The following is a 288,358-nucleotide window of genomic DNA, read 5'->3' as shown; positions in this document are numbered from 1 at the left end:
ACAGAGATGAGGCGGAGTTTCTTCACCCACCCAGGTGAACCTGTGGAATTCTCTACCACAAAAGGCAGTTGAGGCCAATTCATTAAATATATTCAAGAAGGAGTGAGATATATTTCTTAAAGCTAAAGGGATCACGGGATATGGGGAGAAAGCAGGGACAGGGTACTGAATTTGGATGATCAGCCATGATCTCATTAAATGGCGGAGCAGGCTCGAGGGTCCGAATGGCCTACTCCTGCTCCTATCTTCTATGTTTCTATGCATGTTTCTATGAATGGCAGTAGCCTGCAGTGTACAACATAGGAGAGGGATCAGGAGATTGGCTCTCTTAGACCATCAGTGCCATGTGTGACAGCAGTAAAGAGAACAATCAAGATCTAGGTGTGCAGAGTCAGAGGGTAACACCAAACATCCTTAGGGCACTGGTTCAGCACACCTGGAGTACTGTGTGCAATTTTGGTCACCACATTTGGGATATGCTGGTTTTGGAGAGGGCACAAAGGACACCAACTAAACTAATATTGGAGATTATAAGGAGAGACTCAGAAAGCTGGGAATGTTTATGCAGGAGAAAAGAAAGCAAAAGGAGTAACTTTATTGAGGTTTTCAAGATTCTAAGGGGTATAGATACACAGAATCCTAGCATTATTTGACATAACCACAAATCCTGTAACAAGAGGACAGGTACTCAAGCTCCAAAGAGGGAACTTGAATAGTTTAGATTTAACCATTTCACTCAAAGGGTGGTGAATATGCAGAAGAGACAGTCCAGGTCGCTGGATAGTGTTAGTAAATTCAAGACAGAGAATTCTGGTGAAAGAGCAGTCGAGGGATAGAAATGTTAGAGTTAGCAGGTATCTTTGGAATTTGACCAGCCAGAAGGACTGCATTGGTCTTTTCTGGTCCTGTAGATCGAACTGCCATTGATGAGTAGACCAGTGTGCCAAATGTATACGTCAAAAGTCTGCCCACAGGCTGCATGTGTAAGCAATACCCACATAGATTGTGTAGAATGGGCCTATATTCTCTGACGTTTAGAAGAATGAGAGGTGATCTCATTGGAATGTATACAATTCTGAGGGGGCTTGACAAGGTAGATGCTGAGAGGCTGTTTCTCCTGGCTGGAGAGTCTAGAACTAGGGGTCATAGGTCTACCATTTATGACTGAGCTGAGGAGAAATTTCTTCACTCAGAGGGTTGCAAATCTTTGGAATTCTCTTACCCAGAGGTTTCTGGAGGCTCAGTCATTCAGTATATTCAAGACTGAGATCGATAGATTCTTGGACACTAAGGGAACCAAGGGATATGGGGATAGGGCAGGAAAGTGGAGTTGAGGTAAAAGATCAGCCATGATCTTATTGAATGGCGGAGCAGGCTCGGGGAGCTGGATAACCTACTCCTGCTCCTATTTCTTAATTTCTTATGTTCTTATAAAGAAGGAACATAGTAGCTGACGTAAGAAAATTACTAGGCACTTGGTCTAAGCGTTAAACAAAGCTTCAATCAACTGTTTTAAAACATGGAGGTCTAGTTGTGTCCTTCACTAGTTCCTGTTAAGAATGTCCTGCGCAAGCTGGGCCTGTGCCCGAGTAATTATACTCTCCCTGGACAGCGCCACCCGTAGGCCACTCAGTATTATTTCATAAGTCTTTCTTTCATGAATGACTGATTCATGTCAGTAGCATTAAGAAATTTTCATTGTGGCATACTCTTTTTGCTACAGAAATACTCTCTCAGAATAGACTGGCAAATATATAGTAAAATTACTGATTTTAAGTGAATATATGGTTCTGATATAATTAGGTGGGGATTTTCAGACGGCTTCATTTATGAGCCAATCCTGGCTCTTTGTCAGACACTATGCTAATTTTATGCAAATGTACCAATAAGCCAGAAACCAACAGCTCCTGAATGAATGGTTGCTGCTTTGCATCTCATCGGTATGTTGTTAAAACACAGCCTTCCTTACTTTGCACAGTCTCTCTGTTGCTGTTCCTGATCTGTAAGACTCATTACAGTGCTGCTTGCTGATGGTCTCATCATTAGAGTGCCTCCATGCAGAGAGGTGGACTTGCAGTAAGGGATCTCCACAGGCAGGGAAGTGAAGGATAGAATTAGAAAAACCATGATGGGCATGCTACCCTTTAAAAAAACAAGCTGGGGATAAAGTAGATAACATTGAAAATACCCTACATTGTCCTAGTTTAACAAACAACAGCAACAATAACTTGCATAGCACCTATTGTACAGCAAAATACCCCAAGGCTCTTCATAGAAGGAGTGGGAGGGGGGAGAGGGGTTTAGACACCAAGCCAGAGGAAGATTTTGGGGAGGTAATTGAAGAGCTGACTTTTGAAGGTGAGCAGATTTGGAGCAAGAGAATTGGGGACAGAATTCTGCAGTTCAGGAGCAGAATGCTTGATCGCCCTGCTACTGAACAAAACTCTATGAACATGCATGTGCACAGACTATTCAATTTGTGTATTTTCCAAAACACATGGTTTAACAGGTGGGAGGTAGGGTGAGTGCTACCAGGTAGGTTTCTGAAAGGGGAAGGTAAAGAAATGATTTATTCAGTGAGTTGAACTCTCGGACGTGAGGTGCTGTAGCGTGGGTGAGTGGGGAAAAACCCATTTAGTAGCCACGGGTCTCAATGGTACCCCGAAAATGAATAGAAACCAAACTCAGAACTCTGAAAATCAAGATATACATGAGTTAAATTGAGATGGGGCTTAGATGTTAAAATCTTGACTGTCAGACGTATCAGGGAGGTTGACAGATAATAAATCTAAAATGAAGATCTCAATACGAATCACAGCATCCCCAAAGCAATATTTTGAGAAATCAGTGACAGATACACAATTAGGAATCTCTGACAGTCTTTTTTCCAGTCGTTAAATTTTAGAAATATGGTTTAATCTTCTCATGTGTAGCTTGTAGAGTCATGTTCCAGACAGGATTGTGTATCATTCAATGATTAGAGGGGAAAGAGTTTGGTTTTCCATGAATAATTTTTAAATGCAGTCACTTTGGAAATTGTTCCTGTCAAATTAAAACAGTAGCTAGATCTTGCTTCATTCCATCCCATAAGTAAGTTGAATCGAGATTACCACAGAATATGAAGTACATCACTGTGCCTCTATCAGAATTCACAAATAACATGAAACGTACGGTTACTTTACACTCAAATTATTAGCAATGTTTATGCCATTTTTCAGTGATTTCCGAGGCTCCACCACTGAAGTTACAGGGAATGAGCAGGAAAACCCTCGCCGAAACTCACTCCCTAAGATTCTGAGGCTTGAAATTCTAAATCCCGTTATCCGCTGCCGGAAGTGCAATGTGGCATTTCCCCCCCAGAATGCCGGTTTATTGACAAACAAGGCCCTTGCCATCCATAACCTTATTGTGGATGATTGCATTGACATCCTGGCTTTGATTGAAACTTGGCTTATGGGTGGCAACATCTTGCCCCTTACCGAGCCCTCCCCTCCTGGCTATACGTTCTGCCAACTACCCCACCCAAAATGCCAATGTGGTGCTCATCACCAAATCACACCTTGGTCTCTTCCCCTGGTACCTTCTCCTCCTCCCTCCCCTTTAAAATCTTGGTTCTCTATCGCTCACTGCACCCTGAGTTTCTCACTCCTTTTCTCCCTCAGCTCCATGATTTCAATCTCCGTCTCAGCTCCCCTTGCCCTCTATCCTCCGAATTCACTGCCCTGCTGTCCTTCTTAAACCTGTTCCTCCGTATAAAGTCTCCAACACATATCCACAGCTACCCCTCAAACATGCAAGCTGATGTGACTTCTCTACTCCCATGGTCTTGGTCACTAACACGGCCATCTCTGACCACTTCCTTATATCCCTCACCATCTATATTTCCCTATCCATTTCCTTCTGCATCCATCCTTGGAATAAACTCTCTCCCAATTCATTTACCACTGTGTTCAAATTCCCAACTGCCGAGCCTTTGGCCCTACATTCGCCATGATACTCTTGCAGCTGTCGATTTGCTCAGCCATTGCTTCACCTCCACCTTTAATCCCCTTGTCCTGTTTATTCAGTCCCATCCTAGACGTTCCTCCTGCTATGACCCCCAATATAGCTCCCTCAAGTCCAATAGCGCAGACTTGAGCACACCTGGTGCACAACTGGTTTAGCCATCCATCACCAGATCTGGCTGGACCACATCAAGCACTATTGGGCCTCACTCTCCTCTGCTAAAACTGCCCCCTACTCCATGATCATCCTGCAGAGCAAATATAACCACCAGCTTCTTTTTTCCACTACCAACCATCTGATTAAACCCCACTCCCCTACTTCCTTCACCCTCACTTCCAACAAGAAGTGTGAGGAGTTCATGGACTCCTTTGTCTCTAAGAATGAAACATCTATTCAGCTGTTTCTGCTGCTTTCTCCTCTTGCCCTCAACCCATGTCTCTCTCTAGTTTCTCTCCCATCTCTCCAGATGCTCTCTCTGAGCTTAGCTTGTCCACGAGACCCATCTCCTGCTCACTTGACCTCATTCCCACTCAACTACTAATCACCCACCATTTCCCTGCTGGCTCACATGTCAGCTGGAGTCAGCAGTGGAGATTCCCGACAGGTACATCTCCATACTTATGGCAATACTGAGTCCATCCATTCAGACAACTCTGCTTATTCTCCCTTCCTTTTGCCCAACAAACAAAAATCCCCCCTGCCCTAGCCCTGTTCCCACATCTTTAATTTCTCTCCTACGTCTCCAAGCTCATATTGATGATGAGACCAATCTCCTTCTCCATTGACACCATTCCCACTAAACTGTTTATCACCCAACTTGCCTTTTTCACCCCACTGCTAGGTGACACTAGTAAATGGTTCCCTCTCCTCAGCTACTGCCCCCTCACCTTTCAAAACTGCCATCATCACCCCCATTGCTTAAAAAAAACTCACTCTCGTCTCCTCTGTCCTTACAAACCACCATTTCCAACCTCCCTTTCCTTTCCAAATTCCTTAAAAGTGTCACCTTCCAAATCCAGGCCCACCTTTCCCACAACTCCCAGTCTGAATCTCTCCAGTCAGGTTACGGCCCACACTAAAGCAGCTGAATAGGCCGAACCAAAGTCACATACGACATGCTCTGTGGTTGTGGAACATTATCCTTTGATTCCTTTTTGACCTCTCTGCAACCTTTGACATGGTCAACTTCTTCCAACACGTCTCCTCCAATGTCCAGTTCTGTGGAAGTACTCTTGCTTGGTTCCGCTCTTACTTATTCAATTGTAGCCAGAACATTTTCTGCGAGTGAACTTTGTTTTTAATCCCACATGTAGCTTAACAGAAAGAACCCAATACCATGTTGTACATCTTGGGTGCACTAACCCTACAGCTGAGAGGAGTAGCTGCAGTGCAGGTTCAAGCCAACCAGATCTCTGTGTACATTGTTTGGCTGTTGCCTGACTGGAATTCTAATTGACTTGTTTGAGAGAGAGCTCAGCACATGCCTGGATGCACACACGTATAAAGTTATCTCCTAAAGGTTAGTAATTTAAATATTTAGAGAGTGGGGAAGGAAAAATCCATGCTCTTTAAACATTTAAATTAAGGTCAGGTAGGTTTACAAAGTATCCAGGAACCCAATGGGCAATTGAGCAAACCAGGTTTGACAGTACACTAGATTTACGCTCTATTAGGGATTAATTTTGACTGCCTTCTCCTGGCATTAATGGGGTAGAAACAGCCTCAAAATGGGGTTGATAGCCTTAATGCCCCATTAACACTGGCGATGCAGCCAGCTCCATTTTGAAAGGGGCCCTACCGCCAGGTGTCCAAAGCACCCACCTGTTTCATGCGACAGACCCATTTTAATATGGAGATCGGATCCTATGACGTAAATAGAACCCGATTGCCATTTTAGGTCGGAACCGGCTGGAACTTGTGCCGTGCCGGCTCTGACCAGTTCTACGGGCAATGTAACCGGAAGATGCCCACTAATGGTAAGTGTCGAACTGCTCAATAATCTGAGCCATTGCCACCCCGGGATCCCCACCTCATGTGATCGCAACCTTGCCCATCCATCACCGCCCCCCCACCCCCCGCACCCCGCAACTTTGCTGACCGTTGCCAGCGCCTCGCTTTTGAGGCCTCAATCCAGTGAGCTACACCGGGAAGTCCGCCTAGTGCCCCGCAGCTCACCTGCCAGATTTAAATGAGGCCGGAGTCTCAAAATCGCAGGGCCTCTTCGTGTCTGGAATGGACAGTCGGCCAGCGCACTCCACCGGCCGGCCACCCAAAAGACAAGATGGACCCGCTAGTGTCAAATTAAAGCAGCGTGGGACTGTGGCCATGCTCCGCTTCACCCACAGATTCAAGCAGGCCCTGACTCTGGATTTACATTGCCAGTTTAGTGCCTGCCTTGCATTGACACTAAACTTGCAGTGCAAATGCTTCATTGTTGGTCACACTTACTTTGCCATCAATGAGTACCAATCCTTTATTGTTCAAATACTACTTTTGTATTTGGTGTTTTATAGCCAGAGCTGAATTCTGTCAGCCAAGCAAAGTTAAAATTAAATTATTTAAATTAATCGGCGAAACAACAGCAAATCAACTGCCTGACTGTGATCAGTTAGTCAGATAGTATTTCAACTGGTTGTATCAAAGAAATTGATGTGCAAAACATCTTCAAGGCAAAACCCATATTTTGGGGAACAAATAACAATTGAACTGCTGCCAACTGAAAGAAGTTGTATGTTTGTAGTAACATTGTTCAAGAGATAGAGTGAACAGAAAGAGTATGGTTGCTTCAGAATATAACGTGACTTGGGCTAACTTTTGAGTACATACTATATGATGTAAGAAAACTCACTAAGCGCTTGGTTTGAGTATAAAACAAGGCTTTAATCAACTGTTTCACAACCATGAGATTCTAGTTACATCACTAGTTCCTGGTTACAAAATCGTCCTGGGCAAGCTGGGCCCACGCCCGAGTATTTATACTCCTTGGACGGCGCCACCAGCTGGCCGCCCAGTGTTATTTCATGAGTCATTTCTTCATGAATGATAAGATTCATCACACTATAATCTTCAAAACTAAACATTGTTGTGCTATATTAAAACAAGCTCAGTATAGGTTGTGATACTGTAATCTTGAACTGAGTTATGCAGCATTAAATTGAACAGAGTTGATGTGTTGTCACAATTATTAACTCAAGTAATTCTAATGCTTTCAGTGATTAACTTAACAACAGTCTTATCCTTTATTTTTATTACGTAGAGATAGTGTGACAAATTAATTATTGGTCGTGCACTGAATTATGTCATGAACAATCTTTGATTTTTTTTGTTTGAATAGTCAAGGGTTAAATAAATCATTTTTAATTGAGGTTGTTTATTTTAAAACATAGAAACATAGAAGATAGGAGCAGGAGCAGGCCATTCGGCCCTTCGAGCCTGCTCCGCCATTCAATGAGATCATGGCTGATCATCCAAAATCAGTACCCTGTCCCTGCCTTCTCCCCATATCCCTTGATCCCTTGAGCCTTAAGAAATATATCCAACTCTTTCTTGAATATACTTAATGAATTGGCCTCCACCGCCCTCTGTGGCAGAGAATTCCACAGGTTCACCACTCTCTGGGTGAAGAAATTCCTCCTCATTTCAGTCCTAAATGGCTTACCCCTTACCCTTAAACTATGACCCCTGGTTCTGGACTCCCCGGCCATCAGAAACATCCTTCCTGCATCTAGTCTGTCCAGGCCTGACAGAATTTTATAGGTTTCGATGAGATCCCCTCTCAATCTTCTAAACTCCAGTGAGTATAAGCCCAATCGACACAATCTCTCCTCATACGTCATTCCTGCCATCCCAGGTATCAGCCTGGTGAATCTTCGCTGCACTCCTTCCATGGCAAGAACGTCCTTCCTCCGGTAAGGCGACCAAAACTGCACGCAATACTCAAGGTGCGGTCTCACCAAGGCCCTGTACAACTGCAGCAAGACATCCTTGTTCTTGTACTCGAACCCTCTTGCTACGAAGGCCAACATACCATTTGCCTTCTTAACTGCCTGCTGCACCTGCATGCTTACCTTCAGTGACTGGTGCACAAGAACACCCAGGTCTCTTTGCACTTCCCCTTCTCCCAATCTATTGCCATTCAAATAATAATCTGCCTTCCTGTTTTTGCCACCAAAGTGGATAACCTCACATTTATCCACATTATAGTGCATTTGCCATGTTTCTGCCCAATCACCCAACCTGTCCAAATCATACTGGAGTTTCACGACATCCTCCTCACAGCATACCCTCCCACCCAGCTTTGTGTCGTCTGCAAATTTGGAGATATTACATCCAATTCCCTCGTCCAGATCATTAATATATATTGTGAACAGCTGGGGTCCTAGGACCGATCCTTGCGGTACCCCACTAGTCACTGCCTGCCACTCGGAAAACGACCCGTTTATTCCAACTCTTTGCTTTCTGTCCGCCAACCAGTTCTCTATCCAAGTCAATACCTTGCCCCCAATCCCATGTGCCTTAATTTTGCACGCTAATCTCTTATGCGGGACCTTATCAAAAGCCTTCTGAAAGTCCAAATACACCACATCCACTGGTTCTCCCTTATCTATTTTACCAGTTACATCCTCAAAAAATTCCAGTAGATTAGTCAAGCATGATTTACCTTTTGTAAATCCATGTTGACTTTGTCCGATCCAGTCACTGCTTTCCAAGTGCTCTGCTATTACATCTTTTATAATGGACTCTAGCATTTTCCCCACTACCAATGTCAAGCTTACCGGTCTATAATTCCCCGCCTTTTCTCTACCACCTTTTTTGAATAGTGGGGTAACATTAGCTACCCGCCAATCCATGGGTACCGTTCCAGAGTCTATCGAGTTCTGGAAGATGACCCGCAATGCATCTACTATTTCTAGGGCCACTTCCTTAAGTACCCTGGGATGTAGATTATCAGGCCCTGGGGATTTATCGGCCTTCAGTCCCATCAATTTTCCTAACACCATTTCCCTACAAATACTGATTTCTTTCAGTTCCACCCTTTCATCAGACCCTATGTTCCCCGACATCTCTGGGAGGTTATTTGTGTCCTCCTTTGTGAAGACAGAACCAAAATATGTATTTAGTTGGTCTGCCATTTCTTTGTTCCCCATTATAAATCCCCCCGATTCTGACTGCAAGGGACCTACGCTTGACTTCACCAATCTTTTTCTCTTCACATATCTATAAAAGCTTTTACAGTCAGTTTTTATGTTCCCTGATAGCTTACTCTCATATTCTATTTTCCCTTTCTTAATTAATCCCTTTGTCCTCCTTTGTTGAATCCTAAACTGCTCCAAATCCTCAGGATTATTGCTTTTTCTGGCCAATTTATATGCCCTCTCCTTGGACCTTATGCTATCCCTAATTTCCCTTGTTAGCCACGGTTGGGTCACCTTTTTTGTTTTATTTTTATGCCAAACTGGGATGAACAAATTCTGTAGTTCATCCATTTGGTCTTTGAATGTTTGCCATTGCCTATCCACCGTCAACCCTTTGAGTGCCATTCCCCAATCAATCCTACCTAACTCGCTCCTCAGACCATCGTAGTTTCCTTTATTTAAACTGAGGACCCTAGTCTCCGAGTCAACTACTTCATTCTCCATCTTAATGAAGAATTCGATCATGTTATGATCGCTCCAACCCAAGGGGCCTCATACAACAAGATTGCCAATTAATCCTTCCTCGTTACATAATACCCAGTCTAAGATGGCCTGATCTCTGGTTGGTTCTTTGACATATTGGTCCAGGAAACCATCCCGTAAACACTCCAGGAATTCCTCCTCCACGGTATTGTTACTAATTTGGTTGGCCCAATCTATATGTAGATTAAAGTCACCCATGATGACTGCTGTGCCCTTATTGCACGCTTCTTTAATTTCCCTTTTAATGCCATCCCCAACCTCCGCCTTACTGTTTGGAGGTCTATAAACCACACCCACTAATATTTTTTTCCCCTTAGTATTTCTCAATTCTACCCATACAGATTCCACCTCATCAGAGCTAATATCCTTCATTACAATTGTGTTAATCCCTTCTTTAACCAGTAATGCTACCCCACCTCCCTTTCCTTTTTGCCTATCTTTCCTGAATAGCGAATACCCCTGGATGTTGAGTTCCCAGTCCTGGCCTTCCTTGAGCCACGTTTCCATAATCCCAACCAAATCGTATTTGTTTACTTCTATTTGCGCAGCCAATTCATCCACCTTATTACAAATGCTCCTCGCATTAAGACACAAAGCCTTCAGGCTTGTTTTTTTAACGCTCTTAGACCTATTTGAATTATTATTTACTGTGGCCATGTTTGATTTAAACTGTTGATTTCTCTGACTGCCACTTTTGTTTTTCTCCTTCCTATCTTTTGCTTTTATCCTTGTTTCCCTTTCCTGTCTCCCTGCTCAGGTTCCCAACCCCCTGCCATTTTAGTTTAAACCCTCCCCCACAGCACTAGCAAACACTCCCCCTAGGACATCGGTTCCAGCCCTGCCCAGGTGCAAACCGTCCGATTTGAACTAGTCCCACCTCCCCCAGAACCGGTTCCAATGTCCCAGGAACTTGAATCCCTCCCCCTGGCACCATTCCTCTAGTCACGTATTCATCTGAAGTATCCTTCTATTTCTACTCTGACTAGCACGTGGCACTGGTAGCAATCCTGAGATTACTACCTTTGAGGTCCTGTTTTTTAATTTATCTCCTAACTCCCTATATTCCGCTTTTAGGACCTCATCCTGCTTTTTACCTATATCGTTGGTGCCTATATGCACCACGACAACTGGCTGTTCACCCTCCCCTTCCAAGATGTTCTGCAGCCGCTCGGAGACATCCTTGACCCTTGCACCAGGGAGGCAACACACCATCCTGGAGTCTCGTTTGCGGCCGCAGAAACACCTATCTATTCCCCTTACAATTGAATCCCCTATTACTATAGCTCTACCCCTCTTTTTCCTCCCATTCTGTGCAGCAGAGCCACCCCTGGTGCCAGGAAGGTGGCTGCTGCTGCCTTCCTCTGATAAGCCATCACCCCCAACAGTACTCAAAGTGGTGTATCTGTTGGAGAGGGGGATGGCCACAGGGGACCCCTGTACTACCTGCCTGCGTCTAGTACTCTGCCTGTTGGTCACCCGTTCCCTTTCTTCCTGTCCAACCTCTACCTGCGGTGTGTCCAACTCCGTAAATGTGCTATTCACGATGTCCTGAGCATCGTGAACGCTCCAGTATGTATCCAATCGCAGCTCCAGCGCCGCAATGCGGTCTGTCAGTAGCTGCAGCTGGATGCACTTCCTGCACACGTAGTTGTCAGGGACACAGGAGGTGTCCCTGAGTTCCCACATATCGCAGGAGGAGCAGACCACGGGGCCCGGCTGTCCTGCCATGACTTACCCTTTAATTAATTGAATTTAAATTAAATCAATCAATCCCACTAATTACACTACAGTTAACTGGTTTACCAACAGTCCCTGCTACACTAGAGAGACCTTAGAAACTATAAACTAGAGTTAAAGTTTAAAAAAAGAGAAATACTCACCAACCAATCACTTACCTGCTTCCTAGTGACGTCACATTTTGATTACTTTTTACCTCTCTCCCCTGCTGTTGAATTGGTTGGGCCTCGCCTCACCCCTCCTTTTAAACTTGCCGCGCTGCTTGTACCTCACGCAGGTCCGCTCTGGTCGGGCGTCGCTGCTCACTCCACTCCCAGGTCAGCCGCTGTGGTCGGGCCTCGCCTCACCCCTCCTTTTAAACTTGCCGCGCTGCTTGTACCTCACGCAGGTCCGCTCTGGTCGGGCGTCGCTGCTCACTCCACTCCCAGGTCAGCCGCTGTGGTCGGGCCTCGCCTCGCCCCTCCTTTTAAACTTGCCGCGCTGCTTGTACCTCACGCAGGTCCGCTCTGGTCGGGCGTCGCTGCTCACTCCACTCCCAGGTCAGAGCTAAATTAAATGTCACTATAATGCCCCAGACACAAAGGGGGGGAATTTTAACCCCAAAAAACAGGTGGGTTGGGGTCGGGTGGTAGGTTAAAGTGTTAAAAATCTGAATCCCGACCCCAACTCGCCCACTTCCGGTTTTAACAGAGGCGGGTGGTGGTGGGCGGCCAACCCCCTCCCAGGAGGCGGATTGGCACTTTAAATATTAAAATGAGACAGCGTGCCTAATTTTGAAGCTCCATTTTAAATTTATCTCTGGCTGGCTGGGTTTCCCAGGCCTCAGGAAACTCGCCAACTAAAGGAAGATGAGGACTTCTGCTTCCAGGAGGTAATTGCCTTTCCACTTACCTGCTGGATCCAGAGTTCCTGCCTCCCCAACCCCTCGCAATTGGAGCCCCCCCCAGCCTGTTCTGATTGTCCCCTGACCTCCCCCACCCCCCTGAGACCTCCCAACACCCCCCCGCCCGCACCACCCCGAAGAGGCCTCCGATGTCGGATATACCCCTCTGTTCTTCCGACTCTCCCCCGGCCCCCAACCCTCCTCTGGCCACCGAGTTCCCCCTCCGGCCTCCGATCCCTGGCCCCTGACCCCAGCTCTCCCAATCTCCAGCCTTCCGACCCCCCCCCCCCCGACCCCCCGACGATCTCCAGCCTTCTGAGTCCCCGGCGATCTCCAGAGTTCCACTCCCTCCAACGATATCCAGTTTTCTGACCCCCTCCGACGATCTCCAGCCTTCCGACCCCCCCCTGATCCCTCCCTCCTTTCTGAGGCCTGGTGCCGCAGGCCTACCCACCCGACAGCCAGCCAGCCAGCCTCTACATCTGGCATGCTGTGTGCGGGAAACACAGAAGCAAAATGTTAATCAGGCCCTACAGTTAAATTCGTCGGGGCCTGAGGGAAACCCATTCTCCCGGGCTTCCCGACCACACACCAGCCCCACCACCGCCCCCCACCACCCACCCGCATTCCCTCCCCGCCTCCAAGTTAAAATTCCGGCCAAAGTGAAAGAAGCAATTGCAGGATTAAAAGCCTTTGTGCCAACATCAATGAGCCGTCTGTACGAATATTTGTTGTGAAAATTAATCAGATCTCGCACATCAACGGGGATCCAGGTGATTGTAGGAAACATTTGTAAAACTACAGCCAAAAAAAATCAATTTTTTGCCGTGCGCCAATAACCCCCACTATGCCCTTGAAAAGAATTCCATCCATTATTTTTCCATTTCTTTCCAATTTATTTCTTTATAATCTTATCCTTCTTAGAAGCCTCGTAAATGACATAAAGATAACTAGCAAAGTATGTTTTGTGATAAAATTCTTCTGTAGTTTTAAACTAAAATAAAGAAACTTCTTGGTAAGCTTAGAATACCTTTACCTTCAATGTGTGGAAAAAGGCCTGCAGCAACACAAACTGCATATTTTTGACATTGACTGGCTTCAAATTACTAGAATAAATGCATTGTAAGAGCTGGTTTCTTACGAATGATCTGCCTGATATTGAAGTCGTATGGACCATGTGTGTCCAATATATATAACGAGTTCTAGAGCAATCTTATTCAGCCAGGAGAGAACCCAAAGACATGCTTAGTATCTTAAGGATTTCTGTTGAGGATATATCTCGCAAAGATCAGCAATGAGAACCTAATCTTCAATTTTACTCTTCCTTATCCAATCGCACAAGAAACACTCGAGATATTCAGTAATGAAAATGTATGGTTGTGCTGCACACATATATCATCTATACACTTCTACCAACCATTGATTTGTTTTTTCTTGCTCCTACACAGGCAACGGCAGCTGAAAGGTTCAGGCAAACAAGCTGTGTCATTCTCCCTGACCGATATGAAATGCGTTTCCAGCTGACTTTGTGGAAGATGAGATGAATTATGTAAGATATGCTCAGTTACTACAAGGTATCTTACCAATTACCCTGCTGAGAACTGACCCAAACCCGTCATAATTTTGATTGGTGAGTTCCAGTGTCATGCAACCTGGGCATCTGAACCATGTTACAGGGTTGTAAACTGATGATTATAACTGCAACAGCCAGTCAGACAGGCATGCTTGGGTCATCTTCCACAATGCATTTAGTGGCAATATTTATGCAGGATTCACAGAAGATACAAATCACATTTACACTAAAGTATTACCGAACTGGGCATTTTGGTGTCCATTTTCCATGGATAACAAGTCTAACCCCAGACTTTAAATTAGATTTATTTGTATATTTTAAAGCATGCACACTTAAAGGAGCCTACAAGCAATTAAATGAATAATTTTCTTGTCTTCTTTCTTCATGCCTTTCCTTTCTTCTGATATATATGTGCACAGGGAATTGAAATGCATAAAACTTACTCTGTCCATTTAGCTGATCAACAGCTAACAATGGGCCCAACTACCAAGATCAAGTCAATTACTACTGCATATTAATGCAGATTTATGGAACATAAAACAAGGTTGAACTATTATAGAAGCAAAAGTTAAAGCAGAGTATGCAGAAAGAAGAATTTGTTTATACAATCAAACCAAATGGTAAGAAATAGGAGCAGGAGTAGGCCTTAAGGCCTCTCGAGCCTGCTCTGCCATTCAATAACATCACAGCTGAACTTCTACATCAAATCCACTTTCCTGCCTGATCCCCAAATCCCTTGATTCCTTTAGTGCCCAAAAATCTATCGATCTCAGCTTTGCATATACTCAACGACAGCCTCCACAGCCCTCTGGGATAGGGAATTCCAAAGATTCACAATCCTCTGAGTAAAGAAATTTCTTCTCATCTCAGTCCTAAATGGCCAACCCCTTATCCTGAGACTGTGCCTCCTAGTTCTAGACTCTCCAGCCAGGGGAAACAGCCTCTCAGCATCTACCCTGTCAAGCCCTGTAAGAATTGTATACGTTTCAATGAGATCACCTCTCATTCTTGTAAACTCCAGAGAATATAGGCCCATTCTACTCACTGTCTCCTCCTAGGACAGCCCTCTCATCCCAGGGATCAATCTAGTGGACCTTTGCTGCATCCCCTCTAAGGCAAGTATATCCTTCCTTAGGTAAGGAGACCAAAACTGTGCACCGTACTCCAGGTGTGGTCTCACCAAGGCCCTGTACAATTGTAGCAAGACTTCCTCACTCTTGTACTCCAACCCCCTTGCAATAAAGGCTAACATACCGTTTGCCTTCCTAATTGCTTGCTGTACCTGCAAACCTTTTTTGTAATTTTAAAACTGTGGTTTTAAGTTTCAAGTATTTATAGAAATAGCAGTGAGGCATTCACAATATGAATTATTCTATAATTATTCTATAATGATGGTCTAAGCAAGAAAACCCCAAATTATTCCAAAGTTTGCAGTTTAAAGAGCTAATGGTTAATGGTTGCAATCTTGGAGGTTTGAGTAGGGGGTGGGGGCGGTTGATGTCCTATGAACTACCTGTATGCATTATACTGGTACTGAGTCACGAAGATATTTACACTGAAGTGCCAGTGCTTGAGCACATCTGTCTAAATTATATCCCAATATCTTCAATAGTATATTTAAAGTGAGTCTAGAAATTGTGTGAGGTAAGGATTTCAAGCAACAGTTGAAATTGTTAAACTGTACAACCACATGAGATATAGAAAGTTAAAAGTGGTCTAGTAGCATTTGATAAAGCAAGGAAATGTGTATGAAGTAAGTGTGTGATCTTATTTATATATTTGTGATGGATTTCTATGAGGAAGGTGGGCTAATGGCAGTTGCAGAATCATAGTAAGGAAACTAATGGAAAGCTTGAAATAGCCGGTTAGATAAACCAATGATCGTTTCCTGCTATTATTAAATTAATACATAAGCAACAGCGCTGACTTTGATTCGATTTCTTTTCAAACCTGTAATGACAGGAATATGCCTGTGAAAACACCATAATTAACTGTGGTCTGTGTAACAGTCTGTATATAAATTTCCTGCTGAGTTAATTTGATCACCAACTTTTAACAGGCATGTACACCAAGTAACTCTAGACAATGAAACAAGAGCAAAATACTGCGGACGCTGGAAATCTGAAATAGAAACAGAAAATGCTGGAAATACTCAACAGGTCAGGCAGCATCTGTGGAGAGAGAAACAGAGTTAACATTTCAAGTCAGTGATCTTTCATCAGAGCCAGGAGATGTTGGAGATTTAACAGTTTTTAAGCAAGTACAGAAGCAGGGAAAGAACAAAAGGGGGAGATCTGTGGTAGGGTGATGGGCAGCAGGAGTGATTAAATGACGGATTTTCACAAACACAGGATCAAACGCAAGAAGGGAAATGTTAGATCCGTGGTTTAGTGGATAAATAATTACACGGATGCTGTACATAACAAATAACAGGTCTTTACTGGAGGAGGGCAATCTCTAGACTGGAGTACAGAGGCATGCGCACAGCTTATATACCGGTGTGGTTACTGCCGGTACTACAGTATACAGGAGCTGTAAAAAGTAGTTCTGACTTAAAGCACATACACTACAATTCCTCCCTTTTTAGATTAATAATACCCCCTTAATATTCAAATAACAATTACATTTTTACATGTACATTCAATAACAAAAGTCCATTTATAGATTCAGTCTTTGGGGCGGCTTCCTGACCCTTTCGGGATAGCGCCTTTCCGGAGGTTCTTGTTCTTGTTCTTGGTGCAGAGGCGATTCTGACCCCCTTTCATCGGGTAGTTCATCGGGTTCCACTGCTACTGGGTCTGAAGTAGATGCTACCGGTATGTCGGGTTCATCCCCAGGTACTCGAGACATGGGGTTGACGCATTCCTGTGATGCTAAGATCTGATCGACGTGGCTTCTCACAATGTTCTCCCCGACATCCACTGTGTACATTAATGGCCCCTGCCTTGTACATATTGTTCCGGGTTGCCACTTCTCTGTTCGATAGTCCCGGGCCAAGACTGGTTGCCCTACATTGAAGCTCCTTGTCGGCTTCTCGTTGATGTGCTGGAATTGTTTGTCCTCAACATTTCTTTGCACATTTGGTCTGAGCAAGTCCAGTCGAGATCTCAACCTTCGGTTAAAGAACATCATGGCCGGGGTCTGGTTGGTAACTGCATGTGTCGCGTTTCGGTATGCTAATAAGAAATTGTCCATCTTATGCTGTAGTGGAATTTCCTCGTCGCACATGGCCTTTATCGCCTTCTTAAAGGTTTGTACGAACCTCTCAGCCAATTCATTGGTGGCTGGATGATACGGGGTGGATGTGTAATGCCTTACCCCATTCCTTTTCATGAATTTTTGGAACTCGTCGGACACAAACTGTGGTCCATTATCAGAGCAGATCTGCTCTGGCAAACCGTTTCTGGCAAATATGGTCCGTAGGACTGCATTCGTTTTCTCTGTAGTGGTTGAAGACATCTTTATCACCTCAGGCCACTTTGAATGAGCATCCACTGCTATTAAGAACATTGAGTCCATGAATGGACCAGTGAAATCAATGTGCACCCATTGCCATGGAGAGGAGGGCCACTCCCATGGGTGTAGAGGGGCATGTGGTGGTGCATTTTGGACCTTCTGGCATCCTAAGCAGCTCTTAGTTAGGTCTTTGATTTGTTGATCGATTCCCGGCCACCACACATAAGCCCTAGCAAGGCTTTTCATTTTCACTCCCCCCAGATGACCTTCATGTAGCTCCTTTAGCACTCTCTCCCTTAACTTGGGTGGAATCACCACTCTGGATCCACACATCACTGTCCCCTGGCATACTGACAGCTGTTCTCTTCTGGATGAGAATGCTGGCAATAGTGAGTCACCATGTGTTGGCCATCCCCTCACCGTCAATTCATATACCCGTGACAGCGTCGGATCATTGTGGGTCTCCTTCTCTATATCCGCGTTTGTTACTGGCAATCGTTCAATTATCGACGAATAAAATATCTCGATAGGGTCCACTGCTGGTGCTTCCTCCACCGTAGGTAGTGGCAGGCGCGATAGCCCATCAGCGTTCCCATGCTGTTTCGTGCCTTTATATTCTATTTCATATTGATTCGCCCCTAGAAACAGGGACCATCTTTGTAACCGTTGTGCAGTCGTCACTGGAACGCCCTTCTTAGGATTAAAGGTGGAGACAAGTGGTTGGTGGTCAGTCAGCAAGGTGAACTTCTGCCCATGCAGATAATGGTTGAATTTTTTTACTCCCCATACTAGGCTGAGGGCCTCCCTGTCAATCTGGGCGTAGTTGCACTCGGCTGAGGCTAGTGACCGAGACGCAAAGACCACTGGCCTCTCCAACCCGTCTGGGAATTTGTGTGACAGCACCGCTCCAATGCCGTAGGGTGATGCATCACATGCCAAACGAATTGGTAGCGCTGGGTTGAAATGGGCCAACACCTCTTTTGATGTGATCAATTCTTTACACTTCTGGAAAGCTCGTCTACGTTCGTCATCCCACTTCCATGGTACCCCTGTTTACAGTAGGGTGTTCAGCGGGTGTAGTACCATAGGCAAATTTGGTAAGAACTTGTGGTAATAGTTTACCAGCCCGAGGAACGACATCAGTTGTGACACATTTTCCCGTGCTGGAGCCTTGACTACTGCCTCAATCTTGTCAGGGGACTTATGTAACCCCTCTTCATCGATGACGTGGCCACAATACGAGATCATATTCCTTTAATCTGGCGAGCACCTTCTCCAAATTAGCGAGGTGATCACCGTCATTTTCGCCCGTGACCAAGATGTCGTCCAAATAACACTGGGTCCCTGGAATCCCTTGCAGGACCTGATCCATCGCCCTTTGCCAGATAGCCGGAGCCGAGGCTACTCCAAACACCAGCCGGTTGTATTGATAGAGATCTTTATGGGTGTTGATCGTAAGGTAATGTTTCGAAGCTTCTTCTACCTCCATTTGCAAGTACGCCTGGGCTAGATCAATTTTGGTGAAGCATTTACCACCAGATAGCGAGGCGAAAATATCCTCAATTCGTGGAAGCGGATATTGCACCGTGTGAAGGACTGGGTTCATTGTCACCTTAAAATCCCCACAGATGTGGACCTTCTTTGGTTCCCCAGGCGTATTACTCAACGACCTCTTCATTACAGGAACGATGGGTGTAGCCCACTCGCTCCAGTCCACTTTGGACAGTACTCCTGAACGTTCCAACCCTTCCAGCTCTGCTTCAACCGCTGGTCTGATCGCATAAGGCACTGGTCTGGCCTTCAGAAACTTTGGGCTTGCATTTTCCTCTATTTTAATTGTTGCTGTTATTCCTTTTAGTGTTCCTAGTCCCTCCTGGAACACTTCTTTTGCGTCAGTTAGCATTTTTGACAGTCGTCCAGGTGTGATGTCGTCATCCTTTTTGGCCTCCACCTTCAGTGCCTGTATGGAATGCCAATCTAAATGTATCTTCCGGATCCACTCACGTCCTAGCAGTGGTGGTCCTCCATTTGGCAATACATATATATCCATTTTAGGTATTTTCTGACCTTTATATGTCACTTTCACCCTTATTTTTCCTTTGGGGTAGACTTTTTGCCCCGTATACGTCTTCAAGACAATCTCTGTAGCTTTCAAGGGTATGTGTGAAAATAGTCGCTTGTAGTCTCTTTGATTTATGACTGTTAGAGCTGACCCTGTGTCCAATTCCATTTCCACTTGGACTCCATCTATCTTGAGTGTAACCCAGATAGTCTGGTGATCCTCCATTTCGGTTACATTATGTAGTTTCAGACAACCCTGCTCCTTGCTTCCGGAGTCTGTGTCACTTTTCTGTTCGTCTGAACCACTGTCCATCACCTAGTGTACCTTTTTGTACTTCTCCTGTGGCAATTTCTTACTGTTGGTTTTCTTCCCAGACCTGCAGACTCTTGCTATGTGTCCTGTTTTCCCACACTGTCTGCACACTTGGTCCTTGAACCAACAATCTTTCTGGTCATGTGTTGTTCTGCCGCAGCGATAGCACTTCCCTGTTCCATAGATCATTTCGTTGGTGCCATATTCTTGCGGTCTCCATTGTATCTCTGCAGCGCCCCTTGTGGCTGCTTCGTGTGATACTGCCATACTGAAAGCTTTGTCCAGCGTAAGGTCCTTTTCTGATAGAAGCCGTTTCTGGGTTCCTTCACTTTGTAGCCCACACACAAACTTGTCCCTTAATGTGTCTGCTAGTCCCGCTCCAAACTGGCAGTATTTCGATAGCTTGTGCAGTTCCGCTAGGTACTCAGCATTGCTTTCGTCTTTGTGCTGGTTCCTTTTATGGAACTTAAATCGTTCTGCTATCAGCAGCGGTGTGGGGTTTAAGTGGTCCTGTAGGATTTCTACTATGTTTTCAAAATACTTGTTTACCGGCTTCTCTGGGGTTATTAGATTTCGCAGTAACGCATAAGTTTTTGCACCCATGGAATTTAACAGAACCAGTGCTTTATTAGCATCTGGCACTTCATTCGCCCTGCAGTACACCTCAATACGTTCCACATATGTCGCCCACTCTTCGACTTCATTGTCGAACGTAGAGATACTGCCACTCTTCGGCATCCTTGGTTGTGCGTTAACTATCACCAATGGCGCCTCCCGCGCTTCCCCTTCTTCTCCGCTGGCACAAAATGGCGTCTCCCGCACTTTCCTTCCTTCCCGCGCTCGCCCTTCTTCTCCGCTGCGGCTTCGCAAAATGGCGTCTCCCGCGCTCTTCCTTCTCCGTGGCTCAATGGCGCCTCCCGCGCTCTCCCTGCTTCTCCGCGGCTCAGTGGCGTCTCCCGTGCTCTCCCTGCTTCTCCGCGGCTCAATGGCATCTCCCCTTGCTTTGCCCCGCAGACCCTGATCAGCCCGTGATCCCTGGCTGTGCTCTGCGCGTTCTTCTCTTGATATTTGTCGATGCCGCTCAGTCTAGAACCCGGCTGTTTCTTACCCTCTCGCTCTACGGTTTTGCAGTATTTTTCCTCGACGCCGCTCGGTGATCAACCCCCGGCTGTGCCCTGCTCTCTTCACCCTTTTTCTTACCCCGTCGATGCTGCCCAGCTCTCTCTTCAACCAGGGTGATGGTTGAAGGTTGCTTTTGTGACTGGAAGCCTGTGTCCAGTGGGGTACCTCAGGGATCGGTGCTGGGTCCCTTGTTGTTCGTGATCTACATAAATGATTTGGATGAGAATGTAAAAGGTATGATCAGTAAGTTCGCAGATGACACGAAAATTGGTGGGGTGGTAAATTGCGAGGAGGAAAGCCTCCAGCTACAGGACGATATAAACGGGTTGGTCAGATGGGCGGAAAAGTGGCAAATGGAATTTAACCCTGAAAAGTGCGAGGTGATGCATTTTGGACGGACAAATAAGGCAAGGGAATACACAATGAGTGGTAGGACCCTAGGAAGTACAGAGGGTCAGAGGGACCTTGGTGTACATGTACATAGGTCCCTGAAGGCAGCGGAGCAGGTAGATAAGGTGGTTAAAAAGGCATATGGGATACTTGCCTTCATTAGCCGAGGCATAGAATATAAGAGCAGGGAGGTTATGATGGAGCTGTACAAAACGCTGGTGAGGCCACAGCTGGAGTATTGTGTGCAGTTCTGGTCGCCTCACTATAGGAAGGATGTGATTGCTTTGGAGAGGGTGCAGAGAAGATTCACCAGGATGTTACCTGGGATGGAGCGCCTCAGCTATGAAGAGAGGCTGGACAGGCTGGGGTTGTTTTCCTTGGAGCAGAGAAGGCTGAGGGGGGACCTGATTGAGGTGTACAAAATGATGAGGGGCATAGATAGGGTAGATAAAGAGGAACTTTTCCCCTTAGTGGGGGGGTCAATAACAAGGGGGCATAGATTCAGGGTAAGGGGCAGGAGATTTAGAGGGGATTTGAGGAGGAACTTTTTCACCCAGAGGGTGGTTGGAATGTGGAACTCAATGCCTGAAAGGGTGGTAGAGGCAGGAACCCTCACAACATTCAAGAAGCATTTGGATGAGCACTTGAAATGCCATTGCATACAAGGCTATGGACCAAATGCTGGAAAATGGGATTAGACTGGACAGGGATGGATGGGCGGCGCAGACACGATGGGCCGAAGGGCCTCTTTCTGTGCTGTAAAACTCTATGACTCTATGACTCTATGACTCTCTCTGCCGTCGGTCGGCTCCAGCCGCCGCTGCTCGGGAAGGGTCTGCTCTGGACCTGTCGTCGGTCTCTTACTGCTCGTTGTGGCTGGGGAACCAAGCCCGGCTCTCCACAGCCTCCCCAGTGAAGTTGGATCTCTGCCTGACTGCTGGGCGGTTGCTCGCGGTCGACGCCCGTGTTCCTGGACTCGACTATTTTTTTTAATTTTTAATTTTTGTTTAATGTTGCAGGTAGATTCGCATCAAAACTCGTCACCACTGTTAGATCCGTGGTTTAGTGGATAAATAATTACACGGATGCTGTACATAACAAATAACAGGTCTTTACTGGAGGAGGGCAATCTCTAGACTGGAGTACAGAGGCATGCGCACAGCTTATATACCGGTGTGGTTACTGCCGGTACTACAGTATACAGGAGCTGTAAAAAGTAGTTCTGACTTAAAGCACATACACTACAGGAAACATATGGCAATGAAGGTGAACAGGGTAAAAGAGACAAATGACGTCTTTTAACGATAGACAAACCTTGCTACAACTGTAACCCCACTCACTCTGCACCTCGCTCCCCCCCCCAAAAAAAAATAGTCAGTGGAATAGATTTTATGCACATTCCTTCTCTGTGCAGTGACATCCTTGCAGCCTGCCACCCACCAGCACATTCAACAAATGGCAATTGCTATTGATTTTTCCCTTGTTATGCTGTACCACAGAACAACACCGTTACTTTGTGATTTATAATCCAACATGCAAAGTCTCATTCCATTCTGCTGCTTCTTCTCTGTGCCTAACAGCACTGGCGGCAACCCATTTCTTCCACTGCTCTACATCCAGTCGATCGTACTCTCGGCTCTTTCTGTGACAAAGTCCCTTTTTTTACGTGAGCAGGTTATTAGCCTGACTCACAACTCCCTGCCTGAAGGACCGGCTAGATGCAGTGCAGGGGGCAGCGGGTGGTGGGGGGGTCACCACTCCACTCACATCAAACGTGAGTGCCCCGTTCGATGTCAACCCAGTATACAGAGGTCAGATCTCTGGTCTCCTACTGACCACATCTGGCCGTATAATCATACTCACTGAGCTGGCAGGAAAAGCCTGTTTATTTTGAAAGAAAAGAGAGAGAGAAAACCAGGGCCCATTTTCCCAGCTAGCCTTGCTGTTCTTCAAAGCCAGCTTCCTGGTGTACAACAGAGTGTACATGCCATTGCATTAGTTAGTCAGCGTTCAATTTTAACTCGAACTAACAGAGAGACTTGCATTTATATAGGGCTTTATGGCATCTCAACGAACTGGACGTAGAATGAGTTACTTCGAAGTGCAGTGAATGTAGAATGTAGGTGAATGCAGCAGCCATTTTGCACAAGCAAGATCCCACCAACAGTAATGCGATAAATGACCAGTTAATCTGTTTTGGGTGTTGATTGAAATGGTATAGCTGTGTTTAAGGGGAAGCTAGACAAACACGTGAGGGAGACAGGTGTAGAAGGTTATGCTGATAAGAGTTAGATGAAGTAGGGTGGGAGGAGGCTCGTGTGGAGCATAAACATCAGCAGAGACCAGTTGGGCCGAATGACCTGTTTCTGTGCTGTACATTCTCTGTAATTCTACTTCTTTTAGTAGTGTGATACTATTCCTCATTACTCGTTCCCCCCCACCACCACCTCACCCCTTCCCCACCCTCCAAAAAAAATTGACAACAATTTTATAATGAATACAGATTGTGTTTTCAGGTGATGTCGGGATCTTCACATAAAGCGCAAACATTTTAAGGCGTAATGAAATATACACACACACACACACACACACACTATATTAATCAAGCATGACTGAGCTATTTATTGCCAGGTGTGAACAGTTGGGCTGTGGAATTGGGCTAGCTTCTGAATTCTGCCTGTCTGCATTTCATGCTGGGAGGATAGGGTACAAGGACAAATAAAAGGGGCCAGTATGAGCTCAGAAATACCAGTTAGCAGCAGGAACAGATGTAAATGCTGCAGCAAGCAACAGCTATACCCACTTGGCATTTAAACAGTGATATCTCCCTGAAGAAATAGTTTACAATCTGCCAATGGGAAATGCAAATGAAAAATGGCAGCGAGCACATCCCCAGCATAGTAATGCCACTGGTGTTAAGTAAAACCGTAAAAACTCCATGTTGTTTTTAAGGAATATTTACTTTTGTCACTTTTGCTTTTTTTTAATGCTTACCAGTCACTCCTACGTGTCTGAAAACGAACTATATTTATTGCAAGATTTTATTTATCAGGATTTACATTCAGCTGTTTTCAAATACATTCTGCAGCTGTGAATGACAATTTCACTGCCCAATGATGTGGTAATTCACTGCTGTGTAATTAAAAACAATAATTTACTCCAATGAATTATCACTTAGCAGATCCATCTGTGAGGCAAATTCTAGAATGCATGTGAAATCTAATGGGATTCACCAAATCATATAAAAAAAACTCACGTCACTAACCGTGTTTCACTGATGATTCACTTGACAAAAGACTCTTTTATAACTCACTTGCAGCGCTCATTAAATAACTCTCAGAACATCCTATCACCAATACAATGTCAAATTTTGTCATACCTGGGTGTGTTATATTCAGTGTCCTGTAAAGAAATGGAAACTGAAAATACCGCCATGTAATAAAACGGTGGTGAAATATTTAGAAGCTAGCCTTGCAGTTGCCATCATCTTGCACTTACAATCTTATTCATGTCATAAAAATTAATTCCTTGTTGTTAACGGGAGGATATTCAAATAGGCCATGATCTGTTGTTAAGGAAATAAATGTAAGATCTTCTGGCTATTAACGTCAGTTATGTTGTAAAAGCTATAATGCAAGTGGAATCAATAAAAATAGCAAGTTTAATTCTGACTTCTTGAAATGAAAATTCTCTAAAGGCCATGTTGAGTACTTATCTTTTTTTGCATTCAAATGAATCTATGTTTGTTTGTGCAGTTTCTGATTTAAAATTAAACTGTAATTAACCATTCCTCTGATCTTATTTTCCCTTTGCACCAAGTTTCTTTGCAATTTTTCTTCCCCTAACCTTTCCTGAAGGCATTGACTCTTCTCTGGCATACCATTCCACATGCTCTCCAGTGCCCCTTCCAAGTGGCCATTTTTCAGGTTTTAGCCTTGATATTGGAATTTTAGCCTCCACATGGTAGGCGGGAGAGGATCAGGGAGGGGTTAAATCATCAAATTCCTTCAGGAAAGGATAGGGGAAGAAAAATGGCAAAGAAACTGGTCGTGGATGTTGGACTGAAAGCATCTGGCACAGACCCGCAGGAACCGTTTCTCGCGGTTGCACACCAGCTGAACAGTGAGGGAATGAAATCCCTTGCAGTTGATGGTTGATCTAGGGGTGCTCGGATTGCCACGCGTGTGCAGTCAATGGCACCCTGCACCTATGGATGGCCAGCCGGAGATGCGAGTCCGTGTGCCCATTCATTCTGGCTATTGGCAACCTGACCCCAACATGCCGCAAAACATGCCTGTTTCCATTTTAACCCCGGTACATAGCAGCTTTCGAGTAACCCACTCTGGAGAGGCGGGTCAGTCATTATAATATTTAAATGAGGCTTCCTTCCTGCGATTTTGCCAGCGATTTGAAATTAATGCCTCCTGCACGGGTGGAAACTTGTCAGTAGAACAGAGACGAGATTGAGCGGTACTTCATGGGGCTGATTAAAGGTCGGGAGTCCCGACATGAATAAAAGCTCAGTGCTCACAGCTGCTTTCTCAGTTCCCTCTGGGAAACGGTTTGGCGAGAGTACTTGTTGTGAGAGGCCTATCTGTACTGTTTGGAGGTGTTCACACAGGGTGGGTGGCGTCATGGGTACTTTTGATTGGACTGCAGCTGAGGAAGACAGTCGGCATCATCAGCAGCAAGCGTGTGCTGTGGAGGGAGCGGCAGGTGGACAACATAGAGGAGAGCAACAGAGGGGTCAATTTCGCAGGAGGCGCTACCCATCTAACGGTGCACAGACAGAGCTCCGCTTCCTTGACCTCTCAGAAGAGCAGTGCTCCCGAAGGCTGGCATTGTCACATCAGGTGGTCACAAACATCTGCAGCCACCTAGAAGACCTGCTCCCTGCTGGGCCTGGTGGTCACCAGTGGCTGTGAAAGTCACCAGTGCCCTCAATTTCTTTGCCTCCTGTTCCTTCCAGGATGCTACTGGAAACGTATCGAGGGTCTTGCAAAGAACTAAATAAAGCAGGTGATGGATGGCTTGTTTGCCAAGACTGGGAGGTATGTAAACTTCCCCTGTGATGACACTAGCCAGAATGAGTGGGCACTTGGATTTGCATCTCTGGCTGGCTACCCATAGGTGCAGGGTGCCATTGACTACACACACGTGGCAATCCAAGCGCCCCATATCAACCAGGCTGCTGCTACTGTGGGGAGAGTGTGTGGTTGCCTTGGCCTGGGAGTAGAGTGGAAGGAAGGAGTGACCCCAGGCCACCACCACTACAACCTACCCACACCAACCCATCTACATCATCTACAGAGGTGCCTGGAGAGGAAGGAGTGGAGGACAGAGGAGGAGGCCAGCATTAGAACAGGTGAGGCCTTTTCCAGCACTGCCTCCCAATTCGGCCTCCAGCCCAGGAGAGGGAGAGAGGGAGAGAGGATACAAACAGCTCCACTTGGAAGGAGGGGAGGAGCTGCAACTCAAACATCTGCAGGTGGGTGTCTCTGTGTATTCCCCCTAAAGACTTTTGCATTCTAGGCGGGGGGAGGGAAAGAAGATGGGCCGAAAGCCTGGCCTGGGTTGGCTGGAGCCTGCCCAGGTGAAGCTTGTTCCTGCGCATCGAGAAGACCTGGTGTGGGCTGACCTTGGGCGTTCTCCGGCCTGCCCAGGCGAAGACATCTTCTCCCCCTGCCCGAAGACCAGCTTATAGCTTAAAGACTTTGTGAGTTACCATCGGGGGAGTACACCCTGCCGACACCCACCCACCGTCTACCATCGTTGAGTGGGGACCCTGCCTTCGCGGCCCCCCCCTCCTTCCCACCCCCCCTTTCTCTCTCTCTTTGTCCTCTCTCTGCCTCTCCAAAAGGCACCTCCCTTCTTCTTATTTATTATTACTAATTGAGCAGAGGGAGGAAAGGGCCCCCTCCCAATTTATACCATCAAGGGGAGAGGTGGCCCAGTACATTTACACTCCCTCTGCTCAGGACTCTCTTACCGAGGCCATTAAAAACCTCCAGGCCTGCGACGAAGTTGGGGTGTGTGTAGCTCTTTTTTAAGAACCACCCCATGATGGCCAGTACTTCTTCGGCGGTGACGGGGCCGGCGATGACTTACGCGGCGGCGGCGGCCAAAGCCACGGCCGCTCCCGCTGCTGCCGCTGCCCCGTCGCCGTTCCAGCTAATGACTAAGAAGCTTGGGGTGAAGAGCTACACCCACCCCAACATGACCATCGAGGCGTGCGTCAAGGCTATGGCTGGGGTTGTCGGCCCTCCGGCCATAGTGGCCGCCTCGAAAATGTATGGGAAGGCTGTATTCTTCCTGGAGTCCGAGCGGGCGGTGGCCCTGGCCATCGCCAAGGGGCTCACCGTGGGCGGGACCTTCCTGCCGGTGGACCCTCTTGAGGCCACCGCACAGAGGGTCGTTCTATCAAACGTCCCGCCCTTTATCGCCGGTGAGCTCCTCCTCCCCCACTTATACCAACTTGGGGAGGTGAGGTCGGGGATTTCTCCGATCCCGCTCGGATTCCGGGAGAGCAGCCTTCGCCATGTCTTCTCCTTCCGGCGCCAGGCCTTTATCCAGCTGGCGCGGGAGGGGGAGACGGACGGGGCCTTCACGGTCCTCCACGAGGGGACCCCGTACCGCGTCTTCTGGACGACGGACGGCGTGCGGTGCCACGCCTGTAAGGAGGTGGGGCACGTTCGGAAAAACTGCCCCGCCTCCAAAGCCGCCAGGGTGACTGGCATGGCCAAGGCTGGCGCCGCCGCCGCTCCTCCCTCCGGGTCTAGCCGTGCCCCCTCCCAAACAAATGCCACCGGGGCGCGGTCGTCGTCGGAGGCCATCGCCATCCAGGCCTCCGGCGGGGGGGAGGAGGGAGGTCCGGTCGGAAAGAAGGCACGGTACAAGACCAAAAACCGCAGGGTGGGTCCCCCCGTGGAGGGTGTCCCACTTGATTTGGAGCCCCTGACGCCCGAGCGCGTCATCGCGCTGATCGCGGAGTGCGGAGGTGAGGGGGACCTCGTGCCTGAGCCCGTGGCCGCGACCGCCGAGGCGGGTACGCTAGAACCTGCGGCCGGGCTCGGGCCCGGGGGACCCAAAGAACTCGCTCCACCGCAGGGAGCAGGGGAGGCCCCTGAAGAAATGGAGGCCTCCCTCTACCCCTCCGCGCTCAAGAGAAGGCGCGACCCCCTGGACGAGGAGGAGGACCGGGAGGAGGAAGGTCCTTCCAGTCGGGGGGAGTCGTCGCCCGCCGCGGATACTGCGCCCCACCCCACCGCTGACACCATCGCGGGCGAACGGCAGGGGTCGCCTGTCCCTGGGGAGGCTGAGGCAGAGGCGTCTGCCCAGTTTGTGCCTCCCGGGAATGGGGACGAGACCCTGCCCGTGGGGGGGGTCATGGAACAACCCGCGGCGGGGACTGACCCCTTAACCGTGGAATTGCCCCTCGACGGGTCGGGCGGCTTGGGGTCTGGGTCGGGCGAGCTCGCGGAAGATGAGCTCGCCCAGAGCGGCCCGGACTTTTCCCAGGTGCTGCTCGACTTCGTCGAGGTCTGTCAACAATTTACCCCATCTGCTGGGTCGGAGGCCGGTGGCGTAGCAGAGGAGGGCCCTCTGTCTGTGTCTCCGGCGCCGGGCGACTTGGAGGGGGTCGGGTCCACGTATTCTCCCATCTTTCCGGTCTCTCCGGTCGTCCTGGCGCCTGGGGCGGAGGGGGTCTCCGAACCGCCGCTGTCTTCTGGCCCGGCCCCCCTAGAGGAGCCCAGGGAGGAATCCTCCGCTACCGATCCTGGGGGTGGGATCCGGGCGGAGGCGGGGCCGGCCGTTGCGGCCGAGCCGCCCGATGCGCACTGCATGGCGGACGGTTCGGCTGCCAGTGGCGACCCCCCGGAGGAGGACGGGGATTCGGTGGTAGGGGCGGAGGAGGACTTAGATTCCTTCGCCGATGAGGCGATGGATGACCTCGCGCCCCTTGCCGGGACCCCCCTCATTCTTATTCCCATCAGGGAGCTCCGGGACTTTGTGGCCACGTGCCAGGGTCGCCAGGGCACCCGGCGGGCCCTCGACAGATGGCCGGAGCTGGTGCTGCTCATCGGGTCGGCCCGCGTCGCCTACAAGACCATGGGCGAGGACGCGGGCGTGAGCCCGCTCGAGCTACGTCAGTTCCGGTTGTTCCTCACTGGGCTGCTAAGGAAGTGGCGGTCGACTAGCGGCCGCCCTTCCTTCCCCCGTTAGTGATAAGTAGGGGTTGGTTTATGCTTCTGAAATGAAGATAACCATAGCCAGCCTCAACATCAACGGCAGCAGGGAAGCTAGCCGCAGATTTAATAACTTTTCGGTCCTTCGGGACGGGAAGTATGCGATGTGCTTCCTGCAAGAAACCCACACCGTTCCGGGAGACGAGGCCACGTGGCTCCTGGAGTGGCAAGGAGGGGTCAACATGAGTCACCTCTCCAGTGTTTCCAGTGGGGTGGCTATCTTGTTGGCCCCGCATTTTCAGCCGGAGATCTTGGGGGTCAAGGAGCTCGTGCCGGGCCGCTTGCTCCAGGTCACTGTTCGCCTGGGGGGCGTGCCGCTCCATCTAGTGAACGTGTACGCCCCTCAGGCCGGTGCACAGCAGGCGCGCTTCTTTGAAGAAGTGTCCACTCTTTTGGGCTCAATCGACGCGGGCGAGTGCGTTATCCTCGGGGGGGACTTTAATTGTACCCTCGAGGCGAGGGACCGCACGGGTGCCCTGCCTTGCCCGGCGGCGACGGAGAAGTTGAGGGACCTGGTCGGGTCCCTCGACTTGGTGGACGTCTGGCGAAATCTCCATCCCGACTCCAGCGCCTTCACTTGCGTGAGGTCTGGGAGAGGAGCGTCCAGGATCGACTGCCTCTACATTTCTTGGGCATACGTCTCCTGCGTTCCGGCGGCTTCCATGCGGCCGGTGCTGTGCACGGACCACCACCTGGTGTGGGCGGAGCTCGTTCTGCCGCGCGCACGGGGGGGGGTCCGCGTATTGGCACTTTAACAATCTGCTGCTGGAGGACGCACGGTTCCGGGATTCGTTTAGTCGGTTCTGGGCCGGCTGGAGAAGGAAGCAGGGGGGCTTCCCCTCCTTGAGGCTATGGTGGGATGTGGGCAAGGCTCACATCCGTCTCTTCTGTCAGGAGTATGCGAAGGGGTCGACCAAGAGGCGGGAGGCCCGGGTCGGGCAGTTGGAGAAGGAGGTGCTCGACCTGGAGTCCCGTCTCAGTCAAGTCGTCGAGGATCCGGCCCTGCGGCTGGTGTACGAAGAGAAGAAGGGCGCGCTGAAGGACCTGCAGCTCGTCGGGTCCCGAGGCGCGTACGTGAGGTCGCGGATCCAGTTCCTGCGGGACCTGGACCGCGGCTCCCCCTTCTTCTACTCGCTGGAAAAAAGACGGGGGGTCCGTAAGCAGCTCTTGGAGCTGCTGGCCGACGACGGATCTCTGGTCTCGGATCCGGAGGGAATCCGCGCGGAAACCCGCGCCTATTACGGGGCTCTGTTCTCTCCGGATCCGTCCAGCGAGGACGCGCGCAGAGTTTTGTGGGAGGACCTGCCGAAGGTCGGCCTGGAGGGCGCCGAAAAATTGGACACTCCTCTGAGTTTGGAGGAGCTGTCCGGCGCCCTCCGCCAGCTCTCTAGGGGGAAGTCCCCGGGGCTGGACGGGCTGACCGTGGAGTTCCACAGGGCGTTCTGGGACGTCCTGGGGGGCGACTACGCGCGGGTCCTGGGGGAATGTTTGGTGACCGGGGAGATGCCCCTCTCTTGGCGCAGGGTGGTGATTGTCCTGCTGCCTAAGAGGGGTGATCTCCGCCTCCTTAAGAACTGGCGCCCGGTCTCCCTCCTCAGCACGGATTACAAAATCTTTGCCAGGGCCATGTCTGTTCGCCTTGGCGCCGTGCTGGCCCACATGATCCACCCCGACCAGTCCTACACGGTCCCGGGCCGGACCATCCATGATAACGTCCATCTGGTCCGGGACCTGGTCCACCATTCCCAGAGGGCTGGTCTGTCGGTCACCTTCCTTTCCTTGGATCAGGAGAAGGCGTTCAACAGGGTGGATCACGAGTATCTTTTCGGGACTCTGCGCACATTCGGGTTCGGGGCGCATTTTGTCGCCCGGATCCGACTTCTGTACGCTGCCGCGGAGTGTCTGATTAAAGTTAACGGGTCCTTGATGGCGCCCCTTCGCTTCGGGAGGGGGGTGCGTCAGGGATGCCCCATGTCCGGCCAGTTATATACCATTTGCGTAGAGCCTTTCCTGCGCCTCTTGCGGAAGAGGTTGGCGGGACTGGCTCTGCAAGGGCCGGGCATGGAGGTGGTCCTCTCGGCTTACGCTGATGACGTGCTCCTCATGGTCACGGATCCCGTGGACTTGCGGAGGATGCGGGAATGCCAGCAGATTTACTCGGACGCATCCTCCGCCAGGATCAACTGGGAGAAATGTTCCGGACTCCTGGTGGGTCAGTGGCGGGTGGACTCCCTGCCGGAGGAGTTCAGGCCCTTTGCCTGGAGCACTACACACCTCCTCTACTTGGGAGTCTACCTCAGCCCTGCCGAGGACGCCTGGCCGGCGAACTGGCAAGAGTTGGAGGCCAAAGTCACCGCTCGCTTAGGACGCTGGACAGGATTGCTCCGAGTGTTGTCCTACAGGGGTCGAGCGATGGTCATAAACCAACTGGTGGCCGCCATGGTGTGGTACCGGTTCATCACTTTGATCCCTCCCCCTGCATTTGTCGCCAAGATACAGAAGAAGCTCGTCGACTTCTTCTGGGACAAAAGGAAGCACTGGGTCTCTGCCGCGGTTCTGAGTCTCCCGCTTAGGGAGGGCGGTCAGGCGTTGGTGTGCCTCCGCACCCAGGCTGCGACTTTCCGTCTTCAGACGCTGCAGAGATACCTGTACGTCGAGAATCCTCCGAGATGGTGTGCGCTGGCGACGTATTTTTTCCGCCAGCTGCACGGCCTCAATTATGACATGCAGCTCCTGTTTTTGGAACTGAGCGGCAGGCATGCCAGCCTGCGGGAGCTGCCTGTCTTCTACCAGGAACTACTATGGGTTTGGAGCTGCGTCGCCTCCAGGCGGAGCTCTCCCCCGTCAGGAATGGCGGCTGTCCTCCGGGAGCCGCTGTTCAGGAATCCGCACCTCCACGTCCGCGGGTTCGGGTGGCTGGCGGAGCGCAGGGCTGTGCCTGCCAGGTTGACTAGAGTCGGGGACCTACTCGATGGCGGAGGAGCGGGCTGGATGGCGCCAGAGGAGTTGGCGCGGCGCATGTCCTGGAACAGCGTCCGGCTCGCGGCCAATGCCATCGGGGCGGTGAAAGCGATGCTGCCCCCCGGCGCCATGAGGTGTATCGAGGCGGCTCAGGCGCGTGGGGCGATTCCGTCCGAGCTTACCCCCGTTCGGACGGAGTTCCTTGTCGGCGCCCTGCCCCGAAACTCCCCTCGGGGATCGGCGCCTCACAACCTGAGCCGTCTCGAGGAAATGCCCTCCGTGTCTTTTCATTCCGCACGGAGGAGTTTCCTGTACGGGCTGCTCCTGCACACCTTCCACTTTGCCATCTTCGCCTGCCGTCCGGACATGCCGTGGCGTGCCGTTTTACCTTCCGACGGAGGCGGAGGTCCCCAATGGGGGGCTCTCTATGCGGGAGTCCTCCCTTGTTCTATTGGGGACTTGGCCTGGAGGGTGTTGCACAGAGCAGTCCCGTGCAATAGACTCTTAAGTTTGTTTACGGACTCCCAGGCCGCCTGTTTGTTTTGCGGTCTGGAGGAGTCCGTGTTTCATGCATATAGTGAGTGTGAGAGGTTGCAGCCCCTCTTTCATTATTTGAAGGGGCTGCTCCTCAAGTTTTGGTTGCACTTCAGTCCCACGCTCTTGATCTACGGTCACCCGGTGCGGAGGGGAGCGGGCAGGTTGGAGGACCTCCTCGTGGGTCTGCTCCTCGGCCTGGCCAAGAAGGCCATTAATTGGTCCAGGCAGCGGGCGGTCGAGGGGGTCGTCCGACCGGATTGCCTCCCTCTCTTCTGTGGCCATGTTCGCGCCCGGGTGGCCCTAGAGATGGAGCACGTGGTGTCCACCGGCGCGCTCGAGCAATTTCGTGACCGGTGGGCGCCGCGGGGACTGGAGTGCATAATTAGTTCAAACAACCAAATTTTAATTTGATTTGTTAAGGTTTATTTAAAGGGTTATTAGAGTTTTGTTTACAGTTTATTTGTTTAACTTATTTGTCTCGAAAAAAAGAGGAACCAACCAGTAAAGGTGCCATCTAGGGGTTACTGAAGGAACTGACCGGCACCCTCACAGCCACGATGCTTTCAGTCCAACAACCACGACCTGTTCATACCTGGAACCAGCCTTAAAGGGGGGCTGCTAGACAACATGGATAACCCCTTCAAACCTGGCTGATGACACCTCTGAGGAACCCCCCCTAATGAACACCAAGAGCGCTTACAACCAGGTGTGTCATTGAGTAAGCCATCAGCATGCTTAAGATGCGCTTCAGGTGCCTAGACAGGTCTGGAGGCACCCTTCATTATTCGCCAGTGAGGGTGTCTAGGATAATCGTGGTGTGCTGCGTTCTGCACAACATAGCACAGCAGCGCGGACTAGAGGTGGACGAGGAAGGAGCTGCTCAGCACTCCTCATCTGATGGAGATTTGAATGGAGAGGATGAGGAAGATGAAGATGGGGCCCCCAACGCCAGACCAACTGATCATATTGACGCTTGAACAAAAGAACATAAGAAATAGGAGCAGGAGTAGGCCATACGGCCCCTCGGGCCTGCTCCGCCATTCAATAGGATCATGGCTGATCTGAATCTAGACTCACGTCCACTTCCCTGCCCTCTCCCCGTAACCCCTAATTCCCTTATCTGCTAGGAAAATGTCTATCTCCATTTTAAATTTATTTAATGTTGCAGCTTCCACAGCTCTCTGGGGTAGCAAATTCCATAGATTTACTACCCTCTGAGTGAAGAAGTTTCTCCTCATCTCAGTTTTCAAAGGGCAGCCCCTTATTCTAAGATTATGCCCCCTAGTTCTAATCTCACCCATCAGTGGAAACATCCTCACCGCATCCACCCGATCAAGCCCCCTCACAATCTTATATGTTTCGATAAGATCGCCTCTCATTCTTCTGAACTCCAATGAGTAGAGTCCCAACCTACTCAACCTTTCCTCATACGTCAACCCCCTCATCTCTGGAATCAACCGAGTGAACCTTCTCTGAACCGCCTCGAGAGCAAGTATATCTTTTCTTAAATATGGAAACCAAAACTGCACGCAGTATTCCAGGTGTGGCCTCACCAATACCCTGTATAACTGCAGCAAGACTTCCCTGTTTTTATACTCCATCCCCCTTGCAATAAAAAGCCAAGATTCCATTGGCCTTCCTGATCACCTGCTGCACCTGCATACTAACTTTTTGTGTTTCATGCACCAGGACCCCCAGATCCCTTTGTACTGTAGCACTTTGCAGTTTCTCTCCATTTAGATAATAACTTGCTCTTTGATTTTTTCTGCCAAAGTGCATAACCTCACACTTTCCAACATTATATTGCATCTGCCAAATCTCTGCCTGCTCACTTAGCCTGTCTATGTCCTTTTGCAGGTTTTTTATGTCCTCCTCACTCACTGCTTTCCCTCTCATCTTTGTATCGTTGGCAAACTTGGATATGTTGCACTCGGTCCCTTCCTCCAAATCGTTAATATAGATTGTAAAGAGTTGGGGTCCCAGCACTGACCCCTGCGGAACACCACTAGTTACTGATTGCCAGCCCGAGAACGAACCATTTATCCCAACTCTTTGTTTTCTGTTAGATAGCCAATCTTCCACCCATGCCAGTATATTACCCCCAATCCCGTGATTTTTTATCTTGATCAGTAATCTTTTGTGTGGAACCTTGTCAAATGCCTTTTGGAAGTCCAAATACACTACATCCACTGGTTCCCCTTTATCCACCCTGTATGTTACATCCTCAAAGAATTCGAGCAAATTTGTCAAACATGACTTCCCCTTCGTAAAACCATGCTGACTCTGTCCTATTAAATTATGTTTATCCAAATGCTCTGTTACTGTTTCCTTAATAATGGACTCCAACATTTTGCCAACCATAGATGTTAGGCTAACTGGTCTATAGTTTCCAGCTTTTTGTCTACTTCCCTTCTTAAATAAGGGTGTTACATTAGCAGTTTTCCAATCTGCCGGGACCTTTCCTGAGTCCAGGGAGTTCTGGAAAATGATCACCAATGCATCCACAATCCCTACCGCCACTTCTCTCAAGACCCTAGGATGTAGGCCATCAGGTCCGGGGGATTTCCTAATAGCCTGGAGGTTCAGTTAGTCACTTACACTGAACTATAGTAACTGTCACATTCTCCATCCCTCCCCCCTCCCCTTCCCCCCCACCCCCCACCCCCACGCTCACTGAAACAAAGTCCTGTAACCAACCATCCACCCATGCACCAATTGGTCTCAGTCAATTCACGTCTTCCCAATCATCACCAAGCAACTGAAAAGCCGAGTTGGCACTTACCAGGCTAGAATGGTGAACACAGGAATGTGATGCAAATTAATACATTTTATATGAACAAAGAACTGAAACTTACGAATGCAACATTTTCATAAACACCCTGTGCACACCCGCAGTGCACTACAAAGCTTTTATTTTCCTTTCCCTACCACTCCTAAGTGATGCAGCCCCTGTGGCTTCAGCAGAGGTAGAGGCAGGCTGCTCTGATCCCTGCCCAGCCAATGACCTCTGGGTGTTGGAGCCTGTGAGGGCCCCACCAAAGACTGCTCCACCTGCACCTGTGAAGGGGAAGACTGGGCCATCAGTGGAGGCGACAGCATGTCGGGTACTGGTTGGGGGAGGGCCGGTAACGGGTGAGGCGCGGAAATGCTTTGAGTGGACTTCCCACTTTCGCCATCATCCCTTTCCTGGGCCAGTGGCACGTCACTCCTACCTCTCTGCATGAGTGCAGCTTGGAGCACATCAGTGATGCCTTGTAAGGCCTGGGCTAATGTATCTGTCATGCTGTTTAAGGCAGTAAAACTGTTGGTATCCATAGTTTGCAGGGCCTGCAGGGATTGATTAGTGTACTGCGATTCAAGTTCCACAGAGGAGACCACTCTATCCATGGAAGACATCCTTGCAATGGCCTGCGACATCAATCCACAAATGCTTGAGCTGGATGGGCAATAAATGCTGGCCTTGCCAGCGACACCGACATCCCATGAACGAATATTTAAAAAAAAACTCCTCCATCCTCTCTGCCCTTGTGGAAAGTGTGCCTGGCATGACTGCCAGTACTTCGCACACTTGTTGCTGGCCCTCTATCATTCTGCTTTTCATTGATGGCCACTGGTGTCCAGGATCCCTGTCCAGCGGAGCAGAGATTAGGGAGGACTGTGTCCTCCAACACGGACTCTCCATGGCTGTCCGTGCCACCAGCCTCTGCTTGTGCTCACTTGTGAACAGTGATTCATCAGGTGAGATCCCACTTAACTCTCTAACAGGAGCACTCCATTCCTGCTGCTGACCTCTTCAGCCACCTCTAACCACACCTTCTTTGTCACAGCACCAGGGTCCTTCTTGTCATTGCTGGGTAATAGGGCCTCCTTCCTAGCCCTCACTGCACCCAGCAGACATCAAGTGATGCCTTATTAAACTGGGGTGCAGCCTTTGCCCTTCCTGACTCAATCTCTAAATTTTTCTCTCTCTCCTACAATGTTCCCAACTCCTCCAAATTTCATCTTTGCATTGGCCCTTTAAATAATCGAGGTGAGGTTGCATCATGCGGGTGCACATCTCGCAAGCTCATGCGCATTGGAGACGCGAAACCCGTAAATACAATGATGACGAGGCATCCTGTTGAAATCGGGCATTCCCATGCGTCCCACAATCTTCCGCATTTTGCACCCGCTATCAAACCCCCGCCCCCCCACATCAGATCCCGCCTCTGCATCAATATCGACCCCTGAGTGGCAAAGTTAAAGCACATGGGATTGGGGGTAAGGTACTGACTTGGATAGAAAACTGGTTGGCAGACAGGAAGCAGAGAGTTGGAATAAACGGGTCTTTTTCCGAGTGGAAGGCAGTGACTAGTGAGGTACCGCAGGGATTGGTGCTAGGACCACAGTTATTCACAATATATTTTAATGATCTAGATGAGGGAACCAGATGTAATATCTCCAAGTTTGCAGATGACACAAAGCTGGGTGGGCGTGTGTGCTGTGAGGAGGATGCAGAGAAACTCCAGTACAATTTGGACAGGTTGGGCGATTGGGCAGATGCATGGCAGATGCAGTATAATGTGGATAAATGCGAGGTTATCCACTTTGGTGGCAAAAACAAGAAGGCAGATTATTATCTGAATGGCAATAGATTGGGAAAAGGGGAAGTGCAACGAGACCTGGGTGCCCTTGTGCACCAGTCGCTGAAGGTAAGCATGCAGTTGCAGCAGGCGGTTAAGAAGGCAAATGGTATGCTGGCCTTCATAGCGAGAGCATTCGAGTACAGGAGCAAGGATGTCTTGCTGTAGTTGTGCAGGGCCTTGGTGAGACCACACCTTGAGTATTGTGTGCAGTTTTGGTCGCCTTATCTGAGGAAGGATGTTCTTGCCATGGAGGGATTGCAGCGAAGATTCACTAGACTGATACCTGGGATGGCAGGAATGACATATGAAGAGAGATTGGGTCGATTAGGCTTCTATTCGCTAGAGTTTAGAAGAATGAGAGGGGATCTCATTGAAACTTATAAAATTCTAACAGGACTAGACAGACTAGATGCAGGAAGGCTGTTCCCGATGGCGGGGGAGTCCAGAACCAGGGGTCACAGTCTAAGGATAAGGGGTAAGCCATTTAGGACTGAGATGAGGAGGAATTTCTTCACCCAGAGAGTGGTGAACCTGTGGAATTCTCTACCACAGAAGACAGTTGAGGCCAATTCATTAAATATATTCAAGAAGGATATAGATATATTTCTTAAGGCTAAAGGGATCAAGGGATATGGGGAGAAAGCAGGGACAGGGTACTGAATTTGGATGATCAGCCATGATCGCATTGAATGGCGGAGCAGGCTCGAGGGGCCGAATGGCCTACTCCTGCTCCTATCTTCTATGTTTCTATGTTTCTAAAAGGTTTTACAACCATGGAGCCATCACTGGCATTAAATGCAAAGGGGAAAACTGCCCCACTGATTCCCCGATGACTCAACAAGTTTATACAAATCGGGAAGTTTCCAAGTCAGATCCCTGGTCTTTGCTGAGTTAACATCCACACACTGCCATCCAGCGAGCCCTGTTAGATGTGAATCAGGAGCCAGAAACCTGGCAACTTTCCCCTTTCCCTACCCAGGGTCTAACTGTAGGCCCCTACCATTGCCTTTTCTGAGATCAGTAAACTCAGCAAAGACCAAGGATCTGACTTGGAACCTTCCCGATTTGTATAAACTTGTTGAGTCATCGGGGAACCAGTGGGGCAGTTTTCCCCTTTGCATTCAATGCCAGTCAGATTTGTATATAATAAATCTGAAATACTCCTTGTTCATTTTAATAAAAGACTGTTCTGTTCAATATAGGATGTAATAAGATGATAATTAGATGTAGAGGGGCGGGAGGAGGCTTGTGTGGAGCATAACACCGGCACGGAGCTGTTGGGCTGAATGGTCTGTTTCTATGCTGTACTTTGTAAGACAAATTTTCATTTAAATGTATAACCTTACAGTCCATATACACACTTAAGCAGAACATTAACAACACTATTCTCACTATTTAAATGCTAATCTATTTACTTTTAAATAGCACATTGTCACAACATTAGGTGTATATAAATCTAGTCTGAACAGCCAATAGAAAACGTCATATTCTCAGTACTTTATGTTGATCTAAACTTTGTGAACACAAAACAGCTTTTATTAATTTAGTTTTTGCGAGGAGGCGTATCGTGTACAGCACAGTTAGTAGAATGTGACACACACAAGATGATTGTGGGTCTTGGGTTACTGTAGGCACTTTTCTTAGTGCCAGCAGATATTTTGCTGTGTAGATGTAGAGTCAGCTTCTTTGTCACCTCCAACTATTTCGACCAGGCTTAAATCCCCTTTACCACACAAAAAAACAAATCCTCCTGGCAATGATCTGAACAAATAAAAGAAAGTGATGAAGTGTCCTCACTGCTGTGGTGCTGTGGAATTTGCAGGGTAAATGATGAAGTGCGGTAGCATTTTGGCCTTTTGCAAAAGATCAATAGTACGATTCACAATTTTTAATTCATCATCAGACTGACCAACTATTAATCAAATATTTGATTAAATGTCACTGTAGCAGGGCAGAATGTTAAAAAGAAAGAGACTGTTTTTACAGTGTAGGTGGGATATATTTCAGGGAATCCAGATTCCATATTGGCAGCCTTTGTATGAAATATATCCGACTTGTAAGGGGGTCACAATTTTTTTGTATAATTACATTTTTATTACATTTCAATAAGACAAAATATAATTTAAGCATGCAGACTAACCATTTCAATTTTAGGACCATGTCTAGGCTGTGGATAGGACTTTAAACTAGACGGGGGGAGGAATCTTATGAAAATAACAAGTCTGAAGGTAAAAGAAATAGGAGATGAGAGTAAAGGTCAGACCAAGGTAAGGGATAAGGTTAACAACGGTTAGGGAACAAATACAGTTATAGAACATAAGTATAAAATGACTGTTAAAAATAAAGTGAGGGGAACAATTAATAAAGCAAATTAAATTGTCTGTACAGCAATGTACACAGCATCCAAAACAAAACAGGGGAACTGGAGGCAATAATTAATAGGAAGGAGCCAGATGTAGTAGGGATAATTAAAGCATGACTACATAAAGAACAGGACTGGCAGTTAAATATGAAGGATGTAACATATCTAGAAAGGAAAGAAGGGGTTAGGGTAGCTGTACAAATTAGAGATAACAAAAGCAAAATACTGCGGATGCTGGAAATCTGAAATAAAAACAGAAAATGCTGGAAACACTCAGCAGGTCAGGCAGCATCTGTGGAGAGAGAAACAGAGTTAACTTTTCAGGTCGATGACCCTTTGTCAGAATGACAATAGAACAATTAACATTAAGATAGAAACAGAACCAAACAGAGCGGTCTGCACAGAGCTGCATTAAATGGAGTGCACTTAAACAGAGTGTTTTATTTGGGAATTTGGAAAGAGTGGGAATTTGGAGAAGGGGGGAAGGAGTTGTGCTTTTTGTCTTCACTACTTGTAGTGATTTGTGTTGCAGGTAGATATTTAATTTCAGTACCCATAACGCAAGTAAGTAGTCAAGAAACAACACTGTAAACTAAGTGACCTAAATACAAATGTAATTAAATAACACAAGGTCATATAGAGATGGCAGTGCAGGTGGTGTGCCACAACTGCAGCATGTGGGAGTTTGTGGAGAGCATTGAGATCTCGGACAACCACGTTTGCAGTAAGTGCCTGCATCTTGAGGAACTTCAGCTCCGAGTTGTTGAGCTGGAGTCTGAGGTGCAGACATTGCGGGGCATCAGGGAGGGGGAGAGTTACCTGGACACTCCTTAGGTTAGGTAGTGGTACAGGTCTGGTTAATGGTCAGGGACAGGAAGGTGTGACTGCAAACCCAGTCAGGTAAGGGGACCCCAGGTGCAGTGCTGGACGAGCCTCAGCCTTTGCCCTTGTCCAACAGGTATGAGGTTCTTGCTGCCTGTGTTGGTGAGGGAAAAGCCTGCAGAATAGATGAGCAAGCTGACCATGGCACTGTGGTGCAGGAGGTCATTCAAGTGGGGGGAGTGAAAGGGAATGTAGTTGTGGTAGGGGACAGTATAGTCAGGGGGATAGGTATTGTTCTCTGCAGCCGCGACCGAGAGTTCCGAAGGTTGTGTTGCCTGCCCGGTGCCAGGGTTAAAGACATCTCCTCATGGCTGGAGAAGAACTTGGAGTGGGAGGGAAAGGATCCAGTTGTCGTGGTCCACATAGGAACGAATGACATAGGTAGAACTAGGAATGAGGTTCTGCTAAGGGAGTTTGAGGAGTTAGGATCCAAATTAAAAAGCAGAACCTCAAAGGTAATAATCTCTGGATTGTTACCTGAGCCATGTGCAAATTGGCATAGGGACAAATAGATTAGAGGTTTAAATGCGTGGCTCAAAGAGTGGTGTGGGAGGAAGGGGTTTCAGTTCATGTGGCACTGGCACCAGTACTGGGGAAAGAGGGAGCTGTTCCATTGGGACGGGCTCCACTTAAACCGGGCTGGGCCAGTGTCCTGGTGAACCGAATAACTAGGGCAGTAGACAGGGCTTTAAACTAATGAAGGGGGGTTGGGAGGATTCAGGAAAGAGTAAATTTAAAAGCAGCGAGAGAAATGTCAAAGCTCTAGAGAAGAGTTGAGTTTTGGGTAAAAATAAGCAGAGTGGGTCAGGAAGGGACAGAGCATTTAAAGAATTAATACATAATTTACAACAAATATACATTCCTTTAAGGCTCAAAAACCCCACAGGAAAAGTGGTCCAACTGTAGCTAACAAGAGATGTTAAAGATAGTATTAGATCAAAGTAAGAGACTAATAATGTTGCCAAAAAAAGCAGTAAGCCTGAGGATTTTAGAATTCAACAAAGGAGGACTAAGATATTGATATCGAAAGGGAAAATAGAATATGAGAGTAAACTAGCGAGAGACATAAAAACAGACTGTGAAAGCTTCCATAGATATGTAACAAGGAAAAGATTAGCGAAAGTAAATGTGGGTCCCTTACAGGCTGAGACAGGAGAAATTATAATGGGGAATAAGGAGATGACAGAGAAATTAAACAAAAACTTTGTGTCTATCTTCACGGAAGAAGATGCAAAAAATTTCCCGGAAATAGTGGAGAACCAAGGGTCCAGCGAGAATGAGGAACTGAAAGAAATTAGTATTAATAAAAAAATAGTACTGGAGAAATTAATGGGATTGAAAGCTGATAAATCCCCTGGACCTGATGGCCTACATCTTAGGGTTTTGAAAGAGGTGGCTATAGAGATTGTGGATGCATTGGTTGTCATTTTCCAAAATTCCATAGACTCTAGAACAGTTACCGCAGATTGGAAGGTAGCAAATGTAACCCCACTATTTAAGAAAGGAGGGAGAGAGAAAATGGGGAACTACAGACCAGTTAGCCTGACATCAGTAGGAGGGAAAATGCTAGAATCTATTATTAAGGACGTGGTAACAGGGCACTTAGAAATTAATAATAGGATTCGGCAGAGTCAACATGGATATATGAAAGGGAAATCATGTTTGACAAATCTGTTACAGTTTTTTGAGGCTGTAACTAGCAGAATAGATAAGGGGGAACCAGTGGATGTGGTGTTTTTGGATTTTCAGAAGGCATTCGATAAGGTGCCACACAAGAGGTTATTAAACAAAATTTGGGCTCATGGGATTAGGGGTAATATACTAGCATGGATTGAGGATTGGTTAATGGACAGAAAACAGAGTAAGAATAAACAGGTAATTTTCGGGTTGGCAGGTTGTAACTAGTGGGGTACCACAAGGATCAGAGCTTGGGCCTCAGCTATTCACAATCTATATCAATGATTTGGATGAGGGGGCCAAATGTAATATATCCAAGTTTGCTGATGATACAAAGCTAGGTGGGAATGTAAGTTGTGAGGAGGATGCAAAGAGGCTTCAAGGGGATATAGACAGGCTAAGTGAATGGGAAAGAACATGGCAAATGGAATATAATGTGGAGAAATGTGAAGGTATCCATTTTGGTAGGAAAAATAGAAAAGCAGCATATTTTTTAAATGGTGAGAGATTGGGAAATGTTGGTATTCAGAGGGACCTGGGTGTCGTTGTACACGAATCACTGAAAGTTAACATGCAGGTTCAGCAAGCAATTAGGAAAGCAAATGGTATGTTGGCCTTTATTACAAGAGGATTTGAGTATAAGAGTAAAGATGTGTTACTGCAATTATATAGGGCCTTGGTGAGACCACACCTGGAGTATTGTGTACAGTTTTGGTCTCCTTACCTTAGGAAGGATATACTTGCCATAGAGGGAGTGCAACAAAGGTTCACCAGACTGATTCCTGGGATGGGGGGATTGTCCTATGAGGAGAGATTGAGTAGACTAGGCCTATATTCTCTAGAATTTAGAAGAATGAGAGGCGATCTCATTGAAACATACAAAATTCTTACAGGGCTTGGTATGGTAGATGCAGGGAGGATGTTTCCCCTGGCTGGGGAGTCTAGAACCAGGGGCCACAGTCTCAGAATAAGTGGTCAGCCATTTAGGACTGAGATGAGGAGAAATTTCTTCACTCAGAGTGTGGTGAATATTTGGAATTTTCTACCCCAGAGGGCTGTGGAGGCTCAGTCATTGAGTATATTCAAGACAGAGATCGAAAGATTTTTGAATAGAATATTAAGTGAATCAAGTGGTATGGGGATAGTACAGGAAAGTGGAGATGAGGTAGAAGATCAGCCATGATCTGATTGAATGGCAGAGCAGGCTCGAAGTGCCGAATGGCCTACTCCTGCTGCTATTTCTTATGTTCTTATGATTGAGATGAAGGATTAAAAGGGATCAATCACGCTAATTGGTTATTTTTCAGACTACCTAATAGTGGAAGGGAAGTGGAGGAAGAAATATGTAGGCAAATCTATAAAATGAGAAAAAGCACTGAATAATAATCATGGGAGATTTCACCTATCCCCAAATAAGCTGGCAAGAAGTGGTAGGGAAAGGGGAAAAGGGAATGGAGTTTTTATAGTGTGTTCAGGACTCATTTCTTACCCAGTACATAAGAAGCTCAACAAGAGAGGAATCACTAATGGCTCTAGTAATGGGAAATGAGCCAGAGCAGATAAGAGAAGTAAGTTTGGTGGAGCATCTAGGCAATAGCAATCATAACATAATAAGATTTAAAATAATGATTGAGAAAGACATAGTTAAGACAAAGACCAAAGTAATAGATTTTTTTAAAAGTTAATTTTGAGGGGATGAGAATGGAACTAGGCAAGATAAACTGGAAAATAATATTGACAGACAAAGAGAGAGAACAGCAGTGGGGAATATTTAAAACAGTGATCAATAGGGCTCAGGAGAAATATATTCCTCTGAGAACAAGAACAAACTAGACAATAATGAAACACTATGGATGAATAAAGGGATAAGGGTAATACTGAAACTAAAGAATAAGTCCTAAACTAAGTACATAGACATAAATGAAAGGATGACAAAAGAGAATATGAAGAGGTTAGGAAAGAAGCCAAAAAGACAATTAGGAAAGCAAAGTGGAGCTATGACATTAAATTATAAATGAATATAAAAAAATTAAAGTATTCTACAAACACATACATAACAAAAGAAAAATTAGAATAGCAATATGACCACTAAGGGATGTATAAGCTAAACTCACAGGTAAAATGGCAGAAATATTGAATAGTTACTTTGCTTCAGTATTTACCAGGGCGACCAACAAGATGGGCATCACATTAGAAGAGATCAATAAAGATATAAATGCATTTAAGATAGAAAGGGGGGAGATAATTAAACTAAACAAGCTTAAAGAAGACAAAACCCTTGGTCTGGATGGATTGCGTCTATGCATATTAAAAGAAGTTAGGAAAGAGATAGCAGAGGCACTATTATATATATATAAATAAATGCATTAGAAAAGGGAATAGTGCCAGAGGACTGGTAGATAGCTAATGTTATTCCTATATTTAAAAAGGGAGATGGAATGAGTCCAGGGAACTATAAACCAGTTAGCTTAACGTCGGTGGTAGGAAAGATAATGATATCTTTATTCAAAGATGTAACAGAAAAACATCTAGAAAAAATAACAGAGTAATCAGCATGGATTTCAAAAGGGAAGGTCATGCTTGACCAACCTTATTGAATTCTTTGAAGAAGTAACAGAAAGAGTAGACAAGAGTAATGCAGCAGATGTAATATATTTGGATTTTCAAAAGGCCTTCGATAAAGGGTTATGCTTGAACTGTATAAAACACTAGTTAGGGCACAGCTAGTGTACAGTGTACAGTTCTGGTCACCACATTACAGATGCGATTGCACGAGAGAGGGTAATGAAGAGAGTTACGAGGATATTGCCAGGACTGGAGAATTTTAGCTATGAGGAAAGATTGGATAGGCTGGGGTTGTTTTCTTTGAAACAGGGGAGGCTGAGAGGAGACATAACTGAGGTGTATAAATTTATGAGGGGCCTAGATAGAATGGATAGGAAGGACCTATTTTCCTTAGCAGTGAAGTCAATAACTGGGGGCATAGATTTAAAATAATTGGTAGAAGGATTAGAGGGGAGTTGAGGAGAACTTTTTTCACCCAGAGGGTGGTGGGGGTCTGGAACTCACTGCCTGAAAGGGTGGTCGAGACAGAAATCCTCAGCGCATTTAAAAAGTACTTGGATATGCACTTGAAGTGCCGTAACTTACAAGGCTATGGACCAAGAGTTGGAAAGTGGGATTAGGCTGGATAGCTCTTTTTCAGCCGGCACAGACACAATGAGCCGAATGGCCTCCTTCTGTGCAGGAAATTTCTATGATTCTAGACTTATGAATTAGGTCAGAGCATGTGGAGTTAAGGGACAGGTAACAGAATGGATAGCAAGCTGGCTACAAAAGAGAAACAGAGCGTAGGTTTAAGGGTAACTGCTCAGACTGGCAAAAGGTGGGAAGTGGTGTTCCACAGGGATCGGTGCTGGGATCACTTGTTCACAATTTATTTTGACGATTTGGACTCGGAAATCGGAAGTACAATTTCTAAAGTTGAGGACAATGCCACATTGTGGGGGTATAGTTAATACAAAGGAAAAATGCGACAAAATACAGGACGACATTAAAAATCTTGCAGAATGGGTGTTTAATTGGCAAATTAATTTCAATTTCGCTAAGTGTGAGGTGGTGCATTTTGATAGGAAGAATAAAAAGACCACATCCTGCATGGATAATAAGAGTCTAAATGGGGTAGAGCAGCAAAGGGATCTAGGAGTACAGATACACAGATCACTAAAAATATGAATGCAGGTTAATAAGGCCATAAGAAAGCAAACCAAGCACTGGGATTCATTTCTAGAGGGATAGAATTGAAAAGCTGGGAAGTGATGTTAGACTTGTACAGAAACTTATACAGAACCTTGGTTAGACCACACTTGGAGTACTGTGCACAGTTCTGGTCTACATACAGGAAACTTTGTGCTATCCGGCACCGATGGGACCGAGCTGTTGCCGTTCCCTCAAAACTGCCGGACACACCAGCGTTAATGTTGAAGCATACGGAGATTTTCATCTCCATATCTGACAACAAACACTGTTGCTTAGCAACAGCTTCTAAACAGTCGGCCGGTACCTTGGAAGCGTCTCTGTAGCTTAGCAACAGCTTCAGAGAGACTTTCCAGAGCCTGACTGTTGGAAAAAAAAGCCACGAGAAGAAAAAAAAACTAACAAAACGGCTCCTGATTTCTGCCGGTGGCTCGAGCTTGCCGGACATTAAACCTCCGGATAACACAAAGTTTCCTGTATAAAAAAAAGGATATGGAGGCATTGGTGAAGGTGCAAAAAAGATTCACAGAACTGAGAGGTTATCACTGGCATGGATCTGTTGGACTGAATGGCCTGTTTTGTGCTGTAAATACTTCGTAATCAGGAAAGACTGAACAGGCTGGGGCTCTTTTCTCAAGAACTCTGATAGAGGTCTTTAAGATAATGAAAGGGTTTGATAGGGTAGATATAGAGAAGATGTTCCTACTTGTGGGGAGACCAAAACTAGAGGCCATAAATAGAAGATAGTCACTAATAAAAACATAGAAACATAGAAGATAGGAGCAGGAGTAGACCATTCGGCCCCTCTAGCCTGCTCCGCCATTCAATGAGATCATGGCTGATCATCCAAGTTCAGTACCCGGTCCCTGCTTTCTCCCCATACCCCTTGATCCCTTTAGCCTTAAGAAATATATCCAACTCCTTCTTGAATATATTTAATGAATTGGCCTCTACTGCCTTCTGTGGTAGAGCATTCCACAGGTTCGCCACTCTCTGGGTGAAGAAATTCCTCCTCATTTCTGTCCTAAAAGGCCTACCCCTTATCCTTAGGCTGTGACCCCTGGTTCTGGACTCCCCGACCATCGGGAACATCCTCCCTGCACCTAGTCTGTCCAGTCCTGCCAGAATTTTATAAGTTTCAATGAGATCCCCTCTCATTCTTCTAAACTCCAGCGAGTACAAGCCCAATTGACCCAATCTCTCCTCATACCTCAAAACCAATAGGGAATTCAGCAGAAACTTAGTGGTAAGAATGCAGAACGCACTACTGCAAGGAATAGTTGAGGCAAATAGAATAGATGCATTTAAGGGGAAGCTAGATAAACACATGAGGGAGAAAGGAATAGAAGGTTATGCTGATAGGGTTAGCTGAAGAGGGGTGGGGGGAAGCTTGTGTGGAGCATAAGCGCTGGCAGAGATAGGCCGAATGGCCTGTTTCTGTGCTGTAGACTCGATGTAACTCGATATAGGAACATAGCTAGACATGATGAACTTAGGTTCCAGCCTACGCCTATCTTTTAGATTTGTATAGCAATATGGAAAAGTATTCAGAATGTTTTGACTCACTACCTCATCTTCTTCAGTTTCTGATTGGATTTTAATAAATCTTTTGGGTTCATATTGCCAATTTAAAGTCTTGCATTACACAATAGCTTTCCTGTGTGTCCATGGTAGCTATCTGAAATAAAGACTTCACTATTCAGGACACTAATGTGTGGGGCAAATCTTCACACTCATGACTTGAAATTAGGGTCAGGTTGCTCCCTACTTTCACAACGTCATTTTTCAGGTGCTTTATCGCAATATTTTAATTTTTTTTCCTTATTTATCGTCACTGAGATCTGCACTGTACTTTTTGTTTCTGCAAATGCTTTTTACGGCATGAGTATAATTTACATTAAAAAATGAAAACAATCCATGATTCTGTTTTCTTAAAAATGCTGTGCCTAATGAGCTTGAATGATAGTGAGATGGCTTGAAACTTAAACTTTTGTACTTAAAGGAGAAAGTTTGGCATTTTCCTTGGATCTCGATTGTGCTAATTTCTGCTTGTTAACACCATTTTAAATTCCAGCTTATGTTACTTATGCCTAATGACCTTTACCTGTTCTTAAAAATTCTGATAAGCCCAGTGCCTTGGCTGGTTAAGTCAATGAGTAGCTGAGCTGTGGAAACCAGAAAGATTCCAGTCCATGCTGCGCTAGCTGATTTTGGTAAGGGAGACCTCGTGGGCGCTACAATTGAACTCTGCACTCGTGGGTTAGAAAGCCGGCCAGGGTTTCCTCGTCTGATGACTATTTTTTGACCTCTTCTTGGGAATGTACACGTGTGGATATCAAGAGAGGACATAGTCAGGTTTGCACGCGACATTCGCCATGAGAGAATGGCCTTGATTACATGTGAAGAATGGCCTCTTGGGCGAGGCACCAGAAGGTCCTCATGTAATTTTACCCCAATAAGGAGTCTGTGCCTTTGAGTGTGGGGAAGAGGAGAAACTCGGTGCAAAAAGAGGAGGCAAAAAAATCTTATGTTCCTAATTCTTACATTAGCTCACTGGCCATTAAGTTAAAAAGAAAATTGTATATTCATAAAAGCCATTGCATATATATGATGAGTAGAAAGATAAATGATAAGAATGGAATCCCATGAGAACACGTCTGATTTACACATAAGGATTGTTCCTGTTACCCATAGTGCTCCATTCACTTTGGGTTGGTTGCCCACCATTTTGAACAGAAAATGATAGCAGGCTTGTTGTAGTGCACGTTAGGCTTTAAGCCTTGGGTTGAATTAAGTAATTTTATTCATTAAACAAAAAATATAGGATTCCAGACTTGGCCGTCCATTGTTTTGCATATGACAGAGTTCAAGGCAGTTGCACTAGTTTCACCCCCGTGATTATTTACAGTTCCCATCACATAAATGCTGGCACAAATAATGTGTTGTGCTGCAGCTGTTTAGTACAGCAAACATACATCACTTATGAAGGGAATGGCTGTCCATCTGTACCGATGTAGCATGTTAGAAGAATAAATATTGGCTCCTTCACTAACACAGTTGATTGGACTCTGAGGTAGTGGCCCTCTATTATGGTGGGCATACTGTTTACCTAATTTAGATTATCTTGTACTTAGGCAAAAATTGACAGTGGGATGTGCAAGCAATATACAGTGCCAGATGCGAGTGAATTGTCACATTTTACCAGTGCATACTGAAATTCTGTTATCGGCATTTGCTATTTAATGGCCCTGATTTTGCGGTCGGTTTGTTAGATCCGTGATTCTTTAAATAGGATGTTTCCCCAAGAACTACACGGATGCTGTAACTTAAAAATCAACAGGTATTTACTGCAGTAGAGTAGTCTCAAGACTGAAGTACAGAAGCCTGCTCCGGCTTTATATACAGGTGTGGTCACTGCTGGTACTACAGTATACAGGAGCTGTAAAACAGTTCTCTCTTAAAGGTACATACACAACAATTCCTCCCCTTTTAGATTAACAGTACTATAACATTCATTTAACAATTAACTTTTTTAACATGCAACATTAACTGAAAATAGTCCATTTATAGATTCAGTCTTTGGAGCGGCTTCCTGATCCTTTCGGGATAGCGCCTTTCCTGAGGTTCTTGTTCTTGGTGCGGAGGCGATTCTGGCCCCTTTTCGTCGGTTAGTTCATCGGTTTCCACTGCTACTGGTTCGGAGGTAGATGCTACCGGTATGTCGGGTTCATCCCCAGGTACTCAAGACATGGGGTTGACTCGTTCCTGTGACGTTAAGATCTGATCGACGTGCCGTCTCACAATGTTCTCCCCGACATCCACTGTGTACATTAATGGCCCCTGCCTTGTGCATATCATTCCGGGTTGCCATTTCTCTGTTCGGTAGTCACGGGCCAAGACTGGTTGTCCTACATTGAAGCTCCTTGTCGGCTTCTCATTGATGTGCTGGAATTGTTTATCCTCAACATTTCTTCGCACATTGGGTCTGAGCAAATCCAGACGAGATCTCAACCTTCGGTTAAAGAACATCATGGCCGGGGTCTGGTTGGTAACTGCATGTGTCGCATTTCTGTAGGCTAATAGGAAATTGTCCACCTTATGCTGTAGTGGAATTTCATCGTCGCACATGGCCTTTATCGCCTTTTTAAAGGTTTGTACGAACCTTTCAGCCAATCCATTTGTGGCTGGATGATACGGGGCGGATGTGTAATGCCTTACCCCATTCCTTCTCATAAATTTCCGAAACTCTTCGGACACAAACTGTGGTCCATTATCAGAGCAAATCTGCTCTGGCAAGCCGTTCCTGGCAAATATGGCCCGTAGGACTGCAATCGTTTTCTCTGTAGTGGTTGAGGACATTTTTATCACCTCAGGCCATTTCGAGTGAGCATCCACTGCTATTAAGAACATTGAGTCCATGAATGGACCAGCAAAATCAATATGCACCCGTTGCCATGGAGAGGAGGGCCACTCCCACGGGTGTAGAGGTGGTGCATTTTGGACCTTCTGGCATCCTGAGCAGCTCTTGGTTAGGTCCTCGATTTGTTGATCGATCCCCGGCCACCACACATAAGCCCTAGCAAGGCTTTTCATTTTCACCCCTCCCAGATGACCTTCATGAAGCTCATTTAGCACTCTCTCCCTTAACTTAGGCGGAATCACCACTCGGGATCCACACATCACTGTCCCCTGGCATACTGACAGCTGTTCTCTACTGGATGAGAATGCTGGCAACAGTGAGTCGCCATGTGTTGGCCGTCCCCTCACCGTCAAATCATATACCCGAGACAGTGTCGGATCATTGCGGGTCTCCTCCTCTATATCCACGTTCGTTACTGGCAATCGTTCAATTATTGACGAATAAAATATCTCGATAGGGTCCACTGCTGGTGCTTCCTCCACAGTAGGCAGTGGCAGGCGTGATAGCCCATCAGCGTTTCCATGCTGTTTCGTGCCTTTATATTCTATTTCATATTGATTCGCCCCTAGAAAAAGGAACCATCTTTGTAACCGTTGTGCAGTCGTCACTGGAACACCCTTCTTAGGATTAAAGATGGAGACAAGTGGTTGGTGGTCAGTCAGCAAGGTGAACTTCTGCCCATGAAGACAGTGGTTGAATTTTTTTACTCCCCATATTAGGCTGAGGGCCTCCCTGTCAATCTGGGCGTAGTTGCGCTCGGCTGAGGTTAGTGACCGAGACGCAAAGGCTACTGGCCTCTCCAACCCGTCTGGGAATTTGTGCGACAGCACCGCTCCAATACCATAGGGTGATGCATCACATGCCAAACGAATTGGTAGTGCTGGGTTGAAATGGGCCAACACCTCTTTTGATGTGATCAATTCTTTACACTTCTGGAAAGCTCGTCTACGTTCGTCATTCCACTTCCATGGCACCCCTGTTTGCAGTAGGGTGTTCAGTGGGTATAATACCGTGGACAAATTTGGTAAGAACTTATGGTAGTAGTTTACCAGCCCGAGGAACAACCTCAGTTGTGACACATTTTCCGGTGCTGGAGCCTTGACTACTGCCTCAATCTTTTCAGGGGACTTATGTAACCCCTCTTCATCGATGACGTGGCCACAATACGAGATCTGCTTCTGGAAAAACTCACACTTGTGGCGATTAGCTCGTAGCCCATATTCCTTTAATCTGGTGAGCACCTTCTCCAAGTTGGCGAGGTGATCACTGTCATTTTCGCCCGTGACCAGGATGTCGTCCAAATAACACTGGGTCCCTGGAATCCCTTGCAGGACTTGATCCATCGCCCTTTGCCAAATAGCCGGAACCGATGCTACCCCGAACACCAGCCGGTTGTATTGATAGAGACCTTTATGAGTGTTGATCGTGAGGTATTGTTTCGAGGCTTCTTCTACCTCCATTTGCAAGTACGCCTGGGCTAGATCAATTTTGGTGAAGCGTTTACCTCCAGATAGCGAGGCGAAAATATCCTCAATTCGTGGAAGCGGATATTGTACCATGTGAAGGATTGGGTTCACTGTCACCTTAAAATCCCCACAGATGCGGACCTTCTTTGGTTCCCCAGGCGTATTACTCAACGACCTCTTCATTACAGGAACGATGGGTGTAGCCCACTCGCTCCAGTCTACTTTGGACAGTACTCCTGAACATTCCAACCCTTCCAGCTCTGCTTCGACGGCTGGTCTGATCGCATAAGGCACTGGTCTGGCCTTAAGAAACTTTGGGCTTGCATTTTCCTCTTTTTTAATCATTGCTGTTATGCCTTTTAGTGTTCCGAGTCCCTCCTGGAACACTTCTTTTGCGTCAGTTAGCATTTTTGACTGTCGTCCAGGTGTGACGTCGTCATCCTTTTTGGCCTCAACCTTCAGTGCCTGTATGGAATGCCAATCTAATTGTGTCTTCTGGACCCATTCACGTCCTAGCAGTGGTGGTCCTCCATCTGGCAATACATATAAGTCCATTTTAGGTATTTCCTGGCCTTTGTATATCACTTTCACCCTTATTTTTCCTTTGGGGTAGGCTTTTTGCCCCGTGTACGTCTTCAAGACAACCTCTGTAGCTTTCAAGGGTATATGTGAAAATAGCTGCTTGTAGTCCCTTTGGTTTATGACTGTTAGGGCTGATCCTGTGTCCAATTCCATTTTCACTTGGACACCGTCTATCTTGAGTGTAACCCAGATAGTCTGGTGATCCTCCATTTTGGTTACCTTATGTAGTTTCAGACAACCCAGCTCCTTGCTTCCGGAGTCTGTGTCACTTTTCTGTTCGTCTGAACTACTGTCCATCACCTTGTGTACCTTTTTGTACTTCTCCTGTGGAGATTTCTTGCTGTTGGTTTTCTTCCCAGACCTGCAGACTCTTGCTATGTGTCCTGCTTTTCCACACTGTCTGCACACTTGGTCCTTGAACCAACAATCCTTCTGGTTGTGTGTTGTTCTGCCGCAGCAATAACACCTCCCTGTTCCATAGGACATTTCATTGGTGCCATATTCTTGCAGTCTCCGTTGTATCTCTGCAGCGCCCCTTGCGGCTGCTTCGTGTGATACTGCCATACTGAAAGCCTTGTCCAGCATAAGATCCTTTTCTGATAGAAGCCGTTTCTGCGTTCCTTCACTTTGAAGCCCACACACAAACTTGTCCCTTAACGTATTTGCTAGTCCCACTCCAAACTGGCAGTGTTTCGATAGCTTGCGCAGTTCCGTAAAGTACTCAGCATTGCTTTCATCTTTGTGTTGGTTCCTTTTATGGAACTTAAATTGTTCTGCTATCAGCAGCGTTGTGGGGCTTAAGTGGTCCTGTAGGATTTCTACTATGCTTTCGAAATTCTTATTCACAGGCTTCTCTGGGGTTATTAGGTTTCGCAGTAACCCATAAGTTTTTGCACCCATGGTGTTATGTCTTCTAATAGACTTTGGGATTGTGTTTTTGTCTCCCCCTAGTGTTCGACTATATACCTCCCTATTGTTCATTTGTGTCATGTGACGTTTCGTTGCAGTGTGCTTGTGCACTGACAGTTGAGTTTGAATTTGAATCGGAAAGCCAGTAAAAAGGGAGCAGCCTCATGGAAACTACATGTCTGGGGATGTTTACTGTATCTAATGCTTACCTTCTCGGTTTCCCCCTTAGTTGGCATAATCTGTGAGTAGCTTTTATCACATGTTCTTTATGTTCGATCTATGCCACCATTTATTGATATTTGTGATACAAATCGGCCTTGTTTGATGTTATAATTTCTTATTTCTTATTTCCTCTGTAGTTTCACCCTGTATTATTAAATTGGATTATAACAATCAACGCCTCCTGTTTGGTGATAAGGGTTTAGCTATCTGTCGAATCATGGTCATGAGGAGGACAGAATACATGGAATTTCACAAAACCAGTGCTTTCCTAGCATCTGGCACTTCATTCGCCCTGCAGTACACCTCAATACGTTCCACATATGTCGCCCAATCTTCGACTTCATTGTCGAACGTAGAGATACTGCCACTCTTCGGCATCCCTGGGTGTGAGTTAACTGTCAAAAATGGCGTCTCCCGCGCTTTCCCTTCTTCTCCGCTGGCACAAAATGGCGTCTCCCGCGCTTTCCTTTCTTCCCGCTCTCGCCCTTCTTCTCCGCTGCGGCTTCTAAAAATGGCGTCTCCTGCACTCTTCCTTCTTCTCCGCGGCTCAATGGCGTCTCCCGCGCTCTCCCTTCTTCTCCCCGCAGACACTGTTCAGCCCTTGAGCCCTGGCTGTGCTCTGCGTGTTTTTTTTGTTTTTCTGTGCGCCTTTCCTGTTTCCGCCGCTCAGTCCTGAACCCGGCTGCTGCTTTACCCTCTCTCCGTTTTGTTTTTCCTCGACGCCGCTCGGTTTTCAACCCCCGGCTGCGCCCTGTGCGCTTCACCCTCTATCTTACCCCATCGACGCTGCTCGGCTTTTTCTCTGCCGTCGGTCGGCTCCAGCCGCCGCTGTCCGGGAAGGGTCTGCGCTGTACCTGTCGTCAGTCTGTCGCTGATCGTCGTGGCTGGGGAACCAAGCCCGGCTCTCCACAGCCTCCCCTGCGATGTTCACTCTCTGCCAGATGACTGGGCAGTTGCTCGAGGTCGACGCCCGTGTTTCTGGCCTCAACTTTCTTCCACCGCCCTCCCGGAGCGAATCCTTGAAGGGAAATGCAGAGTTGCAGGTAGATTCAAATCGACACTCGTCGCCACTGTTAGATCCGTGATTCTTTAAATAGGATGTTTCCCCAAGAACTACACGGATGCTGTAACTTAACAATCAACAGGTATTTACTGGAGTAGAGTAGTCTCAAGACTGAAGTACAGAAGCCTGCTCCGGCTTTATATACAGGTGTGGTCACTGCCGGTACTACAGTATACAGGAGCTGTAAAACAGTTCTCTCTTAAGGTACATACACAACAGGTATGATGGCGTACTCTGAAATCCACCGCAAGTTCGGGATTTCCGCATGCGTTTGCGGCTGCTAGAAATCCAGAACTCGCAGTCTGTCAACGTATACGTTGACAGGCCATCCGCATGGCCCACAAAAAAGCAATTGCTGGCACAGAGTTGGGCTATTTGCCCACCGACTGGCCAACAATTGCCGTTGATGCAAACAGGCGCAGGGCCTGTTTGCATCAGCATAAGGGGATACGTGATTTAAACATTTTCATATCGGAAAATATACACACAGACTGTATCAAATGAGTTTCTGCAAATATTGGCCTGTATTAGAGTTTTAATGATGTCAAAAATTATTGGCCCTGAAATTAGGCTCGGGAGCTTGCCGCGTGTGCAAGCCCCCGATGTGCACTCACCCTGCGCGCCGACATCTGAAGCCCGGGCCTGCTTGCATTTCCTGTCACTGGCCCGGTTCAGATGTCGGCGCGATGTGCTTACCTGATCCAGCGGCGTAGTTAGTGCGATGTGCCGGCTGGGATCAGGTGAGCACTGTGCAGCCAATCAGGGGAGGGGAAACTCATTCATGAGTTTGACAGTAAGAGCTGTCAAACTCATGAAAAGTATGGGCTGCCAAAACACTACTTTAACTTTAAATAAAATTTTAAGAAACATCCCACTGATTATATTAACTATAAATAAGTTTTTAAAAATGTTTTAAACAATTAATCAATTTTTTGAAAAAAATGCATTTTTAAAAAATAGGGTCTAAAACTAAACTTACCTTACTGTAAATTCTTTAAAAATAATAAACCTGTGGAAAAAAAATTTCTACATTGTACTAAAAGCCCACTTACCTGTAAAACGAAGTACTTACGTCTGGTTTTTCCACGCGTAAAAACCAGAGGCCTTTACACTCGGGCAACTCTGAAAAAAAAAAGGAATTTCACTGCGCACGCGCTGCCTGTGCAGTCGCACACGTTCTGCCTCTTAACCCCTTGGGTCAGAGGACAGGAAATGCCGATTTTCAGCGCATGCGCTGTGCATGCTGAAAACCGGCAATTCCTCTGGGCACACGCGTGAGTACCCCGTCCTTACTCACGCGTTGTGCCCGGAATTACTGGGCCAATATCAACAAGTTACATTTTTAGTGAGGTTGGTGGAATGAAGCTAATTCCGACTTAAATTCCAATCCTGTAAATTGTAATTAAATCTGATTTGGGGATTCCCTTCGGAAATGATTAAAATCGAATTCTGTTTTGTGATTGGAGGACCAGGTCCACGTGATCCCAGGTACGCTTCCGCAACACCTGGGATCCGTGGGCCACTACACTGCCCTCCGCCTCGTAGCGTGAGGAGGGAGTCACAGCACACAGGGAGGTCCTCTTCCCTTCCCATGGGCAGACGAGTCTTCCCCAGGACATCAACGCAGCCTGGTTGCACATTGCACAGGAGGGCGCAAGTGGGGCTGTTGTTAGGAGGACCAGGCTGCAGTAGCGCAAACGTTTCAATGATCTCAGTAGATCACGAACCGTTACTGCAAAGCCACACTCAACCTCATCCTGCTGTGCCACTCATCACATCCCCATCACTCTGCCTTCCCTACCCTACTCCTGCACATCCTTACTCACAGCAACTTACCTTGCACCTCTCGATCTACATTATCACTTCCCCATCTCACTAGCCACCCCTCAAACTCATGCTCATCCTAGTCCAATCATAATAACAAACAACACACAAGGGTGTTTTAGCCAATGTTCATGTGAAGTTTCTGTTAATGTGCTGTCAAACATTGTAATCTTTATTTTCAACACTTTGTGTTCTTGGACAGATTTGTGTGCACCTTTGGAAGTGGCTTAGTGAGTTGCAGTGAATGGTGAGACATAATGGTACCCCCCACAATGGTGATGAGTGTGAAAGGAATGGCTTGGGCATTGTAGGGATGCTTTATGGTGTTTGTGGGGTGGTGCCAACCTGGTGCATCTTGTGACAACCAGGGTGTACAGCGTCAAGTGAAGTAAATCTGGCTATGGTGAGGCCATCGCTGGAGTACCAGGCAGCAACATGGCTGGGTGCTGATGCCATGTGTCCTGTGTAACACCAGTTGATTGCAGAGAAGGTTGGTGGTGTGCCCAGTGCTGCTGGTGTTGGGGCTGACCATGGTGGAATTCTGAGAACCAAGGTGAACCAAGGGCACCGATGCTGATGGAATAGATGGCAGGTGAGGTTGAGGTGGCAGAAGCGATCTGTCAGTGGTGAGAGAGGTTGCTCCAATGAGGTGACACTGGATAGAGAGTTTTCTCCAAACACTTGCAAGTTGCATAAAGCTCAATCTGTCTTCCAAATGCAGTAAGCAACAGCTTCTGACCTTGGAAAGTAAAGACCTATAAAATGGGAGCTTTTATAGAACATTTGCAGCTGTCAAGTTAAGAAATCATCTCATGCTGACACAACTCCTGACCTCCTTACCTGACGTGATCCCTGAGCAGCGGGGAAGCTGTTGGCAACTCTAAAAATCTAAAGGTAAGATTAAAATACTATTTAATTGCCTCTTAACAATCTATCTAATGATTTAAATTACCCCCGCCCCCGCCGCTTGGTGTCGGGTCTATTCAGTGATGACAGACCCGACATCTGGGAGACTAGCGTGGAGGCGGGTTGACAACGGGTTCCCTGTCAAAAAAACATTTTCCCAACTGATCCTGCACCAAACGCTGACCCCCGAAAAATTCCCTCCATTATGATTTTTTCATCTAAGAAAGTCAAATTAGGAACCTTGAAATAAAGGATGTTTTAAATCATTAATTTGACCCCAAAAGGTGGCAGTCCTATTATCATTACTGTAATGTATGTACCTTTAAGGGGAGAACTACTTTTTACAGCTCCTGTATACTGTAGTACCGGCAGTGACCACACATGTATATAAACCCTGAGTAGTGATCTGTACAGTTAGTTCTAGAATAACCCTCATTCAGTAAACACCTGTTGAATCGTTCCCTGCAGTCTTGTTGTCTAATTATTGAAGGACACAACATCAAGATACACGGATCTAACATTGGCGACGAGCAGATTCGAACCTACCTGCAACTCTGCATCACCTCCCAGGGATTCGCTCCTGGAGAACAGTGGAAGAAGGCCGAGTCCAGAAGCACAGGCGTCGACCACAGGCAACCCCCCCAGTCATCCAGCGGAGATTTGAGCATCGCAGGGGAGGCTGTCGAGAGCCAGGCTTGCCTTTCCAGTCACTGTGGTCCAGCGAAACAGGCTGGCAACAGGTACTGCGCAGACCCTTCCCGGACAGCGGCGGCGAGAGCCGACCGAGAGGCACAGAAAAAGGCCGAGCAGCGTCGACGGGGGAGAGAGAGAGGGTAGAGCGCACAGGGCGCAGCCGGTGTTCAGGACCGAGCGGCGTCAACGGGGGAGAGAGGCGAGAGAGAGCAGAGCGCAGCCGGTGTTCAAGGGCCGAGCAGCGTCAACGGGGGAGAGAGGCGCGCAGGAAAACGCGAGGCGCTGCCATTGCCACGAGGACCGCAAACAGTGGCATTGGCAGCAGCGCAGGAGCAGCGCACAAAACCCACAGGGTGTCGCCATTTGCCACGAGGACCGTGGAGAGCGGCGTTGGCAGCAGCGCGGGAGACGCCATTTTAAGCCGCAGCGGGGAAGAAAGGAAAGCGCGGGAGACGCCATTTTAAGCCGCAGTGGGGAAGAAAGGAAAGCGCGGGAGACGCCATTTTAAGCCAGTCTAACCACACCCAAAAATGCCGAAGAGTGGCAGTATCATAGCGTTCGACAATGAAGTCAAAGATTGGACGACATATGTCGAACGCATAGAACTATCCTGCAAGGCGAATGAAGTACCAGATGACAAGAAAGCGCTGGTATTGTTGAATTCAACGGGTGCAAAAACGTATGGCTTACTACGAAACCTAGTAACCCCAGAGAAGCCAGTAGAAAAGGATTTTGAAAATATAGTGTCAATCCTGCAGGACCACTTAAACCCCACACCGCTGCTGATAGCAGAAAGATTTAAGTTTCACAAAAGGAACCAGCATAAAGATGAAAGTAATGCTGAGTATTTAACGGAACTGCGCAAGCTATCGAAACACTGCCAGTTTGGAACGGGACTAGCAGATACTTTAAGGGACAAGTTTGTGTGTGGGCTTCAAAGTGAAGGAACCCAGAAACGGCTTATATGAGAAAAGGATCTTACGCTGGACAAGGCTTTCAGCATTGCAGTATCACATGAAGCAGCAGCACGGGGCGCGGCAGAGATACAACGGAGACCGCAAGAATATGGCACAAATGGAATATCATACGGAACAGTGAAGTGCTATCGCTGCGGCAGAACAACACACGACCATAATGATTGCTGGTTCAAGGACAAAGTGTGCAGCCAGTGTGGAAAAGTAGTACACATAGCAAGAGTCTGCAGGTCGGGAAAGAAAACCAGCAGCAAGAAATCTCCACTGGAGAAGTACAAGAAGGTACATAAGGTGACGGAGAGTAGTTCAGACGAACAGAAAAGTGATACAGACTCCGGAAGCAAGGAGCTGGGTTGTCTGAAACTACATAATGTGATCAAAACGGAGGATCACCAAACTATCTGGGTCACGCTCAAGATAGCTGGAGTCCAAGTGAAAATGGAATTGGGCACAGGATCAGCCCTAACAGTCATAAACCGAAGGGACTACAAGCGGCTATTCTCACATATACCCTTGAGAGATACAAAGATTGTCTTGAAGACGTACACGGTGCAAAAAGTCTACCCCAAAGGAAAAATAAGGGTGAACGTTATATATAACGGCAAGGAAACACCAAAAATGGACCTATATGTATTGCCAGATGGAGGACCACCACTACTAGGACGTGAATGGATGCGGAAGATACAGCTAGATTGGCATTCCATACAAGCACTGACTGTAGATGCAAAAAGGATGACGACGTCACACCTGGACGACTGTCAAAAATGCTAACTGACGCACAAGAAGTGTTCCAGCAGGGACTTGGAATGCTAAAAGTCATAACAGCGATGCTCAAAATAGAGGAAAATGAAAGCCCAAAGTTTTTTAAGGCCAGACCGGTACCTTATGCGATCCGCCCAGCCGTCGAAGCAGAGCTGGAAGGTTTGGAACGTTCAGGAGTACTGTCCAAAGTGGACTGGAGCGAGTGGGCTACACCCATCATTCCTGTAATGAAGAGGTCGTTGAGTAATACGCCTGGGGAACCAAAGAAGATTCGCATCTGTGGGGACTTTAAGGTGACAGCGAACCCAGTCCTTCACACTGTACAATATCCGCTTCCGCGGATTGAAGATATTTTCGCCTCGCTATCTGGAGGGAAAGGCTTCTCTAAGATTGATCTGGCCCAGGCGTACCTGCAAATGGAGGTAGAAGAAGCCTCAAAGCAGTACCTCATGATCAACACTCATAAAGGTCTCTACCAATACAACCGGCTGGTGTTCGGGGTAGCATCAGCTCCGGCTATTTGGCAAAGGGCAATGGAACAAGTCCTGCAAGGGATTCCAGGGACCCAGTGTTATTTGGACGACATCCTGGTCACGGGCAAAAATGACAATGATCACCTCGCCAACCTGGAGCAGGTGCTCACTAGATTGAAGGAATATGGGCTCCGAGCTAATCGCCACAACTGCGAGTTTTTCCAGAAGCAGATCTCGTATTGTGGCCACGTTATTGATAAAGAGGGGTTACATAAGTCCCCTGAAATGATTGAGGCAGTAGTCAAGGCTCCAGCACCGGAAAATGTGTCACAACTGAGGTCGTTCCTCGGGCTGGTGAACTACTACCATAAGTTCTTGCCGAATTTGTCTACAGTACTACACCCACTGAACACCCTACTGCAAACGGGGGTACCATGGAAGTGGAGTGACGAATGTAAACGAGCTTTCCAGCAGAGCAAAGCATTGATCACATCAAAAGAGGTGTTGGCTCATTTCAACCCAGCACTACCAATTCGGTTGGCGTGTGATGCATCACCCTATGGCATTGGAGCGGTGCTGTCGCACAAATTCCCGGACGGCTCGGAGAGGCCAGTAGCCTTTGCGTCTCGGTCACTAACATCAACCGAGCGTAACTACGCCCAGATTGACAGGGAGGCCCTCAGCCTAGTGTGGGGAGTGAAAAAGTTCAATCACTATCTGCACGGGCAGAAGTTCACCTTGCTGACTGACCACTAACCACTTGTCTCCATTTTTAATCCAAAGAAGGGCGTTCCGGTGATGACTGCGCAACGGCTACAAAGATGGTCCCTTTTTCTAGGGGTGCACCAATATGAAATCGAGTATAAGGGCACGAAACAGCATGGAAACGCTGATGGGCTATCACGCCTGCCACTGCCTACTGCGGAGAAAGCACCAGCAGTGGATCCTGTCGAAATATTTCACTCGACTATAATTGAATGCTTGCCAGTAACTAACGCTGGTATAGAGAAGGAGACCCGAAATGACCCGACACTGTCTCGGGTATATGATTTGACGGTGAAGGGATGGCCAGCACATGGCGACTCACTGTTGCCAGCATTCTCATCCAGAAGAGAACAGCTGTCAGTATGCCAGGGGACCTTGATGTGTAGATCCCGAGTGGTAATTCCACCCAAGTTAAGGGAGAGAGTGCTCAATGAGCTTCACGATGGTCATCTGGGAGGGGTGAAAATGAAAAGCCTTGCTAGGGCTTATGTGTGGTGGCCGGGGATCGATCAGCAAATCGAGGACCTGACAAAGAGCTGCTCAGGATGCCAGAAGGTCCAAAATGCACCACCACATGCCCCTCTACACCCATGGGAGTGGCCCTCATCTCCATGGCAACAGGTGCATATCGATTTTGCTGGTCCATTCATGGACTCAATGTTTTATTAGCCGTGGATGCGCACTCGAAATGGCCTGAGGTGATCAAAATGTCCTCCACCACCATGGAGAAAACTATTGCAGTCCTACGGACCATTTTTGCCAGGAACGGCTTGCCAGAGCAGATTTGCTCTGATAACGGACCACAGTTTGTGTCCGAAGAGTTTTGAAGATTTATGAAAAGGAATGGGGTAAGGCATTACACATCCACCCCGTATCATCCAGCCACAAATGGATTGGCTGAGAGGTTCGTACAAACCTTTAAGAAGGCAATAAAGGCTATGTACTATGACAACATTCCGCTGCAGCACAAGGTGGACAATTTCCTGTTCACCTACCGGAATGCAACACATGCAGTCACCAACCAGGCCCCGGCCATGATATTCTTTAACCGAAGGTTGAGATTTCGTCTGGATTTGCTCAGACCAAATGTACGAAGAGATGTTGAGAGTAAGCAATTCCGGCACATCAATGAGAAGCCAACAAGGAGCTTGAATGTAGGACAACCAGTCTTGGCCCGCGACTACCGAACAGAGAAATGGCAACCAGGAACGATATGCACATGGCAGGGGCCACTAATGTACACAGTGGATGTTGGGGAGAACATTGTGAGACACCATGCTGACCAGATCCTAGAGTCACAGGAACGAGTCAACCCCATGTCTCGGCCGTACGTACCTGGTGATGAACCCAATGTACAGGTCGCATCTACCTCAGAAACAATAGCATTGGAAGCTGATGAATCAACTGACGACAGGGTGTTAGAATCGCCTCCGCACCAAGAGCGAGACACTCAGGAAAGGCATTATCCAGAAAGAATCAGGAAGCCTCCCCAAAGACTGAATTTATAAATAGACTATTTTCAGTTAATGTTGCATGTTAAAAGTGTTAATTGTAATTAGTTTGATATTTAATTGTTAAATGAGTGTTATGGTACTGTTAATCTAAAAGGGGAGGAATTGTAATGTATGTATCTTTAAGGGGAGAACTACTTTTTTCAGCTCCTGTATACTGTAGTACCGGCAGTGACCACAGCTGTATATAAACCCTGAGTAGTGATCTGTACAGTTAGTTCTAGAGTAACCCTCATTCAGTAAACACCTGTTGAATCGTTCCCTGCAGTCTTGTTGTCTTATTATTGAAGGACACAACATCAAGATACACGGATCTAACAATTACCTTATAAGGGATCCTCCATCACAGGTAACTCACAAGCAGATTCAGAAAAGGAGCATTTTGACATACAAAAAATCAGGGTTTAGCAAAGGTAATGCTTCTCCCATCGTGTCCTTGAATTGTATTTTGAGTGACCCCAATGTCTTCACCTCTATTACCATATTTAGTCGACTCTTCCAAAAATATTCCTGGTATCTGCTGAAAATTTACTTTTTACTCATTTCCATTTCTAACCTCTGCTCCTACCTATCAGTCTTACTTTGAAGTAATAGTATGTGTTTAGTTTACCCAGCTAACTTAATATTTCATATTCTTTGTTAAGGTTCCCCCTTTAAATGGCTTCTGAGAGCTTCTTTAATCTGTCTTCATAGTTCATCCCCTTTACACTTGAGATCAGCCTTGCTGCTCTTTCGTGTATCCTTTCTGATGCAAGTATGTACATCTGTTTTGTGCTATGGTGACCAAAACTAAACAGATCATTAGCTTAGCAACATGGTCCACCGCTGATTGTTAATATCACCGAAAAGGTAATGCTGATTTTTTTCAAAGTATAATTAATGTTCTATCAGGGACAAAAAGCATTTTTCACCAATGGAATCCCTTTGATAAACTGGGTCATTATTTTCATCGTAATACACAATGCTGCTGTAGTCCTCCAAGGATTGTTAACAAAATGTTCCCTGAACTCTTAACTTCTTCACAGTGTATGGCTTTTAATTAATTCCTCAGTCATAATTAATGCACAGTGTCATTCTGTGCCATTAATCTAGATTTGATAACTGTCATGATAATTTGTAGATTTTCAATTTTTTTTTATATTGCCCATTTTTTATTTGACAGCTTTTTACATAGGATTACACGGGATATACAGCACAGAAAGAGGCCATTCGTCCCAACCAGTCCATGCCGGCATTTATGCTCCTCTCGAGCCTCCTCCTGTCTTTCCTCATCTAACTGTATCAACATAATCCTCTATTCCCTTCTCCCTCATATGCTTGTCTAGCCTCCCCTTAAGTGCATCTATACTATTCGCTTCAATCACTCCCTGTGGAAGCGAGTTCCACATTCTCACCACTCTTTGGGTAAAGATGTTTCTTCTGAATTCCCTATTTGATTTCTTGGTGACTATCTTATATTGATGGCCTCTAGTTTTGCTCTTCCCCACAAGTGGAAACACTCTCTCTGTGTCCACTCTATCAAAACCTTTCATAATTTTAAAGACCTCTATTAGGTCACCCCTCAGCCTTCTCTTTTCAAGAGAAAAGAGACCCAGCCTGTTCATCCTTTCCTGATATGTTCATCCTTTCCTCGCATTTCTGGTATAATCCTTGTAAATCTTCTCTGCACCCTCTCCAGTGCCTCTATATCCTTTTTATAATATGGTGACCAGATCTTTGATCAAATTTATAGCAGGATGCCAATTATTTCAGCAATACTTTTGTTAAATTTGACCAACAGCTGCCTTTCAGTGGTTTAAATGCAAGTTCAATATACCAACCATTGGAGAGGTGAGAAATGCTGGAACCTCCGTCATTTTTCCAGGAAGAAAAACAAGTTATGCTGGTTGGAGTGGAGTGGAAATTTGCTAATAAGGAAAAAAGTGATAAAAACGTTTGAGATTTCTGGAAAACAAATGGGAGTAGAAAAGGATTATGGGGTCAGTTAAGGAGTCCAGGACCACAGCCAAAAACTGATAACTGCTTCAATCAATGACTTGTCTCGAAGTGAGTCTTGCACTATCCTGGGAAAACTTGCTGCACAAGAAGCAATATACTGATTTTGGAACATTTAAAATCCAAAGGTTAGAATATTCTCCTGGCAATAACATTAAAGTGGGTGTAATGCCTGTGACAGTATCTGTTTCCCAACCAGTAATTCTCAGGTGGCAGATTTACCAAAAGTTTGCATTTTCTTACATTAAACTCTGGCAGAATGATGGGCTCTGTCAACTTAATACCATCAGAGCACCGTAAACAACCAATCCGCAGACCAGCATGAATCCACTTGTGTAGCACATACAAATGTTCAATGGTTCCAGAAATTAGACGTCTCTGATGAGCAGACAATATCCAACGAACTGAATTAAATATTTCAATTATTGATCGGTTAAACACCTAGGCTAAGGAATGGTGTGTGGAATATTATACAGATAAATGTATGAATAGCGACAAAGCTCAGCAGTCGGTTTTATTTCCATTTATCAGAAACAACTTTGTTACCTTATATGGAGGGAACCGTATGGTGTAGTAATGAAACCAACAACAGCTTAGGAATAGACACCTGTTATTTTCCAAACTAAATTCAAGGTGAGTAGCTGCTTTAATTCACTGATTCAGTGTTGAATAAAAGCTCTAAGAACAGTAAATGAATCTGCTCATCCATCCAATGTTTATAATTGTACAGTTAGGGGAAACCACTATGAAATAGACCTAACCAGTGCCCACAACAGCACAACACGTAGGCTCGGGGCTGGCAGGGGCATTGATGTGGCAAAACCTAGCACCTGCGTTGAAGTGCTCATTTCATGGCAATAAGTGAATACAGGAATGCTTTGAATTTAATGGTACACCTGTCTTGAGATCAAGGGATAAATTTAACCTTTCTTCTCCTTGGATGATCTTTTGTCTTCATCATTGCAGAAGTAGCATGACTCTCAAATGATTGTGTTAAAACAAATGTGTCTTCATCTTTCTTCTCCAACACCACAAGGGCAGGTTTGTGAATGCCACCTGCTGTAATCATCCCATCTGTGATCATCCGTGTGGCTTAGTAAATGGCCATCATCAAAATATCACTGTAAACTCTAAAGGTGATTTAGAATGGAAAAATTGGACAATTGTACATCTTATGAGGATGTATAATTGTTCATTAGGTGTTACAATATTTTGCCTGGTTTAGTCTTTTACAACATAGTTATGTTTTCTATAATATTTACCACACAACCACCAGAGTTTTTCAAAATGGACATTTAAATGGAATCATCTGGGTACCGAAGCTATTTTCTTCCTCTCTTTCCATGCTTTAGGTTCCATACAATATCTTTTAAGGTAAATAGTTCCCCTTTGTGCCGCATTGCTTACTTTCCTCTTGTACAGGATCTAATCAATGGCGGTCCTTTTATGCTGGAAGATTGAATTTATTTTCCAAACTATTTGTGCCCACTCAAGACAACATTGAAGAATTCAGAGATTATCTCCAAGAGCTAAAAATACTCTCCTTGCCTTTTGAAGATCTCTTTAATTGCGAAGCTCTACAACAGGCTCCCAGAGCTTGGTTTGAGGATTGTTTTCAAGCCCTTCCCATGAATTGTAAAAAAAAATACTAGCCTGATTAGGAAAGGTCAAGTGGGTCATTTCCAGGTTCTTAGCTGAATCATTTACATGACTTCAGCTTGTAAATGATATGACACTTCACCGTGCAGGATTTCCTGTTACAGACATACAAGAAAGCATTTTGGCATCGTGGAAAAAGCCTCTACAACCTTCAGAAAAAAAAAAAAATCCTGCAAAGTCGATCATGAACAATGAATACGAAATCAATCAGCTGTTTATTGCATAAGTAAAAAGTTATTAATTCATCAAAGAACAATGAAATTAGAATTGAAAATTACATTCAGATGTTTTTAGGAGACAACCAGTTGAAATAGTGTATTCAAAGTGATACTTAACACCGTAATGTGGTTCTGTGTTGGACAGGCAAACTTAATTCATTATCCCATTTATCCTGATGAGCAGCTCTGCTAAAATGTAATAGTATGAAAGTATGAACCCACACCAGTACTTGGGTGCATAAATTAGGCTGACACACTAGTGCAGTACTGAGGTGGTGCTGTATTTTTGGAGGTTCAACATGTACGCTGATGACACCCAGCTCTACCTCACCACCACCTCTATCGACCCCTCCATTCTCTCTAAATTGTCAGACTGCTTGGATGAGCAGAAATTTCCTCCAACAAAATATTGGGAAGACCGAAGCCATTGTCTTCGGTCCCCGCCACAAACTGCATTCCTTAGCTACTCACTCCATCCCTCTCCTTGGCAACTGTCTGAGGCTGAACCAGACGGTTCGCAACCTTGTTGTTGTATTTGACCCAGAGATGAGCTTCCGACCACATATCTGCCCCACCACTAAGACCGTTTACTTCCACCTCTGTAACATCTCCCAACTCCGCCCCTGCCTCAGCTCATCTGCTGCTGAAACCCTCATCCATGGCTTTGTTACATCCATGACTATTCCCATACACTCCTGGTCGGCCTCCCATCTTCCACCCTCCATAAACTTAAGCTCATCCAAAACTTTGCTGCTTATATCCTAACTCGCACCAACTTCCCTTCACCCAACACCCCTGTGCTTGCTGACCTACATTGGCTTCTGGTTAAACAAGGCCTCGATTTTAAAATTCTCATCCTCGTTTTCAAATCCCTCATGGCCTCGCCCCTCCCTATCTCTGTAACCTCCCCTAACCCTACAACCTGCTGAGATATCGTCGCTCCTCCAATTCTGGCCTACTGACCATCCCCAATTCTAATCACTCCATCATTGGCGGCTGTGCCTTCAGCTGCCGAGGACCTAAGCTCTAGAATTCCCTCCCTAAACTTCTCTGCCTCTCTACCTTTCTTTCCTCTTTTAAGATGCTCCTTAAAGCCTACCTCTTTGACCAAGCTTTTGGTCATCTGCCCTAATATTTTTTTAAGTGGCTCGGTGTCAAATTTTGTTTGATAACGCTCCTGTGAAGCGCCTTGGGACATTTTACTACGTTAAAGGCGCTATATAAATGCAAGGTGTTGTGTGATTTTTCAGATGAGAAATCAAGGTCTTGTCTGCCTGTTCGAATGGTTTAGGTAGTTTTTTGAAAATCTCATGACACTATTCAGTCGTTCTCCTGATACTCCTGGGACTTTGACCAACATTCCTCCTTCAACTAATACCACCAAAAATGATTGATTGGCCATACACCTCACTGTTGCTTGGAAAACAGTGCTGCCACAGAATAGCTACTGTGTTTGCCTACTCAACAACAGTCACTGCATTCCAAAGTCATTCATTGTGTGAAGTGTTTTGAGACCTTCTGACAAGATAAGGTAGTTTATAAATGCAAGTATTATTATATCTTTAAAAGAGAGTCCGCTCATGCGCAGTCAAATAAGGCTGGAATGCAACTGATCTAGGTTAAATAAAATGGACTGTCTATTGATATTGTGGTGTTTAATTGCCTTCTGTGGTCTGGTAGCAATTTCACAGTTTATGCTTCTTTACCTATGGTTATTCACCTCTCTCATGACATTAAATTAATAAGGATAAATACATGATGGTGCATACTCTCTATGGTCCATTAGACACAATGATCTTTCCGTACTCCATACTTTATGTTCTTTTGAGTCCAATATTCTTTTCCATTAATTATGCACTCTATTTTAAGAGTTCTGCCACTTTGTACCTCTCAATTTTTGTTTATCTACATAACTCTAGATGATAGATGGCAATTGTGGTGAACTGAACTTATTGTGAAATGCATTTCTTCCTTGCCATTCTTCCATTTAAAGCCTGAACAGTATGAGGCACAAACCTCTCCATACCAACTGTCAATTCTGCTATGTGACTAGCCCAAAAAATTACATACATTCCTCCCCCTGTGGTAGGGCACTTTGCTACCTCACAAAACTCTGGCAATACTTACCTCATTAGGTATGCAACGTCAATAATTGTCAGTGAAGCCTGGGATTTCAATTACCAATATTCTGGCTGGGAACCTAATGCTGTCTTCTTTTGCACTGCATTGTCAGTGTCGCTTAAATTCCTCGTTTGTTGCAGAATTATTTAAATTTCATTATTGTCTGTTGAATGTGTTTCCTTCATTATAGAATTCCTACATTATCAGTGTTATCTCTGGTAATGCCATTCCCACAACAATTAATTTTTTTAAATATTCGTTCATGGGATGTGGGCGTCACTGGCAAGGCCAGCATTTATTGCCCATCCCTAGTTGCCCTTGAGAAGGTGGTGGTGAGCTGCCTTCTTGAACCGCTGCAGTCCGTGTGGTGAAGGTACTCCCACAGTGCTGTTTGGTAGGGAGTTCCAGGATTTTGACCCAGCGACGATGAAGGAACGGAGATATACTTCCAAGTCAGGATGGTGTGTGACTTGGAGGGGAACTTGGAGGTGGTGGTGTTCGCATGCGCCTGCTGCCCTTGTCCTTCTAGGTGGTAGAGGTTGCGGGTTTGGGAGGTGCTGCCGAAGAAGCCTTGGCGAGTTGCTGCAATGCATCTTGTAGATGGTACACACTGCAGCCACGGTATGCCGGTGGTGGAGGGAGTGAATGTTTAAGGAGGTAGATGGAGTGCCAATCAAGCGGGCTGCTTTGTCTTGAATGGTGTCGAGCTTCTTGAGTGTTGTTGGAGCTGCACTCATCCAGGCAAGTGGAGAGTATTCCATCACACTCCTGACTTGTGCCTTGTAGATGGTGGAAAGGCTTTGGGGAGTCAGGAGGTGAGACACTCGCCACAGAATACCCAGCCTCGGACCTGCTCTTGTTGCCACAATATTTATGTGGCTGGTCCTGTTGAGTTTCTGGTCAATGGTGACCCCCAGGATATTGATGGTGGGGAATTTGGCGATGGTAATGCTGTTGAATGTCAAGGGGTGGTATTAGACGCTCACTTGTTGGAGATAGTCATTGCCTGGCACTTGTGTGGCATGAATGTTACCTGCCACTTATCAGCCCAAGCCTGAATGTCGTCCAGGTCTTGCTGCATGCAGGCATGGACTGCTTCATTATGTGAGGAGTTGCAAATCGCACTGAACACTGTGCAGTCATCAGCAAACATCCCCACTTCTGACCTATGATGGAGGGAAGGTCATTGTTGAAGCAGCTGAAATGGTTGGGCCTAGGACACTGCCCTGAGGAACTCCTGCAGCAATGTCCTGGGGCAGTGATGATTGACCTCTAACAACCACAACCATCTTCCTTTGTGCTTGGTATGACTCCAGCCAATGGAGAGTTTGCCCCCCGATTCCCATTGGCTTCAGTTTTACTAGGACTCCTTGATACCACACTCGGTCAAATGCTGCCTTGCTGTCAAGGGCAGTCACTCTCACCTCACCTCTGGTCCTCTTTTGTCCATGTTTGGACCAAGGCTGTAATGAGGTCTGGAGCCGAGTGGTCTTGGCGGAACCCAAACTGGGCATCAGTGAGCAGGTTATTGGTGAGCAAGAGCTGCTTGATAGCGCTGTCGACGAAACCTTCCATCACTTTGCTGATGATTGAGAGTAGACTGATGGGGCGGTAATTGGCCGGGTTGGATTTGTCCTGCTTTTTGTGGACAGGACATACCTGGGCAGTTTTCCACATTGTCGGATAGATGCCAGTGTTATAGCTGTACTGGAACAGCTTGGCTAGAGTTGTGGCTAATTCTGGAGCACAAGTCTTCAGCACGACAGCTGGGATATTGTCGGGGCCCATAGCCTTTGCTGTATCCAGTGCGCTCAGCCGTTTCTTGATATCATGTGGAGTGAATCGAATTGGCTGAAAACTGGCCTCTGTGATGGTGGGGACCTCAAGGGGAGGCCGATATGGATCATCCACTCGGCACTTCTGGCTGAAGTTGGTTGCAAACGCTTCAGCTTTGTCTTTTGCACTCATGTGCTGGGCTCCACCATCATTGAGGATGGGAATATTCATGGAGCCTCCTCCTCCCGTTAGTTGTTTAATGGTCCACCACCATTCACAACTGGATGTGGCAGGACTGCAGAGCTTTGATCTGATCCGTTGATTGCGGGATTGCTTAGTTCTGTCTAAAGCATGCATGTAGTCCTGTGTTGCAGCTTCCCCAGGTTGGTACTGCATATTTAGGTGCATATGGTGCTGCTCCTGGCATGCTCTTCTACACTCGTTATTGAACCAGGATTGGTCCCCTGGCTTGATGGAAATCATGGAGTGAGTGATATGCCAGGCCATGAGGTTACAGATTATGGTGGAATACAATTCTGCTGCTGCTGATGGCTCACAGCGCCTCATGGATGCCCAAATTTAAGCTGCTAAATCTGTTCTGAATCCATCCCATTTAGCACGGTGGTAGTGCCACACAACACGATGGAGGGTGTCCTCAGTGTGAAGACAGGACTTCGTCTCCACAATGACTGTGCGGTGGTCACTGCTACCAATGCTGTCATGGACAGATGCATCTGCAACAGGTAGATTAGTCAAAATCAAAAAATCAAATCAACTTTTATTGTCATTGTTAGTGCACAAGTGCAGTACAACGAAATGTAGGCTTGCGGCTCCCAAGAGTGTACATTTACGAGGTCAAGTAGGTTTTTCCCTTGTGTTGGTTCTCTCATCACCTGTCACAGGCCCAGACTGGCAGCTATCTCCTTCAGGACTTGGCCAGCTCGGTCAGTAGTGGTGTTACCGAGCCACTCTTGGTGATGGACATTGAAGTCCTCCACCCAAAGTACATTCGGTGTCCTTGCTACTCTCAGTGCTTCTTCCAAGTGGTGTTCAACATGTAGGAGTACTGATTCATCAGCTGAGAGAGGGCGGTAGGTGGTAATCAGCATGCCCATGCTTGACTTGAAGCCATGAGATTTCATGGGGTACGGAGTCAATGTTGAGGACCCCCAGGGCCACTCCTTCGAACTGTATACCACTGTGCCGCCACCCCTGGTGGGTCTGTCCTGCCGGTGGGACAGGACATACCCAGGGATGGTGATGGAGGAGTTTGGGACATTGGCTGAAAGGTATGATTCTGTGAGTCTGACTATGTCAGGCTGTTGCTTGACTAGTCTGTGGGACAGCTCTCCCAATTTTGGCACAAGTCTCCAGATGTTGTTGAGGAGGACTTTGCAGGGTCAACTGGGCTGTGTGTGCCATTGTCGTGTCCGTAGCTGGTGCCGAGGTCAATGCTGTGTGGTCCATCCGGTTTTATTCTTATTGTTTATCATAGCGGTTTGTTACAACTGAGTGGCTTGCTAGGCTATTTCAGAGGGCAGTTAAGAGTCAACCACATTGCTGTGGGTCTGGAGTCACATAGGACGGCAGATTTCCTTCCCTAAAGTACATTAGTGAACCAGATAGGTTTTTACGACAATCCGATAGTTTCATGGTCACCATTCGTGATAGTAGTTTTTTATTCCATATTTATTTAATTAACTGAATTTATATTCCCCAGCTGCTGTGGTGGGATTTGAACTCTCGTCTCACGGATCATTAGTCCAGGCCTTTGGTTTACTAGCCCAGTAACATAACCACCATGCCACCGTTCCCCTAATGAAATAAAAAGCAAGTCAAAAGTTTAACCATTTCTATTTTTAAAATTAGAATAGAAATGTATCTGAAACTTTTATTTAAAATATATATTTTCATTTGGCCATATTATAGACATTGTTCACCAACTCAACCAAAACATTTATTGCCAAATACAGGACTAAAGATTCTAAGAACAATGAGCTCTCATTCAGGAAACATCAATTGCAGTGCCAAACCTCAACTTACATTTGATGATGACCACCATAATTGGGAAATCTTCACCATTGCTTTGTTAGTCCCGTGGCTGAAACAGCTTGTGGTAGTTGAGTGTTATGTCTGCAGAGACGTAAGTCTTGCAAAAAACCTTTACACAGCAGGAAATCACATTTCCGATTGCCCACTGCTAAATATTGAGGCTATCAAAGAGGCCATTGGCCAGATTCTTTCTATTGCCAATTTGAAGGGCACTAGTATACTGGTTGGAGTGATACAAAGCAAAGATAATGGGGAGAAACTGGTTTAAACTAAACTATTAAGAAACATTGCTTATATGAAGATCCCACAATTCCTGTTCAAACTAAAATTTTAGTGGATTTATCTCCACAGGCTGCTCTAAAGCAGCTGAGACCTTGTTCCTAATGTTTGTCATTAGGATTTTTCCCTTCCGAAACCACGAACTAGCCAGAATTGTTAGGTTCTGAAAGTCACTGCTGAATCCATATTTCAGGGATGTGTACCACAGAAGCAGAACTTGTGTAATGAAGGACGAACTTTGTGACTAACTTCGCTGAGCTTAGACAGGCTGGATTGAACGCAATCTGACTGAAAAATACTGCTGGGCCCATCAACAGAGGAAACTAGCCTATATAGGTTATTAAGTTGGGCATTGCTTTTGTAAGAGTTAATAGAAGAGCTATCAGGCTGTCCACAGAACCTGGATTCTACACAGTCTATCAATCCCCCATCTGTTGCCTGATTAAATATATTGCTTCACTCTAGGCACCAACTGCCATGACAACCTCCAGCTCCTTGATCATATCAGAGGGAAGAGCATCAAACATCGCAGCACGAATGGGCCAATCGATCACAACCTCCTAGTGCTAGGACAGCTGTGTTTGCTGTTTTGCAGAACTGTTGTCCTGCCAAGTACCATTTTGTTCTGTTCTTAAAGGCGCATTTAATTGTTTTTAATTTTATATTTGCCCTCCCAATCTTTTCCTCTTTTGCCTCCCACCACTCTTGCTCCCTTTTTATGGCATATTGTCTCGAGTTGGGAAGGTGAGTTGGTCCAGCAGGAGACTTCATTGTCCTTTTCAATGTCATTTTAAGATTAACTGACAAGAGGTGCATTACTGCGAGGTGTGATTAGCACAGTCAATTTTTATTTACCTTTGAGACACTGCACTCTACCATCACCAAGAACATACATAGAGTTATGTCACTAGGAGTAAACTGGCTGCAATTATTCTCTGTATAAAGCATTGCTCGAGAGGTAGTATGATCCCCAATTTTAAAATGAGAACAGATAAAGTGAAGTGTTATTTTTTTTTAACTGAATCCAGCGCTTAAGATTGGAAAATGTGTTTTTGAATGAAGAAAACCATCTGTTTAAACAATAGTCCAAATAGATCTTTGACCTAATTGCATATTTCCTGAAATTCTGACAGATAATGACCATAATAATTGTGTTTGGTTCAGAGCCACATAGCGAACACCTGGCAGTTTCTGGAGTTTGACGGTTCACGACATTTGTTAACCTGAGCAAATAGCCAGAATAAATAAGTGGAGGCTACATATGTAGTGTGGTTGTGCAGCAGAAATAAAGAATTTTGCGTTGTGAATAGATGGTATCATTACACGGTGTCAGATATTCTGCTAATTGCCGATTGAAGATGAAAATTGATGCAAAAAAAACCAAACATGACTGTGGACCAACACTGCCTAAACACTGGTAACTGCTTATTAGTAACTGGGCTAAGTAGATGTTCAAGCAAAGGTTGCTTAATGATTTGGTAGCCATAAGTGGTGCATAGAATGTCGGTGTCCTTGCTCAGGCCAACATCCCCAGCATCGAAGCTTTGACCACGCTCGATCAGCTCCGATGGATGGGTCACATTGTCCGCATGCCCGATACGAGACTCCCAAAACAAGTGCTCTACTCGGAGCTCCGGCACGGCAAGAGAGCCCCAGGTGGGCAGAGGAAACGCTTCAAGGACACCCTCAAAACCTCCTTGAAAAAGTGCAACATCCCCACCGACACCTGGGAATCCCTGGCCCAAGACCTCACAAAGTGGAGGAGAAGCATCCGGGAAGGCGCCGAACACCTTGAGTCTCTTTGCCGGGAGCAAGCGGAAGCCAAGCGCAGGCAGCGCAAGGAGCGCACGTCAACCCAAGCACCCCACCCACCCACCCCTTCAACCACCGTCTGCCCCACCTGTGACCGAGACTGTAGGTCCCGCATTGGATTCATCAGTCACCTGAGAACTTATTTTTAATGTGGAAGCGAGTCATCCTCGGTTCTGAGGAACTGCCTAAGAAAGAGAAGAAGATAGAAAGGAGAAGGGTAGCAATACTCGTAACCGTGATTGGTAATGAAGCTGCTGAAGCATGTAATACATTCATATGAAATATGGGTGGGGGGGGGAGTTTTAACCCCCAAGAGCAGATGGGTTGGGATCAGGTAGGAAGTAAAAATAGTAGAAAATTGAATCGCGACCACAACCCGGCTCCAATGCGTCCACTTTCGGGTTTAACGGAAGCCTGTTTGGCTGCGGTGAGTAGCCTGCTTGCTACAGGCGGCGCGATCATTAGGACAGGCGGGTCAGTAATTAGCACAGCCGTTAACATCATCAGCACATGGTAATGAGGCAATTTTGAATTGAATTAAACAGCCATTCAACTTTAACGCCTCCAGCATGGGTTTCCTGGGGCTCGGGAAACTCGCCAGTGAAAAGGAGGAGAGATTGAGCAGCACTTAATGGGGGTTTTTAAAGTTCAGATTGTCCGATCGCAATAAATGCTCAGTGCTTACAGTTGCTTTGCCAGCTCTCTCTGGCAAACAGTTCGCAGAAAATTCTTGTCAGCATAAAGATTTTTGAGAAGTTTGGAGGCTTTCAAACAGACACCAGCAGGATGGGGGTAGGGGGCACCTTGGATGTTTTCGCGAGTATAACGGATGTGGAACACAATCTCATCCACCAATCACAGCAATACCGTGCTGTGGTGGGATCAGCAGGTGCACAAGACAGAGGTGCAGAACAGCAGAGTGGAGAACAGCAGAGGGGAGAACAGAGTGGAGAACAGCAGAGATGAGAGCAACAGAGGGGCCGAGGTTGCCGAAGGCATTACCCACATGAGAAGGTCTACAGACAAAGGCTCAGCTTCCTTGACCTATCTGAAGAGCAGGTGCTTCTGCAGGTTCAGATTGACATGGCAGGTGGTTCCTGCTGGACTTGGTGACCGTGCATTGCCCGTCGCTATCAAAGTCATCACCGCCTTCAATTTCTTTGCCTCTGGTTCCTTCCAGTGCACCACTGGAGACATCTCGAGGGTCTCTCAGTCGGTTCCCCATAAATGCATACGTCAGGTCACAGATGGGTTGTTTGTGTCAACTTCCCCTGTAACGACAATAGCCAGAATGAGCAGAAACTCGCATTTGCCTCTCTGGCTGCTTCCCATAAGCGCAGGGCGCCATCGATTGGGCGCGCACATGGCAATTCGAGGACCACCAGATCAGCCAGGAGTTTTTATCAACCGCAAGGGAATTAATTCCATCACTGCACAGCTGGTGGGCAACCACAAGAAGAGGTTCATGCAGGTGTGCGCCAGATTCCCTGGGAGCTGTCACAATGCTTTCATACTGTGGCAATCCAACATTTCAGACCTTTTCATTCCAGGAAACAGACCTGACGGCTGACTCGTAGGAGACAAGGGATAGCCCCCTCAAACTTGGCTCATGACACCTGTGAGAAACCCCACCAATGAGGCGCAGGAGATCTAGAATGAGAGCCACATGACCACCAGGTGTACCATTGAGCAACCCAGCAGCATGTTGAAGATGCACTTCAGGTGCCTCGATAGGTCTGGAGGCGCCCTTCAGTACTCGCTAGCGAGGGTGTCCAGAATCATAGTGGTGAGCTGATCCCCTGCACTACATAGCGCAGTGGTGAGAATTCGAGTTGGAGGACGACCAAGTATCAGGCATCTTCTGATGAGGATCACATTGAAGAAGAGGAGGAGAAGGAGGAATATGAAGAAGAGGCACCCATCACCATACCAGCTGTGCACATTGCTGCCAGGGATGCCCTCATAGCTAGAGTGGTTCAGTTAGTTATTCCAACTGGAACAAATAACAAGTGAGAGCCACCACCACCCAAAGCCCCCTACCTTTGCACTAAACAGTCCTTCAACCCGCACACACTCATTGCATGTCTGCCCAATGGATTGCGTCCTCTACTGACATTCAACATGAAACAAGTGAAAGGGCGAGTTGGCACGCAGGACACAATAATGGGCCAGATGTGGAAGTGGTGCTAATCAATAAATTTTATAAGGCGCTACAAAAAAATGAAACTTAACAAAGTATCTTTTTTTCAAACCCTTGGTGAATTACAATTGCATTAATTTATGCTTCTTACTGCTTCTACATGGTGCAGCCTGTGTGGCTTCAGCAGAGATAGAGGCAGGCTGCTCAGATCCCGGCCCTGAATTCCGGGATGCTTTTGGCCTATGACCTCTGGGTTTCGAAGCCCCTGAGGGCTCTGCCAAAGACTGCTCCACCTGCACCTGTGCAGGGGTTGACCCAGCCATCGGAAGACAAGGCAGCTGGTTGGGTACTGACTGAGGGAGGGGCAACGGGTGAGAAGTGGGAGCTCTTTGAGATGAGTTCCCACTTCCATGTCCCTCTCCTGAGTCAGCGCCACATCATTCCTACCATGCTGTTGGAGAGCAGCTTGGCGAAGATCAGTGGCGCGGTGTAAGGCTATGGATTAGGTATCTGCCATCCTGTTTAAGGCGGCAGACATGTTGCCATCCAAAGTCTGCACGGCCGTGGTCATGGTCTGCATGGACTCATTTGTGAGCCGGGCTTGAAGCTCCATGGAGGCAGCCTCTCTCTCCACGGCGGACAATCTCACAATTACCTGCACCACCAATCCACTACTGTTTGGCTTGGGCACCATCATCCTCTCCACTATTGTGGAGAGTGTGTGTGGCATGCCTGTCAGTGCCTTGTAAAGTTCTGCACCTCTACCATTCTCCTTCTCAACGATGGTCCCCGGGGTTCAGCAGCTGTGCCTCGCTGAGCAGAGCTTGTAGAGGACTGTGCCCCCCAACACAGGCTCTCCACAACTGTCCCTGCCACCAGTGCCTGCTCGTGATCACTTGTGAATTGTGAATCACGAGGTGAAAACCCAACTAACTGACTGTCTAAGTGGACCCACCAAAGTGCGAGTGCGCTGGTGCATGGCTGTACGTCCTGTGACAGTGCACCCCCAGAAGGAATGAATCCTCTGAGGAATTGTTCTCCTGCATGTCCAGCGACACTTGCTGTACGCGTGAAGGCCCTGGAAGACAAAAGAAAGGGATATGTATTCGTCGTGGTAAAGTAACAATCTTGACAATCACCATACTCATGTCTGCTCATAGTTCAGTCATTGATGAAATAAAGTCAGCATATGTGTCAGAGATATTTGCAATTCTGTTACCAGCCATCTGCGAGTTCCCAGTCTTTCCATCTCCGATTGAGAGGGATGCAGATGTGTCACTTATCTCCATGTCATCCTCCTCTACATCTGTGAACTGCACATTCAAACATGGCATCCTCCTCTGCCTTTGTAATCTGTAATCAGGCCACCTCCAGTCCTCTCCCTTGCATTTTGTGCTCTCTTCTCTGACATGGGGCGAAGAAACAGATCTGTGAGTGAGTGAAGGTCAGCTATTCACCCGATGGACACAGTGCATTCAGTGAGGGTGACTATCAGACAGACGCATCACATTTCCAAGGATTGGGGCCAGTGGCAGTGGTTGATGGATACATGGGGAGGTGAGGAAGTGCATAGAAAGTGAAGGCTGGTTGGTAGTGAAAGTTGAGTGGGTGATGTGATGTGATGGAGAACGCTTGGCAAAACAGAGTGAGGTAGTGTGGGTGGGGGGGGTGGGGGGGTGGTGGCTGGGTTCACACCACAGGATGTAGGTGAATCAGCAAATGTACTCACTTTTCCTGTCCAGCTTAGGTTATTAAACCATTTCCTGCATTGCTCCCAAGACCGGGACACAATGCTCCTGTCGCTCACCTCCTCAGCCATCTCCAACCACACCTTTTTTGTGACAGCAGCGGGTTTCTTCCTCCATTGCTGGGGAAAAGTCTGTCTCTCTTCCTCCTGACTGCACCCAGCAGTAATTCCAGGGAAAAATGATTGAATCTGGGTGCTGCCCTTGCTCTTTGTGAATCTATCCTAAACACCTCCTGGCTCCTCCAAATTCCATTTCTGCATTGGCCCGCTAAGTATTGGACTTTAGATCGCATCATGTGGGTGTGCATCGCGGCTGCTACGTAACTTGGAGGCGCAAAACCCAGAAGGAAAAATATAGTGATTCGATCAAGTTGAAATCGGAGAATCTGACCCACGAACTTTGCTTCCGGGTTTCTCTCGCGCAATCCATCCCCACCGCCGCCCTGCCCTGCCCCCACCCCACCTGCTTGGAACCTGACTTTGCATTAATATCAGGACCAAGGTGTTTATGTAAAGACATAAAATAGACTGTGAAATCTGAGCATTTTCCCCACCTAAGAAAGAACACCATTTATGAGAGATGCATGTTTAACTTAAGAAATCAAAGGAAGTTAATTGATCACTGCATTACAACGATTTGGAATTTGGCTGATACTGATTTCTGGGGGAACTGGAGGATATACTGGTTCATGAAAGTACTGGCCCTGAATTTGCAGTCAGAGGCTTCCCGTGGGGAAATGCCTCCGATCCGCAAATAAAATTTCCGCACACCTGGGGCCTCAGGATCCACGGAGACTCGCGGTCCTGAGGCTCTCAGGGTACCCGTGGGTAGAGGTCCACGTATCCCGGGGCGCAGGCGGTTCACGAGCGCCCCTGGGATCACGTGGGCCGGACCAACGAAGGGAATCCCCATTCATGCTTATGGGGATTCCGTATGTAAGGAATTCCCTTAAGTATGAATGAGAATACCCCAAAAAGTACACCTAGGCATCAAATAAATAAAAAATAATCACATATTTAAAATTAATTAACATGGCATTTAATTAAATATTTAAAACAAAAATTTAATTTTCTGAAAAATAAATTTACATGTTTTAAAAGGGCTAAATATAAACTTACCTTATTTCTCAGGTTTTTAATGTATAAATTATTGATAACATGTTATTTTTCTGTTTTTTAAAACTTTTACACTGATAAAAAGCAGGCCTTTATCTGCTTTTACCAGGCGTAAGGATTTCACGGGCATGCATTGGGCAGAAGTTGGGCAAATAGCCCAACGCTCCGCCCACGGATGCCCTTTTCCTGGGGATGCGTATGATCTGTCAAGCGCAAGTTCCGGGCTTTAGTCTTCTTCTTCTTAGGCAGTCCCTCGGAACTGAGGATGACTTGCTTCCACATTAAAAATGAGCTCGCAGGTGACTGATGAGTCCAATGCAAGACCTACAGTCTCTGTCACAGGTGGGGCAGACGGTGGTTGAAGGGGCTGGTGGGTGGGGTGCTTGGGTTGACGTGCGCTCCTTGCGCTGCCTGCGCTTGGCTTCCGCTTGCTCCCGGCAAAGAGACTCGAGGTGTTCGGCGCCTTCCCGGATGCTTCTCCTCCACTTTGTGCGGTCTTGGGCCAGGGATTCCCAGGTGTCGGTGGGGATGTTGCACTTTTTCAAGGAGGCTTTGAGGGTGTCCTTGAAGCATTTCCTCTGCCCACCTGGGGCTCTCTTGCCGTGCCGGAGCTCCGAGCAGAGCGCTTGTTTTGGGAGTCCGGGTTTTAGTGCATGCACAGCGTATGCCTAAACCCGTAACTTGTGCGGCCCTTATGGGCGTGTGCGCACCTCGTCCGCACCCATAGGGGCCGCAAATTACGGCCCATTGTGTTTTAACTCAGAGAGATAAAAGAGCTAGATTCAATCTCAGGAAACCTATAGCTATATTAGGAACCGTTGAAATCGCACAGGCACAAATGAAGCAGATTAGAGTTGATGAAAATCCATTTTTGTAGTCAAAAAGAAAGTGTTTAGAATAAAATAAAACAGTGAACAGAAGTTTATGTAAATCAATGGTAAGATGATTGACTACTAGTTCTCTGGAAATAGTTGGGGACCAAGAATAATTAAAAAGACTAATGGAATGCTGGCCTTTATCTCGAGGGCTGGAATACAAAGGGGTGGAAGTTATGTTACAGTTATATAGAGCTTTGGTTGGACTCCATCTGGAGCATTGCGTTCAGTTCTGGTCACTGCACCTCACGAAGGATATATTGGCTTTGGAGGGGTTGCAGCGCAGATTCACCAGAATGATAACGGGCTAAATTATGAGGACAAGTTGCACGGACTAGGGTTTTATTCCCCTGAGTCTCGAAGGTTAAGGGGTGATCTAATTGAGGTGTTTAAGATGATCAAAGGAATTGGTAGGTTAGATAGAGAGAAACTGTTTCCCCTGGTAGGGAGTCCAGAACAAGGGGACATAACCTTAAAATTAGAGCAAGGCCGTTCAGGGGTGATATCAAGAAGCACGTCTTCACACAAAATGTAATGAAAATCTGGTACTTTCTCCCCCAAAAAGTTGTTGAGCATAGTTCAATTGAAAATTTCTATGTTGAGATTGATAGAATCTTGTTGGGAAAGAGTATTAAGGGTTACAGAGCCATGGTGGGTAGATGGAGTTAAGATACAGATTAGCCATGATCTCATTGAATGGCAAACAGGTTCGAGGGGCTGAATGGCCTACTCCTGCTCCTATGTTTCTAGATACATTAGAGATAAGAATTAGTGCCCAGCATTCAGGCAGACATGTAAATGTGGTTTAACAATCAATTTGCCGCCGATGCAAGACAAAGGCTAGAATTTCTGGGGTCCGTGTGGGCGCGATCGGAGGTGGGTCGGGTGGGAAATTTGAAAAAAGTCGAAGCAGGTCAGGAACCTGCCGTTAGTCCGCCCCATCGCGCCTTTCCCTCGGGCGCGTTTGCCAGAGGGGCAGCGACCCGACCGGCAGAGGCAGGCGACCTAATTGAAATCATTATAAGACACTTCAGCCTTTTCCCCCCTACATTTCAAATTTCCCTGCATGGCCACGGGATTCACGCAGTTCGGGAACCAGCCTGAGGTGGGAGTTGAATGGCCATTGCTCCAGCTGATTACTTGACTGCATCAAATGTACTATAAAAGCTCCAACCTCAGTTTTCTCAGGCAAAAGCTGTTGCTGACTACATTGCCAGCACAGATTTAACTTTCTGCAGGCTGCAAGTGTTTCCAGTAAAGTCTCCATCCAGTATCACCTCATTTGAAGAACCCCTCTCACCATTGACACATTGCTTCTGTCAACTCTACTTGACCTGCCATCTATTCCATCAGCATGGATGCTGTTTATACTGTCTCATGTTGGTCCTCAGAATCTGACCACAATGAGCCCCAACACCAGCAGCACCAGGCACACTAGCAGCACCAACAACAACACCATCAACCTTCTCCGCAGCCACCTGATGCTGCACAGGACAGAGGGCATTAGCACCCGAGCACATTGCTGCCAGGAAGCCCAGGGATGGCCTCATCATGGCCAGATTTACTTCACTTGACACTGTACACCCATATGGCTGCCTTATGCTGTGCCAGGTTGGCACCATCCCACAGCAACACTATAAAGCATCCCTACAATGACCAAGCCATTCCTTTCACACTGACCACCATTGCTGGAGGTACTGTTATGTCTCGCCATTCACTGCAACTCACTAAGCCACTTCCAAAGGTGCACACAAATTTCTCCAAGAGCGGAAAGTGGTGAAAATAAAGATTTTTATGGTTGAGATCACATTAACGGAAACTTCACATTAAACATTGAATAAAACACCCAAGTGTCTACCCTTGTGAATCTACTTGTGTGTCATCTTTCTGTTACGCGTGCTTCTATGAGGTGCTATCCCTGTGGTTTCAGCAGAGGTAGAGGCAGCCTGCTCGCTTCCCTGCTGCGACTGCTTAGACATTTTTGACCGACGTCCTCTGGGTTTTGGAACATCTGATGGCCCCGCCACAGTGTGCTTCTCCTGCAACTGTGCAGGGGCAGACTCGACCATCGCTGTCCAAGGAGGTATCTGGGGCTCTGACTGAGGGGTGGCACTGGGGGAGAAGGGTAAGCACTTTGAGAGGAGCATACACTTCCATGTCTCCTCTCACCGCCATCTCGTTCATGGGTCACCCGCACTTCCCTGCTATCAAGGAGCTGGAAAGCACCTTGCTGCACAGCAGTGGGGCCATGAGGACCCACATCTACGCTGACATCCCTCCTAGAGAGGAGGTCTATGAGCCTCTGCCAGCTATTCTCCATAGAGACCATGTGCTCATGTGAGTGGCACAACAGCTGCTCCATGCAGGTGGCCATCCTATCCATGGAAGAGCCTACAGTCGCCATCGCCTGCGACACGGTGGTGCTCATGTTGAAGATGGACTCCTCCATTCTCTGAACATTTGCAGACATCGTGGTCGCAAAACCTGTCAAAGCCTCCTGCACTTCTTGCTGTGTCTCCAGGATCGCCCTCTTTCTGGATGGCCCCCGAGGCTCAGCGTCTGCATGTAGCTGAGCAGAGCTGGGAGCGTGCTGTGCCCTCTGGTGAGGACTCTCCAATGCTGTCCCTGTCTCCATCATCTGCTCTTGCTCACATGTGACTTGTGACAGACCAGCTGACAATACTACTCTATCTCGCATGGGACCCACCGAGGTGTAAGTATCAGCACTGGTGCTGGGTGCGCTTATGTCTGGTGACAGTGTGCCCTCAGAGGCTGGAGGCTCCTCTGAGGAGTCATCTTCCTCTTCCTCCTGGACTGTGGAAGGGGGGAAGGCTCTTGATGGACCTGAGGAGAGTAAAGAGATGAGTTAGATATGTCAAATGAAGAATGGGTACAGATACCATTATGCACAAGATGACCATTCAGTGGCTGATGACATCAGTCCCCATTTGAGTGACTGGTTTATGCCATGTAGCTGTTTGATATGTAATTCTGTCACCAGGTTGCTGAATTGTCTCCCTCTCTCCGTCTCCCACCTCAAGCTGCTCGGCGAATCCCGATACTTCTAACGCAGCCTCCTCTGCTGTTGTGAGGGTGGCAAATGATGGTGTTTCACCTCCACTTCTCTCCCTTTCCCTCTTATTTTGGGCTCTATTTTCCTGCAAGGAGGGAAAGAAGTGAAGGTTGAGTGAGAGTGATGGAATGAATGCAAGGAATGGATGGGCTAGATCTTTAGAGGAAGACTATGATGGAGTGGGTGGCAATGCCAGATGGCCTCCTTGTGTGTTGTTAGTTGGTATGATTGCGTTAGGATGAGGGTGAGTATAAGGGGTGGCTAGTGAGATGGGGATGTAATAATATAGATAGAGAGAGAGGGGGATGGGTGGATGTGCAAGGTATGTTGGTGTTAGGATGTGCAGGAGTAGGGTTGGGAAGGCAGAGTGATGGGGATGTGATGAGAGGCACAGCAGGATGAAGTTGAGTGTCGCTTTGTACTCACCTTTCCTGATCTAATGAGATCATTGAAACGTTTCCGGCACTGCACCCAGGTCCTCCTGACCACACCCCTGCTGTTCACCTCCTCTGCAATTTGGAGCAAGACTTTTTGGGCTCGAATTTCCATGCCCCGTGGAGGCGGGTTTGGAGGCGGGAGTGGTGGGAAAATTGCAGAATCAGGGGGCACAAACCCATCCCGCCCCCAACCCGCCTCCGTGCCAATGTCCCAGGAGGCGGGTATCCAACCTGTGCTGGGAGCCGCCTCCCCGAAGCGGGAAGGGGATTAGTGCCAATTAACTGCCTGTTAACAGGTAGTTAACAGGCAGTTTTTTGCCTAATCCCTATTTTTAGCCCTGAAGTGTGGGCTTCCCGACGGCGCCGAAACAAGCCAAGTTAGCGAGGCGAGCCGTCGGTCTGAAGGGGTTGGAGGGGTCGAGATGTCCGTTGTGCAGGTGAGTGATGGGTGCATGTGTGCAGAGGTAAGTGTGTGAGGTAAGTGTAAAGTGTTTTAATAAGTTTTACTTACCTTTACTTTCTCCTGCAGGCTTCCTTCCTTCAGTTCTCGGGAGTCCCTCAGTTCACCGGCACAGAAAGCAGAGTGGCCGCTGAAATGTCAAAAGTTGCAGCCTTCTGCTTTCTGGTCTGGAGAGATCCCTAACTGAGTCTGAGTAGAAGGACTCAAGTTAGAAGACAGATTGTCAGTGTTTGACAGCTTCACAGAGCTGTCAAACGCTGATTTTTCATCTGTCAAAAGCTCTTTCACTGACGTCACCAGTAACCAGGTGTCCCTTAATTAGCCTGCTGAGCCCACTGGGCGGGCTTAACAAGGTCAATCAAGGGAAAATAGCGTGGGCTGGCCACAAGTTGATGGAGGCGGGACTACAACCCAAAAAGTGGAAGTCCCACCTCCATCACGTCCCCATTGACAAAATCCAGCCCTTTTTGTCTCCTGGGGAGGTCTCTTCTGCCAGTTCAAAGGGAATAGGACCTCCCTGCGTGCTCTGACTCCCTCCACAAGCATATAGAGGGAGTCATCAGAAAACCTGGGTGCAGCCCTCTGCCTCAGTGCAGTCATGTCTCCAAGTGTTTGGAGTAATCAAAGCCTCCAGTGCAGTGACTGCACACTCCTAGATGAACCTTCAAATGCAATGTGGCCATGGCTCCTTTAAATATCCCGGCTGAAAACGCGTCGTCGATGATGTCATCAGGCCTCACCATTTAATAGGGCCGGGTAACACGCAGGGCGGGCTTAATAGGCCCTATTGACGCAAAGTCATTTTCTGCAGGGGGACGGAAGCAGGAGCGGGGTCGCGACCCACCACAACGACTGCCCGCACCCAACCTGTCCAGGTACAGAAAATTCCGGCCAAAGAAACTGCCAAAGAAGCAACTGAATTAGATAACAGCATAATTGGAATAGTAAAGGATATGAAAGTTTTTCCTTAAAAGCATTGTTTGTAACAATGAGAATTATCGATAGTGCCAATGCAAGTTTCAGCGAAACAGTGAAACCACCTGCAAATGTGCTTTCGCTGAGTCTTCAGCAGTCATGGGAAATCCAAATTATTTCTACCTTCAAAGGAGCAAGCTAAGCTGGACATGTAATTATCTGTGATGTATCCATTAGGCAAATGGAAATATACACAATCTTGAATTCAAGTTGGCTGGTAAAGGTGTCACACACTGTACGGTGCAGGAACATGTCAGAAATTGCATTTCTTGAAGGTGCCAATAGCCAATTTACCATATTAGCTAAATACTTTTAAGTTAACTACAGAATTGATGACTAATAATTCCGTTTTTAATGAGTATAGTTATGTGTTCAAAGACCTGAGTTCCCTACAAAGGCCATATCATTACAAACTGTAAAGGCAGGAGTGGACCTCCGTGCCAGATATCTCTTGCATTGAAGGAGCCTCTCCTGAAAGTAGACGTGTAATGGCAGCAGCAGAGGTACTTTCTCCTGCTAGTGTATTCACAGGTGATTATTAAATATGATGAATTGTGAAAACAAATAAGGTATGAAAATTAATTGACAACAGTTAAAAAGATTACAAACAACTTCAGTAAAGCCAAGATTTTCTCAATTATACATGATAAGTCTATATGGGTGTCACAAAAATGAAACATGTTTATCTTTCAGCTTGATAATGGTTCCTTTAATTCAATCACAAATGCACAATACATAAGGAGTTAAAATTCAGCTGTATTCAGAATCATGTCCCTAGCCTAACTTGTTAGAAGTGTTGCAAGGACTTCTTCAGTTGTTTCTGTTGGCTTGAGGGAAAGACCATACAATTCAAATACCAACTATGTAATTGTTTTTTCAGTCATGTCATGTGTGTGACTGGCAACTGCTTTTGAATTTAGCTGACAATTATTCAAATGCACAAAGCCTTGGCACCTGTTTTAGCGGTTTTAATTAGATTGGACTGTTCAAATCAAGAGTCGATCTGGAAATTTCAAAGATATTAGTCAGACTAATTAGCTCCTATGATTGGTAAAAGTATAAGAAGCTAATAATAACTATACATATAAAATATAATTTAACATTAGAATACTATGGATATTCCAATCCCTACGGCTGGGTACGCCCTATGTACATACCCGTACGGACATCGGAAATGCCGGTTTCAGGCATGCACAGTGCATGCGCTGAAAACCGGCATTTCTGACCTGTCATCGGAATGTTATTTCTAGCCCCGAAAAAAACATTAATTCTTTTTTTCAAAAAATTACATTTTTGTTAAAAATATTTAATTTATTGTAATTCCAACTAATTTTAAAAAGGTGATGACTTTTTAAAATGTATTTAAAGTTTTACTATGTTTTTTCATTGATCACCATTCATATATTTGACAGGTGTCAGGGCGAGGCTGGTTCTGGACCCAAGTGCAGACAGACGAGGCGAGAAGCAGGTATGCAGTCTTAAATAAAAGTACTTTACTAGAATCAAACAAGTAAACAGTTACAAACATAGGAGCTCAAGACAAGCTACCACTAGGCAAATGGCTTGTCAAGACTGAGCACAGAGGGAAGAAACCACAGAACTTAAATACAAGCAAAAACAGGTGAAACCAATAAACCTGATAAAAGGCAGTTAAGTAATAAACACAGGAGAAACTAGTAACAATTAGCAAAGGGAAAAAAACAAGTGAAGGTGCCATCTAGGGGTTACTGAGGGAGCTAACCGGCACCCTCACAGGACCCCCTCCCCTAGGAACGGCTCCTGACGTTCCTCCTGGACGATCAGGGTGGCGACGGCGAAAATCCCTGATGAGTTCAGGATCCAAAATGTCCCAGGCCAGAACCTAGGAACGCTCTTCAGGACCATAACCCTCCCAGTTGACCAGGTATTGAATGCTCCTCCTAACCCGGCGACTATCAAGGAGGCGACGGACAGTGTGGGCTTGCTGACCGTCAATCATGTGGGGCGAGGGGGAGGTCTGGAAGCAGGAACCAAGGGACTGGTAAGTACCGGCTTGAGGTGAGAGATGTGGAACGTGGGATGTATCTTCATCGACCGAGGAAGGAGGAGCCGGTAGGCCACAGGGTTTACTTTTTCCAAAATCCTAAAAGGTCCGATGAACTGGGGAGCCAACTTGCGGGACTCCACATGGAGCGGAAGATTCCAGGTAGACAGCCAGACCTTCTGTCCGGTCCGGAACCGAGGAGCTGGGCGGCGGTGTCGGTCAGCCTGCACTTTCTGCCGAGAAGAAGCGAGCTGCAAGGCGGATCGGACCCTCCTCCAGGTACGGCGGCAGCATTGGACGAACCCCTGGGCAGCCGGGACTCCTACCTCCCTCTCCTGTTCAGGGAAGAGTGGCGGTTGGAAGCCATATTGACATTCGAAAGGTGAGAGGCCAGTGGAGGAGCTCTGAAGGGTATTGTGCGCGTACTCCGCCCAGACCAGATACTTGCTCCAGGTGGAAGGATTGGAGGACACAAAGCTTCTTAGCACCCTCTCCAGATCTTGGTTGGTTCTCTCAGTCTGGCCGTTAGACTGTGGGTGGAACCCAGAGGAGAGACTGACGGAAGTGCCCAGGGGGGAACATAAGCCTTCCAGAACCTGGATGAGAACTGGGGACCATGGTCAGAGACGACATCCAGGGGCAAGCCATGGAGGCGGAAGACATGCTGGACAACCAGCTGGGCAGTCTCTCTGGCAGAGGGAAGCTTGACAAGAGGGATGAAGTGAGCAGCCTTGGAAAAGCGATCGACCACAACTAGGATGGTAGTGAATCCCTCAGATGGAGGTAGCCCGGTGATGAAATCCAGGGTGATATGAGACCAGGGACGGCTGGGGATGGGCAAGGGATGCAGGAGGCCAAGCGGAGGTTGTTGGGATGTCTTGTTCTGGGCACAGACGGGACAAGCGGAAACAAAGGCCTGGGTGTCAGCTTCAATAGAGGGCCACCAGAACCTCCTCTTAAGGAGCTCGAGAGTCCGATGGATCCCAGGATGACCAGTCAATCGAGAAGAGTGCCCCCATTGAAGGACCTGGGCGCACACCTGACTGGGAACATAAAGGCTATGAGGAGGGCCTCCTCCAGGGTCAGCCTCCTGACGTTGGGCCCCTCGCACCACAGTCTCAATCTCCCATGCAACGGGAGCAACGATGCAGGAACTGGGGATGATAGGTTCCGGGGTCCGGTCCTTTTCCGAGGGGTCAAACTGATGAGAAAGGGCATCCGGTTTGAGGTTCTTAGACCCTGGGCGGTAAGACAGGAGAAAGTTGAACCGGTTAAAGAAGAGAGCCCACCTGGCCTGCCGAGGGTTGAGGCGCTTGGCCTCCTGGATATATGTCAGATTTTTATGGTCGGTCCAGATGACAAAAGGATGCTCTGCTCCCTCCAACCAGTGTCTCCACTCCTCCAAGGCCAACTTAACTGCAAAGAGCTCCCTGTTGCCGACATCGTAGTTACTCTCTGCTGGCTTCAGGCGACGGGAAAAGAAGGCACAGGGATGTCGCTTTTGGTCCTTAGGGGAGCGCTGGGACAGGACAGCCCCGACTCCAATATCCGAGGCATCCACCTCTACGATAAAGGGCAGGGTGGGGTCAGGGTGTACCAGAATGGGAGCAGAGGTGAAGCGTTGTTTGAGCTCCTGGAAGGCCCATTCCGCTTCAGAAGACCAACTGAACCGTAAAGACGAGCCCTTGGTCAATGCGGAGAGGGAGGCAGCAAGGGAGCTGAAGATGCGGATGAAGCGTCTGTAAAAGTTGGCGAATCCCAGGAACCGCTGAACCTGCTTAACCGACGTGGGACGCGGCCAGTTCAAGATGGTTTGAACCTTGCTAGGATCCATCTGGACGCTTCCACAGGAGATGACGTAGCCCAGGGAGGTGACCTTAGAGACGTGGAATTCACATTTCTCGGATTTGACAAAGAGACGGTTCTCCAAGAGCCTCTGCAGCACCCGTCTGACGTGTTGGACATGCTGCTGGGGGGACTTTGAGAAGATGAGAATGTCATCCAAATAAACAAACACGAACTGGTTCAGCAGGTCCCGGAGCACGTCATTGACCAGAGCTTGGAAGACAGCAGGAGCGTTAGTGAGACCAAAGGGCATGACGAGGTATTCCCAGTGACCGCTAGGGGTGATAAAGGCAGTCTTCCATTCATCCCCCTCCCTAATGCGGACCAGGTTGTACGCGTTGCGGAGGTCAAGTTTGGAGAAGATGGTAGCTCCCTGCAGCTGCTCAAACGCTGAAGACATCAAGATAGCAGTTCTTAATGGTAATTTTGTTAAGCCCCCGATAGTCTATGCAAGGCCTGAGACCACCATCCTTCTTCTTTACAAAAAAGAAGCCAGCACCCGCTGGGGAGGTGGAAGGGTGAATGAAACCTGTAGCGAGGGCTTCCTTGATGTATTCTTCCATGGAAACATTCTCAGGGCCAGAGAGAGAGTAGAGCCGACCCCGAGGGGGGCTAGTGCCAGGCAGGAGATCAATGGCACAGTCGTAGGACCGGTGTGGGGGGAGTGTAGTGGACCGCCTCTTACTAAACACAGCATGGAGGTCCGAATATTCAGGGGGCACATGAGCAAGGTCCAGCTGATCAGCTGGCTCGGGGAGAGGAAGGATGGGGCAGACTAGGGAAGACCTTAAGACAGTTGGCTAGACATGAAGGACCCCACTCCAGCACAGTCCCGGTAGTCCAGTCAATGTGAGGGTTGTGAAGAGAGAGCCACGGATGTCCAAGAACGAGAGGGAGCTCAGGTGAATCAATAAGGTGAAACTGCAGCAACTCTTGATGTCTCTCCCCTACTTGGACATGTAATACTCCGGTGATATGATGAATACGCCCAGAACCAAGGGGCCTGCCGTCGAGGGCGGTGACTTGTAAAGGCTTGTCAAGGTGGGAGAAAGGAATTTTCAGGCTGCGCACAAGGGTGGCATCGATAAAACAGCCAGCGGCCCCGGAGTCAACAAACGCCTGGAGGTTGTACTGTTGTCCCTCCCAAGAGAGACGAGCGGGAAGCAGGGTTTGGAAGACAGAAGGGGTAGGAGAAGGGATTTGATCTGTCAGTATTTTCCCAATCCTCCTGGCTTTTTCCTGAAGCTCAGGGCATGTGGCTCTGAGATGGCCAGACAGGCCACAGTAAAGACAACGCCCCTCTCTCAATCTCCTCTGTCTCTCAAACTGGGAGAGCCGAGTTCTGCTGAGTTGCATAGGTTCCTCTTCGGTGCAAACAGGTGGACTCGGGGGTACTTTGAAACTCTTGGTCAGATTCGAAACACCGGAAGATCTCACCTCTGTGTAAGTAGTGAATCTCCTCTCTCTACCATGCTCTCGGAGGCGGTTATCCACTCTGATGGCAAGGGAGATGAGCGTGTCAAGGTCCCCCGGAACCTCTCTGGACACCAGTTCATCTTTGATAGATTTGGAAAGGCCATGAAGAAACGTGGAGAGAAGGGCCTCGGTGTTCCAGCGGCTTTCCGCAGTGAGTGCGGAACTCAATGGCGAAGTCGGCTACGCTGCAGTTGCCCTGGTGGTGATTCAAAAGTCTCTTAGCTGCCTCCCGTCCACTCACAGGATGGTCAAAGACTTTGCTCATCTCTTCGGCGAAAAGGACAATGTCCAAGCAGACGAAAGATTGCTGCTCCCAGATAGCGGTAGCCAAGGCGAGAGCTTTTCCCGAGAGTAGTGATATGGTGAACGCTACCTTAGAGCGGGGTGATAGGAACATGGAGGGTTGGAGTTCAAAAACTAGGAAGCACTGGGTCAAGAAGCCGCGACACTTGCCCGGATGACCATCATAGCGCTCTGGCGCGGGTAGGCGAGGCTCTCGGTGAGTCTGGAGGTTGGCGACCGGTGGGGTAGTACCCAAATGAACTGACTGAGGAGGAACATCCTGAGCAGAAGCCACAGCGGCTGGGTGTTGAATGGTCTGAGTCCACGTATTTACCTTGTCGGAAATGCTTTTGAGAAGTTGCTCAAGGCGGCCGAGGAAAGCACCTTGATGGGAGAGAATAGAACGAAATTCCTCCATCACTGCTGGGTCCATACTGGCTCAGTCTTGCTGTCAGGGCAAGGCTGGTTCTGGACCCAAGTGCAGACAGACGAGGCGAGAAGCAGGTATGCAGTCTTAAATAAAAGTACTTTACTAGAATCACACAAGTAAACAGTTACAAACATAGGAGCTCAAGACAAGCTACCACTAGGCAAATGGCTTGTCAAGACTGAGCACAGAGGGAAGAAACCACAGAACTTAAATACAAGCAAAAACAGGTGAAACCAATAAACCTGATAAAAGGCAGTTAAGTAATAAACACAGGAGAAACTAGTAACAATTAGCAAAAGGAAAAAAACAAGTGAAGGTGCCATCTAGGGGTTACTAAGGGAACTAACCGGCACCCTCACAACAGGTCTATCTGTCAAGTGTATGAAGGGAGATTCCCTCCTTTGATTGGCTCCCCATGGCCCACGTGATCCCAGGGACATTGCAAATCACCTGCGCCTCTGGGATACGTGGGCCCTGCGCACTTGGAATTTGGCGAAGCCTAGGAGCGGAAGTGTAGGCGCCCCGGGAGCTGTCAGGTAAGTCCGTAGATTTTTCCAGATCGAAGGCCTCCGCACGCAGGGGGCCTCCGATCGGAAAATATGGCCCCTTTTTGGGGATTTTTGCCTAATTGGCCTAAAGGATTTTTGGGTTCATTTATATTATGTTATAACGACATTAAATTCAGAATTAACAGCACATGTTTACAAAACCTTTATTAGTGCTGCTGTGTTTTTATTGGGAGTTTCAGTACTGGAATCATTTTTACTACCATAGAAACATAGAAACATAGAAGATAGGAGCAGGAGTAGGCCATTTGGCCCCTCGAGCCTGCTCCGCCATTCAATGTGATCATGGCTGATCATCCAAATTCAGTACCCTGTCCCTGCTTTCTCCCCATACCCCTTGATCCCTTTAGCCTTAAGAAATATATCCAACTCCTTCTTGAATATATTTAATGAATTGACCTCTACTGCCTGCTGTGGTAGAGAATTCCACAGGTTCACCACTCTCTGGGTGAAGAAATTCCTCCTCATTTCTGTCCTAAATGGCCTACCCCTTATCCTTAGACTCTGACCCCTGGTTCTGGACTCCCCGACCATCGGGAACATCCTTCCTGCATCTAGCCTGTCCAGTCCTATCAGAATTTTATAAGTTTCAATGAGATCCCCTCTCATTCGTCTAAACTCCAGCGAGTACAAGCCCAATCGACCCAATCTCTCCTCATAATTTGAGGAATGAATTTTTGGAGATACTTTTTATTTACTTATTACAATAAATTTGGTTTGAATTGCGCTCCCCCACTTCCTCATCTATATTCTGCCTCTCAGCAACATCAGCCAAAGACATGGCATCAGGTTCCACATGCACGCTGACGACACCCAGCTCTACCTTTCAAGCACCTCACTCAATCCCTCCATGGCCTCTGTGTTGTCAGGCTGCTTGCCGGACATCTAGTTTGGAATGAGCCACAATTTCTTCCTGTTAAACATTGGGAAGACTGAAGCCAGGTCCGAGCACCCACCCCATTCAGGTAGGTGTTAGGCCCGCCATGCTCCCCTCCCAGTGGGTCTGCACTCAGACTCGACAATCAATGCCAATGGTTTTTCCCATTTCACAGCTTTCTGAAAGTGGCCCAGTTGAGAATCGCCAAAACCTACGGATGCAGATTCCACTGTAGTTCAAGGCTGAGGTTCAAACTTGGAAACCTGTACAAAATATAAGTAGTTTGTTTCTTTAGTGCTTCAGGGCCACATAAAATTCAGAGATACATAAATTTGAAGCTGAAGCCAAAGATCTAATCCTAATCTCACAGGCAGGCAGATGGATGAAGCTCCCCACTGTACCATTAAGTAATACAGATGCATACAGTATGCTGACAGAAATCAGACACAGCGACTGCTACAGCACCAGGGATAAGATATAAATGCCAATTAATCAATCAATCTGCCAACACTGGCTGGGAAAATGAACAAATACCTTGAATCACTCAAGTATTGCCCAACCAGCTACCCCCCATCTCCTCACCGCCACCCCCTACTCTCCGCCCGCCCCCCCCCCCCCCCTGCCGACCCCCCCAGAATTAGACAAGGAATTTAAACAAACTGGTATTGGAAAAAAAGGAACTTACACTTTCTGAAATAGCTGTTGTTCACTGTTAAAAATTCAGATCTGACACAGGTATCTCCTAAGCTTCAGCAGTGTCAGCCCCTCCTTTAAGTAGTCTGGCCACCTGCTTCTTACAGAGGTTGACTCCCACTATTCTATATTTACCAGCTTGGTTTTGACCACTGAGTGCAACAATAAAACTTGGAAGCGAGGAAATAAAGCCTGAGGCTCGAGGTCCAGACCGAGCTATTGGGAGCAGCAGCGAGAGCGGACCGACCTGTGAGGGAACAGGTGAAGAAGGAGCGAGGAAATAAAGCCTGAGGCTCGAGGCCCAGACCGAGCTACTGGGAGCAGCAGTGAGAGCGGACTGACCTGTTAGGGAACAGGCGAAGAAGGAGCGAGGAAATAAAGCCTGAGGCTCGAGGCCCAGACCGAGCTACTGGGAGCAGCAGTGAGAGCGGACCGACCTGTGAGGGAACAGGTGAAGAAGGAGCGAGGAAATAAAGCCTGAAGCTCGAGGCCCAGACCGAGCTACTGGGAGCAGCAGCGAGAGTGGACTGACCTGTGAGGGAACTGGCGAAGAAGGAGCGAGGAAATAAAGCCTGAGGTTCGAGGCCCAGACCGAGCTACTGGGAGCAGCAGCGAGAGCGGACTGACCTGTGAGGGAACAGGCGAAGAAGGAGCGAGGAAATAAAGCCTGAGGCTCGAGGCCCAGACCGAGCTACTGGGAGCAGCAGCGAGAGCGGACCTCAACAGGCAACATTCGAAAGTGATGTCAGAGATTAAAAGTGACGTCAGCGCAAGGGAAGGAGTTGATTGGTAAGTAGGACCTGGTGAGTATTTCTACAGTCCAGTCTTTAAAGTAAAAGTAAGGTCTCTAGTTTAGAGTAAGTAGTGTTTAAAGTGAAGTAAGGTCCCTAGTGTATTTAATATTCTTTAATTTAAAGGAAGTAAAGGGAGTAAATTAAGGGTAGGACATGGCAGGGCAGCTCAGCTGCATTGAGTGCTACTCCTGTGCTATGTGGGAAGTCAGGGACACTTTCGGTGTCCAGGGCAAACACATGTGCAGGAAGTGTCTCCAGCTGCAGCTACTCGAAATCCGCGTTTCAGAGCTGGAGCTGCGGCTGGAGTCACTGTGGAGCATCCACGAGGCTGAAATCTTCATGGATAGCATGTTTAATGAGGTGGTCACACCGCAGGTAAAGAGTGCACAGGCAGACAGGGAATGGGTGACCGCCAGACAGAGTAAAAGAACTAGGAAGGTAGTGCAGGAGTCCCTTGGATCCATCTCCCTCTCCAACAGAATTTTCACTTTGGATAATGCTGGGGGAGATGGTTTCTCAGGGGAATGCAGCAAGAGTCAAGTCCGTGGCACTACGAGTAGCTCAGCTGCACAGGAGGGGAGGGAAAAGAGTGGGAGAGCAATAGTGATAGGGGATTCTATCGTAAGGGGAACAGAGAGACGTTTCTGTGGCCGCAGACACGACTTCAGGATGATATGTTGCCTCCCTGGTGCCAGGGTCAAGGATGTCACTGAGCGGCTGCAGGACATTCTGAAGGGTGAGGGTGAACAGCCAGAGGTTGTGGTCCATATCAGTACCAACGACATATGTAGAAAGAGGGACGAGGTCCTGCAAGCAGAATATAGGGAGCTAGGAAATGAATTAAAAAGCAGGACCTCAAAGGTAGTAATCTCAGGATTACTCCCAGTGTCACGTGCTAGCGAGAGCAGAAATAGGAGAATGGACCAGATGAATGCGTGGCTGGAGAGATGGTGTAGGAGGGAGGGATTTAAATTTCTGAGGCATTGGGACCGATTCTGGGGAAGGTGGGACCTGTACAAGCTGGACAGGTTACACCTCGGCAGAAACGGGACCAACATCCTTGCAGGGGAGTTTGCTAGTGCTGATGAGAAGGATTTAAACTAGTTTGTCAGGGGGCTGGGAACCTAAGTGTGGGCCCAGAATGGAGAGAAACAAAGCTGGGAGTGCAAGTTAGAAAAGTAGTCAGCAAAACTAGTAGGGAACAGAAACAAAGGCCAACATAAAGAGGGTTAAAGTGCAGAAAAATGTTAAACAGGCAAAGTTGAAGGCACTTTATCTAAATGCACGTAGCATTCGCAACAAGGTGGATGAATTAATGGCACTAATAGAAGTAAATGGGTATGATGTAATTGCCATTACAGAGACATGGTTGCAGGGTAACCAAAGCTGGGAACTGAATGTTCCAGGGTACTCAACATTTAGGAAGGACAGACAAAAAGGAAAAGGAGGTGGCGTAGCGCTGTTAATAAGGGATGAGATCGGTACGGTAGAGATAAAAGATCTTGGCTCGGCAGATCGTGATGTAGAACTGGAATCAGTTTGGGTGGAGCTAAGAAACAGCAAAGGGCGGAAAGAATTGGTGGGAGTTGTGTATAGGCCACCAAACAGTAATGGTAATGTAGGGCACAGTATCAATCAAGAGATTAGAAGTGCATGTAACAAGGGCAATACGGTAATCATGGGGGACTTTAATCTACATATTGACTGGACAAATTAAATTACCACTAATAGTGTGGAGGACAAATTCTTAGAATGCATGCAAGATGGTTTCCTGGATCAGTATGTGGAGGAACCAACCAGGGAACAGGCTATTCTGGATCTGGTACTGTGTAATGAGAAAGGGCTAATCAATAATCTTGTGGTAAAGGGGCCTTTAGGGACAAGTGACCATAATATGATTGAATTTTACATTAAGTTTGAGAGTGATGTAGTCCAATCTGAAACTAAGGTCTTCAATCTAAACAGAGGAAACTACAAGGGTATGAGGGGCAAGTTGGCCATGGTAGATTATGAGACTAAACTAAAAGGTATGAAGGTGGACATACAATGGCTAATATTCAAGGAAATAATGCATAATTTGCAACAAACATGGCCTCGATTTTCATTGTGCTGTGGAGTCGGGTTTGGAGGCGTGCGGGGTGTTAAATTCCCGAAATCGGTGGTCCCGACCCCATCCCGCCCCCAACCCGCCTCCATGCCAATTTCAAAGGAGGTGGGTACCCGCCCCGCACTGGGACCCACCTACCCGAGGCGGGAAGGGATTAGTGCCAATTAACTGCCTGTTAACAGGTAGTTAACAGGCAGTTTTTAGCCTAATCCCTATTTTTAAGCTTGAACTGTGGGAACCCCGATGGCTCCAAACCACGCCAAGTTGAAGGAGTCAGGCCGTCGGGTTGAAGGGCTTGGAGGGGTCGAGATGTCGGTGTTCAGGTGAGTGATGTGTGCATGAGTGCAAAGGTAAGTGTGTTTGGTGTGTATAAAGTGATTAAATAAGTTTTACATACATTTTCTTACCTTTTCAGCCTTCCTTCCTTTAGGTTCGGGGAGTCCCTCATCTCACCGGCACAGAAAGCAGAATGGCTGCGAAGTGTCAAAAGTGACAGCCTACAGCTTTCTGTGCAGGAGAGATTTCTAACTGAGTCTGTGGAGAAGGACTCATGTTAGAAGTAAGACTGTCAGTGTTTGACAGCTTCAAACAGCTGTGAAACACTGATATTTCATCTGTCAAAACATCTTGACAGATGAAATTTCAGTCTGTGATGTCACCTGTTGCCGGGTGGCCCTTAATTGGCCTGCTGAGCCCACTGGGTGGGCTCAACAAGGTCAATCAAGCTAAAATCACGTGGATTGGCTACATCTCAATGGAGGCGGGACTACAACCCCAAAAGTTGTAGTCCTGCCTCCTTCCCGACTTCTGAATGAAAATCACCCCCATATATTCCTCTAGGGCATAAAAACCCAAAAGGAAAAGTGATCCAACCATGGCTAACAAAAGAAATTAAAGCTAGTATTAAGTCAAAGGAGGAAGCTTATAAAGTTGCCAGAAAAGGCGGTCAGCCTGAGGATTGGGATCTTTTTAGAAATCAGCAAAGGGGGACCAAGAAATTGATAAAGAAAGGGAAAATGGAATATGAGCACAAACTAGCGAAAAATATGAAAACAGATTGTAAAAGCTTCTATAGGTATGTGAAAAGGAAAAGACTGGCGAAGGTAAATGTAGGTCCTTTACAGTCAGAGACGGGAGAATTTATAATGGGGAATGAGGAAATGACAGAGAAATTAAATAAATACTTTGTTTCTGTCTTCAAGGAGGAAGACACAAAAAACTTCCCAGAAATACGAGAAAACCAAGGGTGTGACAAGAATGAGGAACTTAAAGAAATTATTATTCGTAAAAAAACAGTACTAGCAAAATTAATGGGACTAAAGCCGACAAATCCCAAGGACCAGATGGCCTACATCCTAGGGTTTTGAAAGAGGTGGCCATTGGAATAGTGGACGCATAGGTTGTCATCTTCCAAAATTCTATAGATTCTGGAACGGTTCCTGCAGATTGGCAGATAGCAAATGTAACCCCGCTATTTAAGAAAGGAGGGAGAGAAAAAACAGGGAACTACAGACCTGTTAGCCTCCCATCAGTAGTTGGGAAAATGCTGGAATCTATTATAAAGGATGCAATAACTGGGCACTTAGAAACTAATAGGAAGATTGGGCAGAGTCAACATGGATTTACGAAAGGGAAATCCTATTTGGCAAAACTATTGAGTTCTTTGAGGATGTAACTAGTGAAGTAGACAAAGGGGAACCGGTAGATGTGGTGTATCTGGATATTCAGAAGGCCTTCGATAAGGTCCCACACAAGAGGTTGGTGAACAAAATTAGGGCACATGGAATTGGGGGTAATATACTAGCATGGATTGAGAATTGGTTAACAGACAGAAAACAAAGAGCAGGGATAAACAGGTCTTTTTCAGGATGGCAGGCTGTGAGTAGTGAGGTACCGCAAGGATCGGTGCCTGGGCCCCAGCTATTCACAATCTATATCAATGGTTTGGATGAGGGGACTAAATGTAACATTTCTAAATTTGCTGATGACACAAAGCTAGGTGGCAGTGTCAGTTGCGAAGAGGATGTGAAGAAGCTTCAAGGGGATCTCGACAGGCTCAGTGAGTGGGCGAGAACATGGCAGATGGAATATAATGTGGGTAAATGTGAAGTTATCCACTTTGGTAGAAAAAACAGAAAGACAGAGTATTTGCTAAATGGTGAAAGATTGGAGAATGCAGATGCTCAAAGGGACCTGGTGTCCTTGTACATGAGTCACTGAAAGTGAATGTGCAGGTGCAGCAAGCCATTAGGAAGTAAAATGGTATGCTGGCCTTCATTACAAGAGGATTTGAGTACAGGAGTAAAGAAGTCTTACTCCAATTATATAGGGCCTTGGTGAGACCACACCTGGAGTACTATGTACAATTTTGATCTCCTTACCTAAGGAAGGATATACTTGCCATAGAGGGAATGCAATGAAGGTTCATGTGATTGATTCCTGGGATGGCGGGACTGTCGTATGAGAAGAGATTGAGTAAACTAAGCCTGTATTCTCTTGAATTCAGAAGAATGAGAGGGGATCTCATTGAAGCATACAAAATTATTACAGGGCTTGATAGGATGGATGCTGGGAGAATGTTTCCCTTGGCTGGGAAGTCTAGAACCAGGGGCCACAGCCTCAGGATAAAGGGTAGGCCATTCAGGACTGAGATGAGAAGACATTTCTTCACACAGAGTGCAGTGAATCTTTGGAATTCTCTACCCCAGAGGGCTGTGGAGGCTCAGTCATTGGGTATATTCAAAACAGAAGTCGATAGATTTCTGACTAGTAAGGGCATCAAGGGATATGGCGATAGGGCCGGTGAATGGAGTTGAGGCAGAAGATCAGCCATGATCTCATTGAATGGCGGAGCAGGCTTGAAGGGCCGAATGGCCTACCCCTGCTCCTATTTCTTCTGTTCTTATGTTCTTATGTTCCTTGTGTTCTTGCCTGGATCTCCGTGCCTTGCTCACATGTACTCCTTCAATCTCTCTGAAGGTGGACCGAATTAACACAAGATGAGACAGCATTTGGTTGGATTCGTGAGTTGCCTTATTCCACAGCAAGCAAAACGTACAGCACACTGAATATGATGGGAGGCACTTGGTACAATCAGTGTAACTGCTGTTTGTGTACTATTACAAAAATAATGACCGTACATACACTAGCCCACTTTGGCAGGTCGTCCAATTCAAATTAAAAGCACAATCTTTAATTTTTAAAATTATTTTTACTGTAATTCTTATTTGCTCTGTGTAGTATAAGATGACTCCTGACCCCTCAACCACAGCCGTGCTGTCCGATCGCCTGGCCGGTACCAAGTCCTGGATGAACAATAATTTCCTTCAACTCAGTAGCAGCAAGACCAAAGCCATTATTCTTGGTTCCCACCTAAAACTTTGCACCTTAGTGCCCGACTTCCTCCATCTCTGTCAGCTTCCATAGATTAAGCCCGATGGTCCACAATCTCGGTGTCCTGTTTGGCTCTGAGCTGAGCTTCACTTGTCATGTTCTCACCATCACCATAAAGACGGCTTATTTCCATTCCACAACAGTGCCTGCTTCAGTCCCACAGTCGCTGAACCACTTATCTATGCCATTAAGCCTCCGGGCTCAATTACTACAAAGCTTTCCTTGCTAGCATCTCAAATTCTGCCCTTTACAAATTGCAACTCATCCAAAATTCTGTTGCCTGCATCCTATCCTGCACTAAGTCCCAATCCCCTATTTCCCCATTGCATATCAACCTTCAATGGCTCGATATCCACTTGTGCATCATTTAAAAAATCCTTGTCCTCATCTACAAATCCCTCCATAGCCTTGGCCTCCCCTACCTCTGCAGCCTGAATCAGCTCTACTCTCCTCTATGCACATTTTACGCACAGAAGGCAGTAGAGGCCAATTCATTAAATATATTCAAGAAGGAGTTGGATATATTTCTTAAGGCTAAAGGGATCAAGGGATATGGGATCTGGGGAGAAAGCAGGGACAGGGCACTGAATTTGGATGATCAGCCATGATCTCATTGAATGGCGGAGCAGGCTCACGGGGCCGAATGGCCTACTCCTGCTCCTATCTTCTATGTTTCTATGTTTGCAGGTAGAACAAAACCCAGAAACCTGGCTGATAATTAGCTGAAAACAAATATCAAAAAGACCATTTCATCAGCTAACCAAGGCCCAGATGTCTGGGCTTTGACCATGTTGAGTTGTAGTCAAGACCAGATTTTCTCTCAGCAGAGTCCAGCTAACATTGGACACGTAAGTGGCGCCTAAAAAATGAATGTGCCTGGATGAGAGAACTCAAGTGCTCAAAGGGTCAATGAAACTAAAATGTCTTTCCCCCCACTCCTATTCTTTGATTTGGTGCACAAAGAAATGAAGAGCATTTAATTTTCTTGAATTGTAATTTTCTGCTGCAGTATTAGATTGCGGTTTGGGTTAAAGCCGATTGTTGAAGCGCTGCACAGAGCTGCCTTTGCTGGAGAGATAAACAGAAGCAGCTGTTGATTCCAAACCCGTTGCTATGTCAGAGGAAAATGAATCATGGGAGTTTGTGAGAAGTTGTATGCCCTCAAAACCGATACCACTCAGTGTTCAGCGGACATGAAACAGCTTGCAGCAAAAACAGGCAGCACTTAGGGACATGAAGACAGATTTTGAGAAATGTTTGAAAATACCAGCAGTCTCAGAGCAACTGTAGGTAAAAAAATCACACTATAGGATACACCATTGCCCATTTGCAATTTACACCGAGGAGGATATGGTTTGCCACAGCTCCTGAATAACAATTTTTAAAGTAAAAAAAAATTAAACAGCTCAAGTGATTGACGCCTCAAAGAACATCAGAACTGAAATGGAAAGCTGAAAAATCACATGCCTATGTCACTTTTGTCAGTTTTTCCTCCCCCAGAGATGAGCTAATGCACACCGTGAAGCATTTTTTTAGTAGATAACTGAGAATTTAAGAAAGCATCTCACAACCATATGTGGCAGGTTTGTACATTAAGTAGTTTTGAGGCACAACTCCATAGACATAAGCACAGGCAACTTAAATGCAATGCTGCTAGTTCAGAGACTGGAATATTTTGACATTGGCATCTGGAGATAGCCCCCATAGGGTTCATAATTATAACTCTCCGTTATAACTAAAGACTAGCGCATTGTGTGCTCAGAGTCTACCATGGACAACATACTTGTCAACCATCAGTATTTTAAGTTGATGCTCAGTGTTTCAACCCACGTACCAGCTTGTTAGCACTTCACAAGAGAAATTTGCTCCTTTACGGCTACTGCAGCTTGTCGGTATAAACCAATGAGATCCGCTGGAGAATAGGAGCAGGAGTCGGCCATTCAGCCCCTCGAGCCTGCTCTGCCATTCAATGAGATCATGGCTGATCTGTATCTTAACTCCATCCACCTGCCCTGGCTCCATATCCTTTTATGGAAGGTGGGACTGGAAGTTGTCAACGACAGTTAATCAGATTCTACGCTCTCCCACTGCAGGTTGTACACGAATGTAAGGCAGAAAAGGTTTTAAGATAAGATGATTTCTGAGAGCCAAAGTTACTGTTTGTTCAGTGTTACTCCCCAGAAATGTTATAGATAACAAATAAGCTGCTAGAATGAAACTTTTAAAAACTGTTTGCCCCTAAAATTCCTGGGGCTAGAAAGGGCGGAGAGGCTGAATTCCGAGCAGCAAGGACTCCGAATTTTCCACACCGCCTCCTCCCCCAGAGGGCATCGATCACCTTGTCTGGGGGCTGAATGGGTCCTTTTGGAGCTGAAGATGGAAAAGAAATTAAATTTTTCTGTGGCCTTGTTGGGTTTTGGGTGACCTCAGGCAGAGGAGCCATCGGACCAATTGGCACTCCATAAGGCCAATTTTAACTCAGTCTGCTGGGCGGAAACAGGGAGGTAGGGGATCTAGGATTGGAGTACAGCACTTACTGCCCCGTTCCCACTCCGATCCTGCCCGACGCCATTTCCCTCAGGGCCTTTACAAAGGCGGCCCAGGTGCCCACCTGAATCAGGGAGGAGGCTCATTAAATGATGCAACTCGGGGGGTCCTTAGACACACGTAGGACCCCAGTTCCAATTTTGAGGTATGAATGGGCGATGAGCAGCACAAGCAAAACAAAACGACCCAGAAATTATTCAGTTTTGTTTTTTTTGGACGAGCCAGGAGGAGCAGGCACATAGAGGGCAGTAGGGGAGAGGGGTTGATATCGGGGTGGGGGCCTGCATTGGTTTATTTGGTGCGGTAAGTTTTTGCCTGCATTCTAGGATGGCACGAATGGAACAAGTAGACATCACTAGCCATGTGACTGGAGGACAAGAGGACATAATTTGCCATAAATCAATCGCTTTGTTTTAACTGCGGCTTGGCAAATGCTATGTCAGCAACCTGCAGCCATTTCTGTAGCTTGGCTGCCTGTAGGTTTTGTGCTGTGATTTATAAGGGCTTCTGAGAGCATTCAGCTGTTTGGCATTTCAGTTGGATGGTTATAACTCTAGGGGATGGCAGCTGTTCAATACTGGTAGGTTGTTTTGTGAATGTTTATCTTCTGATCTAAATGTTTGATCAGCAATCTGCCTGTTGTGATATTGGCAGCATGCTAAAACAAACCAAATTTTGCTTTTGCCTTTGAGGAAGATCTGACCTTTGGCCTTCAGAAGTTTGGTGCAACAGATTCCCTCCACCAGTGGCTGTGTAGAATTAGGCTCGTGGGTGATTAGTGGTTCTGTCTGTGTGAGAGGGAAACTCTGCAGGCTCGCATAGATTCTTTGAGTTGGAGATGGAGACCTTTAGGACCGTTGCAACTGCCAGAGGCGAGTGCAAAGATAAATTAGGTAAGAACTGAAAGTGAAACTACAAGAAGGAATCGGCAAAGCTGAGGGAAATATTGTGAAGCAGAAGCGGAAGAGATAGTGGGCCAAAAATCGCGGTCGGCGTACGCCTCTGACCTGTGAAAGGAATACGCACCTACCTGATGGCGGCCCTCCTGAGAAAACTTGGGGTCTGACGCTGCGAGGCGAAGGGCAGCGTAATGGTCCACGGATCCCAGGGACGCAGTCTGTGCGGAAGCGTGCCTGGGATCACGTGGGCCTGGTCCTCCAATCTCAAAACAGAATTCGATTTTAATCATTTCCGAAGGGAATCCCGTAATCAGATTTTATGGAATCCCGTAATCAGATTTAATTATAATTTACAGGATTGGAATTTAATTCGGAATTAGCTTCATTCCACCAACTTCACTACAAATTTAATTTTTTGCTCATTTTTGACATCATTAAAACTCATATATTTGCAGAAACATCGAAAAACTCATTTGAGATAGTGTATGTGTAGGATTTCCGAGGTGAAAATGTTTAATACATGCCTGAGGTATCCCCTTACAGGCCTTGCACCTGTTTGCATCAACCCTAACATTTCCGTATACAATTGCTGACAAATAGCCCAACTCTGCGCCGGCAATTGCTTTTTCGTGACACACGGCGAGTTCTGGACTTCGCGCAAAGCGCATGCGGAAATCCCGAACTTGCAGTGGATTTCAAAGGAGGTACGGCGACGGACTCTGAGAGTCCGCTGCCATACCCACCGCAAAATCCGAGCCAATATTAAAGAGGCATTGTCAAATCTTTTATTCTGTTGAAAACTCAGGAATAGAAATCTGGGAAACCCAAAACAGATAGATAAGAGGAAATTTTAACTTTGGTGATGTTGTAAAATGGCCAATATTGAATTAGCCGTCCATTGTACACCACATCAGATTTTCCTTCCTTTTGAAGTCAATGGAAGGGTAAATTGGGTGGGGTGCAGAACAGGCAGGAAATTCATTTTCGCCTATTTTACAACACCCAACTATAGTAATCTGGGATATTATGATTAAGGTTATCCACCAGGTGGTGCTGCAGCTAGTGCTGCCACTAGTTAAGGTCAGGGGGTTGCTTCCTGTCAAGGTCAGCAAAAGGTGGAATGCCAGGATGCAGGCCTGTATGTTTGCTACGCAGTTGTTAATAAAGTACACAGACTAATTCTAATATCTCGCCTCTTCGAGTTCTTGTTTCACTACATGGATTTATCACATTTGGCGACGAGGTAAAAGGACACTGCATGAAAAGGTGAAGTCTGCCGGGACTTTTAAAGAACAAATTCATGAGCTAAAGTTAGCTACAAATTGGACGGAAGCATGGCTGCCACGGTAGGAACGGTCTCCACTTTTGATATTTGAGCACAAACCTGGGAGGAATACTGTGAAGTGTTGGGGTATTTCTTCGAAGCAAATGAAATAAATGATGCCGGAAAAAGGAAAGCCATTCTGCTTAGTTCGGTGGGAAGCCAAACCTACAGTTTGATGAAGAATCTGCTCAGTCCTGAAAAGCCTGGAGACAAATCAATTGTTGAATTAGTGGCCTTGCTCAAAGAACATTTCAACCCCAAGCCTAGTGAGATTGTACAGTGGTTCAAGTTTAATTCAAGGAACAGAAAAGAGGAAGAGAGTGTAGTGGACTATGTAGCGGTGTTGCGTAAATTGGCACAAGATTGCAATTATGGGAACAACCTGAAGGAAATGCTGAGAGATAGGCTAGTTTGCGGAATAATGGACGACCGAATGCAGCGTAGATTAATATCCGAGACTGGGCTTACTTATGAAAAAGCTTTGGAACTTGCTCAAGCCATAGGGACAGCGAACCGAGATGTAAAAGAAATACAGGGTTCAGACGGGGCTAATGCTAAGCAAGTTGCAGGTCAGGTTATTGTGCACAAGTTAAACGTGCATCAGAAACCACAATGTGAGCATGTGAAGGCATGTTATAGATGCAAGGGCGATCACCTGGCGAGTGAATGCCGGTTTCTGGAGGAAAAGTGCCACAAGTGTGGGAAACAAGGACACATTAAACGAGCATGCAGGGCAAAATCACCTGTGGAGGAATCCAAACCAAAAGGGGGAGGAAAGCAAAACCAAGGAAGAGAAGTGAAAAAACATGGAGCACACCACATCAGCGGGGAAGCTGAGGAAGAAGAGGACATGTTCATAATGTATAGCATGTTAGAGAACATTCCAAAAGTGGCTCCTATCACATTGCAACTGACAGTAAACGACTCTAAGGTGAACTTTGAAGTTGATACAGAGTGCGGTGTAACCATAATGAACAGGGCAGAGTACTCAAAATTGTGGAACTGTGCAAAAGTTCCAGAGTTAAAGGCTTGCTCCCTGCATCTTAAAACATATACAGGTGAACGAGTAGCGACATTAGGTACAGCTAATGTAACTGTGCAACACAGGGACACAGTGGAACAGCTACCTGTAGTTATAGTATCGGGTACCAGACCAAACCTGTTAGGTCGGGGCTGGATAAAAGAACATAAATTAGACTGGGGAGCAGTAAATCAAATAGATGAGGTTGACTTTGCAAGAAGTGTTGAGTGAACATGAGAATGTGTTCAAGGAAGAACTTGGCACATTTAATGGGCCCCCAGTTAAGATTTATGTAGACAAGGAGGCACCGCCAAGGTTTTTTAAACAACGACCTGTGCCTTATGCCATGAAACCAAAGGTAGAGGGTGAGCTTGACCGTCTATTGAGGGAGAACATACTGGAGCCAGTGAAATGTTCAGGATGGGCAGCTCCCATAGTACCTGTTTTAAAACCGGACAAGTCGGTAAGACTCTGTGGAGATTATAAATTGACAGTCAATTGGGTGTCCAAACTAGAGCAGTATCCTATTCCCAAAACAGAGGATCTTTTTGCAAACCTGGCTGGAGGAAAGAAATTCACAAAGTTGGATATGAGTCATGCATACTTGCAGATTACACTGGATGATGAATCAAAGAAGTATGTTACTATAAATACACACAAGGGCTTGTTTTACATATAACCACTTACCGTTTGGTGTCTCATCTAGTCCAGCTATCTTCCAGAGGACAATCGAAGGTGTACTGCAAGGGATTCCACATGTTTCCATCTATCTGGATGATATTCTGGTGACAGGAAGAACCGACCAGGAGCATCTGAGCACTCTGAGAGAGGTACTACAGAGATTGGAGAGGACAGGGTTACGGCTCAAGAGGAGTAAGTGCACTTTCATGGGGAATGAGGCAGTGTTCCTGGGACACAGAGTGGACGCCACCAGGCTCCATCCAATCAAGGAGAAGGTACAAGCACTGCAGGATGCCCCTGCTCCTACCAATGTGGCTGAGTTAAAAGCTTACCTGGGACTGCTGAACTATTATAACAGGTTTTTACCAAACTTGTCAACGGTGTTAGCACCTCTTCACAAACTACTGCACAAGGAGACACAGTGGCAGTGGGGAGAGGAGCAGGGGGTTTCATTTGAACAGTCCAAGAAACTGATGCTGTCGTCGGATGTGCTGGTTTACTACAATGAAGAGAAAGACATCATTCTCTCTTGTGATGCTTCACCTTACGGGGTGGGGGCAGTTCTCTCACACCGCATGGTAGATGGAACTGAAAGACCTATAGGGATTATGTCCCGAACTCTAACACCAGCGGAAAAAAACTACTCCCAGTTAGACAAAGAGGGGTTAGCAGTAATGTTTGGGTTACAGATGTTCCACAAGTACATATATGGCAGGAAGTTCACCATATGCACCAATCATAAACCTCTTCTCCCTCTTTTCAATGAAATGAAAGCAGTTCCACAGATGGTGTCACCCCAGATCCAGAGGTGGGCAGTGACGTTGAGGGCATATGAGTATGTCATCGTCTACAAGGCGGGCAAGTACCATGGGAACGCAGATGCCTTGAGCCATCTTCCACTGCCAGGCACACCTATCCTTGCAGCTCCAGAGGACAGAGTTTTGATGTTGGAGGACACTGACATGGCACTTGTGACTGCAGAGCAAGTAAGAACATGAACAGGTAAAGATCCAGTACTATCTAGAGTTCGAGAATATGTGGCGAGTGGATGGCCACAGCATCTGGAAGGGGCTGACTTCACATCTTACAGTGTCAGGAAAACAGAGCTGAGTGTGCAGGATGGTTGCATGTTGTGGGGCGCACGAGTGATTATTCCACAGCCAGCACGACAGTCTATCCTAGAGCAACTATCAGTGTCATCCTGGGGTCACGCATATGAAAGCCTTGGCTAGGAGTTACTTGTGGTGGCTAAAGCTAGATGAGGAGATAGAAAATCTAGTCAAGACATGCCGCACTTGTCAGGTACACAGGAAGGCACCAGCAGCAGCTCCTCTCCACACCTGGGAGTGGCCGGATAAACCATGGAGAAGATTGCACTTAGATTATGCGGGTCCATTCATGGGGAAGATGTTCCTCATAATCATTGATGCACATTCCAAATGGATGGATGTTTATCCTGTTAATTCTGCTTCCTCCACTACTACTATAGACTGCCTGTGTCAGAGCTTCAGTAATCAAGGGCTACCGGAGATCGTGGTAAGTGACAATGCCACTTGTTTTGTGAGTACAGAGACAAAAGAGTTCATGAGAAACAATGGCATAGTGCAAGTGACCTCGGCTCCATATCATCCGTCCTCAAATGGACTTGCGGAGAGAGCCGTACAAACATTTAAAGAGATGATGAAAAAAAGTGCAGAAGGGAGTTTAGCAGCCAAAGTGTCACAGGCTCTGTTCAGCTACAGAATAACACCTCAATCCACCACAGGACTCTCTCCTGCTGAGATGTTATTAGGTCGTAGACTACGCTCCATTCTTGACCTTGTCCACCCAGACCTAAAAAGGAAAATGGAAAACAGACAAACCAAACAAAAAGAGAACCATGACAAAAGAACAAAGAGCCGAAGTTTTGGAGAAGGAGATGCGGTCCTTACCAGCAATTTCAGTTATGGACCAAAGTGGATTCCTGGCTTCATAGACTCAATGACAGGTCCAGTATCATACAAAGTCATGTTGGGAGATGGTAGGGTAGTACGCAGACATGTAGATCAGATACTTACCAGACAAGGGGAAATTGAAATTGAGGTTCCAGATGCAATGGCTGAGGACAGGGTTGCCCCCAGTTATCCAAGTGCATCTGTGGTGCCACCACCATGGACAGAGACAATTCCACAGGAACCCATTCATCAAGAGGAAACCATTGTTGCAGAGTCAGATACTCTGAGCACAAACAAGCAGGGACTTTACTGTTAGACGTTCACAAAGGTCTCGCAAGCCACCAGAGAAATTGGTACTGACCTGTTAGATTCATCAAGTATTGAAGATAGTGAATGGAGACTTCTTATGTGACCCTTAGGAATGGTGGTTGTTAAGAAATTCATACTGAAATCTTAAGGGGGGAGGAATATAGTAATCTGGGATGTTGTGATTAAGGTTATCCACCAGGTGGTGCTGTAGCTAGTGCTGCCACTAGTTAAGGTCAGGGGGTTGCTTCCTGTCAAGCTCAGCAAAAGGTGGAATGCCAGGATGCAGGCCTGTATGTTTGCTACGCAGTTGTTAATAAAGTACACAGACTAATTCTAATATCTCGCCTCTTCGCGTTCTTGTTTCACTACATGGATTTATCACACCAATGTTTAAAATGAACCCTGTAGAAAGGAGAAGTAGAACTTGGAATGTAGAGAAAGGACTTCAGTGTGTTAGCCTTGAGCAAAGAGAAGAGAAATCAAAGTACAGGGAAAAGGAAAGAAAAGCATTAAAATGAAACTGAAATTTAGGAATGAAAGTTCCAAAAAAAGGAAATTAAACTGAACACAGGGCAAGAAACAGGAAGAGGTAAAGAAAACCAAAAAATTAGTTCAAAAGAGAAAGTAAAGAAAAATGTTCAGCAAGAAAATTGAGTATGTCCAACAGAGGTTATACAGCAATGGAAAATTAATGCTGAGTGTAAGAATTAAAGCAACTGACAACCATCAGCTCAAAGAATCAGAAATGAAGAAAGATGGATCACCGAATTTAAGCAGTGTTTTGAAGTAAATGTACTATAGTGAAGGAAGAACCACATCTGCACGGAACTCTAAAATAAACGGATGAAGAACAAAGACCATAAAAGCCACCAAACTGTTCCATAATTTAAGACATTATTGCTATTACTTATTGAAGTAATTTATTCTGAAAGCTGCTGGTTATAAATAGCATTTTTGTGCTTTAAAAAAATCCAGCCAGAAGTTTCCTCCAAGCCATTATATTGATTAGTGTGGAGACTAGCTGTTACATATGAAAATTAATATGGAGTGGCAGGAATCTGAATTATGACTTGAAAATGTCCACAGTAACTGTCACCTACTTTTGCTGTAGTCGCTGTGGTATAAAATGAAACAAGGCTTGAGCCATTGCTCATGGCTTTGATTTTGGTTCTTACATTTCTAAGTGTTTATTAGCACCCTAGCATGATTGGCCACATCTGCCAGGATATCACCCATTGTCAGTAGGCATTGTTGGACCCACCTGGCAATGGCCATGGGGGACTGATGACACAGGATCTGGGGTGAGCAGGGAGCTGGATGCAGAGCTGTGCCACCTGCTGTAGAGACGCCTGCAGCTTAGGGCTGACACAGTAGTGATCGGCTGTGGCCTCTGACCTGCTTCAGTTTTGATCTATGGCGATGGTACCCCTCTAAGGGGCACTGTGCATTCATTTCATGCAGAACCACTTCCTCTTCAGCACCTATCAAACATGTAATCAGATATTGGACGGCTCCATCACTTGTCTGCTAACTCGTTCTTGCAATCTGGATTTCCATTCCCTTCACTTTTGCCTGTTATGTCTTAGCCCCTGCACTTCAGCTTGGCAAAGACTACCAATGGGTTTGTCATAAATCTCATCATCGAGAAACTACCTATGAAATAACACTGGATGGCCAGCTGGTGGCACCGTCCAAGGAGTATAAATACTCGGGCGTTGGCCCCAGCTTGCCAGGGACATTTTGTAAAGACAAGGAGCTAGTGGATACAACTAGACTTCCATGTTCTGAAACAAGTTGATTAAAGCCTTGTGTTATGCTCAAACCAAGTGCGTCGTGAGTTTTATTACATCAGAGTTGAAATGCTGTTTGGACCTTTCCTAAGATTTCCTAGGGTTTTGCCCCCCTATTCTGGCACTTTCCTTTAACTGTCTGCATCCCTTTAAATTTCACCAGCGTGTCATTTTCCATTCCCACCACAAATGAGCTCCCTGTACACATCCAAATCTGCAGTTGGAGCTGTGCATAATGACATGAATCTTGTCATTCATGTGGAAATGACTTATGAAGTAATACTGGGCAGCCTGCTGGTGGTGCTGTCCAGGGAGAGTATAAATACTCGAGCATGGGCCCAGCTTGCTCAGGACATTCTTTAACAGGAACCAGTGAAGGACACAACTAGATCTCCATGTTGTAAAACAATTGATTAAAGCCTTGTTTAATACTCAGACCAAGTGCCTAGTACAGGAAACTTTTTTTTATCTGGCACGGACGGGACCGACGTGGTGCCGGTTCATCAAAAATTCCGGATAACCAAACGCTATAGTAAAAGATAGGGAGAGCTGACAGCTCCGTATAAAGCAACAAACCCTGTTGCTTAGCAACAACTGTAGAACAATGAACACAAGTTTCAAGCGTCTCTGTAGCTTAGCAACAGCTGCAGCCACACCCTTGCACAGCACAGATGGAAGAAGGCAAATACCAATATGAAGTAAAACCTACTCCTGAATTTTGCCGGTTAACCGAGATTTCCGGTTAATTAGGTGCCGGTAAATCGAAAGTTTCCTGTAGTTTTCTTGCGTCACATAATATGATAATGAGCTGACCATGGAAAATTGGTTGTAAGTAGCCCATTTCATTTTGGGTGAGCTTTGCACCCAGAATCTTTTGGCACTAAACTGCACCCCATCAGAAAATCTACCCTGTTCTGTTTATACCTTTGACCCATTGCAGTTCTATAAACACAAAAGGCAATAATTATGGTAGATAACTACGTCAACCTAACTGCCTAGAAACCAGGCTGATCGCTGTCTTGGGGAGTGTCAGTTGGGCTCACCTCGGAGAGAAAAGGTCATGGGTTCAGGTCCCAATTGAGGACTTGAGGAACTAATCTCGGATGTCACTTCTGTACAGTACTGAGCGAGTGCTTCATTGTCAGCGGTCCTATCTTTTGGATAAGACATTAAACTAAGGCCTTGTTTCCCTCTTTGGGTGACCGTAAAATATCCCATAGCACTATTTGAAGAACAGGGGAGTTCACCTGGTCTTCTGACCAACATTTATCTCTCAGTCAACACCACCAAAACAGACTAACTAATCATTTATCTCAATGCTGTTTGAGGGACTATACTGTGTGCAAATTGGCTGCTATGTTTGCCTACATTACAACAGCAGGTACACTTCAAAAGTACTTTGGGACATCTTGAGGATGTGAAAGGCACTATATAAATGTAAATTACTTCTTTGTTGTAATCTGATTTTGACTTATGGAAAGAATGCTTTACCTGACATATCTTGCAAAACAGTGATTTTATTAATTAGCCTACTTAAGAAAGAATGGAAGAACTTCATTTGAAAGGTGGCACCTCTGACAATGTGGCACTGTTACATTTTAACCAATTCAACACCCGGGTTTCAAAAGGTGCCAGCAGGCAGGCGAGGGCCACATAAATATTCAAAAGTCGGGATCCGATGATGTCACTGGGACCCCGACGCAATCTTATCCCCAGGCCGCGGAAGTCGTACACGGTGCCAAACGCGCCTGGGAAAGCTGCCGGTAGATGGATCCAGGGCCAGTCAAGGCCCAGAAAGCTGGGATTAAAAAAAAATAATGTAATGATTTCCTCGTGGGCCAGGAGGAACAGGAATTCTCCTCCAGGCTCCACAAGGAAACCTTGGGCCTTCCCTGCCCCGGGCTTCCTCCCTCCCCGATCGCAATCGCCTCCCGAACCCCCAACCCAATCGCACCATCCCTCCTGATGACTGATCTTAGGTCATTCCCCCAGGTCCCAGTCCTGCCACCCGAAATCCCCAAATCCGCCGGCCTGCTTGCCATTCCTGCCAGGTTCGGACAGGAGTCTGTCCGGGAATATGGTGATAAGGCCCGGGGGTTAAAGTGCACAGCCATGTAATCTTGTCACTTGCCCTGCAAACCCCCTCCCCTCATGTCACAAATTAAAACCGGGGCTTATATCTCAGAATACGAGGAATGAAAAGCACAAACGTATGTCACCAATAAATCAACAATTCTTGTTATGTGGTTAATATATATGCATTATAAAGCATCAGTTATGAGAGGAATCAGTGGTTATTTTTGTAGTTTGATCTCGAGCCGAAGTTTACAGAATTAATGAAGTACAGATGAAATGTGCTACAGAGCATTTCAACTTGGATCAGTTATTTGCTTGTTATCTTGCTTGTTAAAAATGGCAAGTTTGTTGATTCGTTAGAAGTTTTGTTTTCTGACGACTGCTCCACTGCATGCAACTTAATTGGTCAATTACCTTGGTGTGGCATGTTCGTGAAATGTCAGGAATGAAGTGCCTGCACTTTACACTTACCAAAATACCAGTACAATTATAACGAATAAAGTATAGAAGATCACAATTAAAAACCCTCAGACAATACAACCTAATAATTGACAGCATGCTTGCTTTCTTTTGGCTCCTGTGCAACCGAATAACTAGAATGTAAAGGGTAAATTGCTGCCATCAGGTTTGGTTGAATCATAGAATCATAAAATGATCCAGTATAGAAGAAGACCATCGTGTGCCTGTGTCGGCTCTTCGGTAGAGCTACCCAATTAATCTCACTCCCCGGCTCTTTCTCCATAGCCCTGTAATTTTTTCCCTTCAAGTATTTATCCAAATCTCTTTTGAATGTTACTATTGGATCTGTTTTCACCGCCCTTTCAGGCAGTGCATTCCAGATCACAACCACTCGCTGTGTAAAACAATGTTTCCTCATGTCGCCTCTCGTTCTTTTGCCAATCACCTTAAATCTGTGTCCTCTGGTTACCGACCCTTCTGCTACTGGAAACAGTTTCTCTTTATTTACTCTATCAAAACCATTCATGATTTGAACATTTCTATCAAACCCCTCTTAACCTTCTCTGTTCTAAGGAAAACAACCCCAGCTTCTCCAGTCTCTCCACATAACTGAAATTCATCATCCCTGGTACCATGCTAGTAAATCTCCTCTGCACTCTCCCCAAGGCCTTGACGTCCTTCCTAAAGTGTGGTGCCCAGAATTGAACACAATGGGGGAAAAATTCGGTATCGCCCCATTTGGGGCGCCGTTATTGGCCGTGCGCAAAGTTCAGCGCCTGGCACTAATTATCGCCTCCGACAGCAAACTTGGCTTTTATCGCCCCTGGAGGTGATTGGAGCGCTAAATCAGGCGCTTCACACCTGTCTTAAGGCGCAAATGCCGAGGAGCGAGGCGCTACCTCAGAGTGCTGGCGAAGCAAGGAAGGGCAAATCAAAATAAACCTGCAAAGTGCTGCTCAGTACTCAAAACTCCTTCACACAGCGTCGAATCTCTCCAGAAGTCTCTCTCTCTCTCTCTCTCTCAGACTGCGTGGTGCAAAAATGTCACCGACAAAAAAAGGCAGGAAGCGGTTGCCTTTAAATAGTGCTCCCCTAGTCCCTTTCTGACAGCATAACGCTCCCCTCAACCTGTCGTTGCTAGCGGCAGGCGGTAAGGCAGGGGGCGCCACTCAATATCCGGCCCGGGGCGCTAACGGGGCGTTGCGCACTCGACTAACGTCACAATCTGCCGGCGCAGGAGATCATGGCGGTAGTGTTTAGCGCAAAATGTCTAGTTAATTTCGCGAGCGGCACATACATCACCGCACCCGGCCTCTAGTTGCTTTGCGCCCCAATTGGCGCCCTCTTAAGGCGCTAATAGGAGGCGCAAACAACTGAATTTTTCCCCCAGAATTTCAGCTGAGGCCTAACCAGTGTTTTATAAAGGTTTAGCATAACTTCCTTGCTTTTGTACTCTATGCCCCTATTTATAAAGCCAAGGATCCCATATGCTTTTTTAACAGCCTTCTCAACTTATCCTGCAACCCTCAAAGATTTGCGTAATACATCCCCAGGTCTCTCTGTTCCTGAACCCCCTTTAAAATTGTACCATTTAGTTCATATTGCCTCTCCTCGGTCTTCCTACCAAAATGTATCACTTCACGCTTCTCTACGTTAAATTTCGTCTGCCATGTGTCTGCCCATTTCACCAGTCTATCTATGTCCTCCTGAAGTCTGTTACTATCCGTCTCACTGTTCACTATATTTCCGAGTTTCGTATCATCTGCAAACTTTGAAATTATGCCCTGTATACCCAAGTCCAGGTCATTAATATATATCAACAAGATCAGTAGTCCTAATATCGACCCCTGGGGAACACCACTGTATACTTCCCTCCGGTCTGAAAAACGACCGTTCACCACGACTCTCTGCTTTCTGATCCTTAGCTAATGTTGTATCCATGCTGCCATTGTCCCTTTAATCCCATGATCTTTAATTTTACTAATGAGTCTATTATGTGGTACTTTGTCAAATGCCTTTTGAAAGTCCATATACATAACACCAACCGCACTACCCTCATCAACCCACTCCATTACTTCATCAAAGAACTCAATCAAGTTAGTCAAACACAATTTGCCTTTAACAAATCCATGCTAACTTTCACTTATTAGCCTATACTTCTCCAAATGCCAATTGATTTTGACTCGTATTATTTTATTTAAAAGTTTCCCCACCTCCGACGTTGGGCTGACTGGCCTGTTGTAGTTTTTCTCCCCCTCCCCTTTTTTAAACGGGGTGTAACATTTGTAACCCTCCAGTCCTCGGGCACTACCCCTATCCAAGCAAGATTGGAAGATTGTGGCCAGAGCCTCTGCAATTTCCACCCTTACTTCCCTGAGTAACCTAGAATGCATCCCATCTAGATCAGTTGACATTTTTACTTTGAGGACTGCCAACCTTTTAAGTACCTCTTTATCGATTTATCTATTGAAGGGAATCTATTTCTTACTATGAAATACAGAAGACTTGAAGGGATATATTTTATCCAATTCTGAGTTGGCACAGTATGTAGTTTAGAAACAATTCATTAATAGGTCCAACTTCTGCTATAGTTTGATCAACACCATCTCGGATTTGTGCCTGGCCCTGGTATGTATTTGTGCATCAGCCTATTGGATCCTCAACCCTGTAGTTAAGGATTTAATTAATTGATTCAGGGCATGAATCACCCAGTTTCTGTGCAATTGTTTACACAATTAGGCAGCAACATAGAAAATTGTGCCAAGCACACAAGTCTGTTTAATCAGGGGTCAAAGATGGAAAATATTGAATGGGTGACTGCTGGTCATGCTATGGAAAGACAAACATCCTGCAGGATCTACAGATGGTTGATAAGTTTTATTGATTGCACTTTCTCCTGAGATTTAGATTTAACACACTGATGCTGTAAGTCCTATGTGATAAGTTAAAGAGGATTTGGAGTGTCATGCCCCCATGAATTATGCACAGATGGTTCTCGTGAAGGTGACTGCTGCTATCACCTTCTGCATTGCCAACATCTTTCATACTCCAGCCATGGCATCTGTGGTCATCAGTCAGCCATTAGTGTAAAATTATTTCTTAAGTCACTGTGATATTCTCTGGTTCACCTTTCACCATATCAGCTTCCCAACAATCACTCAGCCAAGCACAGCATTTTTGTGCCATTGCTCGATTCCCCAATATCCTGGGTGCTTTCAGTTTATCCATGTACCCATCCATTCACCAACTCTGGATGGTCACACCTAGTTTCACTAAGGACTTCCATTCAATAAATGTACTGTTTGCATGTTTGTTTCCAGGAATATTATTATGGCTATCTGTATGTTAATTTCAAATTAAACAAAACATATCAGTGCTGATTTTCCTGACCCTTGTCCCTGGACAACATCCATTTTCCTGATCACAAAGGTCAGATAAAAGGTGTTGCAATCCAATCTCCACCTTTTTTCATCACCCTGGGAGTCTGGAGCAGGGAGCACAAGCCCAATGTAGCAATGCAAATGCCTCACAACTCATTTTCCAATATGGATACTTGCTGGGCACCCCAGGGTGGAGTCTCCAGAAAACACGGCACTGTAGCCTGCCCCATTCCCACTGACTAAAGGTCCAACTGGGTCCTAGGGCTAGGCCAAAGAATTTAAGGTAAGCCTTTTCAGGAGGTTGAGCCCTTCCACCCCACCTTCGGATGTCCAAGTCCAATTGGGACCTTTTGCCTTCCAAACTCCCATGAGCAGCCAATCTCTAAGACCCAACATTCAACTGCAGACCTGAGAGTCCTGCGCCTGTGTCTGATTTACCTGCCCCTTCCACCAGCACGAGGTCAGGATAGCGGGGCAGGTCTGTGCTGGAGGAACCCCCACGTGCCATGTAAATAAGCCCAGGATGAGAAATCCCAGAATTCATCGGCCTGGATAGCAGGAGCGTTTTTTAAGGTGCACTGCTCCGTTAAAGCATAGAAAAAGAAAGAATGGGGGGGAAAATAGCTACCTTATAAATTAGTGAATTCAATTTTCAAGAAGCATTTATGGGGAGGGTTAGAAAGTCAATCATTCCTATTTGTAGGTTGCAGCAAAGAACTCCTTTCGTGTCCTGGGGCACTGACATGATATTTAATGTGGAGGATGAGTATTGCATTGTCATTCCATGCTCTATTATGTGCAGTCAATGTGTACGGACACTTTAATGTAACCTACAATGTAAGTTAAAAAGCATCTGAGTAATATGGAACGTACTATGAGTTTTGCCTTCTACTGCAACCTCTCCTTTCAAACAATTTCAATTGAGCAGATTAATTATAGTCTCGTCGAATGGAGTGTTTTTCCTGTATGGCTCTGCCACAGCTACAGACTGCGGCCTCCTACTGTATGCCAGTTTTCTCCTTTCAACAGAAAGCAGCCGGCATTAAGATAGGTGGGTGAACTGGACCCTAGAACTGCATTCCTACAGTACATTGTGTGAAAGTGGCCCTGTGAACCACACCACTGAATTCTGGAAAAAAAAAACTAAAGCTCTAATACTGGATTTCTAGGAGCTCTAGCAAAGTCTGACAAAAAACAAACTGAGGCAAAGGATAGACACACAGGCCGGAATTTTCCCATTGTCGAGTGTGTGGATTTGGGGCGGGTTGGAAGTAAAAATCTCGGAAATTGCAAGCGCGTCGGAAATCCGTCGTTGTCCCGCCGCCTTGTGCATTTAACTCAGTCGGCTTTGAAGGCGCGACACGGACCTGATCGACAGAGGCGGGCAACCTCATTGAAGTCATTAAATGCTTGTTGAGAGGCACTTAAGAGGGTCTTTAGCGGCAGCTTTTGACTTTCACTGCAGGAGCACGGGATTCATGGGGGTCGGGTACCTTGCCTGTGAAGGGGACGTGGAAGCTCAGTGATCATTGGTGAGTCCATTCCTTGAGAGCTGGGAAAAGCACATAAAAACTGCAACATTGCACCTCATTACTTGCCTCATGGAAAGGCTCTTATTCACTCCATTTTGTCCACAGATTTGGGTGTCAGCAGTTTGCAGGTTATTTCTGAAACCTCAGAAGCCACTCTCACCACATTACTACTCGGTATCACAACATTGAGTGATTGGAGCTCTGATCTCCACTTTACCTGCCATCTACTACATCAGCATGGGTGCTGCTTATACTGTCTCACCAACAGCAGCAGCAGCCTTCTCCTCAACGACATTGATGCTCCACAGGAGAGAGGGGGGCACCACAGGGCTGCAGCGCTCCAGAGACGATACCCCCAACACAGGGTATACAAGCAGAGTCATAGAGTCATAGAGTTATACAGCACGGATAGAGGCCCTTCGGCCCATCGTGTCCGTGCCGGCCATCAAGCCCTGTCTAATCTAATCCCATATTCCAGCATTTGGTCCGTAGCCTTGTATGTTATGGCATTTCAAGTGCTCATCCAAATGCTTCTTAAATGTTGTGAGGGTTCCTGCCTCCACAACCCTTTCAGGCAGTGAGTTCCAGACTCCAACCACCCTCTGGGTGAAAAAGTTCTTTCTCAAATCCCCTCCAAACCTCCCACCCTTTACCTTGAATCTATGCCCCCTAGTTATTGACCCTTCTACTAAGGGAAAAAGCTCCTCAGTATCCATCCTATCTATGCCCCTCATAATTTTGTACACCTCAATCATGTCCCCCCTCAGCCTCCTCTGCTCCAAGGAAAACAAACCCAATCTGCCCAGTCTTTCTTCATAGCTGAAGCGCTCCAGCCCTGGTAACATCCTGGTGAATCTCCTCTGCACCCTCTCCAAAGCGATCACATCCTTCCTGTAGTGTGGCGACCAGAACTGCACACAGTATTCCAGCTGTGGCCTAACCAGTGTTTTATACAGCTCCATCATAACCTCCTTGCTCTTATATTCTATGCCTCGGCTAATGAAGGCAAGTATCCCATATGCCTTTTTTACCAGCTTATCCACCTGTTCCGCCGCCTTCAGGGATCTGTGTACTTGCACACCCAGATCCCTCTGCCCCTCCGTCTTGCCTAGGGTCTTACCATTCATTGTGTATTCCCTTGCCTTGTTAGTCCCCCCAAAGTGCATCACCTCGCACTTTTCCGGGTTAAATTCCATTTGCCACTGTTCCGCCCATCTGACCAACCCATCTATATCGTTCTGCAGACTGAGGCTACCCTCCTCGCTATTTACCACCCTACCAATTTTTGTATCATCCGCGAACTTACTGATCATACCTTTTACATTCATATCCAAATCATTAATGTAGACCACAAACAGCAAGGGACCCAGCACCGATCCCTGTGGTACCCCACTGGCCACAGGCTTCCAGTCACAAAAACAACCTTCGACCATCACCCTCTGCCTTCTGCCACTAAGCCAGTTTTGTATCCAATGTGCCAAGGCACCCTGGATTCCATGGGCTCTTACCTTCTTGACCAGTCTCCTGTGCGGGACTTTATCGAAGGCCTTACTGAAATCCATGTATACCACATCCACTGCGTTACCCTCATCCACACACCTAGTCACCCCCTCAAAAAATTCAATCAAATTAGTCAGACATGATCTTCCCTTGACAAAGCCATGTTGACTATCCCTGATTAATCCTTGTCTCTCCAAGTGGAGACTAATTTTGTCCCTCAGAATTTTTTCCAATAATTTTCCTACCACTGATGTTAGGCTCACTGGCCTGTAGTTCCCTGGTTTTTCCCTACTTCCCTTCTTGAATAATGGTACTACATTAGCGGTTCTCCAGTCCTCTGGCACATTCCCTGTGGCCAGAGAGGTCCTGAATATATGTGTTAGAGCCCCCGCAATCTCTTCCTTTGCCTCACACAGCAGCCTGGAATACATTTCGTCCGGGCCTGGGGATTTATCCATTTTTAGGCCTGCTAAAACCGCCAATACCTCCTCCCTCTCGATGTTAATATGTTCAAGCATATCACAGTCCCCCCACCCTATTTCTATGTCTACATCGTCCTCCTCCATAGTGAAAACAGATGCAAAAAATTCATTTAGAACCCCTCCTACATCTTCCGGCTCCACACACATATTACCACTTTTGTCCCTAATGGGCCCTATTTTTTCCCTAGTTATCCTCTTACCCTTAATATACTTATAAAACATCTTAGGATTTTCCTTTATTTTGCTCGCCAGTGTTATTTCATGGCCCCTCCTTGATCTCCTAATTTCTTTTTTAAGTATCCCCCTGCACTTTTTGTACTCCTCTAGGGCTTCCTCCGTCTTTAGCCTTTTGTATCTGCCAAAAGCCCCCCTTTTTTTCCTAATCCATTCTCGTATATCCCCTGACATCCAAGGTTCCCTGTGGTTTTTGGAACCACCCTTGACCTTTACGGGAACATGTTGCCATTGTATGATCTCAATCTCCCTTCTGAAAGCCTCCCATTGCTCCGATGCGGATTTTCCTACAAGTAGCTGATCCCAGTCCATTTTGGCCAGATCCTGCCTTATCCTATTAAAATCGGCCTTCCCCCAATTTAGAACCTTTATTTCCGGCCCATCCCTGTCCTTTTCCATGACCACCTTAAATCTCACCATATTATGGTCACTGTCACCAAAGTGCTCACCTACTAGCACTTTTTCCACTTGGCCGGCCACATTCCCTAGAATTAGGTCCAGTACCGCCCCCTCTCTTGTAGGACTTTCTACATGCTGGCTCAAAAAGCTCTCCTGGATGCACTTTAAGAATTCTACACCCTCTGAGCCTTTCACACTTTGACTATCCCAGTTAATATTGGGGAAGTTGAAATCCCCCATTATTATTACCCTATTATTTGCACATTTCTCTGAGATTTGCCTACATATCTGTTCCTCTATCTCCCCCTGACTGTTTGGAGGCCTATAGTACACTCCCAGCAAAGTGCTTGCCCCCTTTTTGTTTTTAAGCTCCACCCATATGGCCTCATTAGAGGAACCTGCTAATATATCATCCCTCCTTACTGCAGTAATTGACTCCTTAATTAATATTGCGACACCCCCTCCTCTTTTACCTCCCCCTCTGTCTCGCCTGAAGATTCTGTACCCCGGAATATTGAGCTGCCAGTCTTGCCCCTCCCTCAACCATGTCTCCGTGATAGCAACAATATCATACTCCCATGTGTTTATCAACACCTTCAGTTCATCCACCTTATTTGCAAGACTCCTTGCATTAAAATAGATGCCATCCAGCCTTGCCCTTATATATTTGCCCTGTCTACCAAGCTGACTTGTTTTTTTCTCTATAATTGGCAGCACATCCCCCCCTATTTCAGCTCCCCTCTGTATCCCATCCCCCTGCCAAGTTAGTTTAAACCCCCCCCAATAGTGCTAGCAAACCTCCCCACAAGGATATTTGTCCCGTTCTGGTTCAGGTGCAACCCGTCCGACTTGTACAAGTCCCACCTTTCCCAGAAGCAGGCCCAGTGATCCAGGAAACTAAAACCCTCCCTCCTACACCAACTCTTTAGCCACGCATTCATCTGCACTATCCTCCTATTCCTATACTCACTAGCACGTGGCACTGGGAGTAATCCAGAAATTACAACCTTTGAGGTCCTGCTCTTTAATCTGTTACCTAGCTCCCTAAATTCTTGATGCAGGACCTCATCCCCCTTCCTACCTATGTCGTTGGTCCCAATGTGGACCACGACCTCTGCCTGCTCACCCTCCCCCTTAAGAATGCCCTGTAGCCGCTCAGTGACATCCATGACCCTGGCCCCAGGGAGGCAACAAACCATCCTGGAGTCACGTTTGCGGCCACAGAAACGCCTATCTGTTCCCCTTACGATAGAATCCCCTACCACTATTGCTCTCCCACTCTTTTTCCTCCCTTCCTGAGCAGCAGAAGCGTCCCTGGTGCCAGGAAGCTGGCTGCTGCCGCCTTCCCCTGGTGAGTCATCCCCCTCAACAGTATCCAACTTGGTATACCTGTTTGAAAGGGGGATGTCCGCAGGGGTTCCCTGCACTTCCTGCCTGCCTCTGTTGCTCCGCCTGATGGTCACCCACTTTCTTTCTGCCTATGCAGCCCTACCCTGAGGCGTGAACAACTCGCTAAACATGCTATCCACGACCCTCTCAGCATCGCGCATGCTCCAAAATTCATCCACCCACAGCTCGAGCGCCGCAATGCGGTCTACAAGTAGCTGCAGCTGGATGCATTTCCCGCACACATGGTCGTCAGGGACACTGGCAGCGTCCCTGACTTCCCACATGGAGCAGAGGATGAGCTTCCTCAACATGACTGAGCAGCAGTGCTTCTGGAGGCTCAGGCTAGCGTGCCAGGTCGTCGCAGACATTTGTAGCTTGCTGGAACAAGATCTGCTGCCCAAAGGACCTGGTGGACACGCCTTACCAGTGGCTGGCAAAGTCACAATTTCTTCACCTCAGGCTCCTTTCAGGGATTTGCAGCAGACATTTGTGGGATCTCACAATCGGCTGCCCAGGTGACCATGTTTCACAAGTCAGCCAATTATATCAACTTTGCCACTGATGAGGTGTGATGAAATAACTCTGTGTTCTGGCATTTGTATTGTTGTTGTTGTTGTTATTGTACTTGTTAATGTCTGGAATGTTCTACCGGTGTAACCACTAATGCTCCTCCCTAGCCCCGCCCCTCTTCTGAATACTCCTCTCTAGCCCCGCCCCTCTTCTGGAATGTTCTACCAAGGGCTGGGTTGGTGATGAATGATGGTTGCCCTGTGTTAACTTGATGCCATGTTCTTACTTAATAAAAGCCTTTAGTTTTAAGCTTTAACCTCATGGATTCGGGCAGTTATTTGGCACATCAATTTTATTAAGTAACAACTTTTGGAAGATGGATCGATTTTTGAAACCAGAGCGTCTGGATATCGATCCCCATTCAGCAGACGCGTCAAAGAAATTTACGCATTGGCTTCGATGCTTTGAATACTTCATCGCATCGGTCGATTCGACGGTTAACAAGTTGGGTCTTCTAACCAACTTGGTAAGTCATCAAACTTACTCGATAATTGAAGATATTACTACATATGAAGAGGCCCTCACAGCTCTTAAGGCCCAGTACCTTAAGTCGGTTAACGAAGTATACACCAGGTATCTTTTGTCTACTCGCAGGCAATTACCCGAGATGTGCGGGTTAGGTTGATTGGCCATGATAAAAATTCACCCTTAGTGTTAGGGGGGATTAAATACGTGGGGTTACGGGGATAGGGCTTGGGTGGGATGGCTGTTGGTGTAGGGACTGGGTGCTAGGGTTTGGATGATCAGCCATGATCTCGTTGAATGGCGGAGCAGGCTCGAAGGGCCGAATGGCCTACTCCTGCTCCTATCTTCTATGTTTCTATGAATCTCTGGACAATTTCCTGCAGGACCTTAATGCTTTGGCTAAGGATTGCAACTACAAGGCTGTCTCTGCCATATTGTATCAGGAAGAGGCCATCCGCGATTCTTTCATATCTGGCCTCCGATCTAATTATATTAGACAGAGACTTCTCGAGAATGACTCGTTAGTTTTAAAAACGGTCATCGCTACTGCTCGATCGCTAGATGTAGCCCAGAAGAATTTAGAAGTGTATGCATCAGCCCACGCGTCTTTCTCAACCTCATGTGTTCCGAGTATGGAGGCATCCATAACACCAATGGAGCCTCCACTCAATCCTATTGTTGCGGCTGTACCCCATGGGTCTAAGTGTTATTTTTGTGGCCAATCTAAACACCCCAGGCAACGATGCCCAGCCAGAGAGGCTACCTGTTTTAAATGTAAGAAATGGGGACATTTTAGTAAAGTGTGTAAGGGTAATCCTGTACCCGATGTCTTTTCTGCTGCCGCCTATCGTTTTACTCTAGCCTCGGTTACGGTTGACCAGACCATACCGTGTTCCTTGTCGAAATCTATGATGGACATCAAGATTAATGGTCGTCCTACTGGGTGTTTGATAGACTGTGGCAGTACTAAAAGTTTTATACACCCCAACCTTGTTAACTCCTGTTCATTGAAGGTGTATCCTACTCGAAGTGAAATCGTGATGGCGTCCAAGTCCCTTACTTCGGAGGTAACTGGATATTGTAAAGTTACATTGACCGTTAAGGATACGGAGTATAAGGATTTTAAACTCCTCATATTACCTCAGTTGTGTGTGAACTTAATTTTAGGCTTGGACTTCCAGTGTCAGCATGAGAGCGTCACCCTTAAGTATGGTGGATCCCAGCCTCCGCTCACAGTCTGCGGCCTTTCTACTTTAAAAATAAGTCCGCCTTCTCTGTTCGTGAACCTTGCTCCTAATTGTAGACCTATAGTGACTAAGAGTCGACGGTATAGTTCAGAAGATAAAAAATTTATAAAAGAAGAAGTGGAAAGGCTTCAACGGGAGGGAATCATCGAACACAGTAATAGCCCGTGGCGTGCCCAGGTGGTGGTGGTTAAAACTAATGAAAAGAAAAGACTTGTGGTCGATTATAGCCAGACTATAAACTTGTATACCCAATTAGACGCCTATCCTTTGCCTCGTATTTCTGAGATGGTGAACCAGATAGCTCAGTACCGCGTGTTCTCCACCATTGATTTAAAGTCTGCCTACCATCAACTCCCCATTAAAATAGAAGACCAACCTTATACGGCCTTCGAAGCTAATGGGCGCCTGTACCAATTCCTTAGGGTGCCCTTTGGAGTGACGAATGGGGTATCCGTCTTCCAACGGGAGATGGATCGTATGGTGGATGAATACGCGTTGGAAGCAACATTCCCGTACCTGGACAATGTTACTATCTGTGGGCGCGACCAACGGGAGCATGATCAAAATCTCGCGAAGTTCCTAGAGACTGCAAAGAGGTTAAACCTGACCTACAACGAAAACAAGTGTACCTTCAATACTACATGTTTGTGTATTCTTGGTTGCATTGTGGAGAATGGGGTAATCGGGCCAGATCCTGAAAGATTACGCCCACTTAAGGAATTACCTTTACCTCACACTGTAAAAGCTTTAAGAAGGTGTCTAGGATTCTTCGCGTACTATGCCCAGTGGGTGGCTAACTACTCAGATAAAGTCCAACCTCTTATTAAGTCGACGTCTTTTCTGCTATCGGCGGAAGCTCAGGAGGCTTTCCTTAATATCAAACGGGACATTGAGAAGGCAGTGGTATGTGCCGTGGATGAGAAGATCCCTTTTCATGTGGAAAGTGATGCACCTGATTTTGCGTTGGCAGCAACTCTTAACCAAGCTGGTAGACCAGTAGCTTTCTTCTCTCGTACATTGCAAGGACCAGAAGTTCGACATTCTTCAGTGGAAAAGGAGGCACAGGCGATTATCGAAGCAGTCAGGTATTGGAGCCATTATCTCACTGGCCAACGTTTTACGCTCATTACTGACCAGCGATCTGTGGCCTTTATGTTCAATACTAAGCAGAGAGGCAAGATCAAAAATGATAAGATTTTAAGATGGCGAATAGAACTGTCAACATATGACTATGGTATTCAGTACAGGCCTGGAGTATTTAATGAGCCATCGGATGCTTTGTCATGAGGAGTATGTGCTAGTCTAGGTATAGATAAGCTTCAAAGTCTCCACGACACACTCTGCCACCCGAGGGTTACCAGAATGAACCACTTCATTAAGTCCCACAATCTACCCTACTCTATTAAGGATGTCCGGACAATGAGCAGAACCTGTCGTGTTTGTGCTGAATGCAAACCCCGCTTCTATAAGCCGTCCGAGCCAGCTCATCTTATTAAAGCAACTCGACCATTTGAGCGTTTGAGTCTCGATTTTAAAGGTCCCCTTCCGTCGAGCGACCGTAATGTCTATTTTCTTAATATTATAGACGAGTACTCTCAGTTCCCTTTTGTTATCCCCTGTCCGGATGTGACTAGTGCTGTTGTAATTAAATGCCTCTGCCAACTGTTTTCCTTGTTTGGCATGCCTAACTATATACATAGTGATAGGGGTTCTTCCTTTATGAGTGAAGAATTGCGACAGTTTTTGCTTTCGAAAGGGATTGCAACGAGTAGAACTACCAGCTACAACCCTCGTGGTAATGGGCAGGTCGAGAAAGAAAATGCGACAGTGTGGAAGGCTATCGTACTGTCTCTGAAGTCACGAGGCCTGCCGACCTCTCGCTGGCAGGATGTCCTGCCAGATGTGCTGCATTCCATAAGGTCTCTTTTGTGTACAGCGACGAATGCCACCCCTCATGAAAGGATGTTTAGCTTTCCAAGAAAAGCTACTAATGGAGTAATGTTACCCACATGGTTGACGACCACGGGCCCTGTGTTGTTGCGCAGACATGTGAGAGGCCACAAGACTGATACACTGGTGGAGGAAGTACAACTCTTCCATGCTAATCCCCAGTATGCGTATATTCAATATCCAGATGGGTGAGAGGATACGGTCTCTATTAAAGATCTTGCACCTGCTGGAGCTTGAAAAGACTTCGACTCTGAGAGAACAGTTTTCAATTGTGGTATTGGACCTTCAGAGACACAAACCCTCAGTGTGGAAAATACTGATGATTCTGGGAATTCGAATGAACCGGAGTTGGTACTCCGGGAGGAGCCTCAGCAAGAGTTACGTCGTTCCCAGAGGATTATCAGACCTCCTGACAGACTGAATCTATAGCAGGGGGTGAATGTGATGAAATAACTCTGTGTTCTGGCATTTGTATTGTTGTTGTTGCACTTGTTAATGTCTGGAATGTTCTACCGGTGTAACCACTAATGCTCCTCCCTAGCCCTGCCCCTCTTCTGAATGCTCCTCCCTAGCCCCGCCCCTCTTCTGGAATGTTCTACCAAGGGCTGGGTCGGTGATGAATGATGGTTGCCCTGTGTTAACTTGATGCCATGTTCTTACTTAATAAAAGCCTTTAGTTTTAAGCTTTAACCTCATGGATTCGGGCAGTTATTTGGCACATTATGAGGCCAGTGTTATTGAGCGGGCGCTCGGCTTTGCAGCTCTGGCTGACTTCCCACAGGTGCAGGGCATCATCGCCTGCACACATGTGGCCATTAAGGCACCCCATCATCACCCAGGAGTGTTTGTGAACCCGTGAGCGTTTCCACTCCCCCAATGTGCAGCTCGTCTGCGACCATAAAAAGATCATCATGCATGTGTGCACCAGATTCCCTGGCAGCTGTCATGACTCTTTCTTGCTGCACCAGTCCACCCTCCCTCAGCTCTTCACACCTCCAAACAGATGTACCAACTGGCTGCTTGGAGACAAGGGCTATCCACTGAAGACGTGGCTCATAACACCCTCGAGGACACCAAGCACTGAGACCGAGGAGTGCTATAATGAGAGCCACAGCTCCACCAGTTGTGTCATAGAGCAGGCAATAGGCATGCTGAAGATGCGCTTCAGATGCCTTGACAGATCTGGAGGAGCCCTTCAGTACGCACCAGCCAAGGTCTCCAGAATCATCGTCGTTTACTGCGCGCTGCACAAAATAGCGCAGCAGTGAGGATTGGAGCTGCAGGAGGAGCAAGGCACAGAGCACACAGCCTCTTCAGAGGAGGAGGAACAGGTGAAAGATGAGGAGGAGGAACCTGAGGTGGAGATGGCACCAGCAACGCACATTGCTGCCTGGGAGGCCCGGGATGGCCTCATCCTGGCCACATTTACTTAACTTGCTCCAATGCAGCCACATGGCTGCCACATGCTGTATTAAGTTCCCCCCCTCCCCCACCACCACCACCCCCCACAACCACCATCAACACCATAAAGCATCTCTACAATGACCAAGCCATTCCTCTCACCCAAACCCCCAGTGCTCGAGGTTAAGTAATGTCTCGCCACTCACTCCAAGTGAACAAGCCACTTCCAAGGCAGCAGGCAAAAATAGACAAAACCGGAAAGTGGTGCAAAGAACTCCATTTATGTGAGTCATCAAAATAACTGAAACTTAACACTAACATTTTTTGATACACCCATATGCATACCAGTGTGCATCTACTTTTGTGTCATTTTTCTTTTCCGAGTGCTTCTGCGAGGTTCAACCTCTGTGGCTTCAGCAGAGGTAGAGGCAGTCTGCTCACTTCCCTGCTGTGACTCATCAGACACTTTTCTGGAGCCTGTTAGGGCCCCACCAAAGGCTGCTCCTCCTGCGAGTGTGCAGGGGCAGACTCAGCCATTTGGATCCGAGGAAGCATGTGGGGCTCTGATTAAGGGCGAGGCAATGGGGGAGAAGTGGGAGCGCTTTGAGAAGAGCCCCCACTTCCATGTTCCCCTCTCACCGTCATCCCTCTCATGGGCCACCCGCACTTCCCTGCTAGCAAGGAGCTGGCGAGCACCTTGCTGCACAGCAGTGGGGTGACGAAGGCCCAAGTCAACGTTTACATCCCTCCTAGAGAGGAGGTCCATGAGTGCCTGCCATCTGTTGTCCACAGTTAGCATATGCTCAAGTGATTGGCGCTTTTGCTGTTCCACGCAGGTGGCCATCCTTACCATGGAAGAGCACACCATCGCCATCGCCTGTGACATGGTGGTGCTCATGTTGGAGATGGACTCCACCAATCTCTGAACATTTGCAGACATCGCGGCTCCAAAAGTTCCCAGAGCCTCATGTAATTGTTGCTGCCCCTCCAAGATCAACCTCTTTCTCAATGGCCCCCGAGGCTCAGCGTCTGCAGGCAGCTCAGCAGAGCTTGGTGGGTCCTGCGCCCTCCGGCGAGGAGTCTCCACTGCTGTCCCTGTCTCCACCATCTGCTCTTGCTCACCTGTGAATTGTGAGACACCAGGTGACAACAGTACTCTATGGCGCAAAGGACCCACCGAGGTGTGAGTATCTGCGCTGGTGCTGGCTGCGCTTGGGTCTGCTGATGCTGCACCCTCAGAGGCTGTACAGTGGTGGGGGGAGGGGGGGGCACTGATGGATGTGTGGGAGAATAAAGAGATAAATTAGAAGTGTTAAGATAATGGGTAATGTTACCATTATGCACATGATGGCATTTTACTAGCTGCTGACATCAGTCACCATATGAGTGACTGTTGTATACCATGTGGCTGTAGGAGACATGATTCTGTCACCAGGTTGCTGGGATGTCCCCCTCGCTCTATCTCCCACCACCAGCATCCTTCCAACTCCTGAGATCTCCAGAGCCCCCTCCTCTGCTAGTGTTAGTTGGGTGAAGACTGGAGGGCCACCTTCGGTTCTCTGGTTCTCCCGTGTGTTCTGGGCTGTCTTCACCTGCAAGGAGGGAAAGAAGAGAAGTTTGAGTGAGAGTGACAGAATGAGTGTAAGGAATGGATGGGTTACATCTGTAGAGGGTGACCATGAGGGAGTGGGGTGCCAATGCCAAATGGCCGCCTCCTGTGGTGTTACTCGCTATGATTGCATTAGGATGAGGGCGAGTGTGAGGGGTAGTTAGTCAGATGGGGATGTGAGTATGTACATAGTGAGAGAGGGATGGGTGGACGTGCAAGATATGTTGATGTGAGGAATGATGTGCAGGAGAAGGCTTGCAAAGGGAGAGTAATGGGGATGTGGTGACAGGCACATCAGGATGAAGGTGAGTGTGGCATTGTACTCACTTTTCCTGACCTCATGAGATCATTGAATCATTTCCTGCACTGGATCCAGGTTCTCCTCACCACATCCCTGCTGCTGACCTCCTCTGCTATATCCAGCCAGGCTCTTTTGGTATCTTTTAGAGGTCTGCTTTAGAACAGTATTCAGCCCTTTGTATTTCAGCTTCCACACTCCTCCAGCAGCCTTCAAATGAGTTGTGTGCAAGGCTGGTTTAAATATCGGCGCTGGAAATGATTCATCGAGGATGTCATCAGACCTGCTCCATTTAATTGGGCTGGGAAATACGCATGGCTGCTCTAAGTGGGCCATTATGTTAAAGTTGCCCTGAAGAACATGCTGAGCAGATCATTGTAGTCCAGGCCTGCTAAACGGCCCGCACGCACCCGACCCGATGGTAAAAATTCCGGCCATAGTCACCAAATATTCTAATTATCCCTGAAGTCTATCTAAGTGCCAAATGTAATCTCAATGCTTAACCTTGCAATGGTATCAGCGGTGTCAACTTACGATATTGGCACAGAAATTCGGGTCTCCACGGGTGAGTACGCATGGGATACTCACCCGTAGGCGCAATGGAAGTGCCGGTTTCCTGCATGCACTGCGCATACATGGGAAACCGGCACTTCCGTTCCTCTGAAAGCAGGGGTTCAGAGGTCGAACGCGTGCATGGGGGAGTCTGCGCGTGCGCTTTGAACTTACATTTTTTTTTTTACAGGTTTTTCCGTGAGGGTAAGTCTTTAGAATTTAGAAATTTAAAAAGCAGGTGTAAGGCCTGCTTTTTACAAGGTAAGTGGTCAATTAATTAAAATTAAAACATTTTTTCCACAGGTTTATTATTTTTAAATACTTTAAAGCAAGGTAAGTTTATTTTTAGCCCCGTTAGAATATAAAATTATTTTTTTCAAAAATTTAAATTATTGTTTAAAATAGTTATTTAATGTAATTTATAGTTTATTTAAAAAATGTGATTTAAAAAGAAAATTTATTTGAAGGTTTACTGCTATTTTGGGGCCGTAGTATTTATAAGTCTTGACAGCTCTTCCTGTCAAGACTTATGAATGGAGCATTCCCTGCTCCGATTGGCTGCCCATGGCCCACATGATCCCAGGGGACGCATCGAACTAACTGCGGCCCTGGGACACGCAAGCACTGTGCGCCGGCAGCTGGGCCAGGCCCCAGATCGGAATTCCACGGAGCCCTACAGCTCAACTGCCGGCGCGCAAGGTAAGTGCAGGTCGGGGGCTTGCACCCGCGGGAAGTCCCCGACCCAAATTTCTAGGCCATTGTGAATAATGTAGTATTAGTGAATGCACCCATCTCTCTGTCTGACTTCAGCTTTGATCACTGTGGCAAGGAGAAGTACACTCATTCCACTCAAGGTTGTACTGTAATTCTGTGGTGACTGGCTCAATGAGTAACTATTACCATACTTCGCACTGGGTATGTATGATGGTTTCCGAGGCAAGCTAAATCTTACAAGCATTAGACATGTACGGCAGAAATCCCATCCTGTTCCTGTGTATGTGACAGGAAAAGTATGAAGATTGGTCTGACCCTTTATATAGACTGAATATTGGAAGCTGGATAATATATTCCCTACATGATTTTGCATCTAACCTCCTCTCCCATTATGGCATGTATAATGTAATCTGATACTTTAACTTGTAATGTCTTATTTGGTACATTCTTGTTAACATTTCTCCATCAGTACAGTTTTTTTAAAGATTTTTTTTTGATTCAGTTGCATCTTTTGCCGGTGCTGCTAATTTGCAGTAATATTCATGTTCTCTTCCTTAGGATGTACAATTTTTAACTTTCTTCCTCTCAAGCCCTTATAGTCCTGGAGACTGCATTCGCTATCTGGATGTCGTTTTCCCATGCATGTCTCATTCTCTGCTTATTTGCTGCCTTTTCATACATTACATGCTGCCGCATTTCCCACATTACAACAGTGATTACACTTCAAAATTACTTAATTGGCTGTAAAGTGCTTTGGGATGTCCGGTGGTTGTGAAAGGCGCAAATGAAATGCAAGACTTTCTATATGTTAGCAAGATGTTGCATTGCCGCACCTTGGGGCACTTTGTCACTGAAAAATGTTCTTCTTCACTGCCAGTCTGCCATTCTATCCTACAGTTGTACACGCTACAGTGGCATTAACAAAATTTGGGAGATTTATTATACTGTTTCCTTTGCGTGCACTAACATATCTACTTTCACTGCAATCATGGCCTAGAAATTCAATGGTGCCACGCCCATTTTTCAGGAGCAAAATGGGCACCTAAGTATCCAATATGGTGGGTGGAGTACACGTGCTTATTAAATGCCAGAAGCTCGCCACCTGGCATATTGATAAAGGCATAAACAGAGGCATCCATGGACCGCACCTGAAACAGGCAGTAGGTGCTTTGCATATGCAAATAGGAAGCCTAACGTCCGTTTGAGGCCCTCTTTGTAAAATTGGGCTGCCCCGAAAGTAGCCAGTGTTAGGCCAGCTGTGTTCGGTCTAAATACAGCCTAACCAACAGTCCTGAAAGGGACCATTGGAGGTTGTCACCAAAAAAGGCAGGTTTTTAAAAAAAATATTTGACTATCAAGCTGGAAGGTACAGGAGTGCTGCTCCCGACTCCACAGTGGTGCCGAAGACCATTGCTCGGCCCCCTCCCGATTGTTCCCCTCACCCTCTGATTCCTGTCCACCCCTCCTCCCTACTCCCGGTTGCAACCCTCCCTCCTGATCGCTCCCTCCCCTCTCTCCCAGTCAACCTCTTCCCTTCCAATAACTTCCCCCACCCCCCTCCCATTCACCCACTCTCTCCTTATCACTTCGTCCATCCCCCCAGCTCCCGCATATCCCTCCCTTCCTCCAGATCGCTTCCTCCGCCTTCCACACCCGCACCATCCCCCTCCCCCTCCCCCCCACTGCCGGAGATGCTGCGGCTATTATTTGAAATCTTTTCTCATTTTATTCATCTCTTCACTGGTGAGCTGCCTTGGTTACACCCAGGAGGTGACAGCAGCTCACTGGCCTTGTGTAAATGAGGCCTGAGGCCCAGTGTCGGCTGGGCCTTGAACCTACCCATTTCAGCGCAGGGATTGTTCCCTTGCCCAGTCTGTGATGGCAGGCTGGTACGCATCACTACGTCTTCATCAATAAAAACAATTAGTGAGAAAAAGTAGATCTCTCCCAAATTTATCATTAAAATTGCAATTTCAATTTGAAAAGTGTCCTGAGACAATGGCCTGGGAGAGAGGCAGATATCAAGGTCCCTCCAATTTAGTCTTCACTGAGGCCTGAGAAATCTTGTTCTTCTGTTAGTCAGTTGAATGGATGACTGCAGTTCCAATTATTGTTATTGACAAATTTTATTCAATACAAGCTAGTTCACCCTTGCCTGATACTTTGAATAATTTAATTATTTCTAGATGTCCTCATCCCTGTGCTTGCTGACCTACATTAGCTCCCTGTTAAGCAACACTTTGATTTCAAAATTCTCATCCTTGTTTTCAAATCCCTCCATGGCCTCGCCCCTCCCTATCTCTGTAATCTCCTCCAGCCCCACAACCCCCCCGAGATATCTGTGCTCCTCTAATTCTGCCCTCTTGAGCATCCCTGATTATAATCACTCCACCTTTGGTGGCTGTGCCTTCTGTTGCCTAGACCCTAAGCTCTGGAATTCCCTCCTAAACCTCTCGGCCTCGCTGCCTCTCTTTCCTCCTTTAAGACACTCCTTAAAAACGACCTCTTTGACCAAGCTTTTGGTCACCTGCCCTAATTTATCCTTATGTGACTCGGTGTCAAATATTTTGCCTTATAATACTCCTGTGAAGCACCTTGGGATGTTTTACTACATTAAAGGCGCTATATAAATACAAGTTGTTGTTGCTGTTGTCAATCTGCTTCATGTCAAAATTTAACATCGATGTTTTCGAGAATATTCTGCTGTACCTGCAAGGATACATGGGTAAATTTTCCAGTTGCCATAGCATCCAGGTCCGGAGTGGGTTGGGTGATTGGGGCCCAGGACATTGTTCTCACTCGATCTCTGTCCATTCCATACCACACCATCATCCACATTTATGAGAGCTTCATTTTAATACATGATAATGAGATGGAAATTAGCACAGGTGTGACTCTCCAATTTTCTTGTGGGGAATGCACATTGTGCTTCGGTTACGCATATAAAGAAGGCAATCAAAGAAAGAAAGACTTGCATTTCTATAGCGCCTTTCACAACCACCGGACGTCTCAAAGCACTTTACAGCCAATGAAGTACTTTTTGAAGTGTAGTCACTGTTGTAATGTAAGAAATGCGGCAACCAATTTGCGTATAGCAAGCTCCCACAAGCCGCAATGTGAAAATGACCAGATAATCAGTTTTAGTCATGTTGCTTGAGGGATAAACACTGGCCAGGATGCTGGGGTTAACTCTCCTGCTCTTCTTCGAAATAGTGCCATGCGATCTTTTACATCCACCTGAGAGGGCGGACGGGGCCTCGGTTTAACATCTCATCCGAAAGACGGCACCTCCGACAGTGCGACACTCCCTCAGTACTGCACTGGAGTGTCAGCCTAGATTTTCGTCTCTGGAGTGGGATATGAGCTACATCTGAGCTACAATCAAGATTGATCCCATTCTGCAATGAAAGGAAGTCAGCGTTTTAAGGACAACTAGCTATATTTTCTATTTGGAGTGTCTATGAAGGTAGACTTTCACTTTGGGCTTGTGAGGGTTGAACTTATCAAATTTGTCTTTGGTAATTTGTTTATTTTTGGAAGTTTTGTCTCAGATTTTTGGCAGCAAGATTTTTTTGTTGCTACAGTAAAAAGAAACTGAATAAGCAATTCTAATGGGCATGCCTCTCTCTTTTTATTATTTGGAAGAAGAAGGTGAAAGGAGGGGTGTACTTTTACCCATGCAGCTCTCTACAATCCCTAGCACATTTGCCTTGGAATGTCAGGCAAAATCTGCCTTCACAAACTCCCCTTCATCTGGAAGGCAGTGACGGAATTATGCCTTCTACTCAAACATTGACCTGCAGAAGACCTCAAGCATAGGAATGGGCTGCTGTTGAGATCACCATAGTCCTAAACACAGCGAGCAGCGACACAAGATCATGCAGGTCAATTTCTAGTTCCAAGGCAGCAGTCATGACCCCTTCGTTTTAAGACTGTGCCAGGGCTGTTTGAAGAAGGCAGACTGAACGGATGGCTTCTGGGAGATGAAGACTAATCACTTCAGCTCTAGCTCATGACACCAATGAGACAACCATGAACAGCAGCTGAGCAAAGAGGCAGCCCATGCAGCCACAAGGATCATTATCAAATACACTGAGAGATGTCTTGAAGCAGCACTTCAGATGGCTGGACCGGGGATATCTTACAAAACAGGCTTGCCAGGGTCTGCAAGATTATCATAATTTGCTGCATGCTGCACAATTTTGCCATCCAGAGACATGTAACAATGGAAGGGGAACCCATTCGCAGCCAAGGACTGAACAAAACACTGACTATCAACTGGAGGATATCACTGCTGAAACATCTTTACAGGCAGTAAGAGTTACATGACAGCTTCTCATAGATTAGGCTTTCAGCTAAATGCCATATCCACTTCAGCAGCAGTAATTTATTCCATTCAGTGCAGCCAGTTAGTTAAGATATCAAAGAAAAAGGTAAGCTCTCTGAAAATACTGAAGTCCTTTAAAAAAGTTGTTTTAATGAATTTTATGCACATTAAGGTATTGGATGTTAGTGCTGGGAAATAGAACACATTCCCATTTTGGGTACCCAGTATCTGCATCAAGGACTCCCAAATCCCATCTGGTTCACTAATGTTCTTTAGGGAAGGAAATCTGCCACCCTTACCTGGTCTGGCCTATATGTGACTCCAGACCCACAGCAACGTGATTGACTCTTAACTGCCGTCTGAAGTGGCGGCTCACCACCACCTTCTCAAGGGCAATTAGGGATGGGCAATAAATGCTGGCCTTGCCAATGATGCCCACATCCCAGGAACGAATAAAAAAAAAATCAGTTCTACTCTTCCTCAGCAATGTGCCTCAGCCCCAACTTCAGAAAATTGCCCCTACTGCAATAGTGTGACGTTTTTCTACTTCCCCATACCAGCTATCCTATGGCTTCTCTCAATGAGATTGTCATTTAGTTCCACATTAGGGCTAGTTTTATGCTAAGGGCCCCATGTCCACGCGTAACAGGATTGAGAATGCCCAAATTAATGTCAACAGAGAGAAGGAACTTTCATCTCATCAGTCTCGTGATATTTGAATCCAGACCTCAGAGGTGAAAAGCCTCTGTAAAACTGGCAAACATTTGTGTCAACTGGAAATTCTGCACCCATATCTTTACACATCACTACACAGTTGGTGAACATATCACAGGTAATGCCAGAGAAATGATGGTGGAAACAAAACTCAGCAATAATACAATATTATGATAATCAATCCGCCTTATTTTTTTTTACCTTCTTTGAAGCTGGTTTCCTGTTAGTTTTACGATAAGTGAAATATCCGAGTTGGGACTGGAAGCAGAATTCACAGCTCCGCGACTCTATTAGAATTCTCGCTGACTAATGCTGCGTCAACTTTGTAGGATTTATGATGTCAGTTTCATTAGTATTCATAGCCAGCTCCCACCTTAGATTGGGCCTGATGGTGGGAATACACTATGAGGAAGGGGGAGGGGCAGGAAATAGTATGCAGCTACATTTAATGTTATTGTATCTGCATTTCTTTTTTATTGCATTAACTTTTTTAAGTTTTTCTCCGATATCAGTATTCACATAACTTTATATATCGGTGCAGTAGATTGCCCTGATAGCTTATTTGGGGGCTACGAAAATGATATGTTAAAAGAAGGGTGACAATTTAATTATATTTCTCACAAAGGTCTTTATGGTAACTGGAGTAATTTTAAAGGATCTCCATTTGGTGTTCTGCCCTTTTCTAAAACAAGCAGTATTACAACATTCAACTTCATTACATTCAAGCTGTGTGGACTGCAGATGACAGATCAGCTGCTTAGCTTCAGTTTCCCCTGCATTCCCTTCGCCACTCGGTGACTCAATGTGCCCAGTGTAATGGTTCCAATGCAAAAATCTGACAACAAATATGAAGTGACAGTAACAGCATTAAACTCTAATTTGATGCATATTAATTAAAGAAACTTGAATTCGATGGCCATTTCCCAAGTCTGAACTTACTACAAATGAAGGGCTGGATTTTCCAAATCCCGAGGAGGCTGGCATAGAGGCAGGACAGCCAGTAAACTCGGAGAAAGTGGGGGTAGATGGTAAACCCGCCCCCATCCTGCCTCCGTGCCCTTTTGTCAGGGGGCGGGAAGATGTGCAGCTTCGGGTCCCGTCTCCTGGAGGCAGGAAAGGGATTAAACACTTTTAACTGCCTGTTAACAGATAGTTAACAAGCAGAAAAAAAGATTAGTGCCATTTTACCTTCACAGGTGAAGGCTGCCTGACCTCGGAGCACCCTGCTGGGTTGGAGGAGACGTGGAGATCTGCGGCGGTCGGAGGCACCTGGAAATAAGGTGTAGAGGTGAGTGATGGGTGCAAGTGTGCAGTGGTAAGTATGTAAGGTGAGTGTTAAGTTTAAAAAGTGTTCACTTACCTTGTTTTCTTTCTACAGCCTTTAGCCGTGGTGGATCGGGAGAACCGACATCCTGCTCGTCAATTTCACAGACCTCAGTTCCAACAGCCATGTAAAATTTACAAATTTAAAAGGTTTGATGAGTCCTGAACACAAAGTCTCATCAAAATAAAGAGAATGTCAGTGTTTGACAGCTTCACAGAGCTTCACAGAGCTGTCAAATGCTGACATTTCTTCTTTCAAGAAGTCTTGACAGATAGCACGTCTGACGTTGACGTGATCTGTCAGTGACTTCCTCCCTAATTGGCCTGCTGAGCCCGCCGGGCGGGCTTAACAAGCTCAATCAGGGGAAAATCCCTCTGGTTGGTCAGGCGAGGATGGAGGCGGGACATAGACACGACAAGCAGCTGTCCCGCCTCCATTCACAAAATCCAGCCCAACGTGTTTATTTTTGCAGTTGCTTCGAGAGATGTTTTCCTCACATTTTGATTGTGTTGCCTATTTTGAGGGAGATGAAAATGCAAACACAATGGCAGGAAACGAACAATAATCAACAATTAAAAATTATGCATGGAAATTTGGCACATGTAATGAATAGAATTATCAAAAAAAGGAATAGTACCAGAAAAGAAATGAGAAAGAATTGGAAGTTGAAAAACATAATACACGGAAAGTAACAATCCGAAAGATGACAGTGCCTGAAATCCTCTGCATCGTATAACTAAAGCCCTCTCGCATCTCAGGCTTCATATCTGGTCTTATCCAGTTGAAATTGAATAGCACAGCTTACATTGAGGCCAAAGGGTCATTCTTCATTCAACAAAAATGGGATTAGGTTGGGTTACAAAAGGTGTAAAAATGGCTCTGCAGAATAAAACCAAGTTATTCCATATACCATTTGCTGAAGAGCAGTGCAATTAGAGTAAACAGAACACTCTCGGCTTTCCGCAGTGTGCATTTAAAATGTATTGTTTGGAATTCACTCTTAAGACCATGAGGTTTCTACAACTGGCACACCCATTCGAACAACCTACGCAAATTCAAATAAGTTAAAGGCGCTGCAATTTCTGCTTCTAGTCCTGACTTGGATATTCTACTTCTCCCTTTTTAAAAGCTATCAGGGAAATTTGAACTCCCAGTTGGTCGACCAAGGGCATGAACAGGCAGCCAGAAGGTCCAGTCCACTTTAATGGCCAGTTCTCATTTGAATGAAGCCGGTGAACTGTCCGCCCCAAATGGGCATCCAGAGGCAGCTCGCTGCCTTCAGGCTCGCGCAATATCGGGTGGCCCAGAGGCACCAGAGTAAATCGTTGGGGGTTGTGAGGGTTTCGGAAATGCAGAAGGGAGGGGGGAGGTGATCCTGGGGCGGCAATGGGCCAAACTCTTTTTGTGGGGTTCGGAGGAGCACTCCTGCATGTCGTGGCCCCACAAAAAAAAAGTTTTTTTTTCACTTACCTTGGAGCGTCCCTTTTTCTGGTCCGACAGCTTCTAACTGTTTAGAACATCACCTGTGAGCGTGCTGCTCCGCAGGACCTAGCAATGGTTTTAAGATCCTATCTATATTATAGGACCTCAGTTACCTTGATTTCATGAGGCTCCCACCTGAGTCAGGCAGATGCCCAGCTTTAAGATATCCACGGGACAGAAAAAGATTGGTAAGTGAACCTCTTTGATTTTAACTCCCGTACTACCCGGTTTCCTCCAGGCAGAGGGAGTTCACATCCCTTCTCCTATAACTAATAGAAAGAAGCTTCAAAAGAAGGTAAGAAGGAATTGCATTAATTACCTTGATATTGTAGTATTATTATTATTGCTGTTTTTGTTTCCACTGTTAATAGTCTGGCAATGTTGTGGTACTGGATTAAAAACCCAAAGGTCATGAGTTCACATTCCACAATGGCAAATTGGGAAACTGAATTCAATAAATCTGGCCATTTGTGGCCTGGCACCAGAAAAAAAGACCATGAAAGTTCCTGTATCGTTGTCAAAACCCAACTGGTTCACGACTGTCCTTCAGGGAAGGTACGCTCTGACCCCTACCCGGTCTGGCCTACATGTGACTCCAGTCTCACACTATGTGGTTGACTCCTAATGCTCTCATGGCAGCTAAGGATAGGCAGTAAATGCTGCCTTGTGGGCGCCCCAAGAATAAAATAAAATGTACCTTCGTTCACCAAGTGTGTGTTGGTGTGTAAAAGTACAACGGTAGAATTTCCATTTGATGCAAATATTTGTGCCAAAGTGAAATGAGCATGCATAGATGGGAAATCAAGCAACAGTTTATTTCACTGGTTACCCATGGACTCACAGAGCATATAAGTTCCCAGCTAGACTTTTACATTAACTCAGAACAAGGTAAAGTGCTCCTTCACAGAATGTGCAATGTTTTAACGGTCAATCTAATACAAATTAGATGTAATGCAGCGTTAACTCCAAGTTCCTTTCTTTCCAACAGGCTCACTTAAGACAGGCACTATGGGCTCACGCCTGGGTGATAATTAATGGGTAAGCTTTTGTGTAAGCCAGTAAAATGATAAACCTTTTTGAAATCTTTGTGTGCAGAGATGCCAGTAGCTAGTCATCCTGCAATGTTAGTTGACATGAATATCAATGTGGGTCTTTGGGCAGATGCAGTTTATTTGAGGATGGAAAGACTGGATCAGACGTTGGAGATGGCTGTTAATATACAGGAGCAGGGATTGTTCAGCTCTTCAACGAGCTGCTGCCAAAAAGCTTTGAATACAGTCAGGTGTTGGAGCCCTCACCCTTCCTCACCATCCTCTAAGTCATCAGTGTTTGCTCCCTCATTATGCTGAATGAAGGCCCTTGGCCACTGATGATTCCATGTGTTGTCCCCATTGCAGAGCAAAGTTATGCAGCATACAGCAAACCACTATTATAAGGACATTCTTTGTGAGCTGCATTGCAGGAAGCCACTAGACCTGTCCAGGTAGCAGAATCGTTGCTTGAGGACTCCAATGGTATGCTCGATGAGGGCTCTAGCTAAGCCATGGATCTGATTGTAAAGCTGTTTGGCTGCCTAGCATAGGTTGCTGAGAGGAGCCACGAGCCAAGTGTGCAGGAGTTAGCCCTTGTCCCCAAGCAGCCAGCTTTTCACTTGGATTGGCACAAGTTAAGAGCATTATGGCAGCTGCCAGGAAAGCTGGCACAAATCTTCTTGTTGCTGTTGGTGATCACACATCAGTTGGACATTAATGTGATTCATGAAGGCAGTGAGATCATCTGAAGGAGCCCACATGGCAACATGGGTGCAGGCAAAGATGCCCTGAACTTGGGGGATCTGTGTAAACCTCAGAGCTCTATCCTGCAGCTTTTGGTTGTCGTTGGGGTAAGTGATGAAAGTATTTGCTCCAGCAAGCATGGTATCAGTCACCTGTTTAATGCAAGCATGAACTGAGACTGACTCAGTGTTGCTGATATCCTCTGTGGAAGCCTGGAAGAAGCTGGAGACAAAGAAGCTCGGAGCTGCAGCACCCTTGACCGCAGCAGGCAATGCAGTGCTAGCTGTAGCAGTGGGTTGCCGGTCTTGTTGAAGGAGGTGACACTACTCTGCGAACTCCAATGCAAATGTAGCTCTATTTGATTCTTCCTGACTTCAATGGAGGGTAAAATCGGGCGGTGTGCAAAACGGGCATCTGATCTGAACCCATCCTGTTCCACCAGACGGTTTAAATTAACACCGGGGCATTAATGTTAAATCTGACTTGCTTGAAACTCTTGTCACACAAAGTTAAACAATCTGTGAAGTCAAAAATCAATATTGATATTTCCACCTTTATTGCCAGACTTGTAACAATGCACGAGGAATTTTACTTTCCGCTTTCTATTGAGGAAGTGCCAGGAAGGCATGGCGTGTAGTTGTCACGGTTGTAAAAAGAATCCTTCCTCTTTGCTCCTGCCCCCCAATCATAAAAGAACAAAAAGGAAGTGGAAAACAGTACAATAGTAATTCAGAAGCAATGAGAATGCCATTGGTTGGGGTCTGTGAGTATCTACTTTCTTTTGCAAATTGAATATTTGTAGTTTCCATAACTCCATCGCTGGGGCAGTATTTTGACACAACCAACGGGCTACGCCTTATGCCCTGCTGAACATGATACTGGATACACTTACTGCACCACATTAACAGCAGTTAGTGGGAAAGAAATAATAATATGCTTATACACCTCTACTAAAAACTATCACAACCCACGTGAAGAAAAGCTCTTTTTTTTAAATTTCGATTTCAATTTTTTTTTTAACAAATAGGTACTTACGGTGCAATGCAGCAAACTAGCAGCTCATAACAGTTTCACCTACCAGCTTTGGAGCTCCACTGCTCACTGGGCTTCAGGAGTTCAACAAGTGCGGTCAGGGTAGGATCCTGACTCACAGCTTGTGACAGAACTCCAGTGATTGGGAGCCGCCAATGTGGCATTGCTGTCTGTGTTTCCAACTCTGCAATCAGTTCAGTTACCTTGAACATCCTCACCGGTATTGCTAACACTACACCTCAGTTTGTGTTCAGCACCTTTAGAATAGAAACTAAGTTCTCATAGGTAGAAGCATTTGACGGGTCAGCAAGTATTTGAAGAAACATTTTTTTAATATACTTTTATTATTTGCCCTTTTATTTGGAGCTGATGTTCTTTCACTTTTGTCTGACGCGGCAACCAGTATTTGCTTTAATTAATAGCGCCTACTTGCAAGTCCTGTTTGCTTCTTAGTTCTCTTGGGAACGTAGGAGGTAAGGAATAAGGGATCTTGAACTCTGAGAACAGCTTCATTAGAAAAATCGGGTATTTCTGGGGAATGATAATTATATCTGCAAGATGGTTGCTCGGTGGATTAAAAAATCACGAGCACTGACAGACCCAAAAACTACACGGAGAAATGGAAAAAACCCCGCTATTCTCCTGACTGTGAAGGAGCCAATTAGAATTTCTATTATTGCAATAGCCACTGTATGCCAAATCTCACATATCAGGGACATTGGCTTCGGGCTGTTTCTGAGCCTCTTGTGAAGAATTCTATGAAGCTGCTGTATTCTAACTGCTATTCGAAACAATCAACAGCCCAGAAGGTGTAAAATCAACCTAATTATTTCATAATTTATTTTAAATGACTTTTCATTTAATGGCAACATAACACTACTGCAAGGTGATTGTTGTGCTTCTAATTTCAATAATTATGCAACAATATTCTAATTAATAGTCTGTAACAGATTTTTTTTTTAATTAGACAGGGTACATAACAGTAGTGAACTGGAATTCATAATGAAGACACAAAATCTGGGGTCAGGCCAATTGAGGAACATCGTACTGTACTGTGTCTGTGGTGTTATTTATGTAATGCAGTTACCAAATAACCAATTACTACAAGTAAAACATATGGGCTAATATGAGAAGAACTGGATGAAGAGAGAGAGAGGATTTGCAAAAGGTTCAAACTTGAAAAGCCAGTACGTTGGCTGGGGCAAAGGAGGAAGACATTGTCAGTGGGCAGCAGAGTAGGGATGAGCGTTTCAGTGTATTCAAGCATGATCGGCAGATTATCCAAAATTGAAATTTGAATATTAAAGCAGTGTCAGTGAACTGGGAAATCTGTCTTCCCCAGATTGTTTGCAGTGGAGATATGTTCCAGCCCAAATGATATCCATGGTTTCCTCCACATCTACACTGGCATGAATCAAACATGTAAGTACCTACCCCACCCTGGCATGAATCATAGTCACCCTTACATTCCTCATTGTGTCGCTCTAGGCATCTGCATAACCATTTATTTATTTATTCAGGAGCAAACACGTCTGAACCTGAACTCTTTCAAACTGGTGTAGTAGTAGTAGTAGTAGTGGGGAAAATGCTAGAGTCCATTATAAAAGATGTAATAACAGAGCACTTGGAAAGCAGTGACGGGATCGGACAAAGTCAACATGGATTTACAAAAGGTAAATCGTGCTTGACCAACCTACTGGAATTTTTTGAGGATGTAACTGGTAAAATAGATAAGGGAGAATCAGTGGATGTGGTATATTTGGACTTTCAGAAGGCTTTCGATAAGGTCCCGCATAAGAGATTAGCATGCAAAATTAAGGCACATGGGATTGGGGGCAAGGTATTGACTTGGATAGAGAACTGGTTGGCGGATAGAAAGCAAAGAGTTGGAATAAACTGGTCGTTTTCCGAGTGGCAGGCAGTGACTAGTGGGGTACCGCAAGGATCGGTCCTAGGACCCCAGCTGTTCACAATATATATTAATGATCTGGACGAGGGAATTGGATGTAATATCTCCAAATTTGCAGACGACACAAAGCTGGGTGGGAGGGTATGCTGAGAGGAGGATGTCGTGAAACTCCAGTATGATTTGGACAGGTTGGGTGATTGGGCAGAAACATGGCAAATGCACTATAATGTGGATAAATATGAGGTTATCCACTTTGGTGGCAAAAACAGGAAGGCAGACTATTATTTGAATGGCAATAGATTGGGAGAAGGGGAAGCGCAAAGAGACCTGGGTGTTCTTGTGCACCAGTCGCTGAAGGTAAGCATGCAGGTGCAGCAGGCGGTTAAGAAGGCAAATGGTATGTTGGCCTTCGTAGCAAGAGGGTTCGAGTACAGGAACAAGGATGTCTTGCTGCAGTTGTACAGGGCCTTGGTGATTCCGCACCTTGAGTATTGTGTGCAGTTTTGGTCGCTTTATCTGAGGAAGGACATTCTTGCCATGGAAGGAGTGCAGTGAAGATTCACCAGGCTGATACCTGGGATGGCAGGAATGATGTATGAGGAGAGATTGTGTCGATTGGGCTTATACTCACTGGAGTTTAGAAGATTGAGAGGGGATCTCATCGAAACCTATAAAATTCTGTCAGGCCTGGACAGACTAGATGCAGAAAGGATGTTTCTGATGGCCGGGGAGCCCAGAACCAGGGGTCATAGTCTAAGGATTAGGGGTAACCCATTTAGGACTGAAATGAGGAGGAATTTCTTCACCCAGAGAGTGGTGAACCTGTGGAATTCTCTGCCACAGAGGGCGGTGGAGGCCAGTTCATTAAATATTTTCAAGAAGGAGTTGGATATATTTCTTAAGGCTAAAGGGATCAAGGGATATGGGGAGAAGGCAGGGACAGGGTACTGAATTTGGATGATCAGCCATGATCTCATTGAATGGCGGAGCAGGCTCGAGGGGCCAAATGGCCTACTCCTGCTCCTATCTTCTATGTTTCTATAAGATTTTCCTTAAATGAACCTGAATCAACATAAATTGAACCAGGGATAGCGTGTGAGTTACAGGTGACCTTTTATTCCAGGAGTTTTCATTCACCAGGAATGAACGACAACCCTCATGGTAAAGCTTGAGAAGATTTTATTCCATCATGCTACACACGATAGCCTAAAGAAGCTGAATAAGCAAATGTTACTGCAACCAAACACAAGTACCTGCAAGTATGGTAGTAGAGAAGTTCCCAGTCTCAATAGTCGCATCAACGGGAGATCCAAGTGCATAAGTAAAACGTTCAAGTTAAAGCTCTCAAATTTCTATCTGTGTAAGGTAACTGAACAAAGCTCCACAAAATAAATCCAACATTACAATCTGTGACATGCATTCCTAAGCACTTGCATTTCAGAGGTGACTTCTCCATGATTCCAGCAAACACAGGTCATCGATCTGAAATGTTAACTCTGTTTCTCTCTCCAAAGATGCTGCCTGACCTGCTGGGTATTTCCAGCATTTTCTGTTTTTATTTAACTCAGAAACTATGGGGGCGATTTTGTCAGCCCTGGGGAGGCGGGTATGGAGGCAGGACAGCCGGGAAAATGGCAGAATTTGGGGGCGGGTGCCCAACCCGCCCCAACTCGCCTCCATGCCACCTGAAGGTGAGTAGCTATCCCGCGCCAGGTCCCGTTGTGAAGGAATAAACCATATAACCTGTTCAGAAAAAGACACCATTCTATGAAAGAATCCTGGCCTTATTTAAACATGACAAACTGGGTCTGGAAATCTGGAAACCTAACGATGAAAAAGCTGTGATAGTATTCTGGCTATTGAGAAGTTAAGTTGTTGACACTGAATCAATAATAGAGTCATAGAGTTATACAGCACAGAAAGAGGCCCTTCAGCCCATCGCATCCGCGCCGGCCATCAAGCCCTGTCTAATCTAATCCCATTTTCCAGCACTTGGTCCGTAGCCTTGTATGCTATGGCATTGCAAGTGCTCATCCAAATGCTTCTTGAATGTTGTGAGGGTTCCTGCCTCTACCACCCTTTCAGGCAGTGAGTTCCAGATTCCAACCACCCTCTGGGTGAAAAAGTTCTTCCTCAAATCCCCTCTAAACCTTCTGCCCCTTACCTTGAATCTATGCCCCCTTATTATTGACCCCTCTACTAAAGGAAAAAGTTCCTTTCTATCTACCCTATCTATGCCCCTCATAATTTTGTTCACCTCAATCAGGTCCCCCCTCAGCCTTCTCTGCTCCAAGGAAAACAACCCCAGCCTGTCCAGTCTTTCTTCATAGCTGAAGCGCTCCAGCCCAGGTAACATCCTGGTGAATCTCCTCTGCACCCTCTCCAAAGCAATCACATCCTTCCTATAGTGTGGCAACCAGAACTGCACACAGTACTCCAGCTGTGGCCTAACCAGCGTTTTGTACAGCTCCATCATAACCTTCCTGCTCTTATATTCTATGCCTCGGCTAATGAAGGCAAGTATCCAATATGCCTTTTTAACCACCTTATCCACCTGTTCTGCTGCCTTCGGGGATCTATGTACATGCACACCAAAGTCCCTCTGATCCTCTGTCTTTCCTAGGGTCTTACCATTCATTGTGTGTTCCCTTGCCTTGTTAGTCCCTCCAAAATGCATCACCTCACACTTTTCAGGGTTAAATTCCATTTGCCACTGTTCCGCCCATCTGACCAACCCATCTATATCGCCCTGCAGACTGAGGCTACCCTCCTCGCTATTTACCACCCCACCAATTTTCATTTCATCTGCAAACTTACTGATCATACCTTTTACATTCACATCCAAATCATTAATGTAGACCACAAACAGCAAGGGGCCCAGCACCGATCCCTGTGGTACCCCACTGGCCACAGGCTTCCAGTCACAAAAACAACCTTCGACCATCACCCTCTGCCTTCTGCCACTAAGCCAGTTTTGGATCCAATGTGCCAAGGCACCCTGGATCTCATGGGCTGTTACCTTCTTGACCAGTCTCCTGTGCGGGACTTTATCGAAAGCCTTACTAAAATCCATGTATACCACATCCACTGCACTACTCTCATCCACACACCTAGTCACCCCCTCGAAAAATTCAATCAAATTGGTCAGACATGATCTTCCCTTGACAAAGCCATGCTGGCTATCCCTGATTAATCCTTGCCTCTCCAAGTGGAGACTAATTCTGTCCCTCAGAATTTTTTCCAATAATTTCCCTACCACTGATGTTAGGCTCACTGGCCTGTAATTCCCTGGTTTATCCCTACTACCCTTCTTGAATAATGGTACTACGTTAGCTGTTCTCCAGTCCTCTGGCACATCCCCTGTGGCCAGAGAGGTTTTGAAAATTTGTGTCAGAGCCCCTGCAATCTCCTCCTTTGCCTCACACAGCAGCCTGGGATGCATTTCGTCTGGGCCTGGGGATTTATCCACTTTTATGCCTGCTAAAACCGCTAGTACCTCCTCCCTCTTGATGCTAATATGTTCAAGTATATCACAGTCCCCCTGCCCGATTACTATGTCTACATCGTCCTTCTCCATAGTGAACACAGATGCAAAATATTCATTTAAAACCCCACCTACATCTTCTGGCTCCACACACAGATTGCCACTTTGGTCCCCAATGGGCCCTACTCTTTCCCTAGTTATCCTCTTGCCCTTAATATACTTATAAAACACCTTAGGATTTTCCTTTATTTTGCTCGCCAGTGTTATTTCATGGCCCCTCCTTGCTCTCCTAATTTCTTTTTTAAATAACCTTATTGAAACAGAAGGTTAAAGGCTCCTGACAGTCTGAACCTTTGGGAACAAGACAATAGTTCACCCTGTATAAGGTGTTCTAATTTACACCTCGTAAAGGAGCACAAAGAAGTAACAAACATCTGCCTTCATAAAAATGATACCAAGTAAAGCGCACCTGCTGTTACACCATTTTTTATGATAAATTTAGAACACCTAGAGGAGAGACATGGTTCTGTAGTGCTACCAGCTGAGGTGACTAAGAATTGCAGGGGTCAGCAGAAAAATGACAGGAGATAATTAGCTTACATCAGCAGAAAACCTTAAAGGAAATACTACTACTAGAAAAGGGTATAAATATTGAACTCTCAAATGGGATAGTAGAGTCACTTAAAGGGGCAAAGCAATTCTTCAGAGCCAGCTGTGTAAGTCTCCAACTCTTTGTACCTCGGGGATCAAGGTACTGTATTTAATTTTGGTGGATATCCTGAATTAAACTAAGAACTGTAAAACTGTAGCGAAGTTAAGATTTGAGAGTAGGTTCTCTGATAATAAGATTGTAAAGCTTTCTTTTTTGGAACTGTTAATGTTGCGATTGACTCACCAACTGTAAATTATATGTCAGTTCTTTAATAAATCTATATATTTTTAGAATTGTCTCACATAGTACTTCTGTATCAAACTCGTGAACTCAATCTCTGTACACTCTTTGGTGAGGAGTTGCAGAATTCTGGGGGAGTTTTCCGGACCCTCATAATATCCGGAATGTTACAGTCTAGCTAAACTTATTAAAAGTGCTATCTGGAGGACAGTAACATTTTCAGGTTGTTCCTTTCCTTTAGGGAGAGATAGTCCGGACCTTTAGACCCAATTAAGCGTCTTTAGGATTCGGCTACCTCAAACTTTAGTTGAAAGTGAGCGGCTGAGGAATACACCTGATCCGGGATAGCCCTAAAGGGGCCAGGACTAGTAATAATCCCTTCACTGTCTCCTTGGAGGTACAGGTAGTTAACAGGCTGAAATTAGGATTATCCTCTTTTTGCCCTCACAAGTGCGGGATTCCTGAAGGCTCCAAAACCCGCCAGGTCAGCAAGGCGAGCAGTGGGTCTGCAGGGGTCGGAGGGGTGCAAAAGTGTGCTGTGAAGGTAAGTGATGGGTGCAAGTGTGGAGAGGTGAGTATCTGAGGTAAGTGCAAAGTGTTAGTAAAAGTGTATTTACCTTTGTTTCTTCCTGCAGGCTTCAATCGGTGGGTATGCGGAGAGTCTCACACCTTCGCGGCAGAGATGACAGATGGCCGCTGCATTCTCCAATGCAGCAACCATCTCACTTCTGCAAATGAAAGAAGTTTGATGAGGTCTCAAGACCTCATCAAACTTCAGAGAATGTCACTGTTTGGCAGCTTCACAGAGCTGTAGTTTGCAAGGACGGAGGGGTCAAGGTTTTTTTGAGGAGAGTGGTGATGACGATAGATTTGAAGGAGAGGGGGACAGTACCTGAGGAGAACGAACTGTTAACTATCCCATTCTTGAGTAATTATTCATCCAGCTCTTTTTAAAAGATTAATTGACCTATTATTAAGTGCTTTTGATGGAAGGTTATTCCACATATCTTGCTCTGAGGAGAAATAAATTCTTCTGACCTCTAATTTCACTTGAGACTTGATAATTATGTACTTGTGTTCACTAGTTCTGAGATCATAGCTTAAGTGAAATATCTGCTGATGTATCTTGCTGCTAAATAATCCTTGCTTCATAGTACTTTAAACGTCTTGACTATGTGGTACATTTTCCAGTTCCTGCACCTGGGTATATTGGATTGCCTGCACTGTCATGGAGGCATCATCACCTCCAAGTCACACACCATCCTGATTTGAACATAAAGTTTCAATACTTCATCGCCACTGAGTCAAAATCCTGGAATTCCCCACCTAACACCAACACGCGAGCACCATCAGCACAAGGGCTGCAGCGCTTTAAAGACCACCACCTTCTAATGGCAACTGGAGATGGGCAGTGAATGCAGCTTTGCCAACATTGCCCACATCCTGGGAGACAAATAAGACAAAACATTCTCCATTATGGCTTTGCCAAAAATTTAATTATTTTCCACTCTCTTAACCTAATGTAAAAAAATCAAGCACTCTCGGATTGAGATAAAGGATCAGCCATGATCATATTGAATGGCGGAGCTGGCTCGAAGGGCCGAATGGCCTACTCCTGCTCCTATTTTTCTATGTTTCTATGTTTCTATCAGGCATTTGATCAGGCACAGGTCATTTGATTTGATGTGATTGCCCCTGTCTCATTTTACTTAGGTTCTTTTTACTATTACAAAGAGACTTTCATCATTGGTCTGAGACGACCCACTGTGCTACCTAGTTCTCTGTATTCCTTCTTTTATTGCCTTATTTACTTTTATTGTCTTCCTGCTGTTACTGTCCTGATTTTCAGTCAAGCAATGTCATAATTCCACATTTGTGCATCAAAAAATGTTTTAAAATAAGTGATTAAAATTACCTTCTTATGGTCTGGATCAATGGCTGCATAAAACATGAATACATTTTTAAAAAATAGTTCCTTGCAATGGGCCCATTATTTCATAATAATGCTCATCTTTTCACCACTGCATGGAAAATTTTCTTCATCTCTTATTGCTGCTAATTTTACGAAGGGTCATCGACCTGAAACATTAACTCTGTTTCTCTCTCCACAGATGCTGCCTGACCTGCTGAGTATTGCCAGCATTTTCTGTTTTAATTTCAGATTTCCAGCATCCGCAGTATTTTGCTTTTGTATTAGCCATTTAAGTGTTCAGTCTTCCAAACCAGGAAACGGGACAGAAGTCCCAAACAGATGTTCCACTCTTCTCAGTTTGTTATTTAAAATTGCATAATCATGAGTCTCGCCCATTTAATAATGATACTGTACGAGTATATTCTTTCCGGGTGCTCTTAGAATAGAATGGCAGCAAAGAGACAAAGTTTTAAATGGAAATAATGCTCAGGACGGATGAATTATAAGATCATACTCAAGGATCCACAAGGTGAGATCATTTGTAATAGATTAAGGGGGGAATTTTAACCCCCAATAACAGGTGGGTTTGGGTCGGGTGGGGAGTAAAAATGTAAAAATCTCAAACCTGAACCAAAAACGTCTCGAACACGTCCACCTCCGACTTTAAGGGAGGCGGGACGAGGGGCGGGTGGCCAAACTGCTCCCAAGAGGCAGGCCGCTCATTTTAATATTTTGGTGAGGCTGCATGCCTCAGATTGTTTCTCTGTTCCAGCTTTAACACTGGCCTGCCGGGTTTCCCGGGCCTCGGGAACCCCAGCAGCTAAAGGGAGGCGAGGACAGCTGCATGGAACAGTTGAGTGCCTTTCCAGCACTGCTTGTGGGCCAGGAGGAGCAGGAGTGCTTCCCCCCCCCCACCGGCCCCCCAAGCAAACCTGTAAACCTCCCCACCAATCAGGCCCACACCCCGCGATCCGATGCCCACACAATGTCCTCCACGGCCACGGCCGAAGGCCTACTCGCCTGACAGCTAGCCAGCCTCACAATCTGGCTGGCTGGGGCCGGGAAACGGAGACAAAACATGTTAATCAGGTCCTGCCGTTAAATTCAGCAGGGCCTGAGGGAAACTCATTCTTCCAGGATTTCCAACCACAAAACTGCACCTGCCCCCTCCCCCGCCTCACCCCCTCCCCGCCTCACCTCCTCCCCCGCCTCACCCCCTCCCCCGCCTCACCCTCTCCCCCGCCTCACCCCCTCCCCCGCCTCCCGCCCTCCCCTGCCTCACCCCCTCCCCTGCCTCACCTCCTCCCCATTAATATCAGGGCCTAAAAGTCTGACATTTAGATTACACTTTCCATTTCACACATACCTCCTGTGTTAATGTTTTGACATGCCTGGTTATTACAATCTGCACTTAATATCCTCCGTACATTTCAGCCCTCCCAACCATTGGAGGCGCTGCAGGGTCCATCTCCCAGGCTGTAGCTTCAGATGCTGGTGGAGGTAAGTTGTATTTATAGCCCATGTTTTCTTTCAGTAAGATTTTTTAAATACGATTTTTAACATGTTAATTTTATTTCCCACTCCTCCTAGGGAAATTCTGTTGCATTTTAATTTAATTTAATTTACTTCTAAATTTACTTGCCTGCTGCTTTCACCACATACCTGCCCAAGCTCATGTTCCCACTTGACCCTCTGCCCATCATGCAGCCGGGTCTGTCACCGCCTGCCCATTCATGGTGATGTGAGGCCAGAGCCATTTTGAGGCCCCGGCCTCATTAGCCCCGGGCTGCGAGCGTCCCACTGCAGCTCACCAGTTCCAGGAGGGCAGCAGGTCGGGTCCAGGTGAGCCTAGGGGGCAGTGGGCCAGAAATGTTTTGTTCCTCCTCAGCCCACCAAAATAAAAAAAATAATGTTTCCTGGGCTGATTTTTGAGCGACCTTCAATGGTCTTTTTAATAACCACTGGTTGGACTGTTCAACACCTGGTACATCTGGTCAAAGTGTGCACTCCGCCCATTTGTACCAGAAAATTGCAGAGGGGTCCTACAACCAGAGGAAGGCCCAATTTGCATATTTAAGCTGCTTATCACTTGTTTCAGGCAGGTGAACTCTTTGCCATTTACAGACACACTTGAAAATTGCAGCAGGCCCAGGGGGGGCCTATAAATGGGGAACCGGCTCAGGGGGAAACCTGTAAATGGGCGAACCGGCTCAGGGGGAAACCTGTAAATGGGCGAGCTTGGGGGGGGCCTGTAAATGGGGAACCGGCTTCAGGGGGGGAGATATAAATGGGGAGCCAGCTCGGGGGCCTGTAAATGTGGAACCGGCTATGGGGGGCCTTGTAAATGAGGAACTGGCTCAGGGAGGGCCTGTAAATGGGGATATCAGCATGGTGTACGATATAAAAAAGTTGGTTACCAAATATCCTGTTCCCTCTCCCCGGTTCCATCCATGCAACAGAATATCCATCGGTTTTCATTGTGTATTCTCTATTTAGACTGTCGTAACAATCAAAATCTACTTCTTTGCATAGCTGCTTGAGTAACTCTCCCAGTGGTGTTCTTTGAAATATATTATTTTTCTCTATGTTATAGATGAAGCTATACTCCATTCTGAGACTATAGTGTAGCTCTGAGGTGCTTTAGTTAAGTTACACTTTGCAATGCAATAGATCAGGAAGAGAGGAAGGGTGAATACTAAATGATTTTGCAAATGAATAAAGGACTGCAGTACTATATTGTGATAAGGAAGAGATTTGATTAATAAATATTTTAGCAGTATGTGCTGTATAAAAAGCTAGTCCCATTTGAATTATGGTGCAGCTGCAATCCAGCACGGTGCTTATCCAAAGAAACTAATAAAAGAAGTGATTGTACAGGACAAAAAAAAAAGGCCAGTAACAGCTGGGAGATCAAATCCATTCATCTCAAATGTAAGATTTGAGATGTTTATATTAAGTAAAGTAGGGAGACAAAATTATTATATAATTAACATTAAGGTGTTTTTCCGAGATCAAAAGTTTCCATCCTGGGTCTTTTATTGGTTTGTGATTACCAACATACTTAGCCACCTAGTGGGTAAATTGCCTTTCCACAAGCAGAGATGGGAGAATGATCCCGTTAGTATGTTGTTCACACCTTAATGCAGGAGCATTAAGAGCAGACATTTTCATAAAATTTCACTTTTATCCTTCAAATTGGATAATGAGGTTTCTGAATGCTTTACTTGCATATAAATGGTCATATAGAACAGTACAGTTTGAAATATGGGAACTTTTAGTGTTTTTTAAATATTCATATACTTGGGAATCACAGATTTAGCAGTCATCGGATTTTTTTCAGGCTTGAAGCTCCTGTTCTAATGTGCAGGAAGCCCCTCATTTAAAAAAAAAATGATTGAACCCAAATGTCAACTCCAAAGATCCAAGAACTGGAATTCTCAATTGGAAGTCTAACTCTAATTGTCCGGCCATTCTGCAGAATATCATGAGGTTTAAAATCTGGTCAAAAAATTATTCAGTTCAGTTGAACTTCCAGTTCAAAGAACTATATTAATGAGTAAGGAGGTCTTTCGAGATGAGTAGGTATAATTGAAAGTCATTTATTCTCAATTTGTTTTGGTCATTCTCAGGATATGGGCATCACTGGACAGGCCAGCATTCATTACCCAACCCTAGTTGCCCTGAGAAGTTGGTGGTGGGCCTTCTTTTTTGATGCAACTGAGTGGCAATTAAGAGTCAGCCTCATTGGTGTGGGATTGGAGTCACATGTAGGCCAGACTGGGTAAGAACGGCAGATTTCCTTCCCTGAAGGACATTAGTAAACCAGTAGGGTTTTTATGACGATCTGACAGCTTCATGGTCACTTTTACTGATATCAGCTTTTTATCTCCAGTTTTTTTAAACCAAATTCAAATTGTCAAACTGCCTTGGTGGGATGTGAACTCACGTTTATTATATTAGTCCAGACCATTGGATTACCAGTCCAGTAACATAACCACTATACTACTGTGCCCCTAAATTTTCACCAATAAATTCCTGAACTTTTTCAGGTTTATGGATCAGTAAATTAGTAGCACTGCCCTCCCAGTTCTCAGCTTCAAAATACCGAATTCTCCCTTGTTTTTGTGCTGGAAATCAGCTCCTGAGATGCTTACATGTCACATTAGTGACGCTATAATTCACGATTATGTGGTGTACGTGACACGCATTACATAAAGTACGCACAATGCGTGATGGCGCCACTAGCGCAACGCACGAGCGACTCATGTCCAACCTCCAGTGTCAAGTGTACGTAACTGAAGAAATTGGTTTAAAAACTAGGAAAAAAAATAACTGAACATTTATACATTTTACTTACAATAACCAGGCGATTTAATTTCCTCTTGCATTGAATGCTAAATTTGTTTGTGATGCAGCTAAGCATAAATGTCTTTTAAATTTTACCCAACACTTAACTCTTTACTGTGGGTTTGATGAAGTTTGACTTCAACTGCAAACTGTCTTTTAACAGACTCCTCATCCCCTCTTCTGGTGGCTGCTACTGCTGATCTCCTTGCTGCCCTTGGGTATCTTCCTCCTATGGTGCCTTCATGATGAGGCTTCTTTGTAATGCAAAGTGTGCAGCAGGCAGCAGATAATTACAATCCTTGAGACTGAATTGTATTGCAGAGCAGCCCAGATCAATCCAGGCACCTGAAGCACGCCTTCGACATTCTAATTGTGTACTCTATGATGACTCTGGAGGATGAATGGGTCTCATTATATCGGTCCTCAGTTAGAGTCCTGGGAAAGCGCACAGCGGTCGCCAACAATAGCTGTCGTGGGTAGCTTCTGATCTCCCAGGAGTCACTCAGAGTCTGGCACTTTTGGTTCAAATGAAGGCATCATGGCAGCTTTCAGCATTCACGTGCTGGTCACAAATGAGCTGAACGTTCAGAGAGTGGACATTATGTTGATCTATGTGATGACATTGACCAAGGGATCAAGTATGGCTTTGTGGGTGCAATCTGTAGCTCCTTGGACTTTGAGAAATCCTGTCACTCTGTAAATTTGTAGTGCTCTGTCATATTGTCACCTATGGTCCATGGGGATGTGAATGAAATGGCTTACTCTAGCAAACAAAGCATCTGTGATTTGCTAAATGCATTTGCACACAGCTAATTGGCTAATGTATGTGTTGTTCTGAACAGAAGCCTGCACTGAACCCATAGAATAAAATCTCAGGACAGCTGTGTTAGAGGTGGGCTGTAGATCAGTTTCTCTGTTCGAGGTTGTTGTGTCCGTGTGTTAATAGAGACACTGAAGGCAGGAGTTGGTTTCACAGGTGTTTACTGAACAAAGGCCTAGAAATTCAGTTGGTTGCGCCAGCAGTTAGCGCCTTAAGAGAAGTGAATTTCGGGCGCTATGCGTGTAGCGCCCGGGCGCAGCGCAGTTTGCGCCTCGCCCCAAATTAAGTTGACCCTTAGCGCCGGCGCAAAGTTTAGCGCCCGCCCGGCTGCGCGCGCAGAAAATGACGTCACATCCTCGTGCAACGCCCTTTGCGCGCCCTGATTCCAAACTTCAGTCGGACCGCCCCATTGTGCGGCTGGCGGCCAGAGCGTTTGTAAAATGGAACGCAACACAGCCGACGCGGGCCCCGGGGAGCGCAAATTAAAGGGCACGTACCCTGCAGTATAAAGGGCAGCCATTTTGCAGCAAACACTCTTGTGCAACGGATTTCTGGACACACAACAAAGAGGAGAGCTAACTGGTTTCGTGCAGCAATAGCTCAGGTATTTTTGGACTCAGGCCAAAGCGCTGCAAGTGCCCTGTTGGAAATTTGACTGTTTGCCAGCATTTGATGGGGGCTGCATGGGGTGCCAACGCGGAGTTTCAGCGCCATGTGCGTAGGGCTCGCAGACGCGGGGTCAGAGGGGCAGCCCTGGCTAGAGGCAGAGGGGGCAACAGGCGTCGGCAACATAGGCCTTACCCAGTCAGGGTATACCGCCAGCAGTGCTCCTACCTCACCATGAGTGGTGCGCGATGTGTAAGAAGGCTGAGATTCCGAAAGGAGATGGTTGCAGAGATCTGCCACCTGCTTCGCAGAGATCTGCGTCCAAAGCTCAGGTGCAGGACGTCTCTGTCAGTGGAAGTGAAGGTGATGGTGGCATTGAACTTCTATGCCACCGGCTCCTTCCAATCCGCTGTTGGGGACATAGCTAACATATCCCAGTTCGGCGTGCATCGCTGCATCCGCCAGGTGACCGATGCCCTTTTCAGAAGGAGACGCCAATTCATCTCCTTCCCCATGGCCCTGGAGAGCCAGCATCAGCGTGCAGTGGGATTTGCTAGACTCGCGGCCTTCCCCTTGGTGCAGGGCGCCATTGACTGTACGCATGTGGCTTTGCGGGCACCTCTGGAGCATGGCGAGCAGTATCGCAACCGGAAGGGCTACCATTCTCTCAATGTGCAGCTGGTGTGTGACCACAAGCAGCGCATCCTGGCTGTCAATGCCTGCTTTCCAGGCAGCTGCCACGATGCCTTTATCCTGCGGCAGAGTACTGTGCATGACATGTTCGAGGCACAGCCTCCCCCAAGAGGATGGCTACTCGGGGACAAAGGCTATCCTTTGTGTACCTGGCTCATGACCCCGCTCCGCGCGCCCAGGACCGCTGCTGAAGAGGCATACAACGAGAGCCATCAAAGGAGCAGAAACATCATCGAGCAAACTATTGGAGTCCTCAAGCAGCGGTTCCGCTGCCTTGATCGTTCCGGCGGATCTCTGCAGTATTCGCCGCACCGGGTCTCCCAATTTGTCGTAGTTTGCTGCATGCTACACAACCTGGCTCTCCGCAGGATTCAGGCACTGCCACCTGACGTTGGACCACCACCTCAGGAGGAGGAGCAGGAGGAGGAGGAGGAGGAGGAGGAGGAGGAGGAGTACGTTCCCAGGAGGGAGCGACAAGGTCCAAGGGCCGTCCGTCGCCAGCTTATTGAACGTAACTTCTAAGCCCCCTGTCAGGGAATGCCTTGTGGCCATGAAGCAAGATGAATGCAGCCGCTCCGCAAGCCCTCAGCCGGCGAAGGCAACAAAGACTAACAAGAACAACCATGGACACTGTCTGAATAAAGATAAATTTATATTTGACAAAAATGAAACCCCTTCCCACATGAATCACAAAAAGTGCAACAAACGACTCACTCCCACAACCTGGGGAGGAGTAACTCCACATTTGAACAAACCAGGCCTCAACCTCGGCCTTAACGCAAAAAACATACCCATAAACAAAACAACCATGGGCAAAATAAAAATGTCCACCGCCATATAAAATGAAAGCTGGCCACACCCTCTACTTAGTGGCCCGCGAGGGCGAGACCTTGTCCAGCCTTTTGGCGCCCCTGCCCGGCCTGCTGCTCCTCCGCAAGCTCTGCCCAGTGGCTGCTGCGAGGCTGGGGGAAGGCGCCTGAGGGTCAGATGTCCTTCCGCCAGATGGCCTTGGGGGGCGGCCTACATGGGCTTTGGGCCTCGAGGGGCCGGCTGTTGATTGGCGCACATGTGCATGCCCACCATCAGCTCCAGCCGCTTGCCGTTGACGCTCCACTGGGGGAGTGGCGGCGACGGATGGCGCAATGTGGGCAAGCTGGCGTATTGGAGGCACTGGCTGGTGATGTCGCACGCTGGCACTCGCCCGGGCACGCACTGCACGATCCGCACCAATCAGCCGAAGGGCGGATCGCTGTGCTGCTGCAGCGCGGCGGGTGTCCTGGCGATGCCTGGCTGAGGCAGCGCGTGTGGCAGCAGTGAGTGCCCCTGTTGCCCTGGTCTGCGCCCGCATCACATCCGCCACTGACTTGACGGCATCAGCCAGCGACTCCATCGCCGGAGGCATCCGTTCCACTACCTCCATCATCATTCAGCCACTCTCGGCATTTGATGCCCCAAACTCCCGCACACTGGTCGCCAGCGACTCGATGGCCTCAGGCATCCGTCCCACCACCTGCATGAGCTCTGTGTGGCGGCGGTCCGAATCCTCGGCCATTTGGTCCAGCTGGCGCACCTCCTCCGAGGTGAAGGTGGCCGGACTGGAGGCGGGACTCTCCCGCTGGGGAGCAGGGGTCCGAGCTAGGCGACCCTTGGCACGTTGCTGGCGCCGAATGTCCGCAGCAACTGCACTCCCCTCAGATCCTTCCCCCCTCTGGGGGGAAGGCCGCGGCCCACCCGCAGCCCTCCTGGGTGGCTGGACGCCACTGGTCCCAGCAGCTGCACTCCCCTCCGAAAGTTGCTCCAGGCTCTCGTCCAGGGAAGACGTGTCCAACACTTCGCCCTCTGCTGCGGGACCTGAGTCCTCCCCTGATGGTCCGGGTTGCTCTTCCTCCTCCTCCTCCTCCTCCTCCTCCTCCTCCTCCTCCTCCTGTTCGGAGGGGCTGTCACTGGCAGCTTCAGGGAGCTCTTCGTCACCAGCTGAAAGCAGGAAGGCACAAGAGTAGCTTCAGAGTGAGGAGAGGGCATCAGCGAGGGAGTCATGACTGGTGGCATTCAGCGCATTGGTGGCACAGTGGCAAAGGAGGTAGCTCGGATGCGCAAGTGCGACGAGAGAGGGCCAAAAGGCGAGGTCCTTACCATTGCCGGGCAGCGGAGGGTCGGCTTCTCCGCACGCTCTGGGCACAATCACGCGGCCTCCCATGAGGCCACTCACGCGCTCCTCCAGGGGAGTGAGCTTCTGGAACTTGGCGCGGCCTCCCCCGGTGATGTCGCGGCGCTTGCGATTATTCGCAAGTTTAGCCTGCAAGAGAAAGGACGGGCTCTAAGTACGGTGTGTAGCCGTGACGTAGTGTGCACTGCCTCCCATGGTGGAATAGCTTGGCCAGAGTGTAGCCCTGATCTAGTGTGCACTGCCTCTCATGGTGGAATAGCTTGGCCAGAGTGTAGCCCTGATCTAGTGTGCACTGCCTCTCATGGTGGAATAGCTTGGCCAGTGTGTAAAGTGCAGAATGTGCAATTGATGCTCATGACTGTCCCAAAGCTGCTGGCTGAGGGCTGCCCATTAGGCCTTTCAGGTCCCTTTGCCCATCATGTCAGGTGTACATGCAAGAATGAGGAGGAGAGTGGAAAGGGTACTCACCCTGACAATCCTGGTCAGGTCATTGTATTTCTTCCGACATTGCACCTTGTCCCTGGGGGCATCGCCGTAGGACGACACCCTGGTGGCGATCTCCCTCCAGGCTTTGGTGTAGACGCGGTGGGTGGGATTCCTGCCATTGTCTGGGAGCAAGATCCTGCGCCTCTTCTCCAATGCTGTCAGCATGATATCCAGATCACGCTCTGAGAAGCGCAGGGCACGCTCACGGGCCTTCTCATGCGTTGCCATGGCTCCTTGGGCTCAGCAGCAGTGTTGAGGCCTAGTTTGAAAGCTGCAGTGTGCAGGACGTGGCAGCAGACCAAATCGTCCCTTCCCCCTTTAAGAGCTGGCCGGCGCCACGGGGTCTGCTGTCAATCAAAAAATGACCGCACCCGCGCTGCGCCCCACCTCGGGGCTATCCCTCTGCACCGCCGGCTTAGCGCCTAAAGATAGTCGTGTAACGCCTCTTTTAGCGCTCCAGCAACCACTTAGGGCAAAGCAACTGAATTTCGGCGAAGGGGGCACAACTTTGGGGCGGGCGCTAAAGTCGGGCGGGCGCTAACGTTAGCGCCCCAAAACTGGCAAAACTGAATTTCTAGGCCAAAGTCTGGAGGTGCACTAAAAGATACAACACAATATACAGGCTTATATAGCCCGAGTGGCCATTACCGGCATTACAGTACACAGGGGGTTCTTAAAGGCACATACACTACAGAGGTGGGCTGTAGATTAGTGCCTGTGTTCGAGGTGGGCTGTAGATCAGTTTCTGTGTTCGACATGGGCTGTAGATCAGTTTCTGTGTTCGAGATGGGCTGTAGATCAGTTTCTGTGTTCGAGGTGGGCTGCAGATCAGTTTCTGTGCTAGAGGTGGGCTGTAGATCAGTTTCTGTGTTCGAGGTGGGCTGTAGATTAGTGCCTGTGTTCAAGGTGGGCTGTAGATCAGTTTATGTGTTCGAGGTGGGCTGTAGATCAGTTTCTATGTTCGAGGTGGGCTGTAGATTAGTGCCTGTGTTCGAGGTGGGCTGTAGATCAGTTTATGCGTTCGAGGTGGGCTGTGGATCAGTTTATGTGTTCGAGGTGGGCTGTAGATTAGTTTCTGTGTTCGAGGTGGGCTGTAGGTCAATGCCTGTGTTCGAGGTGGGCTGTAGATTAGTGCCTGTGTTCGAGGTGGGCTGTAGTTCAGTTTATGTGTTCGAGGTGGGCTGTAGATTAGTGCCTGTGTTCGAGGTGGGCTGTAGATCAGTTTCTGTGCTAGAGGTGGGCTGTAGATCAGATTCTGTGTTCGAGGTGGGCTGTAGATCAGTGTCTGTGTTTGAGGTGGGCTGTAGATCAATGCCTGTGTTTGAAGTGGGCTGTAGATCAGTGTCTGTGTTTGAGGTGGGCTGTAGATCAATGCCTGTGTTCGAGGTGGGCTGTAGGTCAGTTTCTGTGTTCGAGGTGGACTGTAGGTCAGTTTCTGTGTTCGAGGTGGGCTGTAGGTTAGGTTCTGTGTTCCAGGTAGCTGTAGATCAGTTTCTGTGTTCGAGGTGGGCTGTAGGTCAGTTTCTGTGTTCGAGGTTGGCTGTAGATTAGTGCCTGTGTTCGAGGTTGGCTGTAGATTAGTGCCTGTGTTCGAGGTGGGCTGTAGATCAGTTCCTGTGTTCGAGGTGGGCTGTAGATTAGTGCCTGTGTTCAAGGTTGGCTGTAGATTAGTGCCTGTGTTCGAGGTGGGCTGTAGATCAGTTTCTGTGTTCGAGGTGGGCTGTAGATCAGTTTCTGTGTTCAAGGTGGGCTGTAGATTAGTGCCTGTGTTTGAGGTGGGCTGTAGATCAGTTTCTGTGTTCGAGGTGGGCTGTAGATCAGTTTCTGTGTTCGAGGTGGTCTGTAGATTAGTGCCTGTGTTCAAGGTGGGCTGTAGATCAGTTTCTGTGTTCGAGGTGGGCTGTAGCTCAATGCCTGTGTTCGAGGTGACCTGTAGATTAGTGCCTGTGTTCGAGGTGGGTTGTAGATTAGTTTCTGTGTTCGAGGTGGTCTGTAGATTAGTGCCTGTGTTCGAGGTGGGCTGTAGATCAGTTTCTGTGTTCGAGGTGGGCTGTAGATCAATGCCTGTGTTCGAGGTGGGCTGTAGATTAGTGCCTGTGTTCGAGGTGGGCTGTAGATTAGTGCCTGTGTTCGAGGTTGGCTGTAGATTAGTGCCTGTGTTCGAGGTGGGCTGTAGATTAGTTTCTGTGTTCAAGGTGGGCTGTAGATCAGTTTCTGTGTTCGAGGTGGGCTGTAGATCAGTGCCTGTGTTCGAGGTGGGCTGTAGATCAGTTTCTGTGTTCGAGGTGGGCTGTAGATTAGTGCCTGTGTTCAAAGTGGGCTGTAGATTAGTTTCTGTGTTCGAGGTGGGCTGTAGATCAGTTTCTGTGTTCGAGGTGGGCTGCAGATCAGTTTCTGTTTTCGAGGTGGGCTGTAGATCAGTTTCTGTGTTCGAGGTGGGCTGTAGATCAGTGCCTGTGTTCATGGTGGGCTGTAGGTCAGTTTCTGTGTTCGAGGTGGGCTGTAGGTCAGTTTCTGTGCTAGAGTGGGCTGTAGATCAGTTTCTGTGTTCGAGGTGGGCTGTAGGTCAATTTCTGTGTTCGAGGTGGGCTATAGATCAGTTTCTGTGTTTGAGGTGGGCTGTAGATTAGTTTCTGTGTTTGAGGTGGGCTGTAGATTAGTTTCTGTGTTTGAGGTGGGCTGTAGATTAGTGCCTGTGTTTGAGGTGGGCTGTAGATCAGTTTCTGTGTTCGAGGTGGGCTGTAGATCAGTTTCTCTGTTTGAGGTGGGCTGTAGATCTGTGCCTGTGTTTGAGGTGCACTGTAGATCAGTTTCTGTGTTCGAGGTGGGCTGTAGATCATTGCCTGTGTTCGAGGTGGGCTGTAGATCATTGCCTTTGTTTGAGGTGGGCTGTAGATCAGTTTCTGTGTTCGAGGTGGGCTGTAGATCATTGCCTGTGTTCGAGGTGAGCTGTAGATCAGTGCCTGTGTTCGAGGTGGGCTGTAGAGCAGTTTCTGTGTTCGAGGTGGGCTGTAGATCATTGCCTGTGTTCGAGGTGGGCTGTAGATCAGTTTCTGTGTTCAAGGTGGGCTGTAGATCATTGTTTGTGTTCGAGGTGAGCTGTCGATCAGTTTCTGTGTTCGAGGTGGGCTGTAGATCAGTTTCTGTGTTCGAGGTGGACTGTAGATCAGTGCCTGTGTTCGAGGTGAGCTGTAGATCAGTTTCTGTGTTCGAGGTGGGCTGTAGATCAGTGCCTGTGTTCGAGGTGGACTGTAGATCAGTGCCTGTGTTCGAGGTGGGCTGTAGATCATTGCCTGTTTTCAAGGTGGGCTGTAGATCATTGCCTTTGTTCGAGGTGGGCTGTAGATCAGTGCCTGTGTTCGAGGTGGGCTGTAGATCAGTTTCTGTGTTTGAGGTGGGCTGTAGATCAGTTTCTGTGTTCGAGGTGGGCTGTAGATCAGTTTCTGTGTTCAAGGTGGGCTGTAGATCATTGCCTTTGTTCGAGGTGGGCTGTAGATCAGTTTCTGTGTTCAAGGTGGGCTGTAGATCAGTTTCTGTGTTCGACATGAGCTGTAGATCAGTGCCTGTGTTCGAGGTGGACTGTAGAGCAGTTATGCATAACTGAGGTTATGCACTTTGGCAGGAATAATCGTAGAGCAAGTTATTATCTTAATGGCAAGAAACTGGAAAGTACTGAAGTACAAAGGGATCTGGGGGTCCTGGTGCACGAAAATCCAAAGGGTAGTATGGAGGTGCAGCAAGTGATTAAGAAGGCCAATGGAATGTTGGCTTTCATTGCTAGGCGGATAGAATATAAAAATAGGGAGGTATTGCTTCAGTAGTACAAGGTATTGGTGAGACCGCACCTGGAATACTGCGTACAGTTTTGGTGTCCATACTTAAGAAAGGACATACTTGCTCTCGAGTCAGTACAAAGAAGGTTCGCTCGGTTAATCCCGGGGCTGAGGGGATGGACATATGAGGAGAGGTTGAGTAGATTGGGACTCTACTCATTGGAGTTCAGAAGAATGAGAGGCGATCTTATTGAAACATATAAGATTGTGAAGGGGTTGGATCGGGTGGATGCGGGGAAGATGTTCCCGATGATGGGTGAATCTAGAACTAGGGGGCATAGTCTTAGAATAAGGGGCTGCTCTTTCAAAACTGAGATGAGGAGGAACTACTTCACTCAGAGGGTGGTAGGTCCATGGAATATGCTGCCTCAAAAAGCTGTAGAAGCTACATCATTACATAAATTTAAAACAGAAATAGACAGTTTCCTAGAAGTAAAGGGAATTAAGGGTTACGGGGAGCGGGCAGGAATTTGGACATGAGTCTAGGTTCGGATCGGTCATGGCCCTGTGGGTAGCGGAGCGGGCCCAGGGGCCGTGTAGCCTGATCCTGCTCCTATTTCGTGTGTCTAATTCTGTTAGATTCAGGAGATGGTTCAGTGATAGTGGATTGGCGGTTAGGATCAGATCAGCCATGATCTTATTGAATGGCGGAGCAGGCTCGAGGGGCCGATTGGCCTACTCCTGCTCCTATTTCTTATGTTCTTATGTTCTGTGTTCGAGGTGGGCTGTAGATCATTGCCTGTGTTCGAGGTGGGCTGTAGATCAGTTCTGTGTTCGAGGTGGGCTGTAGATCAGTTTCTGTGTTCGAGGTGGGCTGTAGATTAGTGCCTGTGTTCGAGGTGGGCTGTAGATCAGTTTCTGTGTTCGAGGTGGGCTGTAGATCATTGCCTGTGTTCGAGGTGGGCTGTAGATCAGTTTCTGTGTTCGAGGTGGGCTGTAGATCAGTTTCTGTGTTCGAGGTGGGCTGTAGATTAGTGCCTGTGTTCGAGGTGGGCTGTAGATCAGTTTCTGTGTTCGAGGTGGGCTGTAGATCATTGCCTGTGTTCGAGGTGGGCTGTCGGTCGGGTTGCAGTGTTTGGCCTAACTCCTTGATAGCTGCCTTTGTGGTGCATCCCCTTCGCAATCACTGCTGCTGGACAATTGTACGTATGAGTGCCTCAGTCTGTTTATATGAGTGTATGGCTATTGGCGGTAACCTCCAGCCAGGCCTACTTGTGTTTCCCCGCCTCCCCTTCCTCCAAAAAACAGGGGAATACCTAGTGGGAAATCCATTGTGCTCCTGTGGAAGAAAACATATTAAACATTAAGGCATGCTGGGATACTTGACCACTTTACTAATTGAACAAAGGACACTAAACTAGTTAAAACTAAAAGAACTGCTGACTGCCATAATGAAGTCAAGCTGACCTTTTGGCTTAGGACATCTGGTGATAAAATGTGAACATGTTAATCTGTTTCTTGAGAACAATGGAACCTATGAAACCTTATGTTGAAATGTAATGTAAGCTAATCACTTGAAGTTGTTTACCTTGCTGTATAACTACATTAGTAATTTAGAGTGCTGGTGGGCAGTAAGGACTGCTGCAGACTCTCCATGATATCACGTAATAAATTCCTAAAGCGAACCTCGAAGTCTCCGTCTGATAGTTAATTTCCTCGACAGCAACTTTTAGAATTGGAGAAAAATAGAGGGAAGCCACCACAGCAAAAGGCAGCTGCTAAAAAACCAGAGAGTAGTGAACCTGTGGAATTCTCTACCACAAGAAGATAGTTGAGGCCAATTCATTAAATATATTCAAGAAGGAGTTAAATATATTTCTTAAGGCTAAGGGGATCAAGGGATATGGGGAGAAAGCAGGGACAGGGTTCTGAATTTGGATGATCAGCCATGATCGCATTGAATGGCGGAGCAGGCTCGAGGGGCCGAATGGCCTACTCCTGCTCCTATCTTCTATGATTCTATGTAAACCAGAAGAACCAAATCACCTGAGAAATAAGCCTTTTTGAATCCTTGGAAATTACCGGTTAAGCCCTTTAATTCCACTTGCACCTTTTCTGTAATGCCTAGCAACGTTGGATGTCTATTTTATGTTGAATTGATTGTCACTAAGAGTAAATAAGGTGGCAATAATGTGAAATGAGAGCTATAATATCACCATATCACTACAGCCTCATTTAAATACGCCAACACATTTTAGGGCAGTCACTTCCACCAGCCATCAAAAATGATGGTGGAGAGTTGGGCCGGCATTAAAGTGGGCAGAGATTTGGTGCAATCGATCCCTGCCCATTTCCTGCCCCTACCTGTCCAATATTCATTGGAAAATCCAGGTTGTTGAATCCGTGATTCTTAAAGTATGATGTTTTCCAATAACTACACGGAGGCTGTAACTTAACAATCAACAGGTGTTTACTGGAGGAGGGTAGTCCAAAGACTGACAGTACAGAGGCATGCTTAAGGCTTATATACAGGTGTGGTCACTGCCGGTACTACAGTATACAGGAGCTGTAAAAGTAGTTCTCTCTTAAAGGTACATACACTACAATTCCTCCCCTTTTAGATTAGCAGTACCCATAATGTTCAAATAAAAATTAACATGCACATTAAACTGAAATAGTCCATTTATAGATTCAGTCTTTGGGGCGGCTTCCTGATCCTTTCGGGATAGCGCCTTTCCTGAGGTTCTTGTTCTTGGTGCGGAGGCGATTCTGGCCCCTTTTCATCGGTTATTTCATCAGTTTCCACTGCTACTGTTTTTGAGGTAGATGCTACCGGTATGTCGGGTTCATCCCCAGGGACGCGAGACATGGGGTTGACTCGTTCCTGTGACGCTAAGATCTGGTTGACGTGGCATCTCACAAAGTTCTCCCCGACATCCACTGTGTACATTAATGGCCCCTGCCGTGTGCATATCGTTCCGGGTTGCCATTTCTCTGTTCGGTAGTCACGGGCCAAGACTGGTTGTCCTACATTGAAGCTCCTTGTCGGCTTCTCATTGATGTGCTGGAATTGTTTATCCTCAACATTTCTTCGCACATTTGGTCTGAGCAAATCCAGACGAGATCTCAACCTTCGGTTAAAGAACATCATGGCCGGGGTCTGGTTGGTAACTGCATGTGTCGCATTTCTGTAGGCTAACAGGAAATTGTCCACCTTATGCTGTAGTGGAATTTCATCATCGCACATGGCCTTTATCGCCTTTTTAAAGGTTTGGACGAACCTCTCAGCCAATCCATTTGTGGCTGGATGATACGGGGCGGATGTGTAATGCCTTACCCCATTCCGTCTCATAAATTTCCGAAACTCTTCGGACACAAACTGTGGTCCATTATCAGAGCAAATCTGCTCTGGCAAGCCGTTCCTGGCAAATATGGTCTGTAGGACTGCAATCGTTTTCTCTGTAGTGGTTGAGGACATTTTTATCACCTCAGGCCATTTCGAGTGAGCATCCACTGCTATTAAGAACATTGAGTCCATGAATGGACCAGCAAAATCAATATGCACCCGTTGCCATGGAGAGGAGGGCCACTCCCATGGGTGTAGAGGGGCATGTGGTGGTGCATTTTGGACCTTCTGGCATCCTCAGCAGCTCTTGGTTAGGCCCTCGATTTGTTGATCGATTCCTGGCTACCACACATAAGTCCTAGCAAGGCTTTTCATTTTCACCCCTCCCAGATGACCTTCGTGAAGCTCATTGAGCACTCTCTCCCTTAACTTGGGTGGAATTACCACTCGGGATGCACACATCACTGTCCCCTGGCATACTGACAGCTGCTCTCTTCTGGATGAGAATGCTGGCAACAGTGAGTCGCCATGTGTTGGCCATCCCCTCACCGTCAAATCATATACCCGAGACAGTGTCGGATCATTGCGGGTCTCCTTCTCTATATCCGCGTTAGTTACTGGCAATCGTTCAATTATTGATGAATAAAATATCTCGATAGGGTCCACTGCTGGTGCTTCCTCCACAGTAGGCAGTGGCAGGCGTAATAGCCCATCAGCGTTTCCATGCTGTTTCGTGCCTTTATATTCTATTTCATATTGGTTCGCCCCTAGAAAAAGGGACCATCTTTGTAACCGTTGTGCAGTCATCACCGGAATGCCCTTCTTTGGATTAAAGATGGAGACAAGTGGTTGGTGGTCAGTCAGCAAGGTGAACTTCTGCCCATGCAGATAGTGGTTGCATTTTTTTACTCCCCATACTAGGCTGACGGCCTCCCTGTCAATCTGGGCGTAGTTGCGCTCGGCTGAGGTTCGTGACCGAGACGCAAAGGCTACTGGCCTCTCCAACCTGTCTGGGAATTTGTGCGACAGCACCGCTCCAATACCATAGGGTGATGCATCACATGCCAACCGAATTGGTAGTGCTGGGTTGAAATGGGCCAACACCTCTTTTGATGTGATCAATTCTTTGCACTCCTGGAAAGCTCGTTTACATTCGTCATTCCACTTCCATGATACCCCCGTTTGCAGTAGGGTGTTCAGTGGGTGTAATACTGTAGACAAATTTGGCAAGAACTTATGGTAGTAGTTTACCAACCCGAGGAACGACCTCAGTTGTGACACATTTTCCGGTGCTGGAGCCTTGACTACTGCCTCAATCTTTTCAGGAGACTTATGTAACACCTCTTCATCAATAACGTGGCCACAATACGAGATCTGCTTCTGGAAAAACTCGCACTTGTGGCGATTAGCTCGTAGCCCATATTCCTTTAATCTAGTGAGCACCTTCTCCAGGTTGGCGAGGTGATCACTGTCATTTTCGCCCGTGACCAGGATGTCGTCCAAATAACACTGGGTCCCTGGAATCCCTTGCAGGACTTGATCCATTGCCCTTTGCCAAATAGCCGGAGCCGATGCTACCCCGAACACCAGCCGGTTGTATTGGCAGAGACCTTTATGAGTGTTGATCGTGAAGTATTGTTTCGAGGCTTCTTCTACCTCCATTTGCAAGTATGCCTGGGCCAGATCAATTTTTGTGAAGTGTTTACCTCCAGATAGCGAGGCGAAAATATCCTCAATCCGTGGAAGCAGATATTGTACCGTGTGAAGGACTGGGTTCACTGTCACCTTAAAATCCCCACAGATGCAGACCTTCTTTGGTTCCCCAGGCGTATTACTCAATGACCTCTTCATTACATGAACGATGGGTGTAGCCCACTCGCTCCAGTCTACTTTGAACAGTACTCCTGAACGTTCCAACCCTTCCAGCTCTGCTTCGACGGCTGGTCGGATCGCATAAGGCCTTAAAAAACTTTGGGCTTGCATTTTCCTCTATTTTAATCGTTGCTGTTATGCCTTTTAGTGTTCCGAGTCCCTCCTGGAACACTTCTTGTGCGTCAGTTAGCATTTTTGACAGTCGTCCAGGTGTGACGTCGTCATCCTTTTTGGCCTCAACCTTCAGTGCCTGTATGGAATGCCAATCTAATTGTACCTTCCGGATCCATTCACGTCCTAGTAGTGGTGGTCCTCCATCTGGCAATACATATAGGTCCATTTTAGGCATTTCCTGGCCTTTGTATGTCACTTTCACCCTTATTTTTCCTTTCGGGTAGACTTTTTGCCCCATGTATGTCTTCAAGACAATCTCTGCAGCTTTCAAGGGTATATGTGAAAATAGGCGCTTGTAGTCCCTTTGGTTTATGACTGTTAGGGCTGATCCTGTGTCCAATTCCATTTTCACTTGGACTCCGTCTATCTTGAGTGTGACCCAGATAGTCTGGTGATCCTCCATTTTGGTTACCTTATGTAGTTTCAGACAACCCAGCTCCTTGCTTCCGGAGTCTGTATCACTTTTCTGTTCGTCTGAACTACTGTCCATCACCTTATGTACCTTTTTGTACTTCTCCTGTGGAGATTTCTTGCTGTTGGTTTTCTTCCCTGACCTGCAGACTCTTGCTATGTGTCCTGCTTTTCCACACTGTCTGCAGACTTGGTCCTTGAACCAACAATCCTTCTGGTCATGTGTTGTTCTGCCGCAGCGATAACACTTCCCTGCTCCATATGACATTTCATTGGTGCCATATTCTTGCGGTCTCCGTTGTATCTCTGCAGCGCCCCGTGCGGCTGCTTCGTGTGATACTGCCATGCTGAAAGCCTTGTCCAGCTTAAGATCCTTTTCTGATAGAAGCCGTTTCTGGGTTCCTTCACTTTGAAGTCCACACACAAACTTGTCCCTTAACGTATCTGCTAGTCCCACTCCAAACTGGCAGTGTTTCGATAGCTTGCGCAGTTCCATTAAGTACTCAGCATTACTTTCGTCTTTATGCTGGTTCCTTTTGTGGAACTTAAATCTTTCTGCTATCAGCAGCGGTGTGGGATTTAAGTGGTCCTGTAGGATTTCTACTATGCTTTCGAAATTCTTATCCACGGTCTTCTCTGGGGTTATTAGGTTTCGCAGTAAGCCATAAGTTTTTGCACCCATGGAATTTAACAAAACCAGTGCTTTCCTAGCATCTGGCACTTCATTCGCCCTGCAGTACACCTCCATGCGTTCCACATATGTCGCCCAATCTTCGACTTCATTGTCGAACGCAGTGACACTGCCACTCTTCGGCATCCCTGGGTGTGATTTAACTGTCCAAAATGGCGTCTCCCGCGCTCTCCCTTCTTCTCCGCTGGCACAAAATGGCGTCTCCCGCGTTTTCCTTTCTTCCCGCGCTCGCCCTTCTCCGCTGTGGCTTCTAAAAATGGCGTCTCCCGCGCTCTCCCTTCTTCTTCGCGGCTCAATGGCATCTCCCGCGCTCTCCCTTCTTCTCCCCGCGGACGCTGTTCAGCCCTTGAGCCCTGGCTGTGCTCTGCGCGTTCTCCTGTGCGCCTTTCCCGTTGCCGCCGCTCTGTCCTGAACCCGGCTACTGCTTTACCCTCTCTCTCTCTGTTTTGTTTTTCCTCGACGCCGCTCGGTTTTCAACCCCCGGCTGTGCCCTGTGCGCTTCACCCTCTCTCTTACCCCATTGACGCTGCTCGGCTTTTTCTCTGCCGTCGGTCGGCTCCAGCCGCCGCTGTCCGGGAAGGGTCTGCGCTGTACCTGTTGCCAGTCTGTTGCTGGATCGTCGTGGCTGGGGAACCAAGCCCGGCTCTCAACAGCCTCCCCTGCGATGTTCACTCTCTGCCGGATGACTGGGCGGTTGCTCGTGGTCGACGCCCATGCTTCTGGCCTCGACTTTCTTCCACCGCCCTCCCGGAGCAAATCCTTGAAGGGAAATGCAGAGTTGCAGGTAGATTCGAATCGACCTCGTCGCCACTGTTGAATCCCTGATTCTTAAAGTATGATGTTTTCCAATAACTACACGGAGGCTGTAACTTAACAATCAACAGGTGTTTACTGGAGGAGGGTAGTGATGCACTATCAACAACACCAAAGACTATGAGTTGAACTTATACGAAGTAGGCTTTTATTGACTAAGAACTGGAGCATGCCTCTGCTAGTGGATCCATCCTAAGAGCTCCCGGGGGAAGGGTGGTGAGTCACCTTTATATCCGGGCTTAGGGGTGGAGCCAGGGGCGGAGACATGCCCGGACCTGTACAGAGTTAACAGTGGTTTACCACACAGACATGTACAGAGTTAGCAGTGGTTTACCACATTCACCCCTCGTTTAAAAAAGAGTCCAGCGGGGTGAAGTGTTTCAAAAGTTCGTATACGAAAGTCTCTCCGGGGGTCTTGTCTGCCGTAATGATCTTCGTGGTGCCGGTTGCGGCGGTTCTTTGCCCGCGGCCGCTTCTTGCATGGGACGGAGCACTGGCGTGTTGTCCTCTCGGGGTAGGGATGGCACCGGCATGTCGTCAGTTCGTGGTAGACACCCCGGTGGTGCGTCGTGCGTAGTGGTGGTGGGTGGAGGTAGTGGATGGTGATCGATGGTGTTTCGGGTGGTACCTGAGGGTGCGAGGTCTCGAATTGAGACTGTGTCCTCCTGCCCATCAGGATACGCCACGTAGGCGTACTGTGGGTTGGCGTGGAGGAGGTGAACCTTTTCGACCAGGGGGTCCGTCTTATGGCTCCTCACGTGTTTCCTGAGCAGGACGGGTCCCGGAGACGTCAGCCATGGCGGTAGTGATGTCCCCGAGGTGGATTTCCTGGGGAAGACGAACATCTTCTCGTGAGGGGTGGCGTTTGTGGCAGTACAGAGCAGTGATCATATGGAGTGGAGCGCATCGGGGAGGACATCTTGCCAGCGGGAGATTGGGAGGCCCTTGCATTTTAGGGCGAGCATGGCGGTCTTCCACACCGTTGCGTTCTCCCTCTCTACCTGTCCGTTACCCCGGGGGTTGTAGCTGGTAGTCCTGCTCGTGGCTATGCCCTTCTCGAGCAGGTACTGGCGCAGCTCGTCGCTCATGAACGACGAGCCCCTGTCGCTGTGGATGTAATTGGGGAAGCCAAATATGGCGAACAGGTCGTTGAGGCACCTGATGACTGTGGCGCTGGTCATGTCCGGGCAGGGGATGGCGAAGGGGAAACGGGAGTACTCATCAATAATATTGAGGAAGTACGTGTTGCGGTCAGAGGAGGGAAGGGGCCCCTTGAAATCGACGCTGAGACGTTCGAAGGGGTGGGTGGCTTTAATCAGGTGTGCCCTGTCTGGCCTATAAAAATGTGGTTTGCATTCGGCGCAAACCTGGCAGTTCCTGGTCATGGTCCTGACCTTCTCGATGGAGTAAGGCAGGTTGCGAGCTTTAATAAAATGGAAGAACCTGGTGACCCCCGGGTGGCAGAGATCATTGTGGAGGGTCCATAGCCTATCGACTTGTGCGTTGGCACATGTCCCACGGGATAGGGCGTCTGGGGGCTCATTAAGTTTCCCGGGCCGGTATAAGATATCGTAGTTGTAGGTGGATAACTCGATCCTCCACCGCAATATCTTATCATTTTTGATTTTCCCCCTTTGTCTGTTGTTAAACATAAATGCTACTGACCGTTGGTCAGTGAGCAGGGTGAAACGTTTACCGGCCAGGTAATGCCTCCAGTGCCGTACAGCCTCCACTATCGCCTGGGCCTCCTTCTCGACTGAGAAGTGTCGAATTTTGGGGCCCTGGAGGGTCCGTGAAAAGAAGGCCACGGGTCTCCCTGCCTGGTTAAGGGTTGCGGCTAGGGCGAAGTCGGATGCATCGCTCTCCACTTGGAAAGGGATGGACTCATCCACTGCGTGCATTGTGGCCTTCGCAATGTCCTCTTTTATGAGGGTGAAGGCCGCACGGGCCTCTGCCATCAGGGGGAAGGAGGTTGACTTGATGAGGGGCCGGGCTTTGTCCGCATAGTTGGGCACCCACTGGGCGTAGTAAGAGAAGAACCCTAGGCATCTCTTCAGGGCTTTTAGGCAGTGGGGGAGGGGTAGTTCCAGGAGGGGGCGCATTCGGTCGGGGTCGGGGCCGATGACTCCGTTTTCCACCACGCAACCAAGAATAGCGAGGCGCGTGGTGCGGAACATACATTTTTCTCTGTTGTATGTCAGATTCATCCGTTGGGCCGTACGGAGGAATTTTTCTAGGTTGGCGTCGTGGTCATGCCGGTCATGGCCGCAGATGGTGACATTGTCTAGATAGGGGAAGGTGGCCTGCAGCGCGTTCTGGTCAACCATCCGGTCCATCTCCCTTTGGAAGACCGAGACCCCGTTGGTGATGCCGAAGGGGACTCGGAGGAAGTGGTAGAGGCGACCGTCAGCCTCGAAGGCCGTGTACTGGCGGTCCTCAGGCCTGATGGGGAGCTGGTGGTATGCCGACTTCAGATCAATCGTCGAGAATACCCGGTATTGTGCTATCTGGTTGACCATGTCAGATATGCGGGGAAGTGGGTATGCGTCTAATTGCGTGTATCATTTGATCGTCTGGCTGTAATCAATAACCAGGCGCTGTTTTTCGCCGGTCTTCACTACCACCACTTGGGCTCGCCATGGGCTGGTGCTGCCCTCGATAATCCCTTCCCTCAGGAGTCTTTCTACTTCTGATTTAATAAAGCTCCTATCCCCGGCACTGTACCGCCTGCTTTTAGTAGCAATTGGCTTGCAGTCTTTGGCGAGGTTAGCGAACAACGGGGGGGGGTTTGACCTTCAGGGTGGACAGGCTGCATACTTTGCGCGGCGCCGTGTTTAAGTTCTGCCAGCTGCAGACTGTAAGTGGGGGCAGGGGCCCGCCATATGCCATCGTGACGCTCTCCAGATGGCACTGGAAGTCTAATCCTAGCAGTACGGGAGCGCAGAGCTGTGGCAGGACGAGAAATTTAAAATCTCTGTACTCCATGCCGTTCACTGTCAGAGTCGCTACACAGTAGCCGCAGACGTCCGCCGTATGGGACTTTGAGGCCATAAAGACCTGGTGGCGTGTGGGCATAACCGATAGGGAGTAGCGTCGCACCGTGTCGGGGTGGATGAAGCTCTCCGTGCTTCCGCAGTCGAAAAGGCAATTTGTGGCATTGCCATTTACCTTTACGTTCATCATGGAACTGGCTAGTTGATGGGGCCTAGATTGGTCCAGGGTGATGGAGGCCAGTGTCGAGGTCGGTGGGTCACTGTAGTATTCGCCCACGCCGGGGGCCTGGTCCCGAAATGGTGTCCAAGATGGCGGCTCCCCCGCGGCTGGTGGTGCCCAAATTGGCAGCCCGCACGGCTCACACGTGGTTGGTGGGGTCCAAAATGGTGGCCTGCACGGTTCACACGGGGCGCTGCTGGAATTGGGGGTCGATTTCGCCCTGCACACTCTCGCGTAGTGGCCTTTCTTGCTGCATTTGGAGCAGGTCGCGTCCTTTGCTGGGCATTGCTGTCTGGGGTGCTTGGCCTGGCCGCAGAAGTAGCATTTCTGGCCTCTGGTCATTGCAGCTGTAGTTGGGCTGCTGGCGGCTTGTGGCCTTACCGGGTCCCAAGATGGCTGCTCCCGTGACATCCACGTGGCCATCCAGTCAGGGGGGTAGGCGTCCATGTTCTGGAGGGCCACGCCTAACGAGTTAGTGAGGGCCACCGTCTTCTGCAGGTCGAGCCCCCTCTGTTCCAGCAGCCTCTGCCGTGTATAGTTGGACCTGATGCCGGCTACGTAGGCGTCTCGGATCAGGTCTTCCGTGCATTCCTTGGCCGTCACCGCTTTGCAATTACAGGCCCGGCCGAGGACTCTCAGTGCCAGTAAATATTCGGCGCCCGATTCCCCGGGGCACTGTTTTCGGGTAGCCAGGAGGTGTCTGGCGTAGACCTCGTTAACAGGCCTCACGTATTGTTCCTTTAGCGTCGCGATGGCGGCCGCGTAAGTTGTGGCGTCTCGGATGATCGAGTAGACTCGGTGGCTCACCCGTGAGTTCAAGACAAGCCGTTTCGCGTCATCTGTAGTGACTGTAGTGCTGGAGGCCTCCAGGAAGGCTTCGAAATAGCTCAGCCAGTGTTCAAAGTTATTGGCTGCATCTGCTGCTTGAGGATCCAGGTCTAAACGTTCCGGCTTCAAGATTTGCTCCATGTCGAAAATTTAGTCAATAAAATTGATGCACTATCAACAACACCAAAGACTACGAGTTGAACTTATACGAAGTAGGCTTTTATTGACTAAGAACTGGAGCATGCCTCTGCTAGTGGATCCATCCTAAGAGCTCCCGGGGGAAGGGTGGTGAGCCACCTTTATACCCGGGCTTAGGGGTGGAGCCAGGGGCGGAGACATGCCCGGACCTGTACAGAGTTAACAGTGGTTTACCACACAGACATGTACAGAGTTAGCAGTGGTTTACCACAGGTAGTCCAAAGACTGACAGTACAGAGGCATGCTCAAGGCTTATATACAGGTGTGGTCACTGCCGGTACTACAGTATACAGGAGCTGTAAAAGTAGTTCTCTCTTAAAGGTACATACACTACACAGGTTACGTTCATAGATTTTTATAACTGTTCCATCACATTGAAAGTGACAGTATTATCTCCAAAGTAAGGATGCTCTGTGGTATTTTAGTGTTCCTTCTACTTCAATGAAATCAGAAAGATAAGGTCAAGCTATATCAAGATACTCAAGCCTTCAAATTCACTGAATCTAATAGGTTTTGCTTATCCGAGATGATTAGATACACCTCCCCCTTTTAACCTTTCAAAGTAAATTTAACTGTTCATTTTTACAGTTCAGTCAGCTATTGGGGTTCCATACTAAATCAAATGAGTAGTCCTATACCACAACACATACGTGCTTTCAGTGTGATGCAGCACAGAGTGTGAGCTTTTCAGTCTCAGTTATGGGACTGGTGAAGGTTTGATCTTGATTGAACTATTAAAGCAACAGTTGAAGGGGCATCATCACCACTGAAATATGTTTGGTAAAACTTTTCAATGGAATTTGTACACAGTGGCATGTATGAGGTCATCTACATTGTCAATTGTTTCTAAAAATATTAGCTTGGAAATTTTGTGCGACATTATTGTGCGAGTGCTTGGTGGATTCATATTAAATTCCTCTCTTCACTAATTAGTGGAGGTCTTAACATTTAAGATATGTGGCTTCTATTCCAATAGCGAAGAGAGGAATCTGATATGTTAAGCATTCTCATGACAACATCACCTAGAGTCAGTTCCAAGCTATTGTTTTTTCAAAGTATATTAAAAACACACGGTTTCACACAAAAACTTTATACTCACAACTAAACTATCAGCGTTAAAACAGATTTAAAAACTGACGACTCTCAACCCTGGTTCTTCACAGCTTTCACACTGGTCCACCCTTAGAGTAAAACAGTGAATGGATGTGTGAAAGATTTTGCATTGTTATGTGCATATATCATTTGTGAATGCATGCACTTCACACATTTGAGATTCACTTGGCAAACCGCCTACTATGTGAAAACAGAAGATGCGTGACTCCTACAGTTGGTTCTGATGTTTATGCCAACAATTAATCTGATCAGAAGCAGAAGCCCACCTGGAGCTTGATTGGTGATCAAACTCTCATTTTAGATGATTGTGAAGCTCTACATAGAGTGTGAACTCAATTACATGGCCTGCAGGGTAGGTTAACTGAAATATCACAGCATTGAAAAAAATGCCTAAGATGGGAGTACACTTGCCTCACATGTTGGTCTTTCTCTTGAAAAGAATTGGCTCCACCTGAAAAAAACGCACTTGAGTGCGTGTCCACAGAGGTGATGTCAGAAGTCTACTACAGAGCAAAACCCACATACTTACATATTTTACTCTCAGCATTTAAAAGGTTTATTCAGGTCTTAAGGTTGAGAATGAATCCCATCCGTACACAAACAACAACATATCCACATACTTGGACAAATAAAGGGTTGATATGACCAAAACTGCAGATGTGTCGAAGCAAATCGTGGCTGCTCAAATGTCTTTTGGGAAAACCCATCTCCTGGTGAGGTAAATGGTTAAGACATTTTCTGAGGTTTTGTCTAATTTTTTTGTGGATCTTACATGATCGAAAATATATTTTTTGAAAGCGGCAAATGAGATGCTATATTCAAATGCGTATAGGATAATGTCACATTATAACCTTATTAAATGCAATTAAATATCACTAATTTCAGTATTTTGTGAAAATATACAAAGACCCAGATATTTTATTCTATTTTGTTTTGAGAGGTAATTTACCCATCTATGGAATCATTTGTGTGAAAACAGTAATAATTCATATGCAAAATGATAGAATGCTTGTTTTTATTCTTTCCCTTCCTTATAAGTGTGATAATGCCAAATTGGTCCCTCTAAGCCAGAGACTGAGAGGCCTGCTCCTAGGGATCTGCAAATATCTGTTAGAACTTCATCATGGTGGGCTCCATTGCCATATCATGGAGCTGGCCACTCACTCCATGTGGGACAGAATGGTCTTCATGCTCTGCGTGAAGCCCCAACACAAGTTGGAGCTTGACTCCTCCATGCTCTGAGCCATTGTGCGCAAGTTCACTGGATGGCTGCCCAGTGCACCTACCCGTTCCTGCTGTATGCTTATCAGCATTCTTTGGTAGACCGGGCCCTTGAAGCCAGCATGGGAATCCTCTGCAACAAAACTTGTATGTGATCTTGTCCTCTGGCACCTGTGGCATCCTATCTCCCTGACCTAGCTCCTGGACATTTCACCAGGTGAAGACCTCTCCTCTAACCTACCCTCCAACGTATGCATGGTGCTAATCTCTGAGCTGGTGCTTGCTATGGTCAGATTGAGTGACCCTGCATCTGCAGGAAGGCCGGCCTACTCTTCCTTAAGTAGCACAGGGGCGTCGACATTTTCAGCAACTGAACTGAAACAGAGGAACAAGTGTTAGCTTCCAGTATGATGGGACAGCAGAGAGAGATAAGTGGTTGCTGAAAGCAGCTGCAGCGTATCACAGAATCACAGAAACCCCACAGTGCAGATAGAGGCCATTTCGGCCCATCGAGCCTGCACCGACACATATCCCACCCTATCCCTGTAACCCCATGTATTTAATCCCCCTAACACTAAGGGTCAATTTATCATAGCCAATCAACCTAACCCGCACATCTTTGGACTGTGGGAGGAAACCGGAGCACCCGGAGAAAACCCACGCAAACACGGGGAGAATGTGCAAACTCCACACAGACAGTCACCCGAAGCCGGATTCGAACCCAGGTCCCTGGCGCTGTGAGGCAACAGTGCTAACCACTATGCCACCGTGCTGTATGTAGGGTGAGATAGAAATAAGAAGGGAAAAAGAGGATATGGTGTAATGAAACCCTGCACGACATCTTCTCCAGCGTTGCCACTTGCTACATCCATGACTCTCCCCATGCCCATGGTGATCAGCATATCTTCCAGAGGGCAGAGGCTGCGCAGGCAAGCTTGGCCTCCTGCCGCATGTTGTGCAGAACCTTCTCCTGCTGTTAGTGACAGCCTTGTGAAATATTTTGTGAATGTGGCTGTCATAATCGAATAGTTTGTATGTTGTGGGGAAGTGAGCGATGCAATAGTGTTGAGAGTGGAAGGTGCAGAGTTTGTGAGTAGGAGGAGGAGGAGGTGGAATGAAGTGTGGTGGAGTGATTGTAAGAGAGTGAAGGAAAGCACAGAAAGGGTTTATCGTGAGTAGTGAGGCTGCGGCTCGTACAGTTGTGAGGAGAGAGTAATTGATGTGAGAGGTTAAATTCTTACCTTGGCAATTCTGGTGAGGTCATTGAACTTTTTTCTGCTTCACAACCATGCCCTGAGGTTCTGGCATTGACCTCCTCATCAACGTCTTCACATTGGAGGTGTTGCCTGGAGCGCTTTCTCCAGAGGAAGCAAGATCTCCCTCCTCCTGTCAACAGCCTGGACCAGGGCTTTCAATGCTACATCTGAGAACCTGGGGGCCCTTTCTGTATCTCTTCCAGCCATTTTAGACCTTTCACAGTGTTTCCCTGCTGTCTGCAGCCAGATTGCATCTCCCCTTTAAGAGGTGCTGGTTGCTTTTAAGTGGCGCCACTCAAACCTGATTTCCCGCTGTCTGCACACTTGATTTGTGGTAACAAGCTAGCAGCACCAATTCCCTGTGGTCCCTGCAACGACGTGAACAGACATGAGCAATAGAAACATAGAAACATAGAAGATAGGAGCAGGAGTAGGCCATTCGGCCCCTCGAGCCTGCTCCGCCATTCAATGCGATCATGGCTGATCATCCAAATTCAGTACCCTGTCCCTGCTTTCTCCCCATATCCCTTGATCCTCTTAGCCTTAAGAAATATATTTAACTCCTTCTTGAATATATTTAATGAATTGGCCTCAACTGTCTTCTGTGGTAGAGAATTCCACAGGTTCACCACTCTCTGGGTGAAGAAATTCCTCCTCATCTCAGTCCTAAATGGCTTACCCCTTATCCTTAGACTGTGACCCCTGGTTCTGGACTCACCCGCCATTGGGAACATCCTTCCTGCATCGAGTCTGTCTAGTCCTGTTAGAATTTTATAAGTTTCAATGCGATCCCCTCTCATTCTTCTAAACTCCAGCGAATATAAGCCCAATCGACCCAATCTCTCTTCATACGTCATTCCTGCCATCTCAGGTATCAGTCTGGTGAATCTTCGCTGCACTCCCTCCATGGCAAGAACATCCTTCCTCAGATAAGGCGACCAAACCTGCACACAATACTCAAGGTGTGGTCTCACCAAGGCCCTGTACAACTGCAGCAAGACATCCTTGCTCCGGTACTCGAATCCTCTCGCTATGAAGGCCAGCATACCATTTGCCTTCTTAACCGCCTGCTGCACCTGCATGCTTACCTTCAGCGACTGGTGCACAAGGACACCCAGGTCTCGTTGCAGTTCCCCTTTTCCCAATCTATTGCTGTTCAGATAATAATCTGCCATCCTGTTTTTGCCACCAAAGTGGATAACCTCGAATTTATCCACATTATACTGCATCTACCATGCATCTGTCCAATCACCCAACCTGTCCAAATCGTACTGGAGTTTCTCTGCATCCTCCTCACAGCACACACACCCACCCAGCTTTGTGTCGTCTGCAAACTTGGAAATATTACATCTAGTTCCCTCATCTAGATCATTAATATATATAGTGAATAACTGGGGTCCTAGCACCGATCCCTGCAGTACCCCACTAGTCACTGCCTGCCACTCGGAAAAAGACCCGTTTATTCGAACTCTTTGCTTCCTGTCTGCCAACCAGTTTTCTATCCAAGTCAGTACCTTACCCCCAATCCCATGTGCTTTAACTTTGCACGCTAGTCTCTTATGCGGGACCTTATCGAAAGCCTTCTGAAAGTCCAAATACACCAGATCCACTAGTTCTTCCTTATCTATTCTACCAGTTACATCCTCAAAAAATTCCAGTAGATTAGTCAAGCATGATTTACCTTTTGTATATCCATGTTGACTTTGTCCGATCCTGTCACTGTTTTCCAAGTGCTCTGCTATTACATTTTTTATAATGGACTCTAGCATTTTCCCCATTACCGATGTCAGGTTTACCGGTCTATAATTCCCTGTTTTTTCTCTCTACCACCTTTTTTAAATAGTGGGGTTACATTAGCTATCCTCCAATCCATGGGAACTGTTCCAGAGTCTATAGAATTTTGGAAGACGACCAGCAATGCATCTACTATTTCTAGGGCCACTTCCTTAAGTACCTTAGGATGTAGATTATCAGGCCCTGGGGATTTATCGGCCGTCAATCCCATCAATTCCCCTAACACCATTTCCCTACAAATACCTATTTCATTCAGATCCTCCCTCTCATTAGACCCTATGTTCCCCGACATCTCTGGGAGTTTATTTGTGTCCTCCTTTGTGAAGACAGAACCAAAGTATGTATTTAATTGGTCTGCCATGTCTTTGTTCCCCATTATAAATTCCCCTGATTCTGACTGCAAGGGACCTATGCTTGACTTTACCAATCTTTTTCTCTTCACATATCTATAGAAGCTTTTACAGTCCATTTTTATGTTCCGTGCAAGCTTACTCTCATACGCTATTTTCCCCCTCTTAATTAATCCCATTGTCCTCCTTTGCTGAATCCTAAACTGCTCCCAATCCTCAGGTTTGCTGCTTTTTCTGGCCAATTATGTCCTCTCCTTGGATCTTATGCTATCCCTAATTTCCCTTGTTAGCCATGGTTGAGTCACCTTTTTTTTATTTTTACAAATTCTGTAGTTCATCCATGTGAGCTTTAAATGTTTGCCATTGCCTATTCACCGTCAACCCTTTAAGTAACATTCCCCAATCCATCCTAGCCAACTTGCACCTCATACCATCATAGTTTCCTTTATTTAAATTCAGTACCCAAGTCTCTGAATCAACTACTTCACTCTCCATCTTAATGAAGAATTCGATCATATTATGATCGCTCCTCCCCAAGGGGCCTTGCACAACAAGATTGCTAATGAATCCTTTCTCATTACATAATACCCAGTCTAAGATGGCCTGATCTCTAGTTGGTTCCTCGACATATTGGTCCAGGAAACCATCCCGTATACACTCTAGGAATTCCTCTTCCACAGTATTGTTACTAATTTGGTTAGACCAATCTATATGTAGATTAAAGTCACCCATGATAACTGCTGTGCCCTTATTGCATGCATCTCTAATTTCCCGTTTAATGCCATCCCCAACCTCGGCATTACTGTTTGGGGGTCTGTATACAACTCCCACTAACGTTTTCTGCCCCTTGGTATTTCTCAGCTCTACCCATACAGATTCCACATCATCAGAGCTAATATCCTTCCTTACTATTGTGTTAATCTCCTCTTTAACCAGCAATGCTACCCCACCGCCTTTTCCTTTTTGCCTGTCCTTTCTGAATATTGAATACCCCTGGATGTTGAATTCCCAGCCTTGGTCACCCTGGAGCCATGTCTCCGTAATCCCAATTATATCATGTCCATTTACATCTATTTGCGCAGCTAATTCATCCACCTTATTACAAATGCTCCTCGCATTAAGACACAAAGCTTTCAGGCTTGTTTTTTTAACACTCTTAGACCTTTTAGAATTATTGTTTACTGCGGCCATGTTTTATTTACACCCTTGATTTCTCTGACTTCCACTTTTGCTTTTCTCCTTCCTGTCTTTTGTTTCTATCCTTGCTTCCCTTTCCTCTGTCTCCCTGCACAGTTTCCAACCCCCTGCCATTTTAGTTTAAACCCTCCCCAACAGCACTAGCAAACACTCCCCCTAGGACATTGGTCCTGGTCCTGCCCAGGTGCAAACCGTCCAGTTTGTACTGGTCCCACCTCCCCCAGAACCGGTTCCAATGTCCCAGGAAATTGAATCCCTCCCCCTTGCACCATTCATCTAGCCATGTATTCATCTGAAACATCCTTCTGTTTCTACTCTGACTAGCATGTGGCACTGGTACCAATCCTGAGATTACTACCTTTGAGGTCCTATTTTTTAATTTACCTCTTAACTTCCTATATTCAGCTTTTAGGACCTCATCCCATTTTTTACCTATATCGTTGGTACCTATATGCACCATGACAACTGGCTGTTCACCCTCCCCCTCCAGAATGCCCTGCAGCCACTCCGAGACATCCTTGTCCCTTGCACCAGGGAGGCAACATACCATCCTGGAGTCTTGTTTGCAGCTGCAGAAACGCCTATCTATTCCCCTTACAATAGAATCCCCTATCACTATAGCTCTCCCACTCTTTTTCCTCCTGTCCCATGCAGCAGAAGCACCCATGGTGCCAGGAAGTTGGTTGCTGCTGCCTTCCCCCGATAAGCCATCCTCCCCAGCAATATCCAAAGTGGTATATCTGTTTTAAAAGGGGGATGGCCACAGGGGATGCCTGCACTACCTGCCTGCACCTATTACTCTGCCTGGCGGTCACCCATTCCCTTCCTGCCTGTGCAGCCTTTGCCTGCGGTGTGACCAACTGATTAAACGTGATATCCACAACGTCCTCAGCATCACGAATGCTCCAGTATGTATCCATTCGCAGCTCCAGTGCCGCAATGCGGTCTGCCAGTAGCTGCAGCTGGATGCACTTCCCGCACACATGGTCGTCAGGGACACAGGTAGTGTCCCTGATTTCCCACATAGTACAGGAGGAGCATGCCACGGGGCCGAGCTTTGCTGCCATGACTTACACTGTAATTAATTTAAATTAAATCAATACCTCCAATTATACAACAATTAAATGATATACTCAAGGGTCCTTGTTTCCTAGCACTCCCTGCTACACAACAGAGACCTTAGAAACTATAACCACAAAATTAACATAGAAACATAGAAGATAGGAGCAGGAGTAGGCCACTCGGCCCTTCGAGCCTGCTCCGCCATTCAATGTGATCATGGCTGATCATCCAAATTCAGTACCCTGTCCCTGCCTTTTCCCCATATCCCTTGATCCCTTTAGCCTCAAGAAATATATCCAACTCTTTCTTGAATATATATAATGAACTGGCCTCCACCGCCCTCTGTGGCAGAGAATTCCACAGGTTCACCACTCTCTAGGTGAAGAAATTCCTCCTCATTTCAGTCCTAAATGGCTTACCCCTTATCCTTAGATTATGACCCCTGGTTCTGGACTCCCCGGCCATCAGAAACATCCTTCCTGCATCTAGTCTGTCCAGCGGCAGCTGGACGCCTGAAACTGACATTCTTCGCCCCAAACGAGGCGGCCAAACCCTCCAATAGCGCCCGCCTCCGTGTTGGGGCGGCGCAACTGAATTTCAGGCGGGCGCTACGGGAATCCGGCCGAGCGCTAAATTTCGGGCGCTAAAGACCTGGCGGGGCTATACCTAATTTCTAGGCCTATGAACCTTAACTGTCAAACTATAGAGTAGTATAAGCACTCACCCAATCAGCTGCTTCCTCCTGCCTGCATCACATTTTGAATCATGACGTGGCTCTGGAACGCCGCCGCCGGTCTGCGAGATTGGTAAGCCTCTGTAAAAAAGCCCGCGAAAGTGAGTTTAAGTACTCACTCAACCTCCGCTCTCACCGCTCCCGACACTGGCCTCTGTAAAAAAGCCTGCGAAAGTGAGTTTAAATACTCACTCAACCTCCGCTCTCACTGCTCCCGACACTGGCCTCTGTAAAAAAAGCCTGCGAAAGTGAGTTTAAATACTCACTGAACCTCCGCTCTCACCGCTCCCGAGGCCAGTGTCGGGAGCGGTGAGAGCGGAGGTTCAGTGAGTTTTTAAACTCACTTTCGTGGGCAATGCGCACCCTGCTCAGCCATTTTCAGGCACAATCGAAATTCTAGGCCGATATTCTCAAACAGACTTCTATTTTACTTCCAGTTTTAATTTTGCTCTCCTACCTTCAGCTCTACGTGGTATGCTACTTGTTAAGTCTGTGTGTTAAAGTGAGAATTACTACACAGACCACAAGAGTAAACTTTAACAGGTCTTTACTAGTCGAGGGTCAGGGCGGAACTGCCCAATAAATCATTACACAGCACTTATATACCGGTGTGGTCACCACTGGTATTACAGTATACAGCAGCCAAGATAAAGTAGTGCAACTCTTAAAATAGTTCTCTTAAAGGTGGAATGGTTCTCTTAAAGGTGGAACGGTTACATACACTACACTACTCATATTGGTTTCAGTGCTGACCAATGCTCCTAATTGTAGTTGAAACCTCTCTGAAACCCGAGAGAACAGTACCAGTGACACTTTGCACTTTTTCTTTCTCCTGACTTGTGCCTTTTCTTTCCCATTAATCATCGTCTCACTCTTCTAGCTTCCCTCTTCCTATTCCAGCTTCAGTTTTTTGCAGTCCACAAATGAGAATGATGGTCTATGCTTACCCAAGCTCATTTATGGAATGAACAGTGAGGCAGATCAAATTAAAAAAAGTTGAGTCAGGGAAGACAGGAGGAGATGTTAAATAGATACTCTTCAATATTGCAGCAGTGAGTAATTACACTTTTTGTACAATGTGATAAGATCACATTCTTACATTTATACCGTTCCGGCCTCTGTTCTTGTCTCCACCTACGAATCTTCACCATTAATCACTACAGAATTCTGACTCTAAGCTCCAAGGTAAGTTGGGTTTTTTCACAAGTTTCTGTTGCCTATAAATTAACTTGTACGAATAATAATCTTTCTAGAAAGTCTACATTACAAGGGATAAAGATGCAGTGCTGTATTATCTGTTAGATTCTACAATGAAGGAAGATTCCCATTTCTATCGCGCCTTTCACTACCTCAGGACGTCCTAAAGTGCTTTACAGCCAGTGAAGTACTTTCTGAAGTGCAGTCACTGTTTTAATGAAGGAAACACGGCAGCCAATTTGCGCACAGCAAGCTCCCACAAACAGCAATATGATAATGATCAAATAATCTGTTTTAGTTGTTGGTTGAGGGATAAATATTGGCCAAAACACAAGGGGAGAGCTTCTTTTTCCTCCAGTACTGGCATGGGATCTTTTACGTCCACCTGAGAAAGCAGATGGGGACTTGATTTAATGTCTCATCAACAATGTTTTATTACATGCTTGCTTGATACTTTACGACTTAGTATTTTTAGGGGGGTTCTGAGTGAGTGCTGTGCTAATCAATGTGGGTGATGCTGATGTCAGAAATGGAACAATTTTCCAACCAGGAATGGGTAACTTTTCCATCCTAATATCTCTATTATTCCCAGGTTCGGTATAGCACAGATTAGATACAGGGTAAGCTCGCTCAATAACTTCTCAATAATATGGCTCAACTCCAACCTTGGAAGAACACTCTTATTGCACCAGACTGATTTTTTCTGTTTCTCACACCGGGCATCCTTACAGTCCCTTTGAGCAAAATTCCCAGTTTAGTGCCAAATTATAGGCAGTCTTGTGCTTTGTGCCCACTAAGAACTGAATTAAGACTGCAAATTCATTTCAAATTCACCCCTTAGAGCATCACAAGTCTCAACCGGGTTTTATATCCAGATCATTGAAGTCCAAGAACACTCTTCTAATCCACGAGGTGTAGTCTGTGATCCTCTTGCTTGGTAGCTGGCTATTTTATTGCAATTACCAGCTTGATTCCAAAATGCATTTAAAATTTTTAATTGAATCCACCTCCAAAATAAAATATTTTACCTTTGACGCTGCAATCTCATTCTTTCATTGGGCTGAAGAAAATAATGGAGTCGATTTTAACTCCCAGGGGAGTTGGTTCATTTCCTGTCCGCCCACAGCAGACACAGGCCACAGCGGTTTTAACCGCCAGGCCTCATTAACATACTGCGGGATGGGTAGGGTTAAAATTTTCCCCTGTAACATAGTCATGCCAGCAGCAATCAGCAGGTACTAATTGTTAATGTTTGTGTATGGAACTCTCCGAATCATTCTTAAATATGAAGGACCGTTCTGGATGTTTCTTTTAAGTGCATTTCTTAGTTGTTACTCAGTCAAATCTTAGAGGAGACAATCTTTTTTTAAAAATATTAATGATTTCTGTTTTAGCTTTATTCTAATTGCATTTTGATTATAGGCTCCATTGTGGGTGAGTTTACTTAAACTTGTCCCAGATGGGATATATTATTCAGAATTCTAAGCTCCATGACAACGCTGCGATGAGCTTCCTGCCACAATTCTTATTGGGAAATCTACAGAACAAAAGCAGAATAAAGATAAGTGATTAATATTTACTGTTACGAGTTTGATTTGCCATAAAATGGCTTGATTTTTTCCATAAAATGGTTGAAAATCACTCGGAACACTAGACAAAAAAATCTGCTTCTCTGTAACTTAGTGTTAGCCACGGCTCAGTGAGTCAGTGACTCACACCACTGAGTCAGAAGGTTGTGGGTTTAAGTCCCACTCCAGAGACTTGGGCCGCGATTTCACCTACCTCGGCGGGTCCATGGCGGGCGACGTCGGTGGCGGGTCCCGGCCCCGCCGCTGCCTCCAGCCCGCTGTGTCGACTGACTTTACGTTGATTGGGCTTGTTAAGCCCGCCCAGCGCATTTGCTGGCCAACTGAAGTAAGCGGGTCTGATGACATTATTTGATGATGTGTCATCAGCCGGTTTCCTTAAAGGGAACATGTACAAATCTATTTTGACAGTTGTGCTGTCATGTTTATAGAAGGAGTCACAGCACGCAGGGAGGTTTTCTTTCCTTCCAATGGACGGAAGAGACCTCCCCAGGAGACCAATGCAGCCTGGTTGCACATTGCACAGGAGGACACAAGCAGGGATGTCGTCAGGAGGACCAGGCTGCAGTGGCGCAAACCTTTCAATGATCTCAGTAGATCACAAAACGTTACTGCAAAGCCACACTCAACCTCATCCTGCTGTGCCACTCAGAACATCCCCATCACTCTGCCTTCTCTACGCTAATCCTGCACATCCTTACCCACACCAATTTACCTTGCACCTCCACCCATCCCTCTCTATATACATTATCACTTCCCCATCTCACTAGCCACCTCTCACACTCACCCTCATCCTAGTGCAATCATAACAACTAACACCACACAAGGGTAGGCACTTGGGTGTTTTAGCCAATGTTCATGTAAAGTTTCTGTTAATGTGGAGTGAAACATTGAAACCTTTATTTTCAACACTTTGCGTTCTTGGACAGATTTGTGTGAACCTTTGGAAGTGGCTTAGTGAGTTGCAGTGAATGGTGAGACATAACAGTGTCCCCCACAATGGTGATGAGTGTGAAAGGAATGGCTTGGGCATTGTAGGGATGCTTTATGGTGTTGGTGTGGGGTGGTGCCAACCTGGCTCATCATGTGGCAGCCAGGGTGTACAGCGTCAAGTGAAGTAAATCTGGCCATGGTGAGGCCATCCCTGGTGTCCCGGGCAGCAATGCGGGCGGGTGCTAATGCCCTGTTTCCTGTGCAGCATCAGTTGATTGCAGAGAAAGTTAGTGTTGCTGTTGGTGCTGCTGGTGGGCCTAGTGCTGCTGGTGTTGGGGCTGATCGTGGTGGGATTCTGAGGACCAAGGTGAAATAGTTTCAAGGGCACCAATGCTGATGGAATAGATGGCAGGTGAACTTGAGATGATAAAAGCAATCTGTCAATGGTGAGAGAGGTTGTTCCAATGAGGTGACACTGGATAGAGAGTTTATTCCAAACACTTGCAACCTGCATAAAGCTCAATCTGTCTTCCAAATGCAGTAAGCAACAGCTTCTGACCTTGGAAAGTGAACAGCTGTGAGATGGGAGCTTTTATAGCACATTTGCAGCTGTCAAGTAATGAGGTGATTCCATGGTCAGGCAACTCCCGACCTCCTTACCTGACATGATCCCCAAGCAGCGTGAACCCCGTGGGTGACCTCGGAAAATGTAAAGGTGAGCTCAAAATACTTTTTAATGGGCTGTAACAAGGCCATAATGACCTGAATTGCCTCCCCTGTCGCTGCATGTCGGATCTGTTCAGCACTAACAGACCCGACATTTGGGAAAGGCACGTGGTGGCGGGTTGACAGCGGGGTCCCGACACGCTGTCAAAAAACAAAACTTCCCACCCAACCCACCACCAAATGTGCCCGCTGAGCCCCCCAAAATTACCCCCCCCAAATACAAAATCTAGGCTGACACTCCAGTATAGTACTGCACTGTCAGAGGAAATTTAAAACCGAGGCCCCGTCTGTTTTCTCAGTTGGACGTAGAAGATCCCATGGCACTATTTTGAAGAAGAGAAGAGGAGTTCTCCCTGGTGTCTCGGCCAATATTTATCCCTCAACTAACATCACCAAAAACAGATTATCTGGTCATTATCACATTGCTGTTTGTGGGAGCTTGCTGTGTGCAAATTGTTGCTGCATTTCATAGAATCATAGAGTTATACAGCACAGAAAGAGGCCCTTCGGCCCATCGTGTTCGCGCCGGCCATCAAGTCCTGTCTATTCTAATCCCATTTTCCAGCATTTGGTCCGTAGCCTTGTAAGCTATGGCGTTTCGAGTGCTCATCTAAATGCTTCTTGAAAGTTGTGAGGGTTCCTGCCTCTACCACCCTTTCAGACAGAGAGTTCCAGATTCCAACCACCCTCTGGGTGAAAAAGTTTTTCCTCAAATCCCCTCTAAACCTCCTGCCCCTTACCTTGAAACTGTGTCCCCTAGTTATTGACCCCTCTACTAAGGGAAAAAGTTCCTTTCTATCTACCCTATCTGTTGTGTATGTACCTTTAAGAGAATAACTGGTCTCAGACTGCAGTACCGGCAGTGACCACCCCTGTGTAAAAGGCGCTAGGGAGCCTCTGTTGTTTCAGTTTCACTATTGACTTCCATCAGTAAAGACCTGTTTTGTTCAACTCCTGCTGTCCGTGTCTCAATCATTCACGGACGTAATACTGGCGACGAGCAGATACAAACCTACCTACAGTCTGCACCACCTCCTGGGATCCATTCCTACAGCGAAGTGAGCAGAGGTCGAGGCCAGAAAGAAAAGAAAGTAAGAGGCAGTAGAAACGGGCGTCGACCGTGGGCATCGGCCCCTGTGATAGCGGAGTTGAAGATTGCTGGAGAAGCTGTCGGAAGCGGGGCCTGGTTCCTGTCGACGGTGCTTCAGCTAATCGGGCTGGTGGCAGGTAGTGCACTGATCCTTCCTGGGCTGCGGCGGTCGCGAACTCAAGCAGGTGGTTTGCAACGGGGCCGAGCAGCGTTGTCGGGAAGAAGAGAGAGAGAGGGTGGAGCACACAGGGCGCAGCCGGTGCTACGAAGCCGGGCTGCGTATAGACCCGCGAAGAGGGAGGCAAGAGTCCCACAGGGTTGTTCCACGACGGGAAAATTATTTAAAAAAAGAAGAAATATTAAATGCGCAAGAAACCGCGAGGAGCTGCAGGTTGCAACGGGAACCGAGGAAAGCAGTGCTAGCAACAGCGGGGAAGAAGGCAAAGCGCGGGAGGCGCCATTTTAGATTTGCAAGATGCCGAAGACTGGCTGTATCACTGCTTTTGATAATACAATAGAGGACTGGACCACGTATGTGGAAAGAGTCGAGGTATATTTCGAGGCAAACGAAATAGCGGAGGAGAAAAAGGCATCGATATTGCTAAACTTAATGGGCGCTAGAACGTACGGCCTATTGTGGGACCTGATTACGCCAGCCAAACTGAAGGCGAAGAGTTTTAACGAAATTGTTGCTGTCCTACAGGAACACCTAAACCCTGCACCGCTGTTGATAGCAGAAAGATTTAAATTCCACAGGAGAACTCAGCATAAAGATGAGAGCAATGCTGAGTACCTTACGGAACTACACAAGCTATCAAAGCACTGCCAGTTCGGAGCAGGACTGGCAGATACCCTACGGGACAAATTTGTCTGTGGACTCCTGAGTGAAGGAACACAGAAGAAGTTACTCTCAGAGAAAGAGCTGACGCTAGATAAGGCTTTCAGCGTGGCAGTATCGTATGAAGCAGCAGCCAGGGGAGCTGCAGAAATTCAACAAAAACCACAGGAATACGGCACCCACGAAATGACACAGGGATTTGCAAAATGTTACCGCTGCGGCAGACTAACCATGACCAGAAGGACTGCTGGTCCAAAGACAAAATATGCAGGCAATGCGGGAAGATGGGACACATTGCACGAGTTTGCAGGTCTGGGAAGAAGACCAGCGACAACAAAAAGGCTACTAAGGAACCGTACAAGAAAGTACAAAAGATGACGGACAGTAATTCCGAAGACCAGATGAGCGATAGTGAATCCGGGAACAGGAGACTAAGCTGTCTCAAACTTCACAATGTAATCGCAAAAGAGGATCACCGAACCATTTGGGTCACCCTCACGATAGCAGGGTCCCAAGTTAAAATGGAATTGGATACAGGATCTGTAGTGTCCGTGTGTAGATAAAGACACTGAAGACAGGAGTTGGTTCATAGGTATTTACTAAGCAAGTCTGGGGTGGCGACGAAGTGGAAACGGACTTACCTACAATTCGGCAGCACCTCAAGGACATCGATTCCTCCAGCGTCCAGAAGACTCAAGGAAGTAAGAGAAACTGTGGTTTCACCAGCTGGCCAAGCTGGTGACAGGTACTGCGCTAAGCCTTCCTGGGCGTCAGGCTGGAGCTCCAGCGGCGGGCTCTACAGCTGAGACAGGCAGCGAAATCGGAGGCAAGCAATAACGGACTGGGAGGGTGCACTCGAGAGACGGCCGGCGCGGCAAGCAGGTCAGCGTTTAGACCTCCGTCGGGAACGAGTCTCCAACAGTGAATAAACGGAAACCACAGTAAAACAGCGTTGTTATCGGTAGCAGCAGCGGGAAAGCGCGGGAAGCGCCATATCGTTGCTACAGAGAGAAAAAAAAAGCGCGGGAAGCGCCATATCTTTTCTGAAATGCCTAAATCTGGTAATATTGAGGCTTTTGATGGCGAAATAGAAGATTGGACCACATACATGGAAAGAGTAGAGGTTTATTGCACTGCAAATGGAATAACAGATGAAAAAAAAGCTTCAGTACTTCTGAACTTAATGGGTGCGAAGACATACGGGCTGTTACGAAATTTAATCACTCCAGCCAAACCAAAGGACAAGACTTTTAAAGAAATTGTTGATACCCTGCAGGAGCATTTAAACCCAACACCGCTGCTGATAGCGGAACGATTCAAGTTCTTCAAGAGAAATCAACACAAGAATGAAAGTAACGCTGATTACCTAAACGAATTAAGAAAGCTATCAAAGTACTGCCAATTCGGAGCAGGACTATCGGATTATCTTCGAGACAAATTTGTTTGCGGTCTCTTAAGTGAAGGAACACAAAAAAGACTGCTTTCTGAAAAAGATTTAACATTGGACAAAGCTTTCAGTATGGCTGTATCATACGAAGCAGCAGCAAAAGGAGCTGCAGAGATACAACAGGACTTCGGCACCCATAAAATGACACAGGAGTTCGGAAGATGTTATCGCTGCGGCAGATCCACCCATAACCAGAGGGACTGCTGGTTCAAGGGCAAAGCATGCAGGCAATGTGGTAAGATTGGACACATTGCACGGGTATGCCAATCTGGACAAAATAAATCCACTGACAGAAAACAAAAAATCAATAAAGAAAAGTACAGGAAGGTACAAATGATGACGGACAATAGCTCCGAAGACCAGAATAGCGATAGCGACTCCGGAAACAAGAGACTAAGCTGTCTCAAATTACATAATGTACTTGCCAAAGAGGATTACCAAACCATTTGGGTTACCCTCACAATAGCAGGGTCCCCAGTTAAAATGGAGCTAGATACAGGATCAGCTCTAACCGTAATAAATCGACGAGATTACGAGAGGCTATTTTCGCATATACCTCTAAAAGACACATCCATTATCTTAAAAACATATACGGGGCAGAAAGTCTACCCCAAAGGAAAAATAAGGGTGCCTGTGGTATACAACGGCAAAGAAATACAAAAGTTGTATTTATACATTCTACAAGATGGTGGTCCACCGTTGTTGGGACGTGAATGGATAAGGAAGATACGTTTAGACTGGCACTCCATTCAGGCACTGACGGTGACCAGTAAGGAAAAAAACAATGATGACATCATACCTGAACGATTAAAAGACATCTTGGCCAACGCCAAAGAAGTGTTTCAAGAGAAACTAGGAACCTTGAAAGGCATCACCGCCTCAATAAAAGTGGAAGATACAGCAATTCCAAAATTTTTTAAGGCAAGACCGGTGCCATACGCAATACGTCCGGCAGTCGAGGCAGAGCTGAAGAATTTGGAAAAGGCAGGCGTATTGTCCAAAATAGATTGGAGCGAATGGGCAACACCCATCGTTCCAGTCATGAAAAAAACATTGAAAAATAACTCTGAGGAACAGAAAAAAATTCGCATCTGTGGGGACTTTAAGGTGACTGTAAACCCGGTCCTTCACACGGTACAGTATCCTCTTCCGAGGATAGAAGATATTTTCGCCTCACTATCCGGAGGGAAACGTTTCACAAAAATTGACTTGGCACAGGCATATCTACAGATGGAGGTTGAGGAGACCTCTAAAAAGTATCTCACAATAAACACACACAAAGGCCTGTACCAGTACAATCGACTGGTTTTTGGAATAGCATCAGCTCCAGCTATCTGGCAAAGAGCTATGGAGCAAGTCCTGCAAGGGATTCCGGGGACTCAATGCTACCTAGACGACATCCTTATAACAGGAGAAAACGACAACGAGCACCTTGCCAATTTGGAGCAGGTGCTCACTAGGCTGAAAGAACGGGGCCTACGAGCAAATCGCCCCAAGTGCGAATTTTTCCAAAATCAGATATCATATTGTGGCCACATAATTAATAAGGAAGGCGTTTCATAAGTCACCTGAAAAAATTGAAGCAGTTATAAAAGCCCCAGCACCTGAAAATGTTTCACAATTAAGGTCATTCCTGGGATTAATAAATTACTATCATAAATTTTTACCGAACTTATCAACTATTCTACACCCTCTTAATGATCTTCTACAGACAGGAGTGATTTGGAAATGGAACGAAGACTGTAAACGTGCCTTCCATAAATGTAAAGACTTAATCACATCCGAGAAAATTTTGGCTCATTACAACCCATCACTACCAATCAGACTGGCGTGCGATGCATCCCCTTACGGCATAGGAGCGGTATTGTCCCATAGATTCCCTGATGGCTCGGAACGGCCGATAGCTTTTGCGTCACGCTCATTGAACTCAGCTGAGCGTAACTATGCCCAGATAGACAGGGAAGCACTCAGCCTGGTATGGGGAGTGAAGAAATTCAACCATTACCTACACGGACAAAAATTTACCTTGCTGACTGACCATCAACCCCTCATCTCCATATTCAACCCTAAAAAAGGTGTCCCCATTATGACGGCACAAAGACTACAGAGGTGGTCCCTTTTTCTAGGGGCACACCAATACAACATTGAATACAAAGGGTCAAAACAGCATGGGAATGCTGACGGTTTATCACGCCTACCATTGCCAACGATAGAAGAGGCACCTACAGTAGACCCAGTAGAGATATTCCACTCTACCATAGTGGAATGTCTACCGGTGACAAATTCTGTCATTGAAAGGGAGACAAGAAATGACCCTACTCTCTCACGGGTCTACGATTTAACAGTGAAGGGATGGCCAGCACATGGCGAACCACTGTTGCCAGCATTCTCGCAAAGAAGAGAACAGCTGTCAGTGTGCCGAGGAACCTTGATGTGTGGATCCAGAGTGGTGATTCCACCCAAACTCCAGGATAAAGTGCTAAAGGAGCTTCACGAGGGGCATCTGGGTGGAGTGAAAATGAAGAACCTAGCTAGGGCGTTTGTATGGTGGCCAGGTATCGATGGAGACATCGAAGACATGACCAAGAGCTGCCTAGGATGCCAGAAGGTCCAAAATGCTCCGCCACAGGCCCCTCTACATCCATGGGAGTGGCCCTCATCTCCCTGGCAAAGGGTGCACATCGACTTTGCTGGTCCATTTATGGACTCAATGTTCTTAATCGCAGTTGATGCACACTCCAAGTGGCCGGAGGTAATAAAGATGTCCTCCACCACCACGGAAAAAACCATCACAGTATTAAGGACCATATTTGCCAGGAATGGGCTGCCGGAGCAGATATGTTCTGATAATGGACCGCAATTTGTGTCCGAAGAATTCAGAAAGTTCTTAAAGAACAATGGGGTAAAGCACTACACGTCCGCCCCATACCATCCCGCCACCAATGGATTGGCTGAAAGGTTTGTCCAGACCTTCAAGAAGGCCATCAAGGCCATGGGTAATGAAGACATAAAACTTCAGCACAAGGTGGATAACTTCTTATTTGCATATAGGAATGCAACGCATATGGTTACTAACCAAACTCCCGCCATGATGTTCTACAATAGAAACCTAAGATGCCGGTTGGATTTGGTCAAGCCCAACATCCGAAGGGACGTGGAGAACCGGCAGTTTCAGGGCATGAATTAAAGGCCAACTGGGGCCTTCCAGATAGACCAACCGGTTTTGGCCCGGGACTACCGTACCGAGAAATGGCAGCCTGGAACTATCTGCACACGATTAGGACCACTGATGTATACCGTGGACATCGGAGACAGCATAATAAGGCGCCATGCTGACCAAATCATCAAGTCATCCGAAAAGGGACAACCTACACCACCACTCTATACATCTAACGATGAAGTAGAGATACCCATATCTACCTCCGATCCGGTGATACTGGAGCCCGATGAACCCGACACTGGCCTTCAAGCCGAATCAGCCTTGCCAGCAGAACCTACTACACCACCAGAAACTACTACACCCCCGAGGCCTTATCCGGACCGAGTCAGGAAGCCTCCTGAGAGACTAACTTATAAATAATTAATACAGCAATGTATATTATATTGCATATAACATGTAATTAATAATTACTTAAAATATGATGTACTAGTTAGCTAGAAGGGGAGGAATTATGGTGTATGTGCCTTTAAGAGCAATTATGGTGTATGTGCCTTTAACAGCCCCAGGTGTGCGTAATGCCGGTAATTGCCACTTGGGCTCTATAAGCCTGTGTATTGTGTATATCCTTTAGAAACCCCCCCCCCAGACTTGCTTAGTAAATACCTATGAACCAACTCCTGTCTTCAGTGTCTTTATCTACACACGGACACTACAGGATCAGCGCTAACCATCATGAATCGAAGAGACTACGAGCGGCTATTTTCACACATACCCTTGAGAGAGACATCCATCATCTTGACGATGTATACGGGGCAAAAAGTATACCCCAGAGGAAAAATAAGGGTGTCTGTCGAATACAACGGCAAGAAAATACGGAAATTGTATCTCTACATACTGCCAAATGGTGGACCACTGTTATTGGGACGGGAATGGATCAGGAAGATAAACTTAGATTGGCACTCCATTCATGCAATGACGGTGGACGGTAAAAAAGATGAAGACGTCACTCCTGGACGATTGTCAACAATCTTAGCTAACGCCAAAGAGGTATTTCAACAAGAACTGGGCACTCTTAAAGGCGTAACCGCCTCGATAAAAATAGAAGAGAATGCAGTTCCCAAGTTTTTCAAAGCAAGACCGGTACCATATGCAATTCGCCCAGCCGTCGAGGCAGAGCTGGAGAATCTGGAGAAGGCAGGCGTGTTGTCTAAGGTCGACTGGAGCGAGTGGGCGACACCCATCGTTCCTGTCATGAAGAAAATGTTAAGCAATAAGTCCGGGGAGCCAAGGAAGATTCGCATCTGTGGGGATTTCAAGGTGACGGTGAACCCAGTCCTTCACACAGTACAATATCCTCTTCCAAGGATAGAAGACATCTTCGCCTCACTGTCTGGAGGGAAGCGTTTTACAAAAATTGACCTAGCACAAGCATATTTGCAGATGGAGGTTGAAGAGTCCTCTAGGAAGTATCTCATGATAAACACTCACAAAGGTCTTTACCAGTATCATCGATTGGTATTCGGAGTAGCATCGGCTCTGGCGATATGGCAAAGAGCGATGGAACAAGTCCTGCAAGGGATTCCGGGGACTCAGTGTTACTTGGACGACATCCTTGTGACAGGTGAAGATGACAGTGAACACCTTAACAACCTAGAACAAGTGCTCACTAGACTACGGGAACATGGGCTGCGAGCCAACTGCCCCAAGTGCAAATTTTTTAAGAAACAGATATCGTATTGTGGCCAAGTGATTGATGAAGAGGGGTTACATAAGTCCCCTGACAAAATTGAAGCGGTTGTTAAGGCCCCAGCGCCTGAAAATGTGTCGCAACTGAGGTCATTCCTCGGATTGGTGAATTACTACCATAAGTTTTTGCCGAATTTGTCGACAATTCTGCACCCACTGAACGCCCTGCTACGAACCGGGGTAGCATGGAAATGGAGCGATGATTGTAAGCGGGCCTTTCAGAAGAGTAAGGACTTAATCACTTCAAGGGAAGTATTGGCTCACTACAACCCAGCACTGCCAATCAGACTGGCGTGTGATGCGTCTCCCTACGGCATTGGGGCGGTACTGTCACATAAATTCCTTGATGGTTTAGAGAGGCCGATAGCTTTTGCGTCACGTTCGTTAACTTCTGCCGAGCGTATCTACGCCCAGATTGACAGAGGCCCTCAGCCTAGTGTGGGGGGTGAAGAAGTTCAATCACTACCTGCACGGTCAAAAATTTACTCTACTAACCGATCATCAACCTCTTGTCTCCATTTTCAACCCTCAGAAGGGCGTACCGATAATGACAGCACAACGGCTGCAGAGGTGGTCCCTTTTCCTAGGGGCACACCAATATGACATCGAGTACAAAGGAACTGAACAGCATGGAAATGCTGATGGATTGTCACGCCTACCATTGCCGACGGTGGAAGAAGAAGACCTTGCAGTGGATCCAATGGAGTTATTCCACTCGACCACAGTCGAATGTCTCCCTGTGACGAATGCAAACATAGAAAAGGAAACACGGAATGACCCGACACTATCACGGGTCTATGATTTAACGGTGAAGGGATGGCCAGCACATGGCAAACCACTGCTGCCAGCATTCTCGCCGAGAAGAGAACAGCTGTCAGTGTGCAGAGGAACCTTGATGTGTGGATCCAGAGTAGTAATTCCACCTAAGTTGACAGATAGAGTGCTCAATGAACTTCATGAGGGTCATCTGGGTGGGGTAAAAATGAAGAGCTTAGCCAGAGCGTTTGTGTGGTGGCCGGGAATCGATAGAGAAATCGAAGAGATGACCAAGAGCTGTGCAGGATGCCAGAAGGTCCAAAACGCCCCACCACAAGCTCCTCTGCATCCATGGGAGTGGCCCTCATCTCCATGGCAAAGGGTGCACATTGATTTTGCTGGTCCCTTCATGGACTCGATGTTTTTAATTGCGGTGGATGCACATTCAAAGTGGCCAGAGGTAATAAAAATGTCCTCAACCACCACGGAAAAAACTATCACAGTTTTACGAACCATATTCGCCAGGAATGGGCTGCCTGAACAGATTTGCTCTGACAATGGACCACAGTTTATGTCTGAAGAGTTCCGGAGGTTCTTAAAGAACAATGGTGTTAAGCATTACACATCTGCCCCATATCATCCAGCCACTAATGGATTGGCCGAGAGGTTTGTCCAAACATTCAAGAAGGCTATCAAGGCAATGTGTAATGAAGATATACCCCTACAACACAAGGTGGACAACTTCTTGTTTGCCTACCGAATGCGACACATGCGGTTACCAACCAAACTCCAGCCATGATGTTCTTCAATCGAAGACTACGATGCCGCTTGGATTTGGTTAAGCCAAACGTCCGAAGAGATGTGGAGAACAGACAGTTTCAGAATATGAATGAAAGGCCGACCAGGAGTTTTAAGATAGGTCAACCAGTTTTGGCCCGGGACTACCGCACTGAGAAATGGCAGCCAGGAACGATTTGTACACGGCAAGGACCTCTCATGTATACCGTGGACGTTGGGGAGAGCATTGTAAGACGCCATGCTGACCAGATTCTAGAGTCACTGGAAAACGTCAACTCCACACCACGATCTGATACACCTGGTAATGAAATCGACGTTCCAATTGCAGCTACTGCAGAACCGGTAATATTGGAAGCAGATGAACCAAACAACGACATTGATCCCGACTCAACATTGCCAGAAGAACCTGATACCCCAAAGAGGCGTTATCCAGACAGAATCAGGAAGCCTCCTCAAAGACTGAACTTATAATTGCTTAAACTTAATCAATGTATCTAGCAACCGTAATTGTGATTGTAATTAGTTATCATTTAGTTGTTAAATGAATGTTATGTACTGTTTATCTAAAAGGGGAGGAATTGTTGTGTATGTACCTTTAAGAGAATAACTGGTCTCAGACTGCAGTACCGGCAGTGACCACCCCTGTATAAAAGGCGCTAGGGAGCCTCTGTTGTTTCAGTTTCACTATTGACTTCCATCAGTAAAGACGTGTTTTGTTCAACACCTGCTGTCCATGTCTCAATCATTCACGGACGTAATACTATCTATGCCCCTCATAATTTTGTACACCTCAATCAGGTCCCCCCTCAGCCTTCTCTGCTCTAAGGAAAACAACCCCAGCCTGTCCAGTCTCTCTTCATAGCTGAAGCACTCCAGCCCAGGAAACATCCTGGTGAGTCTCCTCTGCACCCTCTCCAATGCAATCACATCCTTCCTATAGTGTGGCGACCAGAACTGCACAAAGTATTCCAGCTGTGGTCTAACTAGCGTTTTGTACAGCTCCATCATAACCTCCCTGCTCTTATATTCTATGCTTCGGCTAATGAAGGCAAGTATCCCATATGCCTTTTTAACCACCTTATTTACCTGTCCTGCTGCCTTCAGGGATCTATGTACATGCACACCAAGGTCCCTCTGATCCTCTGTCCTTCCTAGGGTCCTACCATTCATTGTGTATTCTCTTGCTTTGTTAGTCCTCCCAAAATGCATCACCTCACACTTTTCAGGGTTAAGTTCCATTTACCACTGTTCTGCCCATCTAGCCAACCCATCTATATCGTCCTGTAGCCTGAGGCTTCCCTCCTCGCTATTTACCACTCCACCAATTTTCGTGTCATCTGCAAACTTACTGATCATACCTCCTACATTCATATATCATTCATTAATGTACACTACAAACAGCAAAGGACCCAGCACCGATCCCAGTGGTACACCACTGAACACAGGCTTCCAGTCACAAAAAAAACCTTCGACCATCACCCTCTGCCTCCAAGTTGCCCTGGATCCCATGGGCTCTTACCTTCTTGACCAGTCTCCCATGCGAGACTTTGTCAAAAGCCTTACTGAAGTCTATGTAGACCACATCAACTGCACTACCCTCATCCACACACCTAGTCACCCCCTCAAAAAATGCAATCAAATTAGTCAGACATGATCTCCCCCTGACAAAGCCATGCTGGCTATCCTTGATTAATCCTTGCCTCTCCAAGTGGAGACTAATTCTGTCCCTCAGGACTTTTTCCAATAATTTCCCTGCCACTGATGTTAGGTTCACTGGCCTGTAATTCCCTGGTTTATCCCTACTACCCTTCTTGAATAATGGTACTACATTAGCTGTTCTCCAGTCATCTAGCACCTCCCCTGTGGCCAGAGAGGTTCTGAAAATTTGTGTAAGTGTCCCTGCAATCTCCTCCCTTGCCTCACACAGCAGCCTGGGATACATCTCGTCTGGGCCTGGGGATTTATCCACTTTTAAGCCTGTTAAATCCACTAGTACCTCCTCCCTCTCAATACTAACTTGTTCAAGTATATCACAATCCCCCTGCCTGATTTCTATGCCTACATCGTCCTTCTCCATAGTGAACACAGATGCAAAATATTCATTTAAATCTCACCTACATCTTCTGGCTCTACACGCAGATTGCCACTTTGTTCCCTAATGGGCCCTACTCTTTCCCTGGTTATCCTCTTGCCCTTAATATACTTATAATACACCTTGGGATTTTTCTTTATTTTGCCTGCCAGTGTATTTTCATGCCCTCTCTTCGCTCTCCTAATTTCTTTTTTAAGTACCCCCCCTGCACTTTCTATACTCCTCTAGGGCTTCCACTGTTTTTAGTCCTTTGTATCTGCCAAAAGCCTCCCTTTTTTTCCTAATCCATTCTCATATATCCCTTGACATCCAGGGTTCCCTGGGCTTGTTGGTCCCACCCTTGACCTTTACAGGAACATGTTGCTGTTGTACTCTATTTCCTTTCTGAAAGACTCCCACTGCTCTGATGTGGATTTTCCTACAAGTAGCTGATCCCAGTCCACTTTGGCCAGATCCTGCTTTATCATATTAAAATCGGCCTTCCCCCAATTTAGAACCTTTTTTTCCGGTCCATCTTTGTTCTTTTCCATGACTACCTTAAATCTCACCGAATTATGGTCACTGTCACCAAAATGCTCTCCTACTAACACTTCTACCACTTGCCCGGCTACATTCCCTAGAATTAGGTCCAGTACCGCCCCCTCTCTTGTAGGACTTTCTACATGCTGGCTCAAAAAGCTCTCCTGGATGCACTTTAAGAATTCCGCACCCTCTAAGCCTTTCACACTCTGACTATCCCAGTTAATATTGGGGCAGTTGAAATCCCCTACTATTATTACCCTATTATTTCTACATTTCTCTGAGGTGAAGTTTGGGGGCCTATAGTACATTCCCAGCAAAGTGCTTGCCCCCTTTTTGTTTTTAAGTTCTACCCATATGGCCTCATTAGAGGAACCTGCTAAGATATCATCCCTCCTTACAGCAGTAGTTGACTCCTTGATTAATATTGCAACACCCCCTCCTCTTTTACACCCCACTCTGTCTCTCCTGAATATTCTATACCCCGGAATATTGAGCTGCCAGTCCTGCCCCGCCCTCAACCATGTCTCTGTGATAGCAACAATATCATACTCCCATGTGTTCATCAACACCTTCAATTCATCTACCTTACACGCAAGACTCCTTGCATTAAAATAAGTACCATCCAGCCTTGCCATACTCCCTTGTGTCGTTACATATTTGCTCTGCCTTCAAGGCTGACTTGTTTTTTCCTCTATATTTGCCTGTGCATCACCCCCTACTATAGCTCCACTCCGTATCCCATCCCCCTGCCAAGTTAGTTTAAACCCATCCCCCCCCCCCCAACAGTACTAGCAAACCTCCCCGCAAGGATGTTGGTCCCGTTGCAGTTCAGGTGCAACCCGTCCGACTTGTACAGGTCCCACCTTCCCCAGAAGCAGACCGAGTGATCCAAGAAACTAAAGCCCTCCCTCCTGTACCAACTCTTTAGCCACGCATTCATCTGCTCTATCCTCCTATTCCTATACTCACTAGCACGTGGCACCAGGAGTAATCGAGAGATTACAACCATTGAGGTCCTGCTTTTTAATCTGCTACCTAGCTCCCTAAATTCTTGTTGCAGGACCTCAACCCTCTTTCTACCCATGTCGTTGGTACTAATGTGAACCACAACCTCTGACTGTTCGCCCTCCCCCTTCAGAATGCCCTGCAGCCGTTCAGTGACATCCTTGACCCTGGCACCAGGGAGGCAACATAACAACCTGGAGTCACGTCTGTGGCCACAGAAACGTCTATCTGTTCCCCTTACGATAGAATCTCCTATCACTATTGCTCTCCCACTCTTTATCCTCCCCTCCTGTGCAGCTGAGCCACTCGTAGTGCCACGGACTTGGCTCTTGCTGCATTCCCCTGAGAAACCATCTCCCTCATCAGTATCCAAAATGAAAAATCTACATTACAACAGTGGCTACACTTCAAAAAGTACTTCAAACACTTTGGAATGTCCTGAGGTTGTGAAAGGCGCTATATAAATGCAAATTCATTCTTTCTTTGAAATGTTTTTTTGAAGATAAGGCAGTACCGAGTATCAATGTTCTATTTCTCCCCCACTGCTAATTATTTCTGAAGGATGATTTCTAAACCTCTTTCTCTATTTTAATTTGTTTATTCTGAGAATGAACTGAGCAATAGTTTGGTATTCTGTTCATTTCTGTAATCCTATTCTGTACTTACAGCAATAGTACTTCACAGAAAATAATGTTTGAAGGTAATAGTGTAATACAAAAGGAAGCTGTCATTTTTCCGGAAAATTACAAAAGGCACTCAGTACTTAAGAGGTTAATGCAAAGATATATTGTGTATATATATTCGGACAGTAAATTGTGGATGGCATAAGCAGTGTGCTGGATATTAGATAGGCAAAGCAGAAGGGAACAAGAATCTATCAAACTGAACCATAAACCCAAGAGTTTTGATTAAAAGTGAGACTCTATTCAGACTTTGTTGCAGAGAATTGTTCCTTGTTGTTATGTCACACTGTATGAACAAAAAGCTGGTAAACAAGTCTTAGGTTATTGTTAGCCTGAACTAGCCTGACATGCTAAGGCGTTTGAACGTGTCTAAGCAATTGGCAATGCAGAACCTCTGAAAACAAGTCTTGTACTGTTCCAGGCACATGTCACAAATTAATTGTTCATTAATATTCATAAATTTTACAGTTGCCACTTTCTGATTTTCAGAATCGGGTTAATTCCCAAAGTCATTTGCCTGGATGAGTGCGAAACCAGTACTGCATGTAACGAGTCTGTTATTAAAATTCAAGTCGTTTTACTTCTCTGAATATATTCTTACTGTAAAAATCAATTATTTTCTTGCATTTGTATCTGATCTATTAAAATAGCATCATTTGGTAGAGATCAATATTTTGATATGAATCAAATGTCTACTTATATTTGGATTCAACCTCCCCAACAAAAATAATTAATCCTGTTCTAAAGTTTAGAAAATTTCAAAATCAGTGTGGTCTTTGAAAATCTCCCTGGATCAGCAGGCAAGTAAGTATGAGAGAGATTCTCTCAGCAGGAATATAGGCATCAGAGAGATTCTCCTCCCCTTCAGTTTAGGGGAAAATGGATGCTTAAATTGATTGAAAAAGTTAAAAAGCTTTCCATGCATCGAGAAGTATTGTACACACACGTGCATGCTCAACCGTTGATGTAGGCATAGTTTTTTTTTAACTTAAAAGTATTTTTTTAACAAGGGCTATTTTTCACTCAAATAGAGGAGGGATGTTGCAGGTAAGACCATTAAATACTGCTTCAATTGTTGGAGAGAGAAGACTTGAGGATCTTTCCAAAGCCACTATTTGTAGCAATGGGAAAAGCAAGGCAACTTCTTTGGCTGTCCACTTTTCAAAGCTTGGCAAGAAGATGGTTTTCCTTCAATTCCCTACATTGACTTTCAATGTTTATAGTGCCACATGAGCCAAATCATCCAGTTATACATTAGATTTAATCTTTGCCAACTGGTGCAGTTTCTCTAACTCCAAGATCTCTCAGTTTGACTACATCAATTGCCTATCCCTTAGACTGACATTATTCTGTTAGAGAAATTGTAGGAGCTCACATTTTCAGAATGAGAAATTGCAACAAAATGTCTGAGTACGTAATCTGTACCATAATTGTCTCAAAGTACTTGTGCTCCTGAATGACTTAACAATAGGGAAGTGTAGAGTCATCAATAAGTAATAATCCAAGCGTTATTACATATTTGCTTGCCAATTACTTACACCATCAGAGCGTAGGATATGAGTACCATACTCTAGTGTAGCCTGAGGGTAGGGATCATAGGATCATAGAAATTTACGGCACAGAAGGAGGCCATTCGGCCCATTGTGTCTGTGCCAGCTGAGAAATAGCTATCCAGCATAATCCCACTTTCCAGCTCTTGGTCCGTAGCCTTGTAGGTTACGGTACTACAAGTGCATATCTAAGTACTTTTTAAATCTGATGAGGGTTCCTGCCTCTTCCACCCTTTCAGGCAATGAGTTCCAGACCCCCACCACCCTCTGGGTGAAAAACATTCTTCTCAACTCCCCTCTAATCCTTTTACCAATTACTTTAAATCTATGCCCCCTGGTTATTGACCTCTCTACTAAGGGAAATAGGTCCTTCCTATCCGCTCTATCTAGGCCTCTCATTTTATACACCTCAATTAAGTCTCCCCTCAGCCTCCTCTGTTCCAAAGAAAACAACTCCAGCCTATCCAATCTTTCCTCATAGTTAAAATCCTTCAGTCCTGGCAACATCCTTGTAAATCTCTGTCTCTCTAGTGTAATCTTTCCTGTAATGTGGTGGCCAGAACTATGGCTGAATTAGTGTTTTACACAGTTCAAGCATAACCTTCCTGCTCTTATATTCTATGCCTCGGCTAAGAAAGGAAAGTATCCCGTATGCCTTCTTAACCACTTTATCTATCTGTCCTGCTACCTTCAGGGATCTGTGGACATGCACTCCAAGGTCTCTCTGTTGCTCTACACTTCTCAGTGTCCTACCATTTATAGTGTATTCCCTTGCCTTGTTAGCCCTCCCCAAGTGCATTACCTCACACTTCTCCGGATTGAATTCCATATGCCACTTTTCTGCCCACCTGACCGTTCCATTGATATCTTCCTGCAGTCCACAGCTTTCTTCCTCGCTATCAGCCACACGGCCAATTTTTGCATCATCTGCAAACTTCTTAATCATGCCCCCTACACTGAAGTCTAAATCATTGATATATACCACAAAAAGCAGGGACCTTGTACTGAGCCCTGCGGAACTCCACTAGAAACAACCTTCCAGTCACAAAAACACCCGTCAACCATTACCCTTTGCTTCCTGTCACTGAGCCAATTTTGGATCCAACTTGCCACTTTCCCTTGGATCCCATGGGTTTTTACTTTTCTGACCAGTCTGCCATGTGCGACCTTGTCAAAAGCCTTGCTAAAATCCATGTAGACTACATCAAACATGCTACCCTCATCAACCCTCCTTGTTACTGCCTCAAAAAATTCAATCAAGTTAGTCAGACACGACCTTCCTTTAACAAATTCATGCTGACTATCCTTGATTAATCTGTGCCTTTCTAAATGATGATTTATACTGTCCCTCAGAATTTTTTCCAACAATTTGCCCACCACCGAGGTTAGGCTGACTGGCCTGTAATTACTCGGTCTATCCATTTCTCCCTTTTTAAACAATGGTACAACGTTAGCAGTCCTCCGGCAACACCTGAAGCCAGAGAGGATTGAAAAATGATGGTCAGAGCTGCTGTTATTTCCTCCCTTGCTTCTCTTAACAGCCTGGGTAGCATTTTATCCAGGCCTGGCGATTTATCTACTTTCAAAGATGCGACACCCTTTAATACTTCCTCTCACTATGTTTATCTCATCTAATATTTCACACTCCTCCTCCATAACTACAATGTCTGCATTGTCCCTCTCTTTTGTGAAGACAGACGCAAAGTATTCATTAAGAACCATACCCACGTCTTCCGCCTGTGCACACAGGTTGCCTTTTTGGTCTCTAATTGTCCCTACTCTTTCTTTAGTTATCCTCTTGCTCTTTATGTATTTGTAAAACATCTTTGGGTTTTCCTTGCTGTTACTTGCCAATAGTTTTTCATGCCCTCTCTTTGCTTCCCTAATTTCCTTTTTAATTTCACCCCTGCGCTTTCCAGATTCCGCTAGGCTTTCTGCAGTATTTAGCTCTCGGTATCTGACATAAGCTTCCATTTTTTGCCTTATGTCAGATACCGAGAGGGGGCTCTAGATTTGAGAGCCCCACCCTTTTTCTTTGTGGCAACATATTTGCTCTGAACCCTCACTATCTCCTCCTTGAATGACTCCCACTGCTCGGACACTGATTTACCGTTAAGTAGCTGTTTCCAGTCCACTTTTGCTAAATCACATCGCAGCTTAGTAAAATTGGCCTTTCCCCAATTGAGAACTTTTACTCCTGGTCTATCTTTATCGTTTTCCAAAACTACGTTAAATCTAACTGAATTACGATCACTATCACCAAAATGGTCTCTCACTGATACCCTTTCCATCTGCCCAGCTTCATTCCCTAAAACCAATTCCAGAGCCGCCCCCTCTCTTGTTGGACTTGCTACATTCTGGCTAAAAAAGTTCTCCTGAATGCATTTAAAGAATTCTGCACCCTCTATACCTTTTACACTGATTCTATCCTGTTATGTATTGTGTGTTCTATTGTGTGTTCTCCTCCCACCTGTGATGGCGCTGTCACAGGAGATGAATGGTTGGGTGTTCTCTGTTAAGTTTAGCTCTCTTTGTTCGGAACTTTCCGGAACTTCCTTTCCTTCCAATAAAGCACTTCATATTTGAATCTCTGAGTTCTGAGTCCTAAATTGTGTCTAGGTAGAAAGGTACCGACACAACAAGTGGCAACGAGGAGCGGATGAATCTGTGTACGTTACGGGTGCAGTGAGTAAACAGAAATTTTAATTTGAAATGTGAGATGGCTACTATATTAGGAAACATCGGTGATTTTGATGAAAATGTGGAGCAATGGCGCGCATATACGGAACGTTTTGACTATTTTGTATTGGCAAATGCGGTGGCAAATGAAAAGGTCGTGCCTACCTTTTTGAGTGTAATCGGGCCGAAGACTTTCAATTTACTTCGCAGCCTCGTGCAGCCAGAGAAGCCAGGAACTAAAACATATAAGCAACTAGTGGAAATTCTTGGAGCACATTTTTCACCAAAACCTCTGGTTATTGCTGAGAGATTTAGATTTCACAAATGGAATCAAGAGGAGGGGGAATCAGTGACGATGTTTATTGCTGCTTTAAAAAGGTTGTCGGAACACTGCCAGTTCAAGGAGGTGCTGAATGACACCATTAGAGACAGACTTGTGTGTGGTCTGCAAAATGCAGCCACACAGAAGCGCCATCTTACTGAGGACAACCTTACTCTTGAAAAGGCCATTGAAGTTAGTGTCTCCATGGAGATGGCGGAAAAGGAGGCTCACCAGTTGAGTTCAACAGGGAGAGTTCACAAGGTGCGCGGAACGGCACATGTTACCATTGTGGGAAAACGGGCCATCACGCTAATGACTGCTGGTGTACGGAGCTGGAATGCCGAAATTGTGGCAAAAAGGGTCACATTGAACGTGCCTGTAGAGGTAAAAAAAGAACAGACAGAGCTGGGAAGCATGGAAGCAAAATGTCTGTATTTGGACAAGAGAGGAAAAAGAGTGTTCATTCAGTGCAGTATGATGGAACAAGCAAAACAGAGGGGAGCGACACCTCTGAGGAGGAAGAGATGCACATACTGATGGTTGCAGGTGATTCAAATGGCTACTGAGTGTCACCACTGGTGGAGGGACAATCAGTGCGGATGGAGGTGGACACAGGCGCGGCTGTGTCCCTTGTTTCAGACACTGTCTACAACAAAATGCTAAAGCATCTTACCCTTCAGCCAACAAACATTGTGCTAAAGACGTATACCGGTGAACCTGTGGCCATGAGAGGCATCATTGAGGTGACAGTTAAATTGAATGGACAGACTGCAAAACTGCCACTATATGTGGTAAAGGGAAATTACCCATCGCTACTGGGACGTGCGTGGCTAGAGAAAATCACGCTGGACTGGCCTGCAGTCCGCATGATGTCAAAAGGGGAGTCAGGTCTGACTGCAGTGTTAAACAAACATGCAGAACTCTTCAATGGGGAACTTGGGAGCATGAAAAAGATCAGCGTGAGACTGGACATTAAACCTGACAGCAAGCCGAAGTTTCACAAAGCCCGACCTGTACCCTATGCAATTAGGCCAAAAGTTGAGGCTAACTTGGAGGCCTTAGTCGAGAATGGAGTCCTGGAGCCTGTGAGCGTGAGCAAATGGGCCACACCCATTGTTCCTGTCCTGAAAAAGGATGGATCTGTTCGAATCTGCGGGGATTTTAAAGTGACTATTAACCTGGTGCTGTCTGCGGAACAGTACCCTCTTCCCCTCATTGATGATCTTTTTACGGGCCTGGCCGGAGGGCAAAAGTTCAGCAAAATAGACTTATGCCAGGCTTATCAACAAATGCATGTCGATGACAAATCAAAGGAGCTGCTGACAATTGTGACACACAAGGGGCTATACAGGTACTGCCGCCTTCCGTTTGGAATTACGTCGGCCCCTGCTCTATTCCAAAGGGCAATGGATCAGATTTTGAGTGGACTGCCAGGAGTCCAGTGCTACCTGGACGACATCCTTGTCACTGGGACAAATGAGGAGGATCATCTTCTGAACTTGGATGCGACACTACAACGACTGAAAGAGTACAGACTCAGAGTTCGTAAAGACAAATGTGAATTCTTTCAGTCTTCAGTTGAGTACGTGGGGCATGTGATTGACGCTACTGGCCTGCATAAGGCGCCATCAAAGGTCAAGGCGATCGTGGAGGCCCCAGCGCCCCAGAATGTGAGCCAGTTACATTCATTTCTGGGGCTACTTAACTACTATGGGAAGTTTATTCCAGACTTAGCAACATTGCTGAAGCCGTTACATCAGTTGCTATGTCAAGGCAAAACATGGAAATGGACTGAACTGTGCAACGAAGCTTTCGCCCAAGCAAAGAAAGCATTGCTGAAATCGGAGGTCCTGACACACTTCGACCCAAAGCTACCCGTGCAGCTAGCATGTGATGCACCACCATATGGTGTGGGAGCAGTCATATCCCACATCATGCCTTCGGGTGAAGAGAAACCTATCGCCTTCGCATCACGCACCTTGAACAAGGTCGAGAGTAACTATGCGCAGATCGAGCGCGAGGCCTTGGGAATCGTTTTTGGAATTCGAAAATTTCATCAGTACCTGTTTGGGAGAAGGTTCACACTCCTGACGGACCACCGTCCATTGACTTCAATCTTCGGGCCCCACACCGGAATTCCATCTCTCGCTGCAAGCAGGATGCAAAGGTGGGCTTTACTGTTGTCAGGACACACATACGACATCAAATATCGCAAATCAGACTTGCACGGCAACGCAGACGGTCTCTCGAGGCTACCCTTGCCTGTTTCTCCCCCAGAGCCTCATCAGATAGACATCTTCTACTTTAGACAAGTGGAGGGAGCACCTGTCACTGCAGTTCAGGTGCGAAGGTACACCCGCAACGATCCAGTCCTGTCTGAGGTAATGGACGATGTCATTCGAGGGAGAGCTATAGGAGATTCTCCTAGTTTGAAACCTTACGTTTCAAAAAGAAATGAGCTCTCCGTCCAGGCAGGTTGTCTTCTTTGGGGACGCCGTGTCATCATTCCGCCACCTCTGAGGGAACCTATACGGCAACAACTTCATACAGGCCACAGTGGAATGGTTCGGATGAAGGAAATGGCAAGAAGCTACTTCTGGTGGCCAAGTCTCGATGGGAATATCGAGGAGAAAGCCAAAACATGTTCCCCATGTAAAAGGGTCCAGAATGTTCCACAGCTGGCAACCCTACACCCCTGGGATTGGCCTGCAGAAGTGTGGCAGCGAGTACATGTGGACTTCACCGGTCCTTTCGAAGAGAAGATGTTTATGGTGGTTGTGGACGCTCGTAGCAAGTGGCCGGAGGTCGCTGTGATGAGGTCTACCACGGCAGAGAAAACAATTGAGAAACTTGGTGAGATGTTCAGCCGTTATGGCTCACTGGAACAACTTGTAAGTGACAACGGTCCACAATTTGTATCACAGGAGTTTGCAACCTTCCTGCATGTGAATGGTGTCCAACACATCAGGTCTGCGCCCTATCATCCCTCTACTAACGGCCAGGCAGAAAGGTTTGTGCAAACTTTGAAGCACGCCTTGAAGGCATCGCAAGGTCAGGGCTCAATCCACCAACGTCTGAACAGCTTCCTGTTGTCCTACAGGAATGAGCCGCATGCCACAACCAAAACTTCCCCCGCTTCACTCATGATGAAGAGGCAGTTGCGGACAAGTTTTGACTTACTCAAACCTCCAAGGGCAGAACAGGTTGTCCATTGTCAACAACAAGCTCAAGTTGAAAAGAGAGAGAAAAGAGCCAAGGAGAGACGGTTTCATCCGGGAGAGCACATCCTCGCTCGAAACTACAACACTGGACCGAAATGGGTTCCTGCTACGGTGATCGCGCAGACGGGCCCTGTGTCTTACACGGTTGAGACTGCTGAGGACGTCGTCTGGAGAAGACACACAGATCAACTGTTGCTAGGAGCAGAGACAACCACAGAGGCTCCAATGGCTGGTTGGCCTGAACTGTTTCCGGATGATACCGCAAACCAGCATCCTTTGCCACAGTGCTCTTCTCCAACACAGGAAGTCAAAGAGACTGTTCCACCTGTGCAAACTCCTGGCTTTCGACTGACACAGGCACCTTCTCCATCCAGGCCTGTGTCAATGCCTACTGCTGTGGAAGCCAGCGATGACCGCCGGTATTCTGTCAGAGAGCGGCGGCCTCCAAGACGCTTGGATCTGTAGGCTTAGTGACTTACCCACAAGACTGGGGCAGAATAAACCCCAGGGTAAAGTCAGGGTTTGAGGCAGTCTACCTCTACCCTAGGTTCGTTGAGTGCATTGAAAGTAACTTACCTGTTGAGGAATAATGTGGACCTTCCATTTAAGAGGGGAGGAAATGTTATGTATTGTGTGTTCTATTGTGTGTTCTCCTCCCACCTGTGGTGGCGCTGTCACAGGAGATAAATAGTTGGGTGTTCTCTGTTAAGTTTAGCTCGCTTTGTTCGGAACTTTCCGGAACTTCCTTTCCTTCCAATAAAGCACTTCATGTTTGAATCTCTGAGTTCTGAGTCCTAAATTGTGTCTAGGTAGAAAGGTACCGACACAACATATCCCAGTTAACATTAGGGTAGTTGAAATCCCCTACTATTACTGCCCTATTGTTTTTGCACTTCTCAGATATTTGCCTACATATTTGCTCTTCTATCTTCCTCTGACTATTTGGGGGCCTATAGTACACTCCCAGCAGTGTGATTGCCCCCTTTTTGTTCTTCAGTTCAACCCGTAGTTGGTTTGTACCCAGTATCATGCCTAGTAGTCTGACAGTTACTGTGAGACCCGAAGCAGAGAATCAGTGATTAATTGGATTGATTGGCTTAAGGAAAGCAAAGTCACATGTTGTTGCTTTGCTGGCTCTAAGATGAGATATTTTCTCTGCCTAGCAAAAGCACTTGACTGTGTGTCATATTGAGATATGGGTATGCACAAAATTCAATGACAGAGCTGTAAGGTTGTGGGAATGCTTGGCATGGGTGAGTAGTAAATGTGGAACAAATTACTGGGCATCATTTTTGTAGCATGGAATCCTGGGCTGTCCACCTGATAGTAATGGACAGTCTTACTGAAGTAAGATTTAAAAATGAGCGTAACAGGGCACGTTTAGTAGAACGCAATTGCGCAGCAAAATGTTTAAAGATGAAATGTACTAATTACTCGTATGTTTAATTGCAGAAATGACCATGCCAGTTTAGAGAGATGAACTTACAAAAAGAGACAATGACATAACCCTTTCCTGGAAAAACGAAACTTAGTAGTGGTCAAGAGAGATCACATGACCTGATGACTCATTTCCAAGAAATCAGAGGGGCCACAGGCCCATACAGTGAAAAGTGAAACTTATGTTATTGGTTACCTTGTAGAAGTTAGGCACACCTAATTAGTGATTAATGTATAGACTTTTAAATCGATTGGACCTCTGGAGTAGGAGGTCTCGGAATATGTGTATAACTGTGTAAACCTCAAGAGATTCGGTGGAGTTGGAGCCTTGTGTTGGGACGCAAGAGCCATAGCTCCCCAGGCCTGAATAAACCGTTTTTACTTCAATTATTGGGTCTGTCTTTCTTACAACAAGCCAGTGTTGTCGACTTTGTATATCACTCAGTCCACACTTTGGGGGCTTACATCACTTACCTTGCCAGATTCCTTCAAGGGTGTGCTGTGTTTTTCCACAACTGTTTCCATGTCCTGCAGATACCTCGGACAGATTTCAACCTGGCCACCATCTCCTGCCAGGTATGGTGTACTACCATGCTCTGGGGAGGGTACCCTGAAGTTTCAATCAGGACAACCCTCCTTAGTCCAGCTAATGCAGAAATAGGTCCATCAAATAGGGATTCAAGGCAGCATTGTTTTGTGACTTACTCACATACACCATGTCCTTTAATTTCAACCCCCTGCTCAGCCTTTGCAAGGACCAACAACTTTTCAAAATGATTATTCAGCCTGTAAAAGCATTTTTTTATCCCCATATGCAGCCATTTACCTTTAAGTTCCTTTAATTTAGAGCTGATGCCCTTTAAGGGCTACATGCTCATGATATTCTAGGTTGGTGGGGGGCCTTCACCTCACTCTGGCCTGTGCCCAGTGCCTACCAGTCAATATGGCTGAGATCTTAGTGTGCAGAGAATCACATCAATGAACCCACATCCCACCATTCTGATTTTTCACTTGTTCTCGGGCTATGGGCAACACTAACTGCCCATTTACACATTTACTGCCCATTCCAAGTTGCCCTGAGAAGGTGATGATGAGCTGTCTTCTTGAACCCCTGCAGTCCTTGTGGTAATGGTATATCCACAATGTTTCCAGGATACAGCATACTGAAGTCCAGGACAGTGCACCACCACTGTGATTAAAGTAGATTTTCCAAATAAAAATTAACTATTAAATATACTGAATGGAGGATTTTGCCATTTATTTGTTTTACCCAAAAAATGAACCATAGAAGTCAATCAACGACAACTTGCATTTATATAATGTTTTTAATGTAGAACAACATCCATGACAAAGAGGTAAGTTTTAAGGAGGGTCTTAAAGAAGGAGAGGGGGATGGAGAGGCAAAGAGGTTTAGGGAGAGAATTCCAGAGCATGGGGTCTAGGTGACTGAAGACACGACAACCAATGGTGGGACGAAGGGACAGAGGGATCCACAGGACACCAGAGTCGGTGGAACGCAGAGTTCTGAGGGGATTGTAGAGGCGCTATATAAATGCAAGTTGTTGTTGATGTTGGAGGAGGTTACAGAGATGGGAAGCAGTGAGGGGAAGGAAGGATTTAAGCACAAGGTTGAGAACTTTAAATGTGAGGCACTGGGGGACCAGGAGCCACTTATCTTTGTGATGACTTTATTTTTCCAGAAATGTCTATATTTTAAATCTTTTTCCAATGTAAATAAATCAGCAGTTTCTGACAAACTTCATCCCAGTGGTTTACCATTTAGCCAGGAGGGTGTCATTTTACAGAAGCTTTAACAACATTAGTGCTCTGCTAGTTATCCAGTTGCCTTTACATCTTCTGTCCTATATATTCCTGAGAATTGCGGTTCAGCTCATGCTGCATCACATCTGTTACACATAAGACACATGATACTTTACACAAATGCGAGCTATTGTGGGTTATACAGGTTGACAGCAATGCAAACTGACATCTTGGTTAATGTTCAGGAAGTTCAAACATAAATATTGGTTTAGGCCTATGAATGAAATTGATATTACACAATTTGCTTGCAAAACCCATCACTTTGTTTTTTCTATTGCAGTTTTGCAAATGTCAGTGTTCACAGCTGTGTTTACTGGTGCACGCTATCTGTGACCAGATTAGTGAAATATCAAATTTCAAAAAGAAAATATTTATGAATGTTTGCATCTTACCATTGTGGTAATGGCTATGATTTGACATTCTAGGAAGGCAATGAGGGGGACTTTCAATTTGGGAATGCCCATCGCGATTTCTCATGCCCATTTCACACACAGAATTTGCGCATCGCCACTTTGAATCAGCGCTTCTTTTAGGCATCTAGCATGCCCTCCTGAAATCAGCAGGTGCCTATTCAAGAATGCTAATTAGGGTCCTGCACTTATTGACGGATCTAAATGCTTCCTTCAACAGCGCTGCTGTCCTATTTGGCAATTCTACATCAGTCATAGAAACCATGGGCGTGAACAGCCTGGAGGGTGCCATTCCTAGCAATATTTAAAGGGATCATCGCTCTCAGGTAAATTACTGGCTAGTTTATTTGGACTGCCAGTGTGCTGCTTTTGAGATTTTTGGGAATTTTGCCTGCTGGAACTGACGGTAATCGCTTCTGGGTTGTGAGTCTTTGGAATTCTCTAACCCAGAGAGCTGTGGATGCTCCGTCGTTGAGTATTTTCAAGGCTGAGATCGATAGATTTTTGGACTCATGGGGAACCGAGGGTTATGGAGATCAGGCGGGAAAGTGGAGATGAGGTCAAAGATCAGCCATGATCTGATTGAATGGCTCACGGGGCCGTATAGCCTATTCCTGCTCCTAATTCTTATGTTCTTCTTATTTGGTGAGCCAGCAGAGGGTTTTTGACCAGGGGCTTCTGTCAAACTTCTGACTGGTTTCAATGAGCTTGGCGCCATTGTGATTGGAAGAGGAGGAGGAGGAGGAGCAGGCTAGAGTCCATGCAGCTGCAGAGAGAAGAGGCAGAAGGAGCGTAGCTAGCAGGACCCCACAGGAATATACAGGCCCAGAACTCCTTACCTGCAGTTCACTAGGGAGCAGTGTGTGAGGAGGCTCTGCTTTACTCGAGAGCCTGTCACAGAGCCCTGTCACCTGCTGTAGCACCAACAGCAGCCCAGCACAAGCTCACGTATATGCTTGCCTGTGTCTGTCAAAGACACGGTGGCCCTGAAATTTTATGCCTCGGGGTCATTCCAGTCTGCAGCAGGTGACATCTGCAACATCAGCTGTTCAGGTCTGCATTCAGTCAGTGACGGCTGCACTCTTTGCCAAAGCTAATGACATTATATCCTTCTCTATAGATGCCGTGAAGCAGGAAGACAGGGCTCTGGGCTTAGCCAGGATTGCAGGCTTCCCCTCGATGCTGAGCCTCATCGACTGCACACACAGAGGCCTGGATATTAATAGGGGCGGGTTACGTAGGCGGGGGATGGAGTTTCGGATGGGAAAGTCAGGTTTCCCTGCATGCGGCAGAATTTTAACTCCACATCGTGTGTCTTTTGTCCTTGACAGGCTCCCCACCCGGGCGTCAGCCTGATTGACATGCTTGGCTTCCAGTTGGGTGGGGAGGACTCCAGATCAGGCCGCAGGACCAGATAGATCTGACCCACAACCCGAGAGGGGGAGCTCTGATCGCTGACACCGGGCAGGGGGAGCTCTGATCCCTGACACCGGGCAGGGTGGGGTCTGATCCCTGACACCGGGCAGGGGGGGCGGTCTGATCCCGGGGCGGTCCGATCCCTGGCCCCGGTGTCTTTGTAGGGGGGGGGGAGCTTGGGGGGCCGGGGGGAAGCGCTCCTGCTCCTTCTGGCCCACAATCAGTGCTGTAAAGCCACTTACCTTGTCCCCGAAGCTGTCCTCGTCATCCTTCAGCTGCCGGGTTTCCCGAGGCCTGGGACACCCGGCCGCCCACTCTAAAACCTGCAAAGCAGGTTAACTCAGAGGCCGCCAGCCTCATTAAAATATTCAAATTGCCAACCTGCCTCCTAGGAGCGGATTGGCAGTCCATCCCTTGCCCCACCTCCGCTAAACCCAGAAATGGGTGGGTTGAAGGCGAGTTGGGGTTGGAACCAACCTACCCATTTTTGGGTGTGAAAATTCAGCCAATAACATTGTGTGCTAAAGGTGAAGAACCTGGAGTGTAACTGAATAGGAAAGGATTTCACTCACTGAACATTTAGCTGGTGTGCAACAACATTCAGCGCTTCATGTAGGTCTGTGCCAGGTTTCCTAGTGGCTGCCACGATGCTTTCATCCTGTGGCATTCCTCACTCCCTCTCTTTCACCCTGAACATCAGGTCACAGCCTGGCTGCTTGGGGACAAAGGAATCGAGCACAGATACAGAGGCGAGGTACAATCAGTGTCAAGCCTCCACTTGAGCCCTGATAGAGCAGACCATCTGCTGTTGATAAAGGTCTGGAGGTGTGCTGCAGTATAGTCCCCAGAGAGGCTCCAGCGACAGCCTGTCTGCTGCATGCAGCTCAGCTTTACTATTCAGAAGGGCCAACCCATCGAGCCAGCTGCAGAGAATGAGGCAGAGACGGAGGAACATGCATGTCAGGAAGACACAAAGGATGATGAGGAAGAGCAAGGCTCTATCCTGTCAGCTGCAAGGGCTCTGCAACAGCAGTTCCTATCGGAGCACTTTGGCTGAAAACTTGTAATTCACTTGCGCCCAACAGTGCCTCCGAACATCCTTCCCTGTCCTTCCGCCAGCCTTAGAACTGCACTCAAACCAAACGCAAGCATGGGGCTTTCAAACAAAACAATTTGGGGGTCATTTTGACTTTGTGCGATAGTGCAAAATGGGTGCTAGCGAATCGGCAGCCCATTTCACATCTCTCCCGAATTTTATTTCCATCGTCTTCAATTGAAATAAAAATCAGGAGAGATGTAAAATAAGCTGCCGATTCACTATCACCCGTGCTGCACTATCGTGCAAAGCCAAAATTACCCCCATTGTGTGGTCAAGTACCCACCAAACTGCACATCAAGAATTTCAAAAGGAATGCAATTTACAGTGATCTTTACACCACCATTAACTACTGTTCACCCTGATGCAATCCCATAGTGTCTGTCTTAACTGCTCATCTATCTCCTCTAGTGCTCCTATGAGGTGTTCCAGGAGTGGCTTCAGCTTGAAAGAAAGAAAGACTTGCATTTACATAGCGCCTTTCACGACTACCGGACATCTCAAAGTGCTTTACAGCCAATGAAGTACTTTTGAAGTGGAGTCACTGTTGTAATGTAGGAAACGTGGCAGCCAATTTGAGCACAGCAAGGTCCCACAAACAGCAATGTGATAACGACCAGATAATCTGTTTTTGTTATGTTGGTTGAGGGATAAATATTGGCCAGGACACCGGGGATAACTCCCCTGCTCTTCGAAATAGTGCCATGGGATCTTTTACGTCCACCTGTGAGAGCAGACAGGGCCTCGGTTTAACGTCTCATCCGAAAGACGGCACCTCTGACAGTGCAGCTTGAGATATAGAAGGCTACACAGCTTCATCAGGGAACAAATCTAACATACACTCTGTTCTGGAACTGACTCTCCAACACTGTTAGCACCAGTTATATAGTTTGCTGTTCCGATCATACACAATTGGTGCAGTGGTCACTGATATGAGAACCCAACTGAACCTGCTTCCCTGCCCAACTCAACTGAGATCTTGTAGAGCTTTACTGCAGTTTCCTGGAACCTTTCTAAAAATATATGTAATTGATCATCCCTTCCTGCTTCCTCACGTCTTTTCATTTTCATCTGGGATTCTACTCACAAACCTCTTACATTTATCAGTTCAGTAAATGGAGCATATTCAATATGAAAAATGTTTTATCACTTATAATTTGTTCCTTTTATATATTATTTTGGTTTTGTATGCTAGAGTAGTACTATTAAATGCCAGGACTAGGACAAACCTAGTTTGAAAGAAATGATCTATGTGTTATGAATATCTTTCATGACACAAGAAAAGTATTTATTTTCAAGTTTTCAAGTTAAGGGTATACATGATAAAATAATTCTGCGTAAATATCAGATTTCAAATTGAAGCACAGAAATTATTAACAACATAAATAAAAAATAGGAAAGTGGCACATAAATAAAAAAAGGAAAGTTGGGATGGAAATAGGGCCACTAAGAGATGGATAGGATAAAATCGCAGGCAGCGATAGCGAAATGGCAGAAATAATAAATAATTATTTTGCTTCAGTATTTACCAGGGAGACAGATCAGGTGGACATGACATTGGAAGATGAGATTAGAAATTATATAATCAAATTAAAAAAAAAAGAAATATTAAATAAACTAATCAAACTCAAAGTGGATAAACCCCCTGGTTCAAACAGATAGTATCCATATATTTTAAAAGAATCTAGTGACGAGATAGCAGAGGCACTATTACATGCATTTAATAATTCAGTAGATAAAGGTGTAGTGCCAGAGGACTGGTGGATAGCTAACGTTATACCTATATTTAAGAAGGTTGACAGAACATGATAAGGGAACTACAGACCATTCAGCTTAACTTGTTGGTGATAGGAAAAATAATGGAATCCCTACTAAAGGAGAAAATAGAAAAACATCTAGAAACCAAAAATATAAGGGAAAGTCTTGCTTGACCAACCTCATTAAATTCTTTGAAGAGGTAACAGAGAAAGTAGACAAGGGTAATGTAGTAGATGTAATTTATCTAGATTTCCAAAAAGGCCTTCAATAAGGTGCCACATAATAGACTAATGAATAAAGTCAGAGCATGCAGAGTCAGGGGACAAGTAGCAGAATGGATAGCTAGTTGGCTGCAAGACAGAAAGCAGAAAATAGTCGTAAAGGGTAACTATTCAGAGTGGCAGAAGGTGGAAAGTGGGGTCCCACAAGGATCAGTGCTGGACCACTATTGTTCACCATTTATATTAATGATTTAGACTTAGGAATCAAAAACACAATTTGTAAACTTGCAGATGACACCAATTTGGGAGGGATAGTCAACACTGAAGAGGACTGCAACAAATTACAAAAATACATTAATAAACCTGCAGAATGGGCATATAATTGGCAAATGAATTTCAACACAGATAAGTGTGAGGTATTATATTTTGGTAAGAAGAATAAGGAGGTCACATATTAGTTGCAAAATAAGAATCTAAATGGGGTAGAGGAGCAAAGGGATCTGAGAATACAAATACACAAAACACTAAAAGTAGGTTAACAAGGCCATAAAAATAGCAAACTAAGCACGGGTTTATTTCTAGAGGGATAGAATTGAAAAGTAGAGAAGTTATGCTAAACTTGTATCGAACCTTGGTTAGACCACACTTGGAATGCTGTGTACAGTTCTGGTCACCATATTATAAAAAGGATATAGAAGCACTCAAAAGGGTGCAAAAATTATTTGCAAGGATGATACCAGAAATGCAAGGTTATACCTATTAGGAAAGGATGAATAGGCTGGGTCTCTTTTCTCTAGAAAAGAGAAGGCCAAAGGGTGACCTAATAGAGGTCTTTAAAATCATGAAAGGTTTTGATAGAGTAGACACAGAGGGGGAGAAATTGGGTATAGCCCCGCTTGGGGCGCTAGAATTGGCGGTGCGCAAATTTTATCGCCATGCGCAACTTATCGCCACCTCCAGCGATATTGGGTTGCATCACCCCTGAAGGAGATTGCGGCGTAAAATCAGGCGCTGCACAGGACTCCTAAGGCGCTAACCTGGCAGCGCTACTCAATATCTGGGCGGACGGGCGCAGCGCAGGTGCTGTCAATAATCGATGACCACGAGACATGCTGGCGCCGGCCAGCTCTTAAAGGGGCGGGTCATTTAGGTTCAGCAGCCACACTCATCGCCCTGTAGGCCTCAAAATCAGCGCTGTGCATTCTGAGGCGTTACAAACTTTGACCAGATGGAGAGGGTGAGGCAGAGAGCGGAGCGCTTTTCCGAAAGGGCATTGGATGCTTTGGTTGGCGCAGTGGAGCGCCGGCGAGCAGTGCTGTACCCTGACAATGGCAGGAGGCCTCATCAGAACGAGTACCGCAGAGCTTGGAGGGAAGTTTGTCAAAGAGTCAACTCCAGCAGCGTGGCGTCCAGGACTCCTGTGCAATGCAGGAAGAAGTTCAACGATCTCACTCGGGTCGTTAGGGTGAGTGGCTTATTGGCAATCTTCTTCATCCCTCCATCTGCACCTGACTTTATGGCCAGAGGGTGCGCGATGCTCCAACGGCCATCTGTCAGCCAGCACCCATGGCCCTTTCTGGGAACGCACACACACATTCAACTCAGGGCATAATGTAAGGGCTGATCCACCATGGGGGGCATGAGATGACAACTCAGGGCATAATATAAGGGCTGATCCACCATGGGGGGGCATGAGATGACAACTCAGGGCAGCATGTTTCATAACTTCCCGTCCTTTCTCCTGCAGGCCAAGCTGGCCAGGAACCGAAGGGAACAGATTCGTACTGGAGGGGGCCCTCCTCAGCTGCAGGAACTCACGGACCTGGAGGAAAGAGTCCACCAGATTGTTGGAGGCCGGATGAGTGGTCCTGTCACCACTGGAGCTGCCGACCCCATTGTGCACAGCGATGGTAAGGTCATCACCTTTTTGAACTGTCTCCTTCCACTTGTTCCCCCCACCAGCATGCTTTTTCAGTCTGGACCCATGTCAGAGCATTGCAGCACTCTTGCATCCCTTGCTGCCACCCTGTCCTTTCGCTAAAGCCACTCTTCAACCTCCCTGCTTTCAGATGCTGCATCACCAGCTCAGGAGCCGGGCCATCAAGCTGCCAGGGACAGTGACTCCGGAGGCGACGACCAGGAGGAAGCCGGACCATCTGTGCCACCCTCAGGCAAGCCAGCCCATCTGCAGACTGGGGATAGTGCTTCCCTGGAAGGGAGCGGGGGGGGATGGCTGTGAGGAGGAACCAGTTGCAGGAACCAGTGGCCTCCAGCAACGCAAGGGGGGTAGGGAAGTTCGGGAGCCGTCTCCCCGGAGGGCGCGTCAGGCCACGATGACTGCTGCACAGAGTGCAGAAGAGGTGTGTTCCCTCGCAGAAATGAGCGCCCAGGCTCGACTCAGGCACACTGAGCTGATGGCTGCAGTTGCAAGGATGCCTGAATCCATCGAGACACTGGCAAGGAGTGTGCAACACTTCGGGGCAGCACAGGAAAGGAGTGCCCAGGGCTTCGGGGCAGCCCTGGAAAAGACTGCCCAGGGCGTCGGTACATCACTGGAAAGGACTGTCCAGGGCTTCACCGAAGCACTGGCACCTGCCACGCAAGTGCTGAGTGCTGCCACGCAGTCCCTCGCTGGCCTCATGCAGAGGCTGATTGAGGCCACACAAGCACTGACTGCTGCCACCCTCGGTGGATCAGGCAGGATTACCCGGGGCCCTTGCAGCACCACAGCAGGCCAGCAATCTGTGGACCAGCCGATTGGTGCGCATGCTGTGGTGCTGCCCTGTCAGAGTGCCAGTGTGTCGGCCGACCACGGAGCAGGTGTCTGCTCTCAGGATGTCAGCATTCCTGATGCCAACGCTGGCACGTCTCCACTGCAGCTGCCATCACCTGCAGGACAGACTGCTTCCACCCATGCCCATTTGGAGCAGTCAGCATCCGGCCCCTCCAAGCCCAGAGTCCGTCCAGGCTGTCCCTCAGGGGCATCTGCGCTTTCGGACAGTCAGCAGGCGTCCCCCAGCCTTCATGCAGCCACTGGGGTCCCATTACGGAGGAGCTGCAGGGAGGGAAGGGGCCGTTCTCGCAAGAGAAGTAGATCACCATCAAAGGGGAAAGAGTAGAAGGTGCTGCTGAGACGTCCTATTTCTAGAAATCAAGGCCGTGGATGCTGGTCTGAATGTTAGTCATGTTTTGGATAGTCTCCCGGGTGTGCGAGTCACTTGGTCTGAATGTTAGTCATGTTTTGGATAGTCTCCCGGGTGTGTGAGTCACTTATGTGTTAGTTTGTTAGTTAAGCTTTCTGTTGCCATTGCTTTGTCATGTTGGAAGGAAGCACAGTTTTCAAAATAAACAAAAAAATTTAATGTCATTGGCCATGTCTGCTATTTACAATCATTCTGGCCTTCATAGGCTTTGGGTTATCCGAATGGTTCCATTCCTGGTCTTCGAATGGCACCAAGCAGTCCGTGAGAGGGGCCTAGAACCGACTCCTTATCAGCCTCTGACGGACGGCCCTTCCAGTTTCTCGGACCCTCCCGTCTTGGTCCTCCTCCTCCTCCTCCTCCTGCTCCTCCTCCTGCTCCTCCTCCTCCTCCTCTGCTGGTCCTTCAATGTCTGCTGGCATTGGCTGGGTGTGCAGGGTGGCGAGGTTATGGAGCATGCAGCAGACAACGACGAAGTGGGAGATTCGCTCTGGTGAGTACTGCAAGGCGCCTCCCAAATGGTCCAAACAGCGGAACCGCTGCTTCAGCACGCCGATTGTGTGCTCCACAATGTTCCTCGTCGCCTGATGGCTGACTTGTAGTGTTCTTCTGCAGGGGTGTTGGGCGTACGGAGCGGGGTCATCAGCCATGGGCACAGTGGATAGCCCTTGTCACCGAGAAGCCAGCCTTCTGGGTGAGCCGGGGCCTCGAAAAGGTCAGCGACTGAAGTCTGGCGCAGGATGAATGCGTCGTGGCTGCTGCCTGGGAACTGTGCATTGACTGCCAGGATCAGCTGCCGGTGGTCACAGACCAGCTGCACATTCAAGGAGTGGAACCCCTTGCAGTTGCGGAACTCCTCAGGATTCAAAACAGGCACCTGCAAAGCCACGTGCGTGCAGTCAATGGCGCCCTGCACCATGGGGAAGTCCGCTATTGCCGCAAAGCCCTCTGCACACTCCCGCTGCTTCTCCGGTGTCACATTGAAGGAGATGTACTGCCGCCGCCTTTTAAACAGGGCATCTGTAACCTGCTGGATGCAGCTGTGCACCGCAAACTGGGAGATGTTGGCAATGTCCCCAGTTGCTGACTGAAAGGAGCCGGTCGCATAGAAATTCAATGCCACTGTTATCTTCACAGCCACCGACAGAGAGGTCCTGCACCTTATCTGTGGTTGCAGATCTGCCTGAAGCAGGTGGCACAGCTCAGTCACCACCTCCTTTCTGAATCGCAGCCTCCTAACACACTGCTCCTCCGACATGTTGAGGTAAGAGAACTGTTGCCTGAATACCCTGGCAGCGTAAGGTCTGGTGTGGCGACGTCTGTTGGCCCTCCTCCGCCTGGCCATTCCTGGCCCTCTCTCCCTCCATCCCTGTGCCCTTTCCAGATGGTCGAGCAGCAGGACGTTCCCCTCCAAAGCAGCCCCCATAATAATAGGTCACCAGAAATTAAATAGGGTGTAAATGCTCACCAACAGCAGGGTGATGGTATGAAGGCTGAAGGTCCTCTGGCAGCGCTGTGTCACTCGTGATATGGCTCAGAGTTCAACTTTGCTACTCTGTGTAAATCTCAAAGAAGTTGCGCTCCCAAAATGGCTGCCGCTTTTATACCAGTGCTGTCCCCTTTAAAGAGCGCCCCCCTAAGCCCGAGAGCGACTGAAGAACGTTCCAGGAAGCTGTCCTTATTAGCGCCGGTCGGAACGGAGGGGAGCGCCACTGAATTTCCGGTCTGGGGCGCCAAAAAGGCGTTGCACACTGAAATGATGTCATGATGTGCCTGCGCCTGCAAGCGGGCGCTAAGATTTAGCGCCGGCGCTAAAACCCACTCAATATGGCAAGAGGCGCTGGGTTCACTGCGCCCGCTCGAAAATTGGGTGACGCCCCAATTCTCGGCCTCTTTAGGCGCTAATCGCTGGCGCAACAACCGAATTTCTCCCCCAGAGTGTTTCTGCTTGTGGGGAACAGCAAAACTAGAGACCATCAATATAAGATAGTCATCAAGAAATCAAATAGGGAATTCAGAAGAAACTTATTTACCCAGAGAGTGGTGAGAATGTGGAACTCGCTACCGCAGGGAGTGGTTGAAGTGGATGCATTTAGGGGAGGCTAGATAAGCATATGAGGGAGAATAGAATAGAGGGTTACGCTGATAGAGTTAGATGAAGGATGGAAGGAAGATCAAGAGGAGCAGGGACTGGTTGGGCCGAATGACCTGTTTCTGTGCTATATATTTTAGGTAAAAAAACACCAAGTGCAACTTATGTATCACTCAGATTGACAATTATCACAGGTACTTTGGCCACCTGTTCACTATGGAGGTTTCCGATTGCACCCCATCTGATGTGCAACCTGATACCCCCACAATAAATATGTGCTCAAAATGCCTGTGGAACATTTGACAACCTTTTGCTGCTGGAAGCAAGAGATGTGGATGCTATCAACCCTTAATGCATAGCATTGTCAAAAATGTACTGAGCTATTTAAACTCTTCAGTGTATGTATCTACAAATTCCATGTGATAACCCAAGAGCTTGGTAAATTCAGGGAGAACTTTAAAAAAGAAGCAATAAAATGCTGCCAGGACTTTGACATTATATTCACTTGCTCAGTTCAAGTCCTCAGTTTTACTTACAAATAGATATGCAATACCAGCCCCCACTTGGCACTCTTGCTTTACTGAGATATGTAATACGGGTGCAGTTAGCCCTTTGGCAGTAGAAGGGAATTTATTGCTGGCATTACTCTCATGTTGTTAGGCTGATAACCCATTTCATGTGTGCTTAGAATTATAGAGCAACAGGAGCCCCAAAATAGAAACATAGAAACATAGAAGATAGGAGCAGGAGTAGGCCATTCGGCCCTTTGAGCCTGCTCCGCCATTCAATGAGATCATGGCTGATCATCCAAATTCAGTACCCTGCCCCTGCCTTCTCCCCATATCCCTTGATCCCTTTAGCCTCAAGAAATATATCCAACTCTTTCTTGAATATATTTAATGAACTGGCCTCCACCGCCCTCTGTGGCAGAGAATTCCACAGGTTCACCACTCTCTGGGTGAAGAAATTCCTCCTCATTTCAGTCCTAAATGGCTTACCCCTTATCCTTAGACTATGACCCCTGGTTCTGGACTCCCCGACCATCAGAAACATCCTTCCTGCATCTAGTCTGTCCAGACCTGACACAATTTTATAGGTTTAGAGAAGCAATTTTGTAACATAAAGGTGGCATTAGTCACCCATATTTTGCATTGAAAGGCTATGACATCGTCCCTTCTTTGATGTGAAAGGAAATTATCACTGCAGGAAAAATATTTTCACAACCTGAATACAGTAATTACACTACCCAATAGCATTAAATTGGAAAAACTTAATTATTCTTTGCTAGCAATGAATTTATAAGTGCGAATTGTTTTAAAATATATTTCAAGATTAGTCAAGGATCTTCACTTTATACCAGCTCAGAATTACCCTGGTACATTTTCCCATCAATTCATTTCAGTCTTCTGAGAGTTCCTAAAGGTCAAATGACAAGAGTTTTGTAATTTCGAATTAAAATGGAATTTGTTTTGTGCTTGTAATTTTCGCCGAAGTTCAAACAGTTTAATTGCATCTAATTACTTAAAAACCGTAAGTTATAACGGTAAAGTCTGGAGACTGCTTCCAGTAATAGGTTACTTATTCTGACTGCTAAAGTTGATGATGCAGGGGCAGAGTAGGTCCTGGAGGACTAGAAAATCGATCGCAGATCCATTGGGCCTGAATTTATCTCCCGGGCAGGAACACGGCAAAGCGAAAGCCAGCTTGTCCATGAGAGGTAGCAGGGATGCTCGGCTGATTTTAATGACTGGGCCTGATTAATATGCTGGCTGCTGACTTCTCGACCAAAAGGGTCGGCAGATCAGTGAGAAGCGGCTGTCGTGTCAGCAACAGTCATGGGCACTTCCTCCCAAAAATCTTTTGTCTCCGTCTTCTTTTAGCCTTGAATAGAAATCATTCTCAACAGGCTTCTCTGAATCCTTTCCAATCAGTGTTATTTTGAAGATAGAATACCCACAATAATCCAAGTATGATCTTAACAGTGAGTGATACAGGGTTAAAATAATCAGAGAATGTTATTTACAAAGTTAATTTATCTAGAAAAGAACATAGCTAAACAGTGAACTGTTAAAGGCCTTGGCTAATCAAGCAGGAAATTCCTGCTGCCAGCCGTGGAGAACGTGAAGTAATGGTTGTTTGCGGAACAGCCTGTTTAGTGGGAGCAATGATGGTAACAGACAGGTCAATTCCAATGCGATTTTACCCAATACCATAGTAAGCAGCTTCAGTAGAAGGACTTGAAATAAATACTTTTTTATGAATTCCCCATTATTGGAACTGTTCACATCATGTAGTGTAAATGTCAGCAAACTTGATTTGTTGTTCTATTATCAATGTTGTCACAAAGCACTTTAAGCTGTCAAGAAAGGGTCTTGTGTTTTAATTGTCTTTACAACAGTGACTACACTCCAAAAGTACTTCATTGGCTGTAAAGCGCTTTGAGACATCCGGTGGTCGTGAAAGGCGCTATATAAATGCAAATCTTTCTTATCAATAGGTGATTTTTCCTTATTTGAAATTCCTGCTATTGAATTATTCATTCCCCTGTGTAAAATTTAGGGTCAAAACGTTATTTCTTTTTGTGGGCCATTTATCATGCTGATATTACGAACAAATCTTAGCTTCATGGCATTGCATGGAATTATGAAATGGCAAATGAATATCTAAATCTTCACAGAAATGTTTGGCAATGCTTCTGAACTTATGGTGTCGCTGTCCTGAAGTTCTGGGGGTGGGGAACGGGCTACTGATAGCAGGTGGGAGTCCAACAAGAAACACCCTAAACCCCAACAAGCATGCAACAGTCTAAATTTCTGTTGTTTTGGAGAGTGCAAATGGCTCAAATGCTCTTCACAATCGTGCTTAATCTGGACCAGAATCTGAGTGTTGCTTTTGCAAATCCTATGCTGCCTCCAAAGTGATTTTTTACAACAATAGGACCACATACCAGCAAAAATATATTTCAATATCATTAGTGTCAGTTGTCACAGGCATATTAATAGGGATTTTCCTTTTCCAGCCCGCTCCTTGGTAGCATGATGTGAAGATATTGTACCACTGTTAGAGGGGTAGGAATAACATTTGCTAACATCGCTCATTATTTAGCATCAAATTTATGGACTAAAAGGGGAAGCTCGATAACCACATGAGGGAGAAATGAATAGAAGGTTACGCTGATAGGGTTAGATGAAAAGGGGTGGGAGGAGGCTCATGTGGAGCATGGGCCATTTGGGCCGAATGGCCTTTTACTGTGCTATGCATTTTATGTAATTCGATGTAAAATCAATAATAAACTTGTAATGTATTTTTTTTCTGTACATTAGCCAAAGGGAAATAACTGTGTCATCCTGATGCAAAGACACAATATTTAATTTCAGTGGTGCTGCCAAATTTCCATTTGGGAGCAACAAATTCTGACAATCAAATGGGAAGAAGAAATTGATACCCTAACGTTTGCAATTAACGTTGCAAAATTGGATCAACGGTTTTAGGTGGATCAATAAGAACAATATGTTTAGATTTCCCTGATTATTTTCTGATACCATTTACCAATTATATTCAACAAGCTTGTTGAGTATTTGCCATAATTCAAATGGATTGCACGAAACACTTGTGAACGGCTTGTTAATACAGTTCATTCTCCTTTCACTCCAAAAAGTTTAATGAAACAGACAGGATTGAAACTGGCCTACAACCATATTTAAGTAGGGCAGTAATATGTATCTCCATTCATTCCATTGGAAATTTCCCCTTATTCATAAATTAAATGTATGAGGAAGACCAAATAAAATCTTAGGAATTGCTCTTAGCCATTTGGGATTATTTCCATCCAAGACTGCAAAGGACACCTAACAAATCAAACAACTTAAGGCAACTGAGTTTTGTTGCAATTGCTGTCTTTTACATTATCTATGGATTAGTAGTTTAGTGATAAGTATTTTTGACACAGTGAAAACGAATGATTAAAAATATGCTCAGTTATCCACTGATATATCTGAAGGCCTTGTCGTGGGTTTTAATAATCGGGGGGCAGTACTGTGTGGCGGGGGCGGGTTGGTAGAGGACCTTTGTCTTACTGATGTTTAGTGTAAGGCCCATGCTCTCGTACGCTTCGATGAAGGTGTTGGCGATGGTTTGGAGTTCGACCTCCGAGTGAGTGCAGACGTAAGCGTCATCTGCATACTGTAATTCGACGACAGAGGATGGGACAACCTTGGATCTGGGCTGGAGGCGACGGAGGTTGAACAGTTTCCCGTTTGTTCTGTAAATCAGCTCCACTCCAGTGGGGAGCTTATTGAGGGTGAGATGGAGCATTGCAACAAGGAAGAGTGAGAAGAGCGTTGGTGTGATGACCTTGCTTGACCCCGGTCCATACGTGAGTTGGGTCTGTGGTGGAACCGTTGGTCAGGATCATGGCTTGCATGTCGTCAAGAAGCAGACAGAGGATGGTGACAAACTTTTGAGGGCAGCCGAATTTGAGGAGGACACTCCATAATCCCTCACGTGGACCACTTTCCATACCTTGGGAGCCTACTGTCAACAAGGGCAGACATTGATGAAGAAGTCCAACACTGCCTTCAGTGTGCCAGTGCAGCCTTCGGTCGCCTGAGGAAGAGAGTGTTTGAAGACCAGGACCTCAAACCCGACACTAAGCTCATGGTCTACAGAGCAGCAGTGATACCTGCCCTCCTGTATGCCTCAGAGACATGGACCATGTACAGCAGGCACCTCAAAGCACTGGAGAGGTACCAGTGCTGCAAAGGTCCTGCAAATCTATTGGCAGGACAGATGCACCACCATCAGTGTTCTCGCTCAGGCCAACATCCCCAGCATCGAAGCTTTGACCACGCTCAATCAGCTCCAATGGACGGGTCACATCGTCTGCATGCCCGATACGAGACTCCCAGAAGAAGCGCTCTACTCGGAGCTCCGACACAGCAAGAGAGCCCCAGGTGGGCAGAGGAAATGCTTCAAGGACATCCTCAAAGCCTTCTTGAAAAAGTGCAACATCCCCACCAACACGTAGGAATCCCTGGCCTAAGACCGCACAAAGTGGAGGAGAAGAATCCGGGAAGGCACCGAACACCTCGAGTCTCTTCGCTGGGAGCAAGCAGAAGCCAAGCGCAAGCAGCGCACGTCAACCCAAGCACCCCACTCACCTGCCCCTTCAACCACCGTCTGTGACGTGCCTGAATGACTATCGACCTGTCGCACTCACACCCATCATAATGAAGTGTTTTGAGAGACTGGTCCTGGCTCACATCAAAGCCAGTGTTCCCGCCTCTCTTGACCAACACCAGTTTGCCTATCGTGCAAACAGATCAACGGAGGATGCAATCACAACTGCTCTACACTCTGCACTGAATCACTTAGATGGTAAAGAGACCTACATCAGAATGCTGTTCATAGACTACAGCTCAGCATTCAACACTATCGTCCCCAACAAGCTGGCCACCAAACTCCACACTCTTGGCCTGAACACTTCCCTCTGCAACTGGACCCTGGACTTCCTAACAAACAGACCCCAGTCTGTCAAATTAGGTAACCACACCTCCCCCCCTGACCCTGAACACGGGGGCCCCACAAGGATGTGTGCTGAGCCCCCTCCTCTACTCCCTCTTCACCCACGACTGTGTGGCTGTTCATGGTTCCAACACCATCATCAAGTTTGCGGATACCACGGTAGTAGGCCAGATCACCAACAACAATGAGTCAGCCTACAGGGAGGAGGTCCAGCATCTCGTGAAGTGGTGCGTCGATAACAACCTGGCCCTTAACATCAAGAAAACCAAAGAAATCATTGTGGACTTCAGGAAGCCTAAAGGCGGAAGTCACACCCCCATCCACATCAATGGGGCTGTGGTGGAAAGGGTGGACAGCTTTAAGTTCCTCGGAGTCCACATCATGGAAGACCTCTCCTGGTCCCTCAATACCTCCTCTCTGGTGAAGAAGGCCCAGCAGCGCCTATATTTCCTAAGGAGGCTGAAGGGAGGTAACCTGTCACCCCTGATCCTCTCTAACTTTTACCGCTGCACAATAGAGAGCATCCTGACGCACTGTATCACAGTATGATATGGCAGCTGTAGCTACTATGACCGGAAAGCCCTGCAGCGGGTAGTCAAAACTGCCCAATGCATTACCGGCACCCGGCTACCGACCATAGAGCACATATACCAGAAACGCTGTTTACGGAGGTCACGGACCATCATCAAAGACCCTACCCACCCCAGCCACAGTCTGTTCGCCCTCCTGCCATCTGGGAGACGCTACAGATGCATTCGCACCCATACGACCAGATTTAGGAACAGCTTCTTTCCCAGGGCTGTCATCCTACTGAACTCCACAAATAAACTCTAAAGCCTGCACATCTGCCAATGCACTTTATTATGGTTATGTTTATGTTAATGTATTACAAGCCAAATGTATGTTGAATGTTTAAATGTCTTAATCTAAATGTACACTCTCGGGAGCCGCAAGCCTACATTTCGTTGTACTGCACTGTGCACTAACAATGACAATAAAGTTGATTATGATTATGATTATGATTACCTGTGACAGAGACTGTAGGTCCCGCATTGGACTCATCAGTCACCTGTGAACTCATTTTTAATGTGGAAGCAAGTCATCCTCGGTTCCGAGGGACTGCCTAAGAAGGAGAAGATATCTGAAGCAAATGTGATGTCCCTTGAGATAAAGTAAATTATTTTTCATATCATTTGCAGAATTATATTTGTAGAAAAACTTGTGAAACCAAAGTACAAATGAAACTAAAATGGGTATATTAACTGTCAGAAAAGGATGTTTCTTCCTTGGTCATCTTCAGTCAGCTGTGTTTAAAAAGTGTATCCGTTAACAGGCAGTTAATTGGCACTAATCCTCTTCCTGCCTCGGGGAGACGGGACCCCGCGTGGGTCGGATACCCGCCTCCTGGGTAGATGGCATGGAGTCGGGTTGGGGGAGCGATGGGTACCCACTCCCAGATTCTGCCATTTTCCTGGCAGACCCGCCTCTCCAGGGCTGGGAAAATCGCCCCCTTAGAGTACTGCGTACAGTTCTGGTCATCATATTATAAAAAGGATATAGAGGCACTAGAGAGGGTGCAGAGAAGATTTGCAAGGATGATACCAGAAATGTGAGGGTATACATATCAGGAAAGGATGAACAGGCTGGGTCTCTTTTCTCTTGAAAAGAGAAGGTTGAGGGGTGACCTAATAGAGTTCTTTAAAATTATGAAAGGTTTTGATAGAGTAGATACAGAGAGAATGCTTCCACTTGTGGGAAAGATCATAACTAGAGGCCATCAATATAAGACAGTTACCAAGAAATCCAATAGGGAATTCAGAAGAAACTTCTTTACCCAAAGAGTGGTGAGAATGTGGAACTCGCTGCCACAGGGAGTGGTTGAAGCGAATAGTATGGATACATTTAAGGGGAGGCTAGATAAGCATATGAGGGAGAAGGGAATAGAGGGTTATGCTGATAGATTTAGATGAGGAAAGACGGGAGGAGGCTCGAGTGGAGCATAAACACCAGCATGGACTGGTTGGGCCGAATGGCCTGTTTCTGTGCCGTATATCCTGTGTAATCCTATGTAATTCAATAATGCCATGTGGATTCTATCTAACTAAAGTATTTATAAATACAAAATAATAATTGGATAACTTCCAATCTTCTTGTAATTTGCTGGGAAATGGGTGGAAACAGTTGCTGGTAGCATAAGACACATTGCCAGTGAATTGAGGAGAAAACTGGATCCATTTACTATTTACAATCTGTACAAGTATTTGATACAAAGTTGGAGTTAAGACATGTTAGCAAACCTTTGGCTTTTTGCTGATGATCCATCAGTAATTTAGGTCAAAGTCCGAAATAATGAAGTGTTAATTGTTTCTGGTTTAATTTGTATTGACGGTATTAGGCTTGTGCCAATTATTCAGTGATACACTGGGACCGGATACTGATGTGCCTCTGAGGTATTTTCCTTCAGACTAACAATCATTCCTTTGTTTCAAATAGTACATTAGATATCAGTTTTGCTAAGGAGATAATATAAGAACCTGTTTAATTTGCTCAATTTCAGATAACTTAATCAGATAAGAGCAAAGTCTACATTGAGAGCTTTCCATTCATTTCAATGGAACATTATTTCTGATAGATTTTACCTCCAGGATACTTCAATTATTTAAGATATTGTTATTATTGTTGAATCTTTTTGTCTTTAGTGTTCTACATAAGTGACCTCAAACCATATAAAAGCCTAAGAATATCTCAAAAGCTATTGGAACAGAGGAGGCTGATTGGAACAGAGGAGGCTGAGGGGAGACCTTATTGAGATGTATAAAATTATGAGGGGCCTAGATAGAGTGGACAGGAAGGATCTGTTTCCCTTAGCAGAGGGGTCAACAACCAGGAGGCATAGATTTAAAGTAATTGGTAGGAGGTTTAGAGAGGATTTGAGGGGAAATGTCATCACCCAGAGGGTGTTGGGGGTCTGGAACTCACTGCCTGAAAGGGTGGTAGAGGCAGAAACCCTCAACACATTTAAAAAGTGCTTGAATGTGCACTTGAAGTGCCGTAACCAACAGGGCTACGGACCAAGAGCTGGAAAGTGGGATTAGGCTGGATGGCTTTGTCGGCCGATGGGCCGTAATGACTTCCTTCCGTGCTGTAAATTTCTATGATTCTAAAAGTGGGGTGAAAGCTATCATTTCTTCAAACGGGTTGTTGTTTACTGGCTTGATGGTAATGAGGCCTGGGTCATAACCCAAACTCCTTATAAATCTCAATATAAATCCACAAATTAAAATTCATTATTCTCCCTCCTAGTGCAGAGTGCATGTCTAAATTTACAGTGACTTTGCATTACATAATTTACAATGCAGCATATTATAAGAAATGGCACTGGTTTCATCTGTTTTCCATTCAGTTCTTGGCTTAATTCATTATATCTTTATTTTGGATACTAAACAAATATTTCAGAAATTATTTGTTTGGCTGGACTAATCAAGTTAATTGGGGGTAAGCCATTTACTGGCTATACTGGAACCAACTCAAATTGGAACTGGCATGAAACCAACCCCTCAGGTTGGTTTACTTTGATTCCAATTTGGTCCCTGCAATTAATGGTAATTATATTATAGAACAAAGATTGATATTGGTGCTGAGGTGATCTGCACAGCATAATATACGCAGGCCATGTAACATTGCCACTATTAATTATCAAAATATTGTTTCTTTTTTAAATATTGTTCTGACCCACTCATTATTGGATTTTTCCCTCTAAAAACAAAATATCTACCCCATCCCATTTCTATCAACAGTTTCCTGGATAACCTTATCCTACTCAAATTGACAGATGAACAGATGGACCGTTTAAATAACCGTATGTCAGTAGAAGAACTAAACAGAAGCATTACAGACATGCAAGTTGGGAAAGCTCTGAGAGGAAATGGATTTCCTGTTGAATAAGAGGTTTAAAGATAAATTAAATTATTTTCTGTCTTATAGATGAGCTAGGACAGTTTGCAGAGCTCCATCTCCCCATCTCCTTTCAGGGATGTGTGTGGCCATTGATTGGTACTTGGTAGCGTGGGGCAACATTTGTATGTATGCATAAGAACATAAGAACATAAGAAATAGGAGCAGGAGTTGGCCATACGGCCCCTCGAGCCTGCTCCGCCATTCAATAAGATCATGGCTGATCATCGGCCTCAACTCCACTTTCCCGCCCGATCTCCATATCTCCTTGATTCCCCATGGGTCCAAATATTTATCTATCTCAACCTTGAATATACTCAAAGACTCAGCATTCACAGCCCTCTGGGGCAGGTAATTCCAAAGATTCACAACCCTCTGAGTGAAGAAATTCCTCCTCATCTCAGTCTTAAATGGCCTACCCCTTATCCTGAGACTATGGCCCCTAGTTCTAGACACTCCAGCCAAGGGGAAACAACCTCTCAGCATCTACCCTGTCAATCCCCCTCAGAATCTTATATGTTTCAATGAGATCACCTCTCATTCTTATAAACTCCAGAGAGTATAAGCCCATTCTACACAATCTCTCATCGTAGGACAGCCCTCTCATCCCAGGAATCAATCTAGTGAGCCTTCGTTGCACCGCCTCCAAGGCAAGTATATCCTTCCTTAGATAAGGAGACCAAAACTGTGCACAGTACTCCAGGTGTAGTCTCACCAAAGCCCTGTACAATTGTAGCAAGGCTTCCTTATTATTCTTATACTCCAACCCCCTTGCAATAAATGCCAACATGCCATTTGCCTTCCTTATTGCTTGCTATACCTGCATGCTAGCTTTCTGTGTTTCTTGCATAAGGACACCCAAATCTCTCTGAGCACCAACATTTGAAAGTTTCTCACCATTTAAAAAATATTCTGTTTTTCTATTCTTCCTACCAAAGTGAATAACTTCACATTTCCCTACATTATACTCCATCTGCCACCTTACTGCCTACTCACTTAGTCTTATCTATATCCCTTTGCAGACTCTTTGTGTTCTCCTCACAGCTTACTGTCCCACCTAGCTTTGTATCGTCAGCAAACTTGGATAAATTACACTCGGTCCCTTCATCTAGGTCATTAATATAGATTGTAAATAGCTGAGGCCCAAGCACTGATCCTTGCGGCACCCCACTAGTTACAACCTGCCAACCTGAAAAAGATCCGTTTATCCCTACTCTCTGTTTTCTGTCTGTTAACCAATCCACTATCCATGCTACTATATTACCCCCAACCCCATGAGCCCTAATCTTGTGTAATAACCTTTAATGTGGCACCTTATCGAATGCCTTTTAGATATCCAAATATACTACACTGGTTCCCCTTTATCTACCCTGCTAGTTACATCCTCAAAAAACTCTAATAAATTTGTCAAACACGATTTGCCTTTCATAAAGCCACATTGACTCTGCCTAATCATGTTATGATTTTCTAAGTGCCCTGATACTATTTCCTTAACAATGGATTCCAGCATTTTCCCAATGACCGATGTCAGGCTAACTGGCCTGTAGTTCCCTGTTTTTTCTCTCCCTCCTTTCTTGAATAGCGGTGTTACATTTGTGACCTTTCAATCCACTGGGACTGTTCTAGAATCTAGGGAATTTTGGAAGATCAAAACCAATGCATCCACTATCTCTTCAGCCACCTCTTTTAGTACCCTAGGATGTCGGCCATCAGGTCCAGGGGATTTGTCGGCTTTTAGTCCCATTCGTTTCTCTAGTACTTTTTCTCTACTTATATTAATTATGTTAAGTTCCTCACCCAGTTAGCCTGACATCGGTCATCGGGAAAATGCTGGAATCCATTGTTAAGGAAATAGTATCAGGGCACTTAGAAAATCATAACATGATTAGGGAGAGTCAATTTGGTTTCCCACCATTTTTGATATGCTTTTTGTGTCTTCTACTGTGAAGACAGATACAAAATATTTGTTTAACGTTTCTGCCATTTCCTTATTCCCCATAATAATTTCTCCTGTCTCAGCCTCTAAGGGACCAACATTTACTTTTGCTACTCTCTTCCCTTTTATATACTTGTAGAAGCTCTTACAATCTGCTTTTATATTTCTTGCTAGTTTTCTCTCATTCTATTTTTTCCTTTTTTATCAATTTTTTGGTCATCCTTTGCTGGTTTCTGAAACTCTCCCAATCCTCAGGCTTACTACTATTCTTCGCAACATTTATATAAGCTTCTTCTTTCAATCTAATGCTATCCTTAACTTCTTTAGTTAGCCACGGTTGGATCACTTTTCCCGTGGAATTTTTGTTTCTCAATGGAATGTATTTTTGTTGAGAATTATGAAATATTTCTTTAAATGCTAGCCACTGCTTATCTACCGCCATACCTTTTAATCTATTTTTCCAATCTACCTTATCCAACTCGCTCCTCATACCTATGCAATTGGCTTTATTTAAGTTTAAGATTCTAGTTTTGGACTTAGGCAAGTCACTCTCAAACTTAACGTGAAATTCTATCATATTATGATCACTCTGCCCCAGAGGATCCTTTACTATGAGATTGCTAATTAACCCTGTCTCATTACACAATACAAGACCTAAAATAGCCTGTTCCCTGGTTGGTTGCATGACATATTGTTCTAGGAAACTGTCCCGAATGCATTCCATGAACTTGTCCTCCAGACTACCTTTGCCAATTTGATTTGTCACATTTTGCATGTCCCATGATTAAACAGGGAGTGAGGCAGTACTGTGAAGACAGGAAGCAGGTATTGCTTGTACTGACAAGAACACTGCATTCAGACTAAACAAAAAGATGGCTTACTGTGTTTTCAATGTCATAAAGTCACAAAGTTTGTCATGCCGAATTGGATCTGAATCACCTCTTTTGAGAGGAGGAGGATTTGCCTCCCATTTGCCATAATTAAACATCTAAAAAACATATCACCAAGGTTCTGAAGAGATTGAAGGTGCTGTACTAATGACAGGTTAGGGCAAGGCAGAAGATTGTAACAGAAGGAGGAAACCTACTGATGATTATACACTGTTTATTTGAGATTATCAACACAGTTAATGTGAGACATACGTCTTTAGGTGCAGGAAATGAATCTGATTGGAATGTATGGTTCCTATTTTCAGTACTGGGACTTAAATCTGCATTAAATGGATTTACTATAATCTCTCTGATGGTGAACACAAATGGGATTACATTTAGAATATTGGGTACCAATGAGTGATAGTGGCAATAATCTAATTGAGGAATGCAGTTAGCATCATAAAATTAGAAAGTGAACCCAGAGCAGTTCCTAATTACTAGATGAGCCCCCAGATGAGATTACAACCTTGAATTCAATCCCTGCTATTTGATATTATTTGCAATAGTAGTTCATCTCCTCTGATGTTGCACATGGGGGGTCAAGAGAAGGGCACTTTTCAGGTTAGAGGGCAAGGAGATAATTGAACTAAGACGGGAGAGTGGAGAAGAGGCTAAATTTGTATAAATTTGGATCTTCTTCTTGATCTTCTTAGGCAGTCCCTCGGAACCGAGGATGACTTACTTCCACATTAAAAATGAGTTCTCAGGTGACTGATGAGTCCAATGTGGGGCCTACAGTCTCTGTCACAGGTGGGGCAGACAGTGGTTGAAGGGGCGGGTGGGTGGGGTGCTTGGGCTGTTTGCGCTTGGCTTCCACTTTCTCCCGGCGAAGAGACTCGGTGTTCGGCGCCTTCCTGGATGCTTTGCCTCCACTTTGTGCGGTCTTGGGCCAGGGATTCCAAGGTGTCAGTGGGGATGTTGCACTTTTTCAAGGTGGCTTTGAGGGTGTCCTTGAAGCGTTTCCTCTGCCCACCTGGGGCTCTCTTGCTGTGTCGGAGCCCCGAGTAGAGCGCTTGTTTTGGGAGTCTCGTATCGGGCATGCGGACGATGTGACCCGTCCATCGGAGCTGATCGAGCGTGGTCAAAGCTTCGATGTTGGAAGTCCAACACCGCCTTCAGTGTGCCAGTGCAGCCTTCAGTCGCCTGAGGAAGAGAGTGTTTGAAGACCAGGACCTCAAACCTGGCACCAAACTCATGGTCTACAGAACAGCAGTGATACCCGCCCTGCTGTATGCCTCAGAGACATGGACCATGTACAGCAGGCACCTCAAAGCACTGGAGAGGTACCACCAACGCTGCCTCCGCAAGATCCTGCAAATCCATTGGCAGGATAGGTGTACCAACGTCAAATTTGGATTAAGGGTGTGACCTATATCCATAAAGAAGCAGTGTGGGACACGCTGGGGGATTTCGTCTTACATCAGTATAGTTTGACAACATTTTCAGTGCAACTCCAGGTTGGTATCCAAACTAATGTTAAAAAAACCTAGCTGCAATTAATTTAAATGCTTTTACAATGTGACACTGCCCTGTTCACTGTCTGAGTCTTTAAAATGTAACTGCTGGGTGAGGAGCTTTGTGCCTGTGTGTAGCTCTTTTCTGGGAAGCAGAATTGAAATTTTGACATACAGCATAAACAGGAAACTACTTGACTAAAACCTGAAGTGCATCTACAAGTTTAAGGTTAATAGTTACATTTCAGAGTGCATTCACTCATCATTTTTAGCATTGCTGCAAAGATGCTCTTACCTGTCAGGGATGGTTCATGGCAGGTCAAAAAATTTCCATACATAATTGTCTAAACTCACTACTTGATGGCTTCAGACCTAAACTGCGAATCTCAAACCATAACGTAAACATCGTCTTCTACAGTCTGTCCCAAAGGGCAAGGTTCAGCAGTGACAAGAATATTTTTTTTTACCATCTAAAATCATTCCCCTGATGATTGTCCCTCCTGCAGATTAAGTTAGAAATTATTTTAGCATACACAAAAATGAACTGCACTGTTTTGTTTGCATGTGTTGTGAGGTCACAACGTCGCCACCAAAGCATTCTCCATGAGCTTTGATTGCGTTTTGGAGGCGACTTTGTGAATGGGTGTCCAAACTCAAAGCAAAGGTTAATACCCCCCCACCACTTCGGAGACTTGAGCATATAATCTGAGCTGACACTTCGGTGCCGTACTGAGGAAGTTCTTCACTGTCTGAGATATTGCCTCTTGGATGAAACATTAAATAAAGGCCCTTCCCTGTTCTCTCAGGAGGACATAAAAGATGCAATGACACTTTTCAAAGAGGAGGAGTGGAGTTCTCTCAGTGTCCTGGTCAGCATTTATCCCTCAGCTAACCCCATTGCTGTATGTGGGATCTTGCTGTTCCCAACTTGGCTGTCACATTTGCTTACAATATAACAGTGATTACACTTCAAAAGTACTTCATTGGCTGTGCTGCACTTGGGACATCCTAAGGATTAAAAGGCACTATATAATTGCAAGTTCTTTCTTTCAAACTCAGGAGTGATTCACATTATGAGTTCCATCTATGTAACATCAATACGCCCTAAGAATATGGGTGGGGCCTTGTTCCCTGGCCTTTGCAATTGCCATTGTTTTGAACCAATTTCTGGAAGGTGCAAGAGTTCATTAATGACCTGATTTTCTTTCTCTCGTAAAAGTATCTCATTTCCACATGACCCCTCCATTCATGACCTGGCTGTTCCTGAAACTCATTTTATATAGCCTTGATCGAAAGATGTTCATTTTATCACTCGGTGTATAGATATTCGGATTAAGAAATCATAGTTTTTTTAAAGTATATTTACGAGCTATGCATTATACATTTGTCATAAACCCCATTCATTGTACAATTAACAGAAATAATAATAACCAAATGGTCTTTTAAGGTTCAAATTTTATTTACAGAAATGCATCCAACTAATTGGAATTCTTTAAAAAAGCATCTGCTATAAGGACCTTTGTTCTTCTGTTAAGAGGGAAGACAGAGGATGTCCAGATGTATTTTGGGTTGCAGAATACCAGCAGCCATCTTTCTGGTTATAATGAAAGCCTTACATGGAATTGCTACGATTTGGCCATCATTGGTCCCTGAAGTACCCTTAATTATCCCAGGGCAGAGATGAATCAGGAGTTCCAGTTGATCTGCCTTGGTGGTCATAGGAAATGAATAATCTTACCATATTATAATCATATACTCCACCATCATCTTTTACTCTGATGATAGATGTTTACTTACAAGATTTCATGTCCACATTTCACCCAAAGTGTACTGGTAAAGCCATAAATTAGCTGACGTACTAACAGACTTGAACTGATCAGTGTGGCAGTTCTTCAAAGATTAATCTACAGATAGGCAGCAAGGTTGTATATAATAAAAAGGTAGTGCATAATTTGAACAGCATTGTACTGACTCTCGCTTTCTTTCCAGAGATACATTACACTACAGGAGCATAGCTGTAGTCTTCATTTAAACATAAATAATTCAAAATATGCAATATTTTTGGCCACGGGGCAATTGTGACAGAGCTGGCTCTTCATAAGGACTTCCACACAAGATGTAACATCAATACAGTACTGCCAGTGGCCATCAAAGGCACTGTGTGCCTCACTTTTTAAGTATCAGGCTCCTTCCAATCCAGCATTGGTGACACTGGCAGCGTCGGGCACTTACTGACCACAAATATATCAAGGTGATCATTGGTGCATTATTCATAAGGGCCAATGATCTTGCCTCTAACAAACATTATTATCCTGAAAGGGTAACACAATTCTGCAGAACTGACAGCTTTCCCAGGATCCAGAGGACCATTGCCTGAACCCATGCTGCCATTTGTGGCCCTTTACACAATGCTGTGCTCTACATGACCTAAAAGATATTCCTTTATCTCAATGTGAATATTGCTGATGACCACCAACATTGAATTATGCCGGTCAATGTTTGCTTCCCAGAAGCTCTCACTTGCCCTCATCTTAAAGCCGCGGAATGGAAGGGTGGCACAAGATTAAAGTTTCCCTATGCAACAAAGCTCATGTTCAACCCGAATTAATATCAAAAATATCATTGATATCTAGAAGCAGTGCTTCATGTCTGTACCCAATTGGGGGTGATATGACAATACAATACCCCCCAGGGGTTTACAGAATAATTTTAACTTGCTGCATAACTTCACCAATTGGCAGTAATGCCAGCAGTGCAGCAAAGTAGACTGTTGCACCAGCGTACCCGTTAAGCTGTGCGGCCGCGTAGCCACACAGCGGCCTGGAGGCCCCGCGCAGGCCGCTCAGCAGCTTTTAAATGGAAAAAATGCGCTGAAATTTGAATGGGGCCACACAGCCCAATAAAGGGGCCACACATCCCCCAAAAAAATTAGTGGGAGCATTGCTGGTGCACCGGGCACTAATTCCAAACGCTTTCTATAGAGTGCCGCCACTACACCGTTTCTTGTGGGGCAACCCATATCTTCCCAAACCACTGCGTCCTACACACAAATTTAATTCTTCATCTTATGTACAGTTCCTGCTTATTGTAACCAACAACAAATCAATATTCAGTACAATATCCAAGTCAAGTGCAGGGCACTTATTTTCTCTTATGTAGTATATGAATGTTGGTAGCTTAAGTTGATATTGTGATGCCCCTTAGTGCTTTGTTTCAGCTGACGAACACCTAACCTACTAATCCTAATTTATTCCCTTGTAGACGGAGTGGGTTGGGTAACTGCAGCATTTTACTTAGGGATGCTAGTGACACTCGACCTCCCGTGACTGAGCCACATCTGACACTGTGGTGACTGACTGGTGTTACTTGCTTTGAGCTAATTTATGCCTGGTGCGCAGATGCTTTTGGATGGAGGTGGCTCCTTAATCGTGTACCTTCTCTCCCTCAGCCTTTGCAGAAGGGTTGTTGGCTCCTGGCCTGTCAAACTGGCTTTTCTTAATGCCCAAAGCTGCAGCAATTTGATGAGTAATCAGCTCGCTTTGTCTTCCCAGTGCTACTTCAGGTGTTTAACTCTTCTAATTGTAATTCACAGCTGGTTGAAAAGATTAATGCTGCTCCCTTTTGATTGGATGGCCCACTCAGTGAGACCAAACCCGACAGACTGAAAACAGCACTGCTGTGGGTAAAACAACAGGAATAAATTCTTGCAGAAATGTTTTGTAACCCACAGTTTATTCTTGCACTGCAGTAGCAATTCCCAAGCCTACATTTCTCTGATTTTTTCAGTGCTTGGAGTTTATGTTTGTTTAAATTCTTCCCTTGTTATATTACCTTAGCCTATTCAGCAGTTGCCTTCATTGAAAGTAAGGAGGGAATCAGGAACTGGGCCTTTTATGCTGTGTGTGAGGAGCAGAGGAGAAATTACTGTAAGTAAAAAGAAAGCTCTTATAAAGGGGAAATATTGCCCTGCCATATGAGTGCCTGCCAAATACATCTGCACGTAAGTAAACTCAATGAGGATAATTGTAAGAGTGTTACATAGAATGTACAGTACAGAAAGAGGCCATTCAGCCCAACTGGTCTTTGCCAGTGTTTATGCTCCACAATAGTCTCCTCCCACCTCACTTCATCTAACTCTGGTAATGTATATTAAACTTCCTGCAGTAATACATCAGTTTTGTCAGAAGTGGGGGGAAAAAAAGTGTAGGTAATCTTACTATCACCCAATCAGCTGATCAGAGTGGCATGGATAGTGATTATGGAGAAGTCCCAACCCATATAATCCCCTCTCTTCCCCCTCCTAACTAAAGAAGATGAGAGGCTCTCAAAGGGGAGAAAATTAAAAATATTTAAAATTTACTATAAGATTTTGTTGAATATCCCACATCTAAACTGGCAGGAGAACAAAGAAATTTGTGAAATTGCTGTGACATTGACTAGTGGTGTAAGGAAATTGCAGCTTTTAAGAAAACATTATCAAAACTGCAATGTTGTTTTATGAAGGAAACAGAAGTGACCAAGATTAATCACAGTGAACAGAGATTATCATCTCTGAACAAGGCTGTGGTCAGACTGGGAGTTCTTTAAGCAGTTGTCTGATGTTTTGATGTACTTCAGCAATGTAGTTAACACAGGTGAAACAACTTATGATGATTAATGCTTCAAATTTCTATTATAAGCGTTCATTTCGAAATCAAGCTTTATGTAGTAATTTCCAAGAAACGATTCAATCGAAACATATGCATACCCGATGGAGGGAAACTGTAGCAATGCTTTCATAATCCAATGTTTTCCCCAAATCTCAGTTTTGTTCCTTTTAAAACTGAAGTATGTGTCCAGTCTACTGCTTACAGTATGATTTGATAATGTTATGAATGCATTTTCCTGCTCTTGAGTTTGTGATGTTCAGAAGTGCGTCCTAAACAATTGACCCCAATGCATTTGGTGAAAGAGAAAAATGGTTTCGGCAAATGAGAGATAAATGAGAAATAGGAAAGGACATGGGAAGTACCTTTTATTTCCAAATGTTTCCAAACAAACCTTGCACTACCTGTAAAATATCACCAAGATTTTTTGAGTATTGAAAAATAATAACACTATTAGTAACACTAGTAAAACTAGAAAGCAATAATTCAAAGAAAAATATGACACGACAGTAACAAGGGGCATAGAGTGAGGACTCAAAAGTTAAACGATTTTTATTCACCCAGATTGATTAGGACATGGAATGCTTTACCACAAGTGTCTATTGAGGCAGAGACTACATCATTTTAAAGACATGTATTTGCAAAGGAAGAATATAAAAAGATGCTTTGAGATGGCAAGGAAATAATACAGTAGATTGTGTCCGTTGAGGAGCCAGCACTGGCACAAATGCAGTGGACAGAGCAGAATTAACCGGAGTGCATGTAAACAGCGTGTTTCATTTGAGAATTTAGAAAGAGTGGGAATTTCTGGTAAGCAGCAGCTGTAAATAGTGAAATTTAGTTTAACATTTTGATTTAAACCTAGAACTTTATAAAAACTGTATTTAACAGAGGCTGCCTGCCAGTGGCAGTTAACTGTCAGTCAGCTGTAAGTGTTTGTCTTGAATAGGCGCTAATCACCGGGAGCAGGAGAGCTGAGTCAACACTTGTAAATTCACCAAAAGAGGAACACTTGTAAATTGGGTGAGGCTCCTAGAGCATAAAAGTAAACCGTTTTGCAGAGCACAGAGTGGTCTGCACAGAGTGCATGTAAACAGAGTGTTTCAGTTGGGAATTTGGAAAGTGTAGGAATTCGGAGCAGAGGGGGAAGGAGTTGCTGCTTTTTGCCAACACTACTTGTAGTGCTTTGTGTTAGAGGTAGATATTTAATTTCCATACCCATAACTTAATCTAGATCAATTAAGTAGTCAAGAAACTAAACTGTAAACTAAGTTACTTAAATACAATTTAATTAAATAGAGCAAGGTCATATAGGGATGGCAGTGCGGGTGATGTGCCTCAACTGCAGCATGTGGGAGTTTGTGGAGAGCATTGTGATCCCGGACAACCACGTTTGCAGTAAGTGCCTGCATCTTGAGGAACTTCAGCTCAGAGTTGTTGAGCTGGAGTCTGAGGTGCAGACATTGCGGGGCATTAGGGAGGGGGGGAGTTACCTGGACACTTTGATCCAGGAAGCAGTCTCAGCCCTTAGGTTAGGTAGTGGTACAGGTCTGGTTAGTGGTCAGGGACAGGAGGGTGTGACTGCAACTCAGGCAGGTACGGGGATCCCAGGTGCAGTGATGGAGGAACCTCAGCCTTTGTCCTTGTCCAACAGGTATGAGGTTCTTGCTGCCTGTGTGGATGAGGGAAAAACCTGCAGGATGGATGAGCAAGCTGACCATGGCACCATGGTGCAGGAGGCCATTCAAGTGGGGGGAGTGAAAGGGAAGGTAGTTGTGGTAGGGGACAGTATAGTCAGAGGGATAGATACTGTTCTCTGCAGCCGCGACCGAGAGTTCCGAAGGTTGTGTTGCCTGCCCGGTGCCAGGGTTAAAGACATCTCTTCGCAGCTAGAGAAGAACTTGGAGTGGGAGGGGGAGGATCCAGTTGTCGTGGTCCATGTAGGAACCAACGACATAGCTAGAACTAGGAATGAGGTTCTGCTGAGAGAGTTTGTGGAGTTGGGGTCCAAATTAAAAAACAGCACCTCAAAGATAATAATCTCTGGATTGTTACCTGAGCCACGCTCCAACTGGCATAGGGATAAATAGATTAGAAGGTTAAATGTGTGCCTCAAAGGCCTAGAAATTCGGTTGTTTGCACCAGCGGTTAGCGCCTAAAGAGACCGAGAATTGGGGTGTTACCCAATGTTGGGGCGGGCGCAATGAAGATAGCGACAACTCCCATATTGACTATACATTTAACGCCTGCGCTAAGTGTTTGCGCGCGCCCGCGAGCGCAAGCAGATCATGACGTCATTTCAGTGTGCAACGCCTTTTAGGGGCGCCTGAGCGGATATTGGGTGGCGCCCGGAGCCTTTACGCCTAGCGCTATTAGTGACAGTTCGAAGGAGCATTAGCAGGCCCTTCTCGGAGTCAGGGGGCGCTATTTAAAGGGGACAGCTCTAGTATAGAAGCTTCAGCCACTTGGCCTGTTCATTGCGATCGTTGGTGGAGAGAGTTGGTGAGCTACTGTGGAGTAGAGTTTTTGGAATTTAGCATGAGAGCACTTGGGACCTTCAAACCTGTCCGGAGCAGTTGGAGCACTAGACCTAACAGCCTTTTGACCAACTGGCATCGGAATAAGAGATGCTTTGGAGGGCGACGGCCTCATGGCCGAACACTATGAAGGGGCAGAGAGACGGCGGGAGAGAGGGCCGGGATTGGCCAGAAGGAGGAGGGGCAATGGAGATCGGCCAATCCGAGGGTATGCTGCGAGGGTCTTTAGGCAGCAGGTGTCACACCTTGACATGTCTGAGGAGCAGTGTGTGCAAAGGCTCTGAATCGGGAGGGACATTGTTACTGAGCTGTGCCACCTGCTTGCTGAGGATCTGCAGCCGCGTCTACGGTGCAGGACCTCTCTGTCGGTGGCCATTAAACTGATTGTTGCCCTCAATTTTTATGGCAACGGATCCTTTCAGTCAGCCATTGGGGACATTGCGAATATCTCTCAGGTTGCAGTCCACTGTTGCATCCGGCAAGTTACAGCTGCCCTTTATAGGCGAAGGCGTCAATTCATCACCTTCCCTCTGACCCTGGAGAAGCAGGCGGAGCAAGCGCAGGGCTTCGCTGCTATTGCGGACTTCCCCATGGTGCAGGGGCGATTGACTGTACACACGTAGCTTTGAGGGCGCCATTCCAGAATCCTGAGGACTTCCGCAGCCGCAAGGGGTTCCACTCCCTCAACGTGCAGCTGGTCTGTGACCACCACCAAATCATCATGGCAGTCAACGCCCAATTCCCAGGGAGCAGCCACGATGCCTTTATCCTGCGGTAGACCTCAGTTTGTGACCTTTTTGAGGGGCCGGCTCGACCACGAGGCTGGCTTATTGGGGACAAGGGCTATCCTCTCTGCCCATGGCTGATGACACCACTCCGTGTGGCCGCCACCCCAGCAGAAGAGCTGTTCAACAGCAGCCATCAGGCGACCAGGAACATTGTAGAGCACACTATTGGTGTGCTCAAAAAGCATTTCCGATGTCTGGACCATTCGGGGGGAGCCCTGCAGTACTCGCCGGAGCAAGTGGGTCACATTTTCGTCGTCTGCTGCATGCTCCACAACTTGGCGATTCAACGCACCCAGCCAATTCCAGCTGTCCCTCAACGACCAGCAGAACAGGCGGTCGAGGAGGAGGAGGAGGAGGAGGAGGAGGGGGAAGAGCAGGCGGAGGAGGAGGAGGAGGAGGAACATGCGGAGGAGGAGGAGGAAGATGGAAGGGCTCCTGAAAGTGGAAGGGCCATCCATCAGAGGCTCATGAGGACTCGTTTCGAGGCCCCTCTGGCGGAATGATGAGTGCCTTTACTCCTGCGCACTTTGGATGTTTGAAAGCCTCTGAAGGCCAGCATCACTGTAATTAGTCACGTGCACCATAGCACATTAAAACTTCTCTTTATTGTCACAAAAGTCTTTCATTACAGCAAAACAACGTCATGTCAACAGAAACCATAACTAACAAAATAACAGTTAACTCTTCGGCAAAGCCGCGAAACTAAACAAACCATTTCCAACAATTACAACAGGTGAGGGTGTCCTTGAATTTGGCCAAAGAAACGTTCATTAATAAATAGACATTCTTATTATGAACACAGCTAGCTTTTGCTAGACACTTTTATTGAGCACATGTGGACTAGGTACAGTATCTGTAGAGGCATCCATCTTGACTGCTGCCTTGTGGGTAGCCTCGTGCCTCATGGGTAATGTAGTCTTAATATACATACAGCTGGGTAGTGTAGTCTTATACATACAGCTATATACAGGTCTACGGCTCCACCTAGTGTCCACTATAGAATGACATGTTATTGATCATTACATCCCCCTTTCTTTGAGGTTTAACAAAATCAATATCAATCAACTTTCAAGAAAACAATAAAGATAATATCAGTAACACTTTTGTTAGTGCTGTATAAACATAAACATTTTCAAAACAGTCAACACATTTTCAAAGCTTTACATTGTACTCAAAGATTAAGTCTATCAGGCTTTTTTACTTCACGTGTGGATCTTCTCAACACGGGTAAGTCTGATGTGTCTTCATGAGATTGTTCTGGCGGTGAATAACAAGATGCAGTTGCGGCATTGTCATCAATCTGCTCTTGAATAGTCTCTTGTGCTTTTAGGAGGGAATGGCGGTTCCTCCTGAGAATCTGTCCTTCCTCAGTTCTAACAGTGTATGACCTTGGTCCTACTTCCTCAAGAACTGTAGCTATCCTGTTCCATGCATCTGGATCCTCAATCCTGACAACATCATCCCTTGTCAATGGTTTTAGAGTTTTGGATGACTTGTCATAGTATGATTTCTGTTTCAGCTTTAACAGTTGGAGTCTCTGTCTCAGTTCCTCACTTTGCACAGCAGGGTAGCGTGGTGCGCAACTTGCGACCCATTAGTAGTTCAGCAGGTGAAGAACCACAGTCTAAAGGTGAGGCTCGGTAGCTCAGCAGGGCGAGATAAGGATCAGACTTGCTTTCTGTCGCTTTCTTCAGTAGCTGCTTGAGAACTTGAACACCTTTCTCTGCCTTACCATTTGACTGAGCATACAAAGGACTGGATGTGATGTGCTGAAAGTCATAATGTGCTGCAAACTGTTGCCACTCCTTACAGTTGAAGCACGGACCATTGTCGCTAACGGCAATCCTGGGAATTCCATGTCTGGCGAAGATGGATTTCACATGCATTATGATACTGCTTGCTGTGGTGCTTGAGAGCAGCGCCATCTCAGGATAGTTAGAATAGTAGTCAATCACTATTAGATAGTCTTTACCATTTAAATGAAAAAGGTCCATACCAACCTTTTGCCATGCTGCTGTTGGTATGTCAGCTACTATCATTGGTTCCTTTGCTTGTTTGTTTTGGTGTTTCTGACATGTCTCACATTTGCCTATCATGTTCTCAATGTCCTTATTTATGCCAGGCCAATAAACAGTGTCTCTTGCTCTCCTTTTGCATTTTTCAATTCCGGGGTGTCCCTCATGAATCCTTTTGAGCATGTCTTGACGTAGAGCCTGTGGAATGACTATTCTGTTCGGTTTTAGTAATAGTCCACTTGCAACACTCAATTCTGACCTTATGTGAAAATATTTTGGACAGGAACCTTTTGGCCAACCATGATGAATGTTCTCTATTACTGTTTGTAATACTGTATCTTTTACTGTTTCTTCTGCTATTTGCTTTTCTTCCTTTGGCTTCTCTTTGACCTTAAAGTCTTTTTCTTTCTTCTTGGAGAAACTAGGCTTTTTGAAGACATGGATACCCTTTGGCCTTTTCATCCTTGATGGGCTCTCTGCTTCATCACCTGAGTCATCTGGTCTGCTTATGGCACAGTTTATACGGTAGACTCTCTTGACCAGTTCTAAGTCTTCACAAGCTTTGTCACCCAGTAGTGAATCAAGTCTTTCAGCCACAACAGAAAACATGAGATGATGCACTTTGTCTTTGACTGTCACTTTAAGTCTGCATACACCGAAGCTATCTATTTTCTGTCCATTATAGTCCTTCAGTAGTACTGACTTTTTCTGTATTTTGGGCTTTTCTTTCATATTGTTAATGTCACTCATACTGATTAAGTTTGCTTTTGCCCCAGTGTCTAGTTTCAAGGTAACTAATGCTCCATTTACCTGCAGTGGGATCATCCATTTGTCCTCAATTACATTAACTCGTTGCCCTTTCTTAGTTTTTACTTTTGAAAAGCATTGTTTGGCAAAGTGATTCTTTCCATTACACTTTGTGCACATTTTTCCAAACGCTGGGCATTGTCTTTACTGGTGTTTGTAACCACAGCGTTTACAATTAAAAATTTCATCCTCCGATTGCTTTTCATTTCTGTTCTGCCCATGTTTCTTCCCCTTATAGGACACAGCACTGACAGCAGCATTATCACTCATTACAATCGCATCATTATTGATTTCGCTGAAAGTCTTCGCGTGCTTTCGAGCTAGCTTGCTGGCTTGGCATATTTTCACCGCATTTTCCAAATTTAGTTCGGTTTCTCTCAACAGACGTTCCCTGACTTTTTTATCATGAATACCAAACACAATCTGGTCACGAATCATGGATGCTTTGAGCTCAGAGCTCAGAGAAATTACATTTCAGTTTCAGATCAGTTATAAAGCTATCAAAAGTCTCATTTTGTTGCTGTGTCCGAGAACGGAAGATGTATCTTTCATACGTCTCATTCTTTTTGGGAGAGCAATGTGCATCAAAATTTTTTAGCACATCTACTAATTTTTCTCTGTTCTCCTCTGGATTAAATACAAATGTACTAAATACCTCTATCGCCTGTGGGCCTGCAACCGTAAGCAGCAACGCTATTTTTCTTGCGTCTGGCTTCGTACCGAATCCGATGGCAGCAATGTAGAGTTCGAATTGTTGTTTAAAAATCCGCCAATTGTAGTCGACATTTCCCTCGAGATTCAAACGCTCTGGTGGCTTCAAATTCTCCATGTCGCTTTTCACAATTTTCAGCAGATCTTCACCATCCTGGTACCATCTTATGTTCATTAATAAATAGACATTCTTATTATGAACACAGCTAGCTTTTGCTAGACACTTTTATTGAGCACATGTGGACTAGGTACAGTATCTGTAGAGGCATCCATCTTGACTGCTGCCTTGTGGGTAGCCTCGTGCCTCATGGGTAATGTAGTCTTAATATACATACAGCTGGGTAGTGTAGTCTTATACATACAGCTATATACAGGTCTACGGCTCCACCTAATGTCCACTATAGAATGACATGTTATTGAACATTACAAGCACCTCCCTCTACTGCTGGGTCCCTTGATGGAGAACGACTTCTCTTTCGTGGTCGGCCCCTTCCCTCCCTGCTGCTCCTACGTAATTGAACCCCAGTGGCGGGGTGAAGGCTGGGGGACGCCTGCTGACTGTGTGGAAGCGCAGAAGCCCCTGAGGGACGGCCTGGCCGACCTCTGGGCTTGGAGGATGCGGACGCAGGATGCTTGACCTGAGCATGGCTGGAAGCAGTGTGCCCTGCAGGTGGTGGCAGCTGCACTGCAGACGTACCAGCGCTGGCATGTGCAATGGTCACCTGCCGAGAGAGGACACCTGCACCATGGTTGGATGACACACTGGCTCTCTGAGGGGACCGGCTCGGCTCATCCGCCACAATCGCATGCTCCACTGATTCCTGGCCTTGTATGGGACTGGAAGGGCCCGGGGTGATCCTAGCTGATGCAGATAGGGTGGCTGCAGTGAGAGTTCGCGTTGCCTCAATCTGGGTGTGGACGAGGCTGGCAAGTGACTGCATGGCAGCAGTGAGGACCTGTGTGCCAGGTGCCAGTGTTTCGGAGAAGCCCTGGACAGTTCTTTCCATTGCTTCAGACAAGGCTGGTGCCGACCGCTCCACTGCCTCGGACAAGCCCTGGACAGACCTTTCCAGGGATTGTCCGAAGCCCTGAACAGTCCTTTCCATAGCAGCCTCGAAGCCCTGGACAGTCCTCTCCATTGTTGGCCTGAAGCCCTGGACAGTCCTGTCCATTGTTGCCCCGAAGCCCTGGAGAGTCCTCTCCATTGTTGCCCCGAAGTCCAACACACTCTTTGCCAGTGTATCTATTGACTGAGGCATCCTCCCCACTGCAGCCATCAGCTCAGTGTGGCTGAGCCGGGCCTGGGTGCTCATTTCAGCCAGGCGACGCACCTCCTCTGCACTCTGTGCAGCAGTCATCACTACCTGCCTTGCCCTCCGGGGAGACGGTGGCCGAACTTGCCTACCCCCCTTGCGTTGCTGCATGCCGCTTGTTCCGGCAACTGGCTGATCCTCAGAGCCCCCCCCCTCCCCTCCAGGGAACTACTATCCCCAGTCTGTAGATGTGTATGCTCCCCTGAGATTGGAACGGATGGTCCGGCTTCCTCCTGATCCTCGCCTCCGGAGGCACTGGCACTGGTAGCTTCAGGGCGTTGAGCCCGAGTTGGTGATGAATCATCTGAAAGCAGGGAGGTGAAAGAGTGGCTTTAGCAAAAGGACAGGTTGGCGGAAAGGCATGCCAGATTGCGGCAAGGCTCTGACATGGCTGCACGCTGAGGAAGCATGCTGGCGGGGGGACCAAGTGGAAGGAAACAGCTGAAAAAGGAGAGAGCCTTACCCTCGCTGTCGGAAATGGGGTTGGCAGCTGCAGTGGTAACAGGACCAGACAGACTTCCTCCAAGAATCTGGTGCACTCTCTCCTCGAGATCCGTCAGAGTGACGACTTGTGGAGGCCCGCCACCGGTTCGACTCTGGTCCTTTCTCCTCGCCGCCAGCTTGGACTGCAGGGGAAAGAAGGGGAAGTTCTGTAACATGATGCCTTGAGAGATCATCTCATGCCCCCCATGGTGCAAGAGCCCTTACATGATGCCTTGAGAGATCATCTCATGCCCCCCATGGTGCAAGAGCCCTTACATGAGGCCTTGAGAGATCATCTCATGCCCCCCATGGTGCAAGAGCCCTTACATGTGGCCTTGAGTGAAATGTCCATGTGTGTGCCCAGAAAGGGCCATGGGTGCTTGCTGACAGATGGCCATTGGGGCATCATGGCAACAGGGTGCTCGAAGTCAGGTGCAGATGGAGGGAATCAGAAGTTTGCATAACCAACGCTCACCCAAACGACCCGAGTGAGGTCGTTGAATTTCTTCCTGCACTGAACAGGGGTCCTGGTTGCCATGCTGCTGGAGTTGACCCTCAGAGAAACCTCCCTCCAAGATTGCCGGTAAGCCTTTTGATTCGGCCTCTTGCCATTGTCAGGGTACAGAACATCTCGACGGCGCTCAACTGCAGACACCAACTGGTCCAGAGCCTCACTGCTGAAGCGCTCTGCTCTCTCTCTCACCTTCTCCATCCTGACCAAGTTTCTTGCACCGGAGAAGGGCGAGCACCGATTCTGAGGCCTACAGGGCGTTGAGTGTGGCAGCTCAGGCTGACTGACCCACCCCTTTAAGAGCCGGCCGGTGCCTGGAAGTCTCGTGGTTTCCGGTAATTGAGATCACCTGCGCTGCGCCCGTCCGCGCCGATATTGGGTAGCGTCTGAACTTTTGCGCCTTAGGGGCCCCGTGCAACGTCTGATTTTGTGCCTCAGTTCCCTTTGGGGGCGATGCAACCCAATATCTCGCCAGGCAGCGATAAGTTTCGTCTGGCTATAAACTTTGCGCAGCGCCAGTTCTAACGCCTCAAGCGGGGCTATACCCAATTTCTAGGCCAAAGAGTGGTGTGGGAGGCAGAGGTTTTGCTTCATGGGGCACTGGCACCAATACTGGGGAAAGAGGAGCTGTTCCGTTGGGACGGGCTCCACTTAAACCGGGCTAGAACCAGTGACCAGGCCTGGCAAAATGAATAACTAGGGCAGTAGACAGGGTTTTAAACTAATGAAGGGGTGGGGAGGATACAGGAAAGAGTAAATTTAAAAGCAGCAAAAGAAATGTCAAGGCTCTAGAGCAGAGCAGAGTTTTGGGTAAAAATAGGCAGAGTGGGTCAGGAAGGGACAGAGGGGGGAGAGAGAGAGAGAGAGTAACAAACGTAATAGGGCATCAGGGAAAAATAGAAAAAGCCAAAGCTAAAGACACTATCAGAATGCGTGAAGCATTCGCAACAAAATAGATGAATTAATAGCAGAGATAAAAATTAATAGGTTTGATCTAATAGTCATTTATGAAGACGTGGTTGCAAAGTGACCAAGATTGGGAACTAAATATTCCAGGATACTTAACTTTTAGAAGAGATAGGCAAAATGTAAAAGGAGGAGGGGTAGCCCTGATAATAAAGGATGGGATAAAGACAGTAGAGAGAAAGGATCTTAGCTCCGAAAATCAAGTAGAATCAGTTTGGATGGAGCTAAGAAACAGCAAGGGGTAGAAAACATTGGTGGGTGTTGTTTGTAGACCCCCAAACAGTAGTTGTAATGTAGGGCAGAGTATAAATCAGGAAATTAGAGGTGCATGTAACAAGGGTAATACAGTAATCATGGGGGACTTTAATCTACATATAGATTATAGTGTTGCCAAAAAGAGCAGTAAGCCTGAGGATTGGGAGGATTTTAGAATTCAGCAAAAGAGAACCAAGAAATTGATAAAGAAAGGGAAAATAGAATATGAGAGTAAACTAGCGAGAGACATAAAAACAGACTGCAAAAGCTTCTATAGGTATTTAAAAAGGAAAAGATTAGCAAAAGTACATGTTGGTCCCTTACAGACTGAGACAGGAAAAATTATAATGGGGAATAAGAAAATGGCAGAGAAATTAAACAAATACTTTGTGTCTGTCTTCACGGAACAAGACCTAAAACACCTCCCGGAAATAGTGGAGAACCAAGGGTCTAGCGAGAATGAGGAACTGAAAGAAATTAGTATTAGTTAAAAAAAATAGTACTGGAGAAATTAATGGGACTGAAAGCCGATAAATCCCCTGGATCTGATGGCCTACATCCTAGGGTTTTGAAAGAGGTGACTACAGAGATAGTGGATGCATTGGTTGTCATTTTCCAAAATTCCATTGATTCTAGAATGATTCCCGCGGATTGGAAGGTAGCAAATGTAACCTCGCTATTTAAGAAAGGAGGGAGAGAGAAAACAGGGAACTATCGACCAGTTAGCCTGACATCAGTAGTAGGGAAAATGCTGGAATCTATTATTAAGGACATGGTAACAGGGCACTTAGAAAATAATAATAGGATTGGGCAGAGTCAACACGGATTTATGAAAGGGAAATCATGTTTGACAAAGCTGTTAGTTTTTTGAGGTTGTAACTAGCAGAATAGATGAGGGGGAACCAGTGGATGTGGTGTATTTGGATTTTCAGATTGCAGCCGATAAGGTGCCACACAAGAGGTTATTAAACAAAATTAGGGCTCATGGGATTGAGGGTAATATACTAGCATGGACTGAGGATTGGTTAATGGACAGAAAACCGAGAGTAGGAATAAACGGGCCATTTTTGGGTTGGCAGGCTGTAACTAGTGGGGTGCCACAAGGATCAGTGCTTGGGCCTCAGCTATTCATAATCTACATCAATGATTTGAATGAGGGGATCAAATGTAATATATCAAGTTTGCTGATGATACAAAGCTAGGTGGGAATGTAAGTTGTGAGGTGGATACAAAGAGGCTCCAAGAGGATATAAACAGGCTAAGTGAGTGGGCAAGAACATGGCAAATGGAATATAATGTGGATAAATTGAAGTTATCCAGTTTGGTAGGAAAAATAGAAAGAGTTTTTTTTTAAATGGTGAGAGATTGGGAAATGATGTTCAGAGGAACCTGGGTGCCATTGTACACAAATCACTGAATATTAACATGCAGGTACAGCAAGCAATTAGGAAAGCAAATGGTATGTTGGCCTTTATTACAAGAAGATTTGAGTATAAGAGTAAAGACGTCTTGCTGCAATTATATAGGGCCCTGGTGAGACCACACCTGGAGTATTGTGTACAGTTTTGGTCTCCTTACCCAAGGAAGGATATACTTGCCATAGAGGGAGTGCAACAAAGGTTCACCAGACTGGTTCCTGGGATGGGGGGGGATTGTCCTTTTGAAGAGAGACTGAGTGAGTAAACTAGCCCTATATTCCCTAGAGTTTAGAAGAATGAGAGGTGATCTCATTGAAACATATAAAATTCTTACAGGGTAGATGCAGGGAGGATGTTTCCCCTGGCTGGGGAGTCTAGAACCAGGGGTCACAGTCTCAGAATAAGGGGTCGGCCATTTAGGACTGAGATGAGGGGAAATTTCTTTACTTGGAGGGTGGTGAATCTTTGGAATTCTCTACCCCAGAGGGCTGTAGCGGCTCTGTTGTTCTGTATATTCAAGACAGAGATCGGTAGATTTTTGGATATCAATGGAATTAAGGGATATGGGGATAGTGTGGGAAGGTGGCGTTGAGGTAGAAGATCAGCCATGATCTTATTGAATGGCGGAGCAGGCTCGAGGGGCCGAATGGCCGACTCCTGCTCCTATTTCTTACGTTCTTATGGACCAATTGGCTTTCTTGTGTTCTGCAATTTTGTGGATTCTTTGACAGATTTAAGTGAAAATGATTGTTGCAGGAGAATGGTTAAAGTGCCATGTAGTAGGATAATAAGCAATTCTGAAAAAATGAACTCAGAAGGATGTTTGTGTGTGAGAGAAAAATAAGCTCTAAAGAATAGTCATGAATGCCAGAGCCATTCTTTTTAAGGTTGACAGTGATTAAAGGGTTTCCTGGCCTGCCGTAACTATGGAGTCACTGACTAAAACTCTAACACTAGAAGTTTAATGAGGCTACAGTCCAGATTGGAGATTATTTGTGGTGACTGTCGATCTCTTACTCTGACAGTTTCATAGATTCTCCAGTCTGAAACTCTGTTCAACCTGACCTGATATCAAAGGTTCAGGGAGCTTTGTGGTTTACTGGGATTCGCAGACAGCTGAAGTACTCCACAATTTTTGCAAGATACTGAATTCCTGTTGTTCATTTCAATTTTCCAGACAATACTAGGGCATCAGTATGAAATGGTAATAACCAAGTTTCGTTCCAAAATAATGTAATTTTCCTCAAATATTTAAAAGGAACAGTTTTCCAATAAAATGGCTTATTGCAGTGACACTAATTTTATGCAGACTTTGATTGCATTCCAATTTAGTCAGAGTTGTGAACAGTTGTACCTGCCCTTCCTGAGAAGCAGCCAACTAGACACTTTGATACTTGCAGCTGAAGGAATTGTGTGTTTTCTGGAACATGAAAAAAAGGCTGGACATCTTATCTCACTGCTATACCAGTTCTTTACTTGGCAGAATCTTTCCTGCTTAGCAAAAGTTGGAAAAACCAGACACTGGAAAGTTAATTAAATTGGATTACTGAACAAATTTAGGCTGTGACTTGTTTCGAAGAGAATATATTTCTGAAGGATATACTGGTTACAGCCCAGCTTCATCAGAACATAATAGCCAGTGACCTGAGGAGACAAAATGTACTTGGGAGTATTTCTGGATGAGCAAGACCAGAGTGCTTTCCTTTCTGGCAAAGTTTTGCATGGTTTATCAAATAGGTTCATTCTCTATCTCGGCAATACTGACTTTAAGTGCACGGGGACAAATCAGTAATTTGTGGCAGTTTTGGCCATGATTACCACACAGTGGGGGTAACATGATAACATGCACGGTGATAACTAGTGAACTGAATTATGCTAAAATTCCATGATGAACACTTTTTCCCTTCAGGATGACTCTGCCTTTGTCCCAGTTTAAAGAAACCTGTGGAGAGGAGTGTAATGGTGATCATTAGTCATAGATTTAATTTTAGAACAAGTTTTAAATCTCTAACAAAAGGCCTCAATTAAATAAACTTGATGAAACGGGCCTAGCTGATTTATGGAGGCTACGGAGCCCTCGAAGCAGGATTCTGCTCATTCACTCGAGCGTGAGTTTTCTGCTGGAGTTAAGCTGGAGAGCAAATGTAACTCCACCAGGATGTGGCGGAAAATGCATCCAGAAATTATCTGCTGCCCCCACCCCCCCAACCTCCTGCCACTTCAGGAATTTCCCACTGGAAGTGACAGATGGGTGCATTGAAGTGCTGTAGAAAAACTTATATTCCATCATTTGCAGCACACGGGATGCCTGCTCACCCTTGGCAATCAATGTTGCTATGGGCAGCAAAGGTGCCATAAGCAATGTTCTCTCCAAGCTGCGCGCTGACTTTTCCATTGTAAGTACCGCGCTTGCGCAGAAATTTAAAGGAACCGCGCAGTAAAAGAAACCGAACAAAGCGGTGCTTAAAGGGAACATTTGCCCATAAGGCCTCTGCAGTTTATTGCGGAGTGATTAATTGCAGAGGCTTGGGTACTTTCTTAAAAAAAAATCAAATGTCAATTTAAATCGGCAACACAGAAGTGATACGCAGAAGTCTGCCACGGCTAATATTTGTCCCACCTGTGAAATGCATCTAGGGTCAGGGGCTCATTGTTGTGGGTGTGCAAGTTTTACCACGTCACATTTCAGCTGGTATCATGGCCAAACCGAAGATCTAGGTCTAGACCTTTACAAAGTCCTTCAGGTAAGGAGTAGTCGAAGGATAAAATTGCCCAAATGTGCATCTTGGACACTGCAACCTATCTTATATCCGGTAAGGGTAGAAATGGCCAATGCAGAACTGGAAATGGGCAGTCTTGGTAACGGATAAAATACGTTCCTGAATTTTCTGTAGCTGGGCGGGTCGGGTGCCTTGGCGGGTCATGATCTCGTTCTTCATACCATGCCGCTCCTGCGATCGACTTTCCGTTAATGGGCGCAGATGCCTCCTCGGATTGCGATGGTCGAGTCTGCTCCTGCACTGTCGCAGGAGGTGCAGACTATGGCGGGTCCATCCCAGGCTCCAGAACCCAGAGGACATCCGCCAAAAGTGTCTACGCAGTCGCAGCAGGGAAGTGAGCAGGCTGGCCCTACCTCTGCTGAAGCCACAGGGGTAGCACCTCGTAGAAGCACGCGTAAGAGAAAGATGAAACACAAGTAGATTCACAAGGGTAGCCACTTGAGTGTTTTATTAAATGTCTCCTGTAAAGTTTCCGTTACTGTGATGTCGCCTATAAAAATCTTTATTTTCATAAGAACATAACATAAGAAATAGGAGCAGGAGTAGGCCAATCGGCCCCTCGAGCCTGCTCCGCCATTCAATAAGATCATGGCTGATCTGATCCTAACCGCCAATCTACTATCACAGAACCATCTCCTGAATCTAACAGAATTAGACACACGAAATAGGAGCAGGATCAGGCTACACGGCCCCTAGGCCCGCTCCGCTACCCACAGGGCCATGTCTGATCCGAACCTGGACTCATGTCCAAATTCCTGCCCGCTCCCCGTAACCCTTAATTCCCTTTACTTCTAGGAAACTGTCTATTTCTGTTTTAAATTTATGTAATGATGTAGCTTCTACAGCTTTTTGGGGCAGCATATTCCATGGACCTACCACCCTCTGAGTGAAGTAGTTCCTCCTCATCTCAGTTTTGAAAGAGCAGCCCCTTATTCTAAGACTATGCCCCCTAGTTCTAGTTTCACCCATCATTGGGAACATCCTCCCCGCATCCACCGGATCCAACCCCTTCACAATCTTATATGTTTCAATAAGATCGCCTCTCATTCTTCTGAACTCCAATGAGTAGAGTCCCAATCTACTCAACCTCTCCTCATATGTCCATCCCCTCATCCCCGGGATTAACCGAGTGAACCTTCTTTGTACTGACTTGAGAGCAAGTATGTCTTTTCTTAAGTATGGACACCAAAACTGTATGCAGTATTCCAGGTGCGGTCTCACCAATACCTTGTACAACTGAAGCAATACCTCCCTATTTTTATATTCTATCCCCTTAGCAATGAAAGCCAACATTCCATTGGCCTTCTTAATCACTTGCTGCACCTGCATACTAACCTTTTGAGTTTCGTGCACCAGGACCCCCAGATCCCTTTGTACTTCAGTACTTTCCAGTTTCTTGCCATTAAGATAATAACTTGCTTTACGATTTTTCCTGCCAAAGTGCATAACCTCACACTTTCCAGTATTGTATTCCATCTGCCAAATCTCTGCCCACTTACTTAGCCTGTCTATGTCCCCTTGCAGGTTTTTTATGTCCTCCTCACTCACTACTTTCCCTCCCATCTTAGTATCATCTGCAAACTTTGATATGTTACACTCGGTCCCCTCCTCCAAATCGTTAATATAGATTGTAAAGAGTTGGGGACCCAGCACGGACCCCTGCGGAACACCACTAGTTACTGATTGCCAGTCTGAGAATGAACTATTTATCCCAACTCTCTGCCTTCTGTTAGATAGCCAATCCTCTATCCATGCCAGAATATTACCCCCAATCCCATGATTTTTTATCTTAAGCAATAATCTTTTGTGTGGCACCTTGTCAAATGCCTTTTGGAAGTCTAAATACACTATGTCCACTGGTTCCCCTTTATCCACCCTATATGTTACTTCCTCAAAGAACTCCAACAAATTTGTCAAACATGACTTCCCCTTCATAAAACCATGCTGACTTTGTCCTATTAAATTATGATTATCCAAATGTCCTGTTACTGTCTCCTTAATAATGGACTCCAAAATTTTACCTACCACAGATGTTAGGCTAACCGGTCTATAGTTTCCAGCCTTCTGTCTACTGCCCTTTTTAAATAAGGGTGTTACATTAGCAGTTTTCCAGTCTGCCGGGACCTTTGCTGAGTCCAGGGAGTTTTGGAAAATTATTACTAATGCATCCACAATCCCTACCGCCACTTCCCTCAAGACCCTAGGATGTAAGCCATCAGGTCCAGGTGATTTATCCGCCTTGAGTCCCATTATTTTACCGAGTACCACTTCCTTAGTGATTTTGATCATGTTTAGCTCCTCCCCCCCCCCATAGCCCCCTGTTTGTCCAGTGTTGGGATATTCTTGGTGTCCTCTACTGTAAAGACTGATACAAAATATTCATTCAGTGTTTTTGCCATCTCCATATTTTCACCACTTTCCGGTCATGGACAAATTTGTGTGCAACTTTGGAAGTGGCTTAGTGAGTTGGAGTGAATGGTGAGACATAACTTTACCTCCAGTAATGGTGGCCACTGTGAAAGGAATGGCTTGGTCATTGTAGGGATGCTTTATGGTGTTGCTGTGGAGTGGTGCCAACCTGGCACAGCATGTGGCAGCCATATGGGTGTACTGCGTAAAGTTAAGTAAATCTGGCAATGATGAGGCCATCCCTGGCCTCCCGGGCAGCAGTGTGCTCGGGTGCTGGTGGGATCTGGGCTGCAGGTTCTTCCAGCTCCTGCTCCTCCTCGTCTTCCAGCTGATGCTCCTGCTCCTCTGAAGAGGCTGTGTGCTCAGTGTCTTGCTCCTCATGCAGCGCTAATCCTCGCTGTTGCGCAGGGCGCAGCAGACCACAACGATTCTGGAGACCCTGGCTGATGCATACTGAAGGGCTCCTCTAGATCTGTCAAGGCATCTGAAGCGCATTTTGAGCATGCCTATTGTCTGCTCCATGACACATCTGGTGGAAATGTGGCTTTCATCTAACTCTCCTGGGCCTCAGCACATGGCCTCCTCAAGGGTGTCATGAGTCATATCTTCAGTGGATAGTCCTTGTCTCCAAGCAGCCAGCCGGGAAGTCTGTTTGGAGGAGCGAAGAGCTGAGGGAAGGTGGAGTGGTGAAGGACGAAAGAGTCATGACAGTTGCCAAGGAATTTGGCACAACATGCATGATGATCTTCCTGTGGTTGCAGACGAGCTGCACATTGAGGGATTGGAAGACCTTGTGTTTGACAAAGACTCCTGGGTGAAGATGGGGTGCCCTGATGGCCACATGTGTGCAGTCGATGACACACTGCACCTGTGGGAAGCCAGCCAGAGTGGCAAAGCCAAGCACCCGCTCATTAACACTGGCTTCATCAGTGGCAAAGCTGTTATAATTGGCTGACTTGTCAGAGAGGGCATCAGTGACCTGTGTGACGCACCTGTGGGCAGCCGACTGCAAGATGCCGCAGATCCCTGGAAGGAGCCTGAGGCAAAGAAATTGAGGACGTTTGTGACTGGTAAGGCGTGTCCTCCTCTGGGCTGCAGGTCTTGCTCCAGCAATGTGCAAATGTCTGCAACGACCTGGCGCGATAGCCTGAGCCTCCTTTGGCACCGCTGCTCTGTCATGTTGAGGAAGCTCATCCTCTGCCTGTATACCCTGTGTTGGGGGTATCGCCTTGGGTGCGATGCAACCCTGCGCTGATGCCCTCTGTCCTGTGCAGCATCAGGTGGTTGAGAAGGTTGGTGGTAGTGTTGGTGCTGTTGGTGTTGGGCTCATCGTGGTCCAATTCTGTGGACCAAGGTGAGACAGTATAAACAGCACCCATGCTGATGGAATAGATGGCAGGTCAAGTAGAGATGAGAGAAGCAATCTGTCAATGGAGTGATAGGTTCTACCTATGAGGTGACAGTGGATGCTGACTCTGCTGGAAACTCCTGCAGCCTGTAGAAAGCTAATTCTGTGCTGGGAATGCAGTCAGCAAAAGCTTTTGCCTGTGGAAAGTGGTCAGCTGTGAGGTGGGAGTTTTTATTGTACTTTTCATGCTGTGCACTAATGGGCTGGATCAATGGCCACTCAACTTCCACCTCCGGTTCCCAAGCTGTGTGATTCCCGTGCTCATCAGGGAAACTTGAAGGGTAGGGTGAAAAAGATGCTTAAGGGTCTGACAAGTACCTCATCATGATTTAAATCAGCTCGCCTGCCTCTGCCGTTTAGATCGTTGCCGCACCGGCAAATGCACCCGAGGGAAAGGCGCGTGGGGGTAGGATGACGGCGGGTTCCCAACCCGCTGCAAGCTAGTTCAAATTTCCCACCCAACCCGCCTCCAATCACACCCACACGGACCCCAGAAAATTCCGGCCATGGTGTTTGAAGCTCAGCTCAACGGGAGGCTGGGATCGCATACTGTCGGTCCCGTCGTGAGCAAGTATCCAGCAAGGAGTCAACTGCCAGCGTGCAAAGTTGACTTCTGGTCAAAGGGAGAAATTAGAGGAGTGAAAAGGTTATTGGGGAAGCCTCTTGATGTGGACAGGTTTGAACTTTTCTTATCCTGACTCCCAGAGACAACTAACCTGGCCCTTCAATCCCTTCTGCTTTTTAAACAAAGTCCACATTTCATACCAGTTATAGAGCCATCCTGTTTCTATTTAAAAAATTGCAAAGTCACGTAATATGTTTAGAAGAAGGCCCTCAACCCATTTAATTCCATCTTTCCAGAATACCAACCCAACTATCTTTCCATTACAGCATCTAGTTGGTTCTTAAGTGAGTCCAGTTTCTGGGTCACAATTTCTGTTCATAGTAACCTGTATACATAGTGTAACATAGTAACCCTCTGTTCAGAGAAATGCTTGCTGGTGCCTGGCCTAAATTTGGCCTTTGTAATGTGCCCTCTTGCCCTGCTGTCTTGACATATCTGAAATGCTACAAACTCCCCCAAAGGCGCAGACCTTTTCACCTTGGACAAGAGATACATTTTATGCTCCTCCGCAGCAGAGGGTAATAGATGTGTGACAGGTTGTAAATTGCATGATTGAAGATTGCACATTTGGCCAATTTTCTGCTTAAACCACTGCTTGCAAAGGTTACACAGTCAATTGCTCTGCATCCTTGAAACAAATGCTCATGTCAGCTACAGGCCAGCATGCAGATGAGAATGCTGACTTTGCAGAATGGTCAATGAAGAAGCTCACGATATTCTGGCTCTGGTATTAAATGTGATAGAGAAATTTGCATTAGACAGGATGTGACATCTGTAGTGTTGATGTTCTGCTTTTATATATTATGTATGTCGAGGAAAGCGGTGAGGTTTTCACCTTTTAAAGCTTACGCAATTTATATTATGTTTGCTAGTTGTATACAATTTATATTGTGTTATGGCGAGTGGGTGTTTATCAGTTTAATCACATGAAAAATCCTGGTAGGCTTAATTTCCCAGGAACTAATTAAAAAGACTTATTCATTGTCTCTTAGTGGCTATCTTTCAAACCTCTTTCCAAATCCTTTCACTTACCATATGCACCTCCTTCCCCAACACACCACCTTCCAAAATGTTAACTTTCATTCGCTGTGATGTATTCTACAAGTGATCAGCATACATCTCTAGTAGAACTCTTAAACATCTGATAACATGAGAAGTTCTAGCACTTGTGTTATCTTCTGGAAGCAGACCTCTTCACTGGTGAGTGCAATTTTCTGTCTGCTTTTTGAAGCGAAGAGAGGCACCGGATATGGACACTTTTTTAAAAAATCTCCTTTAATTTTGCTAGCATTTGGAATTGTTGACGGCGTCTAAGAAGTGTCCGCAGAGAATGTATAGTGCAAAACAGAAACTTACAAACTTGTCCATTGTTTCACCCAACGCTCGGGAATTTCCAGTCATTATCCACTTATCCATGTTGCAAAGGAAAATTAGTGCTGCCCCTGACCTCTCAATTCAGCACTGTTTCTGGTTCTGTGCGTTCCAGCTGCTTCTGGGGATAGAACAGCACTGCACGCTGTTGATTGGAATTCTTGGATTAGTTTTGCAAGGTCACAAATACCCACCCATAGCATGCAGTGCACCCACAGTGGTGTTCAATCCTGAAGCAGCAGCGACAGATGATAGAAGGTATGAGTAACGTGAGAGAGGGGGAGAAGAAGGTTACCTACTCTGATAGCTAAGAGTCCCAAGGCTAGGTATCAATCTGGAAACTGTCCTCTGCACCTTCTCCAGAGCCTTGGTATAATTTGCCATTTGCAAGAATCAAAAGTGGGCATAACAAACTGAGGGGATGGTGGAAAAGAGTGCTTGTTTGAATTTAGGGGGAAAGCGGCAGAATTGTCAGCATAAACTGGGGAGGAGAAAGGGAGAAATGTGCCAGTATGAACTGGATGGGAAGGGCAGAAGAGTGCCAGCATAAAAGATTGGAATGCCATCCTCTCCCAGACTTAAGAATTTCTACATCTCCCAGTCATCCAGAATGTCCAGTAATACTGAAGTTAACTGCAGTGCTATGGTTGTTCCTTTAATTCTTACACCTATTCCCTGCTTTTGGAGGTTTTGCTTTTTCAATTAAGTAACACTCCTCGTCTTTGAAAGTTAGGAAAAGACTAGCTATTCTCTTGTCGATGTCCTACGAGTGGCCATTTACCAACACTGAGCCAAAATAGGAGTGCTTGGAAATATTCCCATAGCAAATGTATCAATGGCCTTCCTTCTGAAAGAATCCCCATTAAGTAAAGGATTTCTAAAGGCAACAATATATATTGTTCCAAAGCAGGGAATGGGTATAAGAATTAAAGCCAGTTCTGATGAAAGAACATCGACCTGAAACGTTAACTCTGTTTTCTCTCTCTACAGATGCTGCCTGACCTGCTGAGTATTTTCAGCATTTTCTGTTTTTATTTCAGATTTCCAGCTTCTGCAGTATTTTGCTTTTGTAATATATATTGTTGTAGTCTTTATATACTTATTCTGCCATACAGAATTCACCTAGAAGTGTATCTGTTTCATTTCATTGTATTTCCTAGATCCATGATATTTGAGTTTATAATCCAATTTACAGGAAGATCCGAACCTAGTGTGTTTTTTGTTTTTCTTGAGTTGCGATTGTTATCACAAATTGTAATAAGGTTACCATTGGGCCAAAGATATATGAAACATTGTTAAAGGCTAGTACAAGTCACATGCTAGGGATGTAATGTAAAGAAAATATGTTGAATGTTTCTCTGTATCCAAAATATATATGTATCCAAACTAAATTGATAAGTTATCTAAAAAAATCTCCAGTTTTCTTTTATGGAGACTTTGATTGCATTCCAATTTAGTCAGAGTTTTGAACAGTTGTCGCCAAATAAACACCTTGATACTTGCAGCTGAAGGAAGCATTGCAGTTCATCCTTCGGACATACTGGCCTGGATTTTGCAGTAAAAATAAGGGGTGAGGCTATCGGCGCTCAATGTTATTATGGAGTAAATCGGACAGCAACTTCCAGCGACTGCACATGCACAGTTAACTGCAGAACTCAGGAAGTTGCTGTCCGAGTTAACCCTGCTCCTACCAGGAGCTTCACTATACCGGTATCCCGCCCAGAGACTCACCATTGAAACACATGGAACTGTTACTGTACTTGCCTCCTAGATACCCACTAAACTTGGCAGAAAAAGTTAAGGCTTGTCCATTCTAAGTGGATTTTTAATAGTGTGATAACTCTTAATTACTGCAAAACAACCTCTCTGGCACTGAAAATTAACTTTTACAAGCATAGAGTCTCATTCCTTCAGATTTTAATTATTTTTGGAGATTTAAGAAATTAAATCATTTTCTATTTTTCTTTCTGTTTTTTATCCCTCTCTCTTAATCACATCTTTCTTTCCTTCTTATTTTGCTTTCTGTACAGGATTTGGCATTGAATTAAATATTTGAACTGACACTTCCTGGTTTAGACTGTATGTTGCTCATTAATAATTCTTTAAACTGATTGGTTAAGAAGACACGCAGTTGCTTGCCCTGTTCACACAGGTCCCAGATGCCCTGTAGAGGGCACTGCACCAAGATGGATTTCTAATTACTGCATGTTCCAGTACAAAAGCCCATGGAAAGTCTGTGGGCAAGTGTAATGAGTGGCTGGTGCCATTCATTCATTGCTGACCACAAAATCTGGGCCAATTTTTTTCTGTTTGCTGGAGCATGAAAAGAAGGCTGAATGGTGTATCTCACCTCTATACCAGATCCTTACTTAGCAGAATCTTTCCTGCTTCGTAAAAGTTGGAAAAAGTAGAAGCTAGAAAGGAGTGAAGTTGGAATACTGAACAAACTTAGGCTGTGACTTGTTTGGAAGAAAATATATTTCTGAAGTATATGCTGGTTACAGCCCAGCTTCATCAGAACATAATAGCCAGTGACCTGAGGAGACAAAGGCTACAAATTTAATTATGGGGGCGGGACAGCTGATTTCCGGGTTTTGGTCCCACTCCCAGCTGCATCCGCTCTGCAGATGTGATTTTACCTTGATTGGGCTTGTTAAGCCCGTCCTGCGGGCTTACCAGCCAATTAACAGGAAACGGGTCTGATGACATCAGTTGATGACGCGTCATCAGCCGGTTTCCTTAAAGGGACCTTGTCCACTTGGAGTTTGACAGTTGTTCTGTCAGTGTTTGACAGCATTGAGGTTTTGCAAATGCTGACAATCACTGTACAAAGGTGAAGGCTTTCCAATGACTCCCTCCATAAGCATATGGAGGGAGTCACAGCACGCAGGGAGGTTCTCTTCCCTTCCAAGGGCGGAACAGACCTCCCCAGGCTGTCCAACTTACCTTGCACTTCCACCCAACCCTCTATCTACTTTATCACTTCCCCATCTCACTAGCCACCCCTCACATTCACCCTCATCCTACTGCAAGCTACCAACTAACAACACTAGGCACTTGAGAGGTTTAGCCAATGTCCATGTGAAGTTTCTGGTAATGTGTTGTCATACAGTGAAATCTATTTTTCCAACACTGCTCCTTATTGGACAGATCTGAGCGCACCGTGAGTTCCAGTGATTATTCAGTCATAACTCCACCCCGCCCGGCTATAATGATGTGTGTGCATGGAATGGCTTGGACATTAAAGGGATACTTTACGGTGCTGGTGTGGGATGGTGTCAACCTGACTCATCATGTGGCAGCCAGGGTTTACAGCATCAAGTGAAGAAAATCTGGCCATGGTGATGCCATCGCTGGCCTCCCGGGCAACAATGTTGTCCAGGGCTGATGCCCTGTGTCCAGTGCAGCATCAGGTGATGGCGGAGAAGGTTGGTGATGAGGTTGGTGATGGGGCTGATCGTGGAAGGATTTGGAGGACCAAGGTCTGATATTTTCATTGGTTCCGATGTTGCTGCAATAGATGGCAGCTGCAGGTGAGATGACAGAAGCGATCCGTCGATAGTGAGAGAGGTTCTCCCAATGAGGTGGCATTGGACATACAGTTGGATCTAAAAACTTGTAAGCTAAAGAAATCTCTATGTATTAAAAATGCAGTAACCAACAGTCTCTGAAACTCACTATCTGCAACATGGCATCCTTGACACCACTTCGGCAGCTGTCAGCTTTTCACAAACATCAGAGCAGACTCAAAACACGCCAGGTTGAGCTGGCGTGTTCCCCGAACAGCGGGTAGCCAGTGGGGGAGAAGGTAAAATTATAAGTATGCCTCAAAATACTCTTAAATTGGCTCTTAACAAGCCATTTAAGTAGGTGAATTGTCTCCCCTGTCACTTGGTGTCGAGTCAGTTCTGTGCTGACAGACCCTACACCTGGGAGACTCGTGTGGAGGTGGGCTGATGGCGAGTTTCCTCCCCGCTGTCAATCTTTGTGATTTTTGACAGCGGACCTGCCTCCAATCCCACCCCCTAAGTGTGATCAAAGTATTTCTGGGCGAGAAAGATCAGAGTGCTCCCGTTTCAGCAAAGTTTTGCATGGTTTATCAAATAGGTTAATTCTCTATCTCAGCAATACTGACTTAATAAGTGCATGGGGACAAATAAGTAATTTGTGGCCGTTTTGGTCACAATCAGCAAGGTGATAACTAGTGAACTGAATTATGCTAATGTACCAATTCCAATGTGAACACTATTTTTCCTTAAGGATGACGAGAAGCTTTGTGGAGATGAGCATAATAAAACATAAATCCTATTGTGTCTTAGATTTATATGTTTTAATACAGTTACAATAATGGCTTTGGGATTTGTATTATTAATCTAAGTATTTTGAGATCCTAAATTTATGCGTACCCAAACCAGGATGAGAATTTTAAAACCGTGGCGTTGCTTAACCAGGAGCCAATGTAGGTCAGCGAGCACAGGGGTGATGGGTGAACGGGACTTGGTGCGAGTTGGGACACGGGCAGCAGAGTTTTGGATGACCTCAAGTTTACGGAGGGCAGAACATAGGGGGGGTCGGCCAGGAGAGCTTTGGAATAGTCAAGTCTAGAGGTAACAAAAATATGGATGAGAGTTTCAGCAGCAGATGAGCTGAGGCAAAGGTGGAGTCCTTTAACAGTTAACAATATTTATACCCAGATACAATTCATCTGTGTAAGGATATTTTAAGATTTCCATCAAGGTCCACCTCGCTGAAATGAAACCATTAATGTTATTACAAAACCAGGCAAATCAAAATTTATCTCTGGAAAGACATTCTAATATTTCACTGTGAACTCCAATGAAGTTAAATTTCTAGAAAGAGATTAAATAGACTTTGACGTAATAGAATTCATATTGTTTTCATATAAATCGGGTATACTAGTTTATCCAGCCTTAAATTAAAAACAGTTTGAGGAAGAGAGAAATATTGATAGTGGAGAACTATGAAGGACATTTTACACAACCAAAGTACATATAATGTAGAAAGAATTGATTCCTCTGCTTCATTTATTGGGCACCGTAATCCCAAACAAAATCTTTTAGTGATATCCCCAAACTAAATCATTTATTCCTGACAACAATCCAATAAAAAGCTCAGACCCTCTCGGTGTCCTGATAAACCACCGACTAATGAATCTTTTACAGATCAGAAAACAATCTAAGTAAATGGGGAAAAAAAGAACATTTCCTATCTTCTTACAGGATATATATATATATCATAGATTTTATCAGAAAGCTGCCTAAATATACAGGGTAGATAAGTAATTCAAAAATCCCAGATTAGTTAAATATGCAACCAATTGGTAAATTTTAGTAGAAACTAACCCATTAGTATTTGAAACCAAACGTGGGTGTGTTTTGTTTCAATTCTGCTAAGCAGTCTGTTGTATATATTTAATAAATGATGAAAGTAAAAAAATCATGCAGTCCGCATGGGAACCACATGTTCCTGCAGAAACTGTCCAGTTTAAAGATTTCAAGATAAAAGTGAGCAGGAAATGCAGTCATAATTTAACACATTTCTGCGTTAGAAGTTTTCTATGAATAGAGCGGCTTTAAAACTCATTTTTAAATAAATGACCAGGTCGCTCTACGTAGACAATTTCAGGCAACCCTGCCCCTTTTTTAGATCAATGAAGAACTGAATATATTTCTATTGAAGAGCTATTTTCATTTACATTATTGAAGCAGATTCTCGCCTGCCATGATTAAACTGCAGTAGAGTTTAAATCTGAAGAATTTCAGTCATGTAGGTACTCAGAGTAGGCAATCTTGCACTGTCATCAGATTCTGTTGATTTGAGATATATTACTTCTACAAGGGTCTAGTAAGCATTGCAAAAAATTAGTAAACGTTCCATGCGCTGCCCCGACGCAGCTGTAAAATAGCTTCAGATCATCCTTTGACTCGTTGCAGAGGTCTTCAACCCGACATGGCTGTTTAATCTGTTCCTGCAGGTTATGTGGGTGGCAGTGTGGTCAAAGAAGATCACCCAGGGCCTGTAAATCCTCGTGTAAGGGATTAGGTACACCTCCCAGTCTGCTGGGAGGTGTGAAGAAAATAAGCACGAGTCAGATTCCCAGAACACAACTGACCGTCTGCAATCCATAATGTTTCATCAGCAATTAATACCTGGATGCTCTTATTGCCTGCTAAGTATTAATTTGCAGGTCAGAAATGTTTAGTGAAGACCACACGCCTGCATACTAATTCGCAGTGGCCCCCCTGCCCCCCCCCCCGCCCACCCCCCCCCGCCCCCCCCCCGCCGCCCCCCCCGCCCCCCCCACAAGTGTTAAAATCAATTATTTAGTGCACAAGAAAAGTAACCATAAAGCAATTCTCCTGCATGAATCTGTATCCCCAATTGTTTTGCAAATGGTCACTTCACCAGATTTGCCAAGAGCTTGGTGAATGAAGAGCTTATTTGTACTCCTGCATTAACAAATATATGCTTGAGTGGGAATGAACTATATTTATATTCATCAGTACTCCAGCTTAGTTTTAGATGATGCAAAGACAATTTTTCTACCTTGGGTGGGAAGAATGATGTAACAGCAATTATGCCTTTCTACTTGACTGAGTTTAATATAGAAATGGCTTTGGATCTGTAGTGCAATGACCTCATGGCATTGTGGTCAACATTAACTCTGTTTCTCTCTCCACGGATGTTGCCTGGCCTGCTGAGTTTTTCCAGCGTTTTCTGTTGTTATTTCAGATTACCAGCATCCGCAGTATTTTGCTATCGTGGTCTGCAATTCCTTTGCTTGTCTTGCCAATTGAAGGACATTCATGAAGTCAGTATTCCTGAAGTAGAAAAATACATTTTTTTTTAAGTTGTTTGGCGGGTCAAGCAATTCAATGCTTAACTTCCAACTAGAGGTTGTGTGTTTAATCCCAGGGCTGGCTGTCACTAAAATTTGTTGGGTTTAGTTAAATAATTTTTGTTAGATTTTGGCTTAATGGAAAGGTATTTCATGCAGTGAGAGAAATGGAATCAACCAACTTCCATCATAAAAATCATTGGTGAACATGATGCTTGTGGATATGACTATAGTCTGGACAATCTAGCCGCCCCAACTTGTTGAGGATATGTGGTTCACATTACGAGGCAAAAAAATGTCCCTCCCCCATCCAGAGAAAAGGCAATTTTGTCACTGTGAAGCCAAGGGGCTACAGTGTGGCTTAGTCGCACTCAAACTTGGTATCTGCTCACAACAAAGCAAATGGCCCAACAAACACAGACTTCACATTTTCAATAGTCAGTTGCTAAAACAAAAGATACCCATTAGATCTAGTAACCTGCTTTATATAAATTCAATTTTTGTTAGCATTTCTCATGATCATGAAGAAATGGTTTCCCACAGCAAAGTTGTTTTCAATGGATATTTTTCTCGCTGAGTCTTTGCATTTTCCATTTTAATTTGATTCAAATAAATGGGAGTAGATGAATAAATTGCCGTTTAGAAGAACTGCCTGAAACGATTGGTCCAAAGAAAATTGTAATTCGACCTTTCAACTTCTCCCATAGCAGACTTAAGTGAACTGGAGTTTGGAAGTGGGGAAAAAAAACAATTGATTCAATGACCTGGACCATTCTGGCTGCAAAAATGGCTTGGTCTTTTATGAAAGGAATTCATGGCAGTTGGCAGCAGTGAAAGAATGATCTACACTTCAAAGCTTGCACACTCTCTGTGATCAGTCTCTAAATGGCTTTAAATAGCCTGTATGATGTTAAAAGCTAATCACAGACCCAAAATTATGGAAATGTAATTGGGTAGTATTTTGCAAAATAATTACTGTCAGCTGTTTCGTAATTTATATTTATATTAACACATTAAGATATAGTCCAGAAGGAAAGATCTACATCCCAAGCTGCTTGCCGGTCAGATGGTATAACGTGGCTTCTAAATCAATGGGAGAAGTAAATTGGACTCGCCGGGTTCTCTGCTCCAGGACAAACTCTAATAAAAAAATCTTTTATTTTTAGAAGTTCTTCCAGTTCAACATACCTTTTTATCTTTTATTAAATAATTTCTTCATATCCTCTCTCCAATTGTCTCCAACCATATTATTGAAATCTCTGCCTTGATGTTTCTCATCTGGCCATGTCCAAGATATGGATTCAAAAGCAGGTGGTTTGGGAACTTTGAATCAGATTGCGATAACGCTGAAGAAGCCACATGAGTATAGTGCAAATCCAAAGCAAGGGATTGACGGTTGTATATTCTTTTAAAAACAAGCAAAGGTGTGTAATGCCATTTCTGTTTTTTAAAGATCTCTATCCAAAGTAAATACCCCATAGGAGAACACATGAAGGAACGGAGCACGCCATTGCTGCCCACAAAGATTTGACCGGCTTTGGAGCTGACCGCAAAATCCGGGCCATGATATTATGTGTGTGGTGGTTTTTTCACAGGACAGTAATGTGAAAATTCACTGTAGTGAAGATACAAATGATAATTTATCACAGTTACATTATATGTCACTTCACCACAAATTATAATTTAACCTCTGCACTGAGTGTGGAATCCCATCTGACCTGCAGGCAGCTTGGGATATAGATCTTTTCTTCTGGACTATGTCTTAATGTGTTAATATAAATCTAAACCACAGCACCTGGCAGCACTACAAGGATAACGGCTCTGTTTACTTACTTAACAAAAATCCATACAAAGCACCAATTTTATGGTAGTTTCTTGGTAGGAATTCCTCAAAGGATGGGAAAATATTCCTTTTTTCCAGTTTGAAGTAACACTAGTGTTAATAAACATATATTTATTGATAGCTACTGGTAGCTGAAGGTGATTTGTCACTGGTACAAATTCCTTCAATTCTGCGGAAGCTAGTTACGATGGCTCGGAGTTTATGTAATAATAAGTGAGGCTATCGGCACTTGCCGTTTATTAGTGGGTAAATTTGAAAGCAACATCTCGCCGATAGACTCAGCATTGAAATCACTGTAATGGCATGAACTTGGGGCACTTGCCCACTAGTTCCACACTAAAGATGGCTGAAAAAGTTAGGACTGTTGCATTCAGGAGTAAGTGAGTTTTTAACGGCATAATAAGTGATAATTACTGGTGAACAAACTCTCTGGCCCTGAAAAATTTATTTTAGAAGTGTGAAGTCTCATTCCCTCAAAAGAAAATTAATGTTGCAGATTTAAAAGAAATAAAAATGTTTAAATGTGTTTTTTAGTTTTTGTTTGTCTCTTTCTTCCGCTCTCCCTTAATCTCATCTGTATTCCCAATCTTTATTTCACTTTCTCTGCATGATTTAAATTTAATTTATAATTCCTGCTTTATGCTTCCTGCTTTGGACTCTGTGTGGCTTAGTGAGGGTATTTCAATCTGATGGGTTGAAGAACCTTGCTGTTACTTTCCCTGTCCACAGACACCACAGATCCTCTGTTGAGGGTGCCGCACTGGAACAGATGCCTGATGACTGGAAGTCTCCACTCCAAAGCCAGTCAAATCTTTGTGGGCAGCAACAGTGAGCTCCGTTCCTTCACCGCTGACTGCAAAATCCAGGCCATTATATTCTGTGTGTGGTGGTTACTTTCACAGGACAGTAATGTGAAAATTCACTGTAGTGAAGATACAAATGATAATTCATTACAGTTACATTATATGTCACTTCACCATAAATTATAATTTAACCTCTGCACTGAGTGTGGTATCCCAGGATGTGGTTGCCATGAAGCAGCATCAGGTGATACACGGGAAGGTATAGTCTTCAGAATAGCGTACAGATAAGTCAGAAGACACAATGCCATAATTAATTCTCGAACTTCAAATGATATGCTCATTTGTGATAGCCCAAGTCCAGCAGTTTGTGACCGTCATCTGAACACCGCCTCAATATATTCTTGCACAAGTTTGTACTTTTACACTATGTGCTAAATGTGATTGTTTCAGAACAGATCAAGCAGCTCAAAACTGGTCATCCATGAGGCACTTTGGGGCAGCAGCAACAGCAAAATTGTACTCCACCACAATCTGTAACCACATGGCCCAGCATATCCCTCACTCTACCTTTACCATCAAGCCAGGGGACCAACCCTAGTTCAATAAGGGGTGCAAAAGAGCATGCTAGGAGCAGCACCAGGCGTAACTAAAATTGAGGTGCCAAACTGGGGAAGCTGCAACACAGGACAACATGCATGCTAAACAGCGGAAGCAGCATGCTATAGACAGAGATAAATGATCTCACAATCAATGGATCAGATCAAAGCTCTGCAGTTCTGCCACATCCAGTTGTGAATGGTGGTGGACAATTAAACAACTAACAGGAGGAGGAGGCTCCATGAATATCCCCATCCTCAATGATGGCAAAGCCCAGCACGTGAGTGCAAAAGACAAGGTTGAAGCATTTGCAGCCATCTTCAGCCAGAAGTGCCAAGTGGATGATTCATATCGGCCTCCTCCTGACATCCCCACCATCACAGAAGCCAGTCTTCAGCCAATTCGATTCACTCCAAGTGATAACAAGAAATGATTGAATGCACTGGATACAGCAAAGACTATGGGCCCTGACAATATCCCGGCTGTCGTGCTGAAGACTTGCACTCCAGAACTAGCTGCGCCTGTAGCCAAGCTGTTCCAGTACAGCTACAACACTGGCATCAATCCGATAATGTGGAAAACTGCCCAGGTATGTCCTGTCCACAAAAAGCAGGACAAATCCAATCCGGCCAATTACCGCCCCATCAGTCTACTCTCAATCATCAGCAAAGTGATAGAAGGTGTCGTTGACCATGCTATCAAGCGGCACTTACCAATAACCTGCTCACCGATGTTCAGTTTGGGTTCCGCCAGGACCATTCAGCTCCAGAGCTCATTACTGCCTTGGTCCAAACATGGACAAAAAAGCTGAATTCCAGAGGTGAGGTGAGAGTGACTGCCCTTGACATCAAGGCAGCATTTGACTGAGTGCATCATCAAGGAGCTCTAGTAAAGTCAATGGGAATCAGGGGGTAAAACTCTCCACTGGCTTGGGGTCATACCTAGCACAAAGGAAAATGGTTGTGGTTGTTGGTCAATCATCTAAACCCCAGGCCATCGCTGCAGGAGTTCCTCAGGGCAGTGTCCTAGGCCCAACCATCTTCAGCTGCTTCATCAATGACCTTCCCTCCATCATAAGGTCAGAAGTGGGGAGGTTCACTGATGATTGCACTGTGTTCAATGTGATTCGCAACTCCTCAGATAATGAAGCAACTTGTGCCTGCATACAGCAAGACCTGCACAACATTCAGGCTTGGGCTGATAAGTGGCAAGTTACATTCATGCCATACAAGTGCCAGGCAATGACTATCTCCAACAAGAGAGAGTAACCACTTCCCCTTGACATTCAACAGCATTACCATCGCCGAATCCCCCACCATCAACATTCTGGGGGTCACCATTGACCAGAAACTTAACTGGACCAGCCAAATAAATACTGTGGCTATAAGAGCATGAAGGGATAATTACTAGTCCTAGCCCCTTTAGGGCTACCCCAGATCAGGCGTATTCCTCAGACGTTCACTTTCAACTAAAGTTTGAGGTAGCCGAATTCTAAAGACGCTTAATTGGGTCTAAAGGTCCAGACTATCTCTCCCTAAAGGAAAGGAACAACCTGAAAATGTTACCGTTCTCCAGATAGCACTGTTAATAAGTTTAGCTAGACTGTTAAGTTCCGGATATGATGAGGGTCCGGAAAACTCCCTCAGAATTCTGCAACTCCTCACCAAAGAGCGTAAAGAGATTGAGTTTGTGAGTTTGATAGAGAAGTATTACGTGAGACAATTCTAAAAATATATAGATTTACTAAAGAACTGATGTAATTACAGTAGGTATTGCAATCGCAACATTAACAGTTCCAAAAAGAGTAAGCTTACAATTCTTATTATCAGATCTTAACTTCACTACAGTTTTACAGTTCTTAGTCTTATTCCAGGATATCCACCAAAATCAAATACGTTTAATACCTTTGATCCCCGAGGTACAAAGAGTTGTAGACTTACAGAGCCGCCTCTGAAGCCTGAGAATCGCTTTGCCCCATTATAGTGAGACTATCTTCCCATTTGAAAGTTCAATATTTATATCCTTTTTCAGTGGTATTTCCTTTGAAGTTTTCTGCTGATGTAAGCTAATTATCTCTAGTCATTTTTCTGCTGACTTCTGCAATTCTTAGTCAGCTGGTATCATTAAGAATCGTGTCTCTTGTGTAGGTGTACTAAGCTTAACACAAAAACGGTGTGACGGCAGGTGTTTTTTTTATGAAGGCATATGTTTCTGGTTCTTTTATGTGCCTGTTTATGAAGTGTACTTTAGAACACCTTTAACTAGGATGTACCATTGTCTGCCTCCAAAGATTCAGACCGTCTGGAGCTTCCAACCTCCTGTTTCAATAAGATTATTGATTCAGTGTCAACAACTTATCTTATCTCTATTACCAGAATGCTGTAACAGTTTTAGATTGTTGAGGCTTCCAGATTTCCAGGCCTAGTTTGTCATGCTTTAATAAGGCCAGAATTCTTTCATAGAATAGTGTATTTTTCTGAATAGGTATATGGCTTATTCCTTCACAAGCAGGTCAGAGGCTGGGTATTCTGCGGTGAGTGATTCACCTCCTGACTCCCCAAAGCCTTTCCACCACCTACAAGGCACAACTCTGGAGTGTGATGGAATAATCTCCACTTGCCAGGATGAGTGCAGCTCCAACACTCAAGAAGCTCGACACCATCCAGGACAAAGCATCCCACTTGATCAGCACCCCATCCACCACCTTAAACATTCACTCCCTCCACCACCGACGTACCGTGGCTGTAGTGTGTACCATCTACAAGATGCACTGCAGCAACTCGCCAAGGCTTCTTCGGCAGCACCTCCCAAGGCCATGACCTCTACCACCTAGAAGGACAAGGGCAGCAGGCGCATGGGAACACCATCACCTGCAAGTTCCCCTCCAAGTTACATACCATCCTGACTTGGAAATATATCGCTGTTCCCTCATCGTCGCTGAGTCAAAATCCTGGAACCCCCTCCCTAACAGCACTGTGGGAGTACCTTCACCACACAGACTGCAGCGGTTCAAGAAGGCGGCTCACCACCACCTTCTCAAGGGCAATTAGGGATGGGCAATAAATGCTGGCTTTGTCAGCAATGCCTACATCACAGGATCGATTTTTTTTTAAAATTGGGCCCGGATTTTTGCGGTCAGCGGTGAAGTGATGGTGCTGACCGTTGACCTCGAAGAAAGCAATCTCTAGCATGGATTTCACCTTTCCTGACAATTTCAACAGTGATGTCATCAAGCAGGCTAAAAAAAAAAGTCTTGCAATTCTATAGCACCTTTCACGACCACCTGCCATCTCAAAGCGCTTTACAGCCAATGAAGTACTTTTTGAAGTGTAGTCACTGTTGTAATGTAGGAAATGCGGCAGCCAATTTGCGCACAGCAAGCTCCTGCAAACAGCAATGTGATAACGACCAGATAATCTGTTTTTGTTATTTTGGTTGAGGGATAACTATTGGCCAGGACACTGGGAATAACTCCCTTGTTTTTCTTCAAAATGGTGCCATGGGATCTTTTACATCCACCTGAGAGAGCAGACAGGGCCTCACTTTAATGTTTCATCTGAAAGATGGCACCGCCAACAGTGCAGCACTCCCTCGGTAGTACACTGGAGTGTCAGCCTAGATTTATTTACTCAAAGTCCTTGGAGTGGGACTTGAACCTACAACTTTCTGACTCAGAGGTGAGAGGGCTACCCACTGAACCACAGCTGACACTGAGCAGACAATCACATTGAAGAATTCTCAGACAGCAAACCAGGAAACAGAAAGCACTGATTATCCTTCACCTTTTAAACATTTACAGAGAGCGAAATAAATATTGAGACATATGCATGGGATTCAGGTGGAAGCTGAAATATCATTGGAAAAATATTTTTAAAATTTTTTTTTCAATCTATGGGAATTTGTATCATAATGGAGAAATTTGACATTCCACAAATATAAAATTAGTATTTCAGGGCCAGCAAGGTTGTTCAACAGTAATCATGACTAAGTAGGCCGTTAAAACTTGGTTACACCTCATTCAACAAAGCTTAACTTTATCTGAGATTTTACAGTGAGATTAGAGCATAAGAAATGGAAGTTCAAGTGAATTGTAAGATTTCCATCTGCAAGGACTTCAATAGTGCACCCTTTGGAGGAGCAGGGAATCACTGACAGCAACTTCAGGATTTCCGTGCGCGGACGTCAGAAGCTGCTTTCAGTTTTACAGAGTAATGACAGCGAACATTGACAGTGTCACCATCATTACAACCACAAATTCCGAGCCATTAACTTTTAAGGATTTAAAAGCATGCTTACCATGACATTGGAGAAAAGATCATGGGGCAGAATTTGCAGTCAGAGTACTCATTATACCGCCTTTGAAATGAACAGCAAGTTCAGGATTTCCGCATGCGCTAAATCCCGAACTTGCGATTTGTCAAGTTCTGACTTGACTGATCATCTGCTCCGATTGTATTTGCTGGCACAGAGTTGCGACTGACCAGCAATTATGTGTGAAAGTTTTACGGCTGGTGTAAGCAGGCATGGGAGCCTGTTTGCACAGCTTAAGGGGACACCTGTCATGATTTAAAAAAAATCTTGATCTGATGCTTTTTTTGTTTAAAATTCTATGGCCCAGAAATTCGGGTCTCCACGGGTGAGTATGCATGGGGTACTCACCCGTAGGCCGAATGGAAGTGCCGGTTTTCTGCATGCACGGGAAACCGGCACTTCCGATCCTCTGAACAAAGGGGTTCAGAGGTCGAACGCATGCGCAGGAGGGGCTGTGCGTGCGCTTTGAACTTAGGTTTTTTTTGCAGGTTTTCCTGGGATCGTAAGCCTGCAGGATTTAGAAATGAAAAAAGCAGGCATAAGGCCTGCTTTTTACAAGGTAAGTGGTGAATTAATTAAAATTAAAACATTTTTTCCACAGGTTTATTATTTTTAAATACTTTAAAGCAAAGTAAGTTTATTTTTAGCCCCGTTAGAATATAAAATTATTTTTTTCAAAAATTTAAATTATTGTTTAAAATAGTTATTAATAATAATAATCAACTTTATTGTCATTGTTAGTGCACAAGTGCAGTACAACGAAATGTAAGCTTGCGGCTCCCGAGAGTGTACATTTTGATTAAGACATTTAACATACATTTGGCTTGTAACATAAACATAAAAATGTAATTTATAGTTTATTTAAAAAGTGTGATTTAAAAAAAAAAATTATTTGAAGGTTTACTGCTATTTTGGGCCCGTAGTATTTATAAGTTTTGACACCCGCGGGAAGCCCCCGACCCAAATTTCTGGGCCAATAAGTTTGTTTGTCCTTTACACAGCTAGCCTGAGGGATTAGCAAAGCCCCCAAAAGTTCATTTAACTATTCTCCGAATGTACATCTCTGCTTGAATAAAGTAGTTAAACAGCCTGCAGTGTAATGTGATTGATTCTGGCCCAAAATTAATTTCTAATGCTAAGAATGTAAATCCAGACTGGGGTAAGTGAGAGACCTTCTGTTTCCTGATTCAGCATCACCCCACATGATCCCAGGTACAATTGTGCACACGGTGCGCCCCTGGGTTCCGTGGGCCAGTACGCTGCACTCAACTCCGCAGCATCTGACAGCAACGTCAAGAAGGAAGGGTCCCAGCAGCTAAGTGCACATTCCACTCGGAAGTCGGCAGTGTACTCCATAGCTACACTGCCGACCACAATTTCAGAGCCAATATTCTAACTAATTGATATTTTTACCTGGAGTTATATTCTATCATGTGTACAGTACATAACAATTATAATAGGTTTCTTTTTGAGATTACTCATTTATATACTATTTTATTATAAAGATAGCCTACATCTTATTCTAACAATCAAATACAGTTATTTATTCATTTTCAGACCATGAAAGTGACCCTGTAAACCATTGATATTTACTGAACACAAATATACCTTACACAGATACCAATAAATAACTGGTGACAGGTAGATTTACAAAGAATTTGGTTAATATATGGGCAATAAACGTGTAGATCTCATGGTTTTGTGACTGCAATGCCCTAAAGGAATCACAGTATGGACTCAGGCAAGCAATCTGCATTTTATGGACGACAGGAGTCTTGCACAACAAACTCCGCAGCGTAGATTTTCCGATTTTGGAGCCACCTATTTTGTTGGCTTATGTCAGGTGGCCTGGTTTGGAAAATGCACAAGAGTTCTGTTTTAAAGGCACTCTACCACTTTAGCACTGACCCATTTTCCACTGATTTTAGGGAGCCACTGGAAGCGCCCACTCATTTTTTGGGGGGGCACATGCAAAGGAGCCGTAATGATATGGTGACATCATGTGCCATATTTCCCATTGTTCTTGCCTCATTTGTACTAGTTCATGTTCTCACCCATGGAATACTGGCATCCAAGGTAGTTAGTGAGATGTTGTGCAAAAGAGCACAACAGCTATATTTGTAGTTTTTGTAGAAATGTTATTTCTCCTGTGATTTTGGCCCTTTGTTTAGTTTTTTGTTGTTGCCAACAGCTTTCATATCTGCATTTGCTATGGGGCTGCCATTTATCCCTCCACTATATCAGAAGAACAGAGGTTTAAAAAGATATATGGGATGTTTTTGGACCACTGCCCAGAGGAATATGGAGATACATCTTACAAGGTCTCAAAATTGATTGACTGGGACCTTGGCCAGAAGTATCTGCAGTAGGTTTCAGAGGTGGGAGAGAAAATTCAGTTTATTGTGCTTGCCTCCTTATAACTAAAGTGTGGGGCAGATCCCACTGGAGCACATCACGTGCAGCCTCTGCCTGGTTTTGTTGGAAATAATTGGAGCTCGTTTAACAAAAGATCCCACTCCAACAATCAAACTGGTTCCTAGGAGACGAAGCAGATGAATGCAAGAGAATGAATAGCCAACAGCAACCCACCTGAAATCAACCGGGCAACTAAATAATATATGTAGCTCCACCTTAGCGCAACTATCCCCAGTGACCAACATCAAACAAACTGCTTTCATCCTTACAATAGCAAAATACTGCGGATGCTGGAAATCCGAAATAACAGAAAATGCTGGAAAAACTCAGCAGGCCAGGCAGCATCCGTGGAGAGAGAAACAGTGTTAACATTTCAGGTCGAATGGGGAGGGGACAAAAGAACAAAAGGGAAGGTCAGTGATAGGATAGAAAGCAGGAGAGATTAAGAGACATTGAGAGACATTAAGAGATATTCAAGGCGAGAGGAGGTGGTAATGGGATAGGTTAAGGAACAAGGGATGGCTCTAGATGAATTGCGCTGGCAGAATGAAAGACAGCTGCCATGTGGGAGGGAAGAAAAAAAGGGCCAAACAAAAAAGTGTGGATAAAAAATATATCTATATCTATATCGAGGTTATGATCTGAAATTGTTGAACTCTATGTTGCGTCTAGAGGGCTGTAGAGTGCCTAATCGAAAGATGAGGTGCTGTTCCTCGAGCTTACGCTGAGCTTCAGTGGAACAATGCAAAAGGCCGAGGACAGTGAGGTCTGAGTGGGAATGGAGCGGTGAATTAAAGTGACAGGCAACCGGGAGCTCGGGGTCTCCCTTACAGACTGAACGGAAGTGTTCCGCAAAGCAGTCACCCAATCTGCGTTTGGTCTCCCCAATGTAGAGGAGACCACATCGTGAGCAGCGAATGCAGTATACTAAATTGCAAGAAGTACAAGTAAATCACTGTTTCACCTGGAAGGGGTGTTTGGGGCCCTGGACAGTGGGAAGGGGGGAGGTATAAGGGCATGTGTTGCATCTCCTGCGCTTGTACGGGAAGGTGCCGGGCGAAGGGGAAGGGGTGCTGGGGCTGGTAGAGGAGTGGACTAGGGTGTTGCGGTGGGAGTGGTCCCTATGGAATGCTGAAAGGGGAGGTAAGGGAAAGATGTGGAATCTGTAAGGGTAGAATTGAGAAATACTAAGGGGAAAAAAACATTAGTGGGAGTGGTATATAGACCTCCAAACGGTAAGGCGGAGGTTGGGGATGGCATTAAAAGGGAAATTAAAGAAGCGTGCAATAAGGGCACAGCAGTCATCATGGGTGACTTTAATCTACAAAAAGATTGGGCCAACCAAATTAGTAACAATACTGTGGAGGAGGAATTCCTGGAGTGTTTACGGGATGGTTTCCTGGACCAATATGTCGAGGAACCAACCAGAGATCAGGCCATCTTAGACTGGGTATTATGTAACGAGAAAGGATTAATTAGCAACCTTGTTGTACGAGGCCCCTTGGGTTGCAGCGATCATAATATGATCGAATTCTTCATTAAGATGGAGAATGAAGTAATTGACTCAGAGACAAGGGTCCTCAATTTAAATAAAGGAAACTACGATGGTCTGAGGAGCGAGTTGGGTAGGATTGATTGGGGAATGTCACTCGGGTTGGCGGTGGATAGGCAATGGCAAACATTCAAAGACCGAATGGATGAGCTACAGAATTTGTTCATCCCAGTTTGGCATAAAAATAAAACAAAAAAGGTGACTCAACTGTGGCTAACAAGGGAAATTAGGGATAGCATAAGATCCAAGGAGAGGACATATAAATTGGCTAGAAAAAGCAATAATCCTGAGGATTGGGAGCAGTTTAGGAGTCAACAAAGGAGGACAAAGGGATTAATTAAGAAAGGGAAAATAGAATATGAGAGTAAGCTAGTAGGGAACATAAAAACTGACTGACTGTAAAAGCTTTTATAGATATGTGAAGAGAAAAAGATTGGTGAAGTCAAGCGCAGGTCCCTTACAGTCAGAATCAGGGGAATTTATAATGGGAAACAAGGAAATGGCAGACCAACTAAACACATACTTTGGTTCTGTCTTCACAAAGGAGGACACAAATAACCTCCCAGAGATGCCGGGGAACATAGGGTCTGTTAAAAGGGAGGAACTGAAAGAAATCAGTATTTGTAGGGAAATGGTGTTAGGAAAATTGATGGGACTGAAGGCCGATAAATCCCCAGGGCCTGATGGTCTACATCCCAGGGTACTTAAGGAGGTGGCCCTAGAGATAGTAGATGCATTGCTGGTCATCTTCCAGAACTCGATAGACTCTGGAACGGTACCCATGGATTGGAGGGTAGCTAATGTTACCCTACTATTCAAAAAAGGTGGTAGAGAAAAAGCGGGGAATTATAGGCCGGTAAGCCTGACATCGGTAGTGGGGAAAATGCTAGAGTCTATTATAAAAGATGTAATAGCAGAGCACTTGGAAAGCAGTGACAGGATCGGACAAAGTCAACATGGATTTACAAAAGGTAAATCATGCTGTGTAAAATTAAGGCACATGGGATTGGGGGCAAGGTATTGACTTGGATAGAGAACTGGTTGGCGGACAGAAAGCAAAGAGTTGGAATAAACGGGTCGTTTTCCGAGTGGCAGGCAGTGACTAGTGGGGTACCGCAAGGATCGATCCTAGGACCCCAGCAGTTCACAATATATATTAATGATCTGGACGAGGGAATTGGATGTAATATCTCCAAATTTGCAGACGACACAAAGCTGGGTGGGAGGGTAAGCTGTGAGGAGGATGTCGTGAAACTCCAGTACGATCTGGACAGGTTGGGTGACATGGCAAATGCACTATAATGTGGATAAATGTGAGGTTATCCACTTTGGTGGCAAAAACAGGAAGGCAGATTATTATTTGAATGGCAATAGATTGGGAGAAGGGGAAGTGCAAAGAGACCTGGGTGTTCTTGTGCACCAGTCGCTGAAGGTAAGCATGCAGGTGCAGCAGGCGGTTAAGAAGGCAAATGGTATGTTGGCCTTCGTAGCAAGAGGGTTCGAGTACAGGAACAAGGATGTCTTGCTACAGTTGTACAGGGCCTTGGTGAGACCGCACCTTGAGTTGTGTGCAGTTTTGGTCGCCTTACCTGAGGAAGAACGTTCTTGCCATGGAAGGAGTGCAGCGAAGATTCACCAGGCTGATACCTGGGATGGCAGGAATGACGTATGAGGAGAGATTGTGTCGATTGGGCTTATACTCACTGGAGTTTAGAAGATTGAGAGGGGATCTCATTGAAACCTATAAAATTCTGTCAGGCCTGGACAGACTAGATGCAGGAAGGATGTTTATGATGGCCGGGCAGTCCAGAACCAGGGGTCATAGTCTAAGGATAAGGGGTAAGCCATTTAGGACTGAAATGAGGAGGAATTTCTTCACCCAGAGAGTGGTGAACCTGTGGAATTCTCTGCCACAGAGGGCGGTGGAGGCCAGTTCATTAAATATATTCAAGAAAGAATTTGGATTTATTTCTTGAGGCTCAAGGGATATGGGGAGAAGGCAGGGACAGGGTACTGAATTTGGATGATCAGCCATGATCTCATTGAATGGCGGAGCAGGCTCGAAGGGCCGAATGGCCTACTCCTGCTCCTATCTTCTATGTTTCTATGCTTTTGGTGGTGGAAACACGCTGGAGGTGGCGGAAATGGCAGAGGATGATCCGTTGAATGTGAAGGCTGGTGGGGTGAAAGGGGAACTCTATCGTGGTTCCAGGAGGGAGGGGCAGGGGTGAGGGCAGATGTGCGGGAGATAGAACGGACACGGTCGAGGGCCATGTCAACCACAGTAGAGGGGAATCCTCGGTTGAGGAAAAAGGAAGACATGTCGGAAGCACTGGTATGGAAGGTGAAGAGATCACAAAGTCTCTGAAGAATGAACTCAGTCGGGAATATTTTGTGGACTTTATGGGATTTTTCTGAGGGTATTTTCCCTGTTATGGGGTCGCCCTGCGCAGATACGTGAAAGACTGGTTTGTTAAAACTCCAGAGAACGCATGGCAGTTGGCTGTGACAAAAGAACTGTCCCTCATCCAGAATGTATGGGTTCGCCCGACAGTCCTGGAAAAAGGAAGGGGGCCATTGAACTTGATTAGAAAGGCCACTCTAATATGCAAAAGCACTTCTCACCTCCATCTCAGAAGAGACGCAGAACAATGAACCCATTGGCCTCACCCAGCCAAAAGGGAGCCAGTTTTTTTTTCCCAACACAAAGACCGAAAGATATGTCCCAGACTTAGGGCCATTAACCCAATACGCATAGGTCCGAGGATGACTCATCACAGATTAAGCACTGGAGTGCTCAGAAGCAAAAGGATTTTAAAGATTGGCGAGAAAAGATAGGGGCAGGCAGACCACTATAAAGATAGACTCTTTTCCACCATTCTCTCTCTCTCTCTCGCCCCCTGCTCCTACAAGATCGAACTAACAAGGAGTACCAGAGAAGCCGACGAGCAGAGCGATCGAAACCGACCGCATGTGGGGGTAAGCATAGTCTCTCAGAAGTGAAGTTTTTGGGCTATTCCAAGGGTGGGAGCTTTGTTTGGTTCAGCCAGGCAAAGGGGTTTATGCGACTGGGTAATTCATTGATAGGGGTGGAATTATAGAGTCCACCATAGCAACAAGGAAATTACTGCTTGTTATAGTCCCCAGTTTTGTACTGTATGTATGTTGACTGTAATCTGGATTTTATTCTCCACAGGGATAGTGATTTCGTTTAGTAGTGCATGTTTTAGCCAGTGGATGTTAGACCAAATAAACACAAGTTTGATTTTTCATCGAAACATTCCTGTCCATGACTTATTTAATTTACACTCTGAATAATAATTCCCGGGTATAGAGCTTTCGTAAGGCAGGGCGATTCGAACCATCCGTCTAGCAATTGGGCTAGGATCAAAAACCGCTTACAAAGGTGGCATCGTCGGAGCAGGTGCGGCGGAGACGGAGAAACTGGGAGAATGGAATAGAGTCCTTACCAGAGGTGGGGCGGGAGGAAGTGTAGTCCAGATAGCTGTGGGAGTCAGTGGACTTGTAGTGAATGTTTGTCAATAACCTATCCCCAGAGATGGAGACGGAGAAGTCGAGGAAGGGAAGGGAAGGGAAGAGTCGGAGATGGACCATGTGAAGGTGAGGGAAGGGTGGAAATTGGAAGCAAAGTGAATGAAATTGTCTAGTTCAGGGCGAGAGCAGGAGACGGCACCAATACAGTCACCAATGTACTGGAAAAAGCGGTGAGGGAGGGGACCCGAGTAGGACTGAAACAAAGAGTGTTCCACATATCCCACGAAAAGGCAGGCATAGCTAGGACCCATGCGGGTACCCATAGCAACACCTTTGATTTGGAAGAAATGAGTGGAGTTAAAGGAGAAGTTGTTCAATGTGAGAACAAGTTCAGCCAGGCGGAGGAGGGTGGTGGTGGATGGGGACTGGTCGGGCCTCTGTTCAAGGAAGAAGCAGAGCGCCCTCAGGCCATCCTGGTGGGGGATAGAGGTGTAGAGGGATTGTACATCCATAGTGAAAAGGAGGCGGTTGGGGCCGGGAAACTGGAAACTGTTGAAGTGGCGGAGGGCGTCAGAAGAGTCGCGGATGTAGGTGGGAAGAGACTGGACAAGGAGAAAAAATAGAGTCGAGATAGGAAGAGATAAGTTCCATGGGGCAAGAACAGGCTGAAATGATGAGTCTACCAGGGCAGTCCTGTTTGTGGATCTTGGGAAGGAGGTAGAAGCGGGCTGTGCGGGGTTGGGGAACTATGAGGTTGGTGGCCGCGGGGGGAAGATCTCCAGAGATGAGATCAGTGACAGTCTTGGAAATGGTGGTTTGATGTTCGGTAGTGGGGTCATGGTCCAGGGAGATGTAGAAGGAGGTGTCAGCGAGTTGGCGTTCAGCTTCCGCTAGGTAGAGGTCGGTTCGCCAAACAACAACAGCACCACCCTTGTCAGCGGGTTTAATGACAATGTCGGGGTTGGAGCTGAGAGAATGGAGTGCTGCAAGTTCAGAGAGAGGTAGGTTGGAGTGAGTGAGGGGAGCAGAGAAATGGAGACGGCCGATGTCACGGCGGCAGTTTGCAATGAAATGACCTAGAGAGGGTAAGAGGCCAGGGGTAGGGGTCCAGGTAGAACGAGAATTCTGAAAGCGGGAGAAAGGGTCAGCCGTGCGGGGTGAAGACTCCTGGGAAAAGAAGTGGGCACGGAGGCGAGGGCGGCGGAAAAAGAGCTCAGCATCGTGCCGAGCTCGAAATTCATTGAGGTGGGGGCATAAGGGGATGAAGCTCAGGCCTTTGCTGAGGACTGATCATTCGGGGTCAGAGAGGGGAAGGTCAGAGGGGATAGTGAAAATGCGGCAGGGGGTGAGATTGGGAGAAGGGGGTCAGAGGAAAGTGAAGGGGAAGAAGGTTCCAGAGGGGCATTGGTGTCCAAGAGTTGATGGAGCTTGCGATCCTTGACATCAGAAAGGAAGAAAAAAAGTTTTTTGTTGAAGTGTCGGATGAGTCGAAGGATGATTAATGCGCCCAGAATGTATGTATATCACAATGGCCATAAACCTATTGTACCAATGTGCATTGTTCAAGTAAAGTGACAATAGCTTCACAAAATATGCATTTGTACATAAATTATTGAGAACCCAATTTTAAAAAAATATTAAAATGTTGTCATCACCTTGGCTAATTCATAACACCTAATGTTAAAAATTCTGTTTCCTTGCTGTTTGTATTTGAATTTATTTTCTCTCTTCTCCTTCATCTCCATTTCCGTGTGTGGCTCTCGCTCACACAATTTATTTGTTTTAATATGAACCAGATTATAATTAGTATCGATAACCGGACATGATAACCCCATAGGTTGAAAAGTGCAATCCCTAAGCCCGAATAAAGCAAAAACACCAAGCTGAAGTGTGACAGCCCAATGGAAGAGGAATCTTGCAGTATTTGAATTTGGTTATGATGGTGCTGGTACTTTTTATACAGGTCACTTATGAACACCCACAGGCAGAAATCAAGTACTACAACACTACTAAGTAGACCTCTGTGCTTTGTCTCAAGACCTAACCATTTTGGAGCTGTCGAGTGTCAGACCGAAACATTCTATTTTTAAAAGTCAGTGCTGGATTGATTCCAGTTGAGCAATGTTGCATTGAAGCATTGCTGGAGTATTTGAACAGCTGTTCCATCCCTTGTGTATATTATTACCACCAGGTGTAAAGAATGAATAATTTCTTTGTCCAAGAATGCCTACATCACCCCTCTGCCTTCTCACACAAAAATATATGGAGAGAAAAGAAACGCTGGTTAATTAAGATAACTGGACACAGGCTAAAATGTGCCCCCTGTTTTAAAAAAAAAAATTACATGCATTACCTTTTAGCCCCTTGAAGCACAAAGTCAGATAACAAAGGTCAAAACTGGGAGGAAGCTTATTGTACTTACTGCAATACTGATTTGCTTTGCAAAACAAAATCTTGGCAATCAAAGTCAAATTATGCCCTTGTTTAAACACAGAGAATTAAAAGAGTGGCATTTTTACACCGACATCTGTAACTGTTTAATGCAGCATCTACTCATTTGCCAAAGACAGAGAGGAGTTATTGCTATTGGCTCTAGAAACACAAATGAAGTTTTTTTTAATTCCTTGACATGACAAGCTTATTCAGCCTTTTTTCTTAATATAGTGTTATTGGCTGCAGATTGGATGTATTCTGGCTGAGGTTGTTAATGTTGTAGATCTCCAGAAGCTCAATGAACAGAGACTTGTTATAGATGATCAGTCCTCAAATGCAGAGCAATGGTGGCTCACTATAACCAGGGTTGAACATAACAAGTATTGATATCAGAAATCCTTCAACAATGCACTACAACATTAGACATTCAATAAACAATCATATTTATGTATTTTGCCCGATCCCCTTTTTTGTAGTAACACACTGAGCACCAGCAAGAGGGTGATTGACAGTGATGTCCCCATAACTATCTGGTAATGGCCTGGATTTTCAACCTGCTGCCTGTTACAATCTCCCATCGGTCAGACAATTTGCTCCATGCCATAATCAACAATCTGGCTAATTTTGTTGACCCACTCACTTTTATCCCAACCTGATGCTAACCAGTCCATGCTATCAAGCACATCTAGGTTAAGTTTATATTGAGACTTGTTTTTAACTGACTATAAGGAAATTACTGATTTGTTAAATTAGTACTTTGTATCTGTTTTCACAGAAAAGGATAAAATACTAGCTGTACGAGGGAGCCTAAAAATAAGTCAAAGGGAGGTACTTAATGGATTTAATATAAGAGAAAATGGGAATGGAGACAATAATGTAATTTAAGCTAGAGAAATCGCGAGGACTTGATGGTTTCCACCCCATGGTATTGAAAGAAATAGGTGAGGAAATTGCAGATGCGTTAATTATAATTTTCAAAGCTCTCTAGATTCAGGAATTGTGCCTTTGGATTGGAAAATTGCAAATGTCACTTTATTTAAAAAGGGAGGGAGGGAGAGACCAGGTAATAACAGACCTGACAGTTTAACATCAAAAGGGGAAGTAACTGGAATCTATCATCATAGACAAAGTGACAGATTACTTGGATGAGTATCAGCTGCTCAAAGAAAGTCAGTATGGATTTGTAAAAGGTAGCTCATATCTGACGAATCTAGTTGAATTTTTGAGGAGGTCACTAACATGGTGGCTAGGGTATTGCCTATTGATTTTGTTTATATGGACTTCCAGAAGGCATCTGATAAGGTTCCACACAAGCAATTATTAGCAAAAATGAGAGTGCAATGAATTGGAGGCAACCTTGTGACATGGGTTAGTATTGGGAGATAGGAGGCAGAGAGTAGGGATAAAGGAAACGTTCTCTGATTGATGGTATATGATGAGTAATGTCCCCAGGGATCTGTAATGGGGCCTTGGCTTTTTACCATATGTATTACTGACTTGGATGAAGGAATAGGGAGTTGTATATCCAAGTTTTCAGATGACACTAAGTTAGGAGGCACAGTAAGTTGTGTGGATGGGAGCAGGAAGTTACAAAGGTACATAGACAGGCTAAGTGAATGGGACAAACTACGGAAGATGGATTTCAATCTAAGGAAGTATGAGGTCATCTATTTTGGATCTGAGAAAGACAAATTGGAATATTTTCTTAATAGTGAGAGGAGCAAAGGGATTTGGGTGTCCAGGAACACAAATCACTAAAAGCTAGTGTATAGGTACAAAAAGTAATCAAAAAGATTAATGGAATGTTGGCCTTTATATCAAGAGGGCTGGAATTCAAACATGATGAAGTGCTACTTCAGTTGTACAGAGCCTTGGTCATACCCCATCTGGAGAATTGCATTTAGTTTTGGTCACTGAACCTCAGGAAAGATATATTGGCCTTGGAGTGGGTACAGTGCAGATTCACCTTGTTCAATTATGAGGACTGTTTTCTTAAACCTGGCTTGTATTCCCTTGAGTATAGAAGGTTGAGGGTAGATATAGAGAAACTATATTGAGATTGATAATTTTTTGTTGGGTAAGGGTATCAATGGAACCGAGGCAGCTAAATAGAGTAAACCATAAGCACAAATGTACATCATAATATACTTTTCTACAGACTTCAAATAAAACCAATGAAGTTTAAAACACATTGGCCCAGAAATTCGGGTCGGGGGCTTTCCGCGGGTGCAAGCCCCTGATCTGCACTTACCTTGCGCACCAGCCGTTGAGCTGTGGGCCCGCATGGGATTCCGATCCTGGGCCTGGTCCAGCTGCCGGCGCGCAGTGCTTGCATATCCCAGGGGCGCAGTTAGTTCGATGCGTCCCCTGGGATCACGTGGGCCATGGAGAGCCAATCGGAGCAGGGAATGCTCCATTCATAAGTCTGACAGGAAGACCTGTCGAGACTTATAAATACTACGGCCCCAAAATAGCACTAAATCTTCAAATACATTTTTTTTAAATCACAATTTTTAAATAAACTATAAATTACATGAAATAACTATTTTAAGCAATAATTTAAATTTTTGAAAA

At 46.0% G+C, this 288,358-nt stretch overlaps 1 long non-coding RNA gene across 3 annotated transcripts; it reads left to right on the top strand.

The window, feature by feature from the left end:
• The first annotated feature begins 91,656 nt into the window (after nt 1-91,656).
• On the top strand, nt 91,657-211,007 carry LOC147102802 (uncharacterized). 3 transcript variants are annotated; one of them, XR_015073117.1, is made up of 5 exons: nt 136,587-137,146; nt 137,237-137,331; nt 139,653-139,702; nt 142,814-142,893; nt 210,636-211,007. It is a non-coding gene; the product is annotated as an uncharacterized LOC147102802 (long non-coding RNA). The 3 variants fall into 3 exon arrangements; XR_015073116.1 differs by lacking the exons at nt 136,587-137,146; nt 137,237-137,331 and adding an exon at nt 91,657-91,699; XR_015073115.1 differs by having other exon boundaries at nt 136,579-137,146; nt 137,237-139,702.
• The last annotated feature ends 77,351 nt before the right edge of the window (nt 211,008-288,358 follow it).

This window comes from Somniosus microcephalus, chromosome 21, assembly GCF_052327205.1.
Source record: "Somniosus microcephalus isolate GS21.2 chromosome 21, FLI_Smic_1.0, whole genome shotgun sequence".
Lineage (NCBI taxonomy): Eukaryota > Metazoa > Chordata > Chondrichthyes > Squaliformes > Somniosidae > Somniosus > Somniosus microcephalus.
This window is presented reverse-complemented; position numbering and strand designations above follow the sequence as displayed.